The sequence below is a fragment of the Sturnira hondurensis genome, unplaced genomic scaffold, assembly GCF_014824575.4.
Source record: "Sturnira hondurensis isolate 20B ecotype Veracruz unplaced genomic scaffold, ASM1482457v3 Scaffold0020601, whole genome shotgun sequence".
In the NCBI taxonomy this organism is placed as follows: domain Eukaryota; kingdom Metazoa; phylum Chordata; class Mammalia; order Chiroptera; family Phyllostomidae; genus Sturnira; species Sturnira hondurensis.
Genome location: NW_028093232.1, coordinates 2,531,029 through 2,746,693, shown reverse-complemented (window position 1 = coordinate 2,746,693; position 215,665 = coordinate 2,531,029). Strand labels below are relative to the sequence as shown.

The 215,665-nt window shown below is 43.5% G+C and overlaps 6 protein-coding genes, 1 long non-coding RNA gene and 2 pseudogenes across 20 annotated transcripts; 4 read left to right on the top strand and 5 right to left on the bottom strand.

The window, feature by feature from the left end:
• Positions 1–2,779: 2,779 nt before the first annotated feature.
• Positions 2,780–8,839, bottom strand: STAC3 (SH3 and cysteine rich domain 3). 2 transcript variants are annotated; one of them, XM_037030260.1, is made up of 12 exons: positions 8,627–8,839; positions 7,852–7,918; positions 7,317–7,581; positions 6,984–7,081; positions 6,701–6,773; positions 6,032–6,129; positions 4,422–4,488; positions 4,178–4,227; positions 3,812–3,897; positions 3,608–3,659; positions 3,382–3,519; positions 2,780–3,185 (listed from the first exon to the last, which is right to left on the bottom strand). In XM_037030260.1, the coding sequence occupies exons 2-12, from the start codon at positions 7,915–7,917 to the stop codon at positions 3,087–3,089; spliced, it is 1,092 nt and encodes a 363-aa protein (XP_036886155.1). In that variant the 5' UTR covers position 7,918; positions 8,627–8,839; the 3' UTR covers positions 2,780–3,086. The 2 variants fall into 2 exon arrangements, with proteins under 2 accessions (XP_036886155.1, XP_036886156.1); XM_037030261.1 differs by lacking the exon at positions 7,852–7,918.
• A 1,911-nt stretch (positions 8,840–10,750) lies between these two features.
• Positions 10,751–171,566, bottom strand: R3HDM2 (R3H domain containing 2). Of its 10 annotated transcripts, XM_037030209.1 has the most exons (27): positions 171,481–171,566; positions 169,465–169,597; positions 137,717–137,784; positions 55,081–55,280; positions 50,499–50,540; positions 48,442–48,528; positions 47,793–47,919; positions 46,219–46,297; positions 45,501–45,560; positions 44,805–44,945; positions 44,038–44,146; positions 41,212–41,307; positions 38,299–38,330; positions 38,147–38,200; positions 33,769–34,001; positions 30,903–31,072; positions 25,881–25,982; positions 24,129–24,371; positions 23,440–23,566; positions 23,038–23,198; positions 22,416–22,570; positions 20,969–21,069; positions 15,572–15,741; positions 15,046–15,193; positions 13,285–13,382; positions 12,853–12,937; positions 10,751–11,764 (listed from the first exon to the last, which is right to left on the bottom strand). In XM_037030209.1, exons 2-27 carry the CDS (start codon positions 169,506–169,508, stop codon positions 11,424–11,426), a joined length of 3,273 nt encoding a protein of 1,090 aa, XP_036886104.1. In that variant the 5' UTR covers positions 169,509–169,597; positions 171,481–171,566; the 3' UTR covers positions 10,751–11,423. The 10 variants fall into 10 exon arrangements, with proteins under 10 accessions (XP_036886104.1, XP_036886107.1, XP_036886105.1 ...); XM_037030212.1 differs by lacking the exon at positions 25,881–25,982; XM_037030210.1 differs by lacking the exon at positions 38,147–38,200.
• LOC118976035 (uncharacterized) lies at positions 52,466–52,579 on the bottom strand (annotated as a pseudogene).
• LOC118975969 (uncharacterized) lies at positions 64,335–69,829 on the top strand. The gene is made up of 3 exons (XR_005064164.1): positions 64,335–64,347; positions 65,558–65,559; positions 69,750–69,829. It is a non-coding gene; the product is annotated as an uncharacterized LOC118975969 (long non-coding RNA).
• LOC118975967 (ferritin heavy chain-like) lies at positions 105,940–106,782 on the bottom strand (annotated as a pseudogene).
• A 6,807-nt stretch (positions 171,567–178,373) lies between the features above and the next one.
• INHBC (inhibin subunit beta C) lies at positions 178,374–187,098 on the top strand. Its single transcript, XM_037030263.1, has 2 exons — positions 178,374–178,897; positions 186,098–187,098. Exons 1-2 carry the CDS (start codon positions 178,585–178,587, stop codon positions 186,841–186,843), a joined length of 1,059 nt encoding a protein of 352 aa, XP_036886158.1. The 5' UTR covers positions 178,374–178,584; the 3' UTR covers positions 186,844–187,098.
• A 3,371-nt stretch (positions 187,099–190,469) lies between these two features.
• INHBE (inhibin subunit beta E) lies at positions 190,470–193,422 on the top strand. The gene is made up of 2 exons (XM_037030262.1): positions 190,470–192,143; positions 192,394–193,422. The coding sequence occupies exons 1-2, from the start codon at positions 191,834–191,836 to the stop codon at positions 193,149–193,151; spliced, it is 1,068 nt and encodes a 355-aa protein (XP_036886157.1). The 5' UTR covers positions 190,470–191,833; the 3' UTR covers positions 193,152–193,422.
• A 5,577-nt stretch (positions 193,423–198,999) lies between these two features.
• Positions 199,000–206,528, top strand: GLI1 (GLI family zinc finger 1). Its single transcript, XM_037030190.1, has 11 exons — positions 199,000–199,321; positions 199,540–199,632; positions 199,887–200,082; positions 200,336–200,480; positions 200,840–200,929; positions 201,018–201,155; positions 201,485–201,634; positions 202,470–202,634; positions 203,139–203,369; positions 203,936–204,203; positions 204,619–206,528. Exons 1-11 carry the CDS (start codon positions 199,222–199,224, stop codon positions 206,361–206,363), a joined length of 3,321 nt encoding a protein of 1,106 aa, XP_036886085.1. The 5' UTR covers positions 199,000–199,221; the 3' UTR covers positions 206,364–206,528.
• On the bottom strand, positions 206,493–215,138 carry ARHGAP9 (Rho GTPase activating protein 9). Of its 4 annotated transcripts, XM_037030191.1 has the most exons (18): positions 214,797–214,982; positions 213,396–214,083; positions 212,880–213,103; positions 211,723–211,950; positions 211,424–211,537; positions 211,145–211,249; positions 210,861–210,922; positions 210,664–210,754; positions 210,352–210,447; positions 210,116–210,214; positions 209,751–209,886; positions 209,528–209,635; positions 209,101–209,199; positions 208,841–208,918; positions 208,426–208,479; positions 208,037–208,171; positions 207,584–207,689; positions 206,493–206,957 (listed from the first exon to the last, which is right to left on the bottom strand). In XM_037030191.1, exons 2-18 carry the CDS (start codon positions 213,727–213,729, stop codon positions 206,786–206,788), a joined length of 2,241 nt encoding a protein of 746 aa, XP_036886086.1. In that variant the 5' UTR covers positions 213,730–214,083; positions 214,797–214,982; the 3' UTR covers positions 206,493–206,785. The 4 variants fall into 4 exon arrangements, with proteins under 4 accessions (XP_036886086.1, XP_036886088.1, XP_036886089.1 ...); XM_037030193.1 differs by lacking the exon at positions 214,797–214,982 and having other exon boundaries at positions 212,880–212,942; positions 213,396–213,466; XM_037030194.1 differs by lacking the exons at positions 212,880–213,103; positions 213,396–214,083; positions 214,797–214,982 and adding an exon at positions 212,050–212,161.
• Positions 215,139–215,665: the final 527 nt, after the last annotated feature.

Genomic DNA, 215,665 nt, shown 5'->3' with positions numbered 1-215,665 from the left:
CTCTTCCTGATTCTCACACACAGTCCTGCACACCGAGACCCACGGAAATGCCTACACACGGGGCATATCCAGGTGTAAAGAATGCACAGACACGCCAAAGCACACATGCACACTTAGACACCCAGCGGCTTAGACAGACGAAAACCGTAGAGAATGGGAGCGGGTACAGAATGGTGACAAGACCTGCAGATACACAACAGAGACACACCCCCCAACATATACACACCTCACACATTTGGGGCACAGACACACACGCTTCGCACCAGAGATATAGACACCCATAATTACCAAGGGCACAGAGAGACCCACCCGCCCACGCACAGTTATCCACACGTATGTAGGAGCTGCTGCCTGTGCCCTGCGGTGGTGGAGTGTGGCAGAGAAGTCGCTGGGGTCCCTGCTAGCACGTCTTGTTAGCCTAGCCATATAATGTATGTCCTGACGACAGGAGGCGCCTGGGGCTGTTGACCCTTCACCCTATTTGACTGCCTGCAAGCTTCCTCTCTGGGCCCCCAGGGCGGGTGGTGCAGACTTGGGGCCACCCTGGTTTCATCGACCGAACCAACCGTAACCCCAGCAGCTGGGGGAGGGGGAGGAGAGCGGGAGCCGTAGAGAGCCAGTGGCAGCTGTAGAGGGCGTCTCCCAGGATCCCCAACACGTCCAGGAGGCAAGGGGTGGACGACAGGGTCGCTCCATATCCCCCTTACCCCCTGTGCCGCCCGATCTTCTGATACAAGGGGCACTTTTCTCGCTAAGTGTTGGCGCTGAGGAAGAGTAGGGTGCGAATTGCCACCAGGACCCTAGTAAGCTGGCCCCCCTCCTCCCGTCTGTTTTCGATGCAGTACGCTCCTTGGCCCGGACTTATGACCTTTGCAACGCGAGGCAGCATCATCCATCACCCAGGCGGCCGCTTTCCGGAGTAGGGGTGTTGGGGCTCACACAGGGTCGCTGTCTTCCCAACGCCCTCTCCTGAGACCAGCTCTTTGCCAGCCGGCCCGGGAGCACCCAGCAGGCAGCTACTGGGGGCGGGGTTGGGGGGCACGACCATGGGGCTCAGTTGCGATCCTGGGCCTTGTAGCCCCACCCCCGGCACCCCAGTACCCGTCCTTCCGCCTCAGCACAGCCAGCCTTCCCGCCTCTCCTGCCCTCCCTCTCGGGCCCTTTGCTTAATTTCCTATTAACTGCTGATAAATCCAATTAAACCGCCGTTCTAATTAGGGACAGCTGCCGGCTCTGCAAGGCGGGGAAGGGGGGTGGCCCCCCGAGTGTATGGGGGGGTAGAACAGCCGCTCTCTCTGCTTCTCAGTACCCCCACACCAGCATCGCCGCCCAATGAGCCAGTAAATTGGTTTTGCTTCAGCATTGTGGGGCCCCCCTCGAGAATATCGGGGGGCTCTGGTTTTGAGTCCAACAGATCGCTTGATGAAGAGATGCGACCCAAGCCCTAGCTGCCCCCGCCCCATTTTGGGGAAGGCAGATCCTGAAGAGAGATGGGAGCAAAAGGCTTGATTCGTGTATGGTGGTCGAGGGCCGGAAGAGCTATGGTCCCGGCCTATTGCAGCCCAGGCATGATTAAAGGGGTTCTATCTGAGTCTTCCTTTATGACCCCGCCTTCCGCCTCAGAGTCCAGGACAGTCCAGAGCAAAGGGAACAGCAAACAGAACCTGGCGCTGCAGCCAGCAAGTCCTCTTGCGCGCTTCCCTACCCCCACCACACCTCAGCCTTCTGGAAGGAAGGGGGGCGCGCCCGTCCCAGTCGCTCCTCATCCCCAGCCCAGCTGAGCCTCTGTCCTCACTCCCCCTCCCCCGCCAGCAGCAGATGGTGCCTGGGCTCCCGCTGCCAACCTTGCTAGGTGGTGCCAACCTCAGGCCTGGCAGACAACGGGCAGAAGAGAAGAAAATCTCCTGGCCGGCCGGCTGACCCTCCCCCAGCCGCCATCAAGCTCAAGACCCTCTGCCCACTCTACTCCAACGACCACCCCAGCCCGCCTCTCACTGGTCTGCTCCCAGGTCCCCAAACTCCTTGTCTCCTTCAGCTCTCTTCTCTACACCTTCCCGCTCCCTGCCACCTGCCACCCTGACCAGGGCCGGTATATTTGCATGTCTGCATATGCAAATAAAAATATTTGCATACGGCGCGCCGCAAGGGGGGTCTCCGCGCGAGCGGGTTAGCTGTCTGCCCGACGTCCTCTCACTAGGTACCTGTCAAGGCTGGGGCGGGGGCCGTGCGGGAGGGGTTAAGCCCCGGGGCCTTGCTTGCTTAGTTCCCGGAGGACTTGAGGAAGTGTTGCCATGGAGACGGCACGCACCCTACCCCCTCCCAGGCCCAGGGTCTCGGGCTCCGTGTCTCCGGTTCTCCTCTCCCCGCACCCCCTCCTGGTCCCTCGCTCTCCAACCGAGATCTTGCATCGCCCCCTGGCGGCCCAGCTCGGCGCTGAGCCAGGTTCCGATCTGTCCACTGCTAAATCGTCAAGAGCTAGGGCACCTACCCCGCTATGGGATCCCGCTCCCTGCGGCAGCCGCGCGGGGGCGGTGACCTCAGCCCCGCTCCCTTTCCTTTGTTGACTACCGAGGCCACGGCTGGCTGATGCACCTCCCTCTCTACCTTCCGCGAGCCTCAGCCCAGGTGGGTTTCGGGTTACTCGATGATGGTAAAATAAGACAGTTGTTGAGGATTTTCCACCACTGTGTAGGCCCTCTCCTGCCTCTCTCCTTGGCCCCAATTAAAGAACAAACTTTTCTTATTTTTGTCAAAACTTTAATAAATTCTCAGCACTGAACAGTTCGTCTCCCACATCCACCCCGCCCCCGCCACCCCCCCAGGGCGCCTCCTAGTGGAGGCTCATTCTTATTTCTCCAGCTTTTAAAGGCTGGACCTGAAGGAGTTGCGGGAAAGGCTGCTTCTAGGCACCGGTATCCGACCCCGTAGGCCAGGGGAAGAGGGCAGAGTCCCGTCACGCTCTGGTGGGCCTTCCCTCTCCTCCTTTACCCAGAAGTATAGTTACTTTCGCCCCTTTCCTCTTCAACCTCTACTGGGCCTGCCCGGAAAGGAGCATGGCTATCTCCCGCCAGCGGGCGCCTGCACCCCTAAATCTCCTCCAGAAAGTCGGCGGGGAACAGCCCCACCTTGCGGCCGGTGTAGACCTTGACATAGCCGCCGACTTCATCTCCTTTCTGCACCACGATCTAAAGGATTAAAGGATTAGGGAGGAAGGAAATCAAGGAAAAATGCTTGAGAGAACAGGGGAACCCAGAGTAATGGAGGCCCCTCCTAGACCCCCGGGTTAACATCTGCAGGGAGTGTGATTTGCAGAGGCGCTCCCGGCCTGGCGTTGGGTTGGGGCACCAGAGCTGTTTTTTTGTTTGTTTTGTTTTGAATAACCTGGTCCTTCTTGAGAGTGATTTGTCCTATCTCGCGATTCCCCACGAAGGATCTCGTTACCCGGTGCACACGTTCTCCAGACCGGACCCGAATGATGAAATTTGGGGGGAAAAATCCGACCTTCTCCCCTATTCTCCCCTGGAGGGGAGGGAGGGAGAATCAGTCTTTCAATCTCAGGTTCTAAACTCAACCCATGTCCCACCCTAGCCTCAGTCATTTCTCTTACCCGCCACCACTCCTCATTGGAGTCGTCAATGACTGTGATCTTCTCTCCAGGCCTGGTGGAGGAAGGGAGGGGCCTCTGAGACTTCGGGGCCTTACATACCGAGTCCCTTGGCTGTACCCAGGTCCAGCTCCCAAAGGCTCCAAGCCCTGGGTACCCCCCTCTCCACACCTAGTACAACCCCACCCCAATCTTAAGGCCTCTCACGGGAAATCCAGGTCATCCTTCTCCAGGGCTTTGAATCGATAGAGAGCCACAAAGTAATGAGACTGCTGGAAGCCAGGCTGTTTGTGCTGGGGGTGAAAGGGGAATGCGTCTCAGGGTTCCTCTGTCCCGCAGTGAGGGGCAGGAGTCCAAGGCAGGGGCTTTCTCCAGACACACTGCAGTCTGACTGTCTCCCAGGTGCCTGCGCTAGGAGGAGTGTACTGACTGTGTGCAAGGCAGTGGAGGAGGCAGTTGAAGGGTGATGGGCACCCATAGCCTAAGTATGGGCTTTTGGCTGAGGACCTGAGTAGTGTCAAGAACGGGGCTGGGGAGAGGTTTAGGTTCCCTGCAGGAAGAAAGGACTCTCACTTTGTCATCGGGTGTCTTCTTTTCAGACTTCTTATCCCCTTCCTGGTTTCCTGGGATGGGAAACACCAACAAATCATCTCTGGCTCCTGGAGACCCTCCTGGAGGGTCACCCTCATGCCCTTCCTCTTCTGTTGCATGGCCTCCTAATCTCCAAACCTCACATGCCCTCTACCCTCCTCATCTTGTGCCCCAGCTGAGCCCTGGGACCCTCCTCCATCTCTGTGTGGGAGACTGTGTCACTCACCGTCCTGGGCTTTGCCTCCCTCTGGTCTGGCAGACTCTGGCTCCTCTTCCATCATGGCTGCTAGAGGCTGGAGGGGGCACGAGAGTTAGGAAGATGCTGTCTTGGGCACCCATGCTTGCCCTGGCTCTCCAGTCAGGCCAGAGAACTATAGAATAATGGGGTCTCAGGGTTGGAAGAAGCCCTGGAGAAAATATCTGTTCAACAACCTGCCTAATGCAGATACTTTCTCAAAAACCTCCTGGCACATAGGCTACCCACCTTGCGCTTGAATGTAGCTCATGATGGGAGCTCACTGCCTTGCAAAATAGACCATGTAATTTATTTATAGGACAATTCCCTATATTAAGCCTATGTTGGTCTCCCTGTAGTTGTTGGTCCTGATTTGCCTTCTGGAGGAATACAGAACAAACATAGTCCCTTTAAAGGTGGGAGGGCAGGTGACATGTCCATCCTGTCTTTTCTTCTCTGTTTTCAGTTCCTTCAAACCATTCCCTAAGACCCCAATTCTATGTCCTTTACTATGTCTGCCCTTAAAAACACTTTGATGTGTAAGAGAAAAATGGGCAGCACCGTTTTTATAATTCCCTTAAGAAAATAGAACCCAAATGTGCCAGCCCTTCTGGAAGCAGCCCGATCACACTGTCAGCGCCTCACAGCCACAGCTCCCGCTGCAGAGACCCCAATTTTGCACCCAGCCTCCATGTCAACTACTTCGAAACCACATCTCCAGTTCTGTTGTTGTGCAGTTGATTTTTTTTAACCCAAGAACAGATATGTACATTTTTCCTTACAAAATTTCAAATTATTAGTTCTGGGCCATTCTTCCAGTCTGTAAGATTTTTGAATACATTATTTAGTGTATAAGTTTTCCCGTCTAGGTTTCCCGCAAACTTGAGGGGTCCACCATTTATGTCTTCCTTTGTATCACTGAGAAAAATGTTCATAGGTGAGGACCAAGGACCAAATCATGTTATGGAGCATCAGAAATCTCCCTCTAGCTGGACACTCCCTGAAGGACCAGGATCCCCTGGGTACTGTCAGTCAAGCAATTTTAGGAATCTGGCCAACTGTAACCATTATCTCCACTGGTCCATCCTGGTTGTCCAGAAGGATATACGGATATGCCGACAGATTCCTTGCTGCAATGAATGCAAGTGTATGGCATTATGAATCCAGAAATGCTATTACAAAAGGAAGCGAAGCTGCTTTTGGCCAGTAGCTTTGTGCCTCAGTTCCCTCGCCTATATAGTAAACGGGTCAGACCAAATGACCTTCATGGACTGCTGCATGATGCTCGAATTACTTGGCAAGTTCTGCTCCTCAAAGCCAAAAGCGGAGCTCTGACCTCTCTCGTCCAGCAGCGTCAGCAGCCTGGGGCCTAAACTTCTGTTGATTTTGGTGGTTAATCTGATAATTTCAGAAGGGAGCTCCCAGAGCCAACACACACTGTGGCAGAAGTTCTAAACCTGAGGCTTTCTAAAACTGCATGCAAACATTTGTCTGTTGGGTTATGTGCAATTTGGGGGGAAAAGGATCCCTAGCTTCTTTCAGCATTCTAGAGAGGAGACAGAGTCTGCTTCCTGGGGTCCCTGGAAGGGGATGGTGCTTACATTTTTCTTATCTGCCTGTCCTTTCTTCCGTTCCTTGTTTGCCATGATCACCCCAGTACGCAGAGTTTCAAACACGGGGTCGTTACGGTTTGCAGCAGCTAGTGGGGATGGGAGAAGAAAGAAGACATTACTGGGGAGGCTGGGAACGGCTTGGAGGAAAGAGAGACCTTCTAAAGGAGTGGCATGAGCAAGCCGGCGTGCTACCACCCGTGGCACACCCCACCCACACTCCGCACAGAATTCGGCCTCTTCTCCGAATAAACAGCACACCGTCAAAGACTACAAATGACGAATCTGCCCAGGATGTCCACAGCTCTTGGTCTGGCCTCGAGCCTGGCACTGCTCTGGGATGAGGACCGTCTAGAGTCCTTGTTCACTTGGAAATGGTTTTGCGTGTGGAGAGCACAGAATTTGAAGTTAGGCAGAAGGAAGTTCCAGTCCTGGCTCTGTCTCTTGCTAGCTGTGTGGAGACCCAGCTAAATCTTATCTCTCTCAGTTATCAAATAGGAGAATACTGACTCTGCATCCAAGATGGCTCAACTATTAGGTTGAGAGAGAACCACGATATAAAGAATCTTCCCATTTCGGATTTGGTTTCTAGTTGTAAAGGTGGTGCTGAAACCATCTCTAAGCTTGCCTGTTCCCTCAGGGTCCACGTGGGTCACTTACAGAGATCTTTGACACAAGCGTACTGCTGGTTGCTGTAGAGTGGGGAGCTATAGGCCCGATGGAAACCAGGGGGCTGTAGGGCAGGATGGGACAGGAAAAAGCATTAGAGAGGGCAAGGCAGGGCCCCATCTCTCCCATGAGTGCTTACCCCTTCCTGAAATAAGAGATGGGCTGAGAAAGAAAAAGCAGGGAAACAGGGGATGACCTAAGGAGGGCCTGGCAAGGAGGCAGCTGGCAACACGTCCCCTTTCTCTTACTTGCTCGCTCCCCGAAGCCTACTCACAATCTTGCCGAAGCATCTCTGCATCTCCACGTAGGACTGGCAGTGTTCGTGGATGTTAGTTTTGCAGTCCTTACAGCGAAGCCCAAATTTGTTGTTGACTTCGGAGAAAGGGAGAACATCTGGGTGAAGTTCCCGATTCCCTCTCCCTTTGTACTGCTGCTGCTATTCTAGCTCTTGGGTCCTTTTTCTGTCCGGGACCCAGCACTCTAGCAGTATTTCCTTAAAGCCCAATCGTGCCTCAGCTGGCCTGTCATACAAACCCTCCTCAACTACCCGCTTTCCTGGTCCCCTGCCTTCAGCATCACGTGCTCTCTGCTTCCCTTCAGGACTCACGCACGATCATCCGGGCGCAGACATCACAGAACTTGGGCTTCTTGAAGAAATGATCCTTGAATTTGTGGGGCTTATCATTGACAAGTTTGGGAGGTTCTGGGGGTGGCTCCTCCTCTTCCTCCTCTTCTTCCTCTTCCTCATAGATGTAGTAGATGGGCCCACCCCCAGTGCCCACTGCCTCCCCATTGGCCTGGGGCTCTGGGGGAGGCTCCATCTGCGTTGTCCCAGGAGACTGCTTCCTGAATAAGTGCTTCAGCCGCTGTAGCTGAGTGGGGAGGGAGAGGGGGGGATGAAGGAAACCCAGTGTTACAAGAAATGCCATTCTCCCTAGAGTAGGTATGGCTGAAGCTAACTAGACATTTTTCTAGCCTGGGGCAAGGGCACATGCCAGGACGGGGGTACTGGGAGCTACAGAGGCTGGCAGGCACTCGAACAGTGAAGGAGACGCAAGTGAGGATCAATTCAAACCCTTTTCCTCAAGGGCCGCAGTGGCTCCCCAGCTCCCCACAGCTGGCGGTCAGAGGCCCCGACTCACCCCACTTTTCCGAGTCTCTGCTGGGAAGGAGGGCTGAGGGGACTCCAGCATCTCCTTTTCTGTCATGCTGCAAGAGGTCGGACCCCACTATGACATTTAGTCCCTGACTACCATTCTTCCCTCCCTTATTTCTGTCCCTTAACACTAGGGTGGTCCTTGAAGGGGAGGCTTCAGGAGAAATTTGGTTAGAGATCCAGAGCTTATGAACAGGAAGATTCCATGGAGGTCCAGGGAAAAGCCCAACAGACAAGAACTTCCCAACTAGTTCCTCAAGCAATAACCCATTCTTCCACCGTGAGGGCACTCCCTCAGTTTTTACTCCAAAACGGGGCTCAAAGCTGCCTGGTCTGGGGATTTTGCTACCGCTCCTTTGTTTCTCCTGGGAATCCAATGGGCAATAGAGATATGATGTACCTTCCCAGATCTCCTTTTTTCCCGGAGGTTTTGTGTGTGGAAGGGTAGGCTGGGACATTTGTTCCTCCTCCTCTTTTCTTGAGCTCTGGACGCCCAGTGTCTAGTTCCCAGCCTGCCTCAGGCCTCAGCTATTTTAAGTTTTCACCGTAATATGAGCCTTTCCTTCCCTTACTATTCTGTGCCCTGGATCCCCACCCCACCCTCCAACCCTAGCTCTTCGTCCTGGAGTAGAATAATTTCACTGCTAAAACCCAAACTACTCATAGACAGGAGAGAAATGGAGAAGCTGAATAGACTACGGATTGGGAAAAGCTAGGGTGAGCCGTCCGGAAAATGGAAAGAAGATGAACAGGCAACTCACGTTTGGGAGTCCCTGTCAATCCAGTCTGGAGGGAAGAGGGAGCCCCTGAAGTCTCGATGCTGGTGCTGGAGGAGGGCTGGTCCTCTCCCTCAGGGGGCTAAGCCCCCCCAGTCCCCTCTGTACTCACACTGGCTACCCAGATGGTATTTGTAGACCTAGGCTCTTGCCTTGGTGTCAGAACTGAAGTGACAGGGCTGGAGGACAGTGGACAGCTGAATGACACAGCTGACACAGAGAAATTGGACACGGGAGGTATGGGCAGAGCTGGACCCTAACGCCTCCCTTCCCCCCAGGGCTGCTGTCCCCTGGTATTTCATTTGTGGTGTGCAAGGCAGTCAGTACTGGCTAAATTCAGGAGTCGACAGTGTTCATACTGTACACTCATTCGGGTAATTTTAGGTGACTGAAGATAAAGATTAATTATAAACAGCTTTCCCAATCACCTTTTGCCGAGGGCCAAACACCTCCCCGACTCTACCTCCCCAGGCCCTACTTTCAGAACTACACCTTTAACTTCCTAGCCATTGCTGTCTCAGCTTTTGACCATGTGTGTATACCATGGAGTGTCAATTTAGCCTCAAACCTTTAAGAAGGAAAGGGCTGGGAAGTGGTGAAGAAAGAGAAATGCGAGCTTTCCTATCAGCTACACTGGATTGCTTCCTTCTCTGTGGGAAGTTGGAAGGGTACCTTCTGGCCATCCTGTCAGGGAGTAAAACACACACACAGCACTGCTGTGTTCTTCCGACTGTCCCCAGAAGCGCACAGTCCCGTTCCTCCTGTTTCTCTGAAATCTTGTCCTCGGGGTAAAGGGACAAGAGCTGTTTTTAAAAAGCCAGGCTGGGAGGTTCTGCAGGAGTGAGGAGTGAGGGTCTGATGATCAGGTAGGATGGTCTTGACATTGGATAGAAAGCTGTAAGGGCTGCCACACACGGATGCTTTTTCTTTTATCATCTGTACATAATATCCCCACATTCCCCATGAGAACTGCAAACTGTTGGAGGTGGTAGGACGGCCAGGCCTCACACTCCCCAGTCATTTTGATTCCCTGATTCCATCTCCCTCCTCTGATGCCCCTGTGTACGAACTGAACTGAGGGGTCAGTGAGTAATCTGGCATTCTCACCTCACAGGCATGCAGCCTCCTCCTGCTCTGCTGAGAAAGGGTACTCCCATCTCAGAGGAGAGCAATTTGGAGGTGGCCATGTAGTGCTGCTTTTTCCCTTGTATCTGTTAAGAAGTAAAGGGTTATTTTGGAGGTAGGGCCAGTGCAGCTTTGGAGGAGCCTAGAGATACTGCTAACTGGACCTAAGATATTTCCAGGGCAATGCTTTTTGTCATTGCTGCTCTTTTTCCTCTATAAGGGGTGGGTGAGACTGAAGAAGGGCTGCTGGAAGGTTCTGGGTCTACAGGCTCTTTAATGACAGTGCTCTGACAGGTTGCAAGAGAGGCTGGTGTTGAGAAGCCTCAGACAGGAAAAGATCCATCATGCAGGCAAGTGCCTTCTGCCTGTCACCTTTCTTCAGCTGCACAGGACAGGGGCTGCTGACCACACTCAGATAATGTGGCTCCTTGGTACTACAAGATGCTTTTCTTGTAAGAAACACGCCCTTCTGTTCCTTCGAGGTAAAATCCAATGCTCTGGCTTTAGGATTAAAGAAAGGCCCGAGTCTTCCACCCCAGAGGAGTTTTTGGCAGATTGGATGGACAGTAAGAGGCCAGCATTCAGCCCAGATCTGGACCTGTTACCCCTCTGCAGCTCAGCCTCATAGAACTGACAGAATGGAAAAAACCTCAGAGGTCACCTCGTCAGTGCAAGTCTCTTATTTTGCTGATAAGGACCCAGAGCTCCAGAGTTAAGAAGTGATGTGCCTGACGAACTGCAGTTAAGTGGCAGAGAGAGTCCAGAACCAAGGTCTCATGAGAGACCCGAGCACCTATGGGAATTATGTGTGAGGAGGAGGACAGGACACAGGGACAGGTTTAGGAAGGCATGTGTTCATGCGCGGGAGAGGCCACCCACGCCCATGGCACACCCCTCCGATGCTGTGGGGCCGTGCCCATCCCGACCTCCAACCCTCCCCACACCAGCAGCAAGAAACACAGGGACTGACATCCAGTGACAGATTTTTTTTATATTTAAAAACAAAATCAACCTCCCCACCAAGTAAACCCCCAAACAAACAAAAAGTCAGATTAAATAAAATTTACAGTGAATATACCCAGCAAACATCTGTATGTGCAATTAAATACTATATCTGTTATGCGGCACGAACCTCAAACAAACGATGTACGAGTGTGCTGGGGCTGGGGGAGGCCCAAGTTTCAACTCTGCAGGGTTTGGGGCAACAAGATGGGGGAAGTGAGAAGAAAGGGAAGTCAATTTCATTTTTCTTAATTCTGTCATATAAATATATTCATAAAGACCAAAAAAGAAAAGGGAGCTTGGGATGGTAAGGAAATAGGAGAATAGGGGAGTGTTAAGACCCTCCCGATTCTACCTGACCAAAAAATATGAAAGAAATTCATTTTATGGGGGAGAGGAGATAAAAAATAATAGAAGAGGATGGGGAGGAGGGGGAAGCAGATAGAGGCCCGCCAGGGAAGAGGGAGGACCCATGGCAGGGCATGAGGGGGAGTCCAGTGCCAGTGTGAGTGTCTGTCTGTCTTCATCCCTGCTGTCTCAGGCTCCAGCACAGTGCCCACCACCTCCTTTCTCCCTCTGTCCACGGCCCTTCGGGGTGCCTCAACTCCCTCCACCTTGCCCTCACCACTGCTTTGTGAGTCCCTTCCCCTTCTGTTTATTGGGAGCTGGCTCGCTCCAGGATCCTCAGGTCATAGTTCTTTTTGGCCACTCGAAGTTTGAAGCGACTCACGGAGTTGTTGAGGCGAAGGGAGGCATTCTGGGCAGCCAGGGGGCTGGGGAACACAGCCACGATGGTGTACAAGGCAGCGAGGTCCGCGTGGCGGCCATTCTCGGCAGTCCCACTGTTGTCCCCCCCACCCCCGCCAGGCAGCCCCTGAGCATCCTTGAGCCACTGGATCTTGGCGCCGGACATGGCAAGCTGAGTGAAGAGTTTGTCCGCCTCGGTCCGAGTGATGCCCTCAGGGAGATCTGTCACCTCCAGCACCCGCCCCAGGACTGGAAAGGGAGGAAAGAGGACACGGTCGTACAAGGATTAGAATAGGAAGGGCCAGACAGCGGCCCAGCAGAGAAACCTCCAGTTGACCAAGCCTGTGTACAATGTCCTCAAAAGCCCAGCCTTGCCCTGGCTGGTGTAGCTCAGTGGATTGAGCATGGGCCTGCCAACCAGAGGATTGCGGTTCGATTCCCAGTCAGGGCACATGCCTGGGTTGCAGGCCAGTTCCCGCAGGGGACACACGAGAGGCAACCATACATTGATATTTCTCTCCCTCACTCCTTCCCTTCCCCTCTAAAGATAAATAAAAAATTTTAAAAAAAGCCCAGCCTTTCCCACTTCACCCTGTCCCCCTTCCCCCATCAACCCCATTCCCTACCACCCAGACTCTGACCAAGGCAAGTAGGAAAAGCTGAGGAACCTTTCTCTCTTCCAGCCCAGAGATGTAGGCCAGAACAGGCTGCAAATCAGATCCCAGATTCAAGATTTGGAGACCACACCTCAGTTCCCTCATTTGGAGATGTAATGAAGGAAGTGTGGCTTTTGCTAATATTCTTTCATCAAGTCAATAGCTTAATCTGAAATATGTTCTGTAGATCCCTTCCCAGAGGTCGGACTAAAGAGATTCTTCTTTCTTATCATCTAGGGCAGTTGGTTCCCCTCCTTTCCCTGTTTAGCAAACTGCTCTAAGTAGGGAGACTCCCGAGAGATCTTGTAGGACCTGTAGGCCTGAAGGAGAAGAAGGCCTGAAGGAGAAGAGTTAGTCCCCCATATTCTCTCGTCAATTATCTCCTAAATTGGGTGTAGAATTACCAAATGCAGACATCCCAGATTGAAGTCAGGACTACTGCCACAAGACTCTGTGTTAATAACAGGCTCAGCAACCCCCAATTTTTACCATCGTCTTCCCCACAACCTTGGTAAGGAGGGTGACGAAACTTCGCTTCTCTAGCTTCTCCCTGCTCATAGTACAAAAGGATCCCATCTCCACTCCCCACCCTAAGCTGTTTTTTCCCAGCCATCCGGGCTGATAATGCAGGACTGGAGGGGTGAGCACTTTCTCTTGGAGGTTCAGCACCCTGCCACTCACCAATGTCTGTCGTCCCTAGGTCAGTGGAGGCAGATTTGAGTGCTTGTCTCTTGCTCCGGTTTCCATGCTTCAGTCCACTCTGTCCCTTCAACATCAACATCAAAAGATAATAGTCATTCTGGGTGAATAACATTAACTGCCTTGAATCCCAGCATCTGTCTGAGAGATTAAGAAGCAGTAGCCAACCCTGAGGACCCCACCACACCTGGCGGTCAGAATGGCCAATGAGTTGCCACTGGGAAACAAAGAGACCCTCCCTTTGGGCACTGGGGTGGGCTGGGAAGAATGAGTACTGGCATCTCTCACTTTGCCCCATTCTCTCTGTGTTGTTTCCCTTGTCCACTCAGCTGCTGGAGGTGGATGGATCAGAGATAGGAGCCCAGATGAGAAGGGGTGTCTGATGGCTTTTAGTCTGATGGGAGACACCCTTACCTGGTGCACCGTGTAAGTCGACTGGCCATGGAGCAAAGGAGGGCAGATGGACAGATTGTACTGTAATGGCTGGCCCAAGAGGGAGTAGCGCCCATCACCTAGGGAAGAAGAGCAGATGGGTTCATGGGAGTTTGAACTTCATAGTATGACTTCGATGAGACTTCAGAGGGCTTTGGGGATAGACACTTTTCCTACTTTTCCTATAATAGGAGTGCCCATGACTGATTTGAGAGTTGCCTCTCTGACCTAAACCCCTTAGGTCTCAGATGCATTTCAGATAAATGGGAATATCAGGTTCCCTCACCCCTGAAAAGCTTTGTCTATTGTAGATAAAAGGACCTGGAAGAAACCTACAGACCATTATAAATCTTCCTTCCTTCCTTCCTTCCTTCCTTCCTTTATTTTTTAAGATTTTATTCATTTATTTTTAGGAAAGGGAAGAGAGGGAGAAAGAAAGGGAAACATCAACCAACGTATGGTTGCCTCTCACATGCCGCCTCCTACTGGGGACCTGGCCTGCAACCCAGGCATGAGCCCTAGATTTGCAGGCTGGCACTCAATCCACTGAGCCACACCAGCCAGAGTGAATGTTTTTTATTTCTTACAGAAATTCTCCACATCCCAAACCCTGGGATCAAGTTTCCGACTTATGTCAGAATACAGTGTGGTGGAAAAGAGCACAGACTTGCAGCCATACTGCTGAGGTTCAGATCCTGGCTGTTACTAGAAATGGATGTTGGGTAGTGTTCCCCTCATTTGTGTTGCTGGGAAGGTTAAACGAATATAAGACAGGTAAAGCACAGCAATGCTTAATACATACTAAGCACCAAGTGTTAGCTATTATTGTTGGTAAATATATTTCAGAGCACTTTAAAGTTTTTAAATCACAACAGATGACCTTATACTGTGTGTGACAACCAAGACAGAAAGCATATAAGCTTATTCCCACCATACGTGTGATTAAGCCTATTCTATGAGTTACAAAACTGAGGTTTGGTTCCCAGTTTAAGTAACATGGTCAATATCACAAAGATACTTGGTGGTGGAAGCAGAATCTGAACTCAAGTCTTTTAATTCAAATCCAGTACCACCTCTTCTAAAACCATACTGTTTCTGACATGGGCCATATTCGCAGGCCTCAGACTCAGTACTGATGGGTTGAACTCTTTGGTTCATTAGAAAGTTCAGTGAAATAAATAAAATGTAAAAAAAAAAAAAAAGAAAGAAAGCTCAGTGAACTTCTTTTCCCTGGCTGACAGTCCCTTACTTGGTAGTAAATACTGAATACATAAGTGAGGTCCAGGGCAAGTTAACCATGGCCATCTCTAAAAAGAGGCCAGTGTCCTTGGTCCAAACAGGGATATTAAAATAAGAGTAGGCTTACAGAGCCCTGGCTGGGTGGCTCCGTTGGTTGGAGTGTCATCCCCGTACACAAAAAGGTTACGGGTTTGATTTCCGTTCTGGTCAGAGCACATACCTAGGTTTCAGGTTCAGTCCCAGGTTGGGGCATGTACAGGAGGCAACTGATCAATGTTTCTCTCTCACATCGATGTCTGTCTCTCTGTCTCTCTCCCTTCCTCTCTCTAAGATCAATAAACATATCCTTGGGTAAGGATTACAAAAAATAAAATAGTTGGCTCCCAGAGTTGGCCAACCAGCCACACTGGCTCCCCACCTGTGGCTACCCTCTCAGTCTCCCCACTTGGGAGTGGGGTGTGAAGGGTGAATGTGACAGCAGGCAGCCTTAATTTAATCCCTTACCCTGTGCTGGACCCCCAGGCCGCGGGAACTGTGTGAGGACAGGAAGGGGACTGAGTCCTGTGCAGACACTGCTGAGGCTGGTGACAGGAGAGGGTGCTGGGGACTGGGTAGGAGATGTGATGGGGCTGCTGTTCATTTGCGTGCTGGCCTGTGGGAGAGAAGAGTACATGTCACTTAAACCCCAAATATTACTCTCTGGATGTTTCTATGAATTGGCTTAAAATTCGCTTCTCTTGGGAAACTTCTCTTGCTGAACTCTGCCGAAGTCAGACTGCCCTTTCACACTGCCCCCTAAGTGCCTAACTGGTGTGTATCATTTTAATATCCACTTTTTGAAATACCATTTTAAGTATTCTCAGCATTTTCAAGGACGTGTTCCTTCTGCCACCTTAGATCTTAGGTACTTTGAAATATGATGCTCTCCTCTATTTCTTGTGTATCTCCTCAAAAAGCACCCAGGGAGAGACATGTAAAAGAGGCTGCTCAATCAACGGCAAAGAACCTGGTCACAGGCTGCGGGACTCACCTGGGGGCTACTGTCTGGGTTGTACAGGTCTCCAGGCTTCTGTCCCCGCTGGTCCATGCTGTAATATTTACAGTGACTCCACTGGACCATGGATGGGTTCTGGGGAGGTTGGGGTCCATTAGGGACATTCAGCTGCATGACCACCACACCTGGTCCAGAAGGTGACACTCCTGAGTGGCAGGAAGAAAGCAGTGGACTGTGAATTCAAATTATATTTTGGCCTGTCAGCTAACCCTGAGTGGGAAAGCCAGTAAACAAATCTACTAGCTCTCTTCATGGTCACCTAAACCGCGTCCTGCCAGGAATCTGACATAGCTGCTGACTTAGTGTCTGACTCCCTCTCCCCAAACTAGTGGTGGTGTAAGTGGAAGGGACATAAGTCCCAGATGCCAGTGCTCTCCTGACCTTTACATGGTGAGGGGTACTCTAACAGAAAACTCCACTCTGTCAAAGTCGGGTATCACCAAATGCCCAAGTTGGATCGCTCAAATAACTGGGCATGGTACAGGTCCCAGCCTGGGACTCCGGCAAGGCCTGCAGGCACATGCAGCCTTCTCTGGTAATGGCTGCAGATAAGTCAGCGATCTCTGGTTGTTCTGGAGACGATGAAGGCACACAGCTTCACTAAGCCAGACCCAAAAGGTGCTTCTTGGGCAAGGGTGGGGTGAGTTGGAAACATTTCAAGGAGAGGGAAATGGCAGAGATGTTTGCATTTCACATTCAGGAAATGACAAACAATTCGAGGTGCTAAGGCATAGGGACTATGTAGGGGAAGTAGTAGTAGATGAGATACATTTATTCACTTACTCAGCAAACATTTATCAAACATTTACTATGTGTCAGTTCCTATGCAAGGCACCATGTATACAACAAACAAAAGTGGTCTCTGCCGTCATGGAATGGACGGTCTATTAGGGAGTCAGACAGTAAGCAAATAGTGGTGTCAGAGTTTGAAGCACATTCTGGTGAGGGTCTTTATCCTGTGGGTGTTGGGAAGAGCACTTGTGCTTCGGAGAGCTAACTCAGGTGGCTGCCGTGTAAGAAGGCGGGAGGGAGGGCGAGACTAGCTGCAGGAAGACTAGTTAGGAAGCAATGGAAACCGAACAGCAGGTTCTGAACTGGAGCAGTGACAACAGGAACGGAGTGGGGAGGGAGGGGTCAGATCCTCTCTGAAGACTTCACTGACAGGTTCAGGTGACTGACGGGATGCGATCCTGAGGTTTTAGAGCATGGGCAACCATGGAGAGCCTTACCTTCTCACAAGCTGGGAAGGAAAGGGCTCAATGAGGAGGAACATTAAGCCCTGAATCTTCCTCATGGTGAAAAGCAAGGTAAGCGGGGGTCAGGGAGCAATTTGACAGACAGTCCCTGCTGCGAGGAATGGGCAGGAGCTCTGCTTCCCCACAGGGAATTGTTCAGTGTGAAGGTTTGCTCTTGACCTCCCAGGACATATTTCTGTAGACAGACAGGCTGAGTTCATGTGTGAGGCGGCGGAGAAATGGGACTGAGACGTGCTAGCTCAAAAACCTGCTGCAGTGCTATGGTTTTCATGGCCCGGTGCTCTGGAGCTGCCACTGCTGCTGCCACCACATTCCTTCCTGTGACGGGAAATGCTGCAGCCTCTGCCCTGGGCACCAGTCCTGCTGGGAAGTGAGTGTGATTGCTTTTCTCAGGTAGCATCCGTCAAAGGAAAGGAAAAGAAACAGCAGGAGGCCTAAGAGCGCAGCTTAGGAGACACAGCACCTGTCCTATCCTATTCCCCAGTCAATCTGCCCCCAGCCCAGTTTCCCTCTAATCAAAGAGCACAAGTATTCAGAGTGACAGGCTTGCACCTCTCTATCCCTTGCCAAAGGGGACAGGATATTCATCAGCGTGGCCTGCAGAAGGACCACAGGAAAATTGCACAGTCGTGGCGTGGCAATGCATTTAACAACTCTCCCTTACTATAGCTGCTTTGGGCATTTTATTTCCCCATCCTAAGACCCCACTTGCTCCAGCATCCTTTACCAACAAAATCACAATTGACCTTATTCAAACATCTCATTGCTACCTGAGGGGGCCAAGGCAAAAATAATCAAATCTACAGCTTTTCTGGAAGGCAGTTCATAATCTGAGTCTGATGCCCTGAGCCAGGAAAGGGGGTGTGTGTGAGTGTGTAGGATGTGAGCATAAACAGAGTGGTGGAAACTCTTTCTAATACCAACATGTAGCCATAAGGAGCTATTGGGGCATCAAGGGGAGAGAAGAGAGAACAAAGTCCTCATATTATTTTCTCTGATTCCCAACACAAACAAAACCAGGGTTATCAGTCACAGCTTCTGTCCTCAGCTCCTCCCCCAACAAGTCCCTCCTCACTGGCCTGGAGCACTGTTCCTTCCCTCAGCGGAGGACACAGAGTACTACTCTGCTGATGAGCTGATTTTTTATGCTTCTTTTCCTCAAGCCAAAAGCAGGTGGCATCTGTTAGCAGCTGAACTGTCGCTACTTCCTTAATGGACATGGCAATAAAAAACCCCACCTCACTGCCCAGTAACAGCACTTCCATACAAGCAGGTTGCAGGAAGGAGCCTGCACTGGAGTGGGAAGGGGCAGAAGGGGGTTGAATAAGGAAATCAATTTCAGCTGGAAAGCTCTGAAAGGAGATGGGACGTGTGAATGGCTTTTTAAGTGGCATCATTAAACCTGGGCAGAAAGGTCGATTGAGCAGAGCAAACCACATAAATACAAACAGATGACATTTATGTCAGGCAGAATTGGTTTTTGTTTAGTTGGTGTTTTAAATCAGTGAGGTAGAAGACTGATAAAGCTTCTTCTTTACCACCAGGAACCAAATTCATGGAAAGGAATGTCCAGAGAAACAAAATCCGCAGGCATCTTTCCCAAATTACAAAAGAGAACCCAATAGTATCTGGTCTTCCCCCCCACTTTTTTTGGTGAGGGAGAGGGATTTCTTCCAGGAGAGAAGAAGAAAACAGTATCAGCCTTGGTAACCCCTCAGCTGCAAAATGAGCCACTGAGTATGTGAGGGGCCATGTGCATCCCTCACTCTGGCCACACTGCTGTGTCACGGTGAGCTGGGAGTCTGGGTGCAGGGTACACTGCCGTTCCATGTCTGTGTGTGCCTTCCCCAGACCAGCATCTTTGTGGAAACCTCAGGACACCTGTAAGCCACCATTTTAGGGGAAAGAAAAGCGTGTCCTGGGGTTACAGTAATGTCTAATATCACAGTAGAGGCAGTAAGGTCCAGGCCTGGGAGTCAGTCGGGCAACTATAAAAATGGGTTAATAAACCAGAACAGCTGTTCCAGGAACAGCCAATCCTAATCCCTGCCTTTATTTTTGGAAAAGTGACCATGTTGCTACATGAAAGAAGAGCAGGTGACTGTCTTCTGAAGGTGACACAGCAGCCTTTGTGGGCTGTGCTGGTTTTCTATCTTCCTTTCCAGTAAAGAGTAAACTGGAAAGAAAGACAGAAGAGATACTTTTTCTTTTCTTCCACTTCCTCTTAGATTTTTATGAACAGGGACTGAAGACTTTTGGTCTCAGTGAATATAGTCTCTTAGATGATGTGGATCAGAGGCTCCCACCATCTAGGAAAAGTACAAGGGGTCAGTCCAAAGACTAGGATCAATCAGGGTAGCTCCGAGGGAAATACAACAGAAAATTCCAAAGGAGCAAGGTAACTGGATGATAAAGTGGGTTTCCTCCATTTCTTTTGATTTGGGAAGAGCCTAGATTATTTCCTTCGGATCTCAGCCCAGATCTCTAAGTGCTGCCAACTTTCAGAACAACAGCTGTTTCGGTTTACTCAACCCAGCACTAAATCCACAGTAGATAGTGAAAAATTCTTTTTACTAGGTTTGTTCCATATCCGAGAACCTTACATCTGAAGATGATCAGATATATAACCACGGAGGCACAGCAGATACGCTGACCCACCACTAAGGAAGTGTATCCACATGCACACGCACACACTGATTTTAACCGGAGAGAAAATGCCTGCAGTGTCAAGCACTGTCAAAGGTTACAGTGGTTCTTGGAGCTGGTTTCTACCATTTCCATACCCTGCTGGGAATTTCAAGGTCAAGTGCCCCTGGTGGACACTAGGAGAAACAATAATGAGAGAGACCAATAATGTAATAAAGGGTAAGGGCCGTTGAATTTAAAATCTGTCAGCCTGTTAGAGATCCATGTTTGGTTTGGATGAAGGCAGAAGTGATTGTTCCTGGAAGGTAACAATTGATCTTGTCTTATGAGCAAGATTAATTCTGGAATCTACTCCACAGTATCTAATATAGAGTGCAAAAAAATCTTATGTGAAAAATAGTACATTTCTAAATGGGCAAACTGTCAAGAATATTTCCCTCTTACCAGTAGAGGGCACTCCGATATTCCCACAGTAGAGCTACACTAAGACCTCTTCCCTTGCAGGGACAGGGTTAAGGGAGTTGGGTGGGTGTGGAAGAGAGTATGGGGGAGATAAATGGTGATGGAAAAAATTAATTAAACAATATAAAAAGATCTCCCTTCTAGAACCCCTGAAGTTTCTTAACTGCAGTGTAATCCTGTGTCAGGGTAGGGAGAAAGGGAAACAAACATGGGCAGCTGTACTTGGTGCGCTGGGGGAGTTCTTGGCAAAGGCAGATAGCGAGAGGCTGCATGGTATGAGCCTCTTCACCTGGGAGAGGTGTGGTGCCTCCAAAGAGGGCCTTCAGACCCAATATCCATTTACTTCCTACTGGAGGGAAAGGATAAGAGGACAGAAGCTTGTTGAATACGTGTTACTTAGGATGCAGCATAGGATATGGAAATTCAAGACAAAAGTTCAACTTCTAGGATTGTGATTTTAGACAAGTCATTTATCCTCTTTGAGACTTAAATTTCCCCTTCATGAAGTTGTGGTAAGAATAAAATGATAAAATATATGTGAGCACATACAAGAAACTGCTAAACAAATCTAATATATGACTTAAAAAGCATTTTATCAGCCTCTCTCACACTCCCAAGAGGAAAAAAAAAAGCTGTCTAATCAGAAGAATGAGTATAGGAGACAGGTAAGTAAGCAGATCGTGTCTCAAAGGCATGTGGTGAATGAAATGCTAAATTCAGAAAAAGAAAAACAAAACAGGAAGAAAAGAGAACGAACCAATCAGACACGTGGCTTCCCAAGATTAGGGCTTGCGCAGCCAATCTGGCCTTTCTTGGGAGGACAACCTCAGCGCCCCTGAGAAACACCAGCAGGACTTTGGCCTTTTCTCCTGACCAGGTCACGACCGGGTACACAGCTGGGTACAAAGCCAACCCCTGAATTCTCTCTGCCCTGCCCAGACCCAGCGCACAAGATCTTCAGCAGTACTGCAACTGTCGGTGCCCAAGAACCCCACGTTTTCTGTCTTACCTGAGTACTGCTGTGGCATCTGTGGTGGACTGCAGGGGGAGGGAGACTGAGGCATCTGGTACTGCTCAGAGCCAGGAGGTTGCAGAAACCCCACAGAAGGGCTGGGGAGATAGAGAAGAGAGGAGTGGTAAATTGGTAGAGGGAGAACAGAGCTCATGGCAAACAGCTGCTGCTTCCTGGGCCTCCCCTGTGGGAAGCAGAGGCAGCTCCAGGCCACTCTCAAACCAATTTGCCATGCAATTTCTAAAATTGCTGATCAGTTCAGAGTTAATTATATATATTTGTACTTGATCATCTTTCAATTAGGAAGCTGCTAATCAGTGCTCCGGATGGAATGTTAGTGACACATGCTCTTCCTGACAGTGTGAAAACACCAGATATATATACATGCATACACGCACATAGCACACACACACACTCTGGGAAACACAGCGGGCACACAAAGACAGTGCCAGGAGCCAGCCATCATCCCGATATGCCAAGGTTGCATGTTCAGTCCCTGGTCAGGGTACATACAAGAAGCAACCAATGAATGCATCAATAAGTGGAACAACAAATTAATGTTTCTCTCTCTCTCAAATTAATTATATGTGTGTGTGTGTGCATATATGGAGAGATGAAGAGAGAGAGCGAGAGCGAGAGCAGGAGAGAGAGAGAGAGAGTGCGAGCCAGAGATTGATAATACAGTGCAAGAGAGAGATAGGTAAAAAAAACTAAGGTGCTATGTGATTTCCGATATTTACACAATAGCAAACCCAGATGATAATCAACGTAAACACAAATAGGGACCCCCCAAAAAACTCAAAAAAAGGGAGACATACATATAAAAATACAGAAATAAACAAATACACACTGAGAGAGACACACAGAAATACATACTTGGTAGGCCCAGACTTGAGTTCTAGTTTCAGGTCTGATTTAACTAGCTATGTGACTTCTTAACATCCCTAGCTGGAACTTCTTCATTTATTTAAAAAAAAAAAAGAGAGAAAAAAATAAAACAAAGGGAGCAGGCCAGATATTCCTAAGGTGCTTTCTACCTCTAAAGTTCTATCCGCTATGGTCTATCCTAAGATAAGTAGACCATCTGAGATTCATTCATGGATATGAAAAGAGGTACATAGAAAAATTTTACATATATACATTCCAAACTGCTTCTTTTAATGGTGATCTCTATCACATGCCTCTGAATCTCACTGATTAAAAAAACAAAAAATGGAAAATTATAAAGCCTCTGTCTCTGAAGCAGGAATTTTTTCCTGCTGACAAGCTCTTATGGAAATGTCAAATCAACGAGGAAAAAAAGAGAATGAACTCCCTTACATTCTACCTGAGGGCACCTCTGGGACGTTTACCTTTAGTTTTTTAGGCCAGCGAAAACACAACCATGTACAACAGTCACCAAAGGTCTATGGGAGATATGCTGGGACTTTCTGAGAGTCCTCACCTTGTACCATTCTGCTGAGCTGGAGGGATCATGCTGTAGTAGACTGGCACACCACCTCCTGGGAGGCCCCCTTGTACAGACTGGCTCGCAGGGACCAATATGGGTTGCTGGAAAGGCGGCTGGACCACATTTTGCGAGTCATTACCCACTGGGACCTGAGTGGAGACAAGCAGAAAATGACTACTCGTACTCCCAGTGAGCTCATCCAGAGAAAAGCCCAGTCATCAGTAGACTGAGATGCTCTAACTTCACTCTCTGCCTCTTACAGACCCCTCCTATTCTCCTCTTCTACCTAAAGGAAATGCCTACAGAGCCACCTCTATTTCCTTCTTTTCCAAACACCATCCCTGAACATGTGATGTAGAGAAAGGAGCCTGCTTTCCTTTAGGGCTCACTCTTTTGGGAATATACTCATTTGCATGGCTGTATAGGGACCAAACAATTTAAATCAAGATTCTTTTCAGATTCTCTGGGCTTTCTCTCAGAGGGAAAAAACCCTAAAATTTTTAGGGGTGAAGTGAACAATATTTTAGCTTTGGTGTTGTCAGACTGGATGGGAGGCTGTCCTCCTCTTCCTCATCCCGAGGACTGGGTGACCTTTCCCAATGCAGAATGCACCCACTTGGTAAGAAGGCAGTGGAGTGTACTGAACCACCAGGCCTTGCATCTGGCCCCCCATGCCATTCCTCTGGTTGCTGAGCAGGCCCTGGTTCTGTGGCTGCTGGACCCCAATCATGCCTTGGTAAGCCGCCTGCTGCTGGTTAGGCATCATGGGCTGTAAACCTGGAGATGGGCAAGGCAGAAGAGATTAGCATGGTCTCAATGGCATTTAGGAGCTCACACTCTATTGGCAATTTCTCTCCACCTGTCTAATTTACCTTTTCTTTTTCTGGAGATTCTGGGTGCCTCTTGAGGACTCTAATCATTCCTGCCTTCCTCTTTAAAAAAGGGAAGGAAATTCTCTCTTTCCCAGTCTGCCCCCTTCCTCTGTTCACTGTCTCCTTATACTAGCAGTTCCCCTTACCAGGCTGCTGGGATGGCTGAGGCAACTGTTGACCACGCTGGGGGCTGTAGGCCACCGGGTGAGAGAGAGGTCGATATTGCTGGTTGGAATTAGGATACTGTCCAGGGGGATAGTAAGAAACCTGGATCTATGATGAGAGAAGACAGATATGTGAGAAGGTCACTCAAATTCAGCCCCCAAATCCCCAAGCTATTTAAAATTTTATTTATTTATTTATTTTAGAGAAAGAGAGGAATAGGGGTGGAGAGAGAAAGAGAAAGAGAGAGAGGGAGAGAAAGAGAGGGAAACATTGATTTTCTTATTCTACTTATTTACGTGTTCATTGATTGCTTCTTGTATGTGCCCTAACCAGGGACTGAACCTGCAACCTTGCTATATTAGGATGCCACCCTAACCAAGAGGCCCCACACTATTCAATGCATCAGGGTTGATGGTCAAAAATCTGTAAATGGAGATATTTGGGGTCTGTAATTGCAGCATTAGTGTACAAATTTGAAACAGAACAGGAAGGACTTGGTTCATCTAGAAAGACAATCTCCTGACTGAAGACAACACTCAAGTGTAAGGTGGGGAAATAGAGGTGATGGATGGGTGTCCCCTCTGGCCTACCTAAATCGGAGGAAGAGAGAGGGATTATAATACTGGACAAACTGAATTAGCAATTTAAGATGGGAACCTGAACTGCTCACCTGTTGAGGGGGCTGCATGTAGCCCTGGGGTGGCAGGACTTGCTGAGTAGGTGGTGCATGGCTAGAGGTGGAATAGTTAGAAGAGGGGAGGGGCTGACCCGTAGAAGCCATGATGAAGCTAGTCTGCTGAGGGTGCTGGGAAATAAGTGGGGGCTGGAACAGAGCTGTGGATGGGTCAGATGCTTCAGTAGAACCTTGGCGGCTAAGGCTCATCTGTCCAAAGGGGTTGCTGAGGTCATCTGCCTGTTGAGAGAGTGGAGGAGACTCAAGGACTGAGTTTGCATCAAACCCCATGTCTTTGGCTTCAACACAGACAGACAGAAAGAAACAACAACCCCCTCTATAGCCTTCCTTACCTAGATCAAATTTGGGACACTCCTGCCTCTGTGCCCTGGGAGGTCAGTCTCCTTACCACATATGAGGTAACAATGGCCACTTTGATTATGATTTTTATTAGCATTTATCCTGGGGAGATGGGAGCAATGACACAACTTCTATATATAGAAGAAACAGGACAAACTAGTGAGTTAAAAAAAAAAGACTGTAAGTCTTTCCATTTCCTGTCTTCCTCATGCCTTCAAACCATGCAAAGTACCCTTATGTTGCCCAAAATCCCATTTTTATAATAAAGAACCCAGATAACACCGTGAGTGGGTTATGGGTGGCTCACTTCATGTGGCTCCAGCTCTCCCATGCAGTGGAAAGACTGGTGGGCTCCCACTCCTGCCACTTATCTCCTTGCTCACTCTCTAGGTCATTTCCACCTCTATTCTCTGACACTTTGCCTAAAGTTCTCCTGCCCTTCAGAAACCACTTCTAATTCTCACCTCTGAAAGGAGGCCAGGGTGAGCGGCTGAGCTGGAGGGCAAGAATGGCTGGCTAGTCTGTAATTGCCTTCTCTCTCAGCCCTCTTTAAGCAGCAAGAATGATGGTGTTCCATCTTTCACTTGTACTGTGACAGGTTAGAGTTTGTTAGCTTCCTCGTCCCTTCCGCTCCCCTGACACACACAGAGTAGTTGAAACCAAAGATAATGCTTTCCTGTGGTTTCACTCAATTTTCAGAGACCTGATCTTCAAGTTGGCTATTTGCTACCTCAGTGGGCAGAAAGGGATGGCAACAGGATGGAATGGCTGATTATTCTGAGGTCCGTATTCTAGAATTTCTCAGAATGGAGATAAGAGGTGGGAGGAAAGAGGGCATTCTAAGTGAAAAAGCAGACGGGTGTGATTAACAGAAACTAAAGAGAAATCAGCCCTCCTGTAACCACAACGGAAGTTATCAAATATGAGGCAAACTAGATCTTCAAAGGATCTGTAGTCAACATACAAACTAAACAGCAAGTGTTTTGCATTAGGAAAGGAGGATTTTTTTTAAATGTAAAATAACACGGTAAGAGATGGGAACATTTTAAGTTTTTACCAGTGATACCAGAGAATTCTGCAATTATTTTTATATTTAAAGGAAATAATGGTGAGACCAACATCCAATTTTGTTTCCCCTCCTAAAACTCAGGGGAACTCCGTGTTCCTCTCTATCTCATATTTAGGCATCTTTTGATGGCTGAATTGCTGCGGTGAAGTCAATGGAATGGAGCACAGTTCAGCCTGTGCTGGCCCTTCAAGAAGAAACACCTTTTAACACGGCCTTCGAAAAGCACAACTGCTCTGCAAGGCTGTCACAGACTGACCCAGACATACCCAGAGATACAGGCCACACATGGACAAGACAAAAAGGGGGAATGGAGTTTATACCATGTTGTACTGCTGGGGTGGAGAGACTGGCAGAAGGACTTGGGGACAGGAGCCTGGAGAGAACTGAACAGGCTGCGGAGAGGGCTGCAGAGCTGGGACTGGCTGTGGACCAGCAGAGAGGCATGTGGAAAAGGGGAGAGAAAAGGGAGGCACAGGAAAAGGCAGCGGGGCAGAGAAGGGAAGGAAAAAGGAAGGAACAACAAAGTTAATCATAAAAGAAATTTCACATTAATAGTAAGGCTGCTGAGCAGGCTGGAGACCAAGCCCAGGATAGCTGTGACTTTCCTTCTCCGACAAACAGGCAATCTCTCCTATCAGGAGAGACCCACTGCACACCCCACCCCATTAGCCACTCAGAGCCCTGCAGCTGTTGTGAGCAATTTTAGAGCTCTCAGAGCCAGGTTTGCTGCCTGATTCCAAACATAGCTTTTCCCAAAACATTTTTTCTGAACATGATTCCTCAGGAGCATGATCATAACTCTCCTCAAATGCCCACTAGAGAAGGGATTCCTGCTTCTGAAGGAAGGGTCATCCAAGGCCTGGCTCAGCTTTCCTGGCCACACTGCTGATCTGACAGCGCAGCTTTCCTGGAGGAAGTGCTCATTCTCAAGGATCATCTCTCTCCCGAGGGCAGAGAAGAAAACGGCCAGTTCATGCCTGGTTCTGGCTATTTCCTCCTGTTCCAAGATTGTTCTGTGCATCTCCAGGCTGTGAGGGCAGTGTGAAAAATGCCCCCACAAGCAAACAGGGAGAGGAATTTAGGAATAAAATATAAATAGCTTAGTTTTAACTTTTGTTCCTTCAGTCTGTTCACTAGCTTCAAACAGGAGGATTTGTTTATTAGGAAAATGGTGTGTTCTAAAGCAACTAATGGGGAGTTGCTTTCTCTCTCTCTCCTCCTCCAGCCATTTCGACCCCTCATCAATTTTCCAGCCATGGCCCCCCGGCAGTGGTAGGAGAGGCGGTGGGAGAGGGGGGGAGAGGCTAGGAAGAGAGAATGAAATAACATTTACATACATTGTCTCATTCATATACTTTATCTCATAATAGCTCTACAATAATCTTTTTAATATTTTATTTTATTTTATTTTTATTTTTAGAGAGAGGGGAAGGGAGGGAGAAAGACAGGGAGAGAAACATCAATGTGTGGTTGCCTCTCACATGGCCCCCACTGAGGACCTGGCCCCCAACCCAGGCATGTGCCCTGACTGGGAATCGAACCAGGACCCTTCGGTTCACAGCCTGCGCTCAATCCACTGAGTTACATCAGCCAGGGCTACAATAATCTTTTTTAATCCTCATCCAAGAAATGAGAGAGAGAGAGAGAGATAGAGAGAGATATTAATTGCTCACCTTCCATATGTGACCAGACTGGGGACTGAACCTGCAACCTAGGAATGTATTCTGACATGAAATGGAACCCACAACCCTTTGGTTAAGGGATAATGCTCCAGCCAACTGAGCCACACTGGCTAAGGAATAACATAAAAATAATCTTACAAGGAGATATGGTAACTTGTATTTGCAGTTAAGGTAGTAAGGTTCATAGAAATTAAATCACACATCGAGGATCACACTAATACGGCAGAGCTTGAATAAGAATCTAGTTCTGTCTGACATACATTCTTCCTACTCCACTCTAGCAGTAGGGAGAGTGTGAAAGAAAAGTTGAACAGAATTACACAAACATCATTTGTTTGTGTAATTCTCTCTCCTTCCAAATTTAGAGTAACAGAAGGTGTGGAGGACCAAGGTATGTATATCCTCTCCTGCTATATATCTCTTGAGAGGCTCTTTCATAGGGGGGACTAATTTCCAGAAGTAGAGAGTACAGGAGTTAGAAGACTCCCAAAATGGATTAAATACAATGTAGGAAAAGTTACTGAGGATTGACTCTGTGACCTGGGAGAGATGCTGCCTTGAAAATAAACTCTCAGCTTTTTGGGGCATACCTGTTTTCTGTAAGCTAGTGGTATTCCAAATATAACTGTTGGCCAAGCTGCTTAGCATGCGATACCTGTGCTGGTAGCTTTTAAACTCATTTTCTACTATCCTTATCCTCTTCTTTCTCTTAGGGGAGGGCTAATGTGGTTCAGGCCTTATATTCTCTGGGGGAGGAGTGGCCATAGGGAAACTAAAGTGGTAAAATAACGCTGCCTGATTTCCTTATGTTTGTGAGTTTTGAGTAGAAAGTGACAAGAGAAGAAATGATACTCTTCTCTTAGGCCTCCCCTGACTGAGAAGGGCAGTGGTAAAGGTAGCTGTCTCAGTGCTATTTTTATGTTATACCATCACTACCCTCAGGTACAGTTTTCTTCTTAGAAAGTCTCAAACTCCAGTTAGAGAACTACTGAAAAACCTGAGGGGTGTGACTGCCACCTACTGGAGAATTAGGGACTAGATCATTGGTTCTTAGATGCCTGACTTGGCCCTAGGAGAGAGGTTCAGAGGGCTTCGTTTTTAGGGATCCATTTCACTTTAAGTAAATTGGGCAAAAGGTAGGCTCACTCCTTTAATTCTCAGCCTCACTCCTTGATTTCAAATGTCCTACTGAAATATGATAGGCAGGCCTGCTCCCATAGCAGAGGCCTGCCAAAAAGAGACAGAGCATAGTTTAGCCAGCAGTGTCTCCAGGCCTGGGGCAAAGGCCTCTTGTTGCAGAGCTGAAGGTAACTACCTTTCTAGGTTTCTCTTCCAGAGGAAAACCTTCACAGTAAGCACAGTTGTGTGTGTGTGTGTGTGTGTGTGTGTGTGTGTGTGTGTGTGTGTGTGGTGCCACTGTCGCCATCCCTGCTCTGTTACGTACCATTTGAGAAACTGAACAGTAAGTATTCTGGGGCTCAGCACTTGAGTTTGGAGAGCCACCAGCACTGAGAGACAGCAGAATAAAAGAAAAGAAGAAAAAAATGCAGTAAGAAGAGGGAAAAAAAGGACAGAGAAGCAGAACAAGAGGAGAAAAAGAAAAAGGGGATTACATAAGTGCTGGGGGTGACAGAATGTTTGCAGCTACCACAAGTGCTTCAGGGACACCAAAACATAACCATGATAAGAACTTTCGGTTTGGGGTCTGGGACCACAATTAACCTCAGGAATAAATTTCTTAGGAAGCAGGCATTTCTATACCAAATAATGTTCCCTTGTCCCCAGTCCAGTACCATACTCCCTGCAGGACGTCAGCCAATACCAATAGCTGACTCACTGACGCTCATGATACAGAATCAGAGAGAGAATCTAAGTAAGTTTGGGATCCAGGGCTAGCCACTTGGACATTCTGTCTAAAATTATTTTCAGTCCCAAAATGGTTACTCTCTTTACTTATCTCTTTATCCCCATTCCATTCTTGCTGTCTGTTTCTAGATACGGATAGAGGGCAGAGGCAGATGGAAGACCAAGAGGGAGAAAAGGGGAGCAAAACTCTACTAAAATTCACACATTTTAGAAAACTAAAAAAATATATCCTCAGCTCTTAGAAAAGTGAAACACACACACACACACACACACACACAGAGAGAGAGAGAGAGAGAGAGAGAGAGAGAGAAGCATAGCAGAAGATAGCCAGAGGGAGAAGCACAGAGTTTTACCCACTTACAGGTCTGAGTTCCAGGGAAAATCACACACACACGCCATGTTTCAGTATGGAATGAGGTAAGCTGATATGAATGAGATTTAATGAGGTAGATGGCTATAGAAGAAGAGAAAAGCAAGTTAGAATTATAGAGAAATTGATTGAGGGACTAAGATGAGGGACTAGAATGATCTGCCAAGGGAGTGACTTTAAAAGACAAAGCAGGGGCCCTGGCTGGTGTGGCTCACTGGATTGAGCACTGGCCTGTGAACCAAAAAGTCACTGGTTCAATTCCTAGTCAGGGCACATGCCTGGGTTCCAGGCCAGGTCTCCAGTTGGAGGCACGCGAGAGGCAGTTTCTCTTCCTTTCTCTTTCCCTTCCCCTCTCTCTAAAAAGTAAATAAATAATTTTTTAAAAACCACAAAGCAGGGTTTCCTAGGTCTTCACTATTTCTTATTTTAGCTTCATTTTGTAATATTTGAATGGGGTAGTGCTAGGCCATTCTGGGATCTCCCCACTCTCGTTTCCAGTTCCTGGGGTGTGAGTGCTTGGGACTTGCTTCTTGTACCTATGGAATAAATATATCTGAGGCCAAGCTGGCCTAACTAAACAGTGAGATAAGCGAGCCTGGCAAGTGAAACAAGAGTTTGAACTACAGCACAACAGAGTACAAACATAGGCTTCCTGACCACCAGAGAATACTTCAGGATCAAGCATGGGCTCTATTCATGATGAGCTCAGAGCAGCTCTCCTCAGGGTATTAAGGAGACTTTTAAACCTAGAATACCAAGGTTTCATTTAGAATAGGATTTGATCTCATGCTGATGGCTTGGATGGCTCCCAGAGGCAAGACTTCACTCACATCCTAGTTGGTACCAACATCTACCCATCCAGCAACAGGAGGAAAAAGAGAGAGCTGTTTTATGGCATGGAGAACAAAGGAAACACTGGAGGGTTTCTGCGCTTTATGGCATAGGTACTGCAGGGGTCTTAGGTATTATTTCCTTTCCCCCCAACCTCAATACATAAATATGTTTATGGATCAATAGTCACATGAGCACATTCAGTCAGACTATGGTGGGAGCTGTGATCTTTTCAAGCTCCATATATAGATACAGTGAGAAAACTCACCTTGTTAATTATACATGATGTAGAAGGAGATGGGGTATGGCAGAAATGTGGAATGGGCTAAAAATTCCCACTGACAATTTTCAGGAGGAAGAGGAAGAAATATCTAAAGCAAAAACCTCCCAGACTGAGTCTACGAAGAGTGCTTCAGCCAGTCTTTATCTTCACTCTTCTCTCCCCAAAACTAACAAATGAGAAATGGGGGAGGGAGTGGCATGTCTCCAAAAACAGATCTTTCCTGCCACCCACAGCACAAGAGACATGACTGTACTTCCAGAGCTTGTTTGAATCTGAGAGAAGGGGGCTCTGGCACTGAGTGGTGACTCACCTGTGAGATCATGTGATTATTCAAGGGTGGCTGTTGCTGAGGCGTGGGTGGGAGAGCAGGAAGTTGCTGCTGCTGCTGCTGCTGCTGCTGGGCAGTACAAGGGAGAAGGCCCCGGACAGACTGGGATGAGGTGACCTGGTTGCACACATCTGGGGCACCTAGTGCCATACCTAAGGCAAAGAAGAGACCCACCAAGAGCTGTAAGCATAAGTCATGAACAAACCACCCTTGGAGGGCCCAGTTGCAGGGTTGTAGTCTTTCCAAGCCATTTCTCCTCACTCTCCTTCTGTCCATTTCCCCAACTGTCTTGGGAAGATCCACATATTAGTACAGATGCATTTCAGCTGCCTGGATAATGGAAGCTCTCATTTTAGTAGGTTCCTGCTCCTTAAGGACAGTAACCACCTTGACTATGAATGTTTGATTTTAGAATTGAATAATATGGGAGGCTAAGTTGCCTCCCCTGAAGTGCCTAGAATCTGTCTATCATGATTAGATAGCTGAAAACATGAATGTTTGTTTCCTGGAAGGTAGAGATTCCCAGTCCTTTAAGAGACCTGTCATCTCTTTGACATCTTCCCAACACGCATCTCATAAAAGCTGCTGAGAAGGCAGCCTTGCCTCTCCAAGCACATGCCTATCTACACAGATACACCCAACCATCATCTATTTTCCCTGTTTCCAAGCTTTCCAAGTCATGCATGTGTCCACACAAAGCATTTTTACTGAATGTCTCCTATGTGCCAGGCATTGTATAATGAGCTGAGGGATGCATCACTGATATGAACAAAGTCGTATGAAAGCAAAGGCGAAAAAGCAATAACTCCTGGAAGGGTTAGAGGGAAGGGTTTAAAGGGAAACAGCAGAAGAAATGGGTTTGAAGGATAAACAGAAAGAGCGTAAGACTGAGAGGGGTCAAAGTTAATGCTGTATTCAAGAAATCGTAGGAGGGCCAGAGGAAGACAGATATCTGGAAATGAGACTGAGATGGCAAACCAGAGCCAGGAAGTTATGCTCTACTAAGTAATCTGGGTTATACTACACAGGGAATGCAGAGGCATGAATGTTTTAAAGAGAAGAGTGATTTGATTTGATCTATGTTATAGACTTGTAAATTGGCTTTAAAAAGGGCTGAGAATGGAGTGGGGAAACCAGCTTGGGGGCTAGTGTCATAATTAAATAAGAGAAGATAAAGGTCTGTGTAAAAGAAGCGCAACAGAGACCCAGAAGTTAGACGCAAAAATCTTCACCAATACTTTCTTAAAAAAAAAATCCCCCCTCCCTCCCCACTGGCTGGTGTGGCTCAGTGGATTGAGTGCCGGCCTATGAACCAAAAGGTTTCCAGTTTGATTCCCAGTCAGGGCACATGCCTAGGTTGTGGGCCAGGTCCCTGGTAGGGGATGGGTGTGAGGCAACCACACATTGATGTTTCTCTCCCTTTCTTTCTCCCTCCCTTACCCTCTATCTAAATAATATACCCTGGCTGGTGTAGTTCAGTGGATTGAGTGTAGGCTGCAAACCAAAGGGTCCCCAGTTTGATTCCCAGTCAGGGCACATGCCTTGGTTGTGGGCCAGGTGCCCAATGGGGGCCACATAACAGTCAACCAAACATTGATATTTTTCTCTCTTCCCTTCTCTCTAAAAATAAATAAATAAAATCTTTAAAAAATGGATTGATTGATTTTGAGAGAAAAAGAAAGGGGAGAGAGAGAGAGGGAGAAACATCAGTTTGTTGTTCCACTTATTTATGCATTCAGTGGTTCTTTTTTTTAATAGTTTAGGAGTTATTTACTGTATTTTCTTTTCAATTACCATTCAGTCCCCTTATACTACTCTCTCCTTCACTGGTTGATTCTTATATGTGCCCTGACTGGGGATCAAACCCCACAACTTTGTATACTGAGGCGATTCTCTAACCAACTGAGCTACCCAGCCAGGGCACTTCACCACAACTGATGTCTTCTGAAGATAAGACCTAAACAACTCCTGGGATGAGAATCAAGCAATTCTTCATAGGCAGGAGAATGGTAAAACAAAGGCCCATTGGGCATAAAGAGCTAAATATCCCTCTGCTGACAGTGCAATAGGAATAGATGGAGAGAGACACACAGCCGATCAGAAGAGCTAAGAAGTAGTCTGCAGGGCTGGCATGTGGAACACGTGCTACTTCTCAGTGACTGAGCTCCAGAGAAGCAGTCACAGCACTATCTCCCAAAGTGCTAGCCTACTACTGGCTGCTGCCAGTGAATTACAAATAGTTAAACTCTAAAGATGCCGCAGAATAAAAGCAACTATCATTCTCATCTCAGTATGTAACCTGGACTTGGGCTGCTAGAGATGGCCCACCTCAGTTAGAAATCAGATAATTAATTTATCTGATAAAATTGACTAATCCCAGTCAGTGTTTTTCAATTAGGAAAGAAGTTTTGAAAGAAAATCAGAGAGGGGACTCCAAAGGAGAATGGATTCATTCAAGAAATAAAAATTCCCCTCACTTGTCTGTGTTAGGTTTCTAAGACATAGTATTGAGACAAGTGTTTTGTTAAAAGTAGTATCAGTGATATTTATTATTTATTATTTTTAAAATAAGTTTATTGACTTTAGAGAGAGAGGAAAGGTTGGGGAGAGAGAAATATCAATGTGAGAGAGAAACATCCATTGGTTGTCTCCTATATGCACCCCAACTGGGGACTGAACCAGCAACCTTGGTATGTGCCCTGACCGGGAATCAAACCTGCAATATTTTGGTATATGGGACAGCACTCCAACCAACTGAGCCACACCAGTCAGGGCAAGTATTGTGATATTTCATAGAAGACAAGCAAGACATGATGGACATGAAACAAAAGGTCAGAAACTGTAGTACCTGGCCTGGAGATCCTTCCTGCACTGCCACTTTTATTGTTCCCAATGCTGTCACCCCGGGTGAGGATAGAGATTCCGCTGAAACTGCTGGCTTTGGTAACAGGGGGCCGCATGCTCCGAACGGATCCGTCAGAGTCTGTGCTGCTCCAAGGCCTTGGCTCCAGGGATTTGAGTTCGCTGTCTGTGCTGCTTTGGCGGCTGCTTGAGGTGCGGCTTAGCCCCTCACGGTTCCCCCTGCAGAGACCACAGTGGTCAGAGCACCTCCCACCTACCACTTCTGCAGAAGGGCTAGGAGAGAGTTCATTTCTATTCTTTCAATAACAAAGAAGGGGTGAGGATGGACACTAACTTCTTGTTAGTTGGCTGGCCCACCAAGAGCTGATGAGAGCAGACAGAACAATATCCACTATAGTAACAAAGAGCACAGGGGCAAATCTGGAAGACAGTGTACTGGCAACTAATTTAATACGTCAGACCAGAGGTGGATGGGAAACCACACACATGATGCTGAGATTGGCTGTGGTCTCTTCCCCCAACCTCCCACTTACAGGGACCCCACACATGCAGGAAACAGTGGCGAGCAGAGAGGCGTACCAGCTTTTTCTGGAAGTTCCTAAAACAAAAGGACTCCTGGGAGTTACTAGTGCCAGAAGCCAGGAGTAGCCCATGACATGGATAAACCCCACAACAGGTCTTCCACATAACATGCCTAAGCCAGCAGAGGTGTTTCTTATAACCAGTGTTCCAAGGGTGGGAAGAGGAGTATGGTGCACTAAAGGGGCACTCTGGAAAACTCAGTGTCATAGTCTAGAATTGACCTAACCTGTTCTGTGGAAATTCTGTTGGTGTCTGGGAACAACTGGTTCCAGGGCCGCTAAGAACCAAAGTCCTCCACATGATCAAGCAAATATGCCCTTGGGACTCAGGATGGCAAGCAGCAGGAGGCTGACTGTATGTAGTTGCCTACATATTAATAGCCCTATTGCCCTAGGCAAGGCACAAGACTATGGAGAAAAGGGATTCATCCTCTCTTATTTTGCTCTAGAAATACCAGGGTTGTCCTGATGCTATAATCACTGCCTGTGTCTATAAACTGCTATCCTCAAGGCAAACAGCATGGGCTTGAAAGCCCTAAGTCTTGCTGAGCTCTTACTGCTGCTTAATAAGCAACCAAGAACAGAGATTTTCCTTTCACATCTCCCACTCCTAACAACTGATGAGCTAAGGAAACCAAATGTCAACAATTACAAAGATTTTGGTGTATATACTGGGGAACAATTAAGCCAAACTCACTGTAGCTCAGACTCCCTCTTTTTCACCACCATTCTACCTAGAGCAAATAGAAAACCCCATCCCAAACCCCTTAGCTTCAAAGACACTAGATTCAGAGTTATTCTAATATATAAGGTATTTTTCTTAAGGGAGTAGTATTAAAGAAAATACCTTTATTTTAGAATACCTGCTCCAAAGATACTACAGAGAAGATGGGCAAAATCTTTGCTAGGGTCATTATTTTAGTTTTTAGCCAAACCAATCATGGTGAGCTAACAGCACACTGGCACAGCTGGGTAGGAACATGCTAATTCTTCTCCAAATCCCATGCAGACTTATACGGGACCTCAAAACTTCTCTATATATATTTAGAATAGAGGACTCGAAAATATTCCAGGTTCCCCAAAACTTTACCCTCTTTTTTTGGGGATGTCAAAGTAGAATGGGAAACAAGAAAGAAGTATATACGAGGAGGGCTCCAGGAACAGAACCAGACCCCAAGAGAGAGCCAATAGCTCAGTCTCATGGACAAAGGCAAGTCTACTGAGAGGACTCAATGAAGATGTGTGTGTATTTGTGGGAATAATGGATACAGCACTGGCAATGGATGAGGCTGCTTATCAGACAATAGAGCTTGAATTCTGCAGAAAGTCCTAATGGCCTTTTATACCTAAATGAAACACTGCAGTATGTATTAGGACAATTCTCCCATCTACTTTTTCTTTCTACCAGAGGACAGTGAATGAATCAACTTTAACCAAACACCCAGGAGGCTTGGGCCGCAGTGGCAGCACTTCCGTACTCATTAGTTCCCTCCCCCAAGACAGTGATGGCTAAGTCCTCACAATGTGGCTTGTCTGATGATCTTCTGACTAACCTGAGAGTTAGAGAATCTGAGTTGAGTCTTGTCCAGGAAAAAGGTCAGTTTTCCTCCCCTACAACTAAACCCAATCTCTAGTCATGTCTTTCCACTTCACTAAAAATAAGACAGGGAAAACTACCAAACTCATTTCTGAGCACTGGATTGGGTTGTGTGTGTTAGAGAGAGGGGGGGTGAAGGACAGAGAACATTAACACTCATACTCCTGTGAAATGAGAGCTGACTTAGTTTTTACAAGTAGATTTAGTGCTGTGAAAAGTTCAGTTTACTGCATCTAGGGCGTACGTAGAGAGGTTTGTAGAAGAGGTGGCAATAAGTATCAGTGACACTCATTATCAAGCCACTCAATAAGTATCAGTGGCTTATTTATCAGTGGAGTAGAATCTTTCAAAGAATGGGGAAGTTGCCATAGTTATTAACAATTGTGGATGAGTAAATCTGGTATATGGGTATTTATTTCACGAACTTGGGAATAAAGGTATTAAGCAGTTAAAGAAGATCAGCTTCCAATCATTAGAGTTCTGGACTAGTATCCAAATAGAAAAAGAAATAACCCCTTAAGAGTTCATGAAACTGCATTTAAATGACCTAGATCTTTAATCAAAACTCAGTATAGAAAGCAGCAGCATAAAAGAGGTCTGGATAGGAGAGGGATGCACCTGCTCACTAGATCCTTTGAGATATTATCTGCATAGTTGGCTATACTTTGATGTTCCACAGCACTAAGTAAACCTGAATTAGGGCTCTGAATGAAACACTACTCAGATAGGAAGGGATGTTTGTAGAGAGCTGGTGTGGTATGATGAAAAGTACACTGGAAAAAGAGTCAGTCCCAGTTTTGCCACTAATAACCCTGAAAACTTGGATTGGACACTTAATCTCCCTGCTTTTGTTTTCTTACATTTAAACCAGTTTACCAAATCAGGACTGAATCAGACACAGTATACTTTAGCAACTGTAAAGCACTATGCATGAAGTCACATACAGAAGCTAGTTTAAAACTCCTTATTATAGTAGGCATTCTGGGATGAGTTTTGACTCTTAACTGTATAATATGAAACAGGAGTTAGTTTTTTTTAAAGAAAGGAACTCTATCTTGATCACCACCACCAGTACAGAGCACCCTCCGCACCCTTAAGGCTTTCAGGTGGACCTCAGGGTAGGATAGTCTAGGAAAAAGATACAGAAAGGGAGAGAAATCCTCCATCCCAGGAATGGAAAACCTCTCTATCCCAATCTGCAGATGGTGTGACTAGCTTTATGAAGGACATCAGAGGAGGGACAACTGAGATACGGGGATGAGAGCTCTAACTAACCTAACTTAGTTAGGTCCTATCAAGCTTAGGATTCAACAAGAGAGAATCCCTTTGGAAAGGGTTAGACCTGAATTCTGGCATTAAATACTCAGGTTTTCTGTGCTTTATAGTTTCCTTAGAGTAAATGGGAAGAATATACTTAAAATGAGTTGGTGCCAGGACAGGTCTTAAAGTAGTGTCTCTCTCACCACCACCTTGTGTAACCTGCTGGGGTGGAATGAAGAGACAATAAAAGGGAGGCTCTTGTGACTGCTTTGCATGGAGAGTGTTCAGCACTGGAGAAGTTAATACAGCAACTTCCATCGACATTAAGAGCAGCAAGTCATGGGCGATCATGCGAAGGACATGCTCTACAGGTGGTCTAAGGCAGACAAAGCCTTTCTGAGGTCCTTGTGGCACCTCAGGAATGGGTTATCTCACCGAGCACAATGTGTCAAAGAGAAAACGACGAAGAGAGGTATCTGTATGTGTTTTTACACATGTTTGTATTATTCCTTCTTAAAGATACAAAACATTCCCTATGGGTCAGGGGTAAGCTCTTCACATCTTTTCACAGATTCAGAAAAGGTAGCTTAGAAGACACCCATTCTTTTACCTTAGTATGTTGAAATCCTCCAAAAATGCCCAGTTCCAGCACATTTCTGGGAAGAAACTGTACCTATCCCATACAACTATTTGGTCCCCTTCACCCCTATCTAGAACTTAAAAATGAAATCAGCAACAATAAAAATAAAGTCACTGAGCAGAAGCCTTTGTCTTACTGAGGAAAAATACCCAATGTTGCAAAAACCACAGATTGAATTATTCCACAAGCAGCCATGCATGGAGCAAACTCACTCCGCTGAAAAGATTACAGCAAAACAAAACAAAACAAAACAAAACAAGGAGAGATATAGATTACACAGAAGTACCTAAAAATCTGCCTTCTCTTGTGAGAGCTAGAAGAAAAGGCTTCTTTGGAGAGTCTGTTGGTTAACATCAAAGAAAAGCATCATTACAGGATTATATTAACCTCACTGACAAAGCTCAATGAGAAGCAGGGAACATGCTAGGTGGTACTAACCTGATGTCATTTAGATATCCGTTCTGGCCAGTCTAGGTGAGGGGGAGAAAACGGAAAATAACTTATAAGAAAACAGCATGGCATAACCGAAAAGGGTGTCCATGATGCTATGAATACCCAAGGTCCTCAAACCAAGCTCACCCCCCAACAGGGAGAGAGGGAGCAGGGACAGGATGACCCACACCCACACACCCAATCTGACTTCTCACCTTTAATGGGATAGAGCATTAAGCATTTTTAGCCTTCTCAGAATTTTTAAAAAGAGGTTGATAAAGTTAGAAGTACGGAAAGGAGGAAGAACAAAGTATTAACCTATTATTTCCTTTTTAAGCTCTCAATTTATTCTCTCTTAGAGGTAAACCGAACATAATAACTGGTGTGCTAAAGTAAAGAGTGTGTTCAAAGAAAGGGAAAAGGGAGACAAGAGAAAGAAATTTAGTTGTTTTGGAAATCATCCTCAGTGATTATTCCATTTCTGTCCTCTACACTGGCCAAAATGAAAGACATTCTGACCTGAGACCCAAGGAGAATAAGAAATTGGGGAAGCAGGTACTTTTTAGAGCCTAAAAAAATGAGAAAATGAAAAGCCTGAAACATTCCTTTTGGGGATCACTTCCTGACTAAGCCACTGAGCTGAGTGGAGTAAGCATTCTGGCAGACTCCCATGCCTTAGAAAAAGGTACCAAAGTGTCCATCTGCTGAGCGGGGTGGGCTCCATACAGAGCAGAGCCTGTATGGGGGCAGTTTCCCCAACGGACAGCTCAGGCTCCAGAGAAGGCTGCAGCACTAGCATTTCCATCCAAACACCCTTCTCGCCACTTCCCTTTCTGTTTGCCCTGTGTCTTCCTCCCCTCTGCCCCAACCTACAACTCCACCCCTCGTCATCTCCCTTTGGCCGGGTTCCTCTCTACACGGGAATCTTTGTAGTATGGTGGGCTTTGGCCTTTTTTACTTGTCCAGACCTTCTGGGATTCCTGATGCCTCTACCTCAGTAAGATGTAGGAAGTGCTAAAAGTGATAAATCCGAAAGGATTTAACAAAGAATATGCATATTAGTAGAGGCTTGAAAGACTAAACATCAGGAGAAAAAAGGAGAGGAGAGCTAACTCTGACTCTGTTATGGTTGTAGGTAGACATATCCCAGTGTTGTTAAAATTAGCCCCAATACATTAAAAGTTGCTTGTACTTTCAGAATATCTGTGGTTTTGCTAATGGCTGGCATGTCAGGACAGTCATTTTTCACGTGTCAGTGAAGCAGAGGCGCACATCACAGATTGCTATGCTCTGATGTCACTGGTACTTCTCAATCCAAAGACCTTAGAGCAGAGCAAGCTATTGAGAGGCAGTTTACTCTAGGGGTTAAGAGCATGGACTCTGGAGCCAGACTGAATGAGTTAAAACACCAGCTCTTGAACTAGTGGTGTGGTTTTTGATTACTTAACCTCTCTCTGCCTCAGTCTCACATTTATAAAATGAAGGAAATAATGTAATCTACCTCATAAGACTAGCATAAGGATTAAATAACTTATGCAAAGTTCTAAGAAGAGTGTCTGAAAGACAGTAAGTACTATATAAGTTTTTGCTATTATCATCCACCAACCTGCTCTGTCTGAAATTGTACATGGCTGTAGCCAGTGGGTCACCACTGGCTACAGCCATGTACAAATGACCTCTCTCCTCTCATTCCACACAACTGGTGTACAGATAAAGGTTAAAGAACCTCTTTGGAGGACTATCCAATTATCCTGATTGTATAATTAGAGGACAGATTTTCCTGACTCAGAATGTAACAGAAGGTAAAAAGATTCCTTCTTTTTGGACGTTGGGCCAGAAGGTTTGTCATATATCTGTCCCCAGTGAGGATCCTTGGAACACTTGGGTCTTCTGAGACAGGGGAACAAGTTCACAGAGGAGATCAGTTTTCTTGAAGTCAGAGACAGAGTCTTTCTGAGCTAGGTGATGATGAGTACACACAGTCTTTCTGATGGAAGGGAGAGTGTTGTCCATCAAAGCATGTGGATTAAAACTGGCCATCTTTTGACAGTAAAGGGAGGCTGGCTCTTCCTCTTTTGTTTCCTAATTTGACTATAAGATGGTGCTGCTATCTGGATCCTATAGGTAGGCAAAATTGGTTCCTCTCTTGCCTATCCACAGCCTTTCCCAAATTTCTGCTATATTTCTCTTCAGTCTGGTGGGCAAAAGCTACTAGATACAGAAAGGGGTATCAAGTATATTTGATATGGCCCACAATTCTTAAGAATAAAGTTGCCTACAATGATTCATATTGGCTTTTGGTCCAAGGAGCCAGTCCTAGTCTAAGAAGCAAGTTAAGAAATACAGGAAGAAAGAGACTTTCTGTTCAGGCAGAGACTGGAGGGACTCGTGAGTGGTACCTTCTGTGCATATGGAACGTGGAGTTCACAGAATAGATGCCAGACCTGTGCTCTAACAATTGCCAACGTACCCTAAAAACGAGGGTGGCCAAACAAGATGAATGTACAGGCTGTGTGGACACTAAGCCTTCCACTTAGAAGCAAAGATGCCTAGAATGAATAGTGGAAGTGAAAGAGGGTAAGTGGGAGAAGGGTTTGACAGGCAAGATTCAGAGCCCTTCCATAAGCCCTGCCAAAACCACTTCTATCTTCCATCTACTCATCTCCACCAAATTCAGCCACTCCATTTGTTCTCTTTATATTCCACACTACAGAATGTAATAAAAGTAATACAAATAAAAAGCTGCAGCTTCCCAATAAGCCACAGTTAATTTTAGAGATCAAATCTGGAGCTGGCTAATTTTGGTTTAAAAAAAAACACACACAAAACAACACATTTACGGAGGGTTCATTCCATTCACAATTCCAAAGATTAAGAGCTAAAAGCTATGGGCTGACAACTCTCAGAGGCTACACTTACCTCTCGGGCAAATATTCTCTCTCGGACCCTTTGATATTCCTCCTCTCTCTCTTCTATTGACTTGCTCCTCCTTCCATCCTGCAATGGAACTCTGATCTAGATCGATGAGCAGAATTAAGCTAGTTAAGTTCTCCTCGTACTGCAAGCTCACTGCACACCAGCAAGGAAGAGAAACCGGGAGAGTTTATAGTTGCCATAAAAAAATGGAAAAAAAAAGAAATAAAACTTCCAGTGTTGAACAGGTTTCACTGGGTACATCTGACCATGCAGTTTGGGAGATCAGGTTTTCTGGATAGTTGGGGCCTCTCCATCTCCCAACCCCCAACCCCAGAGGATCAAGAACAACAACTATTTATGAGGACTGGGTTGCTTCCTTATAGTAATCAGGTACTCTCCAATCAGTAAGGATCAAAAGAATAGCTGAGGGAATAAACAACACGGCTCTGAAGGGAACGCAAGGGAAAGGAGAAAGTTAGAGAGGGAGAAGAAACAGATATTTAGCAGAGTTGAATGTAAAGAAGAGTTTCACAGATCTAGCACCTGACATTACCCCTTCTTTAGTTACTAGTGAATGCCATGGACTGAAGATCCAAGTCACACACAGCTCAGCAAAGAGGGCCTTGGAAATAAAATCCCAAGGGTGAAGCTAAATTCAGTTCTTAAGAATTTCTTTCTCATCATAAGCTATAGCTCCTGGAGGGATGGAGAGAGAAATTACAGAAATAACGAAGAAAGTGAACAGAGCAACACAAAGAGGTAAAGAGAAAGAACAGAACAGAATAGAAAGAAGGATGGACAGAGAAAGGAACAGACAAATAAGGTGCAACAGAGGGAGGCAAGAAAGTGACAGAAAGAGAAAAGAAGGGAATAGAGGACAGAGAGGACATTCTCTGACAAACAGTGAGGTGACTAGAGGGGACAGCTGAGCAGGTCACCCCACTGGCTTGTCTACCACCCAACTCTCCGGCACTGTCTTTTCCTCTCTTGGCCCGTGACTTGTGAGCACTATCCTGGGTAGGGTGTTATAGTGTCTTTTTCTACACTGCTCTTGAAGGCAAGGAACTCGGAGGTAGATAACCCATCAAATAAATGTCGCCAGCTTATAAAAAGACTCTAACCTTCAATCCAGAGGCTTTGACAGCTTCATATGAAGCGACCAGGGAGACCGCTGCTCTAGGCCGGTTTTCCTAATTTCACCAGAGTTAGGCATAACTTTAGAAGTATCAACTTTTGACTAGATTTACTTCTCACTAGCTTAAGAACCTAAATTCTACTATACGTCTTTTTACATATCCCATTCCAAGACACAGGACCTTACAGTGCTATATTGTCCTTGGACCCCAGCACTGGTAAACCAGTGGCAGAGTAGAAAGAGTATAATGGGCTCTGAGGTCAGGTGGGAACTCAGCTCTGCTACCTACCTCTGAGGAATGTCACTTCAGGCAAATAACATCTCTTAGCCTCAGATTTCTCACATCTAAAGCGGGGCCAATAACCCCCATCTACACTGGGTTGTGGAGAAGATTAAGAGATAATGTATAAAATGTGTTAGGAAAAGAGTCTAGGTCAGGAAAAACACTCATTAAAAAAGCAATTACTGTGTTTATTATTAATATCACAGACAGAAAGTGCATAGAGCCTAACCTAGTGTGGATCAAGCCTGAAGCTGAGAGATGAAAAGTTTACAACAGGGACAGATTCCACACCACTTCGAGGTGCCTTGAGGCCTGAATAATTCCTGATCCACAGAAAAAGGGGTTTGGGAAAATGGAGAGAAGGGCATCAGGATGGAAAGGCTCTTTCTTGTTTTTTAAAATTTTGCTTTTTTGTGTATCTCAATGTTTTCAATCAGACCCAATGGGTTTGTCCACAGCAGATAATGGCACTTTTCTCAAAAGGACTCCCTCAAATTCTGTAACAAGCATGAAAAGTCCTGTTCTCAAGAATATACAATATCCCAAAGAAAGGAATTTTGACTCTAGAGGTAAGATATTATAATTATCATTAATCAGGAAGACTCAGATTGGTGCTACCCAACCACGCTCTGCCAACTTTCACCCTGGTGCTCCACCCAACCTCCTTTGGAGGCCAAGCAGAAGCAGGCTCGAGCTGAGCCCCATTGAGTGGCTAGAAGACTAATCCCCAAATAATCACTTACTATCTAAAGGTCAGGCTCAAAGTCAGGGCAACAGCCAGGCCCACACATGAAAGGATGGGGCAGATTGGTCACTTCTCATTCCCACAGGAGTGGATCAAAAAGGATACCATCTGCAGTTCCCAGCATCAAAAGTCAAATGAACTCACTCACCTTGGTGGAAGGACTTGGGAAAAGAATTTATAGAAGGGGTCAAAAACACCTTTACAAGTGGGCAAATCAGATCACGACTTTGCCAGTTCAAGGCCAGCCCTGAGCTAGAAGAGTGGAAGTAGGATAAAGTAGTTTTGGGTGGTTCCCAAAGAAATCCCTAACTAGTAAAGAAAAAAAGAATAAAGCCATCAGCTGAATCAAAGCTGAAGCAGGAAGGGACCTGGCTTTGTCCCTAAATGACATGGAATTAAAAGTCAGTAGCAAAACCAGAGAGTTCCAGGCCAAATGAGAAAACCCAGCAAACCTCAGCACCATGTCTCTCTGGGGCTAAAAGGGTGGCATTCAGCTCAGCAAGTGTAGTCAACCCTCAACATTAAGCCAAAGCCAACTTAGTATAGCTCAGTGTATTTTTCCATACTAAGACATTTCGAGTTTTCACCATCCCACAAAAATTCTTCTGCCCTCCCAGTTTCTCTTACTGCAACCTCTCTATACACCCACCCCTTTCCATTCTTTACCTGGTTATCATCTCGGTCCATACTGGCATCATCTCTCTTGAGAATGAATCTCTGTTGAAATTCTGTATTCTTCTCATCCTTTATATGTTCTGAGAACCTCTGTTCAGGGCTGAAATTGGTAGAGAAATGTGGAAGAAAGGGAAAAAACTCTTTTGTTAGGATGCAGACCTCCCAGTATAGCTATTTTAAATTCCACAACTCCCATTCACGGGATTTCTGTAATCAGGCATCAAAAAAGTCACATGAAGGTTCTAATGAAATCCTCAGGGTCTGTTTTTTGGTTTTTTAAAAAAGATTTTATTTATTTATCTTTAGAAGGGAAGGGAAGGAGAGAGGAGGAGAAATATCAATGTATGGTTGCCTCTCATGCGTCCCCTGTTGGGAACTGGCCTGCAACCCAGGCATGTGCCCAGATTGGGAACTGAACCACAATCCTTTGGTTTGCAGGCCTGCGCTCAATCCACTGAGATATACCAGCCAGGGCAGGGTCTGTTCTTTATACATTTATAACTTGCTTTCCTCCAACATTATATCTGTCCTAACAGTAAAGGTGAAGAGAGGCCAAGAGCTAGTCTTCACAAAACACCAGGGCCTCTAGAATCTAATTCCAAGATCTCACTGGAGTGAGGAAAGAGGAGGAACTGATAATATAGCCCCCTCTCTCCCATCTCCTCACCAGAAAGGGACATCTTGGTCCCACAACCTTCCTCTACCACCCCAGAAGCCATCCAAGGAAAGTCTTCCCAGTCTGTGGTTTCCTCCCTTACATTCTTGTGTTACTGGTTTTGTTGATGATGACAGCTTTTCCAGTTTGATCAACATTGTGGTCCATCCCGAAATAGGCAGCTACCCGGTGTAAGAGCATCCGATGATATGAGGTCATTTGAGGGAACTTCTTGAACTGGTTACTGAAGGGAAAACCAAGGGAAAAAAAGCAAAATAAGGATAAATAGGGAATTGTAATTTTTTTAAAAAGTACCTAAAGTGGGGTATTTCTTAGGAGAAATAGACATATTATAATAAAGATACTCAACATTTACTCATTGGGAACCAAAAAGGTTCTCTTGGTTTCTCTAGTTACAGTAATTGGTAGATCACTCTAACCCACTATCCTCACTAAGACTACTCCTTAAGTCTAGGTCTCATCCACCCGAATGACAGTCTACAAAGAAAGGAGAAATTCAAGAATAATAAAATATGGGACACGGGCTAACTGTTGAAAAGATATAAATTACTTCAACTGCAGTCTAGGCAATAACTTAAACACCTCACTTGATTTTTACACATATACTTTTTAATCCATTCTAATTACTTCCCCCTAATTGCTTTTGGTTTCCAGTGAATAATTACTTCAAAATTCAAACTTCAAGGAAAAGTTGAAAGAGGGACATCCTGAAACTGTACCTAAATTTCTTTTGGTGCCCCTCCCATCTCTAAATCTGAATTTCATTCAAGTAACTTACTTGTTGTCATTAATAAATTCCAGAATCTCCTGTTCTAATTTTAGCAGCATCATTCTGTCCCTGTTTAGAAAAGATGAAAACAAAACAAAAAGCAGCCTCCCGTAGATATTCGGAGCAATGACTGAGAATGCAACCTTCAGGTTCAAACTTCGGAACCAAATTACAGAAACTGAAGGGAGAGAGAGAGCCAAGCCCCGACAGCGGACCAAAGTGCAGTGCTTCCTGCGCCCCACCGGCCTCTCTAAAACAATCAAGGACGCACTTTGCAGACCCCGCTAACTGTGCACTTCGTTACCCTTATCAGAAACCTAATTCTGTTGGCAGTCATATTCATATAAACACGTACTTAATACTTAGAAATCTAATCATTATCCTACATTCTATATGATTATTTATAGAATTCTAAAAATATTATGATTTAGCTTATGTACAAATCAACTGTTCTCTTCTGTGCTTTTTAATTGTACTCCCAAGCTGCATATTTGTTTCTGCATTCTTCTTCTATAGAATTTTTCTCAATTCTTTTAAAAGCTGAAACCTCAGGATGAGGGTATTCTGAATTCCTCACAGAATATAAAACTGCACTGGAGAGAAATGGTGGGGGGTGGGGATGGGTATCCTAGATTCTAATGGAAAAATTCTGAGAAGCTATTTGGCCTCTTGGGCATCCTTTTGGCCGCTGGCCCTTTCCCCCCCTTCCATCAAATCATGTTATTACCTTGGGTTCTTTTTCAGTGTATTTACAAGAAATTCATGTAGGTCTATTCCAGTGGAGTCCGTATATTCTTGGCTGGAGTCTAAAACCACCACAACAAAAGAAATTTAAAATAAATAAAACTGCCTGGCATGATCATCTAACCCTAAGCAGAAACCCACAACCTGATCAGGAGAGTGAGAACAAAAAAGCAGAATCAAACTTCAGGGGTTTTAGCTTAAAAACCAGAATGACTCTGATTTACCAGCCCCCCAAAATTACTCATGACAATTACAGAAAGCAGAATTTGAGTCACAGTGTTGCATCAGAATTACAGTGAAAAAACCACCTTACCATCGATAAGCATTATCGAATGCCCTGACCAAAACAAAGCTGCTTTTATTCTAGTTAAGCAAAGTAAGTGCTGGGTAAGGTCAGTCAAGGCTGAATTTTCCAGAATCTGAGCAAATACACTCAAATGTTGATTTTCAAATGATATAATTTGTATTCATTTATAAAATTTTAATCTCCAGGTTGCCCTTTTCCTCTCAACTATCATTTTTTTACACATTAAAAACATTTTTTAAAGATTTTATTTATTTATCTTTAAAGAGAGGGGAAAGGAAGGAGAGAGGGAGAGAAACATCAATGTGTGGTTGTGTCTCATGTGGCCCCCACCAGGGACCTGGGGGACCTGGCCAGCAACCCCAGGCATGTGCCCTAGACTGAGAATTGAATCAGCAACCCCTTGGTTCATAGGCCCATGCTCAATCCACTGAGTCACACCAGCCAGGGCCATTAAAAACATTTTTAAAGAACATGTATAAATAACGCGTGGACATGGTCAGCAGAGATGGGACTGTGGGCTAGAGGAGTGGGCTGGGTGTAGGGGGCAAAGTGGAAAAAAAATGGGACAACTATAATAGAATAAATAAGAAAAAAAAAGAATATTCTTTTAATTGATTTTTAAAGAGAGAGAGAAGGAAGAAAGAGAAAGAGAGACACATCAACTGGTTGTTTCACTTATTTATGTATTCATTGGTTGATTCGTATATGTGCCCTGACCAGGCATTGAACCCACAACCCTGGTTTTATCAGGATGATGCTCCAAACAACTGAGCTACCCAGCCAGGGATCAAGTATCATTTTTATGGACCATGTCTTTTTGCTATCAGCCCAAGAATTTAAAACCAAAGAGAGCTTAATATGCAAATCTGTATTGTTTAAAAAATTACATCAAGCACTCCAAAATATAAATGGTATCTGGTGGAGCTGCAACCACTGATGATCCATGTCACTATTTATTCCAGGGCAAAAATAAAATTAGAATTGAATACAATGTCCTCCTGTGGTAGCACCAATGTTAATGGAGTAGCTATCTGTGGCATGTGAGCCCCTAAGATAGAGTTAGAGCAGTAAAGAAAGTAACTGTCCCCAAAGTAACCTTGTCAGGCACCGCCCCAAGCAACGATGAAGTAAGTAGGACACAATGAACTGTTGGGCCAGTTAGGCCAGCAGGCACCAGACTTCACGATGGAAGGAAAGGGCACTGTTGAGCTAGGCCCTAGGACAGATGAGAATGGGGCGAGAGTCCTCACCTCTAGACAGCATCTTCCTTGGGACCTTTTCTCTGTTTTTGTCCTTGTCTTCCTTTTCAGAGACATCCTTTGAAGACTTTTCTTCCTCTTTGTCAGAGGGGCAGCTGATGTGCAATTGAATTATATCCTTGGACAAGGGTAAGAGAGAAATATAATCAAAGGGGAAACGGGTTTTAACTCTCCCATAGCTCCCATGAAATCTCAAAGAAGATAAATCTTGGGGTAGCAGCATTCTCTTATAGAAGAGAGTATTTTTTTTAATTAAATTGCTTCAGCTTTTGTTCCACCAAAAGGGTAAAAGGCCAAGCCTTTTTTCCTGACAACCACAACCTTATATTATATGGGCAGTCCAAGTTACACTGGCTGTTCTTGGTGTAGGAATTGGATGGACGTGGTTCTAACCACCAGAGAAAAAGGATGTGGGTGGGGAAATAAGATTCAGCTCCGGAATTTCCTTGTCTGCATCATGGGTGGTCCAGGCGTGAAGACCTATGCTCCTGCTCTCACCCAGGCCATACTTTACTGTAATGGCTTGTTTTAAATCTCCTTGTACCCTGATTTCCAAGCCTAATGTGACATTGTGGGTGCTATACTACAGATTACCAAGTGTCAAACTCAAAAGCTACACTGACTCTTATAAAGGACCTACCTGGGTTTCTAGTGGCCCATCAGCAAATGGGGCAGAGGACTCCTCACACACTGCCAGGCTGCGTACCAACTTGAGCTTGGAATTAGACTGAGAAAAAACAAATGACACATATATTCCCTTGGTAGACATTCAGAAAGCTTTTGGCCGAATGATGGGCATCCTCTTTGGCTCTAGTTGCTGCTTCTATTAAATAGGGCTTTTTTGAAAAACAGGTCCTACTTGCCAGTTCCTTACTCACTTAAAGATAATTCACCCCCTGCTGCAAAGGAAAGATAATTCTCCTGCTTGTATTGGTAGACATATACAAACTAAATAGCTACTTTAGACAGATGATAGGAAAACCACTTCTCTTGGCTCTTCTTTCTCTCTCTCTAGCCCAGTGCTCCAATTTCAGGCTCAGAAGTTTATTAAGAATATACAGCAGTAAAGCTTAGTAGAAAGACACTGGATTTGAGAGCCAGAAGTCCTAGCTTCAAGTCCTGGCTTTTGTTTATGAGCTATGAGACCTTGAGCAAATTACTTGTTCTCTGGGTCTCTATTTTTCAATAAAACTGGAATAAAAATAGTTAAAGGGCTGTTGTAAGAATTAGATGACATAAAGCATGTAAACATATGTATCATAAATAGCACCTAGCGTACAGTACACAATAAATGCTAGATGACTCTGAATCTTAGGTGGTGGAGATAGAAAGCAGTATCTAAAAATAGAGTAAAGAGAAAGAAAACATTCTAACAACTGGGAATTGACCAAAAGTGAATCCATCTGGTTTACTTGTGTTGACTGAAGAATCCCTCCAAAAGATCTGAAATCCACTTTGTAAATCACTGCTCTCCTAGGGATCTCCAAAGCCAAAAATTATAGTGACTCATAAGAAACATACCTATAAAAACATTTACTGAGTTCTTACAGTAAAATCAATGTTTACAGTGAACACAAAGGCACAAAACATGGTATGTATATTCTAGGGAGTGCAGTATGGTAAAAAAACCTTGCAAGTCTGAAGAACTGACTTCAAGCCTAGTCTGCCACTTACTAATATATGTGCTCTGTTAAACTTATCAATCTCATCAAGCCAAGGTCCCACATCTATAAAGTCAAGATAGTAATTCTCTTACTTAACTCAAAAAGTTTGAATGGAAGTGAAATAGCAGCGAACACCCTCTGTCTGACCCTCAATGCCAAGCCCACCACTGTAGACCAGGCCACATGAGGCTGGGGCATAGGGCTCATACACCACACATAGTGGCCTTCTTCAAACCTAAGAAACACAATGGTGGGGCCACTATCAAATTCTGCCACTATTTTCCAGGGGGAAAAGGGTGGGCACCCTTAACTTACTTCTGGTGATAATTCTTTCCACTGCAAGAAAGTTTAATACTTTATGGTTTCCCAACTAAAATAAATATGCTAGCACACACATACAATCCTCCCTGATAACATTGCTTAAAATGATCCGTGATGTGCCAATTTTATCATATCATGATTAAAAACAAAGTCTCCCTGTCACAAGCTAAAAAAGTAAAACATTAAAAAAATGGCTATATTTTTAGGATGTCCAAAATGGTGAGTTGTTTCTACTAATGGGGCACAATTTATCTTTAAAATTTTTGTATGGAAATAGCCAAATCAATAAAGTTATTGGTGAAAATGGAAAAACAAGGAAAAATTTCATATGAAGAAAATGTTGAGAGAAAAATGTAAGACTCATGTAGCAGCCATTTTCTTGGAGAAGCCAGAGCTGGGCAGAGAGACTAGCACTACAACAGAACCAGGACCAGTTTGCTTAGGCTTTGTGGGAGGCTCCAGCTGGGCATCTTTCTAGGTACCAGAAACAGAATGTGACTGAACGTACAGCCAGATCTTACAACAGGAAGCATGGGCATGCATGTCTCTCAGTGTGCACATTTGTGTATGTATATTTGCAGTTAGGGTACAAAGTGCAGGCAAAAACTTTGCCTATGTGTAATGCAAATGCACTAGATATTAATGGTAAATCCATTTGTAAAATGTACCAGTAATAACACCAGAAAGGAAGCTTTAGAGAAAAAGCCCTCACCTTGGCTCTTTTCCTGGCATGACCATGGCTGGACGTCCGCCTCTGTTAGAAGGGGATTAGAAAATATTAAAGGTGGGGAAAAATCAACACAAATTAAAAGCAACACAACTTTACAGAGAAAAAGCACTAACTGTAAAACTACTATTACAACAACCAAACTATGATGAGACCCCTTGGTGTGGTTATTCCCCTGTGCTCCAACTCTAGCAACCACGACATGGAAGGCACCACAGGCCACTTAGACAAATCACCACTCACCGTGGAGATTAAAAACAGGAAGATACTGACTGGTTGGCCTATTTCACAGATTAATAAAAATTACTTTTGTTTAAACCATAGAACCCTGTCCTGATTAGGATGCCTATGGACATGCTATATGACCCCTAGCCATCACTTACAAATAACATCTTTACAGGATGTTATTCAGTCTCAATTTGAGATACTCTGAAAATAGCTGTCCCTATGGGTGCAGAAACAGAATAAAGACTCTTCTTGCCAACTGCTTCCCTCTGAGAATTCTCCCGGTTCTAAGCTCCTGGTTGTGGCTCTTATAGACTGTCTGGGTTAGGGATATAAGACTGGACAGGATAAAAAGAAGGGGGAATGGAAGACAGGGATAAGACCTCCAGAGCAAAGGGAAAATAAGGAGAGTAGGTATGGAGCAGTGTAGAAGCTGAGGAAGCTAAAGAATGGGGGCCAAAGGTGGGATGAGGGAAGAAACAACTAACTGATTGATGTGGTTTCTGAATAGCTGAGAAGTCAAAATGGGGCTTTGGGAAAGAGGTTGGGTAAGGTTATATACGGGATGAGGTACTCAGGGTTTCTAAGATGTTTGGGATAGAACTCACGGTCCCTGAGGGAGAAGAGAACAGAGGCTGGTGTGTGGGGGAGCTAAAACAAGGCAGAGTCAGAGTACCAGCACGGTCCTAGGTAGATGAGGATTTCCTTTTCCTTTGTTCATTTCCCTAGCTACTGAACAAGACAACTACAGTGCAAAATGGAGAAGCAGGAAGGTGAATGGGAAAAATAAGAAATGGCAGTTGATCTGGTCAGTGGCAAGATCTGTTACAGTAAGGGAAGTCATACCCCAGGAATATGAAGCAGTATTTTCTCATTATTTTTTTCAAGTAGGCAGTAACATACACAGTACAAACATTCAAGAGGTATTAATGGGGATATCTGTCTCCCAGCTACATGGCTCCCTCAACTAATAATGAATTTCTTATCATGTTCCCAGAGATCTTTTAGATGTATATAATAAGCTTATTGTACATGTGTACACACACACGTTTTTAAAAAGATTTTATTTATTTATCTTTAGAGAGGAAGGGAAGGAGAGGAGGAGAGAAATATCAATGTATGGTTGCCTCTCGTGAGTCCCCTGCTGGGAACTTGCCTGCAACCCAGGTACGTGCCCTGACTGGGAATCGACCCGTGATCGTGTGGTTCGCAGGCCCACACTCAATCCACTGAGCCACGCCAGCCAGGGTGACACACAAGTTTTTTTTTAAACCAAATAGAAATATATTGTACATACTGCTCTGAACCTCACTTTCATGAACTTTTTTTTTCATGTATACCATTTTATAGATCTAATGTTTTTAGTAATGGTCACATGGTATTCTGTGTGGCTGTACCATAATTTACTTTACCAGTCCCTTAAATTGCATTATTTTGGATGTTTCTGATCTTTCATTAGTGTAAACAATGCTTCAATGACTATAACACTGAGTATATCTACAAATACAGCATATCTGTAGTTCATTTAAAAATTTTATAAAGCATTACTAAATTGCTCTTCAAAGAGGTTATAACCCTATAAGCAATGTATGTAGAGATCTGCCTTATTTCCCGGAATAGACAATTTTCATTTAACAGCCAAATATATGTGAAAAGCCTAATATATCTACCAGACCCATGCTAACTACTGGAGGACACAGAGATAAAAGACACAAACTTTGTCACAAAGGAACTCACAATCCCGTTGAAGAAGACAGACAAATAGACAATTATAATACAAGACACTGAACTGATAAGAACAGACACTACACTTGATCTTAGCCAAAAGGCCGAGAAGCAATAACAGTACACTAAGTGCACGAGAGATGGTACTCACAGAGTGCTATAGGAGCACATAGTGTGAGTATCTAACTCAGATGTCGCAATTCACACATTCATATATTAACAAATACTGAGTGCCTGCAGGAGCTGTGTTGAGCCTTAGAGTCCATGGTAAGCCCAAAGTGACCTAATCCTGGGCCTCATGGAGCTTACAGTTCTGTAAAGGAGACAGACATTAATTGAAGAATTATACAACGTAGGCCTGCAATGGCTAAGTAATGTTGTCAAGGAAGGCTCTCAGGAGAAAGGCACATTTAGATTGAGTTTTGAAGGATAAATCGGTATTACATGACTGTTGGCAGAAGATATTTGGGGGCTAGATGCGGGCAGGGAAAGAATACCAAGGAGGGCCTTCTAGGCAGAGAAAGCATGTACAAAAGCATGCTGTCCCCAAACTTTTCAGACCCTATTTATAATAGGACCAAGGAATCACACAATGCTGAAACACAGCATGCCAGAGATAGGTGACTGGCAGGTAAGAAACTAGGTCACAATATATCATGCTGACAAATCTGGGACTTAGCCTAGGACAGTAAGACACACAGAAAGTTTGAGGGGAATTAACACAATGAGATCTTTATTTTATAACCATCTTTCTAAAGCAGTATGATAGATCAATCAGAAGGGATTACAAGTTCAAAGGCAGAAAGCTCAGCTAGGAGGCCATACCCAGCTGGTTATTTAAAGGACCCACCGAAGTTCAGTATTTGTTAAGTCAAAGCTTTGCCCATTCTAAACTGAATCTCAGAACCTGCATTTATAGAACTGTTCCCATGCAAAAGATGTTTTGAGCTCCAACTGCTGATTCTAAGAATATGTCTTACACAGTACAAAAAGTCAAGGTCCCCTTTCACAAACTTTCCACCTCCAGTTCATAACAGACACTCCCTTCACAGTGTCAGTCAGATTCTTGGGGAGACTTCCTGGATGTGAGTCAGGGGGAAGGCAGGAGAAAGAACAGAACTCATAGTGCTTTTGGAGGGATACATGACCTTTAGGGAAATGGTAAGAGGGGAAAGGGGTGGTGGAAAACACTGGACTTTGTAGGAGCAGGAGTTCCAGTAGATGGCAGCAGCAGCTTCACCTGCTCTAGCAGCTGCAAAAGGAGTGAGAGGGCAAACAGGTTCCCCTCCCAACCTCCTACACAGCCTGTGTGTGTACCTAGGTGAAGACATTTTTAAACCAAGAGTGTCCATAAGGCATATAAAACCTACAGATATCCTTTCTTTTCTGTCTTCAAGAAGTACACACAACCGGAGTTCAGAACACCACTTAAAATAGTCTCCTGAGAACAGAGTAACTTGGAGAGGAAAGTTCATTTAATTATTCTCTTCTATGTAACATGGCAGCACATAATTAAACTTTCATCACATATCTGTCCTGAGGATTTAAAATTCATTATTTGCACCAGTGGAGTCTAGAAGTATGGATGGGACAGTGGCAGACTGTCTCCACAAACTCCGGAGGGATTCACGGGGAATGACAACTCACATGCAAAAGATAATGGAAAGAGAAGCAGTCAGGACAGAGATCTGGCAAACTGTTAAGAAGAAAGATAGAAAAGCGGGCAGCTAGAGAACAAAATATTTCAGAGAGCTGTCTGATTTTAATTCACCCATTTATGTTGTTGCTATTTTACTCTTTAAAGAAGACAAGGCCTAGGTGCATCGAACTGTCAAGGGAAATTATGCTTCAAGTTTCCAGACCCCCGAAAATACTGGTGCTACTGCTTTTTAAACGAACAGTCCAATCCCTAAGAATCTAATAAAGATCAGTCTCACTCCTGGGCATGAAGGAAAGGATTTATGTAGTTTGGGCTAGGGTGACAACAGAAACCCGCAGTGACTACGGAAGAAGAGGAAGACTCAGAACAGGTAAGCTAGATGAGGTGGAGAGTCTGGCCTGCACAGGTGCCAAAGAAGAGGAAGCGTGGCTGACCGTCACCTATGCCATCACAGCGGCACTGCCGTATGAATCTGGATGGAAAACAACATGGCAACCAAAGAGTGAAATTCCTCTCACATTTACCAAGTGGCAAGTTCAGAGACTATTTCTAACCCAGAAAATGCTGACTGCTTCACACAACCAGGATATGCTTTAACACTATACGTAAAGCCAGGAAGCTTTAGTTTCAAGAGTTTATGCTATGAGCCATACTATGACTTATTAAATGTGTCTGTATACAATTTAGTTTTTGATAGTTAAAAAATATCAAAATGTAGCAAAAAACAGTGTAACTCAGATCTAAATGGATTAGGGGTTTCACTCTGTCTTCTTTAGACTCCACTGTGGAGTCTATGACAAAAAGGGAAGAAGATATTTCTTGAGAGCTGAAGTTGGCTTTTCAGGGAGAATCAAGTGTTTGCATAAGCGACTGGCTTCCTATGCATCCCTCATGCCACCTATAATGACACTTCTGTTCAGATATAGAGTGTGCACATGATGCATGTCTAACCCTTACCTGTGTCTCCTGACGCAAACTGGTATCTTCACTCTCTTTCTCAACGTCTTCCTTACTTGGAGTCTTAGATATAAACTTGTTTTTGTTTACAGATTCCTCTACCAGTTTTTTTTCTGATTCTTTCATTATTTCCAGGGTCTCTTGAGTAGTGTTACTGTTAGACATCTTCTTCAGTAGAATATAGTAGCCTCTATGGACTCCTAAAGAAACATCAAATGCATTAAATAAGAGGGATGTATCCATACTTAACACACCATACAAGGCTTGTATTTCACATACCAGTCTTCAGCAGCCTCCTCATGACCCCAAAAAGGGTCCTCGGATAAACACTGCCCCTGGATGTTTATTTTCCTTTTTAAAAATGGTTTATGGAGGTAAAACTGGCACACAATAAACTGCATATATTTAAAATGTATAGTTTAGGAGTTACAATGGTTTCAAAAGCACACACCTGTGAAACCGTCACCACAACCAAAGCAGGAAGTACATTTACCCCCAAACGCCCCACTGCCCCTCCATATGCCCTTCCTCCTCCCCGACCTTCCCGTCAATCACTCACATGCTGTCACTACATATTCACCTGTATTTTCCAGAATTTTAATCATATATTCTCTGGATTCTTCTACTTAGCATAACTATTTTGAGTATTTTTTATTTTATTAATTTTTAGAGAGAAAGAGAAAGGGAGAGACAGACAGACATCGATCTGTGGTTCCACTCATTTATGCATTCACTGATTGCTTCTTGTATGTGCCCAGACTGGAAATGAAACCTGCAACCTTGGTGTATCGGGATGACACTAACCAACTGAGCTACCCATCGAAGACAACACAATCATTTTGAGATTCACCAGAATTCAGTTCTAAAGCAATGTAGTATGAATTCTCTTGGCACTAATTTCCCACCCTTGTCCCCTACAAAAATATGCACACATTTTCAGATTGACTTGAAAGAGTTAACTCACTAGACTCTCCAGAATGAAAAATATAGTATTATAAAGCTCTATTCACTACCACAGAGGACCACTCTCTTTTCTTTCCTAAAGAACTTTCACAGTTACCACAAAACACAACATTGTTACCAACTTCAAGCATCTCCCCCATCAAAAAGCAGCAAAATCAAACAATGTTACAGAATCTTAAATTCTTGCCTTTACCTGTAGCAAGCTGCAAAAGTAAAAAGAGCATTCTAGTCATCTGTCTTTCAGAAAGACTGGATCTCTCCCTGAAGGAAGAGAGGATCTTTGCTTTGCTCTTCACTATTTGAGTTCAGTCATTCTACTGCATTCCAATGATAAAGAGCCTCTGTAGTGCAGGGGTGGCTGGCTCTTCATCACCCACTACTGCTACCTGGGAAGTCCTGTAATTAAGTCCACACAGTTCTCCAAGTACACACTGGGAAACAAAAGTTAATGCTCTATACAGATTCATGTCCACAACCACTGATGTCAAATATGCTATGTTGGAGCTTTCTTAGCTCCAACAAGGGTTTGTAGAGGTTTCTCCTTACATGCTTAATGACTGTATTTTATTTATTTACTATTATTTTTTAATCCTCTTCTGAGGATATGTTTATTGATTTTAGAAAAGGAGGGAGAAAGGGAGAGGGAGAGAGAGAAAAACGAGAGAAAGAGAGAGATATGAGAGAGAAATAATAGGTTGTCTCCAGTAAGTGCCCTGACCTGGAATTAACCTGAAACCTTTTGGTGCACAGGACGATGCTCCAACCAACTGGGTCACCCAGTCAGGGCAATGACTGTATTTTAATTCTGAATACTTCCCCTCCTATTAAAAAATATAAAACTGGGGGGGGGGAAGACTGAAAATCCTCTTAAACGTTATGTCTATTCCATGTGGCCTTAGAAATGAGCTAAACAATAATGCTTAAAAAAAATTGTCACACCAGATTTTTTTTTTTGGGGGAGGGGGTTCTTCAAATCAGTTTAAAGGTTAAGACCCAGAGGCTCTTCAGAAGTACAGGTAATAATCTGAACCTGGCATTAGTTAGATGGTCTGCAAGATCATTGCTTTGTTCACCTTGTGGTGGCTCCTGAGCAGTTGCCTAGAGACTTAGTTTGCAGATCGCTACATAAATTCCCTTTAAAAGGTCAGAGTCATTCATACCATCAGCCGTACAGCTGAATTTAAAGATGATAAGTAATGGAAGAAACTGACTACAAAAGAAAATTACTGATATTCTACCTTTTAACAATATATCTTACTGATTATGCTATTACAGTTGTCCTATTCCCCCCCTTCATTCCCCTCCACTCTGCACACCCCTCCCCCACCATTCCTCCCCTTTAGTTTATGTCCATGTGTCTCAAGTTCTTTAGATTCTATATTTCCCATACTATTCTTGCCCTCCCCCTATCTATTTTCTACCTGCCATCTACGCTACTTTTTCTCTGTACCTTCTCCCCCCTTCTCCTCCTCCCACTCCCCTGTTGCTAACCCTCCATGTGATCTTCATTTCTATGGTTCTGCTCCTGATCTAGCTGTCCTCTTAATTTGCTTTTGTTTTAGGTGTGGTTGTTAATAACTGTGAGTTTGCTGTCCTTTCACAGTTCATATTTTTTAAAATATTTTTATTCATTTTTAGAGAGAGGAAGGGAAGGAGAAAGAGTGGGGGAGAAACACCAATGTGTGGTTGCCTCTCATGTGTCCCCTACTGGGACCTGGCCTGCAACCCAGGCATGTGCCCCGACTGGGAATTGAACCAGCAACCCTTTGCTTCACAGGCCCATGCTCAATCCACTGAGCTACACTAGCCAGGGCTCACTGTTCATATTTTTTATCTTCTTTTTCTCAGGTAAGTCCCTTTAACATTTCATGTAATAAGGGCTTGGTGATGATGAACTCCTTGAACTTGACCTTATCTGAGAAGTACTTTATCTGCCCTTCCATTCCAAATGAAAGCTTTGCTGGATAGAGCAATCTTGGATGTAGGTCTTTGGATTTCATGACTTGGAATACTTCTTTCCAGCCCCTTCTTGCCTCTGGGGTTGGGGCACCCCAATCCCCACAAGTGTTTTCAATTGGTGCTTTTAGGCTTTATTTCCTGGCGCTGGGGCCCTGGGTTGCAAGGTCTGTCTAGCTGCCCGTTTTCGTCAAGTTTACCTGTGCAGGAATGGGTGTCTGTGGTCAGTGAGCCACTTTGCGCGCCTCACCGGGTCTGCTTGTTGCCACCCCATGCCTGGTCTGCCAACTGCTGCCTCAGCAGCACCCGGGTCTGCCAGCCACCACTTTTTCCTGCCCTGACCCCTCTCTGCCAGCCGCCAACTCTGCCCCTCTTACCAGTCTGAATGAACAGTTGTCGGACTTCCATACAGTTCAATTTCCTATCAGTTCTGATAGTTTTTTTTGTTTCTAAATTTTTGTTGTCCTTAACTTTGGTTGTGCGAGGAGGCTCAGTATGTCTATCTATACCTCCCTCTTGGCCAGAAGTCGGATGATATTCTACTTTTTTAGTTAATTGTTTCAATACCTAGAAGCTTCTATAGATAGAGTTATAACCTACAGAGCTTTATGGATCATTGGCTGTACATAAGAACTGCAATATACACATATATTTATCCCCACCATGGGTAAATCAAGCTTCCATTCTCTTCTGTTTGAAATATGATAAAATGCAGCACATGCCTTCTCAATATCCCTTAGCTAGGAAACATCATTAATAATCAGAATTGAAGAGTTCTTAGACACAACCTCATACAATCTCCCCCATGTCCCCAAAGAAGAGCTCCTTTTTGCAACTTCCTGAGGGGGCCTGCATGGCTCTCCTGGAAAACTCCTGGAACAGATAATTTCACTATTTCTTAAACAATCTTAACTGTTATACTGTTGCACCCTATTATAAACTATAAATTGCTTCAACCTTTATCCTAAACATGCCATAGAGTCACAAAAAATTAAGTTTACTTCTTTTATCACATGGTGGACCAATATTTTTCTTGTTTAGGCTTAAATATCCTCAAACAAATTTCTGTCAGAAAGAGAAGTTGAGGGGTGGGGAGGTAGGGGAACTGAATGAAAGTGGTCAAAAGGTTCAAACTTCCAGCTGTAAGATAAAGCAGTACTAGGGATGTAATGTACAGCATAATGAATATAGTTAACATTGCTGTACTGTGTACCTGAAATCTGTTAAGAATCTAAGTAGATCTGAAAAGTTCTCATTACAAGGAAAAAAAATTTGGTAACTATATGAGGAGATGCATGTTAACTAACTGTATTGTGGTAATCATTTCACAATGTATATATGTCAAGTCATTATGTGGTACACCTTAAACTTACACAGAGCTGTATTATGCCAATCATATCTCCAAAAAGAGAGAGAGAGAGAGAGAGAGAGAGAGAGAGAGAGAGAGAAGGTGATATAGAAAATTATAAAGTTACTGGTTGTGTCTTTTTCCAGGACAGGCCTTAATTATCAATTAAGTATTATTTCTTCAAATCAGAATGACAACTTTGCATCTGCCCTTTACATGTGGATCAGAAAAGGCTCAACTATCTGGACATTCGGACTAACTTCACAATGTCCAAGCACTGTTTCTCAGTCAAAGCACCAAGGAAAAAAACCCAATCAAACAAAAAATGATTTTTCATAACAATCATATGTGGAATAGGGTTACATATTCGAAGTCAAGTTTGTTTGTTCTTTTAAAAAACATTTTATTTATTTACTTTTTAGAGAGAGGGGAAGGAGGAAGAAAGAGAGGGAGAGAAACATCAATCAGTTGTCTCCCACACGCCCCCTACTGGGGACCTGGTCTGCAACCCAGGCATGTGCCCTGACTGGGATCCAAACCAGCGACCCTTCGCTACGCAGGCCAATGCTCAATCTACTGAGCCACAGCAGCCAGGGCCCAAATCAAGTTTTAAGGAGCCACATGGTTGTACTCATTCACTAAGAAACAGAAAATACTGAGCTTTACTTAGATATCCATAAAACAGACAGTGATCAATGCATCTATTTTCAAGAATTTTGACAGTCATCTCCATTGAGACCCCTGGCATCTTGAAGAGCTGTGTAAAACAAAGTAATTCTTACTCTGGGCAATCTAGCCTTGACTTTCTTCTGGTGTCTGCCTTTTCTCTAACAACACATGATCAGGGAAGGCGATCATATTCATGAGGCCTAGGAGACAGATCTTAACTAGCTGGGCGAATCATGGTAATTCTTTTTCCTTTTTCTGAGTGGTTTGGGGAGGGACAAGTGATTCATCAACAGTAAGACATGAGACAACTTTGCTGGGTTGGGTGGCTTCAAAGAACAGCTTCCTAATGAATTATTTTTTAAAAAGCCACTAGGAAAAAAAAGGTAGTTATTGCCCTGGCTGAGTGGCTCAGTTGGCTGGAGCATCATCTCATACACCAAAAGGTTGCAGGTTTGATCCCTGGTCAGGGCACATACCTAGGTTGTGGGTTTGATCGCTGGTCAGGGCACATGTGAGAGGCAACCGATCAATGTTTCAAACAATGTCTCCCTCTCTCTCTAAAATCAGTAAACATATTCTTGAGGATTGGTGGTCTTACATGCAGATGATACCTGGACTATGGCAACATCCTACCAACACATGGAAGATGGCAAAGTGAAGAGAATAAGCCTGGATCCTTGATGCTGCAGAGCACAGCAGACAATGAATTAGTCAGCCTGGATCCCCCTAGCTCTGAACTTCTTGATATGTAAAGTCATCAACTCTCTTATCATTTAAGCTATTTGAGTTGAGCTTACTGTTCCTTCTAGCCAAAAGCATCCTGGGAGAGTCAGAAAGGGTATGTTAAGAGAGAAGTTATCTAGATCAGACAGAGAATCCCAGCTCCCTAAGTAGAAACAACTGAAAGGAACAGAGATAATAATAATAATCAGCTAAAACTTTTGGAGTGTTACACTGTGCCAGGCACTATCCTAAAGTGCTTCATGAATCTCATTTAATCTTATAATAATCCTATGAGATACATATTATCATCATCACTATTTTACAGATATGTTAACTGAGGCACAGATAAGTTATATAATTTGCTTAAGGGCATACAAGTGGTACAAGGAAGAGCTAGGACTCAACGTTATAAAACATGGCTCTAGTGCTTGCTTTCTTAACCTTTATGCAATAGTGCCTCTAACTAAGGGGACAGATGGTCAAAGACCAGCCAAGAAAATGAAAAGTCTACCAAAGATACAAGAGAATCATGGAATCTCATAGGTGGAAGGGGACTAAGCTCCAACCTATCACACTCACAGTCCTCCACAGTCTGGTTCTTGAATAATCAGTAACTCTGAAAAATGTTGTTCTAACCCTGCTTGTATATACTTTTCCCTTCCCTCTAGGGAAGGGGAAAGTCTTCACTTCTAGATACAAAATTTTTTTTTTGAGGGAAGGGGGATTATAAAGAGGCAAAACTCATCTTCCTGTTACTTCCTCCCACTAGATCCAGTTTAGTTCTCTGTGGTAGTCATAAAGAACAAGCTTAGTCTCACTTCCATGTCAGTATCTCACAGAAGACAGCTTTATCTTACTTCCTCTTTTAAACATTCCAGGCTTCTTATCATGTGGTCTTAAGTCTCCTCACCATTTTGCTTCTAGGATAAAAGAAGCTGTCCTCAAATTAACAAAGGCCAGTAATGAGGGGTCAGAATGCCACTGTTCCTGAGTCAAGATCCATCAGAAGATACACTGAGCTCAAAACTAAATCTCTTGAGCTGAGGTATTCTTCATTCTCCAAAATAACCTTTAACTACAGTCATTTCCATATCTGTAATCCTATGTAGAAGGCTCTTCTTACTTTTAGGGCACAAAGATTCCTGGAAACAAATTTTTCTGGGCCAAAACAAGCAAAAGTTGCAGCTCAGGGACAAGACAATTTATATACTTTAAAAAGCTTAAAAATAAAAAGTGAGACTTTTTATTTTATTTAAAAATAAAAAGATTGGCCCTGGCTGGTGTAGCTCAGTGGATTGGGTGCGGGCCTGCGAACCACACGATCGTGGTTCGATTCCCAGTCAGGGCACATGCCTGGGTTGCAGGCCAGTTCCCGGCAGGGGACATACCAGAGGCAACCATACATTGATATTTCTCTCCCTCTCTCCTTCCCTTCCCCTCTAAAGATAAATAAATAAAAAATATTTTTAAAAAAGACTGGCTTAAAAATAAAGCAAGTATAAAAGTGTTAAAATACAGAGAAAAAATTTCCACTCTTCAAGCTTTATTTACTATAGAGGGGAAACTAAGGCTTGGGAGATTTTTGGCGGGAGAAGAAAGGAACTATTTCATATGTAACTCGACCAGAACAAAGCACAGACATTAAGCTCCCAGGAGAGCTTATGTTTGTGCTTCCCTGCAACCAATTTGTGTACACTGTACACTTCATCCAGGCAAACAGAACAATTTTAAGGCAGGCTATCTCCTGAGGACACTGAGTGGGCTCAAAGCTGCACAGAGAGGACTATTGGAAGTGGGGGGGCAAGGAGAGGGAGGGAGGAAATAAGGAGATACAGGGGATGATGATTGGGAGCTAAGATTTGGCAATTTTCAGGGAGAATACTGCATATTCCCCATAAATTTTTTGACTGCCAAGAAAAGTACCTTCCAGAGCACATTGAGATTATATATCCTTCTATTAAGTCCATAAACAACTTTCTAGGCATTAGGCCAAAAAGAATACATTATATAGGGAACAGTCAGAAACAAGGGCAGTTTCATTTCTCCCCTTTAATCCATGGCCAAGTAGAGAGAATGCAAGCAAGAAAACAACAGCTAGAGGCTAAAAATTCTGAGATACCCTGTGAAAAATACCTGTAAACTTTCCTGTCCTTTACTAATTTGTACATCAACAGTAAATGATTTGCTGTTGATACCCATATTCTTTAAGTTGATTAAAATCTAGGGACTCAAGAGAATGAATGAACAAATTGTGATATATTCAGTACGGTAGAATACAGAAGAATATTCAATACAGTAGAACAATAAGAATTAATTTTTGGTGTTTGCCTTTCTCTGAGGATCCATGATCAGAGAAAGTGACCCTATCCCTAAGCCCTTAGGACTCGGATCTTAATTAGCTTGATCAATTGGGTTAATTATGTTTCCTTTTTGTGACAGGTTTGGGAAGGAACAAGTGATTAAATCATCACCAGTGAGACATAAGGGGACTCTGATGGGTATATATGAACATACACAAAAACATGACTGATCTCAAAACTGTTATGCTAAGAGAGAGATCTACCTCCAAAAAATACATACGATGTGAATCTATTTATATGAAGTTCAAGAACAGGCAAAATTAGCCTACAGTGATTTATACCAGAAGTGGTGATTAGGGTTTGGGGGATAAAATACTGATTAGAAAGAGACATAGGGAACCCTTCAGGGGTAATGGAAATACTCTATCTTGTTTGGGGTAGTGGTTACATGGGAGTATACTACAAATGTCAAAACTTAACTGAATGCTTAAGATTGTATGTTACTTTAAACATACACGCACACAACCCCCTGCAACACACACACAAAAAAAGTGCCCTTAGGAGTCAAGACAGTGGGGAGAAAACATCCATAGGGTTAAAATGGCAGGCTAAAAATAAAAACCGTTTAGGTGCTCATGCACTACAAGCTTATTCTTGCCTTCTTTGACATTAGCATAGGAGTTAAAAAAAAAAAGCACTATAGTTTTTGAGCAACATTATAAAACTGGTTCTTTTATGCATGTCAACTCACATCCACCACGAGTAGGTATGCAACTTTCTCAAGGTCACATCACTACTAAGTGACAGAACCAGACAACAGAACTCTGGTACTGATACTAGTCTATGTTTTTGCTATCACTTTCTTTTCATTACATTTATTGGGGTAACACTGATTAATAAGATTACATATGTTTCAAGTGTTCATTTCTGATTCATGACCTGTATACTGCATTGTGTGCCCACCACCCAAAGTCAAATCATCTTCTGTTACCATATATTTGACCCCCATTAACCTTTACTAACCGCCCACCCCCTTCTTTCTGGTAACCACCATACTGTTTTCTGTGTCTATGAGTTTTTGTTTGTTTGCTTTTCTTGTTTATTTGTTCTTTCAGTTTCATATTCGACAAATGAGTGAAATAACATGGTTCTTAACTTTTTGACTTATTTCGCTTAGCATGATATTCTCAAGGTCCATCCATATTATCACAAATGGTAGTATTTCTTTCCTTATGGCTGAGTAATATTCCATTGTATCTATGTACCACATCTTCTTTACCCAATTATTTATTGAAGGACACTCTGGTTGTTTCCATGTCTTGATCACTGTGAATAATACTGCAATAAACATAGGGGTGTATATGTCTTTGTGAATAAATCTTTTCAGATTTGTTTGGTAGATACCCAGAAGGGTTGCTGGGTCACATGGTAACTCCATTCTTTTTTGTGTGTGTGTGAGGAACCACCATACTGTTTTCCATAGTGGCTGTACTGGTTTACATTCACAACAGCAGTATGATAATAGCCATTCTTTTAAAAAACTTCTTTATTTCTTTATTCTTAGAAAGAGGGGAAGAGAGGGAGAGAAACATCTATCAGTTGTCTCTCAGACATGCCCCAGTGGGGTACCGAATCCATGACCCAGGCATGTGGCCTGACCAGAATTGAACTGGCGATCTTTGGCTTTACAGGATGACACCCAACCAAGCCATACTGGTCAGGATAATAGCCACTCTAACGGTGTAAGGTGGTATCTCATTGTTTCTAACATTACTTAATCCCAACAAAATTCTTCGTTAGAGCTTTTCTCATCTGAAGAAATCAAAGCTTAAAGAAATTAAATAACATTTCCAAGTTAATACTAGAGGGTCAAGGGTAGAATTCCAACCTAGCTGTGTCTGATCTCAAAGCCAAAGTTCTCAGTGTCCCAAGATGGTCATTCAGGAGATTTTTAGGGTGTGATGTGTGGGATGGGAGGGGTCCCTATATATAAGGCCTCTCTTCAGACTGTGAATGTCAATGGGGGACATATTTTGGGCTTCAAACTTAGTTTTGTAAATTCCCCCATCTTTCCACTCAATCTGGGTCACTCCTCATGACTTCAATTTTTTACAGTTTACATAGAGTATCTTATTTAACCTTTACAAGGTATAAAATATGACCTCCATTATATAAATGAAATATTAACATTTGGAAATATTAAGTCAATTGTTCATGGCTATAAAGTATGTGTCAAGAGCCAGAATTCAAACCTAGGTCTTCTTGATTCCAAAATTGCACGTCCTTTCCATTAAATGCCCAGAAGACAAAACATAAAACAAAAAAAAAAGTATGAAAATGGCATGCTTAAAGAGATAAATGGCTCAAGAGCCCTTGGGAGAAGGTCAGGAAAGAAGGCCCTACTGAGCTATAAATGAGAGATATGGGATCAACACTCCCTTCTCTTCAAAGAGAGAAAGCATAATATGGAGGAATAGAGCATAAAGTACTTATTGAATCATGTAAAGCTATGGTTAAGTGGTAGTCACGAAATCCTTGAAGGACTTTAGAAGTCAACTATCACAGGTTTCACTAGTGCTAGACCAAGAAAAATAAAGCCCTGGCTGGTGTAGCTCAGTGGACTGAGCAAGGGCTTTGAACCAAAGGGTCTCTGGTTTGATTCCCAGTCAGGGCACATGTCTGGGTTGCAGGCCAGGTGTCCAGTGGGGGGCACACAAGAGGCAAGCACAGATTCCACACATTGATATTTCCGTCCTTCTCCTTCTCCCTCTCCCTAAAAATAAATAAAATCTTTTAAAAATATCAATTGTGTTAATTTTCTAAAGCAGGGAAGTATGAGAAAATCATTCTGTTCTATACAAAAAAATTCACTGGTGTGGTAAGGAAGGCCACAGGAGTTGGCTAATGTCCAGAGCAATTCCTTAGAAAAGTAGAGAAAGAGAGCCTGGCTGGTGTGGCTCAGTAGATTGAGTGCTGCACTGGGAACCAAATGGTCACTGGTTCAATTTCCACTCAGGGCATATGCCTCAATTGTGGGTCAGATCCCTAGTAGGGGGCACCTGAGAGTCAACCACACATTGGTGTTTCTCTTCCTCTCTCCCTCCCTTCCTATCTCTAAAAATAAACAAAATCTTAAAGAAAAAAAAGGAAGAAACAAGACTAAAATGTTTTAGACATGCACCTTCTTCTTTGCTCAGTATCTATCATGGCTGTACCTGCCCCGAAATGAGAACTACAGGCACTTAGATCAATGGACTGACATGTTAGTTGGGCTTCATTATAAAGTATATTTTATTAATTGTGCTGTTATAGTCATCCCAATTTCTCCCCCCTCCAACTGGTACACCCTTCCCTTCAGTGATCCCCCCCCCTTTGTTCATGTCCATGGGTCATGCACATGAGTTCTTTGGCTCATGTGCATGACCCTATACTATTCTTAACATCCCCCTATTCTGTACCTACAAATTATGCTTCTAAATACCTGAACTATTTTCCCCATTCTCCCCCTTCCCCTTAGCAGCCAATACCCTCCTTGGTGATGATGAACTCCTTTAGCTTTATCTTGTCTGGGAAGCACTTTATCTGCCCTTCAATTCAATATGATAGCTTTGCTGGATACAGTAATCTTGGTTGTAGTTCTTGCTTTTCATCACTTTGAATACATCTTACCAATCCCTTCTTGCCTGCAGTTTCTTTTGAGAACTCACTTGACAGTCTTATGAAAACTCCTTTGTAACCAACTCTGCTTTTCTCTTGTTGCTTTTAGGATTCTCTATCTTTAATCTTTGGCATTTTAATTGTGATATGTTTTGGTGTGGTACTCTTTGGGTCCAACTTGTTTGGAACTCTCTGTGCTTCCTGGACTTGTATGTCTATTTCCTTCACCAAATTAGAAAAGTTTTCTTTCATTATTGTTTCAAATACTTTTCAATCTCTTGCTCTTCTCTTCTCCTTCTAGCATCCCTATGATTTGGATGTTGGCACATTTAGAGATGTCCCAGAGTCTTCTTATTCTCTCCTTGTTTTTCTTGTTTGTTTAGTATATTTTATTGATTATGCTATTACAGTTGTCCCATTTTTTTCTCCCCAAGGGAAAAATTTTCCCCTCTGCCCTGCACCCTCCATCCTACCATCATTACCCCACCTTAGTTTATGTCCAGGGGTTGTACATATAAGTTCTTTAGCTTTCCCATTCCCTATATTATTCTTAATTCTCCCTGTCTATTTTGTACCTACAAATTATGCTTCTTATTCCCTGTACTCCCCCCCCCATTCTTTCCACTCCCTCCCCGCTGATAACCCTCCATGTGATCTCCATTTCTGTGATTCTATTCCTGTCTCGTTGTTTGCTTGTTTTTTAGGTTCAGTTGTTGATAGTTGTGAGTTTGTTGTCATTTTACTGTTCATATTTTTTATCTTATTTTTCTTAGATAAGTCCCTTTAACATTTGATATAATAAAGGCTTGATGATGATTGACTCCTTGAACTTGACCTTATCTGGGAAGCACTTTATCTGCCCTTCCATTTTAAAGGATAGCTTTGCTGGATAGAGTAATCTTGGATGTAGCTCCTTGTCTTTCATGACTTTGAATCCTTCTTCCCAGCCCCTTCTTGCCTGTAAGGTCTCTTTTGAAAAATCAGCTGACAGTCTAATGGGAACTCCTTTGTAGGTAAGTGTCTCCTTTTCTCTTGCTGCTTTTAAGATTCTCTCCTTATCTTTAATCTTGGCTAATGTAATTATGATGTGCCTTGGTGTATGCTTCCTTGGGTCCAATGTCTTTGGCATTCTCTGAGCTTCCTGGACTTCCTGGAAGTCTATTTCCTTTGCCAGATTGGGGAAGTTGTCCTCCATCATTTGTTCAAGTAAGTTTTCCATTTCTTGCTCTTCCTCGTCTCCTTCTGGAACCTCTATGATTCAGATGTTGGAACATTTAAAGTTGTTCCGTAGGTTCCTAAGCCTCTCCTCATTTTTTTGAATTCTTGTTTCTTTACTCTGTTCTGGTTGAATGTTTACTTCTTCCTTCTGCTACAAGCCATTGATTTGAGTCTTGGTTTCCCTGTATACTTTTCACAGGGAAAAGTACTTTTCTTGGTTTTCCCTGTATACTTTTCTTGGTTTTCCCTGTATACTTGGTTTCACCTTATACTATTTCACTTTGCATAACCTTTACTTCATCCTCTATTTTGCAACCATTTCTGTGAGCATCCTGATTACTGATGTTTTGAACTCTGCATCTGATAGGCTGGCTGTCTCTTCATCACTTAGTTCTATTTTTGGAGCTTTGATCTGTTCTTTCACTTGGGCCATACTTTTTGTCTCAGTGTGTCTGTTGCATAATAAGGGGCAGAGCCTTAGGTATTCGCCAAGGTGGGGCAACCCAGGTCAATGCATTGTGGTGCTGTATGTGGGGCAAGGTCTGAGAGCAAACAATGCTGCTTACCCAGCTCTCAGGAGGCTTCTAGTCACTTCCCTCACTACCCACAAGCAAATTGGGCCCTTCTGGTGCCTATTTCTGGGTAGCTGGATTTGTATACATTCTCAGACCCTATGGGTCTCTCCAATGAACTATCCTCTGAGCCTTGGAGTTTCTCCTGCTGCCGCAACCCCCCAAAGGTTTTCACAGCCAGAGTTTTTAAGGTGTTACTTCCCCATGCTGGGACCCTGGGTTGCACAGTCTGTCCCAATCCCACTTGTTCCTCCAGGTTTACCTGTACTCAAATGAGGGACCACCCAGTCCACCAGCGGCCACCTTGCCACAAGTTCTTTCCATCCTGGCTGCCCGTCTCTGCTCCTCTTTCCAGACTGGATGAATGTTTCTTCTTTAACTCTTTGGTTGTCGGACTTCCATACAGTTTGATTTTCTGGTGGTTTGTTATTTTTTGTTTTTAAATTTGTTGTTGTCCTTATTCTGAATGTGCGAGGAGGCAAAGTTTATCTACCTACACTTCCACCTTGGCTGGAAGTTTCTCTCCTCATTTTTTTGAATTCTTGTTTTTTCACTCTGTACTGGTTCACTGTTTATTGCTTCTTTATGTTCCAAATCACTGATTTGAACATCAGCTTCCTTCTCTTCACTTTTGGTTCCCTGTGGATTTTTCTTTATTCACTTAGTGTACCCTTCATTTCTTCCCTTATGTGTTTGCTGTACTCAATGAGTCCTCTGAGTATCCTGATAACCAATGTTTTGCACTCTGCATCTGGTAGATTGACTACCTCCTTGTTGCTTAGTTCTTTTTCTAGAGTTTTGATCTGTTCTTCTATCTGGGCCATATGTCTTTGTCTCCTCAATTTGGCAGCCTCACTGTGTTTGTTTCTGTGTATTAGGTAGAGCTGCTTTGACTCCCTGTCTTGGCACACATATTATGTTTTAAGGGGCAGAACCTCAGGTATTTGCCAGGGTGGGGTAACCAACCAGTTTGCTGCTTTATGGTGCTGTATGTGGGGGAGGGGTCAGAGAGGGAAGAATTGCACCTCTTGACTCTTGCCCCATTTCCAGTCACTTCCCCCACTTCCAACATGTGACTGGCACCCTTCCAGCTGCTGCTCTGATGCTGAATACCAGAGTGTGTGGGTTTCATATATTTTAGGACCATGGGGCCCTTTAAACAAATTCTCCTGAGAGACCAGCAGTTGCTTTCACCACCCCAACCCCCACTGGTTTTAACAGCCAGGAGTTATGAGGCTTTATTTCCCCAGTGCTGGAACCCAGGGGCTAGGATCACTCACTCTCCAGGTGTCCCTCCTGATTTTTATCTACCACACGTAAATGTGGGACTGCCTATTCTGCTGGCCGCCACCTCACCGCTGCCACACCACATCCTTTCTGTCCCTCCTACCCATCTGGATGAATATTTCTGTTTTAAATCCTTGGCTGTCAAATTTCTATACAGTTCAATTTTCTGACAGTTCTGGTTGTACTTTGTATGGAGCCTAGCTGTGATCCTTCTTATGACTGTGTGAGGAGGTGAAGCATGTCTACCTACACCTCCATCTTGGCTGGAAGTCCCCCAGTATCCTCTTCTTTTAAACAAAGAACAGCAGTGAGGTTTTTCCTTCTGCTGCTTCCATTTTCTTCAGCTGTATCATAGTAATGCCACCATGCAGAAAAATCATAGAATCTTAAGGATGGAAAGCACCTTGAAGGCTCACGTTGTCTTTTCCTATACCCTGACAAAATTCCTTCCAACTCAACCCTAAGCATAGGAGTCAAAGTAATTGTGTAAAATCATTTTTAGATATTATGCCTTTGTTCAACAATCTTCAATGGCTCAAAGCAAATGCTCAACTCCTTAAAATGACCTACACAACCTTAAAATCACCACTAGTTTGCCCTTGGATCCCATCTCTTCCTTTTCCCTGACTTACTCAATTCTAGTCAAACTGGCTCCTTGCTGTGCCCTGAACCCACTTTAGTGTGATTGCTTTTACTGTTCCTTCTGCCTGGAATGATCTCTCATATAATAGCATGGCTTGCATATTCACTCTTCTCAGTGTTCTCAGGCTCACTCAAATACCTTTCCAGTGAGCCTTTCTCTGGTCACAATAACTAAAGTTACAAAACATGAAATACTTCCTATCCTACTTCTTAAGGCCTGACCCACAAAAAGTTACTCAGAAAGATACCAAACAGACTTTTTCCTCCTCTTTGCTTAACTGATGAATCTGAAGTTTGTTTTTCTCTCAGATAGAAAACAATTGCATAACAAAAAGTTGACATCTCACTCATAGAGGCTCACAGTAGCTCAAAAGAAGGGAACAAACTTATGGATCTCTTGAGTTTCTTTCAATCCTTCAAATATATAAATATCCATGCATGGGAGCATTAAAGGGGAAGAGAACAAGACCCACTACAATTTCTCAAGTATCCCTAAAGTAAAACATAAGAGAAACATATTATTCTTGACTTCTTTTATTTATGAGATCCAGAGGAGGAATTTTCTTTCTATAAATGAATCATCTTTAGTCTCTAAAGCAATAAAGTATGGGAGAAGACACATGCTATGACAAGGAACTCACAGTCAGCTGAGTGAAATCTCCCAATAAAGATGAAAAAGCTAGGAAAGTGACTATGGAAAACACAGAAGATACTCCCAGGGAATCCAACTCCAGACCAAGTGGTATGTCAATGTAACATCTACAGAGATCTATCATATTGGAGTGGAAGGAAAAGAAGAAAACACAAGTTAAGAAAAAGCTGCCAAATCCTGACTTAGCTTAAAGCTACCCAAATAAGCAAGGCTGCTTCAGATATAAAGATAAATTTCCTCTGTTCTAGAAGGCCAGAGTTTGACTTAGACTTGGCATAAGCCCACCTGACTGCAGCAGCAGCAGCATGATTTACAAATAGGTGATAGATATTTCCTACCACATCCTCTCCAATTAAATCACGTTAAGAAGATAATGTATCATTACAGTGTTTATAGTAAACAGAAAACAGAAAATTCTGATAGAAAAGATAGAATACCATATACCATTCTTGAAACATTTTATTTCACAGCTCTATATACAGTTATGGTATTAATGTCACATACCACTGAGGAAATAATTTTGACAGATTAAATGATGATGTGTTTATGTTCTATCTGTTCATTGGCCTGCAGGTCAGCCAATCTGATCCAGGGCTCCATGGCAACAGACTAAGAGCTGTAAGATGAGCTTCCCCTTATCGTATCTTTTTAAATAAATCATTTTCCACATAAACTGCTACAAATACTGCTAAAGAATAGCCTCTACAAATAAGAAATGCTGCCATTCTGATATACTAAAAATGAATAGTGGGGCCCTGGCTGGTGTGACTCAGTGGACTGAGTGCTGGCCTGCCAAGTGAGGGCTCATCGGTTCAATTCCCAATCAGGGCATATGCCTGGGTTGTGGCCCAAGCCCCCCGTTGGGGGCATCACACTGATGTTTTTTCCCCTCTCTCCCTCCCTTATTCTCTCTCTAAAAGTGAATAAATAAAATCTTTTAAAAAATGAATAGTGGGGAAAAAGTCAATAGCAATGACAATGAATCTATTCAAATAACAAGGGATCTCTGAAACTCTGGAGATTTTGCTTTGTTTAATTTCAGTAGAGAATTTCATAAATCCTCAAACTGTGAAAAACCAAAAGCAGGACAAAGTTAGAGATTAGTATAAGGGGAGGGCTGCCTAGCTAAAATCACAATATTGAAGCTTCCCATGCCACAGTGTACAGAGAGCTAGAAATTTTAATTCAAGACTGCTAACCTTTATCAGTCCCCCGTAACTTTTTTGGAATATTAAAATGAATATTAAAATGAATAATCAGGCTCTTATTCTCCATATTCTCAAATCAAAATCAGCTTATACAGTCCTTGGAATATAATGTCTGTCCTCTTCTCTATATTCCCCACCCCCCACTACCACTGCCCTACTATAAGAAAAAGATGGCCACGTCCAAATGAGGAAATAATACATTTGCTCTTCACATACCATATGCCCCTATTCCTTCTCCCTCAGCTGCAGACATCCTCGAAGAGGAAACAGATAATTACAAACTAGATGAGGAGACTAAACAAAAAAAACCCTCATCATTTTCCCTAATGTGCTCATTAACATTCTAAAATCCACTTGACTTACCAAGTATTCCCCTTTCCTGGCATCTTTTTCACCAATAATCAATGCAATATCTCTGGCTACAAGTAACTTTGGTCCCTACCTTCCAGTCTATGGTGGTAAGTGAATCCTGAGAAATATAATCTGAGATGTTAGGGTTAAAATTAGCTTGGAAACTGTATTTTCACCTGGCTCACACTGTCATATTTTGCTTTAATCATTTTAAAGTGTACAGTTCAGTGACATTAAGTACATTCACATTATTGTACAATATAGGAGAGAAAGTGGTCTTAGGCAGAAGGACTCCATGGTAGTATTAAGAAACTATAGTCATTCTTTCCTTTTAAAAAAGACTTTATTTATTTTTAGAGAGAGGGGAGGGAAGGAGAAAGAGAGGGAGAGAAATGTCAATGTGTGGTTGTCTCTTGTACGCCCTACTAGGGACCTGGCTTACAATCCAGGCATGTGCTCTGACTGGGAACTGAACCAGCGAGCCTTTCATTCATAGGCCTGCACTCAATCCACTGAGTCACACCAGTTAGGGCTGTAGTCATTCCTTCTCTCATGATTTACTACACATGTATTTATTGTATAAGACACATATTAAGAATTACAGTGAATATGAAGAATAAACAGTCAATATTAAAAATATCTGACACTACTGCCTAGTAAAAACAGTTATCAACATGTGTATGTTTTTCACATGTAGTTTCTTATAGGCACATATCAGTTCCCAAACACATCCAAAGTAGATGGAGGTCTACATCTCTTTTGTCAGTACTGAGTTAGTTCGAGGGGACCCAATCCATAAAGGCAGACTAACATGAGAAGCAACAACAGAGTACCAGAAATTCCTAGAATGGCAAAACCTTTCCTGTTACTATCTCAAATTCCCCAAGAATTCTTAAGAAGACAACCCAAAAAGTAGGGTAAAAACAATTTTAGTGGAAGTCATAAATTCTATCAAAGCTAAAAAAGTAACTGCAAATAAAATCACTATTAGACCTCTGTCTACATCAGTTTCCTCTACATATACCTTCATAAAAGAAAAATAAAACATTTCGCTCTGGTCCTGTAACAGTTTTTTTTTAAAGATCATGCACCAGTATTGTATACAAAGAACAACAAAATATTTATTAATCTCAGAAGGATGAGAAGCTGCAAGAAGAGAACATTTTATTTCCAGTCAAGATGGAGGCATAGGTGAAAACACTGTATCTCCTCGCATAACCAAATTTAAGGATAACAAGGATTTAGAAACAAAAACACAACCAAAACAGAACATTGAACTCTACGGAAGTCCGACAACAAGGAACCATTCATCCAGACCGTCACAACCCAGAGGCTGGACTGACCCGCCCCAGTGAACACCTAAGCTTTCGCCTCTCCTATGTAACAGGCGCAAGCAGACCAAAACATTATGGCTCAAGCAGAAGAATAACTCAAAGCCCTAGAGCCAATAATTCTAAGCAACCAAGAGATAACCAACCTATCAGATGCACAGTTCAAAGCACAGGTGATCAGGATGCTCACAGAACTGGTTGATTTTAGTCGCATATTAGATGAAAAAATGAAGGCTACACTAAGTGAAATGAAGGAAAATGCACAGGGAACCAATATAGTGATGGAAAGGAAACTGGGAGTCAAATCAAGGGAGTGGACCAGAAGGAAGAAAGAAACATCCAACTGGAAAAAATGAAGAAATAAGAATTCAAAAAAAATGAGGAGAGGCTTAGGAACCTCCAGGACATCTTTAAATGTTCCAACATCTGAATTATAGGGGTACCAGAAGGGGAAGAGGAAGAGCAACAAGTGGAAAATGTATCTGAACAAATAATAAAGGAGAACTTCCCCAATCTGGCAAAGGAAATAGACTTCCGGGAAGTCCAGGAAGCTCAGAGAGTCCCAAAGAAGGTGGACCCAAGGAGGAACACACCAAGGCACATCATAATTACATTACCCAATATTAAAATGGAGAGAATTCTAGAAACAGCAAGAGATAAGGGGACTGTCACCTACAAAAGAGTTCCCATCAGACTGTCAGATGATTTCTCAAAAGAGACCTTACAGGCAAGAAGGGGCTGGAAAGAAGTATTCCAAGTCATGAAATCCAAAGACCTACATCCAAGATTGCTCTATCCAGAAAAGCTTTTTTTAAAAAAATATTTTATTTATTTATCTTTAGAGAGGAAGGGAAGGAGAGAGGGAGAGAAATATCAATGTATGGTTGCCTCTCGTGAGTCCCCTGCTGGGAACTGGCCTGCAACCCAGGCATGTGCCCTGACTGGGAATCGAACCGTGATCCTCTGGTTCTCAGGCCCACACTCAATTCACTGAGCTACACCAGCCAGGGCTCTATCCAGAAAAGCTTTCATTTAGAATGGAAGGGCAGATAAAGTGCTTCCCAGATAAGGTCAAGTTCAAGGAGTTCATCATCATCAAGCCCTTCTTACATGTGTTAAAGAAACTTATCTAAGAAAAAGAAGATAAAAAATACGAACAGTGAAAGGACAGCAAACTCAGTTATTAACAACCACACCTAAAGTAAAAGCAAACTAAACAGAGAGCTAGATCAGGAGCAGAACCATAGAAATGGAGATCACATGGACAGTTAGCAACAGGGGAGTGGGAGGAGAAGGGGGGAGAAGGTACAGAGAATAAGAAGCATATATGGTAGGGCAAGAGTACTGTGGGAAATGTAGAAGCTAAAGAACTTGTGACACTTGGAGATGAACTAAAGCGGGGGGGGGGAGAAGGGGGAGGGGGTGTGCAGGGTAGAGGGGAGTGAAGGGGAAGAAATGGGACAACTGTAATGGCATAATCAATAAAATAGATTTAAATAAATAAATAAAAGAAGAGAACATTTTGTCAGTGATTACTGCCTCCCAGTGTGAAAGCCTCAGGCTCTGATCACAGAGGGCTATTTTCCTCAAATAATTAACAGCAGCAGCTACTATTTACTGAGCATTTGCTGTGTTCCAAACACTGTGCTCATAGATTTACATAAGTCATCACATGTATCTTCACCATAACACATTGTGAAAGTTTACATTCAGATACTAACAGTAAAGATTTAAACATTTTTCATTGTTGTTTTATGGTTAGAAAAGTACTATAGGCTTCTTTATACTAATAGAAAACACACATATAAGAAAAATCAGCCCTGGCTGGTGTAGCTCAGTGGATTGAGCGCGGGCCTGCAAACCTAGAGGATCGCGGTTCGATTCCCAGTCTAGGGCACATGCCTGGGTTGCAGGCAGGTTCCCTGCAGGCCAACTCCCAGCAGGGGACGCACGAAAGGCAACCATACATTGATGTTTCTCTCCCTCTCTTTCCCCTCTAAAGATAAATAAATAAATAAAATCTTTAAAAAAAAAAAGAAAAATCACCCATTATCTATAACTCAGAGATAACTACTATTAATATTACCAATGCTTTGAGATATATTTTTCTAAACTCGTTTCCTTACTTGTATGGAATTTGTTTGTATCCATATTGGATATGTTTCCACATCCAATTAATTCTTATGTAATTTACATTATATAGAATATTTTTATACAGTGATTTTTACTCTTACTAAACCAGTTTACTCTTACTGTAACCAGTTTCACATTACTTTCAATAGTCATTTTAATAGCTATCTAATATTTGACTACATTCTTATACCATAATTTAACTACTTATTATTAAATTTTTAAAAAGCTGTTAATTTATACAATAAAATAATGCTGTGATGAGTTTCTTTGTCTAAATCTTCATTTACACTTCTCATCAACTCCCTAGAATAAATAAATACATTCAAGAGTTTTGTAAATAAAAAAATCCCCTCTTAATTCACTTCAGGTAACAGAAGCAAGGACAGTCACACTAATTACAGTGTTTTCCAATTGTTCCCCCAGCAACATATAATGTCCACTTAGCACATCCCATGGCAGTGCCTGGACTTTAAGGACGTTCACCCAGGCAAGCTTCTTTTTATTTTTTTCTTCAGCTCATACCCCTTTTTAGTAATATTGACTCTCCCCACATTTTCTGCTGGAGAAGATATGCACCCCATACTCCTTAAGACTCACTGGCTTAAGAAAATTAATTGGGAGGAAAGGATTAAAAAGTTACACAAGGAGATATTCTCTTCGTCATTAATGTTACCACCTTACTAGCTCTTAGAGGTGTACCTGGGTAGTTCAGAAAGCAATCTAAAAGGGGAAGCCTCAGAAGCCAAAGAAGATTAACACTAAATCTTTAATGTGAAATTAAAAGGAGGTAAAAGGGCATGGAGATACCAGCTATGCTAGTATTTGTGATTTGACATTTGGTGCATTTAAGATACTAGATTTTCTAAAGCTAAAATTTAAAGTTTTTACTTTTATTTTTTAAAGATTTTGGTTTATTTATTTTTAGACAGAGGGGAAGGGTGGGAGAAAGAGAGGGAGAAAAACATCAATGTGTTGTTGCCTCTCATGCGCCCCCTATTGGGGACCTTGCCTACAACCCATGCATGTGACCTAGACTGGCAATCAAAGCTGTGACCCTTTGGTTCGCAGGCCTGCACTCAATCCACTGAGCCACAACCAGAGAGGGCTAAAGAGTTTTTAATACATAGTACTTCATATTCTTAATACTTTCACTAATACTTTCACAAATACTGGGTTAGCCAAAAGTCTATTACATTTTTTCCATAAATGGCTCTAGTAGTGCTTAGTTATCTTTAACATCATTCTAAACAATTTTGTTATATCATATTGTGACAGCTGTCATATCAGTGTGCATTTATAAAAAATCAAAATCAGTAAATTTTTGTGCAGCCATTTTAATATTGAATATGGAAAAATATACATTTTTGGCGTATTACACTTCATTATTTTAAGAAGGGCAAAAACACATCTGAAGTGCAAAAAAAGATTTGTGTGCAATACATGAAGAAGATGCTGACGACTGATCAAATGTGTCAAAAGTGGTTTGAGAAGTTTCTTGGTAATACTGACATTTTGGCCAAATAATTCTTTGCTGTGGGGCTGTCTTAGGTACTGAAAGATGTTTAAGCAGCACCCATGATCTCTGTCCTCTTAAGAGCCAATAGCAGGAAATAGCCGACATATTCAAAATACCCAAATCAATAAAGTCATTGGTGAAAAAAATGTGTCTTTTATTTTACGGAAAAAACCATACGGACTTTTTGGCCAACCCAATACGTGGAAGAAGAACACCACACCATCATTTCACACAGAGAAAAGCAGAAGATACAAAATTTCAGAGATAGACAATAAAGGTAAGTGTTCTAAGATTTTAAAGTAGATCAGAATCAGTGGTAGAAAATAAAAAGCAAAACAAAACAAAAACAACCAAACACTGTCTGTAGAAGTTAAAAGTTCAAAGAAAGAAGAGAGTTGTTAATCTGAGGAAACACTAGCAATTTAGCTGATAAGCATCAAATTAGAAAAGATACTTATCAACTGTGGCAAATTTAAGCTTAAACATTTTGATTATACTTACTGTATTTTGCTATGTATAATGCCCATGTTTTTTGCTTAAAGTTTTTAAGAGAAAAATAGGAATGTGCATTATACATGAGCAATACTAATTCTCATGTATAATTTGAATTAGCACTAAAACATGGGTGTGCATTTTAGATGGCTAAATATACAGTACATTCATTTTAAAAATTCAATATCCTTAATGGCTTGGAAATCTCCTTACTTCCTCAAAAATTATAGGTGATCTGAAGATATAAATAATTTCCCTGTTCAATTTTTAAATACTCATAATAATGGCTAATGCTAAATAAGCCTTTAAGATGACCAGGAACTGTGTTTAAGGCTTTATATGTATTAATTATTTTAATCCTCAAAACAACCCTAGTAGGTGGATGCTATTATCTTCATTTCATATTTTACATATGAAGAAATGGAGGTGCTAAGTAATTTGTCCAAGGTTACAGAATCAGCAATTGGCGTAGCTGGGAATGGAACTCAAGTGGCCTAAATCACAGTCAGAGCATTTAGCCACTATACTTTTCCAAAGAAGAAGCTCCTAACAGACTATACAGCAGTGGGTATGGGTGGGTCCAGAGAGGAGAACATCAGAGAGAAATATATACAGTAACTCTCAGGAATAGAAATAATCATTATCAATTTCACCAAAAAGTTGTTCCAACATATATCTCATTTTTAATTATCCCAAATAGGATGATGCTAAACATCTTTTGCAAAAGTTGTTTTTGATCTTTTCTTCCTCCTTAAAAAAATGAAAAAAGGAATGATGAAAAGAAACTAAAGTCTTCCCCAATACCTTTCAACAGCTTTTCTTTCCTTGACCTTTTCAAAACCTTGGTTAGAAGACAAAGACGAAAAAAGAAGTCACTTTCAGTTGAAATAAAAAGACTTCTTAATATTTCCATTGCTAATGACTGAAATATTTAAGAAAAACTTTAGGTCTATCCCACCCATTCTCAAACAAGAGGAAAATGAATTTAACAAAGCCCTCATCTTTTTAATTTCTACAGCAGTTTTCTTCCCCCTCAAAGACTGGCTATTCCTGTCCCTGCTGCAGACAGGGAACTGCTCCCAGTGACGTCAGAGCAGTCTCCAAGCAACGATTAATGAGGGTTGTCCACCACAGGGGTTTCCTGAAAAGCTAGCAAGAAATTATCTACATATTTGCTGCAATATTGAGATGCCACGATGCAACAGAATTTCTCTTAACCCTTAAAGCTCCAGTCTCTAAATAGGTTATTTTCTAGTTTCTAAATAAGGCAAGTTTCTAAATAGACAAGTTTCTAAGCAGGTTATTTTCTAGAATGCCCCTAGTTTACCTTAGAATTACCTCTACCCACCCACCCTTCTCTCCAAATTAAATTAGAATTTTGTTAGTTTGAAATATTCATGGCTGTACTACATATTACTATAATTGAATAATCAGAAAAAATAGGACTGCATAATATAAACTGAAAAACAGACATTACTCTTCTCACTTCACATGTATAACTTAGAATAATGAAAGCACAGAACAGTAAAGAGTATCAGGATAGAAAGTAAAACAGCACACCCTGGCTGGTGTGGTTCAGTTGCTTGGGTATCCTCTCACAAATGGTAAGGTCTCAGGTTAGATTCCCAGTCAGGGCATGTGCCTATGTTGCGAGTTAGGGGTAACTAATTGATATTTCTGACGTCGATGTTTCTCTCCCTTGCTTTCTCCTCCCTCCCTACCCCTATCTAAAAAAAGGAAAGAAATAAAACATTAAGTTCTTAAAGGCACTTTCCCACATATGCTGTCCAAACAACATCCACAGACAAGAAACCTTAAATCTTCCTAGGCTCCAGTCCACTGAATTTTTCACAATGACCTTTACAGGCAGCCCTCCAGAGATCACTGGTATCAAAATGGAGTTGCATAAAAAAGAGCAGGAAGCTCAAGCACTTAATCTAAAAAAAGATAAGTTAGGTTCACACCTAAGAGTATATATAACAATTTCTTCCTAAAGCTTTGCTTCAGCTCTATACATTCAAAATGAGGGTTTAACCACAGTGGCAAGGAATTTTACATAACTACCTATTTTTCAGGTCTGCTTAAACAGTGTACAAACTGCATGCTCAGGACCAGTGGAAGTAAGATAAATTCCAAATTCCAAAATTCAACCTAGAATTATTCATAGATGATAGGTTCCAGAAACCTGATTATGAGCCCTTTTCATTTCATATTTAGAAAAAATAACTAGGCAAAATTCATTAGCAGAAGGATATGCAGGGTTAATTCAGGCACGCTGCTTCAGCAATCCTGACTGTGACCTCAGCCTATTCTAAAAGGAAACAAACAAAATAGCATCCTTTATCATTAACAACATCCCACTTTGCCTTTAGCTCTGTTCAACGCACCCAATTATCAAGGCATAGATGGGAGAACGCACCAGTTCTGATGGATTTTTCTTCTTCCTTCTCTGTCCCCTCCCTCTCAGAAGAAAAAGACTGCAAACAAAATCACTACGTCACTGAAGGTAGAGGGAATCCCATCTCGGCACCCTTTAGAAACCAAGGCCAGCAAACAAAAACAAGCTAGTTATGAAAAATAAACAAACAAGTAATCCAAAATAAGAAGCAGTAAACCCACAGAGAATGACAGTAAGTCAAATTCTTACGACAGTAAGTTAAAAGGCATGTTTCAGTAAAAAGATTGAAAAAATTCCTCCTAAGATGTTCCTAATCAAAAAAGCTTCCTAGACACAGCAAAAGCAACACATTTCTTCCTATTACATTCAAAGACTAAGGGACAGTTATGTAAAGACATAGGATAGAGAGACATATTCACCAGCTGGGTGTGGAGAGCTGTGGAATGACACAGGGAAGGATATTTATAGGGGATTCCCTGCTTCCTGCAATGTGCGTCAACAGCAGCACCAAAGAGAAAAGAGATCACCACTATTCTCAGAAGCCAAATCTGAATGAAGCATCATTTGAAATAGCCATGGAAGAGGTGGAATCTGGATAAAGTAAAAGTTCTAGAAAACCCAATTTTAAAAATATTTTAAAGATAAAAAACAGCAAACAAAATGCCCACAAAGACCTCACAAAACTTAACACTTGAACATTCTCTAATTTCCCTAGTGTGTGTAATACAGTTAAATTGGCCAAGATACAAAAGACACCTATCTTTCTAGCTTCTTCCCTAACCAGTCTGTGGAGTTCAAGGACTTTTATATAAAGAAAGAAAAATTATCCAAAACTCACCCCAGATGGATCTGCACTTAAATCAAAAGCGAGCTCACATTATTAATGGAGACCTCATTGTAAGAATCTGTTCTGCCGGAATTCTGCTGGAAGAAATTCCTTCTGGGAAACCTGTGCCTCTTCCCCCACCCACAGTCCCTTCCTGCCCCCTTCACCCTTGAATGAAACGCTACTGATCCTTGCTGCTGCGTCTCCAGCAAGCTAATTGCTCTGACAAGCAGCTCTGAGGCAGTCCATGGCCCAGCTGTTCAGAGGGATGTCACCTAGAGCTCTGCCAACAGTCACACTCGTGTGCACGCGCAAGCGCATGAGCGCGCACACACACAGAGGCTGCAAGAGCACCCCCTCCCACCTCCTTTTCTCGCTCTCATTCAAGCACTTCAGTGACAAGCCTGCCTCCACACTTCTCTGAGGATGGTTTTTAAAGACACAGCAGCAGCTCTTTTCTACTGCATATGCTGGGATGCCAAAATAGAGTCTTATTAGAGAAGAAGAAAGAGTTGGGCATATGTATTGAATTAAAAGTTCACTTTTAAAATTACTTTGCTTTTTTCTCACATGCAAAATAATTGAGACCCGAGAAATGGTGTTTGCCTAAAAGATACTGAGCTGAGAAATTAAGACCAAACCTAGTTACAGAGAATTTTCTCTCCATCAAGCTATATTTAGTAAAGTCACTTTTCATTTTGGGGAAGAAGGTAAGCAACATAAGATACTAGTAGTGTCTGTTCCTACTTTTGTCTGTCCCTGAAAGGATGGTGAGAAGACTTTGGCCATAAAATGGGAAAATGAGGAAACTGTGAAGGCACCTTACTGATAGAACTGATGCAAATGGATGTGAACAGACTATAAGAATGGGGGTGAGGATAAATAGATGAAAATAAAGTAAGTAGGCCCTGGCTGGGTGGCTCCATTGGTTAGAGCATTGTCCCCATACACCAAGGTTGCAAGTTTGATTCTGTGTCAGTGCACATGCAAGAATCAACCAATGAATGCATAATAAGGGGATCAACAGATCAATGTTGCTTGCTCTTTCTCTCTCTTCCCCCTCGCTATCACTCTCTAAAATAAAAAAAATTAAAAATAAAATAAAATAAAGTAAGTGGTACAAAGGACACCAGGAAAGAACAGTAATAGTTCTTGAAAGTATGCATGGCTTTGGGACAGAAGACACAGATATGATGCCAGGCCCCAATTTTTAAGAACCTAAGGAAAGGTAGTAATGATCTCTACTGTTATAACAAGACATAGATATTATAGATGATGTAAGGTCTGCAACAGCACAAAATAACATATGTGAGGAAAACAATAAAACCTGTCACAAAGACAACCAGTTAGTTAAACACATATTTGTTGTGCGCTTGTGTTCCTACTATGGGCCAGATACTATGATACACTCTAAGAATATGAGATAGATCTGTTAAGGGTCATACAGAAGAGGAAATAAAAGAGGATTCTGGTTTTTTCTCTAAATGAAATGAGAAGACATTAGGGGGTTAGAAGACTGATCCTGAAGGGCCAAACAGACAACTGAAAGAAATCTGACTTTTACGTGTAGCAAGATGAGAGCCCAGTGGGAGTTTCTAAGCAGAGAAATGATATGTTCTTTATGTATATCTCGTTTGCCTCCAAATTTTTGCCTCGGAAATTTCTAATGAATACAGACTTTGCACAAATAGTATAATTGTAATCTAGATTCACATAGAGATTTAGTATATGTGTGTACATGCATACATGTATAATTTTGGGGGTAATTATTTGAGATGTTCTTAAAATGACCCTTCATACTAAAACAAGTCAATGTGCACCTCTTAACAATAAAGTCACTATGAACTATGAGAATAACCACTGGCCACATCCCAGATGAGTTAATGAGTAATATACATACAAAGTAGATCTAAAGAGTACTGCAAAAGCTTAGAAAACTGAAATGGCTTTGGAATTACCACTGACTGAGGAAGGCTGGATAGAACTTGCAAGTTGAACCCAACCAGGTCAAATGTCTGCTAAAATAAAAGTCAACATTCACTATGGCATTTAAACATGACCCTGACTCTTGTAATACAATATTCAAATTTTCCAGGATACAATCCAAAATTACTTGGCATACAGAGAACCAAGATTATCTCAATTTGCATGGGAAAAGAGATAAATAGATACAACACTGAAATGACACGGACGTAGAAATTACCTGGTGTCTATTATAGTAGCTATTATAAAAATGCCCCAACAATTGGGAAAAACATTCTAGAACCTAATGGGAAGACAGAATGCCTCAGAAAAGAAATTGAGGATATAAAAAAGCACCAAATGGAAATTTTAAAATTAAAAAAAATGTAACAACCGAAATAGAAACATTCACTTGGTGGGTTTAATAGCAGAACAGAAATGACAACAGAACCAGTGAATGTGAAGATATATTAAATTCAAACCAGACATGATTTTGAAGACAGATCAAATTTCAATAGAAATTCCAAATATGAATCCATATAAAATATGAAAATTAAGAGGAAAGGGATTGGGGAAAAACAGATCATTTAGGCTCTAGAAAACAATACCACAAACTCTAATATTTGGACTACCAGTGTCCCAGGAGGGGAGAAACCATGTAGTAAAATATTTGAAGAAATAATGGCTGAAAACTTCACAATTTTGACAAAAGATATAAACCTAAAGTCAAGACGCTCAACAATCCCAAACAGAATAAGTGCAACAAACTCCACTCCTGATTTCATCATAATCTAACAGCTAAAAAGTAAAGACAAGGAAAAAAATTTTGAGCCCTAGCCAGGTAGCTCAGTTGTTTGGAGCATTATCCCAATACACCAAGGTTGTGGGTTCAATTGTCTCACAGGGTACATACAAGAAGCAAATGAATGGATGCACAAGTGGAAAAACAAAACAATCTTTCTCTCACTCTCTCAAATCAATAAATTAAAAAAAATTGAAAGCAAAAGAGAAAAATGATGTGCTGCTCGTTAAGAGAACACCGATTTGAATGACTTCATATTTCCTACCAGAAACTAAGAAGAGCAGAAAGAAGTAAAACTTTTTAAAGTGCTGAAAGGAAAGAACTAGAAACAGAATTCTATATCCAGAGAAAACAGTCTTTAGGAATGAAGATGACATAAAGATATTCTCAGATGATGGAAAACTAATTCACTGCAGGCAGACCTCCTCTAAAAGAAAAGCCAAAGAAAGTCCTCAAAAAGATGAAAAATAACACAACTATACTTGGAAGAACAGGAACAAAGAAAGAAAAATATAAATGCTAAATATCTGGTGACATACATGGACTATTTTTCCCCTACTGAGTTCTTTAAAATATATTTAAAAGCAAAAACTGTAAAACTATAGTATGGAGTTTTCAATATATGTAAACAAATGTAATAGATAAAACAACTACAACAATACAGGCAGATAAGAAAGAAACCAATGTGGTGGGGTAAGGTTTCAACATTCCACCTGAAATGGCACAACAGTAATTCTAAGTAGACCACTGGAAGTTAGGTGTGTGTATATACACATATACATATGTACAGGGGGAAGACCCAAAAAACCCCTGGAATTATCTTCTGGAGGGTGGGCCCCTTGTAGTACAGGCTTCCCCCACTAGGTCAGTGCTCTAGAAACCCATCTGTATCAGTGTATCAGTTGGCACTATTGTAAGAGGCTGTGTTTGGCTTCAATGAATTTTTTAAAGACATTTTCAATGCATTTGTCCATTTCATGGTGGGTAATTTATAATTGCACCTGCCCACAGTGCACTGAGTGTTCAGCAGTTTCTGACCAAAAGCAGCATGACCCCATGCCCCACCCTCCCTATTCACCTAATCTTACATTGAGCGACTTTTTGTCTCCCTGATAAAAAAAAGTCCTCAAAGGGAAACATTTTGCTGATGTGGAACAGGTGAAACAAAGAATGAAAGAAGCACTAAAAAGCGTCAAAACTGATGAGTACAAAAACTGTTTTGAGGGGTGGAAAAATCATCTCGATGTGTATTGCATCAAATAGAGAGTACTTCGAAGGTAACTGAAGTTTAAACATGTAAGAATAAATATACAATATTTTATAAATAAATTCCATTTTGGGGGGTCCCTCCTCATATGTGTGTGTATGTGTGTACTGAGGAGACATCTAGAGCAATAAAAAAAAACTATACAAAAAGATAAAGCCAAAACCTAATAGATACATTTAAATGTTAAAATGTTAAAATACTACGAAGTGTTCAACTGACTAAAAAGGCAGGGAAAGGAAATTATCAGAGGATTTAAAAGTAGGAAGAACAAAGAAAAAAACAAATAATATTGTAGATGTAAATCTAAACATATCAATAATTACATTAAATATAAATAGTCTAAAATACCAATAAAAAGACAGATGTTATCCAAATAAATTAGAAATACTTCAAATATAATGGTATAGGGAAGTTAAAAGCAAATACAATGAACTATTCTGTATGGTACTTTAATAGTGGATACATAATATTATACATTTTTTAAAACCCATAGATTGTACAACACAAAGAATAAAACCTAAGATACATTATAGATTTTAGTTAATAGTAACAATACTGGCTCATCAATTGTGTGTAACACATGTAACACACAAATGTAAAATTTTTAAGAGTTTCATTTATTTATTTTTGAGAGAGGGGAAGGGAGAAAGAGAGGGAAAGAAACATCAATGTGTGGTTGCCTCTTGCAGGCCCTCCACTGGGGACCCAGTCTGCAACCCAGGTATGTGCCCTGAGCGGGGAAATGAACTGGCAACCTTTTGATTCACAGGCTGGCACTCAATCCACGGAGCCACACCGGCCAGAGCTCAATGCAAAAAGTTAATAATAGGGCAAATGTGTGTGTACTGGGAAGGTTCTGCTCACTTTTCTGTAAACCTTTAAAACTGTTCTAAAAAATAAAGTCATTAACTTACATTTAGAAATATATACCATACAAACAGTAATAATAAAAGATGGAATGGGCCCTGCCTGGGTACCTCAGTGAGAGCATTGTACTGACACACCAAGGTTGCAGGTTGGGTCTCTGGTCAAGGCACATACAAGAAGAAAATGACAAACTCATAAATAAGTGTAACAACAAATTGATGTTTCTCTCTCTCCCCTTCCATTCTCTCTCACTAAAATCAACCACTAAATTAGTCTGGCCATGATGGCAGCATAGATAAACACGGCTCACCTCCTTATAGATCCACATCAAAATTACAACTTAACTATAGAACAACCATCATTCGGAACTGTCAGAAATCGAGCTGAATGAAAGTCCTACAACTACTGAATTAAAGAATAAACTACATTGTGACTGGTAGGAGGAGTGGAGACATGGAATGAGCTAATCCCTCACCCATGGGTGGCAGATAAAAATTGGGAGGGATATCTAAGGAGTGAAGGGTCCCACCCCCACACTAGGCTCCTTAGTCCAGGATTCCAGTGCCAGGAAGAGAAGTCGCCATAACTTCTGGCTATAAAAACCAAAGGGGATTAAGGCTGTGAAATACAGAAACTGCTGGACTCCATGGGAGTTCTTCTTAAAGGGTACATGCATACTTAGACTCATTCCCTCTTGAGTTCCAGCACCAGGGCATCAGAGACATAAGGGGAGGGATTCAGTCATCCAGCATCAGAATGAGAGGGCGGGGGCAGCTCTTTCCCAGACAGGCTTGGCAGAGGCCACTGTCCCTTTTCTGAGCCCTCCATCCAATGAGCCACAGAGCTGACAGGTGGGCACCATATCTGAAACTCCATCAACCTGGCTCACACTGCTTATTCCACCCCGGTGACCCTCAGCGGCAGGCGGCAGACGGGAAGCCATTGTCCCTCTTTGACCCCGCCTCCAAATACAACGTCACAGCCCAGCGAGTTAGTTGCCCTGTTCTATGAACACTTTAGGGCTCTGATCCTGCTATGGAACAGGCACGAACAGCCCAAAATATGGCGCAAGAAGAACTCAAAGTCCCAGAGCCAATAACTCTAAGTGACCGAGAAATTGCCAGCCTCTCAGAAGCACAATTCAAGACACTATTTATCAGGATGCTCACAGAACTGGTAGATTATAGTCACAAATTAGAGGAACATAGTCACAAATTAGAGGAACATATGAAGGCTAAACTAATTGAAATGAAGGGAGATGCACAGGAAACCAATAGTGATGGAAAGGAAACTGGGACTCAAATCAATGGAATGGACCAGAAGGAAGAACAAAACATCCCACCAGAAAGGAATGAAGAAATGAGAATTCAAAAAAATGAGGAGAGGCTTAGGAACCTCCAGGACATCTTTAAACGTTCCAACATCCGGATTATAGGGGTACCAGAAGGGGGAAAGAAACAGCCACGAGTGGAAAACGTATTTGAACAAATAATAAAGGAGAACTTCCCCAGTCTGGCAAAGGAAATAGACTTCCAGGAAATCCAGGAAGCTCAGAGAGTGCCAAAGAAGTTGGACCCAAGAAGGAACACACCAAGGCACATCATAATTACATTAGCCAAGACCAAAATGAAGGAGAGAATCCTAGAAGCAGCAAGGGATAAGGGGACAGTCACCTACAAAGGAGTACCCATCAGACTGTCAGCGGATTTCTCAAAAGAGACCTTACAGGCAAGAAGGGGCTGGAAAGAAGTATTCCAAGTCATGAAATCCAAAGACCTACAGCCAAGATTGCTTTATCCAGCAAAACTTTCATTTAGAATGGAAGGACAGATAAAGTGCTTCTCAGATAAGGTCAAGTTCAAGGAGTTCATCATCACCAAGCCCTTATTATATGAAATGCTAAAGGGACTTATATAAGAAAAAGAAGATGAAAAATATGAACAGTGAAAGGACAGCAAACACACAGTTATTAACAACCACACCTAAAACAAAAGCAAACCAAGAGGACAGCTAGATCAGGAGTGGAACCATAGAAATGAAGAACACATGGAGGGTTAGAAACAGGGGAGTGGGAGGAGGAGAAGGGGGGAGAAGGCACAGAAAATAGCATAGATGGTAGGTAGAAAATAGATAGGGGGGAGGGCAAGAATAGTAGGGGAAATATAGAATCTAAAGAACTTGAGACACGTGGTTATAAACTAGGGGGGGGAGAATGGTGGGGGAGGGAAGGTGCGGGTGGAGGGGAATGAAGGGGGGGAATAGAACAACTGTAATGGTATAATCAATAAAATATATTTAAAAAAACAAATTATAGAGGTACCAGAAAGGGAAGAGGAAGAGCAACAAGTGGAAAACTTATTTGACCAAATAATAAAGGAGAACTTCCCCAATCTGGCAAAGGAAATAGACTTCCGGGAAGTCCAAGAAGCTCAGAGAGTCCCAAAGAAGGTGGACCCAAGGAGGAACACATCAAGGCACATCATAATTACATTAGCCAAGATGATAATGAAGGAGAGAATCTTAGAAGCAGCAAGAGATAAGGGGATAGTCACCTACAAAGGAGTTCCCATCAGACTGTCAGCTGATTTCTCAAAAGAGACCTTATAGGCAAGAAGGGGCTGGAAAGAAGTATTCCAAGTTATGAAATCCAAAGACCTACATCCAAGATTGCTCTATCCAGCAAAGCTATCCTTTAGAATGGAAGGGCAGATAGAGTGCTTCTCAGATAAAGTCAAGTTCAAGGAGTTCATCATCATCAAACCCTTATTATATGAAATGTTAAAGGGACTTATCTAAGAAAAAGAAGATGAAAAATACGAACAGTGAAAAGACAGCAAACTCACAGTTACTAACAACCACACCTAAAACAAAAGCAAACTAAGCAAACAACTAGAACAGGAACAGAACCACAGAAATGGAGATCACATGGAGGGTTAGTAACAGGGGAATGGGAGGAGAAGAGAGGGGGAGAAGGTACAGAGAATAAGTAGCATAGACAGTAGGTAGAAAATAGACAGGGGGAGGGCAAGAATAGTGTGGGAAACGTAGAAGCTAAAGAATATAAGACACGTGGACATGAACTAAAGGGGGGGAATGGAAGGGAGGGAGAGTGCAGGGTGGAGGGGAATGAAGGGGTGGGGAAATGGGACAACTGTAATGGCATAATCAATAAAATATATATATATTTTAAAAAGAAACCTACCTGAAAAAATGATAGAAAACTTCCCTAACTTGGTGAAGGAAATAGACATACCAGTTCAGGAAATGCAGAGAGTTACAAACAAGATGAACCCAAAGAGGCCCAACCCAAGACATATCATAATTAAAATGCCAAAGGTTTAAGACAAAGAATCTAAAAGGCAGCAAGAGAAAAGCAGTTAGTTGCCTGCAAGGGAGATCCCATAAGGCTGTCAGATGATTTCTCAAAAGAAACTTTGCAGGGTAGAAGGGATTGGCAAGACATATTCAAAGTGACAAAAAGCAAGGATTTACAACCAAGATTACTCCATCCAGCAAAACTATCATTTAGAATCAAAGGACACATAAAGAGCTTCCCAGACAAGAAAAAGCTAAAGGAGTTCATCACCATCAAACCAGAACCATATAAAAGCCATATAAAATGTTAAAGGGTCTTCTTTAAGATGAAGATCAAATATACCAACAATAAAATGGCAACAAATACATGTCTATCAACAATTGAATCTGAAAAAGAAACTAAACAAACAAGAACAGAAACAGAATCACAGATACAGAACATCTTGACAGTTGCCAGATGGGATGTAGTTTGGGAGGAGGGGCAAAAAAGGTGAAGGCATTAAGCACAAATTGGTAGTTACAGAATAGACATGGAGATATAAAGTTCAGCATAGGAAATAGAGCAGCCAAAGAACACAGGTGCACGACCCATGGACATGGACAATGTTGTGCGGATTGCCTGAGGGAGTGGAGCAAAGGGGAAAAATGGGAACATAATAAAATACAGTAACAAAATAAATAAAAGGAATAAAGATAAATAAAATCAATCAATAAATTTTTTAAAAAGTCTTTATATTAATATTAGACAAAGTAGATTTCAGAGCAAAGGAATTATCAGGGATAAAAAAGAACATTGCATAATGGTAAAAGAGACAATTTACCAATAAGACAATTTTAAATGTCTATGTACCTAATAAAAGTTTCAAAATACCAAAAACAATTGAGAACTAAAAGGAAAAACAGACAATTGAACAATTACACTTGAATATTTCAACACCTCTCTTTCAGGGAAGAATAGACCCATCAGACCAAAAATTAGCAAGGATGTATAAATGAACAATGTCATCAAGTAACAGGATTTAATTGACATTTTTAGGACATTCCAACTAAAAACAGAACATATCTTTTCAAATGCTCAGGGAAAATTCACCACGATAGACCGTATATGCTGAGTCATAAAAGAACCTTGACAAACTTGAAAAAGCTAAAAGCATACAAAGTATGTTCTCTGACCATAATGAAATTAAACTAGAAATCAGTAAAACATAGGAGAAGTCTCCAAAAACACATGAAAATTAAAAAACACACTTCTACATAATTCAAAGGTCAAAGGAAATTGGAAAATATTTTGAACTGAACAAGGGTACAAACATATCAAAATTTGTGGAATACAAATTAAATTAAGTACTTAGAGGGGAATATATACATAGCACTAAATGCTTACATTATAAAAGTAGTATTATGAACTAAATGTCTGTGTCCTTCTAAAGTTCATATGCTAAAACCCTAATCCAGTGCTGCTTTGGAACAGGCCACTGAGGCACTAATTGAGGTTAAATAAGGTCACACAGATGGAGTCCTGATTCAACACCATTAGTGCCCTTATAAAAAGAGACACCAAAGATCTTGCTCTTTCTCTCTCTCCCCCAGCATACATAAGAAGTCATGTGAACAAGAAGCCAGAAAGCAGCTACCTACAATCCAAAAGGAGAGGCCTCAGAATGAAATACACATTGCTAGCACCTTGATCTTGGACTTCCCAGCCTCCAGAACCATAAGAAATAATTTTGTGTTTGTGGTATTTTGTTATGATAGCTCAAGCTAGCCAATGCAAGTAGGAAGATCTGTTATTAATTTTCTACTTTAAGTAAAAAAAAAAGAATAAAATAAACTTAAAGTAATTAGAATGAAGATAATAAAAGGCAGAAATCAATGAAATTGAAGATAGAAAAATCAGACACTGAAAGCTAATTCTTTAAAAATATCAATAAAATTGACAAATCTCTAGCTAGACTGAAAAAGAACACACATAATAATGGAAATGAAAAAAATCACTACAGATCCCATAGACATTAAAAGTATATAAGGGAGTATTATACACGATTTTAAGTATATTTTATTGACTATGCTATTATAGTTGTCCCATTTTTTCCTCCCCTTTATACCCCTCCAACCTGTACCGCTCCTCCCACTAGCATTGCCTCTCCCTAGTTCATGTCCATGGGTTATACATATAAGTTCTTTGACTTCTCCATTTCCCATGCTATTCTTAACCTTCCCCTGTCTATTTTGTACTTACCAAGTATGCTTATTCCTTGTACCTCTTCCCCATTCTCTCCCTTCCACCTCCCTGCTAATAACCCTTCATGTGATCTCCATTTCTTTGATTATGTTCCTGTTCTAGTTGTTTGCTTAGTTTGCTTTTGTTTTGGGTTCAATTGTTCACAGTTGTGAGTTTGTTGTCATTTTATTGTTCATATTTTTGATCATCTTCTTTTTCTTAGGTAAGCCCATTAACATTTCATATAAGGGCTTGGTGATGATTAACTCCTTGAACTTGACCTTATCTGGGAACCACTTTATCTGCCCTTCCATTCTAAAGGATCTTTGCTGGATAGAGTAATTTTGGATGTAGGTCCTTGCCTTTCATGACTTCAAATACTCCTTTTCCAGCCCCTTCTTTCCTACAAGGTTTCTTTTGAGAAATCAGCTGACATTCTTATGAGAACTCCTTTGTAGGTAACCGTCTCCTTTTCTCTTGCTGCTTTTAAGATTCTCTCTTCATCTTTAATCTTGGCTAGTGTAATTATGGTGTGTCTTGTTGTGTTCCTCCTTGGGTCCAATGCCTTTGGCACTCTCTGAGCTCCCTGGACTTCCTGGAAGTCTATTTCCTTTGCCAGATTGGGGAAGTTCTCCTTTATTATTTTTTTAAGTAAGTTTACAATTTCTTCCTCTTCCTCTTCTCCTATTGGCACCCCTGTGATTTGGGTGTTGGGATGTTTAAAGATGTCCTGGAGGTTCCTAAGCCTCTCCTAATTTCTTTGAATTCTTGTTTCTTCATTTTGTTGCAGTTGAATGTTTATTTCTTCCTTCTGCTCCAAACTATTGATTTAAGTCCTGGTTTCCCTCCCTTCTGTTGGTTCCCTGTATATTTTTCTTTATTTCACTTTTCATCACCTTCACTTACTTTATTTTTTTTTTGCATCCATACTCAGTCATTTCTGTGAGCACCCTGACTACCAGTGTTTTGAACTCTGCATCTGATAGGTTGGCTATCTCCCTGTTGCTTAGTTCTTTTTCTGGTTTTGATCTGTTCTTTCATTTGGGCCATATTTGTCTCCATGCACCTGCTATGCTGTAAGGGGTTGTGCCTTAGGTATTCTCCAGGGCGGTGAAACCCACGTCGCTGTGTTGTGGTACTGTATGTAGGAGAGGAATCAGAGATGGAACAATGCCACTTGCTCAGGTTTCACCCTGCTTTCAGTCACTTCTCCCAATACCCACAAGTGAATTGCGCCCTCTGGTGTTGATTTGAAGGTAGGTGAGTTTGTGTATAGTCTAGGATCCCATTGGCCCCTCTAACAAACTCTTCTGAGAGATTGAGTTTCTCCCCCTGCTGCAATGCCCACAGATTTTTAGAACCAGTGGTTTTGAGGCTGTAGTTTACCATGATGGAACCTTGAATTGCACTGTCTACCTCACTCCTCAGTTGCTCCTCTGGGTTTATCTGCACGTGAATGTAGGACTGCCCAGTCCACCTCCACCACCTTGCCATGAGCGCTCTCCACCACAGCTGTCCATGTCCACCCCTTCTACGGGTCTGGATGAATGTTTCTTCTATAACTCCTTGGTTGTCAAACTTCCATACAGTTTGATTTTCTGGCAGTTCGAGGTATTTTTTTGTTTTTAAGTTGGTTGTTATCCTTCTTTTGATTGTGTGAGGAAGGGAAGCATATCCACCTATGTCTCCACCTTTGCCGGAAGCAGGCATAGTGGTTATTTAAAAAAATCTTTATTGGTTATAGATGCATCCTGAATTAGTATTTACAGGTGAAATGATTAGTGGATTTCCCTTAAAATATTCAACATCAGCCCTGGTTGGTGGGTCAGTGGACTGAGTGCCCGTCTGTGAACCAAAGGCTTGCCAGTTGGATTCCCAGTTAGGGCACAGGCCTGGGTTGTGGTCCAGGTCCCCAGTTGGGAGTGTCTCTCCCTCTCTTTCCATCTCTCTAAAAATAAATAAATAAAAACTTAAAAAAATATCCAACTTCAATTAACACAACAAAAAACTGTATGTGTGGATTGTTTGAAAGTGAGTAATGGATTTATGGTAGTTTGCTACAATATTCTCTATTGCAGCTACTTTCAACCTGTTTTATCTCATGGTATACATGAACTAATTACTAAAATTCTGTGGCAGAACAAAAAATATATTTTTTGCCCATTTGACAAAAAATTTGGTATAATTTTGTTTTTGTTTTCTTTTTTAAAATATATATATTTTATTGATTATACCATTACAGTTGTTCTATTCCCCCTTCATTCCCCTCCACCCTGCACACCCCCTCCCCCACCATTCTCCCCCCCTTAGTTTATAACCACGTGTCTCAAGTTCTTTAGATTCTATATTTCCCCCACTATTCTCACCCTCCCCCCTATCTATTTTCTACCTACTGTCTATACTATTTTCTGTACCTTCTCCCCACTTCTCCTCCTCTCACTCCCCTGTTGCTAACCTTCCATGTGTCCTTCATTTCTATGCTTCCACTCCTGATCTAGCTGTCCTCTTGGTTTGCTTTTGTTTTAGGTGTGCCTGTTAATAACTGTGAGTTCACTGTCCTTTCACTGTTCATATTTTTTATCTTCTTCCTCTTAGGTAAGTCCCTTTAACATTTCATATAATAAGGGCTTGGTGATGATGAACTCCTTGAACTTGACCTTATCTGAGAAGCACTTTATCTGTCCTTCCATTCTAAATGAAAGTTTTGCTGGATAAAGCAATCTTGGCTCTAGGTCTTTGGATTTCATGACTTGGAATACTTCTTTCCAGCCCCTTCTTGCCTGTAAGGTCTCTTTTGAGAAATCCGCTGACAGTCTGATGGGTACTCCTTTGTAGGTGACTGTCCCCTTATCTCTTGCTGATTCTAGGATTCTCTCCTTCATTTTAATCTTGGCTAATGTAATTATGATATGCCTTGGTGTGTTCCTTCTTGGGTCCAACTTCTTTGGGACTCTCTGAGCTTCCTGGGTTTCCTGGAAGTCTATTTCCTTTGCCAGACTGGGGAAGTTCTCCTTTATTATTTGTTCAAATAAGTTTTCCACTCGTGGCTGTTTCTTTTCCCCTTCTGGTATCCCTATAATTCGGATGTTGGAACGTTTAAAGATGTCCTGGAGGTTCCTAAGCCTCTCCTCATTTTTTTGAATTCTCATTTCTTCATTCCTTTCTGGTGGGATGTTTTGTTCTTCCTTCTGGTCCATTCCATTGATTTGAGTCCCAGTTTCCTTTCCATCACTATTGGTTTCTTGTGCATTTCCCTTCATTTCAATTAGTTTAGCCTTCATATGTTCCTCTAATTTGTGACTATAATCAACCAGTTCTGTGAGCATCCTGATGACCAGTGTTTTGAACTTTGCATCTGAGAGGCTGGCAATTTCTCGGTCACTTAGAGTTATTGGCTCTGGGGCTTTGAGTTCTTCCTGAGCCATCTTTTGGACTGTTCGTGCCTGTTATGTATCAGGATCGGAGCCCTAAATGTTCACCAGATCAGGGCAACTCAGTGGCTGGGTTGTGACGCTGTACGTAGGGGCGGGGTCAAAGAGGAGCAATGGCGGTCCTGTCTGCCGCCTCCCTCCGCTGCCACCGTCACTGGGGCCCTCAGGTTTCGTCCCACTGCACGAGAATGTGCCACCGCGGTCAGCCCTCCACCACTGGGTTCACCCAGTGGGGCCTGTGTGGTCCATCTCATTGGAGATGATGGCCTGTGCAGTCCATCTCATCTCATCTCATCTCATCTCATCTCATTGGTGCGCGAATGCGTGACCGAGGTCAGTCTGCCCCGCACCCTGACTGGTTCCGGGTTGCCTGTGTGCCTGGGTTGGGGGATCTTTCCTGCCCGACCCTGCTCCACTGCTGGCTCCGCCCCTCTTACGGGTCCCGGTTGAACGGTTCGTTGTTGTCGGACTTCCGTATAATTCAATTTTCTGTTCTTAGGCTGTGTCTTTGTTCTCCAAACCTTTGTTGTATTCAAACTTGGTTGTGGGAGAAGGCACAGTGTTTCCACCTATGCCTCCATCTTGGCGGAAATTGGTATAATTCTGATTCATTCATACCAAAAGGCTATTGTTGTGTTGGCTATTAGCATTTTTTAAAAATTTGACAGTCTAAGGGAAAACAGGTCAGTGTCCATCACTAAAGAATCAGACATTGCATATTTAAAAAATTCTTGTGGCACACCAGTTAAAAATCACTGCTCTATTGTATTTATGTTTAAATCTACCATAAGAAAAATTTTAAAAAGAAAGTTTACATGAGTGGGGAAAGTGAGACTTTAGGTAAACTTCCAAAACTTTCCCATATCTGGTTGGCAAATAAAACCATGATGAATGTCCCAAGCACAATAAAGAGAGAGAGAGAGAGAAGAGAGATGTAGAACAGGAAGCTACTGGTGATGGTGGTAAAATCTGCTTATGTAATAATACATACTCTGAATTAAGTCATAATTAAGACTAAAAAACAACAATAGTGCTTATTTGTATTAGGACATAAAAGGAAGCAGTAAGTAAGGTCCATGAATGGTAAGTACTGGAGGAGTATGTATGATTTCTATAGCACATAGCAGATGAGTAGTTCATAGATATTATCAGTATTTCATTTTAGCAAGATTTCCACTTCTCACTGAGAAATTTTCCTCAAGGTAAAGCACAGGACTAACATTGACTAATTCTCAGGCTTACTATTTACTAATCATGTAACTGACAAGCTATGGTATTCTGCTTCTTTGAACTTCATCTATAAAATGGGGATAAATGTACCTGCCTATAAAGATATTACAGAAAACAGAAACAAATCACTCATAAAGTGGTGCAAAGTACACAATTTAGTAAGTTGCAGCTAGCATCATTAGTAGGCTTAACAAGAAAGAACATTCATTACACTCAATATTTGAGTGGGAGGGCTTAGACAAAAGCAGTAAACCATAAAAAAGAAACAAGAGGTATAAAAACTAGAAATACACACTATCCTAAATTTAGCAATGTGATTGTATAGAATCCAAAAAAATCTAAGGACTAACCATTTGGCATTAAAAAAGATTCAGCTAAATTAATATCAATGTACTAAAATTAACAATGCATCTATACTCAAAGAACAATAGGAAAGAGAGAACCCATACACATAACAACATTACTACTTAGGGATAAATCTAATAAGAGAAAAACAGCTTTATGAAAAATTTATAAAACATTACTGAAGGATAAAAAACCCAAACAAATGGAGTTACAGAACATACCTCTAACTAAAAAGATTCAATATAGTAAAGAAGCCAGTTCTTCTATGTTAACATATAATTCAGTACAATTCCAATAAAACTACCAATGGAGTTTGAATTAAATCAACAAGTTAGAGAGGGCTGCCCTACTAGGTATAAGTTTCTAATATAATAATTAAGACATGTAGAAACTGAGTAGAGCAATGGAAAAAATAGAGATCATAGAACAGACCCACACATATCCAAAAACTTGATTATATTACAGAAGGCATAATTAATATTCAATAACAAGTGGTTTGGGGGCAATTAGTTATGCATATAGAAAAAAGTCAGATCCTATTCATACCATGCACAAACAAATTTCAGGTGGATTAAAAACCTATATATAAAAAAAGAATCCTTAAAACTTTCAGAAGCAAATACATGAGGGAGGCCCCCCAAAACTGGAATTTATTTATAAAAATTGTATATTTATTCGTACATATTTAAACTTCAGTCACCTTCAAAGTACTCTCTGTTTGATGCAATATACCTATCAAGATGTTTTACCCACTGTTCAAAACAGTTTTTGAACTCATAGATTTTGATGCCTTTTAGTGCTTCTGTTGTTTTTTTGTTGTGGTTTCTTCAATGAATGGTGTTGGGAAAATTGTACAGGTACATATTAAAAAAATGACACTAAACCACCAACTTACACTATATACGAGAATAAACTCAAGATGGATAAAAGACTTTAACTGTGCCCTGGCTGGTGTAGCTCAGGGGACTGAGTACAGGCCTGCAAACCAAAGGATTGCGGTTCGATTCCCAGTCATGGCACATGCCTGGGTTGCAGGCCAGTTCCTAGCAGGGGATGCACAAGAGGCAACCATACATTGGTATTTCTCTCCCTCTCTCCTCCCCTTCTCCTCTAAAGATAAAATCTTTAAAAAAAATAGACTTTAAGTCACGAAACCACAAATATCCTAGAAGAAAATATAAGCAGCATATCTCAGACATTCCTCATACCAGGATTTTTGCCAATACATCTCCTAGAGCAAGGGAAACAAAAGAAAAAGAAACAAATGGGACTACATCAAACTAAAAAGCTTATGCACAGCAAAAGAAACAATCACCAAAATGAAAAGGAAGCCACTGTATGGGAGAACAAATGGTTTTTGTCAATGATATATCTGATAAAGGGTTAATTTCCAACATGTACAACTCAACAAACAACCCAATTAAAAAATAGGAAAGGGACCTGAACAGATGCATCTCCAAAGAGTATCCGGAGATGGGCAAGACATATGAAAAAATGCTCATCCTCACTAGTTTTTGAAATACTGTCATATTTCAGAGACATATGAAAAATGCTCATCCTCACTATTCATCAAAGAGATGCAAATTAAAACTACAATGAGGTATCACTTCACACCTGCCAGAATGGTCATCATCAATATATCAACAAACAAGTACTGGTGAAGATGTGGAGAAAAGTGTACACTGTTAGTGGGAATACAGACTGGCATAGCCACTGTGCAAAACAGTATGGAATTTCCTCAAAAGAATTAAAAATGGAACTGCCCTTTGACCCAGCAGTCCCACTTCTGGAAATATATACTAACACTCCCAAAACAACTGGAAAGAATATATGTAACCTGAGGACATCCAGCCAAGATAGAGGCATAGGTAAACAAACATGCTTCACCTCTGCACACAACTACAGCAAAAACCACAACTATATCACAAAACAAATTTCTCCCAGATTCATCAGAAAATCAAGGGGCATGGAAGTCTGACAACCAAGGATTGAAAGAAACCACATTCATGCAGGTGGGTAAAAGGGGCAGAGATGCAAAGGCATGGAGAAGCAGTCCCACATTCATGTGTGGTAGATAAAAATTGGGAGGGATACCACAAGAGTGAGCAATCCCAGGCCCAGACCAGATCACACAGACCATGGTTTCAGTGCCAGGAAGATAAGTGCCAATAACTTCTGTCTGCAAAAACCAGTGGGGGTTGGGGTGGTGGAAGAAACTGAGGATTCTCAAGAGATTTCTCTTAAAGGGCCCATAATGGACTCATGCAGACCCATCCACTCTGGAATTCAGCACCAGGGTGACAGATCTAAGGGCACAAAAGGCATACCAGGAGAAGGGGAGAAAAGTGAAGTGACTGGCAAGGAGGTGAGTGCTGCGTAGACAGCTTCCTCTCAGGCAACCTTCAGACTTCAGGCAGTAGCACTGTCCTCTCTCTGAGCTCTCCCCCATACAGAGCCACAAAGTGGCGAAACAGGCTGTCCCACCGAGGCAACTACCCAAGGCTCCACCCCACACAATTTACAAGTGCCCTTTCTATAATAGGCCACACTACTACACAGGCAGCCAAAGCAGCTCTCCCTAACACAGAAACAAACACAGGGAGGGCTCTAAATTGGGGAGACAAAGAAATACGGCCCAAATGAAAGAACAGAACAAACCTCCAGGAAAAGAACTAAATGAAATGGAGATAAGCAACCTATCAGATGCAGAGTTCAAAACACTGGTTATCATGATGCTCAAAGAAATCATTGGCCATGGAACAGCATAAAAATGACCCAGGGAGAAATGAAGGTTGCATTAAGGGAAATACAGAAAAATCCACAGGGAACCAACAGTGGAGGGGATGAAGCTGAGATTGAAATCAATGATTTGGAACATAAGGAAGAAAAAAGCATTCAATCAGAACAGCAAGAAGAAAAAAGAATTAAAAAAAATAGAGTAAGGAGCCTCTGGGACATCTCTGAATGCACTAATATCCAAATCACAGGAAGCACAGAGTCCCAAAATAGGTGGACCTAAATAGGGCCACAATAAGACACATCATAATTAAAATGCCAAAGGTTAAAGATGAAGAGAGAACCTTAAAAGCAGCAAGAGAAAAGTAGACAATTACCTACAAAGGAGTTCCCATAAGACTGTCAGCTCATTTCTCAAAAGAAACTTTGCAGGCTAGAAGGGACTGGAAACAAATATGCAAAGTGATGAAAAGCAAGGACATACAACATAGATTACTATATTCTGCAAAGCTATTGTTTAGAACTGAGGGCAGATAAAGTGTTCCTCAGACAAGGTAAAACTAAAGGAGTTCATTATCACCAAGTCAGTTGCATGAAATGTTAAAGGTAATGATATTAGAAAAAGAAGATCAAAACTATGAACATTAATATGCCAACAAACGCACAACTATCAACAACTGAATCTAAAAAAGAAATTAAGCAGCTCTGGCTGGTGTGGCTCAGTGGATTGAGCACAGGCTTGTGAACCAAAGGGTCACCAGTTCAATTCCCAGTCAGGACACACGCCTAGGTTGCAGGCTGTGTCCCCAGTAGGGGGCATGTGAGAGGCAACCACACATTGATGTTTCTCTCCCTCTCTTTCTCCTACCCTTCCCCTCTGTCTAAAAATAAATAAATAAATAAATCTTTAAAAAAAAAATAAATTAAGCAAGCCCTGACTGGTGTAGCTCAGTGGATTGAGTGCGGGCCTGCGAACTACACGATCCCGGTTCAATTCCCAGTCAGGGCACATGCCTGGGTTGCAGGCCAGTTCCCAGCAGGGGACTCACGAGAGGCAACCATACATTGATATTTCTCTCCTTCTCTCCTTCCCTTCCCCTCTAAAGATAAATGAATAAATTAAAAAAAAAATAAATTAAGCAAACAAGTAGAACAGGAACAGAATTATAGATAAGGAGATCATTTGGGGGGTTATCAGCTTGGAAGGGAAAGGGGGAGGAATTAAGAAGTACAAGTTGGGGGGTGGGGCTGGGAATACAGGAAAGAAAACTGTACTTGAACAAGAGTTAAATAATAAAAAAAAGAAGTACAAGTTGGTAGGTACAAAATAGACATGGGGATATTAAGAACAGTATAGAAAAAGGAGTACTCAAAGAAGTTATATGTATGACCCATGGACATGAACTAAGGGAGGGGATTGCTGGCGGGAATGGGGGTACCAAGTGGAGGGGGACAAACGGAGAAAAACTGGGACAACTGTAATAGTATAATCAATAATACATATTAAAAAAAGAAAGAATATATGCAAGCCTATATTTATAGCAACACTATTTACAATAGCCAAGATCTAGAAACAGCCCAAGTGCCCATCAGTAGATGAGTGGACAAAAAAACTGTGGTACATTTACACAATGGAATACTATGCAGTTGTGAAAAAGGAAACCCTTACCCTTTATGACAGCATGGATGGACCTGGAGAATATTATGCTAAGTGGAATAAGCCAGTTAAAGGCAAATACCATACGATCTCTCTTATATGTAGAATCTAATGATTGTGGAGAATGTGGAATCTCAGCAAAATAAACTGATGAGCAAAACAGAACCAGAGGTATGAATATATGGAGTAAACTCACAGATGTCAGAAGGCAGGGATGTGGGAGGGTCTGAATAAAAAAGGTGACGAGATTAGCCAAAGAACACATATGCACAACCCATGGACACAGACAACAGTGTAGTGAAGGTGGGGGGCAGGGGATGGATGTTGGGTGGAGGTGAGCAAAGAAGGGGAAAATGGGAGACATCTATAATAGTTTCATCATAAATAAAGTTTGTAAAGACTCAAAAGTAAAAAACCAGAAGGCCAATAATGAAAGTAAAGAGGGTTAATTTTCTACTGGTAATTAAGTAAATCCAAATTAAGATGAGGAAATACCATGCTATACCTAACAGACTGTCAAAAACTTTTTAAAAATTAATAGCTTTTACAACATCACATCCTGGTATATCAATACCAGTTCATTTCTACTGCTTGGAAGCACCCCACTGTATCATAAACCACAGTTTATCTACTTATCTGTTGAATAATATCTGGGTTGCTTACAATTCTTAACCTGTACAAAGAAAGCCTGATGGAAACATGTACAGGGCTTTTAAATTTTTATTTATTTATTTATTTTTAGAGAGAAAGAAAGGGAGGGAGAGAGGGGAAGGGAGGAAGAAAGGGAGAGAAACATCAACATGTGCTTGCCTCTCACACGCCCCCAACTGGGGACCTGGCCCACAACCCAGGCATGTGCCCTGACTAGGAATAGAACCAGCGACGCTTTGGTTTGCAGTCTAGTACTCAATCCACTGAGCCACACTAGTCAGGGCACATGTACAAATCTCGATGTGAACATATGGACTCATTTCAGTGGAGGGATGAATGTGTCACTATGATAGATGTATGTTTAATTTTTTTAAAAAGCCAAAGTGTTTCAAAGTAGTTGTATCATCTTACATTTCTAACAGTAACATACATATACATTTCAGGTGCTCCACATCCTCACCAACATTTTTTGGGTCACACTCTTTAAGACAAGCCATGCTAACAGTGTGTAGTGGTATCTTGTAGTTTTAATTTGCATTTCCCTGTGAATATTGAATGCCTTTTCACATTTGCCAACCCCCATATCTTTTTAGCAAAGTATTTTGTCCATTTTAAAATGAGGTTTTCTTCTTATTGTGGAAGTATGAGTTATTCATATATCCTCCATATAAATAGTTTTCTAAACTTGTATTTTCTGTTAGTCTACGGATTGACTGTCTTTTAATTTTCTCTACCATGTTTGTAAAACAATTATCATTCAATATTTTTCTTTTATACTTTGTGCTTTTGTGTCCAGCTAAGAAATCTTTGCTTAGTCTATAATCACAATGATTTTCTCAGATGTTTTCATCTATAATTTAATCATTTTAGCTCTTTAAACATAAGTCTATGATCCATTTTAAGTTAATTTGTTGATGGTGTCAGGTTGGAGGATTTTGTTGTTTTTTTGAAGGACAGAAATTGCCACCCAAAATTTCACTTTGAGAAAGTTTTATTTTTAGCAGAAGGAAACTGAGAAACAGAGAAACTCTGTCTTGACTCCATTTGTCTGAAAGGATGTAAGTTAATCACAGAGACAACCCTTATTAGTCTGGAGATGGTACCAGTGGACACTCCATAACAAACTTTACTAACTAGCCTTTATCTATGATTAGTTTCACATGTATTTGCCTTCTCACAATTGGTCTCCCCTAGGGACTCCAGGTCATTTTCTTTATCACTTCTCTAAAAATTTACTGTTCCTTTGTTAAGATGTTAGCTATATAAACCTAAGTTCTAACCAGACTTTTGAGTTACTCATACATGAGTTTCTCCCATGTGTGAGGTCTGTCTGGAAAAAGTCCGGCCATTGTTAATATAACAAGGACAGTTTGCATGACACCAATGTAACCTGGCAGCCAAGGAGAGTGGACTGGAATGTGCATGCATGAACAATAACAACTTCACTGTACCAGTCAGTGGGGGAGGCATCATTGTCCTATGTATAATACTTGTATCTTCTTCAATAAATATCTCTATTTTTCATATTACATAGCTGGGTACTTCTACAAAGACCTCATATATATGTAATATACATTAATAAACTTTTTTTCAGGTGAGAGCCTGGAAGAACAGAAAGAAAAAAGATTTTTCTTTCTTTACAATGGTTATCTAATTGTTTAAGGGACACTTATTAAAAAAGGTATCCTTTCTCTATTGAAATGCCCTGGCAATGGCCAAAAATCAGTAGATAATACCTTATGGATCTGTTTCTGGACTTCTTTTGTCTTCCATTGATCTACATTTATTGGCATAACATGTTTTTTTTTTAAATATTTTATTTATTTATCTTTAGAGGGGAAGGGAAGGAGAGAGGAAGAGAAACATCAATGTATGGTTGCTTCTTGTGCATCCCCTATGGGAACTGGCCCCTGCCGGGAACTGGCCTGCAACCCAGGCATGTGCCCTGACTGGGAATCGAACCACGATTGTCTAATTCGCAGGCCCGAGCTCAATCCACTGAGCTACACCAGCCAGGGCTGCATACCATGTTAATTATCAAATATTTATAAGCCTTGAAATCAGGTAGTGTAAGTCCTCCAATTTTGATCTCCATTTTCAAATTTATCTATTCTGGATCTTTTGTGTTTGCAGATAAATTTTAGAGTCAGTGTGTCAACTGACTGGGATTATGTTTAATCTATAGATCAATCTGTGAAGAACTAAAATCTTTAACAATATGAATATTCTCATCCATAAGCAATGTTTTGTAGTTTTCAGTATACAGCCACTGCATGTGTCTTGTCAAATTTAACCCTAAGAATTTCATACTTTTATGCTATTTGTAAATGATTTATTTTATCAATTTCAACTTTAGGTTGCTCTTCTTGGTATATAGGCAAGCAATGAAGTTTTTAAATTTTATTTATTTATTTTTAGAGAGAGGGGAAAGAGGAAGAGATGGAGGCAAACATCGATGTGTGGGAGAAACATCAACTGGTTGCCTCCCACACTCCCCCAACTGGAGACCTGGCCCACAACCCAGGCATGTGTGCTGACCAGGAATCAAACCAGCAACCTTTCAGTTCACAGGCCAATGCTTGATCTACTGAGCCACAGAGCCAGGGGAAGTAAACAATTTACTTTTATATACTGACTGTATTCTATAACCTTCCTACACTTAGTTAATCTAGTCTTACAAATTTCTTGTGGTTTCTTATACACATGATGCTATCCTCTGCAGTATGAAAAGCTTTATTTTTTCATTTTCAAGCTTATACCTTTTATTAGTCCCCCAACCCCACTCTTAGTTTATTGTACTGTTGAGAATCTTTAGCACTATGATAAAAAGTTGTGGTAGAGCAATCATTCTTGCCTTTGTCTTAGAGGCAAAGAAATGTGTACTTCATCATTAAGTACAGTATTAACTGTAGGTTTGTCAAAGATACCTCCTTCAGACTGAGGAGGTTCTTTTCTACTTTGTTGACTTTTAAACACAAACAAAAGTTGAATTTCCTCAAACTCTTTATTTGTCTCTCTAGAGATAATTATGCTATTTTCTTTTTTAGTCTGTTAATACAGTGCATTACATTGCTTGAATGTTGATGCTAAATCAACCTTGAGTACTGGGATACAACATTGGTCATGATGTATTGACCAATGTTTTTATACAGTGTTGGTTTCAATTTATTAAAATTTTGTTACGGATTTTTGCATCTATATTCATAATGGGTATTGTAGTTTTCTCATCTCTCTGGTTTTGGTATTAGAGTAAGTTGGGCACATACAATGAATTAGAAAGTGTTTCCTTCTCTTCTAAGTTCTTCAAAAGCTTATATAAAAACAGTGTATAAATTCCTCCTTATACTGTTGGAATCAGGAGTGAAGAAGTCAAATGGGCCTGGAGTTTCCTTTGTGGTAAAAGTTAAACTATAGTTCAATTTCTCTGATACAGGCCTACTCAGGTTATCTATTTCTTTTTTATTAAGCCTTAGCAGTTTACGTCTTTTGAGAAACTTGTCCATTTAATGAAAAATGTCAAATTTACTGGGGTGGAATGGTTTGAGGTATCCAATGTTATCTTTATAATGGCTATAGAATCATCAGTAATGTCCCACCTCTCATTCCTGCGATTAGTAATGTGTTCTCTTCCTTTTCTAAGTCTGGCTAAAAGTTTATCGATTTTGTTTATCATTTTAAAGAACTGGCTTTTGGTTTCACTGATAATCTCTATTGCTTTTCTGTTTTTATTTCAATGGTCCTTGCTCTAATCTTTACAATTTCCTCTGCTTACATGTTTATTTTTAACTTTTAAAAAATATTTTTTATTTAATTATTGTTCAAGTACAGTTTTCTTTTACTCCCTTCCCAGACCACTCCCCCAGTGCTCCCCACCTTCTTACATGTTAAGTTTGCTTTTTTTTTCTTCCTAATTTCTTAAGGTGAAAGCTTAGGTCAATGATTTTAGATCCTTGTAATACAACATTTGATGTTACAAATTTCCTTGTAAGTACTGCATTCATTGCATCCCACAAATATTGCTATGTCATATTCTCATTTCATTCTTCTAAAAATATTTTCTAATTTCCCTTATTCTTGTTTGACCCATGTCTAATTCAGAGCATTTAATTTCCAAATATTTGGAATTTTTTTGGGGGGGGTATATCCAGTTGATGGATTTGAAGAAATGGTACAAATGGAAGACATAAGCGAAAGATTTGGTGTAAGTTATAGAAAAGGCAAAGGTAACACCAACATGCACATACTGCTTTGGTGGCCAGGTGGTTGTTGAAAGCCAGTCTAAGGCTTACCTCTCTTCACTGTCTCCCAGGGTATGTCTATCAAAGAGATACTTTGCCATGCCAGTTTCAGGGGGTCCAATCTACACAAGTTGATTATGTGGTCACCCAATTCTTTGATAGATTTCACCTGCTCATCCTGGTAGTAAGCCACAATGAAGTTACATAGATGAGAGTCATTTTTTCAGCGGCCAATTTGTGCAAGTCCAGTGGTGTCTGATTCACACTTTTTCCCAAGTGTAATGTATACTTCATTGCATTCAGCCCATTCACCAGTCATCATAGCTTGGTTTCTTTATATTCTGAAGAAAAATTTAGCCACCTCATTGGTCCTGCAGTCATCAGTTTCTCAGCATGTTCCCTCTCCTCATAAGACTGGTGAAGAAAATATTTGGCCAAGTTCTTCAAAGCCATATCATCGTGGTTAAAGTAGTAAGACATGAACAGGTAGATGTAGAAGGCATAGAGTTCCAGGTTGATCTGGCAGCTAATGGCAGCCTCTGAGTCCTGGTGGTAGTTCTGGTGCACCTGCAAGGTGGATGTGGATGTCATGATGGGCAGCTAAGGAGATGCAGCTTCGCTGCGCTGGAGCAGTAGTGGGAGCCTTGGGGCCATCTCAGGGTGCTGTGAGGAGGTGGCAGAAGGATGGATGTGAGCAGTTGGCTGGGATGGGGGTTGACTGTCAGTTCTGTTAAAGCACTGTTGAAGCAAGAAACCATGGCGACTCTCAAGACTCAGGAATTTCCCAGATATTTTTCTGTTACTGATTCCTAAATTAATCCCTTTATGATAAAAGAACATGCTTTGTATATTCAAATCCTAAACTTATTGAAATTTTTATGGCCCAGAATATGGTCTATCTTGGTACACTTTCTATTAATATTAGAAAGTAATATAGTCCCTGGCTGGTGTGGCTCAGTAAATTGAGCACTGGCCTGTGAACCAAAGAGCCTCTGGTTCTATTCCTAGTCAGGGCACATGCCTGGGTTGTGAGCCAAGTTGTGCCCCCAATGGGGGGTGATTGAGAGGCAACCACACATTGATGTTTCTCTCCCTCTTTTCCCTTTGCCTTCACCTCTCTCTAAAAACAAATAAATAAAATATTTTTAAAAAGAGAAAATAACATATATCATGCTGTTCTTAGGAGGAGTAGGTCCATAAATATCAAATAGTTCAAGGTATTTACTGACTTTTTTGGTCTCATTTCTAAACCAATCATTGAGAGAGTACTGTTGAAAATCTTCAACTGGTGGGTTCTTTTTCTCCTTTGTTTTATTATGCTTCATGTATTTTGAAGTTGTCATTAAATGCATAACTACTTATGATAGTTTTCTTGAATAACTGACCCTCTTTCCATCATGAAACAACCATCTATATTCATGGATAATATACCTGGCTGTAAAACCTTTGTCTAATATTAATATAGTAACTCCTGCTTTCTTTTTAAAAAATATTTTGTTGATTATGCCATTACAGTTGTCCCATTTCCCCCTTTCATTCCCCTCCACCCTGCACACCTCTTCCCACCCACATTTGCCCCCTTTAGTTCATGTCCATGTGTCATAAGTTCTTTAGCTTCTACATTTCCCACACTATTCTTGCCCTCCCCCTGTCTATTTTCTACCTACTGTCTATGCTACTTATTCTCTGGTACCTTTTCTCCCTCTCTCCTCCTACCATTCTCCTGTTGCTAACCCTCCATGTGATCTCCATTTCTGTGGTTCTGTTCTAGTTGTTTGCTTAGTTCGCTTTCACCTTAGGTGTGGTTGTTAATAACTGTGAGTTTGCTGACCTTTCACTGTTCATATTTTTTTATCTTCTTTTTCTTAGATAAGTCCCTTTAACATTTCATATAATAAGGGCTTGGTGATGATGAACTCCTTGAATTTGATCTTATCTGAGAAGCACTTTATCTGTCCTTCCATTCTAAGTGAAAGCTTTGCTGGATAGAGCAATCTTGGATGTAGGTCTTTGGATTTCATGACTTGGAATACTTCTTTCCAGCCCCTTCTTGCCTATAAGGTCTCTTTTGAGAAATCAGCTGACAGTCTGATGGGAACTCCTTTGTAGGTGACTGTCCCCTTATCTCTTGCTGCTTCTAGGATTCTCTCCTTCATTTTAATCTTGGCTAATGTAATTATGATGTGCCTTGGTGTGTTCCTCCTTAGGTCCAACTTCTTTGGAACTCTGAGCTTCCTGGACTTCCTGGAAGTCTATTTCCCTTGCCAGACTGGGGAATTTCTCCTTTATTATTTGTTCAAATAAGTTTTGCACTTGTGGCTGTTTCTTTTCCCCTTCTGGTATCCCTATAATTCGGATGTTGGAATGTTTAAAGATGTCCTGGAGGTTCCTAAGCCTCTCCTCATTTTTTTAATATTTGTTTCTTCATTCTTTTCTGTTTGGTTGTTTCTTTCTTCCTTCTGGCCCACTCCATTGATTTGAGCCCATTTTTTCCCATTACTATTGGTTCCCTATGCATTTTGCTTCATTTCACTTATTGTAGCCTTCATTTTTTCCATCTAATTTCCAACCAAAATCAACCAGTTCTGTGAGCATCCTGATCACCAGTGCTTTGAACTGTGCATCTGATAGGTTGGCTATCTCTTAGTTGCTTAGATGTATTGGCTCTGGGGCTTTGATCTGTTTTTTGTTTAAGCCTTTTTTTTTGGTCTGATCACAACTGTTACACATGAGGGGCAGAACCTTAGGTGTTCACCAGGGCAGGTCAACCCAGTTGCTGGGTTATGAAGCAGTATGTGGGAGAGGGGTCAGAGAGGAAGCAATGATGCTTGCTCCACTCTCTCTTGGATTTCAGTCCCTTCTGCTGCTTCCCATAAGCAAATGGGGCCCTTCTGGTGCTGGTTCCTGGGTAGGCGGGCTTGTATACATTCTAGGACCCTGTGGGTCTCTCCAACAAACTCTTCTGTGAGGCTAGGAATCTCTCCTGGCACCTCAAATCTCACAAATGTTTTCGATTGGTGCTTTTAGGCTTTATTTCCCAGCGCTGGGGTCCTGGGTTGCAAGGTCTGTCTCGCTGCCCATTTTCACCTGGTTTATCTGCGCTCAAATGTGTGACTGCGGTCAGCCAATCACCTGCATGCCTCACTGGGTCTTCTCATTGCTACCCTGTGCCCAGAGTCTGCCAGCTGCTGCCTGCACCCTCAGGGTCTGCCAGCCGCCACTTTTTTCTGCCCCGATCCCTCTCCACCAGTTGCCAACTCCGCCCTTCTTACCGGTCTGGATGAATGATTGTCGGACTTCCGTACAGTTCAATTTTCTGTCAGTTCTGGGTGCTTTTTTGTTTCTAGATTTTGGTTGTCCTTAATTTTGGTTGTGCGAGGAGGCACAGAGTGTCACCTATGCCTCCATCTTGGCAGGAAGTCTCTGCTTTCTTCTGATCAGTATTTACATAGTGTGTCTTCTTCCACTCTTATACTTTCAGTCTGTGTCTTTAAATATGTTTAAACTGAGTTTCTTATACATAGCGCTTACCTAGATATTACTTTTAAATGCAATCTGATAATTCCCACCTACTAATTGTAGTGTTTAGATTATTTGCACTTAATGTGATTACTAATATGGTTTGATTTAAACCAACCATCTTGCTATTTCTTTTCTATTTGTCCAATCAGCTCATCTCTTTTCTGGATTTTTTTAAAATTAAGCATTTTTGTAATTCAGTTTTATCTCCTTTCATGGTTTCTTTAGGATTTAGGGTATACATCTTTAACTTATCACGATCAACCTTCAAATAATGTACCACTGCTCATGTAAGAACCTTAGAACAGTACACTTCTATTTTGGTCCTCCCAACATTTTGGGCAATTGTTGTTATACATTTTATTTCTGCACAAGTTATAAATCACACAATACAGTTTTAGTGCTTTTGTTATAGTCAATTATCTTTTAAGTGGCTTTTAAAATACCTATTATTTTTTATATAGATGTAATGCTTTTCCTCATTCTTTTATGTAGATCTAAATTTCCATCTGGTATAGTTTTATCCTGTCTTTAACATATCTTGTAGTGGTAGTTTGATGGTGATTAATTCTATCAGCTCTTGTGACACAGGGAAACAAGGTCATGAAAAATTGGGACTTGGTTTGATACTACCATTTCCTCCACTGCACATTTTATGTTATGTTGGGGCAGAATTCAGAGGGTCACAACCTCTGTGGTCCAAAGGAGTCACTATGAGGGCCCAAGGAAGTTATTTGCAATTTTCAGTGGAAAACAAATGGTGGTTACTAGTTATGACGATTATGTACTTTGTATCTGGATTTGCCATACCTTTCTTTATAGTAAGACACCAACTGCTTAATAAGAAAGAACGTTTAGTTAATCCATGAAACAGATAGGAAGAGGAGGATTTTATCAGGCGTACTCATTACAAAATGGTTAAAACCACGAAAACATATTAGATGTTTGCCAATAAACTTATAGCATGAACCTTAATGCCTCCCCACTGAAATACAAAATAAAAAAATTCTACCAGCTCATATATTTTTATATTTAAATATTTTTCTTTTTTAATCCTCTCCTGAGAATATGTTTATTGATTTTAGAGAGAGAGTAAAGAAGACAGACACAGACAGACAGAGAAACATCAGCTGGTTCCCTCCTGTACATGCCCTGACTGAGGATGACACCCACAGTCTAGGTCCCTGCCCTGACCAGGGATTGAACCCTCAACCTTTTGGTGAATGGAATGATGCTCCAATCACCTGAGTCACTTGGCTGGGGGTTTACTTTCCAATTATAGTTGATGTACAATATTATAGTAGTTTCAGGTGTAAAACCCAATAATTAGACATTTATATAACTTACCAAGTGATTACCCCAATAAATCTAGTACTGATCTGACACCATACAAACTTATTATAATCTTACTGACTATATTCTCTGGCTGTACTTTACATCTCTGTGAGTATTATGTAACTCCTAACTTGTACTTAATCCCTTCACCTTTTTACCCATCTTCCCAATCCTCTCTGATCTGGCAACTGCCAAAAAGTTCTCTACTATCTATCAGTCTGTTTGTTTTCTGCTGGTTCATTTTTTTGTGTCTTAGATTCCAAATATGAGTAAAATCACCGACATTATCTTTCTCAGTATGACTTATTTCACTCAGCACAGCACCCTCTTAAGTCTATCCATGTTGTTGCAGATGGCAAGATTTCACTCTTCTGATGGCTAAGTCATTATAACATTGCATGTATGCACCACTTCTTTATTCATTCATCTGCCGATGAACAATTTCCATCAATATGCAGTAGTGGAAAGGCTGGGTCCTTTTTAGTCTTTTGTTACAGCCTTTGTTGTAAAGTCTATCTAGAGACTTCTAGCCAAGATGGTGGCATAGATAAACATGGTTTGCCTCTTCACACAACCACATCAAAATTACAACTACAATATAGAACAACCATCACTCAGAACCATCAGAGATTGAGTTGATGGAAGTCGGACAATAACAGAATTAAACCACATCCATCCAGACTGGTAGGAGGGGCAGAGATGCAGAACCAGCTGGTCACACATTCATGTGTGGTATATAAAAATTTGGGACAGATAACTCATGAGCAAGAAGTCCCAGACCCACACCAGGCCCCCAGCCCAAGGTTCCAGTGTCATGAAGATAAGTCCCCACATCTTCTGGAAGGCAAAATCAGTGGGGATTAAGGGGGTGGAAGAAACTTCTTAAGTCCCAAGCAGTCCGTCTTAAAGAACCCCTATATAAACTTACTCAGATTCACTCCCTCTGAGCTCCAGCAACGGGGTAGCAGCTTGAAAGGCACTAGTAGCATACAGGGAGAAACTGAAGTGTCTGGAATCAAGGCAATAGCTGGGGGACAGCTTTCTCCTAGACATAAACAAGGGCAGAGGCCACTGTCCCTTTTCTGAATGCACTCCCTACAGAGCAACAGAGCCACATAGCTCTGTTGGTGCCATTATCTGAGGCAGGTAGGTACCATTACCTGAGGAAGGTAGGTACCATTATGTGAGACTCCATCAACCTGACTAACACTGTTTGCTCCACCCTGGAGACTGCTGAGACTCTGTCCCACCCAACTTATGGGCCCATGCAAACTGCTTTTCCAACTGAATGGCTAGTTTGGCTCATGCTACACAACTTCCTAAATCCTCTCAAATATGCAACAGCCAGCTTCAGTGAGTCCCCAACCCCTGTATCTCTTGCTAAGTGCCCCCAGGTCTAGCACTAGCAGCAGCCAGCCAAACTTCACAGTTTAGCTCCACCTGGGAATCTCCAAGCCCGGCACAAGTAGTAGCCACCTCAAATTGCTTTATACATCTGGCAGGGTACCCCAGGCAAAACACAGATGGGGGCCAATCTTGGCCCGTACCACCCAGGAAAACCCAGAGCCTGTGCACCCAGTGCATAGCTATAGACCATGTCGAAGCACAACAACCTTGTTCCCACAGAGCTGAACCTCCCTCCACAGGGGGTGGAGGTTGGTGGTCAGTGGCCTGAGACAATCCTTGCAGCTGACTGGCCAGGGTAAAATCCCTCCCATTGACCTTCCAAAAGCAAATAACGTCCAACTACAAGAGGAACATTTACTCAGCCCACATGAAGGGCACACCTTGAGTACCCAGTTCAGGTGATAAAGGAGGCTGTGCTACTGGACCCTACAGGACACCTACTCTATTAGGCCAGGCTCCCAAGACACAGAGTGAGGGCAGCTCTACCTAATACAAAGAAACAAACACAGAGAGGCTGCTACAATGAGGAGACAAAGAAACATGGCCCAAATGAAATAGACCAAAACTCTACAAAAAGAACTAAATGAAATGGAGATGAGATAAGCAATCTATCAGTTGTAGAGTTCAAAACAATGGTTATAAGGATGCTCAAGGAACTTAGTGAGGAGCTCCACAGCATAAAAAAGATCCAGTCAGAAATAAAAGGTACATTAATTAAAATTAAAAAACAACCAATCAGGACAAGAAGAAAAAGAAGCCAAAAGAACAAGGTCAATGTAAATAGCCTCTGGGACAATTTCAAGCATTCCAACAGTTGCATCATAGGAGTACCAGAAGGAGAAGAAAGAGAGCAAGAAATTGGAAATCTATTTGAAAAAATAATGAAGAAAATCTTCCCTAGTCTACTTCAAGACACATTATAATTAAAACGTCAAAGGTAAAAGGTAGTAAGAAAAGTCCCAAACAAAATGAATCCTAAGAGGTCCACAGCAAGACACATTGTAATTAAAAAGCCAAAGGTTAAAGAGAAAGAGAATCTTAAAAGCAGCAAGAGAAAAGACAGGGGATTTCCTGTAAGACTGTCATGTGTTTCTCAAAAGCAGGTTAGAAGGGTTGATAAGAGAGTTCCAGCTAAGATGGAGGTATAGGTACAGGCCCTTTGTTTCCTCACACAATGAAAAGAAAGATAACAACCAATCTGAAATCAATAAACAACCAAAAGCACCAGAAAATTGAAGATGGAGGCATAGGTGGAAACACTGTACCTCCTCCCACAACCAAGTTTGAATACAACAAAGGTTTGGAGAACAAAGACGCAGCCAAAGAACAGAAAATTGAATTATACGGAAGTCCGACAACAATGAACCATTCAACTGGACCAGTAAGAGGGGCAGAGCAGGCAGCGGAGCAGGGACAGGCAAGAAAGATCCCTCCCTTAACCCTAGGCAGTTCCGCCTCCGGCTGACCCAGTGAGGCCTCAGGGCAGCAGGCTGGCTGCCATCACCCATTCACGCACAGCTAAACCAGCAAAGGAGTGAGCAGTGAGACGGACCACACAGGCCGCAGTGGGCTAATCCAGTGGCAGGCTGACCTCGGTCACACATTCCCAGGCAGTGGGACAGACCATGCCGCCCACTATGGCCGCAGGAGGCAGCAAAGGGGGCCCACCATTGCTTTCCTTTGGCCCCGCCCCCACATATAGTGTCACAACCCAGCCACTGAGTTGCCCCACCCTGGTGAACACCTAGGGCTCCGCTCCTCATACGTAACAGGCACGAACAGACCAAAACATGGCTCAAGAAGAAGTCAAAGCCCCAGAGCCAATAATTCTAAGTGAAAAACAAATAGCGAACCTCTCAGATGCACAGTTCAAAATACTGCTGATCAGGATGCTCACAGAACTGGTTGATTATAGTCACAAATTAGAGGAACATATGAAGGCTAAACTAATCGAAATGAAGGGAAATGCACAGGAAACCAATAGTGATGGAAAGGAAACTGAGACTCAAATCAATGGAGTGGACCAGAAGGAAGAAAGAAACATCCAACCAGAAAAGAATGAAGAAACAAGAATTCAAAAAAATGAGGAGAGGCTTAGGAACCTCCAGGACATCTTTAAACATTCCAACATCCGAATTATAGGGATACCAGAAGGGGAAAAGAAACAGCCACAAGTGCAAAACTTATTTGAACAAATAATAAAGGAGAACTTTCCCAGTCTGGCAAAGGAAATAGACTTCCAGGAAATCCAGGAAGCTCAGAGTCCCAAAGAAGTTGGACCTAAGGAGGAACACACCAAGGCACATCATAATTACATTAGCCAAGATTAAAATGAAGGAGAGAATCCTAGAAGCAGCAAGAGATAAGGGGACAGTCACCTACAAAGGAGTTCCCATCAGACTGTCAGCTGATTTCTCAAAAGAGACCTTATAGGCAAGAAGGGGCTGGAAAGAAGTATTCCAAGTCATGAAATCCAAAGACCTACATCCAAGACTGCTCTATCCAGCAAAGCTTTCATTTAGAATAGAAGAGCAGATAGAGTGGTTCTCAGATAAGATCAAATTCAAGGAGTTCATCATTACCAAGCCCTTATTATATGAAATGTTAAAGGGACTTATCTAAGAAAAAGAAGATAAAGAATATGAACAGTGAAAGGGCAGCAAACTCACAGTTACTAACAGCCACACCTAAAACAAAAGCAACCAAGAGGACAGCTAGATCAGGAGCAGAACCATAGAAATGAAGATCACATGGAGGGTAAGCAACAGGGGAGTGGGAGGAGGAGGAGAAGGGAGGAGAAGATACAGAATATAAGTAGCACAGACAGTTGGTAAAAAATAGATAGGGGGAGGGCAAGAATAGTATGGGAAATATAGAATCTAAAGAACTTGAGACACATGGTCATAAACTAAAGGGGGGAAGGGGGGATGGGGTGTGCAGGGTGGAAGGGAATGAAGGGGGGGAATAGAACAACTGTAATGGTATAATCAATAAAATATATTTTTTTAAAAAAGCACCAGAAAATCAAACTGCATGGAACTCTAACAACAAAGGAATTAAAGAAAAAAATCAACCAGAACAACCAGACCAGTAAGGTGGTAGACTGCACAGGCTGACTCAGAAAAACTGTGGTGATGCAGTGGACTTTGGGGGCGGGGCTGGCTCCTGAACTCATTGAGCTGCACGGGAGGGGCTGATTTAAGGGGACTCAGAGGTGGCTGTGGGCTGTGATGGTTGCAGTGGTAGGAGAAGGTCCCAGTCTCACATGAGAGTTGGAAAGGGCACTAGAGAGGAGCAGGCCAGGCAAGCCACACTGTTCCCTTTCTGGCCCCTCCCCCACAGGCACTGCCGGAGCGCAGTAAGGAGGGTTGCTCTGACACAGTGAATACCGAAGTCCCCCACCCCCATAACCTATCAGCTGTGCTGAGACAAAGAAATATGGCCCAAGTGAAAGAACTGAGTAAAGCCTCAGAAAGAGAACTAAGCGAGGAAAAGATTGCCACCCTATCTGACGGAGAATTTAAAGCCCTGGTAATCAAAATGCTCACAGACCTGATGAGCTTGGTCGAGAAATAAAAACACAAATGAAAGATACCCAAAATGAAATAATGCAAAACATTCAGGGAACAGGAAGTGACAGGAAGGAAACCAGGACTCAAAGCAATGATTTGGAACAAACAAACAAACAAAAAAATCCAATGGGAACAGAAGGAAGAAACAAGAATTCAAAAAAGTGAAGAGAGTCTTATAAACCTTGGGGACAATCTGAAACACTCCAAATATATCCAAAGATATATCCAAAGATATCCAAATTATAGGGGTGCCAGAAGGAGAAAAGCAACAGCAAGAAATTGAAAACTTATTTGAACAAATAATGAAGGAAAACTTCCCCAATCTGGTGAAGGAAATAGACTTCCAGGAAGCCCAGAGAGTCCCAAAGAAGTTGGACCCAAAGAGGAACACACCAAGGCACATTATCATTAAGTTACCCAAGATTAAAGATAAAGAGAAAATCCTAAAAGCAGCAAGAGAAAAGGAGAGAGTTACCCACAAAGGAATGCCCATAAGGCTATCAGCTGATTTCTCAAAAGAGACCTTACAGGCAAGAAGGGGATAGAAAGAAGTATTCCAAGTCATGAAATCCAAAGACCTATATCCAAGATTACTCTATCCAGCAAAGCTATCCTTTAAAATGGAAGGGCAGATAAAGTGCTTCCCAGATAAGGTCAAGTTAAAGGAGTTCATCATCACCAAGCCCTTATTATATGAAATGTTAAAGGGACTTATCTAAGAAAAAGATAAAAAATATGAAGAGTAAAATGACAACAAACTCACAACTATCAACAAATCAACCTAAAAGAAAAGAAAAACAATGAAAACAAAAACTAAACAAACTACCAGAACAAGAACAGAATCAGAGAAATGGACATCACACAGAGGGAGTTCAGTGGGGAGAGGGAAGGGAGGAATAGTGGGGGAAAGGTATAGGGAAGAAGAAGCATGGTTAGTAGGCATAAGGTAGATGGAGAGAGATTAAAAATGGTATAGGAAACAGAGAACTCAAAGAACTTACATGTACAACCCATGGACATGAACTAACGGGGGGGAAGCTGGAGGGCTGGGGGGGCAGGTCAGAGAAGGTTATAGTGGGAAAATTGGGAAAACTGTAAAAGTATAATCGATAGAAAAATATATTTTTTAATATTTTATTTATTTCTAGCGATGGGGAGAAGGCAAGAAGAAAGAGTGGGACAGAAATATCAATGTGTGGTTGCCTCTCATGTGTCCCCCACTGGGGACCTGGCCTGAAAGCCAGGCACGTGCCCTGACTGGAAATCAAACTGGCGACCCTTTGCGTCACAGGTCCACGCTCAATCCACTGAGCTACACCAGCTAGGGCAGAAAAATATTTTTAATAAATAAATAAATACAGCAATTAAAAAAAAAAGAAGGCTTGGTAAGAAATATTCAAAGTCATGAAAAGCAGGGACCTACAGCCATAACTACTCTACCCAGCAAAGCTATCATTTAGAATCAAAGGGTAGATAAAGAGGTTTCCAGACAAGAAAAAACTAAAGGAGTTCATCATTTCCAAACCATTATTATATGAAATGTTAAAGGGACCTATTTAAGGAAAAAAGATCAATACTATGAACAATAAAATCACAAAAAAAATACATATCTATCAACAATTCAATCTAAAAACAAGCAAAGCAAACAAGAACAGAGACAGAATAATGGAAATGGAGATGTTTTGATGGTTGCCAGATGGGGGTGGGAAGGTAGGGTATGGGTAAAGAGGTGAGGGGATTTAAAAGTATAAATAGGTAGTTACAGAATAGTCACGTGGATGTAAAGTACAGTATAGGAAATGGAGTAGCAAGGAACTTATACGCATGACCCATGTACACGAACAATTGAGTGGGGACTGCCTCAGGAAAGGGGAGAACTGAGTGGACTGGGGCAAAGGGAGAAAAATTGGGACAACTGTAATAGCACAATCAATAAAATATAATTTAAAAAATAAAATGTTTTTTTTTAATGAAGTCTATTTAGTCTGGAGTAAGTATTGCTACCCCAGTTTTTTAATTTTTAATTTCTATTTTCATAAAACATCTTTTCCATCCCTTTACTTTCAGTGTGTGCTTTTCAATCTGAAGTCTCTTACAATCATATGTAAGGGTCTTGTTTTGGTATCCATTCAGCCACCATATCTTTTGATTAGAGCATTTAATACAACTGCATTTTAAGTAATTGTTGATGGATATGTATTTACTGCCATTCACATTTAAGTCTGTATTCTTCAAGACCCTTTAATATTCCCTGTAATACTGGTGTGGTGGTGATAAACTTTAGTTTTTTCTTGTCTGGGAAGTTCTGTATCTGCCTTTCGATTCTAAATTATTGTTTTGGTGGGCAGAGTACTCTTGGTTGTAGGTCCTTGCTTTTCACCACTTTGAATATTTCCAGTCCCTTCTGGACCTGCAAAATTTCTGTTGAGAAATCGGCTGACAGTCTTATGAGAGTCTCCTAGTAGGTAACTAACTGCTTTTGTCTTACTGTTTTAAGATTCTTTCTCTTAAACCCTTGGCATTTTAATTACAGTGTATCTTGCTGTGGGCCTCTTGGGGTTCATTTTGTTTGGGACTTTTTCACTTCCTGGACTTATATATCATTTTCTTTACCAGGTAAGTTTTGTTATTATTTTTATTGCTGCCCAGTTATAGTTGTCCTCATTATTCCCCCATTACTCTCCTCTGACCTACCCATACCTGTTATTATTTTTTCAAAAAGGTTTTTAATTCCTTGTTCTCTTCCCCTTCCAGCACCACACTTCCAACCCCAAATGCTTGAAGTTGTCCCAGAGACTCTGTAAACTATCTTTCTTATTTATTTATTTATTTATTTATGCTGTTCTGACTGGATAGTGTCTGCTTCCTTATTTCCTAAATCACTGATTTAATCATCTGCTTCATCCAGTCTATTACTGATTACCTGAAATGTATCCTTTATTTCAGTTAGTGCATTCTTCATTTCAGACTGGTTCTTTTAGATGTTTTCTATCTCAATTTTTATGTTCTTATTTTTTCCACATTTCTTATTGTTGTTCAAGTATAGTTGGTCCCCATTTCCCCCCAACTTCCCCTCCCCCACAAATCATCTCCACTTCCCACCCTTGATCTTACCCGTTTGGCTTTGTCCATGTATCCTTTACACATGTTCCTGACAACTCTTTCCCTTTTCCCCACCTATTATCCTCTCCCACCTCCCCTGTGGTTACTGTCAGTTTGTTCTTAATTTCAGTGTCTCTGGTTATATTTTGTTTGCCTGTTTTGTTGGTTAGGTTCCACTTATAGGTGAGATCATATGGTATTTGTATTTCACTGCCTCGCTTATTTTACTTAGCATAATGCTCTACAGATCCATACATGCTGTCACAAAGGGTAGGAGCTCCTTTCTTTCTGCTGCAAAGTATTCCATTGTGTATATGTACCATAGTTTTCTGATCCACTCATTTACTGATTGGCACTTAGGTTGCTTCTAGCACTTGGCTATTGTAAATAACACTGCTATGAACATTGGGATGCATAGCTTCTTTTGAATTGGTATTTTAGGACTCTTAGGGTATAGTTCCAGCAGTGGAATTGCCGGGTCAAAAGGCAGTTCCATTTTTATTTTTTTGAGGAAATTCCATGTTTTCCACAATGGCTGCACCAGTATGCATTCCCACCAACAGTGCACTAGGGTTCCCTTTTCTCCACAACCTCACCAGCACTTTTTTGTTAATTTAGTTATGACAGCCATTGTGACCAGTGTGAAGTGGTATGTCATTGTGGTTTTAATTACCATTTCTGTCATGGCTAGTGATGCTGAGCATCCTTTCACACATCCCTGGGCCCTCTGTATGTCCTCCTTGGAGAAATGTCTGTTCAGGTCCTTTGCCCATTTTTAATTGGGCAAATCTCAATTTTTCTATTTCCTATCTCTTTGCTGAAGTTCTTACTACATTCATCTACTCTTCCCCAACTCACTGAACACCCTTACAACCAGCATTTTGAACTCTGCATCTGGTAGATTTTCTCCATTTTGTTTTGTTCTTTTTCTGGAGTTTTCTTCTTTCATTTGAGACCTGTTTGTCTCCCCATTTTCACTACCTCCCTTTTTGTTTCTATGTATTAGGTATATAGGTGCTACATCTCTTGGTTTTAATAGAGTGGCCTTATGTAGGTGTCCTGTAGGATCCAATGGCACAACCTCCCAGGTTACTCAAGCTAATTTCTCCAGGTGTACCATCCCCACCCTGTGTGGGCTGTGTGTACCCTATTGTTGTAGCTGAGCCTTGATGGGTATTGACACCTCAACAGGACGTATTTAACCTCTACACCAATTATCAGCGAGGACTGGCCGCAACCACTGTAGAGGATCTTCTGTGCAGTGACTGACCTCATAGAACAGGACTTGCTTCAGTGAGGTTCTGGTGCCTGCTGAATCTGCACCTTGAGTGTGTTAATCCTTGAGGTGGCTGGGTGGTGCTTCAGCATGGTCTGAAGCTGTCCACCATGTAAGCAGGCTTGGGGACCTCCTGGAAGGTGCAGGTCAAGTTCAGCCTCTAGCTGTGCCCTGCTCAGGCCCACCTGGCATGAACTAGAGATCTACAGATTGCTGCTCTTGTGTTGGTCTTGGACATGCCTTGGAGAGGCCAAGCTGTGAACAAAGGCCAGCTGACACTAGTACCAGGCCTGAGGGCACTGAGCAAGAGGCATGTAGCACTGAGGCCAGATTCTATTTACTGGAGAGACTTTAGGAAAGTCTTAAGCATGAGCCAAGATAAGCCATTTGTATAGAAAAGCTTGTAGAAACAGCTTGGGTAGGTGTCAAAGTTGGGTGGGGCAGGGTCTGAGGGAATCACCAGGATGGGGCAAACAGTGTTACCAAGGTTGATGACTCAGATATGGTACCCACCTGCTGACTGTCAGGGGAGGGCTCAGAAAAGGAACAATGGCCTCTGCCAGCACTTCTATCTGGAAGAAAGCTGCCCCTCCAGCCCTCACCCTAATGGTAGACAATTCAGTTTTTCTCTGTATGTTCCTGGCACCTTTCAACATGCATGGGATCTTCAAGAGGAATGCCTAGGACTCCAAAAGCCCTCCATGTCACTCAGCCATAATCCTTGCCGGTTTTCACAGCCAGAATTATGGGGTCTTCTCTTCGTGGCACTGGAACCCTAGGCTGAGGGGCCTGGTGTGGGGCTGGGACACCTTGATCCTCAGTGGGAACCTCCGCAGCTGAGATATCCCCCGATTTTTAACTACCACATGTGGGTGTAAAACCAGGCCTGTTCCGTGTCCCTGCCCCTCCTACCAGTTTCGAAGTGGCTTCTTCTTTGTATCTTTAGTTATAGGACTTTTGTGCAGCTAGATTTCAGGAAGTTCTAATGATGGCTGTTCTAGAGTTTAGTTGTAATTCTGAAGTGGTTGTGGGAGGATGCAAGTATTTCATTTACCCTCTCTACCATACTTAGTTATATATTTTAAAAGCTTTATTTCATCTTCATTAATTTAATTGTGATAAAATTCACATACCATACAATTCACCCATTTAAAGTGTATAATTTAGTGGCTTTTAGTGTATTCAGAGCTGTGATTCCATCAACAATATCAATTTTCTATCATTTTTATCTTCCCAAAAAGAAACCCTATACCCATTAGCAATAACTCCCCATTTTCTTCCAATCTTCAGCCCTAAGCAACCATGAATGTACTATGATCCTTTGAAATGTGCATCTGACAGGTTGGCTATCTCTTGGTCACTTAAAAGTATTGGCTCTGGGGCTTTGATTTGTTCTCTTTGAGACATAATATTTCAGTCTGTTCACACCTGTTATGTATGAGGGGCGGAGCCTTAGGTGTTCACCAGTTGCCGGGTTGTGATGCTGTATGTGGTGGAGGGATCAGAGAGGGAACAATGGTGTTTGCTCTGCTCATATTTCAGTCCCTTCTGCTACTTCCCACAAGCAAATTGGGCCCTTCTGGTGCTGGTTCCCAGGTGGGTGGGCTTCTGTACGTTCTAGGACCCTGTGGGTCTCTCCAACAAACTCTCCTGTGAGGCTGGGAGTCTCTCCTGGCACTTCTGCCCCCGCAAGTGTTTTGAATCGGTGCTTTTAGGCTTTATATCCCGTCACTGGGGCCCTGGGTTGCGTGGTCTGTCTCGCTGCCTGTTTTTGCCTGGTTTATCTACACATGAATGTGTGACTGAGGTCAGCCAGCAGCCTTGCATGCTTCACTGGGTCTGCTTGTTTCCTTCCCACACCCAGGATCTGCTAGCCTCGTGCCATCTGAGCTCCTGGGTCTGCCAGGCACCGCCTTTTCCTGCTGCAACCCCGCTCCACCGGCCACCGACTCTGCCCCTCTTATTGGTCTGGATGAATGGCTGTCGGACTTCCATACAGTTCAATTTTCCGTTTGGTTTGTTTTTTTGTTTCTAAAGCTTTGTTGTCCTTAATTTTGGTTGTGGGAGGAGGCACAGTGTTTCTACCTATGCCTCCATCTTGGCTAGAAGTCAAGAATTTTTATCTAAATATCCACATGTGGTTAGCAACTACTGTACTAGACAGTGCAGGTTTAGGGGGAACCTCTTAATCTCTCCTGTGAAGCTCTCTTCTCTTAAATTCTCTACATACAAATTCTAGCTGCCTTGACATTGCTAAATTTTTACCTCTGTCTCCTCATCTCAGGGAGACTACCTGCGCTATTTGGATGTCCCTTCCCATACTAGGTGTTACAATCTGGAAACTCTCTTCAGGCCAAAAGGTGGGGCCATTAAAGGGCTCAACCTATTTGTTTCACCTCTCTCAGGTATCACTGTTCTGTGCTACCCCTTGTCCAATGTCTAAAAGAGGTTTTTTCATTGATTTGAGAGAGACATCAATTTGTTGTTCCACTTATTTATGTATTCATCAGTTGCTTCTTGTATGTGTCCTGACCAGAAATCAAACCCACAACCTTGGCATATCAAGCCAACACTCCAACAAACTGAGCTACCCAGCTAGAGTTAAGACATTTTAAATATATATTTTGTCCAGTTATTTGTTTAAGGCAGGAGCATAAATCAACTTCTGTGTTAGTCTACTGTGACTAAAACTTAAGCTCCCTTCCACTGAGTTTTAATTATTCAGTTATTATATATATTTATTTGCAAAATATCTGGAAAATATCTAATTCCTTATTTAAAACCCGACCACTCTTGCTTTATTCTTTCTTATTCATAGTTTTTATTCACTCTTCTATTTCACTAAATATACTTATTTTATATTCTATGTCAAATAATTTGATATCTGAAGTTTCTGTGGGTCTAGCTCAGTTGGTTCTGCTTATGCTTGTTCACAGTGACATCTGTGATATCATTATTATTATTATTAGCACATATTTATTGGTAATCTATCTTTGGGAACTCTTTGAAGCTAGGGCTGGCATATGCTACACCAGGGATGATCTGTTGGCTTCTCTCAGGGGCCCAGGAGCTCTATCAACTTGGATCTACCTTTCTTTCTAAGATTTTATCTATTCATTTTTTGAGACAGGGAAACATCAATGTGTGGCTGCCCCTCGTGTGCCCCCAACTGGGAACATGGCCACAACCCAGGCATGTGCCCTGACTGGGAATCCAACAGATGACCCTTTGGTTTGTAGGCCAGCAGCTAATTCACTGAGCCACACCAGCCAGAGCTGGATTTACTTTTTAATTAAACTTAGTTTATATATATTTAACTTTTTGACCAAAAAATAAATTCACATGGTTCAAAAATTTTACCCATTCCCTTCCCAATTCTCTTGGTTGGGCCTGAGGACTAAACTAGCACAGTGCATAGTAAAGAATTTAATTCTGCCCAAAGACTTCTGGTCTCTGCCTCGGCTCCCTGAAAGTAATCCTAAACCACTGGAATCTTTTGCTTGTTAAGAGTCTGTGTTTACTGGGAGCTTTGAACTAGGCCAGATAGTCTAACAATGTGACTTTAGGTCACAGTATTAATGTGACCTCAAAAGGACCTGGAGACTGAGGTCAGCTTATGTAGGCAGTCAACCATACCTGTGTGATGAGTAGCAACAAAAACTCTGAACACCAAGGCTAGAGTGAGATTATTGAGTTGGTAATATTCCATGTGTATTGTCACATATTATTGCCAGGAGGAGTTAACACTGTCCATGACTCCACTGGGACAGGATAACTGGAAACTCAGCATTTAGAACCCTCCTGGACTCTACCCTATATGTCTCCTCCATTGGCTGATTTCAGTTGCCATCGTTTTCCTGAAATAAATTGTAACTTTGAGTGTAACAGCTTTCAGTGAGTTCTGTGTGTCCTTCTATGAAATTATCAAATTTAATGATGGTCTTAGGGAAACTTGAACTCTGCAATTGGTGCCAGAAGTGAGGGTAGGCTTAAGGGACTGTTTCCTAACTTTGTAGTCAGAAGTGCTAGAACTGAGGATTCACCTGGAGCAGCTGGGGTGGGGCTAAGAAGGCAGCATAAGTGGTCAAGAGATGGAATTCATACAGAAGGATTAGGAAAATAAGAAGCCTCAGGTAGCTTTCTGCCTCCCTAGCCTTCACTAAGAAGCCTCAGTCCCCCACCCTACCCCCATAAACCCTGCACCTTAACAACATCGAATGATCTAAAAAGTGTCAGGAAATGAAACATAGCTCTATTTCTTAAAAGGTCAGGGATCCTATTTCTGAATTAATATCTCCAAGGTAAACTCAACTCTCACAAAAACTGTCAAAGGCGGGGGTGGAAAATAAGGTTAACAGCCCTACAGAAAATATGCAATTCTGGTTCTGAATGTCACCTAAAAGATCTTCACAGTAAACTAATTTAAATTCAAGCTGATTAAGGATGACAAACTACACCATCAGACTGCCAGGGATAGACTTTTGCTCAAGTGACCCATCTTCCTAGCATGCCAGTAATAAATATGCTCTAACTTTGTCATGCAGACAAAACTTGGATGGCTATTTTAAAAACCACGCATGTCTTTTTGAACTTTCAGTTTGTAATCTATTATTATTTTAGTCTCCAAAAATTATATAATTCGAAGTAAGACTGTAAAGTCTTCATATTCTCACTCTTCTAAAAGATACAAAATTGAGAATCCCCAATACTTAAAATCCCTATTTCCCTATATTGATACCCTATTATCCAGTGAGTCTGCCCTGTTGTAAGGCAAATGGCAGCATACCATGTGCTAAGAGCAGTAAGAGCAGTTTATAAGATACCACAGAAAACAAGATACTTGTTCTTGTCCTTTCAATTGGAATCTAGAATTTTTAAAATATATATGAAAAATTAAAAGCAACAGAAATTCAAAACAATGAGAAAAACAAATCCATTCACCTCTGATTTGCCCTTAAGTGTCCTCAAGAACATAATTTTGCAATGGATTTTTCAAGGACTCATGGAAGAACAAGCTGACAGTAACCAGAGGGGAGGGAAGGAGGGCAATAACAGGAAAAGAGGAGGAAGGGTCACCAAGGAACATGTATAAAGGATCCACGGACAAAGCCAAAGGGGGCAAAGATTGGGGGTGGGATGTGGGGGTGGATAGGGTGGAGGAAAGTGGTGGCAGGGAAATGGAGACAACTGTATTTGAACAATTTTTAAAAATACAAAAAATAAAAAATTAAAATAAATGTATTGACAAAGAGCAAATAAAGATACCCTGGAGGAGAGCAAAAGCACAAGGGAGAGATGGTAAATTTAGTTTAGTAAACTGGCTGATGCAGTCCAAAGAACTGAGTTTAATGAAATGTCAGGAGAATAGTTAGTGAATGGGGCTGTTCTAAGACCCTGCTGAGAAATGTAGGATTTATGTAATTAAGAGCGACTATTACAGGGAAATGAAGTGATGATAATAACAGTAACAATAGTAATAATAATAAAACTGGAATCACTGAGCAGTGAGATACCAGTTTCTCAGCCAATGGCACTGACCAAAAGCAACAACAGAAAGCCAAAAACCTTGTTCTGGTACAAAATATAAAAGCATTCATCATTACTTCAAGAATGGAAGCCAAATCTATACCATCATTTTTTTAAATGTATGAGCAAATTCAAGGCTGGCCAACAGGGTAGGGGTTCAAAATAATTGACAGGTATTCTCTTTCTGCCTACAGTGATATAAAAAGGGAAATATTTTTAAAAAAGAATACACAAGTAACAGTGTGCTCACATATCACAAAGGAAAAAAACAGCAACATTGAGAAAGAGAAAAATATTTTCATGAAAGACAGGATGCAGGAAAAAAACATAGACAAAGACCAAAGAGAAACACCAGAATCAAAAAATGCTGGTTCTGAAGCATCAGAAAATAGAAAATATCATTCAAAATAATTGTCTCACTCTTGGGTTTTGCCATCCCTCCTCCAAGCATTAAAAGCTGAGAGAACAGGCAATAAGAATTCTCCCAAACAAAACAAATGAATCCCCCATAACCCGTACCCCCAAATCAGAGGATTTCAAAGTGCTCACCAAAACTCATATTTATAACTCAAGAAATCTAAATTCAGTGCTGTGTTTTTCATAGGTATTCCTCTCTTAATTCTCCTAAAATTAAACTATAAAAACATTAAATAAATGTCATCACAAAAATCAGCAGAGCACGATCTACCTCTGAGCAGTTTAGGGGAAGAACATGACATAACTTCTATCTTTCCAGTGCTGCCAAAACAAAATAATCTAAAAGTCTGAATGCTCTTAGAGTATAACAGTGATTGTGGCCTGTTCTCACATTGCCTTTGCAACCTTCCTAGGATGAACCAATGGGATTTAACATGAACCAAATCTGTCAACCAAGTTGAAGACGGACACATGGGTTCTAATGAGCAATGGTGAAGAAACATGCTGCTCCACTTGGCTCCAAACAATGATAAATAATTCAGGAAAGAAAAACCACAATACAGAGCACAGCAGTCAGATTTAAAAATAAACCATAGGCCACAGAGCCTAGGTGGGAGAATCAGGCAGGAGTCAGAGAAGATGAATCTGTGTCAGCAAATTCCCAGGCCCTTTGCAATATAGGATGCTGCTGAAACTGTCACTCAAAACAGATGCCAGAATTCTAACGTGCTTTTTCAAAAAACAAGTATTCTTTAGGAACTTGGTACATGTGGTAACCAAGAGACCTAATAAACATTAGTGCTATCTGGATAGTAGTTATAGAAAAAGAAAACCTGCCCTGGCCAATGTGGCTCAGTTGGTTGGAGCGTCCACCCAAAGCTGGAAGGGTTGCAGGTTTGATTCCCGGTCAGGGCACATACCTAGGTTGTGGGTTCCATCTATGGTCTCTGAGTATGCAATCCCCAGTCTGGGAGTGTACGGGGGACAACCAGTCGAGGCATCTCTCTCTCACATCAATGTCTCTCTCTCTCTCTCTCTCTCTCTAAAAGCAATGAAAAAATGTCCTCGGGTGAGGATAAAAGAGAGAGGAAGAGAGAGAAAAAAAACAATATGAAAGACACGTTTTTAAGAAAAAATTAGAAGGGGGTTAAAATTCTATTTTACATATCAACAAGTTCTAGGTCCAACATCAACTTAGACTTTTACTTACTAATTATCCTCTAGTACTTAGGGTACATATCACTCAAGATTTTTCTATTCATTTCTGTACCTCTAGCAGATCAGATTACACAACACATACAAACCCAAGATTCTCACCTGTTAAAAAAAAGGGTAGCTTGAAAACAAGACAGAAGCCATGATCATGTTCTCATCAGATTAAAATTAAACTCCAAGTCTGACAGAAATGATGAACTTATAGTTATATGAGGACAGGCCAAGATCATGGGTGCGTGTACACTGTGCAGGTTTCAACCTATTCAAGGATGCTTCAAGTATGGGGTCTGATGGATAGCATGGCTGGACAATCTTAAATCTGGTATACTAAGGATTGTAAGAATGACCAGAACCCAAGCGTAGTCTACAAACTCAACAATGCATGTGATTAAGAAATAATATTCTACATCAAAACTGCATTTCCCCACAACCATCAAAATATACATCTCTTCGTAAGTCTGAGATTGATTCCAGATGACTGAAAATTTTAGGAGCAAATATTAATGCCTACTCTACCTATGATGTATGATATAAATATAGAAATAAACAGTAATCTGGTCCTTTTATATACTGTTTTATTCTAACTAAACAAAAACAGTACTGAAGAAATTCTTCTTCAGTATGAACTAAAGACCAATACATAAAACAAACCAAAATGCTTCTGCCTCACCTACCTTTAGAAGAAAAATTGCCTGTCTTCTCATAACAGTACCACTCAACTTAAACTACACAAAGATCAGAATGTGCTTGGAATAAGATAAAGTTTTTTTCCAATTCTTAAATTCTCTAGATTCTTAGTCTCAACACTAAATAGTATTTTCAGAGAAACAGACTGGCTCATTTAAAACATGGTCCATGTAAAGCACTTCTCCAGGTATGACCTAACATAGATGGACCAGCTGTTTTCCATCCCTGCTCCACTCACCGCACAGTAAGCCATCATTCTTCTCTCTGTAAATTCAGACTTTTTTACTGTTGTCAACAGACAGTATGCTTGGATGGACCTGGATTTGAGTCCCGGCACTAGTACCACCAAGGTGTATGGTAAAAGAACCATCTTCTTACAAAAAAAAGAGAACCATCTTCTTGGTCTTCCACTTTAGACAGAGCCACTCGGACCCCCTTCTAACCTACCTATCCCCTCAGGGCAAGATGTTTATTGGACCAAGGGCACATACCTACCTAAAGCCTCTGACTCTACCATCCCAAACTATAGTCTGAATCCAAGCATTCCATACCCAAGCAGTCCTAAGCCCACTTCCAAGGCCTTCAGTGGATCTCTTCTCAAACTCTGTCTTCCCATAGATAATACCCACTATTATACGCATCCTTTAATCTGAATAGTATACAAAGGACAGATTATTAGAGGGGTATAGATGGAGACTGGATTTAGGAGGTCTTTCTGAAATATTCCTTACTGTCTCAGAAGTCCAAAAATCCTGGGCTCTAAATCATTATGAAAGTACATTATCTAGGTAAAATAAGAATAATTTTCCTAAGTTTTTAAAAAATCCTGATTTACAACTTAAATATTTAGACATGGCATATGTGCTTCCATCCATGACCTTTCCCTGGAACTTAAAATTATTAGAAGCAGGCCTACCTAGCCCTATCACATACAAGCTATGTGATCTCAGATTCGTAACCATCTCTGTAAGTCTCACTTTACTGACCTGAAAAATAAGCTAGATAAAACCTTCTTTATAGGATTTTAATGCAATGAAATAGTTTCAAAGTAATTCTGCAGAGTGCCCAATGCACAGCAAATATGTGACAAGCTGAAACTATTATTATTGGTTCTGCCATCACTCCTCTCCCTAGTCTGGGCAAAAATATACCTTAAAGGCAAAAAAGTAAAACCAATTTCAGAGAAATTATAACCAAAACACAACTACCTTTGGGTCTCATTTCAGGGATTTCCATTCCTAACTAAATGGAAGTCTACTGGTATTATTTTTCTTACAAACATTTCTCCCATTAAAATGTAAGCTCTATTTTTTCTAACTTATAAGAAAAAAGATGAATGTTACCTAAACTTACTGTGGTAATCATGCTGTAATATATATGAGGTCTGTCTAGAAGGTATCCAGCCATGTAATATGAAAAATAGAGAGATTTAATGAAGATACAAGAAACATTGTACATAGGACAATGACGTATCAGTCCCCTTCAAAGTAGGCACCTTGGGAACTCACACAGTTTTCCCAATCACCACCAGCTGTCCTATCGTATTTTCCTGAATCTTACTAATGGTCTGAAATCTCTTCCTTTACATAGGTGATTTTAGTTTGAGAAAAGCCAGAAGCTGCAGAATGCAAAATCTGGTTTGTAGGGCGGCTAAGTCACCTGGGTGACTTGATGTTTCACCAAAAACTCTGCACCAGATGCATGCAATGAGCAGGCACGTTGTCGTGATGAAGCTGCCGATCACTAGTTGCCCATAGCTGAGGCTTCCTGAGTCACCCGAGTAACTTTCAAGGAGGAATGTTCAAGCTTAACACAAAATTTGATGCAGATTCATTGCTCTACTTGCTCAGTCATTTTGAATGTGACGGCCACACTGTATACATGCTCACTCAACAGTGTCTATCACTACTCCCCCCCCGACTAGTACAGTGAAGTTGTCACTATTCATGCATGCACATTCCAGGCCACTCTCCTTGGCTGCTAGGTTTTTTAAAAAATATATTTTATTGATTATGCTATTACAGTTGTCCCATTTCCCCCCTTTATTCCCCTCTTCCTTGTTCATGGATCGTACATATACCGTAAGTTCTTTGGCTTCTACATTTCCTATACTATTCCTAACCTCTCCCTGTCTATTTTCTACCTACTATTCTTGTTATATTAGCAATGGCTGGACTTTTTCAGATAGACCTCGTATACATGTCAAGTCAATATGTGGTATATCTTACACTTTAACAGAGCTATATGTTGATTACATCTCATTAAACCTGGGGAAAATGTAAGCTTTACAAAGGCAGGAAGTTTTCCTTTTTCTTCACTGCTATACCCCTTACTCTCTGTTCCTGGCATAATGAATATGTATTTGTTAATAAACTATTACTACAAAAAGCAAGGACAGAGTGGTTATCTGATACCCCAACACTGATACAATATGAAAGCAAGCCTGGTATAACCAGAAAATGAATTATTTATATATGGTTACTTCATTTAGCTGCTTCCTTTCATTTCAGAACAGCTTCCTTAAAAATGAAATTAATAAAAACAGTGCATTTTTATCACGAGGACATTTCTGCTCTCTTCAACTTCACTTAGTTACCTACCTGTACAGGGATATTAAATAACAGTCAGTAATTTCACATACTCCTACCACACACTCTCCTACCACAGAGAGTAAATTTAATTAACTAAATTATCCTAAAGCTCTTTCTTAAGCTCCAAATATGATGGGAAGAAGTAAAAAGAAATCCAAAAGAGCACCTGTCTCTTATGTTTTTATCCCTAACCCCTTGAGTTTTGCATAGGCCAATCCAGTCAACTCCTAAGAACTCAAAGCAAGTCTACAAATTATTTCCTACATCCTATCACACTCTCAAAAACATTATTTCGGTTTTCAACTTTCCTTAACATATTTATCACTTTGCTGAATGTTTAGTTCCAAACTAAAGGTTAGAATATTGTGGCAGAAGTAGGTAATCTGGAATCAAATCTAATCTGAAACAAACTGAAATGACCTTAATGACATTATACATGATACTCTCAGGAAGACAGAATGATAGCTGGAAAAAACCTCAGCAGTGTATATCCTACATGATTGATAATTAAAAGTTTGCCCTGACTGGTGTGGCTCAGTGGACTGAGCACTGGCCTGCAAACCAGAGGGTCCCTGGCTCAATTCCCAGTGAGGGCACATGCCTGCATTCTGGGCCAGATCCCCAGTAAGGGGCGCTTGAGAGGCAACCACACACTGTTTCTCTTCGTCTCTCCCTTCTTTTCTCTCTAAAAATCTTTTTTTTTAAGTTTGTCAATATGGTGAACATGTTACAAATATGCTTTTATATCACATAAATCCCAAAACTAGCTTGGGTATTTATTTAGAAGCTTATTTTAACACAACTGCACCCTCCATGTTGGTCTGAAACACAGTGCAACATAAGGCATTATCTTAAAAGCTATTCTTGGTGACCTCAAGATACTATTAGCAAAAATATGATATTCATGGGCACTGGCAAAATAAATTTCCATTAGCCCTAAATTCCATGGCTGAACTTACATGGATTAAACTCCTCCCTGAAAATCCATGACTCCTCCCTGAACAAAATACAAAGTCTTTAAAAAAAAAAATCACAAAATCCAACAAGTTCCAATACATCCTATTCTAGACCAAAAATACAAAGCTATAAATGTCTAGAAATGCAAATGCAGCAAGGTATGTAATTACTGAAGCTATTTAGCATTCTCAAAATTAACATTACTGTAATGCTCAAGGGATTATTGCAGGGGCAAAAAAGGAGGTATGGGCAGATAAATCCCACCACAAAGATAAAGTTCAGATGTAGCTCTCTAATAAAGATAACAGGATTCTGAAATTGACCAATATAAACATTATTATCAATATCCTAAGTCTCAACCAAAATTCAACACTTTTTGTTCCTGTTATTCTCTGGCCAAGTGGGAATTAAACAGATTGAAAGCTCAGAAATGTGATAATGATTTCGAAATAAAGATAATGAGAAGATCCTTTCATTCTTTTTGTTGTTTCAAAAAGAAAACACAAATACAACAAAAATAAATAAATGTCATTTACCAGTGACCAAAAACCAACATTTTAAAAAATGTATACTAAATCATCGTTTTCTATAAAAGCATCACACCAGAGTTGTTGCCATCTGACTTGAGCTCTAATCCTCACTTGCCTTTATCCTAGCAAAAGATGTAACTGTGGGAATCTGATCAGTATTCTGTACAATATAGACCTCAGACATTTGATTTCCAGCTCTGCCACTTATAAAGTGTGTAATCTTGGGGTTACTTACTCTCTTCGTGCCTCAGTTTCCCTTATCTGTAAAACAAATATAAAAGTAACTATCTCATGGGGTTGTAAAGATTAAATGAGTTAATATACAGGTAAAATGCTTAGACACATGGAATGCCATTTAAATGTCAGCTATTATTTTTGTTGTTGTTATTTAATCTTCTCCAAAATAATACAGCAAGAGTATGTTCACTGATTGGAAAACCTGGAAGAATATGCAAATAATATTACCTGTTTTATGGCTCCCAAACTGAGGCGCCTGCTTGCATAGAATGAACAGAGCAAGTAGGCCTCAAGTGACATTAGGTTTTAAGGTCCCCAGTATGCATTTTCCTCTTAGAAACAAACAGTCTGGGATGCAATCTAATGTTTGTGTGCCAGAGGAATAAAGTTCCCTCTCTGCACCTACCAGGAACATCAACAGTGCAGCAGACAAATGAGTAAATTATAACATATACTGTAACCAGAGCTGCTCACAAGGTTAAATGGGCACAGAAGAAGCATGCATCTACATTATACAAGAAAAAAGGTTTCCAGAAGAAGAAATGCCTAAAGCTCAAGGACAAATAATATTTAGCTAAATAGAGAAGTGAAGAAACAGACCTAGATTCCATATTTACCAGTTGGAGGATTTGTGGAAAGTTACTTATTCACTCTAAACCTGTTTCCTAATCTATAAAATGTAATAATAGGAGTGATTATTTAATGCAGGGGCCCCCAACCCCTGGGCCACAGACTGATAGTGGTCCGTGGCCTGTTAGGAACCTGGCTACACAAAAGGAAGTGAGCATCTGGCTAGTGACTGAAGCTTCATCTGTATTTATAGGTGCTTGCCAGTCACTCTCACTATCACCTGAGCTCCACCTCCTGTCAGATCTTAAATGTAAGGGTTTTAGAGAGAGTGCAAGGGAAGAAGAGAGGGAGAAAAACGATGTGTGAGAGAAACATTGATCAGTTGCCTCTTGTACGCCCCAAGCTGGGGACCTGGCCCACAACCCAGACTTGTGCCCTGGTTGGGAATGAAACTAGTGATCCAATTTGGTCCACAGACTGGCACTCAGTCCACTGAGCTGTACCAGCTAGGGCTGTTATGTGCACTTCTGTTGCTAACCAACACCACAGCTGCAATGCTATTCAAGTGTTTGAATGATTACATATCAGGAAAACCCAACTGATCATTTTGTGTTGGTATATGCACATTCCGAACAGCTGCCACAACTGGACACTGTTCTGGTTTCCCTATTCACATCAAAGAGGTTGCTTCCGAATGTGAGTCTATACAGTGTGTCATCCATAGAGAAATGCTGGCTAGCTGAAAAACGTCACCTGAACTTAACTTTTTGCAGGATATGATTAAAATGATCAACCACATTAAAGTACATGCCCTTAACTCACGTCTGTTCGTGCAGCTCTGTGAGATGGACACAGAGCACACACGTCTTCTCTTATACACAGAAGTGGGATGGCTTTCTAAAGGCAGATCACTGGCCAGAGTTTTTGAGTTATGAGAGCCACTCCAGAGATTGCTTTTAGAAGAACAGTCACCACTAGTATCGCATTTCAGTGACACAGAATGGATCACAAAACCTGCCAACTTGTGTGACATATTCAACCTGCTCAACAAACTCTATTACTAGAGGGGAGAACAGCTGTGATCGAGTCAGCAGGTAAAGTGGCTGCATTCAAAGACAAACTGGAATTATGGGGGTGATAAGTGAACACTAGGTTTCTGACATGTTTCAAACATTAGCAGAAATTTTTGAAAGAGGCTGAGGCAGGGCCTTCTTTCTCCCAGAAGGTACGATCACCTACCTCAGTTTTCAAAAGAGTTTGAGGATTACTTCCCTACCACAAAAGACCCCTGAACTGGGAAGGAATGGATCTGTAACCCATTTGTGAACAGGCTAGGTGAATCAACTTTGTGCCAGAAGAGGATCAACTGCTTAAGATTGCAAATGATGGTGGCCTTGAAAGTATGTTTGAGACAACTTCAAATTCTCCAAACACTCTGGATTAAAGTCAAGGTGGAATGTCCTGAAATTGCCACTAAAGCACTGAAAAGCCTGCCTCCATTTCCCACATCCTACTTTTGTGATATGGAATTTTCTGTAGCAATAGTAACCAAAACAAGATTATGGGGCAGACTGGACATAAGCAACACATTTCAGGTGTCACTGTCTCCCATCACTCCCAGATGGGACCACCTAGTTACAGGAAAACAAACTCAAGGCTCCTACTGATTCTACATTATGGTGAGTTGTATAATTATTTTATTATATATTATATTGTAATAATAACAGAAATAAAGTGCACAATAAATGCAATGTGCTTGAATTGTCCAGAAACCATCCCCTGCCCACAGCCTGTGGAAAAATCATTTTCCATGAAACCGGTCTCTGGTGCCAAAAAGGTGGGAACCACTGACTTAATGCGTGTAAGATGGTTTATGGAATGATGAAAAAGTTTTAAAGCTAGAGAAAGATTGTGGTTTCACAGCATTGTAAATATGCTAAATAACACTGAACTTTAGACTTTAAAATTGTTCATTGTATGTTATGTGAATTTTACCTCAAATTAAAAAAAAACTCAGAGGAAAAAAGTCTATGTCCATACAAAGATTTGTACACAGGTATTCATAGCATAGTTTTATTTGTAGTTGGTGAAAACTGAAAACAACCCAAATGGACATCAACAAGTGAAAGGATAAATAAACTATGTTACAGCTATACAACAGATCACTTATTTAGCAACAAAAAGAAATGAACTATTGACATATGCAACAGTATAGATAAATCTCAAAATAATCATGCTTAGTAAAAGAAAAAACAGCCAAGCCCAAAATAAATAAATGTGAGAACATACACTTTACAATTCCCTTTACATAAAGTTCTAGACATGGGAACTATTCTATAGTGACAGAAAGTTGATCAGTGGTTGCCTAGAGACCACTGATGTTGAGGGACATTACAAATGGGGATAAGAAACTTCTTGGGATAATGCTTATGTTCATTATCTTGACTGTGGTGATAGTTTCATGGATGAACACCTATGTCAAAACTTAACAAATTGTAGCCCTGACCGGTGTGGCTCAGTTGGTTGAGCATCATACCACAAAGAAGGTAGCTGGTTCAATTCCCAGTCAGGGCACATGCCTGAGTTGTGGCCAGACCACAGTTGGGATGTGGCAAGCAGCAACCAATCATTTCTCTCACACACTAATATTTTGCTCCCTCTCTATCTCCTTCCCTTCCCCTCTCTCTAAAAAATACATAAAATCTTTAAAAAGAGCTTAACAAATTGTACACTTTTAATATATACAGTTTACTATCTGTCAATTATACCTTGAGTTTAAAAAAAGATGGGGGAAAAAAAACTAGGGCAGTGTACTCATGCTGGTCACTCAATAGCTGACAAGGTAGTGATAGAAACACTTTTACTTCACTCTGGATACTGACACTTGGCAAAACCAAAGTAGCAAATAAATCTGAACTTTTCAAACTTAAAAATACTTCTATTAACCTACATTATAATTTCAGAGATGCTCAATCTTCTTTTCTGACTGCTCTTCAGTTGGTAGTGTTATATAACCCTCCCAGTTCTGGCAAATGATACAATTAATGTGATCTGGAAACAAACATTTAGATACACCAAGAAAGCTGCTATACCAAACTCTAATAAGGTTTTTAGAGAGAGAGAAGGAAAGGAGATAGGGAGAGAAGCTTTGATGTGTGAGAGATACATCAATCAGTTGACTCTCCCACACCAACTGGGGACCTGGCCTGCAACCCAGGCATGTGCCCTGCCTGGGAATCTAACCTGTGACCTTTCAGTTCTCAAGCCAGCACTCAATCCACTGAGCCACACCAGTCAGGGCTCTAATAAAGTTCTTTAAAGCTAAAAAATACCTGTGAATATAGTATCTCAAGTGTGATGAAATCAACAAAAAAGACTCCTACTACTATCTATATTAATCTCCTCTTAAGAATTCCCCAGTTATAGATATCTTACCTTTTGTAGATATTTACTCAAATAAATTTAAACTACTTCAAAACATTTTATCTACACTCTAAAAAGTTGGAAAAGCCTTATGGTTAAAACACTAAACTGAATTTTTTTAAAAAACCAAAATGTATGTCCATTGTTTTAAAGACAAACAGAAAGTACGATGTACTTGTAATGGGAGGGATGGGGACACCACCCCTCCAGGGAAATGGGGGAGGGGTTGGAGCTGCACATGGGTGACTAGAGCCTTTTGCCCTCTTGCTAATCATGGTGGCTGGAAGAGGGGAAACGGCAAATATGGTTGATACTGGCCCTTACTGGTTGGAAGGCTGGACACTCCCACTGGCTTTTGGCATGCATGGGATTCTGAGAAAAGACTTCTGAAACGGATGGAAAGCAAAACGTCAGTTGGTTCTTCCCCCCACCTAGTGAGGGGCATATCAACAGTCACCAGCAGACCTACCAATGGTGGCTAGTATGGGCCTGTGAGCAGAAGCCTGGGGCACAGACTCCGAAAGATTCCTGAAGCTGGACAGTGACCAGAGACCAGCTAAGCCAACTAACATTGATGATATTTTTGGGTAGGAGAAGAGGTTGCTGGAGCAACAATGAACTGAGCTGGCAGAGAGTGACAGGGTGATTTTTCTTTGGGTGTCTTAGAGGGAACGGGCTTTGAGGCAGAAACTTGCCATTATTTCCAAAGGCCTTGGTGATAATAGCACTGTGAACAGATTTCTGTTCTTGTGTTATTTTCACTTCTTGAACCTATGTAGTAGTTTTAATGACAAATATTTAAATAGCTAATTCTGATGTCATACTCTGACTTTTACTTTCCCCTTACTTTTGTTGCCCAGATATTTTAGGCAGAAATTTGCCATTAAATAAAATATTCCTTTTCCACTGAACTCTGTCTTTGGAGATTTGCTTGATAGGCAGTGAATGGTAGGACACCCAACCCCCTACTGGTTGGATTCCATAACATAGTCACCAGTGAGAAAAAGTTATGGAAATGAAGTTCAGTCAATCATAACAACTTTACCTTCATAATATTTATGCCAGCCAGGTGAGGTATGATATCATCTAACCCAAGATACCATTATCTCTCACTTTAAATACAGTAGCCTATTTTATGTTTTAATTTAGCTGAACCCAATCTTGATGTAGCCCCTAGGGCTCAATTTCTTCATCTATTAAATGGGTACAATAACACTTCCAGTCTCATGAGGTTGTGTGAGGATTACATAAAAATACAGGTATAGCACTTAGTTTATTGCCTGCTCTATAAATACTACCTATTATTACCTGAATAAATGTTCAGCCTCCATGAGTTCAGTGCTGGAATGGCATCACATATAAGAAACAAGTCTAACCTCAAAAAAAAAAAAAAAAAAAGTAAGTTAAAAGCAATTTAAATCTTAGGAATCTAAGAAAATAAAGGGAGATTCATTTCAAAATCCACAGATGCTTCTTAATGTCTTCTTTCCCAATTTCTTCTGCTCACAATGTTTCTCCTAACTCTACTCCTGCTCCCTATATTCACCTCTACACTCAATTCACTTCTCTTTTGGCTCTTTTCCCTCTACTGATTCTTTTCTTACAAGTAGTTCTCAGTCAACTTCCTAATAGAAATTATCATCATCTTACTGCTTAATATTCTTCAGCTGCTTTTTTTTAACCCATTATCCTCTTACATACGTCTAAGAACTAGGCTAGCAGATCTAGAATCTCTTTTAGTTGGTGAGAAGAAAAAGTAGAGAGGCCAACAATAGAATCTTCTTCTGTGAGTATAAATAATTACTACAAACACATAATTTAATATCTCCTCACACCAACTGCAAAATTATCATTGCTCCTACAGGACTGAGGGCTGGCGGCTGCTTAATCCTCTTTAAAAACCCTGAGTGATGGGTGCCACCACTGGAACCCTTAATATACCCAAGCCACTCAGTGTTCTTGGAAGTCCACAAAATATCTAAGCCCCACTGTGTTCTATGCTGAAGTGAGGAGTATCCTTAACTCACCATTTTGTTTCACAACTCTCTTATGTGATCACAACCTGTGATCACATAACCAACAGCTGCCTTCCCAGTACCATACTATGATTTCTATGAAAAAGCTCTTCTAGTTTCTTTCCAGCCCCTGCACTTCAGAGTTTGGGCATTAGAGAGTGTGGCAGTTTGGTTAGGGTTGGGAGGCATGGCCAGAGGACACTACCCTCCCCTTCTCACCATCAACCTTGGTCCTGAAGCATTGCCTTGTGCGGTGATTTTTTCCCTCCACAAGGACATGCCTTGTTTTCCCCTATGCAAAAAAATTACTAGTTGCCTTTTCCCACAGGCCCTCAAACCATGCATGCCCAGACAGGCCTGGGTTTTGTTTTTTTTTTAATATTTTATTTATTTATCTTTAGAGGGGAAGAGAAATTGATATTTCTCTCATACAAGAGAAATATCAATGTATGGTTGCCTCTCATGTATTCCCTGCTGGGAACTGACCTGCAACCCAGGCATGTGCCCTTACTGGGAAACAAACTGCGGTTGTTTGGTTCACAGGCCACGCTCAATCCACTGAGCTACACCAGCCAGGGCCATGTCTGGTTTTTAAGTGGGCATATTAGGTTCACAGTGAGAGGCTTGCCATACCGAAAGTTCACTCCCCAATTCTGAGTCACAGGATCAAGAGCAACACAATTCGAAGCACACACTACTACTTTTTGTGGTTATGATTTTTCCTTACCCTATTTGTAGTCTTACCAAAAATAAAAGTAGAACTTTAAAAATAAAATTTCAATACTTTTCTGCCACCCACCCTCCATAACCTTCATAATGGCTTGCAGGGCTTAAAAAAAAAAAAACATGTTAGAGCTTCTTTAACTAATCTCTCTACTTCAGCTCTGGGTGATCTGTTATCTGTTCTCCCCAGAGAAGCAAGAGGAATCTATTAAAAATGTAAATCAGATTATTTAGCTTTCTTGCTCAATGGCTTTCCATCACCCCAGCAAGGTCTAAAGCAGGGGTGTCGAATTCATTTTCACCAGGGCTCACATCAGCCTTGCAGTTTCCTTCAAAAGGCTGAATGTAATTTCAACTCCTTAACAGTTTTATAGTGCTAAAATTATTTCGGCCCTTTGAAGGCAACCTTGAGGCCTACATGTCCCCAGTGAAAGTGAGTCTGACACCCCTGGTCTAGAGTCCTACAAAATGTGGCCCCTGCCTATACCTTTCAAAAAAATTTTATTGAGTTGAGAGACAAAGAGAGACAGACAAAGAGTTCAACCTACTGCAACACTCATTCATTCACTGGTTGATTGTTGTTATGGTAGGTACTCTGACCCAGGATGGAACCCACAACCTTGGCATGTGCAGACAACACGCTAACCAACTGGGCTACCCAGCCAGGGGCTGGGTGCCTATTTCTTTTCCTTTTTGTTAAAGATTTTATTTTTTCATTTTTAGAGAGAAGGGGAGGGAGGGAGGAAGAGACAGAGAGAAACATCAATGTGCAAGAGAAACAGATCGGTTGCCTCTCGAATGCATCCAGCTGGGGGCCTGGTATGCAACCCAGGCACTTACTCTGACTGAAAAATTTAACTGACAACCATTCTGTCTGCAGGATGATGTCCAAAACCACTGAGCAACACCAGTCAGGGCCTCCTGCCTATTCTGGAACATACTTAACCACACACTTCCCACAAGGCCTTTGTATATATGCTGCTCCTCTGCCCAGAACACTCCTCTCCCATTAAGGAAAGAATGGGTCTGCCTCCCCTCAAGTAACAATAGTACATATGTCACTACAAACAGAGCTTTCCTAACCACCCAACCTGAAGCAACCCCCTCTCCATTACTCTCAATCATATCACTGTAATGGGGGGACCCTCTCACCTTGCAAATGGGGAAGAGGTGGGGAAGTGCCAATGCTGGCACATGAGCAGCATGGAAGCCACAAGGCCAGGTGATGAGCCCCATACCCCCACACTACACAGGAAGCTAGAGGAAGAAGACAGCAGCCACGAGTAGGATATTCCAACACACTGAACTAGAAGGGTTCCTGAAGCCAGACAGAAACTTGAAATCAGCTAAACCACCTATGTTTCCTAAACAGTGGTGTCTTTTTGTGCAAGGGGTTCCTTCCTCTTCTTGAACTGAGCTGGCAGAGGTAGGCAGGGTGATTGTCTCTGGATGTCCTAGAGGAAACAGGCTTTCAGGCAGAAACCTGTCATTATTTCAAACTGTATACACTTTAAATAAAAGATGCCTTTTCCTTTCCACCAAACTCTGTCTCCAGATTTTTTCCTGTTGGCAGTGAGTGGTAGGACCCTATTTGTTATATGGTTACATCACTACATCTTTTTTCTTCATAGCACTTATTATGCTATAATTTTTATTTATTACTTATTTTTATCTTCTCAAACAAGACTGCAAGCTCTTTGAGGGCAGAAATCTTTCTTTTTTTTTGTTAATGGCAACTTTATCTTCATAGGTGCAAAAAAAATAATTGTATGATGCATTTCCCCCTAAATTTACAATGAATGTTATACATTAATTATATAGATCACAAATTTTCAATTTTATACCACTTAGAACAAAAAGTACTTTGATAAATATGTCAAGAGGACAATATAGATTCTTAATGGATGGCTGAGTCCAAATATGCAAAATAGCTTTTGGTCTTGAATATAGTACTTTAAAAAATTCTGAAACATGCAGGGACTTCCACCAAGATGGAGGCGTAGGTGGAAACACTGTGCCTTCTCCCACAACCAAGTTTGAATACCATAAAGGTTTAGTAAACAAAGACGCAGCCAAAGAACAGAAAATTGAATTATACGGAAGTCTCACAACAACGAAGCATTCAACCTGGACCAGTAAGAGTGGCGGAGCCAGCGGCGGAGCCAGCAGTGGAGCAGGGTGGGACAGGAAAGATCCCCCAACCCAGGTGCGCAGGCAGCTGGGGTAGCAGCTCGGACCCAGTGAGGGTGCAGGGCAGGCTGACAGCGGTCACACATTCGCTCGCAGATAAACCAGCAGAGGAGTGAGCAATGAGATGGACCACGTAGGCCCCAGCCGAGAACGCAGTGAGTGCGCAAGGTGGAGGGCTGACCGAGGTTGCACATTTGCATGCAGTGGGAAGGACCACGCGGGAGGCGGCAGAGGGGACCACCATTGCTTTCCTTTGACCCCGCCCCATATACAGTGTCACAACCCAACCACCGAGTTGCCCCACCTTGGTGAACACCTAGGGCTCCGCTCCTCATACGTAACAGGCACGAACAGACCAAAACATGGCTTAAGAAGAACTCAAAGCCCCAGAGCCGATAACTCTAAGTGAAAAAGAAATAGTGAACCTCTCAGATGCACAGTTCAAAATACCGATGATCAGGATGCTCACAGAACTGGTTGATTATAGTCACAAATTAGAGGAACATATGAAGGCTAAACTAATTGAAATGAAGGGAAATGCACAGGAAACCAATAGTGATGGAAAGGAAACTGGGACTCAAATCAATGGAGTGGACCAGAAGGAAGAACGAAACATCCAACCAGAAAAGAATGAAGAAACAAGAATTCAAAAAAATGAGGAGAGGCTTAGGAACCTCCAGGACATCTTTAAACATTCCAACATCCGAATTATAGGGATACCAGAAGGGGAAAGAAACAGCCACGAGTGGAAAACTTATTTGAACAAATAATAAAGGAGAACTTCCCCAGTCTGCAAAGGAAATAGACTTCCAGGAAATCCAGGAAACTCAGAGAGTGCCAAAGAAGTTGGGCCCAAGAAGGAACACACCAAGGCATATCATAATTACATTAGCCAAGATTAAAATGAAGGAGAGAATCCTAGAAGCAGCAAGAGATAAGGGGACAGTCACCTACAAAGGAGTTCCCATCAGACTGTCAGCTGATTTTTCAAAAGAGACCTTACAGGAAAGAAGGGACTGGAAAGAAGTATTCCAAGTCATGAAATCCAAAGACCTACATCCAAGATTGCTCTATCCAGCAAAGCTTTCATTTAGAATGGAAGGACAGATAAAGTGCTTCTCAGATAAGATCAAATTCAAGGAGTTCATCATCACCAAGCCCTTATTATATGAAATGTTAAAGGGACTTATCTAAGAAAAAGAAGATGAAAAATATGAACAGTGAAAGGACAGTAAACTCACAGTTATTAACAAGCACCCCTAAAACAAAACCAAACCAAGAGGACAGCTAGAACAGGAACAGAACCACAGAAATGAAGATCACATGGAGGGTTAGCAACAGAGGAGTGGAAGGAGGAGAAGGGGGAGAAGGTACAGAATATAAGTAGCATAGACGGTAAGTAGAAAATAGATAGGGGGAGGGCAAGAATAGTAGGGGAAATGCAGAATCTAAAGAACTTGAGACACGTGGTCATAAACTAAAGGGGGGGAATGGTGGGGGAGGGGGTGTGCAGGGTGGAGGGGAATGAAGAAGGGGGAATAGAACAACTGTAATGGTATAATCAATAAAATATATTTTTAAAAATTTCTGAAACATGCATTGATATATTCTAGTTTTAGGGAAATTATTATACATGGCCTTATGTTGCATTTAGGGAAAAGCCTAAGCTGAATTTCACATATGGTAATGCTTTCGTCTAATATCCAATTAGACTAGAGAACAAAGGGCAGACACTTGTGGGTTAGTCCTCGCAAGTCATGAAGGCTACTATATGAGTGACAATTAAAAAAAAAAAAGGAGAGCTTCATTAGAATATGCGAGACGTGGTTTTTAAATATTTTTGTTTTGTTTCTGCAGATCACAGGAATTTTAATAGCAAATCAATCATGCTACTCTGGGTGATCAGATGACCTGAACACTTACAGGACTTATGAATTAAATAACTTTATTAAGGTCCTGAAGGTGAGTGTCAAAAGGTGCTGGATCAAATACATCACAGGTAAGAAGTGCATAACCTACCTCAGCATTTCTGAAAGTCACAATATATAGAAGGGAGACCTAGTGTAATAAAACCCTCACTGGATGTTTGTGGAAAGGAGCAGGGTGGATCTGTTCCTTTGAAAGGACGAGGCATTCATAGAGGCCCCTCGGAGTTCGGGGACTCCCACCTCAAGCACAGGCGATCAAGCACATTAAGGAAATGTTAACCTGCTATTTCTCCACTGGATTCAAGATTAGGGAGGTCTTCTCTGATCTTCTGAATAAGCTAGTTCAAAACAAATTGTGATTGCCTCATTCTCCTTTACATTAAAGTAGATATATCTATTGAGAATTTCTGTAAAAAGTGAAGAAATCTTGTGTTTTCTTCATTATCTACAACTCCAGTGCCAAACAGTGCATGACACATAATGAGCACTGAAACAGTTTTATATTTGTTTGAAGTCATTTACAAAGCTAAGCAGTATCTTTAAAAATCTAACAAGTTTAAGGTTTTTAAATGTTATTATGCTATTACAGCTGTCCCATTTTTTCTTCCCTTTATTCTCCTCTGCCCTGCACCACCCCTCCAACCAGCTTACCCCACCCTTAGTTCATGTCCATGGACTATATATATATAAGTTCTTTGGCTTCTACTTTCCCTATACTATTCTTAACCTCCCCATCTATTTGTACCTACTATTTATGCTTCTTATTCCCTGTACCTTTTACCCCATTCTCCTCCCTCACCCTCGCTGCTAATAACCCTTCATGTGATCTCCATTTCTGTGATCTGTTCTTGTTCTAGTTGTTTGCTCAGCATGTTTTGCCTTTATGTTCAGTTGTTGATAGCTGTGAGTTTGTTGTCATTCTACTGTCCATATTTTTTATCTTCTTTTTCTTAGGTAAGTCCCTTTAACATTTCATATAATAAGGGCTTGGTAATGATTAATTCCTTGAACTTGACCTTATCTGGGAAGCACTTTACCTCCCCTTCCATTCTAAATGATGGCTTTGCTGGATAGAATAATCTTGGATGTAGGTCCTTGTCTTTCATGACTTCAAATACTTCTTTCCAGACCCTTCCTGCCTACAAGGTTTCTAATGAGAAATCAGGTAATAATTGTATGGGAATTCCTTTGTAGGTAACTGTTTCCTTTTCTCTTGCTTTTAAGATTCTCTCATCTTTAATCTTGGCTAATGTACTTACGATGTGTCTTGGTGCGTTCTTCCTTGGGTCCAACTTCTTTGACACTCTCTGAGCTTCCTGGACTTCCTGAAAGTCTATTTCATTTGCCAAATTTATTTATTCCTTTTTTTTTTCCAAGTAAGTTTCCAATTTCTTGCTCTTCCTCTTCTCCTTCTAGCACCCCTGTGATCGAAATGTTTGAACATTTAAAGTTGTCCCAGAGGTTCGTAAGTCTCTCATTTTTTTTAATTGTTTCTGCATTCTGTTCTGGTTGAATATTTCTTTCTTCCTTCTGCTCCAAATCATTGATTTGAGTCCTGGTTCCCTTCCCTTCACTGTTGGTTCCCTGTATATTTTTCTTTATTTCACTTTGCATAGCCTTCACTTTTTCTTCTACTTTGCAACCATCCTCAACCATTTCTGTGAGCATCCTAGTTACCAGTGTTTTGAACTCTGCATCCGGCAGGTTGGCTATCTTTTCATTGCTTAGTTCTATTTTTTGAGCTTCGGTCTGTTCTTTAATTTGGGCCCGATTTTTTGTTTCAGTGTGCCTGTTACACGGTAAGAGACATAGCTTAAGTATTCGCTGGGCGGGAGGGCAATCCAGGTTACTTGGTTGTGGTGCTGAATGTGGGGGAGAGGTCTGAAATGGAACAATGCTGCTTCCTTGGCTCTCCGCCAGCTTTCAGTCACTTACCCTGCTACCCACAAGCAAATTGGGCCCTTCTGGTATTGATTCCCAGGTGGGTGGCTTTGTGTACATTCTAGGACTCTGTGGATCTCTGTAACAACCTCTCCTGCGAGGCTGGGAGTTTCTCCCACTGTCACAACCCCCACAGATTTTGACAGCCAGAGGTTTTGAGGCTTTATTGCCCTGTGCTAGAACTCTGGGTTACACAGTCTGTCTTGCTCCCCAGTTATTCTTCCCAGTTTATCTGCATGCAAATGTGGGGCTGCCCAGTCCACCAGCCACCACCTCATCTGCCTGGTCCTCTAGCAGCTGCCTTGCCATGCGTCCTCTCTGCCCCGGCTGCCCGCTATCTGCCCCCCTACCAGTCTGAATGAACGTTTCTTCTTTAACTCCTTGATTGTTGGACTTCCATACAGCTCAATTTTCTGGCTATTTTTTGTTTTTAAGTTTGTTGTTGTCCTTCTTCTGGTTGTGTGAGGAAGCAAAGTGTATTTACCTCATTATTTTCCAGTGGCTTCCTTACCACAAGACACACTGTGATAAGTTGATCTTTTGAAAAATACAAGTATATGATACCCACCCACACCCCTACCATACACATGTGTGTGTGTACATCATCCTCTCCCCCTTAAAATCCTTTAAAGACTCCCTATCGCCTAAAAAATGAATTCTGTACTCCTTAGCATGGTACTTAAGTTCCTTTATGATCTGGCCCCCTGAGTACCTTTTCTCTCTCTTTCCATATATTCTGAGTTCCATAACAAATTACCTGTAGTTGACCTAGAGAGCGATGCTTTTGCTTACCTCAGGATCTCTGGACATATAATGCATCCTTCATCTAGAATAGCAGTTCTAGTGTGGTATTAGGAGACCTAAGTGGTCAAACCATTTTCCTAATGATGATAAGATGTTATTTGCCCTTTTCACCATGGTGACAAAAGCAATGTCAATCTAATTAAGGCAGGGCCATCAAACTCTACTAGTAATAGAATATTCTTCACCAACCCACACTTGCAGTTTAATTCAGAAAAGATAGCCTTGGCTGGTGTGGCGCAATTGGTTGTGCCTCCATAACCACATAAAAATTACCAACCCATAACCAAAAGGTTTCGGGTTCTATTCAGGCAACCAATTGATGTTTTCTCTCATTGATATTTCTCTCTCCCCGTCTCTCTAAAAGCAATGAAAAATTTCCTCAGATAAGGATAAAAAAATGTAATTTTAAAAAAGATACACTGACCAACTACAAACTTTATTTGGATCCTATTATAAACATATAGGCTGTTTAAAAATGATAAGTAATCAATTAAGTAAATTATGTTTAATACTAAGAAATTATTTTAGATGTGCAAATGATGCTGGTATTGTTTCTTTAATTTTGTATTTATTTATTTGAGGGGGGAAGAGGGAGAGAGGAAGAGAGGGAGAAAGAGAAACACTGCTTTGCTGTTCCACTTGTTTATGCATTTGTTGGTTGTTTCTTGTACATTGTTTCATCTTGACCCAGGATGAAACCTGCAACCTGGTATTGGGACGACGCTCTAACCAACCGACCCACCCGGCCAGGGCTTAAAGCCTTTTAATGTCTTCATGTTCCCACTACAAAGGCTAGGGGGTTTTTCTTTTATGTATTAATTTCTCTCTTAGCTTCTTTCTCATTTGTTTGTACTACCCAATTAAGGCTCAATTCAATTCTATAGCATTCTGTAGAATACAGATTACATGACACAATCTAGTCCATTATTATCTACTGTTATTTTGATCATTAAATATTCATGATTTACTTCCACAACTAACCTTTAAGGCCCTCTAATACACAAAAATATTTTGATTCTATAGCCCTAGAATGATACTAAGCTTTCTAATGGTCCCCAGAACCTTATCTGACACTCAAGTTGTCTTGAATTTCCTGGGACCTATGGAAAAAATACAATATTCTCCCCTGCCCCCCCAAAGACGACTTTATGCTAAAATTAAGTGTTTACTCTGTGCTGGCTGGTGTGGCTCCGTTGGTTGGGCATCGTCGCACAAACCAAAAGGTCACCAGTTCAATTCTGACCATGTCATATGCCTGGGTTGCAAGTTCAATCCCCAGTCAGGGCAGGTACAGACGACAACCAATTGATGTTTCTCTCGAATATCAATGTTTCTCTCCCTCTCTTTCTCCCTCCCCTTCTCAATAAATAAATAAATAAATAAATAAATAACTTTTGTAAAATAAAATTAACTGTTTACTCTAGTAAAAACACATAATACTATTGTCTTCAAATTTTGCAGGGGTGCCTTTTGTGACTTCAAAACGCTAAACTTCCAGCAAGTTAAGGCAAGGTAATAATAAGCACAAGCTTTTCGTCCCAGAGTTCAAGTGGGCATATTTATATTCTTTCACAGAAAAAGAATTATATATTACTAGGTTTAAATAGAAATTTTATTGGTTAAGTGACTGATTAAATGCACTGAAATTATTTAACAAAAACTTCAGCTGTACTATAAAGAGATTACCCAACAGTCACATAGTCACAAAGCCCAGGGAACAAAGAATTCGCCACCAAATAGAGATCAATCAAGAGTGCTAGAGAATAAGTTTCTTGAGTACTTCAAATATTAAGAGTTGATTTATAGTCCTTTACCCTTTAAAAAATGTTAAGTAATTGACTTTTCCGTTAATTATTAAAAAAATCCATGTCCTGGGCCCTGGCTGGTGTAGCTCAGTGGACTGAGCGTGGGCCTGCGAACCAGACGATCGCGGTTCAATTCCCAGTCAGGGCACATGCCTGGGTTGCAGGCCAGTTCCCAGCAGGGGCCAGTTCCCAGCAGGGGATGCATGAGAAGCAACCATACACTGATATTTCTCTTCCTCTCTCCTTTCCTTCCCCTCTAAAGATAAATAAATAAAATATTTTTTAAAAAATCCATGTCCTTTGTAAATAAAGATAACCAAAAAGAAAATAAAAACCCTTCTGGGTAACATTTCACCCCACTAAATAGTCAGTCCTTTGAGGACTGACTCTAAGGATTCAATCCTCTGACTCAATCCTCTAAGGATTTCATTTCTCTAACAAACATAGGTCCACCTTTTCTAAAACTCTTCTATGGAAAGGGGGATAGGGGAAGCACACAGGATTAATTCAGTAAGATTAATATATAGTTGGTTTTCAGTATTAAAATTTCACCATTTGTATAGATCCAGGATCAGAACAAAAACATATAATCCATTTTTATGGACTTTTCTGCTTATGGTAATTTTTTGGCATTTTTCAAGTGTTCTTAAAACTTTTTAAAAATATATTTTATTGATTATGCCATTACAGTTGTCCTATTTCCCCTTCATTCCCCTCCACCCTGCACACCCCCTCCCCTACCATTCCTCCCCTTTTAGTTTATATCCACGTGTCTCAAGATCTTTAGATTCTGTATTTCCCCTACTATTCTTGCCCTCCCCCCTATCCATTTTCTACCTACGGTCTATGCTACTTATTCCCTGTACCTTCTCCCCTCTTCTCCTCCTCCCACTCTCCTGTTGCTAATCCTCCATGTGATCTTCATTTCTATGGTTCTGCTCCTGATCTAGCTGTCCTCTTAGTTTGCTTTTTAGGTGTCCTTGTTAATAACTGTGAGTTTGCTGTCCTTTCACTGTTCATATTTTTTGTCTTCTTTCTCTTAGGTAAGTCCCTTTAACATTTCATATAAGGGCTTGGTGATGATGAACTCCTTGAATTTGATCTTATCTGAGAAGCACTTTATCTGTCCTTCCATTCTAAATGAAAGCTTTGCTGGATAGAGCAATCTTGGATGTAGGTCTTTGGATTTCATGACTTGGAATACTTCTTTCCAGTCCCTTCTTTCCTGTAAGGTCTCTTTTGAAAAATCAGCTGACAGTCTGATGGGAACTCCTTTGTAGGTGACTGTCCCCTTATCTCTTGCTGCTTCTAGGATTCTCTCCTTCATTTTAATCTTGGCTAATGTAATTATGATATGCCTTGGTGTGTTCCTCCTTAGGTCCAACTTCTTTGGAACTCTCTGAGTTTTCTGGATTTCCTAGAAGTCTATTTCCTTTGCCAGATTGGGGGAGTTCTCCTTTACTACTTGTTCAAATACGTTTTCCACTTGTCGTTCTTCCTCTTCCCCTTCTGGTATCCCTATAATTCGGATGTTGGAATGTTTAAAGATGTCCTGGAAGTTCCTAAGCCTCTCCTCATGTTTTTGAATTCTTGTTTCTTCATTCTTTTCTGTTTGGTGTTTTCTTTCTTCCTTCTGGTCCACTCCCTTGATTTGAGTCTGTTTCCTTTCCATCATTATTGGTTTCCTGTGCATTTCCCTTCATTTCAATTAGTTTAGCCTTCATATGTTCCTCTAATTTGTGACTAAAATCAACCAATTCTGTGAGCATCCTGATCATCGGTATTTTGAACTGTGCATCTGATAGGTTGGCTATCTCTTGGTCACTTAGAAGTACTGGCTCTGGGGCTTTGAGTTCTTCTTGACCCATAATGTTTTGGTCTGTTTGCACCTGTTATGTATGAGGGGCAGAGCCCTAGGTGTTCACCAGGGCAAGGCAACTCAGTGGCTGGGTTGTGACGCTGTATATGGGAGTGGGGTCAAAGAGGGGCAATGGTGTTCCCCTCTGCTGCTTCCCGCCCCTGGAGCCTGCGTGGTCTGTCTCAGTGCTAGCTCCTTCACCTAGTTTATCTACACGCACGAATGTGTGGCCATGGTCAGCCTGCTGCCTTGCACCCTCACTGGGTTCGCCCATTGCTACCCCACACCTGGGATCCACCAACGGCTACCTGCGCGCCTGGGTCGGTCTGGTGGATCTTTCCTGCGCAACCCAGCTCTGCTGCTGGTTCCACCCCTCTTACCAGTCTGGCTGAACAGTTCATTGTTGCCGGACTTCCGTATAGTTCAATTTTCTGTGTTTTGGCTGCGTTTTTGTTACTAAAACTTTGTTGTCTTTAAACTTAACTGTGCGAGGAGGCACAGTGTTTCCACCTATGCCTCCATCTTGGCCAGAACTCCTTTTGCCTCTTGCACCCCCAACTGGGGACCTGGCCAGCCACCCACCCAGGCATGTGCCCTGACTGGGTATTGAACCTGCGACCCTTTAGTTTGCAGGCTGGCACTCAATCCACTGAGCCACACCAGCCAGGGCCAAAACTTCTTACTACAGTAGCAACAAAGTCTTAAATTTCCAATTGCCAAATCAGGCAGTAAGCACATATTCACTTCATGTGTAAAATCTTACTCTTTCCACTGTATTTAAATTAGTCAAAGACTATTCCTTTTATTTGCTACTTCTTATGTTGAATTTCTACCCAACTTCATCAACAAATCAACAGATTTTTGCATTTCATGTACAGTTAAAGTGTCTTCTCAAAACATCCTATACTAAATCTTTCCAGCTGGTGCCAAGACATGGGCATCACTCAGGACAACTGGGACATGCTCAGCAAGACCAGGAGCAAAAATATGTGCTGGGATGCCCTGCCGCCAACACTAAGGCTACTTCCCACTCTGCTGTACACACACAGTCTCCATGTGGGGAGGCAGCCAGAAGTCTGTGCCTGGAGGCTGGATGTGGGCAACTTCTTCTAGGGCTCTGAGTATTGTATGCACAAAACAAGGACTACTGATGTGGCCTACAAGGCATCCTACAATGAACTGGTCCACTACCCTAGAAATGGACCATTACCCTAGAAATGGACTACATTGTGCTCACTGACAGGACACTGGACCAATAGTGGCACACATTCCACCAAGCATTGTCCCTGAGCCATAAGATGGGGGCCAAGCTGACTCCTGATGAGAAAGAGTGTTTAAACAAAAACAACTGAAGAAAATTAAGAACAAATATGATAAAAAGAAGAATGGCATAATTAGAAGTCTGCTAGAGAGCAGTTCCAGCAGGCAAGCTCCTTGCATGCATTGCTTCAAGACCAGGCCAACTGTTGCCACACAGATGGCTATGTGGTAGAAGGAAAGAGCTGGAGTTCTCACTGAAGAAAAACAGGGCCCAGAACGGCCAATAAATCTCCCTCCCTCCTATTTTAGCTCATATGATAAAGGTGTTTATTGCCCTGGCTGGTGTAGCTCAGTGGATTGAGTGCAGGCTGTAAACCAAAGGGTTGCCAGTTTGATTCCCAGTCACGGTGCATGCCTGGATTGCAGGCTGGGTCCCCAGTAGGGGGCATGTGAGAGGCAACTACACATTGATAACTCTTTCTCCTTCCCTTCTCCTCTCTCTAAAAATAAATAAAACCTTTTTTAAAAAGGTGTTTATTATTCTAATATATGTATATGTGTGTGTGTGTATCCTACACTACTCTGAATTCACACACATGCACAACAATTCCAGTGTCATAAAATGCATACACAAGTAACTCAAGCGTAATTTAGTCATCTGATCTCTAGGTCAGATGTATTAACTCATTCGTCCAAGTGAACTATAAGAATTATACTTACCAAGTATTATTGGGGGAGACACTAGGGAAAGAATAGTGGACAGCCTCCAGCAATTTACACAGGAGGAGAAAACAATTTATCCCTTTCACACTCAGAGCCTAGGCTCTAACAAGTTTTCAGCAACACTGAAATAAAATTCTCAGAATAGTTCTGCTTTTCACTGGACTCTGTCTTAATTAAGTAGTCTGGGTGATAGTGCAAAAATTAATTTGAAGCTATGATTCTTCTTCCTTATTCGGAAAAGCTGAATATTGTCTGTCTTGACTATTAAAATCCCCAGACTTCAATTCTGCAGTTCTACACGGTTCTAAATTTAGCTAAGTAATAGAAATAGCTGGAAGGCATGTAACTCATTTTAATACCTGCACTTTTATATTACCAGGCAGCTAATTTCTTAAGTAATCTTAAATCAGTCATCCACATAAAAGAGAAATATATAAGCCATATAATCAACAGACAGGTTACTACTGGTGTTAAGTAAAATATTATAACTTCTAGACATGACCAATTTCACCCTTTCAAAAATATATCCTTTATGGCCCTGACCAGCGTGGCTCAGTAGGTTTGGCGTTGTCCTGCAAAGCAAGGGTTGCTCGTTTGACTCCTGGTCAGGACATATATCTGGACTGTGGGCCAGGTCCTGGCTGGGGCGGTGTGAGAGGCAACTGATCAATGTTTCTCTCTCCTGTCAATGTTTCTCTCCCTCTTCCTCCCTACCTCCCCCTCTCTCTAAAAATAAATAAAGAAAACCTTTAAATATGTGTGTGTATGTGTATTTATTTTCTAGGGACTTCCAGTCAAGATGGAGGCATAAGTAAACATGGTTCACCTCCTCCATAGCCACATAAAAATTACATGTAAACTACAAAACAACCATCACTCATAACGATCAGAAATTGAGGTGAATGGAAAGTTCAACAACTACAGAATAAAGAAAATATATCCATCCAGATTGGCAGTAGGGACAGAGACACAGAGAAGACTGGTCTCACATCCACTTGTAGTGAATAAACATTTGGGAGGGATGTCTTGGGAGCGAGGAGTCCAGCCCCACATCATGTCTCCTAACCCAGGGTTCCAATGCCAAGAAGAAAAGTCCCCATAACTTTGGACTGAAAGAACCAATAGGAACTGAGTCAGTGGAAGAAACTTCTGGAGTCCCAAGCAGTTTCTCTTAAAGAACCCATACTTAGACCCACTCCCTCCGAGCTCCAGCACCTGGGTAGCAGCTTGAAGGCACCAGTGGCACATGGGGAGTAACTGAAGGGTCTAATACCAAGGTGAGAAGTGGGGGACAGCTTTTTTCCAGACAAAAAGGCAGAGGCCATTGTACCTTTTCTGAATATCCCACCCACCACACACACACAGAACCACAGAGCAAGCAGGTGGGTGCCATATCTGAGACTCCATCAATCTGGCTAATACTGTTTGCCCCACTCTGGAGATAGTCTGAGGCTCAATCCCATCCAATGTACAGGCCCAACCAAACTTTTAACAGTGGCTTTTCCATATGAATGGCTGGATTTGGCTCATGCTTCACAACTTTTGAAATCCTCTCAAATAAGCAACAGCCAGCCTCAGTGAGCCCCTAGCCTCTACACCTCTTGCTAAGTGGCACCAGGAACAGCACTTGCAGCAGGCAGCTCTGGATCATAGTTTGGCTTCACCTGGGAACCTCTAAGCACAGCACAAGTAGTAGCCATCTCAGATTGCTTTACAGCTCATGCAGGAGGCCCTAAGCAAAACACAGATGGCAGCTGACCTTGCCTGTACCATGTGGGAAACCCCAGAGCCTGCGAATGCAGTGGATAGCTACAGACCACGTTGGGAAACCACCACCTTGCCCCTGCACAGCAGATATTCCACAGAGGGTAAAGGTTGGTGGTCAGTGTCCACAACCAATCCCTGTAGCTACCTAGCCTAGGTAAAAACTTCCCATTGACCTACTAACAGCAAACAAGGTTCAACTACAAGAGGAGGGAATACTCAGCCCACATGAAGGGTGCACATCAAGTACTCGGCTTAGGTGATAGGGAAGGTGCCTCTGGACCCCATAGGGTACCTACTATCCTAGGCCACGTTACCAAGACAGGGAGTCATAGGAGCTCTACTTAATACATAGAAACAAACATAGGGAGCCTGTCAAAATGTGAAGACAAAGAAACATGGCCCAAATGAAAGAACAGACCAAAACTCCAGAAAAAGAGCTAAATGAAATGGAGATAAGCAATCCGTTACATGCAGAGTTCAAAACACCGGTTATAAGGACGACCCCAACTGCACAAAACAGACATGGTCAGAAACAAAAGATACACTAATTGAAATAAAGAACAACTTACAGGGAAACAATAGTAGAATAGATGAAGCTGGGAATCAAATCAATGATTTGGAACATAAGGAAGCAAAAACAACCAATCTAAACAAAAGGAAGGAAAAAGAATCCAAAAAAAATGAGGACAGTATAAGAGGCTTCTGGGACAACTTCAAGCACTCCAATATTTGTTATCAGAGGGCTGCCAGAAGGAGAAGAGAAAAAGCAAGAAATTGGAAATCAATTTGAAGAAGTAATGAACCACTCAATCTAATAAATGAATTTGGCAAAATGGTAGGATACAAAGTCAACATTCAGAAATCAAAGACATTTTTGTATACCAACAATGAAATATCAGAAACAGGCCCTGGCTGGCATAGCTCAGTAGATTGAGCATGGGCCTGTGAACCAAAGGGTTGCTGGTTCAATTCCCAGTTGGGGCACATGCCTGGGTTGCAGGCTGGGTCCCTAGTGGGGGGTGTGTGGAAGGCAACCACATGTTGATGTTTCTCTCCCTCTCTTTCTCCCTCCCTTCCCCTCTCTCTAAAAATAAATAAATAAATAAAATCTTTTTTTAAAAGAAGTATCAAAAACAGAAATTAGGAAAAACAAATCTCATTTACTATACCAACAAGAAAAACAAAATACTTAGGAAAAAACTTAACCAAAGAGGCAAAAGACCTGTACTCAGAAAACCAGAGAACACTGAAGAAATTTAGGAAGGCACAAATAAAAGGAAGCATATACCATGTTCATAAACTGGAAAAATTAATATCACTAAAAGGCCCATACTACCCAAAGCAATCTATAGAGTCAATGCAATCCCTATCAAAATACCAACAACAAATTTTACATAGAACAAATATTTCAAAAGTGTATATGGACCCATAAATGACCCCAAATAGCCTCAGCAATTTTGAGAAAGAAGAACGAAGTAGGAGGGATCACAATACCTGATACCAAACTATATCACAAGGCCACTGTAATCAAAACAGTCTGGCTTTGGCAAAGAACAGACACATAGACCAATGAAACAGAATAGAGTCCAGAAATAAACCCGTGTCAATAAGGTCAGTTAATATTTGACAAAGGGGGAAGAAAATGGAGTAAAAATAACCTCTTCAATAAACAGTGTTGGGAGATCTGGACAAGTATATGCAAAAAAATGTAAGTAGACTACCCACATACACCTTACACCAAAATAAATCAAGATGGATAAAAGACTTAAATATAAGTTGTGACACCAAAAAAGTGCTAGAGGAAAACATAGGCAGGAAAATTTCAGATATTCCACAGAACGGTATTTCAATGATACATCCCCTAGGAAAAGGGATATAAAGGAAAGAATAAACAAATGGGACTATATCAGACTAAAAAGCTTCGGCTAAAGAAAACATCAACAAAATGGAAAGGTACCAACTGTATGGGAAAACATATTTTCCAATGATACCTCAGATAAGGATTTGGTTACCAAAATATATAAAGAACTCGCATGATTCCACACCAGGAAGACAAACAATCCAATTAAAAAATGGGCAAAGGACCTGAACAGACATTTCTCCAAAGACATACAGAGGGCCCAGGGATGTATGAAAGGATGTTCAGCCTCACTAGCCATGAGACAGATGCAAATTAAAACCACAATGAGATACCACTTCACACTGGTCAGAATGGCCATCATAACCAAATCAACAAACAAGTGTTGGTGCGGTTATAGAGAAAAGGGAACCCTTGTACACTGTTGGTAGGAATACAAACTGGTACAGCCACTGTGGAAAACAGCATGGAATTTTCTCAAAAAACTAAAGATGGAACTGGCTTTCAGTCCAGCAATTCTACTGCTTGGATTATACCCTAAGAATCCTGAATCACCAATTCAAACGTACCTATGCACCCCAATGTTCATAGCAGTGTATTTACAATAGGCAGGTGCTAGAAACAACCTAAGTGCCCAACAGTAAAGGAGTGGATCAAAAAACTGTGGTGCATTCACACAATGGAATACTACACAGAAGAAAGAACTCCTACCCTTCATGACAGCATGGATGGAACTGGAGTGCATTATGCTAAGTGAAATAAGCCAGACAGTGAAAGACAAATACCATATGATCTCAACTCTAAGTGGAACCTAATCAACAAATGAGCAAAACAGAACCAGAGACTTGGAAATAAAGAACAAACACTGACAGTGACCGGGGTAGGGGTGTAGGGGATAACAGGGAAAATAAGGGGAATGGGCAAGCCAAAGAACACAAATAGAGAATTCATGGGCATGGACAATGATGGGGCGGGACTGACTATGGAAGTGGGGAGGGTATGGGGCAAGGCTGAGCAATAGGGAAAAAGACGGGACAACCATAACTGAACAACGTAGAAAATTAATAATAATAATGAAAGAAAACTTCTCTGGTCCACTCCAAGACACATCATAATTACAACTCCAAAGGTTAAGATAAAGAGAGAATCTTAAAAGCAGCAAGGGAAAAGAAGTTAGTTACCTACACGGAAGTTCCCATAAGACTCTCAGCTGATTTCTCAAAAGCAACTTTACAGGCTAGTACTGGCAAGAAATATTCAAAGTCAGGAAAAGCAGGTATATACAGCCAAAATTTCTCTACCTAGCAAAGCTATCATGTAGAATTGAAGGGCAGACAAAGAGCTTCCCATACAAGAAAAAAACTAATGGAGTTCATCACCACCAAGCCATTATTATATGAAATATATATTTTTTAAGATTTTATTTATCTTTAGAGAGGAAGGGAAGGAGAGAGGGAGAGAAATATCAATGTATGGTTGCCTCTCGTGAGTCCCCTGCTGGGAACTGGCCTGCAACCCAGGCATGTGCCCTGACTGGGAACCGAACCGCAATCATGTGGTTTGCAGGCCTGTGCTCAATCCACTGAGCTACACCAGCCAGGGCTTTTTTTTTTTTTTGATATATTAAAGGCACTTAATCTTAAGATTGAAACTATGAACAATAAAATGACAATAGGTACACACCTGTCAGCAACTGAATCTAAGAAACTAAGTAAACAAGCAGAACAGAAACAGACGACCATTTGGATGGTTACCTCTTTGGAGGGGGGAGGGGGAGAATGGGGAAAAGGTGCAGGGATTAATAAGTAGCAGTTCATAGGTACAGAATAGGCAGGGGGATGTTAAGAACCATATGGGAACCAGAGTGGCCAAGGAACATCATACAGATGACCCATGGATATGAATTAAGGGGGGACTGCTGGAATAGGGATACTGCGTGGAGAGGCCAAAGTGGAGAAAATTGGGACAACCGTATTAGCATAATCAATAAAATATATATTTTTGAAAAGACAGTGATTTCATTACCTTCTGATATATACCTAAAAGTGAAACTGCAGGGTCACATGGTAGTTCTATTTTTAATTTATTGAGGAATCTCCATATTATTTTCCACTGTGGCAGTGTCAATTTACATTTTCATGAACAGTGCACTGAAGTTCCCTTTCTCCACATCCTCACCAGCATTTACCTTTTTCATAGCCGTTCTAACAGGTGTGAGGTGATATCCTATTAAGGGTTCTTTTTTAAATAAAAATTTTAAATTATTTTATTTTATTTATTTACTTTTAGAGAGAGGGGAAGGGAGAAAGAGAGGGAGAGAAATATCAGTGTGTGGTTAACTCTCACACACACACCCCACCAGGGACTCGGCCCACAACCCAGGCATGTGCCCTGACTGGGAATCAAACCTGCAACCCTGTGGTTTGCACTCAATCCACTGTGCTCAATCCACTGAGCCACACCAGCCAGGGCCCTATTATGATTTTGATGTGCGTTTCCCTGATTAGTGGTGTTGAGCATCTTTTCACATACCTGTTGGCCATCTGTATGTCTTCTTTGGGAAAATAGTTCTCTCCATTTTTTAATCAGATTTTTTCTATTGAGTTGTATGGGTTCATTACAGATTTTGGATATTAATGCCTTATTAGATAATTAAATTGCAAATATTTCCTCTCATTCAATAGGTTGTCTTTCCATTTTGTTGATGGTTTCCCTTGCTGTGCAGCTTTTCAGTTTGATGTAGTCTTATTTATTTTTGCTTTTGGTGTCAAATCCAAAAAACCATCACCAAGACAGACATCAATGAGCTAACGGCCTATGTTTTCTCCTAGGTTTTCTGGTTTAGGTCTTAAGTTCACGTCTTTAATTCACTTTGAATTAACTTTTGTGTATGATGTAAGATAGTGATTGTTTCACTCTTGCATGTAGCTGCCCAGTTTTCCCAGGACCATTTATTGAAGAAACTATCCTTTCCATATTATTTAGGCTGGACTCTTGTTGTAAATTAACTGACCATCTACGCATGGGTTTATTTCTGGGCTCTATTCTGTTCCATTAACCTATGTATCTGTTTTTATGCTAATACCATACTGTTTTGATTACTACAGCTTTATAATACAGTCTGGAATCAGGAAGAGCAATGCCTCCAATTCTGTTGTTCTTTCTCAAGACCACTTCAGCTATTCAGGAACTTTAGTAGTCCATACAAATTTTAGGAGTTTAGTTTATCTTTGTAAAAAATACCACTGGAATTCTGATAGGGATTGCACTGAATCTGTAAACTGCTTTAGGTAATTGGCATTTTAACAATATTAACTCTTCTAATCCATGAACATGGAGTATCTTTCCATTTGTCTTCAATTCCTTTCACCCATATGTTATAGTTTTCAACATATAGGTCTTCCACCTCCTTGGTTAAATTTATTCATAGATACTTTACTATTTTTGATGTAACTGTAAATGAGATTTTCTTAATTCTTCTGATAATGCATTGCTAGTGTATATAAACAACTGACTTTGTATATTGACTGTGTATCCTGCAAGTTTACTGAATTCTTTCATTAGTTCTAACAAATTTTTTGGTAGGAGTTTAGGATCTTCTATATATAATACATCATCTGCAAATAGTGATAGCCTTACTTCTTCCTCTCCAAATTGGATGCCTTTTATTTTTTTCTAGGCTAAGTGCTCCAGTTAGGAGTTCCAATACTATGTTGAATCAAAATTCTGAGGAAAACTTTCACTTTTCACCACTGAGTATATAATGTTAGCTTGTGGCCCTTATTATGTTAAGGTAGATTACCTCAATCCCCACTTTGCTGCAAGATTTTAATCATAAATAAATGTGGGATTTTGTCAAATACTTTTTCTACAACTGTTGAGATGATCAGATGATTTTTAATCTTTCACTTTCTCAATGTGGTGTATCACATTGATTTGCAAATGTTGCTCTGAAAAAATACCACTTGATTATGGTGTATGATCCTTTAAAGTATTACTGAATTCAGTTTGCTAATATTTTGTTGAGGATTTCTACATATATGATCATCAGGGATATTGGCCAGTTATTTCCTTATATTGTCCTTATTGATTTTGGTAGCAGAATTATGCATGCCTAATAAAATAAATTTAGAAGTGCTCCCAACCTTTCTATTTTTTGGATGAATTTGAGAATGGTATTGATTCTTCTTTAAACATTTGGTAAATTCACCAGTGAAGCCATAAGGTCCTGAACTTTAGTTAATGTTGAGAGCTTTTTGATTACTGATTCATACTTTTTATTAGTAATTAGTCTATTCATATTTTCTGTTTCTTCATGATTCAGTCTTGGTAGGTTGTATGTTTCCAAGACTTTATCTACTTCTTCTAGGTTGTCTGACTTGTTGGTGTATATTTGTTCATAGTATCCTCTTTACGATCTTTTGTGTTTTTTGTGGTGTCAGTTGTAATGGCTTCTTTCATGTTTATTTGAATTGTCTTTTTTTCCTTGGTGAATCTATCTAAAGGTTTGTCTGTTTTCTTTATCTTTTCGAAAAACCAGCTCTTAGTTTCACTCATCTTTTTTATTGTCTTTTAGTCTATTTCATTCATATCTGCTCTGATATGTTATTTCCATCCTTGTACTAACTTTGAGCTTAGTTTATCTTTTTCTAGTTCCTTGATGTTGTAAAGTTAAGTTATTTGAGATCTTTTTTATTTCTTAATGTAGGCTTTAATCACTGTGAACTTCCCTTTTAAAACTGTTTTTGGTAGATCCAATAGGTTTTACATTGTGTATGTTACATTTCCATTTTCATTTGTCTCTGGGTATATTTTAAATTTCTTTTTTGCTTTCTTCTTTGACTCACGGGTTGTTCAGTAGTACATATTCATGGTAATCTGCACATATCTGTAAATTTCCCAGTTTTCCTCTTATAATTGATTTGTAGTTTCATACCATTTTGGTCAGGAAAGATTTTTAATATGATGTAAAACTTAAGTTTATTAAGACTTGTTTTGTGACATATTATCTACCCAGAAGAATATTCCATGTGCCCTTGAGAAGAATGTGTATTCTGTTGCTTTCGGATGGAATGTTCTGTATATATCTGTTAAGTTCATCTGATCTAATGTGTCATGTAAGAATAATGTTTACTTATTCATATTCTATGTGGATAATTTTTCCATTGATGAAAGTGGGGTATTTAAAGGCCCCCGTTATTATTGTATTGCTGTCTATTTATCCCTTTAGTTCTGTTAATATTTGCCTTACTTATATAAGTGCTCCTAAATCCTACCCCTTTCTTATCTCAGTTAGCAATTCTACGTAGCAATCCAAGATAAAAACAGTCATCTGTTCACAATTCCTTCCCTCTCCTACCACATTTAACAATCTCCAAATTCTGACACCATCTTCTGGTACCCTCTAACCTTCTCAGTTCCTGTCCCCTCTTCTCTACTCCGATCACTTCTGGGCAGAGAAATTAGTTAGCAGGGCAAGACCTCCAGAGCTCTTTTTTGCCTCTAACACAACTGGCTGTGTTCTCAATGATGACTGCTCTCTCAGCCTCTATCCCTGAACTACTAAAAGTCTCTAATCTATCCATGATATACATTTAGTGCAAGTGAGAAATAAACTGTTGTTTCAAACTACTGAGATTTGGGGGTTGTTTCTTACCCAGGATTCCCTGAGTCTATCCTGATTTCTACATCTTCTGCACAGACTACTACAACAGCCTCCTAGCCAGCTTCTCTTCCTCTACTCTAAACCCCCTATTTCTCCAAATTGCTACCTGAATGACCTTAGTAAAACAATGTCTGATTAAATGGAAATTTCTGTTCCATTTCTATGATTAAAATCTTCAGTTTCCTCTTTACCTTAAATTATTCCATAATCTTTAATGTAGCTCTTAAAGCCTAACAGAAAATCAGGTTCTATATACATCCTTCTAGCCATTCAAAATACAGCTCCCTCTCCATACATACCATATTCTTTATACTCCTAAGTCTTTGCCCAGGCTATTCTATCTGCTTCAACAGCTTTCCCACTTTATACCACTCTACCCGACCTCTGCCTGCCTAGACATACATACATACATACATACATACCCCTAGTCAGCTACACATTCAGAAGCACAAAGGGGAGGCTAACTATTTTGTAAAAGGCAGAAGATTTACATGATCTGAAGAGAAACCTGAGTATTAGGTTAACTATTTTGAATAAGGTGGTCAAGGAAAGTCTATGGAGAAATCATTGAGCTGTGATTTGAATAATGAGAAGAGGTAAGTCAGGTGAAGATGTGGGAAAACAGAATTTCAAGGAGAAGGAGTTATAAGTGCAAAGGTCCTGGGGCAGAAAAAAGCCACTACAGCTAGAGCTAGTAATAACAGGAAAGTGTGGTACAAGGTAAGTCAGAGAGTCTGGCATGAGCCAGATCATGAAGGCTTTTGTAAGCCACATTCTTAACAAATTCTCCAAGAAATGCTTATGCTGTTAAAGTTTAAGAATCAGAGGTAGAGAGGGAGAATACAAAAGAAACCCTAAAGAAAGCATACATATAAGGGATGAGCAAAAGAAAACATCCAGGAATGCAAGAGGAAACGTCATGTAAATGAAACATTTCCAGAAAGAAATGGGACAGTGACGCATGGTACAAAAAAAAACTGAGTAAGGATGAAATGGGGTCCATTAGACTTAACAGGTCCACCATGTTCTTTCCATTGATTTTGATGACTGCTGGGAGTTGCCTCCACCAATAGCATTAGAAACCCTAAGTGACAACTTAGTCACTTAGGTCTACATTCACCTGCTGCCCCTAGCACACTATTTCCCGGAAGATATCAGCTGGGAACTAGCCTAGATTCTCTTCTTCCATTTTCCAACAGAATCACAAAGGAAGGGTAAGGCAAAAGAACAATTTTTAAGTACAGAAAGAAAATGTACTTAACATTTATCCATTATTAAGTTTGGATTTTCACTGCCTTCCTTGCTTTCCTTAGTTCTGTCATAAAGCTCACAGAAACTTTCACAAGTCTGAACCAACCTTCTCCAAGGGATGAAGAATTACCTAATGCCCATAATGCTGCTCACATACCAAACTCATGCATAAATTCTTACAATTGACATGCAACAAAACACTGCCCCTACAAAAAATGTGAACTACATACTTGGAAAATCTAAATTTTTAATGTATGTTAAAAGTTTAAAATCTAAACTTTTAATTATTAAGAACAATTTAAGGTCCAGTGAGCTTTTAGGGGAGAAAAAGTGTAAATATGAAATACAGTTCTGATCATCATTAATAATTAACCTTGCAGCACAAATGTTGTCACCATGAAACATACCAAAAGCATCCACACAAGGAAGATAACGGACTAAGTGGCAGAGAGAACTGGTTAATGAAATTTTAAAAGTTTATTCTATACACTAGACAAGAATTATATAGGAGACTAATGGAACAAAAATACTTCCAAAAGATCAAGATATAACTTGACTAGCCAACAGACCATCTTCTTCTCTTTCTTTCTCACTGATTCACAATCGACAAAAATCAACTACATAGAAAGAAACTGAGTTCTATGTTGCGGTCAAGACAGCAACATAGGCAGACACAGCTGGCCTCTTTACACAACCACACCAAAATTACACCTAAAAAATACAACCACATCACTCAGGAACGTCAGAAATTGAGTTGAATGGAAGTCTGACAACTACACAATTGAAGAAATCACAACCACCCAGACTGGTAGAAGGGGTGAAAATGCAAAATGAGCTGGCCCCACACCTACATGGATAAAAATTCAAGAGGGATATTTTCGGAGCAAGAAGTTCCACACCCACACCAGGCACCCCCAGCCCAGGATTCAAATGCCAGGAAGATAAGTCCCCACAACTTCTGGCTATGAAAATCAGTGGAGATTGAGTCAGCGAAGGAGACTGCTGGAGCCCTAAACAATTCCTCTTGGGGAACTGTAGGGTAAATGAAGGCAGTCTGGCTTCCTCACCCAGATGTCTGGGCAACTAAGGGAAACAGTTTCCCATAACCTTGAGAATGGGCCTGATAAGCAGTGTTCTCATAGCCTTGAGACTGTGTCCAGTAAGTATTCCCACAGCCTTGAGAGGGCTGGCATGCGCAGAATCTTGCTATGTTACTCAATCTGTTTTGGCTCTGCCAGCTTTGTTTATCTCTAGTATTTAAGTGGGTAGGGAGTCCATGCTGGGTGCCATGCTAGGGGACAAGGGCCACGCTGGGTGATAAGAGACATGCAGCGTGCCACAGGGATGCCATGCACAGGGGACAGGTGACATGCAGGGGGACATGAAGCTTGTAGCATGCATGGCTCACCCACCCTCGAATAAAGGCATGTCAAGCATCCCCATAGCTCTATGAATATTCCATCTGCTTGAATCTCCTGAACCTGTCAGGCCTTGAACAGTCGCAACACAGAAACCCACACATGGATTCACTTACTCAGACTCCCTCCCTCTGAGCTTCAGCACTGGGGTGGCAGCCTGAAGGTCACCAGTGGTATACAGGGACAGACCAAAGTATCTGGCATCAGGGCAAGCAGAGGTCATTGCCCCTTTGGTGAGCCCTCATCCCACAGAGCCAGCAAGCTGGTGTCATATCTGAGATTCCATCAACCTGGCTAACACTGTGTGACCCACCTTAGAGATCCAAAGAGGTTCTACCCCAACTCACAGGCCCACCCAAGCTGCTTTTCCATAGAAATGGCTGGTCTTGGCTCCTAAATGCTATTAAACAAGCAACAACTGGCTTCAGTGCACCCTAGCAGCAGCCAGATTATAGTCACAGCTTGGCTTCACCTGGGAATCTCCAAGCCCAGGACAAGTAGCAGCCATCTCAGATTACTTTACACATCAGGCGGGGTGGCCCCAGGCAAAACACAGATGGGGGCTAACCTTCGTCTACACCACCCAGCAAATCCCAGGGCCAGTGCACCTAGTGGACAGCTACAGACCACATCAGAGCACCATAACCCTGCCCCTACACAGCTGATCCTCCATGGAGGGCGGACATTGGTGGTCAGTGGTCACAGCCAGTCCTTGCAGCTAACTGGCTTGGTAAATCCCTCCCACGGATCTGCCAGAAGTAACCAAGGCTCAACTACAAGTAGAGGGAGTACCCAGCTTGGGTGATGGGAGAGGCTGTGCCACTGCACTCTCCACGACATCTACTACATTAGGCCATGCTACCAAAACAGGGAGTCATAGCAGCTCTACCTTATACATAGAAACAAACACAGGGAGGCTGTCAAAATGAGGATACGAAGAAACACGGCCCAGGCCCTGGCTGGTGTAGCTCAGTGGATTGAGCGCGGGCCTGCGAACCACAGGATCATGGTTTGATCCCCAGTCAGGGCACATGCCTGGGTTGTAGACCAGTTCCCAGCAGGGGACATATGAGGGGCAACTATACATCGATATTTCTCTCCTTCTCTCCTTCCCTTCCCCTCTAGAGATAAATAAATAAAATCTTAAAAAAAAAAAAAGAAAAGAAAAGAAACATGGCCCAGCCCTGCCTAGTATGGCTCAGTGGATTGAGTGCCAGACTGCAAAACAAAGGGTCACTAGTTCGATTCCCAGTCTAGGGGACATGTCTAGGTTGCAGGCCAGGTCCCCAGTAGTGGGTGCACAAGAGGCAACCACACATTGATGTTTCTCTCATTCTCTTTCTCCTTCCCTTCCCCTCCTAAAAATAAATAAAATCTATTTTTTAGAAAAGAAATATGAAGGGACACAAAGGAAAGAATAAATAAATGGGATCTCATCAAAATTAAAAGCTTCTACATGGCTAAGGAAAACAGTATCAAGATAAAACGAGAAGCAACAGCTTGGGAAAACATATTTGCCAATGATACCTCAGACAAAGGTTTAATCTCCAAAACATACAAAGAACTCACTCGAAGCCCTGGCTGGCGTAGCTCAGTGGATTGAGCACGAGCCTGCGAACCAGAGGATCGCGGTTCCATTCCCAGTCAGGGCACATGCCTGGGTTGCAGGCTGGTTCCCTGCAGGCCAACTCCCAGCAGGGGATGCACAAAAGGCAACCATACATTGATGTTTCTCTCCCTCTCTCCTTCCCCTCTAAAGATACATAAATAAATAAATAAACGATCTAAAAAATTTAAAAAAAAAAGAACTCACTCGACTCCACTCAAAGAAGATGAGCAACCCAATTAAAAAATGGGCAAAGGACTTGAACAGACATTTCTCCAAGGAAGACATACAGAGGATCCAGAGACACATGAAAAGATGCTCGATACCGCTAGCTATCAGAGAGATGCAAATTAAAACCACAATGAGATACCACTTTACACCAGTGAGAATGGCTATCATAAACAAAGAAAGAAACAACAAGTGCTGGAGAGGTTGTGGGGAAAAGGGGACCATAGTTCACTGTTGGTGGGATTGCAGACTGGTACAACAACTATGGAAAACAGTATGGAATTTTCTAAGAAAACTAAAAATGAACGTGCCTTTTGACCCAGCAATTCCACTATTAGGAGCATATCCTAAGAACCCTGAAACACCAATCCAAAAGAACCTATGCACCCCGATGTTCATAGCAGCACAATTTAAGACAGCCAAGAGTTGGAAGCAACCTAGATGCCCATCGGTACATGACTGGATCAAAAAGCTATGGTACATTTACACAATGGAATTCTATGCTGCAGAAAGGAAGAAGGAACTCCTACCTTTTGCAACATCATGGATGGAACTGGAAAGCATTATGCTGAGCGAAATAAGCCAGGCGGTGAAAGACAAATACCATATGATATCACCGTTAACAGGAATCTAAACAACAAAACAAACAAGCAAGCAAAATATGACCAATGACACTCAAATATGAAACAGGCTGACAGGGTCCAGAGGGGAGAGGGGAGAGGGGAGAGAATCATAGGGGAAAAGGGGATGGACTCACATGAACAAGAATAAAGGACACATGGACAATAACTAAGGTGGGGGGGGAATGGGAGGGAGGTGGGGAGCACTGGGGGGGGCAGGGCTGGGAATATAAGACAAAAAACTGTACTTGCACAATAATTAAATAAAAATTAAAATTTAAAAAAAAGAAAGAAATATGACCCAAATGAAAGAACAGATCAAAGCTCCAGAAAAAAAGCTAAACAAAGTGGAGATAAGCAATCTAACAGCTGCAGGGTCTAAAACACTGGTTATAAGGATGCTCAAGAAACTTAGTGAGGACCTTAAAAGCATAAAAGAGATCCAGTCAGAAATTAAGGATATACTAATTTAAATTAAAAACAACTTACAGGGAAGCAACAGTACAGTGGATGCAGCCAAAAATCAAATCGATGATTTGGAACATAAGGAGGCAAAAAAACACCATGCAAAACAAGAAAAAAGAATTTTTAAAAAATGAGGATAGTATAAACATTTTCTGGGGCCACTTTAAGAAGTCCAACATTCACCTCGTAGGCATGCCAGAAGAGAAAGAGCAAGAAATTGGAAATCTATCTGAAAATAATACCAAAAGAAAACATATCTGATTTGGTGAAAGAAATAAACATACCAGTTCAGGAAGCACAGAGAGTCTCAATTATCATGGATGCCAGATGGGAAGGGGGAGGGGAGAATGGGTGAAGAGGTGAGGAGTTTAAGAAGTACAAATAGATAGTTACAGAATAGCCATGGGATGTAAAGTACAGTGTAGGAAAGGGAGTAGCCAAAGAATTTATATGCATGACCCATGGATATAAACAATGGTGTGGGGATTCCCTGAGGGAAGGAGGGTGCTGGGTGGAAGAGGGCAAAGGGGGAAAAATCAGGACAATTTTAATAACATAATCAATAAAATATAATTTAGTAAAAAATAATCTGAGGTCTCTTAAATCCTGCCAATTACTACCTTTCTTATCTTTATACTTCTCACTCTATAGGATAAAGACCTCAGAATAATTATATGGATGCAAAACTATAGTTTTTATTTGCTTGCAAAAGATTTTGAGGTCTTCTATGTTTAAAAAAGAGCTGTAAAACATACTATTAATACCTATAGAAAAATGAAGTAATCAAAACATTGGTCTAAGTTAAGGAAGAGACTTTACCAGTACATTTAACAGCTAACCTCATTCCACCTCCTCCCCACAAAAATACCCAGAAAGGCCTGAAAATTATTTCCCCCCCCAAAATGAAGTTTCTAACAATTCAGAAAAGTCACAGTATGACAATTAAGTGAGCAATTAAAGGAAATGAAAGGATTTTTTATGCTTTTGTGGTTAACAAACTAAAGAGAAATAGAATAAGATGAGTCCTTTTAAAATACAAAAAGTGTTTTGACTATTCAAAGACATGACTGTCTAAAGCTTTTGCACATTTTCTCCCTACTCCCTCTAACTCTAGGCCAGGGTCTCCCAATTTGATGGGGTTGTTTTGTTTTAGTTTTTGTTTTCAAGCACTAGGAAACTTACTGTCAAAACAAGAAAGCTCATACAGCTTTCCCAGTATGGGCTTAAACACCAAAACTGAACAACTCACAAGATATCCTGCAGAAAGGCAAAAAGAACACCTGGATTTAGGAAGCATCCCAGAATTTTTCCTTCATACAACCCAAGTAAAAGTAATAAAATCTCTGCAGATTATTATAATTAAGGGCCTTTTACATTAATTTTTTAAAGTGTTGGAGAAAACAGATATATGCTAAGGAAATATAAGAAATTCAAAGAGGAGTCAAACAGATTAAGGTTATGAAATCTTTCCTATCTACATCTGTTAACAGAAATAAACTCAGGAAGGAGTGGACAAAGTAACTTCATTGGAGAGATGGAACAGGTGCTATACTGCTAAACTGGCAACCATGGTAAGAACGCAAGTTAACCCATAAAAGACTATTAAGTGGAATGTTTTCTACACAGAGGGTGAGAAGAATACAGCTGGAAGAAAATACTGAGGCCACTGCGTATGAAGAAGTTCTCTAAAATTAGACCCGCCAACTGTATTCATGTACACATATTCAAACCATGAGTCCGGTTATTTTTCCTACTTGTAAGCTTGCAGCACATTCCACAGAGGAACACTCAGAGTCCCTCATCCAATCTTACAAGGAGGCATAGAAAAATCTTACCCCCTCCCCCCACACACAGTTTCACATAATTCTCTCCTCTGCACTTCCTGGAACCATGCAACCAAAATGCAACAATTTTTATCACTTCCTCCAAATCTTTTTCCTGAAAGCTTTTCTTGAGTTCGTGAAGAGAGCTGGCACAGGAACAAACACTGCAGCATTCAGAAACCCTTACCTACAATGAACTATTGTCAGTACTCAGTATTTATCTGTAAGAGGTGAGAACCTGGCACAGAGTCGTGTATCTCTGGGGCTTGAGAAAGATTTCCTGGAAACTTTGTAAAAGGATTTAAAAGTGGACAACAGTTTTGGTAGAAGCTTTTATCAATTTGCCTAATTTATTTCTGAAATTATCTGCAAAATGAGTACTAGTATATTTCTGATGCTGTTACTTCCTTACATTAGCAGTATCCAAACCAGATCCAGTCCAATAGATACAAGATCCCCAATTCTCCCCCCACCCCCTCTACACACACACCACACACACACACACACACACACACACACCATTCTCTCTTTAGCCTGGCAGCTTTCAACGTCCTGGGGCAAAGTCTTAAGCAAAAACCTTAGACTTTGCCACCAGCATTCCTACAAAAGAATTAAAAGGACTACCTCACCCCCTTTGCCTTCCTAAGCTAGAGAACAGTGGCCAGGACTATCCCAAAGAGAAATCTCATCCAGACCACTCCAGCCAGAAGGTCAAGGAAGGTAACAAATGCATCAATCAAGAAACAAGATAAAATAAATGAGGGATAATCCACAGACCTCAGGGGGCCAGTTCCTTTTATCCTCAGACTTAATACAAAATTTAGTTGCTAAAAATGCCCCTAAAATGGATTTGTGAAAAAAAGAATCAGATATTCCCCATAACTGAACAATCCACCATTGTTAGAGAAAGCTATTCTTACAGTTTTTGAGCTCAACTATCTCTACATGAGTGAAGGGGTGGGGGTGGGGGGGATCAAATCCATATAGCCCAGACCGTAAATACTAACATCTTCATTCTACTGAAAAATTCAAAGTGGAGCCAGCCTGCTCAGCTCCCTGGGCCAAAGAGGTAAGGAGGTGATCTCTTTCATCAGGGATATAAACAAACCTCAAGGGAAGAGCCTGAAGCAGTTGGTAAAAATCAAGCCACATGAGATCTGAGATAATCTTCCTCTAAGACCACCAATGCCAAAGATCCCTCCAACTTCATCTTCTCTGCCCTTCATCTTTCATTCAATGACCTGAAAGCACAAGACTTCTATCAAGAGAAATGAGGCGAGTACTGACCCCTCAAAAATCTCAATTTCTTCCAATACCTTACAAAATCCTAGTGAAAATCCATTCCACACCTCCAAGGACAACCAATCATGATCAGAAATTCATGACAGTGAGATAATTCAAAAATAAACTTTTTTACCTACTCAGTTAAAAAAAATGTGGAGCACTGACTGCATGACAACCACTACGATAAATGTTAAGGACACAGTTATTAGCAATCTGACTTCATGAAGCTTACTTTCTAATGGGGGAGACTAAAGATATAGCATGTTATAAGCTGATAAGGGGTAAGGAGAAAAATAAAACAGATAATGAGATAGGGAGTTAAGTAAATGTATGTGGGGCACAGGGGCCACTGTTAGAGTGACATTTGAGTAAAGATCTGAGGCGCTGAGGGAAGAAGGCTGTGCAGCTGTGTAAGAAAAAGATGATCCAGGGAACAAGTGCACAGCCCGAGGCAAAAGTGTGCTTGGTGTACTCAAGGAACAGCCATGAGATCTGTGCACACACTGGAGGCAAAAGGCTGCTTCAGATCTAGGGCTTTAAAGGCAATTGTAAAATCTGTGGTGTCTATTCTGAGAGAAAAAAGAAGCCATCTCCTCTCTGACTCCTTGCTATTAAATAGCAGGCACCCTGCTTTTATATATGCAATTTTTTAAATTTTGTTTCAAATTGTGGCAATCTACAGTATAGATCATATAATGAACATAAAGACAGCTAGAACTGCAACTCTGAAATTTGACTTGTTGACAGTTCATCAGACCCTCAAGAAAGGTTCTCAGTTCTCTCAAACCTGTGGAGAACAGCAACAGGAAGAAAAAACATAACTGAAGAGTGAACTGAATTAACCTAGCCTACCACTTTCTGCCACTAAACTTTTGTGTTGATGCCCCAGGCTCCACAAAGAGGGGGGAAAAAGGAAATAGTGGAGGAAGAAAATGGACAAAAAAAGTATTAGTAAGAAAAAAGAGCCACAAAGCTAATTTAAGTGCCAACAAAAATGCTAGGAGTTTGTGACATTTTTGAAGTGGAACCTGTCACCTCCATCCTTCCCAGTTTCCATGCTGTCCACCAACAACCAGAACTCAGGCTTCTCAATTTTAGTTATCTATTGGAAAAATATATCCAAGAGCATTCGTCCAACTGGGATCTTAATTTAAATTTCCCCACACCTTTCTTTGGTTTAATCAACCTCTGGGGCTGTTACCAGTCATTTCTTATCCTTATACAAGATCAATTCACTATAAGTAAATAAGTATTCTGTGGAACTTCCAGGCTAACGGTCACAAATGTTGAAAATTTTTGGCTCTACAGCTAACCGAAATCGGTAAGTTTTCAGAGGCTTGAGTGAGTTTTAAGCTTAGTGCAGGCCCAACTTTTAAGCTCCAGAAACATCTCCCTGTATGTTCCAACTCAAATCTCCGTCCCCACATAAACACGGGAATGATTTGAAACACTCTTACACCTTTCCCTCCCATTTTCCCAATGCTCGAAGGAAAAAAAGGAGACCCAAGATACACCTGCAGCTAATCACCCCCAAGCACCACAAAGGCGCAACAGTTTTTAGGTCCCACTGCACAGGCCACAGGTGGCGCCAGCCCCCCGCCCTCCACCCACCTCAACACAGACACCCGCTTTTCGCCTGAGCTTTCCGCACATACTCGGGATTTCGCTAGCCTCCGGGCTGTCCTCACCGGAGGTTCCAGTCATTACCCACCACCCCCGGCCCGGGCAGCTCAAGCGGGGAACCCAGGCCCAGGACCACCGCCCGCCAGTCCGAGAGGCCGCCACGCCCCTCCCCACAGGCCGCCCTTGCCATCCGCCCTCGGCCGGGAGGTGGCCTCACCTCACGCGGGCCGTGGGGGCGAGGGCGCCCCCGTCTCCGCCCGCCGCCTGGGCCCACGGCCGCTCGGCTGCGGCTCGGCCCGACGGCCAGCGGTGGCGCGCTTCTGGGGGCGGGCTCTTCTCGGAGGGGGTTTACCCAGGGCCCAGGGCAGGGGAGCAGGGGGAACTGGGGAGGGGAAAAGGGCTCGGGAAGGAGGGGGAGAGGGGAGAAAAGGGGGGAAACCAAACCCGGAAAGGGAGAAAAGGGGGGAGGGGGGAATCAGAAGGGGAAGAAAGGCCCAGAGTCCGCCCCCCGCTGCGGCCTGCGCTCTACGTCACCACGTCCGGCGTAATCGTCACCACGTCCTGCGCCCTTCGTGTCTGTGCTTCCCATGTGCCTCTCCACGCCTGTATACGCCCCCTATCTGTTCACCACCCACCCAGCTGGTACACTCGTTGACTCATTCACTTGCTTCCTCTGCATTACCTGTGTCTCAAGCTATCCATCCACATCTACTGAAGTCCTTAGTCCACCTTAAACCCATCAAACTTGTCAGATTCACCCTAGATTTAAATGTAATACTGGTAATTAAAGTAATTTAAATTTACACAGCACTTTCAAAACAGTCTGTGACTTAGGACGGCAACTCCTGTGCCCTAAAGGGCATGTTTGTAATAAATATGTGTAGCATAAGTAAGTAGAGATCATGCAGTAGGTAAATGTTCGTTTTTTCCAGGTGTGAAGAAATTCTAAATAAAGCAGGTTGAAGTCCATCCTATTAAAATCACTTCTTACCACCATCCCCTAAAATACAGTTCTTTTTCTCGAGTCATCTTAAATTTGCAAACTCCCCCATTCTGTCTCCCCCAGGGAGAATCAATCTATCTGTTATTGGTTACTGGTACTTGGATCATTTGCCAACCTCAAAAAAGCATTGTAGTCTTACAATGATAGAATTTGACCATTAAATATTTACTATGTACAAGAACTGCAATAGGCAAAAAATAGTTAGTATAGTATAATGCAAGTACTGTTAACAGAAGGCATTCAATGTGCTATGGAAACACCACAAGGAGCAATTAATTCTTAGAGGTAAGGAAGACTGAGTAAGCTACAGGTGAAATTTCAGCTATCCTTGAAGAATATAAGTGGGAGTTCATCAGAGAGGCAAGAATGGAGGTAAGTCATAGAGGTATAAAATTCTTTTATCCTTCAAGGATCATCAAATTCTGAGTTTTTAAGTTGGAGGCAGAGGGCAGTGATGGACCCAATATATGTAGCATTCTACATCTATTTTTCAATTTAATCCTCAAAACAATAGGTACTATTGTTATACTCAGTGTACAGGTATATAAACTAAGGAAACCTGAAGCACCAAAATCCCGGGCTTTGAATTGAGAGAGTTTATCTTCAGAGCCTGCTCTTCAATCACTACAATATGAGAAATATAGCTTCAAAGGGCAGGTTACAACCTATGGGTCATGAGAGTGAGGTAGTTGGGTGTTTCTGAGACAAATGTAGTAACTGAAGAACAGCTAAGGCAGAAACATGAGGTATCCACTCCTAAGAGAAGCCCTCCTCTGCTTCTCCCCCTTTTGCTTACCATTCTACAACTGTTTGCCAGAGAGGAGAGTAGCTGAAGTCAGCCTAGGATTTTAGGGAGTCTGGGAACTACATATTGTAGTTAAGACGTGGAACAGATAACAATATAACTGCCTTCCCCAAACTTGAGATTAAGTTATCAACCAAGAATGAAATTAGGAACATTAAAATGTTAGAGATCAGATTATTCCCTGTAGGCCTGAGTGAGGAGAGTTGGTGGGGTTAATGCTAATGGGTACAGGATTTCTTTCTGGGGTGATGAAAATGTTCTTAAATTAGATAGTGGTGATGGCTGCAAAATTCTGAATGTACTAAAAACCACTGAATTGTGTACTCTAAATGGTGAATTTTATGTTATGTGAATTATACCTCAACAAGCTGTCATTTTTAAATAAATAAATTTATACTAGAGACTAAATAATAAATCTACATCTATCATGTCTTTTTAAATTGTTTTTAAAAATCAGCCCTTATAGAAGATAGTTAAGAAAGTGTGACACACAAAAAATTCAATCAAGGTGACTTGAATATAACTGCTGAGAAGCAGCTTGAATTATGTCATTTATACATTCAAAAAATACAGAGCTCTCTCTCTTTCTCCCTCACCCTCACCCTCTCTACCACCCCACACCCACCCCAACCACACCTTCTCCCCCACTGCTTTCCCCAAGCACATACCTTTGTGTCCTTTATCCTGAGCTCAAATGTGTGTATGTGTGTGTGTGTGTGTGTGTGTGTGTGTGTGTGTGTTTTTCCCTCTGGCTGGTGTGGCTCAGTTGGTTGAGCATCATCCTGTAAACCGAAAGGCTACGGATTCGGTTCCCAGCCAGAGCACATGCCTAGGTTTCGGTTTCAATGCCAATCAGGGTGCATATGAGAGGCAACCAACCTATGTTTCTCTCTCACACTGATGTTTCTCTCCCTCTCTCTCTCCATTCTTTTCCCTCCCTCTAAAATCAATAAGCTTTTCCTCCAGTAAGGATAAATATATATAGGTGTGTGTATTAATATATTTATATTAATGTCTATTTATATTAACATATAAAGATACATTATTTATTGTTGATATAATTTTATATTGTATTAATATATTACATGTTATAATACATTAATATATAAAATTGTATATTGATATTATTAGTATATCAATCTATTTCTAAATAAATATACTATGTGTTCATATTATATATAATATATGCATATATTTTTAAAGTGCCTATATTATAGGCCAGGTGCTGTGTACAGTGCTAGGAATATAATGGTAAGCAGCAGAGATGACTTACTAAGTGACTTCACCACAGATGGTGATTGGGAACATGGATCTAGGAAAGGAAAGTCCAGAAGGATAAATATTGGCAGCATTTCTTCATGTAGAGATGAGGCTACTGGCCCACAAACCTGTGTAGCAAGAATAATAATAAACTTTTATTAAGTACTTACTATGTGCCAGCCACTGTAAGTGCTTTACAAAATTATTTAAATCTCAAAACTCTGAAATAATCATTATAGATCTGTAATCCTATATTCAAAAACCATAGGACCAGACATGTGTCAGAATTCAGAAAATTTCTAGTTTTAGGAAGGTATAATGGTATATATACAATGTATATTATATACACTCCCAGGGGTAGCATATCATAACCAAATAATATTTTTGGAGTAAAAAATGTACTAATAGTCTCAGCATAATTTTTGCTTTTTTATTTTTTAGTATGATTTTTGAAAAGTCCATAAATAATTTCACTTCTGTTCAGATCAAGTTTAACCACCATATGAGTTACACACAGAAAAAAGAGTGGATTTGGGGGGATTTTGGAATCATGGGTAGTAATTTTACCCATTTCTCTGATGAGGAAACTAAAACAAGAAAAGTCAAGTAACCTGTCAAGAGTCACTCAGCTGATAAAAGGAAAAGACAGAATTGAACCAATGTCATCAGCTTAAAAACCTATGCTCCTAACTCCACCTGCCACTCCTGCCAGGTAAATCCCTCTTGTGGAAACAAAAGCCTTTCCCTGAAGCTCTTCTACTCAGTACATTTGAGAGAGAAAGGCAGGAATTCTGAAAAAAATCCCTTAAACAGAAGAAACCCAAGTGAATCCAGCTTTCAGGCCTCTTCCCCACCTTCAGACGTTGCTCTGAGTGCACAGAAGACCTAGTTAAAACACTTCTCCTCTCCCAACCCTTCAGACTGGATGTTTTTGAGCCCTGCTGGTCAAAACCCAACAAGGGCTAAAAAAGTTTGGGTGGGGATGGGGTGAGGAGGGTGAGAAATACTGGGTGAAGAGAAATTAAACTCTTGACTTCCGGCCAAGATGGAGGCATAGGTGGACATACTGTGTTTCCTCTCACAACCAAAAGAAGGACAATAACAAATTTAAAAACAAACAGACAAAAAAAACCCCCAGAACTGACAGAAAATCGAACTGTATGGAAGTCAAACAACTAAAGAGTTAAAAAAGAAATATTCATCCAGATCAGTAGGAAGGGCGGAGACGGGCAGTTGGGTGGAGAGGACTCATGGCAAGGTGGGGCCAGTGGGCCAGGTGGTCCCACATTCACGTGCAGATAAACTAGGAGGAACAACTAGAGACAGACTGCGCAACCCAGAATTCCAGAGCAGGGAGATAAAGCTTCAAACCTCTGACTGAAAACACCTGTGGGGGCTGAGGCGTCAGTGGGAAAAACTCCCAGCCTCATAGGACAGTTCATTGGAGAGACCCACCCACATGGGAGTCAGCACCAGAAGGGCTCAATTTGCTTGTGGGTAGCAGGGGAAGTGAGGGAAAACCAGCAGAGAGCGAAGCAAGAGCCATTGTTCCCTCTCAGACCCCTCCCCCACATACAGTGTCACAACAGCGATATGGGTTGCCCTGCCCCGGTGAACACCTAAGACTCCACCCCTTATATGTAACAAACATGCTGAGACAAAAAAATGGCCCAAATGAAAGAACAGGTCAAAGCGCCAGAAAAAAATACAACTAAGTGATGAAGAGCTAGCTAACCTATCAGATGCACAGTTCAAAACACTGGTAATCAGGATGTTCACAGAATTGGTTAAATGTGGGAGCAACTTTTCTCCTAGTCCCCCCAGGTGCTATGGTCAAGGTGTATAAATATGACTGAGACATGACGTGATCTGCTTAGGGAGGAGAGGTGGCTATTTTCCCTGCTGGAAAAAGGCCGTGAGCAGTAGCCAGTTTCTCAGGGGAAAAAGGCCAGCAGCGGCCAGTTTCTCTGAGGAGAAAAAGGCCTCGAGCCCCCTCCTCCAGGGCCTTTGGTTGGGTTCTAATACACAGGAATACAGGGCAGCAAGGATCAAACAGTAGATAACATTTCAAAGAAATCTAAGGGCTCACTATGAGTCAGAGTCTGTCAGGAACAGAGTTTTAGGGTTTCCTGCTCGAACCCTTAATATATGAATGAAAGTACGCTTAGCAGAGCAGATTTCTCAGGTTTATCAGGAAATCTTTGAGATGCCAGATTTTCCCCCAGGACCCGCTCTAGCAAGGCAAGGAGCTGCAGCCCTCCCCATCAGGTATTCAAGCTTAAGGGGATTAGAGCCAGGAAGCACTTCTCCCAGAGAACATGGGGACTCAGGCTATCTCAAAGCCAGGGGGCGAGAGTCCATTGCTCTTTGTTGCAGCCCCCCTGAGTCCTTCCATGAAGGCCTCCCAAGTGATCGAGTCTAGCTTAGGTTGCCCCCCGCTGTGAGGGGTCTTACCCGTCATTGACTTCCGGCCAGGCTTTGGGGGCAGGGAGAGGAAACTGAGGCAGCATTTGCTACCAGAGACAAGCTTTGTCTCCTGCAGCTCACATTCCAAAGGTCGTCCCTCACCCTTAGCCACAAGGGGTAGAGATACAATTCCTAAAACCAGGCAGAGCAGTCTGTAACAGTTAAATATAGTTGCAAACTAGATGAAAAAATGAAAGCTATGCTAAGTGAAATAAAGAAAAATGTACGGGGAACCAACAGTGATGGGAAGGAAACTGGGACTCAAATCAATGGTGTAGACCAGAAGGAAAAAAGAAACATTCAACCAGAACAGAATGAAGAAACAATTCAAAAAAAATGAGGAGAGGCTTAGGAACCTTCAGGACATCCTTAAACATTCCAACATCCAAATTATAGAGTACCAGAAGAAGAAGAGGAAGAGCAACAAATTGTAAACTTATTTGAACAAATAATGAAGGAGAACTTCCCCAATCTGGCAAAGGAAATACACTTCCAAGAAGTCCAGGAAGCTCAGAGAATCCCAAAGAAGTTGGACCCAAGGAGGAACACACCTAGACACATCATAATTACATACCCAAGATTAAAAATAAGGAGAGAATCTTAAAAGCAGCAAGAGAATAAGAGAGTTACCTACAAAGGAGTTTCCATAAGATTTCTCAAAAGAAACCTCGCAGGCAAGAAGGGGCTGGAAAGAGTATTCAAAGTCATGAAATCTAAAGATCTACATCCAAGATTGCTCTATCCAGCAAAACTTTCATTTATAATGGAAGGGCAGATAAAGTGCTTCCCAGACAAGGTCAAGTTAAAGGACTTCATCACCAAGCCCCTATTATATGAAATGTTAAAGAGATTTATCTAATAAAAGAAGATAAAAAATATGAACAGTAAAATGACAACAAACTCACAATTATTAACAACCAAACCTAAAACAAAAACAAAAACAAACTAAGCAAACAAGTAGAGCAGGAACAGAATCACAGAAATGGAGATCACATGAAGGGTTATCAGTGGGGGAGTGGGTGGAGGGGGGGAATGGTTCAGAGAGTAAGTAGCACAAATAGTAGGTAGAACATAGGGAGAGGTTAAGAATAGTATAGGAAATGTAGAAGTCAAAGAACATATATGTACAATCCATGGACATGAACTAAAGGGGGGGAATGCAGGTGGGAGGGGGTGTGCAGGGCGGAGGAGAATGAAGGGGGGAAATGGCCAACTGTGATAGAATAATCCATAAAATATATTTTTTAAAAAGAAAAATGCAACTCTCAAATTCTCAGTTACCTGCATGACAGTGACCTAAAGTGCCTGTTAATGACCCCCTCTTGTTTGAAAGCCATTCTTTAATATCCTATCCCAAAACCTCAGATCTCTCCCTTTCCCGACCAGACTTCCCAGCAAGGCCATTGATCTGAAGAGAAATTTCATCTCTAACCTTTGTCCCCAGGCATGTCAGCTCACATGGGCAACCCGGCATCTCCCAGCATTGGCCCAGGAACACTTCTTTCCTCCAACAAACCAACAACCTCCCCTCACATCCCCCACTCTGTGCTTTCACTGATTACATGCTGGTGGCTTCTGCCAAGTTCTATCTGTGACTGACTTCCTCTCTCAAGTCAGATGTTTGGCTGCTCCATCCCCTGAAACAGGAGTCATGCCAGCTGGACACAGTCTCCTTTTTGGGCCACCGGTGGCCAGCACGGAGCCCCAAACACAGCTGTTGAGACCCTGAGCCTGGGGGTTTGTGGCTGTGTTTCAACTGTGTCACTCAAGGCGAGCCTACCCCAAAAATGATCTCCTCATTGCTCCTGGACGTCCTATTCCTGGCTGTGGCCACAGTGGCCACTCCCAGAGATGACAGTCAACGTCTGGCATGTGGGAAGCATGCCTTGAACCTGGAGAGCCAGCGGAAGCTGCTTCTCCACCTGGCCAAGAGAAGCATCTTGGACAAGCTGCACCTCAGCCAGCGCCCAACATTGAGCCGGCCAGTGTCCAGAGCTGCTCTGAGGACAGTGCTGCAACACCTCCATGGGCCCCCACAGCGGGTGCTTCCGGAGGCTGACAGGGGACAGGAATATGAGATCATCAGCTTTGCTGAGACAGGTGGGTTCCTGATCTGCAGATCTTCCTCAAAACCTGACCTATCAAGAAAAGGAAGTGTCTTCCCCAACCTCACCCCTGATTCTCTCCCCTAAACCATCCAAATTCTTTCCTACCAGGACCTGTAATCTCCTAATCCAGGGCTCCCACCTCCCTGCCCCATTTCTCTCTTGTAGTTAAGCCATGACCAATGGGCAGCTGGAAAGTGGGTAAATTCCACTTCTTTTGAGACACTCTGCACCCATCACCTTTAGCTCATCTCTCTAAAGGCCTCACAAACTTCCCCAGGCTGTGGTGTGCCCATCCACTATGCTGGCCTGGACCCAGAAACTATAAGCTAGGGATTCTGTCTCTCCTCTGGCCCAGGATCCAGCCTCTCCATCCTCTCCATCTCCCCTTCTCCAGATCCCTCATTTGAGTAAAAGGGCAAAAGGAAAAATACCAGGACTAATACCTCTCCACCCCACCCCCGCCCTCTTGCCTTGATACCTCAGTTACCCACATCTGAACAGGATCAAAATGGGACATAGAAAGGTAGATAGAAGAGAAGAGAGTTACTTCCATAGAGGGGAGAGAAGTTGGAGAACTTCGTGGGCAGATGGAGGGAAAAATCAAGAATTTGGCGGCGGCACCCTAAAAACAGAACAGAGTGATCTGTCTGGCCTCTGAGCTTTCGGCAAGTGCGTTCGTAGGTCTGAAAGGCCCTTCCCATTCCTGGCCCATTTTCCATGGTCAGCACTTCAAGGCCCAGCACCCCTAACCTCAAAAAAACCCACCCTGACCTCGCGGTGAGGTGCTTTCTCCTTGGTGGCCCCCCACACTCTTATGTTGAACCTGAACTCTCTGTGTAAATTTGCCTGCTTCCAGGTTTTCTACAAAGCCTGTCTTCCAATAGGATATCAACCCCTTGAGGTCAGGAGATGTCATTCATTCCTCATGTTATCACCAGAGATTAGTGCATAGTAGAAATAACTTAGATAATGTTTACTGTACTATGTTTTAAGCCTTGTACATATACTAACTCCCTGAGATCCTCCCAACAGCTCAGTGAGGCAAGCACTATTGTTATCCCCATTTTAGAGGTGATGAAACTGAGGCAAAAAGGTTGAGTAACTTGTCCAAAGTCATGTGACTGGTAAGTGGTGCAGCCAGCCATGGCTCTGGAATCCATGGCCTTGAGCACAGCACCACTCTGCCTCTCCCAAACCTAGAAGATACCCAACAAACATTGGTTGTGTTAAACAACCAAATCACTCCATGGGTCAGTTTGACCACAGTTTAGAGTCCCCAGTGATGGATAAGAACTTATTCTAGTTCAAAATGTGTTTCTGCTCACGGTTAAGAATACAACTCTAGAGCCAAATAGCCTGGGCTCAAATTCTTGCTCAGACACTTAACTACTGTATGACTTGGGTTGTTAATAGTTTTCTCCTGTGTAAAATGGGGATAATTAGAGGACAGCTGAGATAATTAAGTGAGCTAATACAGGTAATATACTTAGAAGGCTAAGGTGGGAGGAAACAGGAAATAGAAGATTCAATTCCTGCCCATGAGGGGTTTTGCTGCTGCTAAAAATAAATGAATTTAGAATATAAGGCAGAATGAAATAAATGTTACATGGGGTCACAAGAGCTTGCCGGACCAGAAGTGACTCACTGGGACCTGGTAAGACAAGGAAGCCTTTCAGAAATATATTGCAAATCGGCTGCCATTGTAGAGTAAGTTTGACTTCAATTGGTAGAGTACGGTAAATGACATCTTAAATGGAAGGGAAACACATGGTTAAAAGTCTGAAGGAGCAGACTGCGTTTGGAGTTGAAAAGTAGTTTGGAGTGTCTTAGCATTGGTGGACAGATGGCCACGAACCATGTATGAGTCCCTTGAACACTGAAATCCTGGCTGGTTTGTTTTTGGTTTTTTTTCACCTTTGAATCCCTGACACTTAACCTAGTTAGTTCCAGGCACATTGCAACAATAATGATGGTTACCAGGTATTAAGTGTACCTGGCTCATCTCATATACTTCTCACAACCACCCTATAAAGTAGACTTTAGTATTTCCCAACTTATGAATGCAAAAACTGAGATTTGAAAAAGATCGTTTGCATGGCCAAGGTCACACAGCTTGCATGGGGCAAAATTTAAACAATTCTCTCTGACTTCAAAGTCTGTATACTTTCCACATATTTGCTAATCAATGAATGACTACAATGTTCAGGCCAGAGAGGGCCTGATGAGATAAGGTTTGAAGATGAGAATGACTGATGCCTGCATTTCACCTTCCACATTTAAGTACTTTAGCTTCAAGTTTTCATTCCAATTTAAGTTATTTACACCATAACGTGAAAGAAAGACCTGAAAATTGTTCTTGCCAGGGTATGAAGACAGAGAGTTTGGGGCTCTGGAGAAACTAGGATAGGGGCCTTCAGTAGTCATCCTGAAACTGGCTCATACTGGCTCATGAGGGCTGATTGTAAACATGTCCCAACTCTGCATCCAGTGACATCATATTGATAGTTTGAAATCAGTCACGGTGAAAGAATTTATACCACAGAAATTGGCAGATACCATAAATCAGGGGCATTTCCCCCCCTCTAGAATCTAGTTGTTAAATATTTACCAGCATACCATTCATTGCCTGTGACCTAAAAATACAAGTTAACTGCCTCCCACACACCCAATATACAACGCTGAGACAGGGCCAGGATAACTGTAACAGATACTCCTGTTCAAAATGGGAGGTGGGGAAGTGGGAGGCACAGAGCAGTCACTGATCCATGAAAATTCTGATCTAGCCAGGTACATATCTCAGTCTGTCCCAAATCCAGAGTCCCCTTGGTGAGGGCCTGCTTCTGCTCCCTGGTAGGTGTTTCCTCTCCTCTCAAGGACAGTCCACCACTGCTATCCTTGACTTCTAGAGCCACTCTCTCAGCCCTTGGCTCCACTCTGTGCAATGTCTTCTCTTTTACATAAGCAATGACCTGTGTTTGTGGCTGAGTAGTTTTCCCAGCCTTCCTCCTGTCCAAAGAAGTTGGGGGCCCAGAGGCCTCTTTTCATTCTGAATTGTCTCAGTCCTTTTAGTTCAAACTGTACTGCTTTCACTATTAAAACTCTCTTTAAAACTCTCTGGACCTTCTTATATAAATTATAGTCTACTCAATTAGACAAAAGGCACTCCACTCTGTCAAGACAGACCTCTACTTAGGTTACAAATCAGGGTGTTGTGGGATAGAACTCTTAAGATTCTTGGAAGCCCTTTTGTCTAGTTCAGTGGGTCTATAGAACATTGCCTTGGGTTTTAGATCTTAACAAAGATGTTAGATCTTAGTAAGGGGTCTTATGGCTGACCCTTTATTTGTTTAGATCTTCACACCAAGACCATGTTTTACTGGCAGTGCCTTGGATTTGATTTTTGCCTCTAGACCATTTCTTATTTGAAGAACCTTTTGCCAGACAGACAAGGAATGAAAAAATATCTTATTGTTCAATCTAGCAAGTCTTGTTTGAAATATTGCATCCAAAATTCTGCTGGAAAATTAAACAGTTCTTATAATAAGGCAGCTAAAATAAGCCAAATGACACTTTCTGCATTCTGCCTGGAAATATCTTCAGCTAAATTCACAACTTTGTTAGATATCATTTCTAGCTTCCAAGTTACCACAGCCGATAGCCAGTACATAACACAGTTCCCCCTTCTCAGGCTTCTAAACGCAACTTCCTGCGTGTTCTTCTTGCCTTTACTAACAGTTTCTTCACCATCCTTACAACCTCCGCCTGCCACCCACTCCCAAAGCCTATGCTACATATTTTAGGTCTTTATTATGGAACACCTTACTTCTAATACTAGTTTCTGTTTTAGTTATCCATTAATATTACAAACCAGCCCAAATATAGAGGCTTAAAAGAAAAAGCTTGATATTTCTCATCATTTTGTGGTTTTACTAGGCTTATCTGGGCAGTTCTGCTCCATGTGGTCTAGCCAAGGTTGCTCACGTATCTGCATTCAGCCAGGAGCTCAGATGGGGCTAGAACATCCAAGATGGTCTTTGATCCTCCAAAGTGTCTCTCCACACAGCTTCTCATCACTCAGTATAGCTTCCAAGTTTCTCTGAAGCATGGTTGTTGGCTTCCAAAACAATGAAGTCTCAGTGTGTAAGTACTTATCAAGCTTTGGCTTACACTGTGCTTGCCTGTGTCTCATTGACCAAATCAAGTTAAATGGCCAAGCCCAGAGTTAATATAGGAAGAAACTGCACAAAGCCATGAATATCAGGAGCTGTTGTTCATTGGGAGCCAATAATGTAGCAGTCTACCACAACCCTTGTGGATCATGTGTCTGCTTGCCATAACTAGGGTGACTTAAGAGGTCCTAGCAGTAATGTGCTTAGTGACCTAGCAAGAAAAGATTAGTTGGGCCAATCAGAGTCTTCTAGGATTTTGGAATTGGAACAATAAAAGATCAGCTCACTTTGCTAGGAGGAGGTGAGTAAAAGGTTCTGTAGACTCAGGACTTGGGGCCACCATTTTGCAAGCTTAGGAAGCTGACAGAGAGGCAGAAGTATATTGATGGAGAGAAAAGAATGAAGTAAACTTACATAGAGACTGAGATGAGAGAGATCATGTTGGCTCTGAGAGCTGTCAAGAGCAGCTTTATTCTTGCCCTTCCAATTCATGTGTAGCTTAGTTGAACTTTATTTTCTGCCCCTTTATATACATGGAAGTTTCAGAGGCATTTCCACAATAAAGCACTCTTTACTTGATAAAGAAAAAAATACTAGCTAAGACCAAATCAGAATGAGAATAAAACTACTTCCTAAAAGAGTCTGGACTTTATTCACCAATAAGGTTTTTGAGATGGTGAATTTCATAATCTAGCCAAGTTTTTGAAAAATAACTCTGGTTTCAATGTAAAATAAGAATTAAAGAAATGAAAGACTGTTTATTAAAAAAATGTATTGAGTGTAGACTATGTGTTTAGTACTAAGTGAACCAGGCAATGGTGAACTGAACAAGCACAATCTCTACCTTCATGGAGTTTATATTCTAGCTGGTTTGGGGTGGGAGAGGAGAGGAGGGAAGGAGAGGCACGTAATAAGCAAATAAAAAAGCAAGATTGTTATAGAGAGTGGTAGTGGCTACAAATATAAGCAAGATCATGTTTTAGAGAGATGCGGATGGAATTGAAGGCTGCCTCAGATGGGCTAGTAGTCAGGGTAGCCTCCCTGAAAAGGAGACATTTGAGCTGAATGCCAAAAGGGAGCCAATCATTAAAAAGTCTTAGAAAGACATTCCAGGCAGGGGAAACAGCAAGTTCAAAGGCCATGAAGTGGGTCCATGTTTGGTGAGTTCAAGGAACAGAAAAAGCTATAGATTGAATATAGTCACAAAATGTCACAATGTGTCTAATCACATAAGTTTTCTATGTTAAGTGATTCTGGTTGTATTCAAATAGTACATGAGAAGACTTTGAAAGATTTTGAGCTGAGGTTAAGCTGACCAGACTTATGGAACAAAAAGATCATTCTGGCTGATATATGGAGAATAGTTTGGTAGCCACTTAGGAACCACTTCCCAGGTAGCCCAGCTTCCCTAAACCACTTAGGAAGCTGTTAACATAGTTCAAGAAAAAGATGATTGTGGGTTGAACTAATGCAGTGATTTTGAATTGATGTACTGCAAAAAATTTTAAAACATGCAACGCCTGACTATTTAGTCAGGGGCACTGACCTTTTTCCCTTAGATTGTCAGATTAAAAGAATGACAACAGCCAACACAACAGCAGTCATCCAGTGTCCGTGAATCAAAATTAGACCTATTTTTTGTCAGATCAGCAAAAAATATCTTTTTTGGTGTGCTGCAGAATGTTAGTAATTAGTTTATGTGTCCCATGAGATTAAAAAGGTTGAAAATTTCTGAACTAAAGTACGGTAGAGGAGATGGGCTAAGAGAAATTATATTGTAAATTGGAGGTAGCAATGACAGATCTTGCAGCTAGTTTCCAAGTAGGGGATGATGGCAGGCAAGGTTTTGGCTTAAGCAATACATTTTTAGGGAAGGGGAAGATTGAAGAAGCACCAGGTTTGGGGAGATAAAACTAGAGTTCCTCTTTGAACATGAAAATTTTGAGATATCATTGGATAACCAAGTGGATTATCAAATCAGTAGCTGGATATAAAAGCCTGAGGCTTGGGGAGGGATCTGGGCCAGGAATATGTACGTGAAACGGAAAGCTATGGGAATTGATAAGACCATTCTGAGACAGGGTGCAGATATAGAAGAGAAGGAGAAGGGAGGTTAGGACCTCCAACACGTAGAAGTCAGGCAGAGAAAGAGGAGCTGTCAGTAGAAGAGACCTAGATGGAGTGACCAGTGTCACAAAAGCCAGGACGGAAAAAAAAAAAAAAACGCCAAGAAGGAGGCAATAGTTAAGTGTGTTAAATAGGTCAAGTAAGATGAGTATAAAGAGATGAAACCACTGGACTCGGCAACATGGTAGGTGTTGGTGAACCTGACAAGAGTAATTTCAGTGGAGAGACTATAAACCCAACTAAAGGGTTCAACAGGGCACGTGAGGGATGCAGAGGGGAACGGGGCAATAGTAAGTTATAAGGGTAGGGAGAAAATGCATAGATGCTAGAACCATAGTGGTGAGGGACTGAACATGGTGAGAGAGGTGACCATAGGGTTTCTAGAGATGACAAGGAAGGCAGTGGTGCCACCAATTCTAGGAACAAAAAGATAATTCTGTAAGAAAGAGAATAAGGATTTCCATTTTGGACAAACTGAATTTAATGTTTGGGCAGGACATTCATGTGTCCTGAAGCTTGGTGACTCCCAAATCTGTATGTCCAGTTCAGAGGTGCAAAATAGTCTGGACTGGACATACAGATTTGGGAATCACCAGAATAAAAATTGTTCTAACCAATCATGTGTATGGGTAAGAGCTCCACTCAGTGTAAAAGGCAAACTCTGGAGAAGTCTTGCATTAAAATGATGGTCAGAGAAAGAAAAGCCAACAAAGAAAATCAAGGAAGAATCGCGAGAGAATTGTGTAAGGGATGCCAAGAAAAGAAGATTTTCAAGAAGGAAAGGGTGGTTAACAATGCTAACAATGCGGTCAAGAATGAGCGGCTGAGCATAGAGAGGTAGCCGATCGAATTGACACTCTGAAGGCCACAATGACCAAGGCTTCTTGTGTCCACAGGTCTCTTCAACATCAACCATACTCGTCTTGATTTCCACTTCTTCTCTGATAGAACTGCTGGTGGCATGGATATCCTGCAGGCTAGCCTCATGTTCTTTGTGCAGCTCCCACCCAATAACACCTGGACTTTGAAGATGAGGGTATTTGTGCTAGGCCCACATGATGCCAACCTCACCTTGGCCACGCAGCATCTACTGGAGGTAGATGCCAGTGGCTGGCACCAGCTCCTCCTGGGACCTGAAGCTCAGGCTACCTGCAGCCAAGGACACCTGACCCTGGAACTTGTACCTGAAGGCCAGGTAGCCCAGAGCTCAGTTGTCCTGGGTGGGGCTGCCCATAGACCTTTTGTGACAGCCCGGGTGAGAGTTGGGGGCAAGCACCGGGTTCGACGGCATGGCATCGATTGCCAGGGTGGGTCCAGGATGTGCTGTCGACAAGAGTTCTTTGTGGACTTCCGTGAGATTGGCTGGCACGACTGGATCATTCAGCCCGAGGGCTACACAATGAACTTCTGCACAGGGCAGTGCCCAGTGCACGTGGCAGGCATGCCTGGCATTGCTGCCTCCTTTCACACAGCAGTGCTCAATCTTCTCAAGGCCAACACAGCGGCAGGCACTGCTGGAGGGGGCTCATGCTGTGTGCCCACAGCCCGGCGCCCTCTGTCTCTGCTCTACTATGATAGGGACAGCAACATCGTCAAGACTGATATACCTGACATGGTGGTAGAGGCCTGTGGGTGCAGTTAGTTTGTGTGTGATACGGGCAGCCCAAGGTGGGGTAGACAAATATGCCCCCCGAGGTGCTCTTCCTCAGGAGGAGGGCCAGATTCCATTACTGCCTCTGTCCAGACAGTGCACTACCTCTTCTTGAGCACCAGTCTTGAGTTGGGAAATTATCCCAACTGTGACTTGAAGAGATCTTCATCTACCGAGAATCACTGTACCATCTTCACAACCACCAGCCTCTCTCCTAGAGCATGGTCCACCCAGGAAGCACCACCACCACCCACCCCCGCCCCCATGCTCAACTGCCATCCCAGAGACTCTGATTGACCTCCAACTGTGAGCAACACAATCTGGTTCCCAGGGAGACTTCTGTAATCCACTCTTAATCCACCCCAAAATGCACTGTGCCTCCCTGCCCTTTCCACTCAATGGCCTCCACTCTGGGTCAGTTGACCCAGCCTCTTCTCTTGATTTTTTGGATTTCCAAAGAGACTCCCCTCCTTGGTTTTACTAAAGATTAGATCACTACTCTCTAACATGAGGCTCATTCCTCTCTGTGTCTTGAGCCCCTTTCCTTCTTGCTTGCACAGTTGTACTGCTAAGGCTCTCTTGGCACACCCACATCTGTTTTTTGTCCTTCTCTTCCCTGTTCTATGCCCTTGCAGGCTAACTCACTTGAGTTCCTTTGGCCCCTGCTTCCTGCTGAGTTTGACTAAGGGGAGACACAGGCAAGAATTCAGGGTCTTTGTTATTCCTGCTCCCTCAGCCTAAGTGCCAAGGTTCTGTGTGACTGTGGCTGTGACCACATCCCTATAGCTCTGGCTCCCTTCTTCCATGGTTCTAGCTCTGTTCAGATTCTGATGTCACTGCTTCCACACTAGAGGCTTATAATGGCTTTCCACTCTTACCGATCCCTAGATATTTCAGCATCCCTCATTGGTTCCCTTCACCCTGCCCATACCTCTGTAAAGAAGCCCTTCATTAAGTCTTCTCAGTGGTGCAAACACAGATAGCTGAGTGGGTTTTCTGTCCCCTGCCAGGACCCTGACTGACATGCCAGAGGATACACAGCCTGCCCTTCCTATCCATTTCTGCTCTCTCCTCACACAGGTTCGCTGGGGCTGAGCTATTGTGTCTAATCCATACTTCATGCTGCTTCCTTCCGCAGGCTGTCTGCCCTTCTTTATTAGGCCCCCTTCATCCTCTCAGAATCATCTTTGCTGGTCTCAAGGCTAATAAAGACCTGAGTTTTATCTACTCCTCTCCTTGTCCTGTACTCACTCCAAGACATAAGACAGATTGCTGCTCAATGGGCAAGTAGGCCGACGACCTGTGGGCATACACATGATGGGAGGCAGAGAATAGCTCAGAGATGGCTGCCTTCCTTTCACCAGCCCCTGGGGCTCCATCCAGGAGTCCTGCTTGGAAGTTGCAGCTGGCTGAGAGCCACCAGAGTCGGGCAGGGGACAAAAAAGGAAGGCTTGGAGTGAAAAGAGGGAGGCATTTGCCCTGACTGGCTTCTCCTTAAACCGGTGATTTTCAAGCTGTGTGCCACAAGAATTTTTAAGGCATGCAGGAACGATGACCTCTTTTCCCTTATATTGTCAAATAAAAAATGACAACAGCCAACCTACAGTGACCATCCGGTGTGTATGCCCTGTACTGGGCCATAAATACATAGGTCATGTAATGGAGTTGCATCTTCTGGGTCATGTCGCATAATACGATTGTGTCTTGGTAGCAGAAACCCCTCTGTACGAGTATAGGCACCTGATTTTTAAAAAATCATATTGGAGCAAAAAAGTAATTATTACTATTTTTTAATCAATCAAAAGTATACCTATTTTTTGTCGGATTGGCAAAAATATGATTCTTGGCATGCAGCAGAATTTTAGTGATTAGTTTATGTGTACCATGAGATGCACAAGGTTGAAAATCACTGCTCCAGACCTTTGCCCTCTTCCCCCACCATCTCCTCATTTTAGCTGGACAGCGCTGAACCATGGGGTCAATATTGTCTGTAGCCCAAGGCCGAGTGTTTGCAAAACCCATGTGTCCTTTGGATTACGTGATGTCTGTGTTTACTCAGCTTATAACCCCCTTCTGCCAGGGTCTGAGTGCCCTGGAACAGGACCCCTAGGGGAGAAAATCTGAAAGGGACGCCCTGGAGGACTGCAGGTCAAAGCTGCCTCGCTTCCTGGGCAAACTCCATGGAAGTCATCCCACCTCTGACCTGAGATCTTTATCTAAGGAGAGACTCTAAGGAAATCTGGTACCTCCCCCTCCACCCCACATCCCTCCCAGATCTAACTTCCCTCCCTCCCACTACGACTTCAGTGACCAGGGCCAAGACTAAGGGGAGGTGATGTGAGGTGCTTAGGGGAGGTGATGTGAGGTGCTTGCCCTAGAGGCAAAACTTTGAGGGGATGACAGAAACATTCATCAATCAAGATAAATAATATCTTAATTCAGTATTTTTAAAACATCAAAATCAATGCAAAAAATCCATGGCGGACAAAACGTCAAATTTTTAAATGAACACAGGATCAGTATTATTCCTCTTCTTCTTTGGCTCTGCCTTTTGTAACAAAAGAAAAGAGTGAGTCTGTCTGCTTCCAAACCTTTTCTTCCAGAGTCCCCGACCCCTAACTCCACACTGTCAAGCTTTTCTCATTTGGGCAAGATAATCACTCAGGATTCTTCTACTTCCTTACCCACCCCTAAGCCTCATCACTACCCCCAATCCCCAAACAGGTTAGTGGTAGGGCGAGCCTGTGAGGCAGATGGCTGGGGTATTTATAACCCAGGAGCACTTCTTGGGAAAAGTGACTAAGATACAGAGAGCGTATTTATAGCTGGGTTCTGACGTAAGTGTCAGTGGGGAGGTAGGCCCGGGCTGGGTACAGCAGCAAGAGGGTAGGAAGAGCTGGAAATTGGGGGCACCTGACAGAGAGGGTAGGTGAGAGGTGGGATCAGTGACTCCTGCAGCCACTTCTTGCTGCTTCTCTTGGCTCTGTCTCCTGGTACCAACAGGTAAACCCTCTGAAACATCACCATGGGCAGAAACCTCTGCTTTGGAGTTCTACAGTCCAGACCCTAGGGCTTGGAGGGCTGTCACCAGCCTGACCAACAGAGAGGGAAGCTGAGAGCTGGGGAGAGCACTGGACAGAGGGGCTTGAGTATTTCAGGATACGGGTGGAAATGCAGGGTGGACAGGAGGGTCTATAAAGTCTCACTGTCCCTTTTCCCTGCTCCTCACTACATGGTGCCCTGAGTTTCTAGGAAGAGCCTCACACCCATCACCAAGCTTCATTGCCACCTGTCAGTGCGATGAGGTCCAAAGCCAAAGGTAGCAGTGGAGTGGGTCCTGACGACAGCCTCTGCTTTCTGGCAGTGGCAAGATGAGAGAGCTGAAGGACCAGCTTCTCTCCTGTTGGAGAATCAGAGTCCCCAGAGTGAAAGGATTGGGAAGCGCTGCATCTCTCCACTCACCGGAGTAGCCCCTTCTCCGGGAAACTGGTCAACGCTGAGCCAGCAGCTGTCCAGTAGTTCGGCACTGCCCCATGGTGGACATTGACGGTACTGAGACCCAGCCTTCAAAGCACCACCTCTCTCCCGCTGGCAGTTTCTTCTGACAGCCCCCACTGGCTAAATAGTGGAGAGATGAATAGAATGGAGTGGGGGCACATTTCCAAATCACACCCACTTCCTCCCTTCTTCTTGAAGAAACTGGGGCATAAGGAGAAAGGCTAGCATGAGGCCTTCCCTTTGAGTGAAAGGTGGAGGGGCCTTGGCCCTCCCACTTCAGAAGAGAGAGGAAGTGTGGTAAATAGGGCTGGGACTGCAACGAAGGTTGCTTCGCTCTTTCTGTTTTGCTCTACACTTAAAAGTCCTTATGCCACCCATTTCCCACTCCAGTTCACAGAGACCTGACACCACCTCTAGGATGCACCACATTTAGGCAACTCTCACGGGTCCCCTGCAAGAGAACCAGCAGCTGGCTACGGCCCTCCCAAGTCCCATGTCCTCTGCCAGCCTCAATGGACTCTGCCTTCCTGTAAGATTGCATCACCCTTGCCCCCCACCTCTCTGGGCTTTCCCAGACATCACAGTAACATGCCAATCCCATGCCCCTGCCCTCCTCCACATTGTGCTCCAGTCCAACTGGACTCTGGGCAGCCAGCACAGGCAGGGTCAAGGGGTGACTTCTGTGTCCCATGACACTGCCACCTTGGCCTGGGCAAAAGGACTCCGTTCCTCCCACCCCCTCTCTCCAATCTCTCACCCTGCCCCAGGCCCATAGCTAGAAATAGAGACCCGAGTTCTCCTTCTTGCCCAGAGACCCCAGAGAAATAACTACTAGAACTCACAATTGCATTGTGGAAATTGCTGCTGCTGTGGCCACAGAATGACCTAGAAAAGCTGAAGGGATGACAGGGAAATCGCCCTTCCCCACCTTACTATATGGAGTTCCCTCCCCCAAGTCCCAGACCTTGAGGACTGACCATGTGAAATCATCCTCTTTCTTGCATCATGCATGTCCACATTGCCCCCCAACCCCCATACCCCTACCTTAATCTCAGTGACCAGGGCCAGATGGTGAAACCTGAGCTCCAGGGGCAGGGCAGGGTGCAGTGGGGGACATCCACCCCCTGCAGGGGCTTGACAGGCAGCAGAGCTGGCCAATCTGTGGCTCAGAGGGTAGGTCTGCAGGCTGACCACGAGGTGAGGGAGCCCCAGGCTTCAAGCTCTAAAGAGGTTCCAGTCAGTAACCAGACTTGGGCTGTGAGGGTCAAACTGGCAGACTGTGCTAAACTCAGCTACCCACCAGACCATCCACTTTCCCCTGGGCAATAGAAGACAGGTGGCTCTACCCTCAGCTAAGGGTAGGTGTGGCACTAGTGTCTGCTGCTGCTTTGCCCTCATCGGCCTCTCCACAAAATCAGACTCAATACAAGGAGCAACTGCCCACCGAGGCTCCCGTCCTGACCCGGGGCCATTCACCAGGATCATGAGGGTCCCTGGTGTTCATCTCCAGCTGGTGCTGCTGTGGGTGATGGTGCGGTGGGCACTGGTGGCACAGGGGGCAAGGTCTGTGTGTCCCTCCTGTGGGGTCCCCACACTGGCACCCCAAGCAGAACGGGCTCTGGTCCTGGAGCTAGCCAAGCAGCAAATCCTGGAGGGGCTGCAGCTGACCAGTCGTCCCAGGATAGCTAACCCACCGCCCCAGGCAGCGCTGACCAGAGCTCTCCGGAGACTGCAGCAGGGGAGCGTGGCTCCCACGAGTGGGGAGGAAGTCATCGGCTTTGCCAATGCCACAGGTGGGTGAGGAGGAGACGGGCAGAAAGCGGAAGGAAAAGGGAGGCAGAGAGGGAGACCGATGGAAAAGGCAGAGAGAGCCGGGTGTGGGCGGAGAAGTTGAGGCAGAGACTGACTGCAGAGGATGTGAGGCGGTCCCTGTTTCTTCTACAGGTGGGAGGCGGGGAGAGCAATGGGCAGGGCTTGGGGGAGTCTCAGAGGAGAGAACCATCTCTGCTCCGTCCCTCAGTCCTTTCTCCATCTTTCTGGCAGATTCCTCCATTTCAGCCTGCAGCTCCACGCTCACCTTCCACGTGTCCACTCCTGGGTCCCACCGTCTGTACCACGCTCGCCTGTGGCTGCACGTGCTCCCCACCCTTCCGGGCACTCTTTACTTGAGGATCTTCCGATGGAGTCTAAGGAGGAGGCGCCGAGGGTCCCTCACCTTCCTGGCTGAACACCGAATTACAACCCCTGGCTGGCATGCCCTAATTCTGCCCTCTAGTGGCTTGAGGGGTGAGGAGTCTCCTGTCCTGAGACTTCAACTGGACTGCAGACCCCTAGAAGGCAACAGCACAGCTGCGGGACTACCTCAACGGCTCCTGGACACAGAGGGAAACCAGCGGCCCTTCCTGGAGCTTAAGATTCGGCCCAGTGAGCTGGGAGCAGGCAGGGCCAGGAGGAGGACCCCCACCTGTGAGCCTGAGACACCCTTATGCTGTAGGCGAGACCATTATGTAGACTTCCAGGAACTGGGATGGCGGGACTGGATCCTGCAACCTGAGGGGTACCAGCTGAATTACTGCAGTGGGCAGTGCCCCTCCCACCTGGCTGGCAGTCCGGGCATTGCCGCTTCCTTCCATTCTGCTGTCTTCAGCCTCCTCAAGGCCAACAACCCTTGGTCCTTGGGTACCTCCTGCTGTGTCCCTACTGCCCGGAGACCTCTCTCTCTCCTCTACCTGAACCGTGATGGCAATGTGGTCAAAACAGATGTGCCAGATATGGTGGTGGAGGCCTGTGGCTGTAGCTAGCAAGAGGACCTGAGGGTTTGAAGTAAAGAAATCAAGTTGGGGATTCCTAGGCAAAGGGCATCTGTGGCTGGAGGCATCAGATTCCTGATCTGCACCCTCATCCAGTGGGCCACCTGGAGGTATGACGAGGCTGACCCCCATGAGACCCAAATGGACACTTTATTGTCCAGACTCTGGCCTATTCCAGGCTGACTGATGTGTGGGAAGATGGGGAAAGTGTGTCCTCTGAAGGAATCTACCCAGAAAGCATGATTTCCTACCCCAAGCCCTACGAAAAGGGCAGAGGCGAGGGAGGGAGGGAGGGAAGGAGCAGACAGAGAAAAATGACTTAGTCTCTCCCAAGAAGAGAGAGTCCTCAGGTGAGAGAAGGGAGAAGCAGACTGGGGTCCAGCAGGCTTGGGGGCAGGGGAATCAGGCTGGCCAAGGGGTCACACTGTTGAAGTGCTTCAAGGGAGGGCCGAGAAGGAGTTGGGCAGGGGGCTGAGGAAGGGGGTTTGAAGAGCCCCAGAAATGGGGGTCAGGAGAGAGGAGTGCTGGGCCTGAGAAGTCCCTTGGTTTTTCCCAGTGGGGGGTCAGGACCACTAGAGAGAAAAACATTTATAATTTTCTAATAAAAATGGGGGGAAATCAACAAGTGTGAGTTATGAAAAAGGGCTGGGGTGATGATGGCCAGAACAATGGTTCCCAAGGTATGGTCTGGGGACCTCTGGGAATCTCTCCAGACCCTTTCAGGGGTGTCCACAAGGTCAAGATTAATTTCATAATAACGCTAGGAGGCTGTTTGTCTTTTTATTTTCACCATCTCAGAAGTGTACAGTGCAGTTTTCCAGAGGCTGTGTGACATGTGATTACATCATCTTTCTGACTTCATTGTTAATGGGATGTGTGCCTGTGTATTCTTGTGATACAAAGTTTTTTTCTGTTTTAATTCCTAATATGGTAAATAGACATAAACCACATAAACAAAGACTCAATAATCGCCCCGACCGGGTGCTCTGTTGGTTGGAGCGTCATCCCATACACCAAAAGGCTTCAGTTTGATCTCCAGTCAGGCCGCACACCTAGGGTGAGGGGTCCATCCCCAGTTGGGGCACCTACAGGAGGTAACCAGTCACTGTTTCTCTCTCTCTCTCTCTCTCTCAAATCAATAAAAATATATCCTCGTATGAGAATTTTTTTAAAAGCTCAATAATTTTAAAGGGTGTAAAGTGGTCTTGAAACCAAACATTTGAGAATTGCCGATCTTAGGGAAAGCAGTGTAAAGAGAAGAGCACTGTGCTCCAAACCAGCCCCTGGGAAGACAGGGCACCTGGCTGGGACAGGAACATGTGTAGGGTCCCTTCTTCTCCAGTGACCTCTGGTCTTGCTTGACCAGAGCTCTGGGTACGACTTGTGTCTGGGTCAAAGTCACGTGGGGGAGGAGGCTCAAACAGGGCTCTTTATACGTTCAGCATAACTGCTGTCTATATGTGTCTGTCCTCAGACCTCTTTCTAGTTTCACCTTTTCTCCTACTGAACAGTTAACCTACTAACCCTCCAGACCCAAGGAGGTGGTTCTTGGAAGCAGAGTTAGGATGTGGGAGGTCCGACTGAGGGGTAACAAGAAAGAAGGGACCCCTTTCCCCCACTATGCTTTCCTTTCTCCTAAAGGAAGGTCAGAGGGAATAAAATAGCTGCCCCTTCCCCTGTATCTGGTCACCATGGCAACACGAAGGCAAAGAAACAGCACTCCCCTGTCAGACACTACCGCTCTGCACTAGCGGCCTCTGCCAGTGTGCCCCTCCGTGTCTTTGGGCTCATACAACCCGCTCCCTCCTGGACTCCTAACCGCGCTTTGGTGGCTGGCACCTGGGAAGCCTACTCCTTCAGTTTCCTCAGTTTCCTCTGCCTCGACTGCAAGGGGGTGTCGTGTGCCAAAGGGGCCAGCAGAGGGAGCCGACAGCCTTGAAGAGCAGAAGGAGAGCGGGCCGTGCAGAGGTGCGGAGGTGGCCGCAGGCTCCAGAGCTTCCAGACCAGGGAGACAGAGACAGGGGTTCCTCAGGGACAGTACTTAAATGCCAGGGTTCCTTAGTAACGAAACGAACACACACTCTATACCCAGGGCCTCGGTCTCTGTTCCTCTTATGCTCCATAGACCCTTCACCTCCCTCCCAGGACCCCCAGCCCGAGGCTGTCACAATTCTGTTACCACAAAACCCCAACTCCGTCCCAACCCTTTAAGTTCCACCCAAAGGGTGAGGCCAGCTGATAAACTACAGGGTGGCGGAATGCTCAGTTAGCACCAAAGTCGACGACCCTACCTCCAACATTATCTTTCTGGGATGAATGTTTTCGTCGTCCCCTTCACGTCCCGCAATATATTTCTCAATCTGTTTTCTGGTTCTGGTTGAAGACCTCTTCCTGGGCAGCCGATCCAATAATCCATGCCTGGATTTACTGCCCACCACCAGCAGCGTGTTGGGGGGGGGGGGTTAGGCCGCATAGGGTCCCTCTAGGGAGGGGGAGGATCCTGGGGGTCCTGGGGGTGCAATAAGCCCAGCACCCCCTCTCTTGCTTCCAGCTACCCCGCCTCACCCTACTGAACGGCAAGAGGGAGGGAAATAGGAGGGAGTTGAAGGGCGAGCGGGAAGAGCGGTGGCGCGCCAGAGGCTTGAGCAAGAAAAAGTTTTTGCATTAGGGAAAAAAAAAGTTTGCGCTTCTCGCGGGTGGTCCCGGCTCGCAGCCCAGCGGGCTGGGCCGGCGGGAGGGCTGGGGGCCAGGTTAGGGGGGTGGGGGTGGCACTGAGGCTGCGCTGCCTTGGCCCAGTCCGCACCCCCCTCACCACCGCACACCCCCCAGCCCAGATCCAGCCCTGGACCGCGCATCCCGAGCCCAGCGCCCAGACGGAGGTGAGGAGGGGGGGAAGGCGGGGGACCACCTGGGAGAGGTGGGGGAGGGGGTCTGAAGAGATGCTCTGCTGGCGAGGGACTCTACCCAGCTTAGAGGGAGAACTGGGGCACAAGGCAAAATTGGGGTTGGAGAGGCTGGGGTGAGATATTAGAAAGTTTGGAAAATTTTTTCATTTGTATCTCCCTTTCTCTGTATCTTTTTTTTTTCTTCTGACAGTCTGTGTGTCTGTCTGTCTCAGGCAACGGTGGATCTCTTTGTCTGTCTCTGCCTCTCCCATACATTAGAAACATCTCACTTTCATGAGGTTGGGATGAAGAGGCTGGAGGGACGGCTAGCTGGAGGTCTGCGTGTAGAGAGGGAACTCCAGGTGTGTCTCTGAGCACCGGCAGGAGGACGTCAGTGTTTCTGAAAGGAGGGAACAGCTAAAGAGAGAACGCCAGGTCGGGTGGGGATGGGTGTGCGTGAGGTAACAAAACCACCGGGGGTGGTTGGGCTAGAACCCCTGACCTGTCTTGTGACAAATGTACTTGCTGGTGCATGTGTTTTAGGAAAAGGTGTGTTTTCCGGACAAGGAAGGGATCTGAAGGGACCAGTGTCTAGTTTAGGCCCTAGAAAGACTCGTCAAGGACTACGGACACCTGAGTCCCAAGGGTTGTGGACAGGGTGCTCAGGAGGAGCCCACAAGCCCTTGTCTTGACCCTCTGACCTCAAGACCACCAGGACAGCTGGGGCCAGCAGCAGGGAAACCCCTACTGGGACTGGGCGGGACCACTGGCCACTGCCTGCCGGTGCATCCCTGTTGGCCCCCCTCCCAAACGGGAGCTGGGGACCGAGGCCCCTCCTCTGACTCGGACCACCCTGCCTGCCCTTTCTCCCCGCTCTGAAGCCTCTTTCAAGCCCCGTGACCCCGAAACAATCCGCCTTCGACAGCTAGCTTTGGGGACAGGATTAGGGAAAGGGGATCCCATAGAGACTGAGAAATGAAGATTTTAGGGAGCTGGAGAACTGGGGTCTTCACAGCATAGCTCTTCACGGCCCGGTAGAGGGAGAAGGCGGGGCGATTTCTCCGGGGAGTTATGAGGGCCGGGGTTGGGGTGGTTTTCCCTAGGGGGGCGGGGTCCAGACCCCCCTCCCCCACTATCTCACCGGCATCCCCGCCTGGCGGCACAGACCCCGCCCTTTACGTCACTGAGGGGGTTCCCGGGGGTCTGTTGGGGTTAACCCTTGGGAAGCCAGCAGGGATACCCAGGAACCTAATGTGTCCTGAAGGTCCTCCTCTCCACACACACCTTATTTTATCTATCTAGTCCAGTTCTCTCTCTACAGTTTCTGGATTCTTCTTCCTTTTCCACCCTGCCACTAGGACCCCCCACCCTCCGACAGTGCCCCACCCCCGGGCGCCGCAGCCAGCTTTCTGGATACACTGTGGGGAAAGGGAAGAATGTGTCCCGCCTCTCAGCACTCCCCCCCCCCCCACCGCGGCTCGCTCGACTGGGCTCCGGGGCGGGCGGGGGAAGCGGAGTCGTCTGCAGCCAGAGCCTGCGGCGGCGACTTGGGTGGGCCGAGGAGGCGCGGGGGCGGAGGGGGCGGGACGCGGAGAAGGGGCGGGGCCGGCTCCCGGGCGCTGGGGAGCGGGGGTGCGAGCGGGGCTCTGGAAAGTAGGGAGACACAGGAGATGGTCGAGGGCTCCAGCGGCAGAACCCTGGGGCCGGCTCCCTGTCCCATCCTGTACTCCCATCCACACCCCAGAAAAACGGAACTAAAGCTGGAAACGAAGGCAAAGCGTTCCCTTCGTTAGTGTGAAGGGGAGTTGTGGGTGGGCTGTCGCACGCGTGGGCAAAGAGGGATGTCGCCCCGCTTCCATCGCGGTTCCTCTGTGGCTGGGCAGTGGGTCGAAAAGATGACTGAGTGGATACGTTCTGGGGAGTCTCGTGTTTTGGGGGTCGTTCGCGATCCCCCGCCCCCTTCCCCTGGGTGAGTCATAGAAGGAGGCGGGAGGAGTGTCCCCCGACCCAGCTGCCTGCCAGCTGTGCCCCCCCCTTCAAAGTGCCGAGGTCGAGTTGGGAGGTCTCGGATGCGGGATCCGCACCTCCCGCTTGGGAGGGAGGAGTTGGGAAGGGGGCGCCCGAGGCTGCGGGGCTCGGGCAGGTCATGGGGTCCGGGTCCTGCTCCCCATCTCACCCCGCCCTCACCCTGAATCCCCGCATCCCGGGATCACCCACCGCGCGGGCCGGCCCGCTCCGGGTCCTTCTCCACCCGGCCCCGCCCCGCCCCGCCCTCGGTCCCGGGAGAGCGGAAAACCCGAGGTGGAGCGAAATCCGAAGTTCGAGGAGAAAAGCGTTCGGCGTCGCTTTTCGCTCTCTCACTGCTCCTAATGGATGATGACTTTGTTTTTGTTTTTATTTTGTTTGTTTGTTTTTAATCTCCTGAAGTCTTCCTTCACAGTCCCTTTCCCGTTCCCTCAAAACAGACCAAAAGAGTTAGGTGGGCGCCCAGATTCAGACCACCCCAGAACGACACCAGCTTCCATCCTTTGTACACAGCGCACAGGGAGGCTCCCGTCGGAAACCGTATCCCGTCCTACTTGTTTTCTGCCTCGGAGAAGGGCAGACCCTCCGCACTCCCTCCCGGCCCCGCCAGCCTCCCTGTCTGGGCTGTGGCGAGGGCTCCCTCTGCTGGACACTAGAGAGATTGTTGGCGGGCTGTATCTAATGAAGGGAAGGGAGAGACTCCGGCGGAAGCAGCTCAGTGTTTGGAGTCAGAGGCCCTGCCTGAGTCCCATCCCACCCCTCAAAGCTGGCCCACGGTCAGAGCAAGAAGTAATAGGGGGTCTATGTTTTTAAAATCACTTGAAGCTCATATAGGCGCATTTGGTCCACAGCATTCTTCCCTACACACACACAGCCCACACAGGCAAACTTCCCATCAAGTTCCCACAAAAATCGCGAAGACTGCCCCTGCCTCTTTGGGATTTTTTATCCTCACCCTGGCTGAGTGATGCTCTTTTCAATCTGATTTCCTATGGCAGATATCCTGGTGGGGCTGGGGGCACAGGGGAAGCTCTGCCCAGGGTTCTGTGCCTGAGCTAGTTATCTGACCTTCCCTATTTCCCGCCCACCTTGATTACTTGCAGATCTCCCTTCCCCTCCTGCAGTGTTCCCATACTCTCCTTTGAGACACCATGTTCAACTCGATGACCCCACCACCAGTCAGTAGCTATGGCGAGCCCTGCTGTCTCAGGCCCCTCCCCAATCAGGGGGCCCCCAGCATGGGGACAGAAGGTCAGTACACATACCAATCTCTGGGCCTTGAGGATTGGCAGATCTCTCACCCAGCCCCAGGGATCCCTCTTCTATCTCCTATCCCATGCCAGTTCTCCATCTACAAGATTTCAGGCCCCATGTAATGTGGGCTTGGAATATGGGATCAGCCCCATTTGATGTGGGCTTGGAAAGTGAAGCCTTGTGTATCCCCCATTCCAGCTGTCTTTCTTTTCCAGGACTGTCTGGTCTGCCCTTCTGCCACCAGGCCAGTCTCATGTCTGGCCCCCACAGTTATGGGCCAGCCAGAGAGACCAACAGCTGCACGGAGGGTGAGGCTTCAGGCAACTACTCTTCCCTTTTGCCTCTCTGGGACTTGTCCTGAAGGACAAGGTGGGAGGGCAGGAGCTCTAACTTGAAAAAGGAAGTGCTTGGAAATGGGATCCAGGGGTCAGAGTATGATCAGGGTTAATAGGGCAAGGTAGAGTCACATGTCTTTTTTCGTTTTTCCTGAGAGGATGCACAGGTTGGGTGCATGGAGAGACAGGCGCCTTTACTATGTCTCTCTCCCCTGTTTCCTGCCCAGCCCCACTCTTTCCTCCTTCCCGGAGTGCAGTCAAACTGACCAAGAAGCGGGCACTGTCCATCTCACCTCTGTCAGATGCCAGCCTGGACCTGCAGACAGTTATCCGAACCTCGCCCAGCTCCCTCGTGGCTTTCATCAACTCACGCTGTGCCTCTCCGGGGGGCTCCTACGGTCACCTCTCTATCAGCACTATGAGGTGCAGACTGCCTCGGGTTAAGAGGCCCTGAAACACCCTACCACACCCTGTTCAAAGCCTCAAGCCCTCCAAACTACCAGACCCTATTTGAATCCTTATCACTCCAAAGGTGTTGCAGCCCTCCTCAGTTCCTCCCCAGGACTGCCTCAGTCACTTCCCATACTGTCTTCCAGGCACCCCAACATAGCCACAGAACTCCCGAGACTTTCTGAGGTGACAGTCCTAAGTAACCACTTCCCCTCCTCCTCCTCAGCCCATCTCTGGGATTCCCACCCCAGATGAATCACCAAAAAGGGAGCTCACCATCCTTCGGGGCCCAGCCCTGTGGCCCCCATAACCCCACCCAGGGAGGGATGATGTCACATCCTCAGTCCCGGGGACCCCTCCCAACTTGCCAGGTGAGAGCCTTCATATTACCACCTGATTTCTCTCAGCTTCGGGGGGGGGAGGGGGGCAGAAAGAGGACTTTACAGGGGAATGTGAAGGAAGGACAGGGGATATAAAAGTTTTAGTACCAGAAAAATAAAGGGATCTAGGTGCTGGGGTTCACTCTTGGGGGTTGAATCAGACGCTTCCAAATGAGCTACCACCTTTAGTCCATTCCATTCACCAGTGCAGTCTGCAGAGGAAATCTCTCCCAAACTCAGGGGTTCCAGCTCCGTGGGTGGGGGCACTTCGGGCAGGAAGACCTGGCTGGGCTCCCTCTCTTCCTTCTGCCCCTTCTACCTATATCACCCTCACTTTTTCCTTGGGGAAGTTGAAGTCTGAGCTGGACATGCTTGTCAGCAAGTGCCCAGAGGAGCCCTTGGAAGGCGACATGTCCAGCCCCAACTCCACGGGCACACAGGTAAGGGCAGGGGTGGCTTTACTTCTGGAACCTGAGTAAAACAAAAGCTGTTATTCAAGTGACCCCAGGATTGCCTCCCCTGCCTTAGGACCCCCTGCTGGGGTTGCTGGATGGGCGGGAAGACATGGAGAGAGAGGAGAAGCCTGAGCCTGAATCTGTGTACGAGACTGACTGCCGCTGGGATGGCTGCAGCCAGGAGTTCGACTCCCAGGAACAGCTGGTGCATGTGAGCCCCAGGGGGTGGCAGGAACGCCGGCTGGAACCTGGAGGGAATCCTGAGTGGGACACGGGGATCAGGCTGAGAGCTGAGGTCAGAGGATACTGAGGTCCGGTGTGCCCTTCTGAGCAGGCTTGAACTCAAGAGCTGTGGCTTTGTTGTACACACTTGGAAGAATGGAGGTGTGGGCTCGATGTCCTTCCTCCACAATCCGCCCCCACCCCCGCCAATGAAGTAGAGCCCTAGAAGGACATGGTGTGGAGGGGAGGTCATGGGAAGGAGGCCTGGGTCTCCAGGCGTCGGGGAAGCTCAGAGAGCCTCCACGGCTTCCCCCTCAGCACATCAACAGCGAGCACATCCATGGGGAGCGGAAGGAGTTCGTGTGCCACTGGGGCGGCTGCTCCAGGGAGCTGAGGCCCTTCAAAGCCCAGTACATGCTGGTGGTCCACATGCGCAGACACACAGGCGAGAAGCCACACAAGTGCACGGTGAGGCGCCCTCTTCCCACGCTCAGGGTTCTCCCTAAACTGGGGCCCCCTCAAGCACAAGGCAGGGCCATGTTGTGACTTTCGTGGGCCCTAGGCACTTCCGCCTTTGTAGGCCCCTTCTTCCATACACAAACACTAAACATTTATATTTTATGACTGCGTTGGTATGAAGTTAAACATTGATATCATATATTAGAATACTTTCTTGGACCTACAAGCTAATGTTTCCCTTGCTTTTGGTATAAAATCGAAACATTGTTGTGAGACCCCGCCGAAAGCACCGGGCGCACCAGGCACTGTGCCCACTGCACACACTGCCGAGCGGAGAGGCCTTCCATCGAGGGCCTCCCTCCTAAAACAGTCTCATCAGATCTCTGTGCAAGGAGACCCGCCCTGGCCTNCATATATTAGAATACTTTCTTGGACCTACAAGCTAATGTTTCCCTTGCTTTTGGTATAAAATCGAAACATTGTTGTGAGACCCTGCCGAAAGCACCGGGCGCACCAGGCACTGTGCCCACTGCACACACTGCCGAGCGGAGAGGCCTTCCATCGAGGGCCTCCCTCCTAAAACAGTCTCATCAGATCTCTGTGCAAGGAGACCCGCCCTGGCCTGGCCTCAGCTTCACGTCCCTGCAGGCAGAGTGCCTCCAGCTGCTTCTGCTTCCCCACCGTGTGCCCGTCCATGTCCTCTGATTATGGGAATCCTCTTGAAGCCCCAGTACTCTCCCATCTTGAGTTATATTCTGGGATGTATGTCCCTTTTGAGACTTAGGGTTCCTTTAATTACATGTCCTTCTGTCTGAGAGCTATCCTTTGACCCCTACACCCCCAGTTTGAGGGGTGCCGGAAGTCCTACTCACGCCTCGAAAACCTGAAGACACACCTGCGGTCGCACACGGGCGAGAAGCCGTACATGTGTGAGCACGAGGGCTGCAGCAAGGCCTTCAGCAACGCCAGCGACCGAGCCAAGCACCAGAACCGAACCCACTCCAATGAGGTGAGCGCCTTCCCTAAAAGACTCCCCCCGCCCCCCGACTGAGAAGCCACCTGCCGGGGAGACCCCCCATGAGAAATCCCTTAGCCCAGCACCCACTTCGAGGAGGTGAGTTCTCCCCACCTATATAATGCACCTGAAGAAGGCCTTTCTGAAACTAAGAATTTCCACTTACCACCTTCTACCCTCTACCTCTGACCAGCCAAAGGGCTAACCTAAAAAAGACCCATTCTGCCTAAAGGAGACCCCTGGCCCCTTCAGTCCCTGGAGTTATGAGGCCTCACAGACCTGGGTTCACCTCCTCGTCTTTCCCAGGCCTGGGCAGCCAGTTTTCCTCATCGTTCCCCAATCCTCTCATTTTTCATTCCAAGGGCCCCACTCTTCCTATTTCCTTGGGTGCTGTGTTTCCCCCCTTACCCCTCATCCTCACTGGTTGCCACCAACTTTTTGCATTCCTTCTGCATTCTTCCACCTTCATGCCTTTGCCTGCTGTCTTCCACTCAACAGAAGCCGTACGTGTGCAAGCTCCCCGGCTGCACCAAACGCTACACCGACCCCAGCTCACTCCGGAAACATGTCAAGACAGTGCATGGTCCTGACGCCCACGTGACCAAGCGGCACCGAGGAGACGGCCCCCTGCCCCGAGCACCCTCCCTTTCCACAGTGGAGCCCAAGAGGGAGCGGGATGGAGGCCCTTCCAGGGAGGAGAGTAGGCTGACTGTGCCCGAAGGTGCTATGGTGAGACGGCCGAGAAGCCCTCTGTCCCCACGCCCTCGACTGCCCTGCTGACACCTTCCCGACTCACCTGTCCCCTCCTGTCACTCTCCTGTGGCCAGTTCTCCTTCAGATGTCCCGGTGTTGCTCCTTGGGCTACCCCACATCTAGGGACTTTAGTGTATTTACTTAATTGGTTCAGCAAATTCTTATATAGGACTCATTGTATTGTTCTGAGCCCTTCACGTGCACAATTTCATGTATCCCTCACAACCACTTTATGAGAAAGGAACTTATTTTCCCCATTTTTGGATGAGGAAATTCAGGCACAGAGAAATTGCCCAAGGTCGTAGAGCTAAGAGGACCTATTGAGCCCAGGTGGTCTGTGCGCCAGCCTCAGCTCTTCTCACCAGTGTCTCTCCCCAAGGTTGTCCTGTCCCTCACCTGCTCAGCCCTCTACACCTACCTGTAAGCCTTCCCTAGATCCCAGCAGTCATCACTGGGACACAGGCTTTTAGCCACTTGCCAAGTTCAGGGAGCTGTGGCAAAAGAAAAAGGGTGCCACCCTCAGCCCTCATCTTCCCCCACAGAAGCCACAGCCAAGCCCTGGGGCCCAGTCGTCCTGCAGCAGTGACCACTCCCCAGCAGGCAGCGCGGCCAATACCGACAGTGGTGTGGAAATGACTGGAAATACAGGGGGCAGCACTGAGGACCTGTCCAGCTTGGACGAGGGGCCTTGCATTGCTGGCACCGGTCTGTCCACTCTTCGCCGTCTTGAGAACCTCAGGCTGGACCAGCTACATCAACTCCGGCCAATAGGGCCCCGGGGCCTCAAACTGCCCAGCCTGACCCACACCGGTGAGACCTGAGTGTGGTGGGTGGTTGTTGGGTTGAGATCTGGACCTTCCTTGAGGGTGGAAGGAGGACTTTGCCCTTTAGGGATGCGGTACAGCACCATCGTACACTAGAAAAAGGTCCCGCTTCTTTAAGACACTTTCCTTCCATCCATCAGAAAATCGTGATGTACAAAGTGTGTGAAGTGAATGCTGCCCCCTAGGACTGTGCAGTGTGCCACCTGCACAGCGGTTCACAGTGGCCCTGAATCCCTGATGGAACAGGAGCCGAAAGGGCATGGGAAAAGGAGGCAGAACTAAGTGGTTAGCGTTAAGGAGCCTTTCCCTGGGATTCCAGGACAAGGCTGTTCCATGGGGGAGGCAGGGTTAGATTCAGGGGGCTTCCTGACCACCCTGCCTTTCCTCCCTATCACTTGCAGGTGCCCCTGTGTCCCGCCGTCTGGGTCCCCCGGTTTCCCTTGACCGCCGCAGCAGCAGCTCCAGCAGCATCAGCTCGGCCTATACTGTCAGCCGCCGCTCCTCCCTGGCCTCCCCTTTCCCCCCTGGCTCCCCGCCAGAGAATGGGGCATCCTCTCTGCCTGGCCTCACACCTGCCCAGCACTACCTGCTCCGGGCAAGATATGCTTCAGCCAGGGGAGGTGGCACTCCACCCACTGCAGCATCCAGCCTGGATCGAATTGGGAGTCTTCCTGGACCTCCCTGGAGAAGCCGAACTGAGTATCCAGGATACAACCCCAATGCAGGGGTTACTCGGAGGGCCAGTGACCCAGCCCGGGCTGCTGACCACCCAGCCCCAGCCAGAGTTCAGCGGTTCAAGAGCTTGGGCTGTGTTCACACTCACCCCACCACAGCAGGGGGAGGACGGAACTTTGATCCTCAACTCCCAACCTCTGTCTACGCACCACAGCCCCACAGCATGAGTGAGAATATCACCATGGATACCAGAGGGCTGCGAGAGGAGCCCGAGATCGGGACCTCCATGATGGGCAGTGGTCTGAACCCTTATGTGGACTTCCCACCTGCTGATACTCTGGGTTACAGGGGACCTGAGGGGACAGCAGCTGAGCCTTATAGAGCCAGGGGTCCAGGCTCCCTGCCTCTTGGACCTGGTCCACCCACCAACTACAGCCACAACCCCTGTCCCCAGCAGGCCTCCTATCCTGACTCCACCCCAGAAACATGGGACGAGTACCCTGCCCACTCTGGGCTGTACCCGGGTCCCAAGGCTCCAGCTGGAACCTACAGCCAGTGTCCTCGTCTTGAACATTATGGACACGTGCAGGTCAAGCCAGAGCAGGGGTGTCCAATGGGCTCTGACTCCACAGGACTGGCACCTTGCCTCAATGCCCACCCCAATGAGGGGCCTCCACGCCCACAGCCTCTGTTCTCCCACTACCCTCAGCCTCCCCCACCCCAATATCCCCAGTCAGGCCCCTACAACCAGCCACCCCCTGATTATCTTCCCTCAGAACCCCAGCCCGGCCCAGATTTTGATCACCCCACTCACCCCACAGGGCAGCTGAAGGCTCAGTTTGTGTGTAATTATGTTCAGTCCCAGCAGGAGCTGCTGTGGGAGGGTGGGGGCCGGGGAGGTTCTCCACTCCGGGAACCTCTCTACCAGAGTCCCAAGTTTCTGGGGGGCTCCCAGGTTAGCCCAAGCCCTGCCAAGGCCCCAGCGGCCACATACGGACCTGGCTTCGCACCTAACTTGCCCAATCACAAGTCAGGTTCCTATCCTACCCCTTCACCATGCCATGAAAATTTTCCGGTGGGGGGAAACAAGCCTCCCCATAGGGTAGCAGCACCACCCCGACTTCTGCCCCCGCTGCCCACTTGCTATGGTCCCCTTAAGGCAGGGGGCACCAACCCCAGCTGTGGCCACCCTGAGGTGGGCAGGTTGGGAGGAGGGCCTGCCTTGTACCCTCCTCCTGAAGGGCAGGTGTGCAACCCCCTGGACTCTCTTGATCTTGACAACACTCAGCTGGACTTTGTGGCTATTCTGGATGAGGCCCAGGGGCTGAGTCCACCCCCTTCCCATAGTCAGGGGGACAGCTCCGAACATACCCCACCTCCCTCCGGAGCCCCCAACATGGCTGTGGGCAACATGAGTGTCTTACTGGGATCCCTGCCTGGTGAGACACAATTCCTCAATTCCAGTGCCTAAAGTGTGGAGTCCTGCCTGTCAAAGATCCACATTTCCTAAGGGGTGTCTGTCCCCCCAGAAAAGTGAGTAGAAGGAGCCATGGCTCCTAGAGATGCCCCAGGGACAGGAGGTGGGGGCTGGAGGCTGTATACAATCTGTATATATTTGGGGGAGAAATCCGATAATGACACTGCTTCCTAATAAAGGAACTGCATCAGAAAGAGCCCTGCTTTATGTGCTGTTATCCTGGGGAGGGGTTAACCCTTCCCGCCCACACATACTTTTCTTTTTAGAGACACTCTCTCCATACATCCCAACGCCTCAAGTCAGACTCACAAAGATGAGACAGTCATCTGGGAGACACAGGCTTTAAAAGGATGGCCTCAGAACATACCACACCACCAAAGGCACCATTGGAAACACATTTTCTCTTCTTGCCCCAGTCAGGGGAAGAGGCTGGTGAAGTCCGTGAGCATCAGCTGGACTAGCTGCCCCGGGTAGAGAGCATGGGCTGCGGGGTCAGATGTCTCCTGCTCAGGCCGAAACAAGGTTGGTCCAAACACAATCCCCAGATTGTGAGGGGTCATGCGGTTCTCATCTGAGTGTGCTATCACCCTGCAGGCAAAGGCCAAGAGAAGGGTCAATAAGGCAGCAGCTTTGCCACTTCCAATAAATCTAACCTTTCAAAGATTTGAGCAGGGAAGAATTCACCCCTCTATGTGGCAGCCAAAGGAGACCAAGGAGAGAGGGCCTCAAGGGGGATGGGGATAGGACCAGTGGACAAAACTTGAGGATACAACTTGAAGAAACAAGCTAGGATACAACCACCTCTTCCCAGCTTCAGAGACTTCCCCTAGAGCCCTCTCTGCTCACAGTTTGGAAGGCTTTCATTCAAATGGCTATCCTCTCTCAGAAGTCACTGCCCAGGCCCAGCTCAGCCAAATAAGCCCAAACCAGTGTTCCAATGGGAAACAGAGAGGCGGAGGGAAGGAGGAGGTTAGAGTTCTCTTATTTCTCATACAGCATTGCTGTGCTTGAATTGGTCCCCATTTCCCCATTTGATGCTAACCAGTAGCTTTAGAGCCTCATAATATGACCCCCTGCATAGAGGTTGCCGCAGTTTCTTCAATCCGCTCTAAATTGAGGTGTTTCCCTACCTTAGTTCCATTCAAACAGAGTCCTTGCTGCATGCTCCACCCCACCCTCTTCCCGAATGAACAAAGATATTCCACTTTCCTGACCTGCATAAATGTTCCAGGAGGTACCGCAGAGTGTCATGGTTGGGCTTTGGCAGTGAGACTATTAGTTCTCGTATTTGAGAGAGGCGCTGTTCTGATTCCAGGAGTGCTGGAGAGAAAAAGTAAGGGGAAGGGCGCAGGGGTGAGCTTAGGGAAGGTGCTAGCGCAGGGTGGGGCGCAGTTCTCTTTCCCAGGCCCATGGGAGGCCTCATTTATCCAACACAGCTTTCTTTTTCACTGAGTCCAACTGCAGCCTTAGAATTCTTTTCAACTCAGCCCTCTAAAGATTCACACACAGACAAAAACCACAACAACAACTCAAGTTGGCACATGTGTTGAAAGTTATTTACCATCTCTGTGTTCAGGACGAGACAGAATAGTACGAGGGAACCCCTGTACACTCTGTACCACGCAGGCCTTCCCCCCAATATCGAGGGCATTTCCCGAAGCCCTTACCAAGGGCAGCACGAAAATCGGGCAGCAGCGGTGGGGGTACCAGAGGCTGGGGTAGCTCCCGGAGAAAAAGCTTCAGGGCTCCAGTGACCACATGAATGTCATCCCACTCAGCACTGTCCAAATCCAACCGACCTTCTGGAAGGAGAAGTAGGTAGAGAGGGGTTCAGGGACACAGAGACTGAGAGGTCAGGAGTTTGAAAGAAGAATGCTAAAGCATTCTTAGCTAAGGCAGACCACAGGAGTGCCAAGGGGGTCTGCAGGGGGCAAGACAGCAGAGGTAGGGATGGGGACAACCCTTCCAGGAGCAGGACATAGGGAAACCCACAGGGAGCAAGGAGGATGTGGGGGACTTTTAAGAATCTAAGGGGATCCTTACTCCGTGTAAATACCTTGTCCTGGTTGTTCTGGGAACATGTACCTCCCATCGGAGGTGACCGCCCGCTCTGTAACAAGTGTAAGACAAGATTAAAAGATAAGACATGCAGTTCCAGCCCTGGCTGGTGTAGCTCAGTGGATTGAACATGGGCCTGTGAAGCAAAGGGTCTCGGGTTTGGTTCCCAGTCAGGGCACATGCCTGGGTTGCAGGCCAGGTCCCCAGTGGGGGACCCATGAGAGGCAACCACACATTCATGTTTCTCTCCCACTCTTTCTCCTTCCCTTCCCTTCCCCTCTCTCTAAAAATAAATAAATAAAATATTTTTTAAAAAAAGACATGCAGTTCCGGCCACAAGACCTCCCTGTTCTGCCAGCTCCCTCCTTGAGAACCACCTGGTTCTGAGACATGAAGTTCTCAGGCCTTCTCACCTCTGTCTACCAGGAAGCGAAGTTTCTGGACCACTGCCAAGTTCCCGCTCACCCGGTAAATGCCATCCACATCTAGACCTAGGAGATGAGGCAAGGAGATAAGAATTGCTGCTCCAACGTGTGTATGTGGAGAGGTCTGGTGAGGGGTCCGAGGGTGAAGAGAGAAAAAAGGTGAAAGGTAAACTAGGGGGAGGGAGGTGGGGAATTCTGGGCCTTCCCCGGTTGGAAGGGTAGATTCTGGGGTCTCTGGGAAAAATGACCTCTCTTATCCACAGCAGCAATGCAGAGCCGCACAAAGCTGGGCACGGTGTCTCCTTCCCGCTGACACAGTGATTCCAGCTGGCAGCCAAACACCTGGTCTGGGAGATGCAGAGTGAGATAGAAAGCCAGGGCCAGTGTCACCCAGGGAAGAAGCTCTTCCTGGCACAGACCCTCACCTCAAAGTTGGGCTCGCCCTGCAGGCTGTCTGTCCTGGGTCTGGACAAGGGTACACCCACCTCCCAACAATCATCGGTAGTGGGAAAAGCAGTGTTCTCAAAAGACCGCTGATCTAGTTTTGGGAAATTCTACTGTGAGCCTCAGTGAAGGTTTCTCATCCACGAAATGGGCTGATGCCCAGATCAAGAACGTGAAAATACTATGGGAGGCGCGAAGGAAAAAGGTGCCAGCTGGCCCAGCCCACCTCACCTCGGAGCAGACCCCGCTCCTGCAGGCTTTGCAAGGGTGGTCTTTTAGCGATAAGCCGCTTTAATTTGTTCCTCACACGGTTCTGCTCAGTTCCTTCTGGGCAGCGACCTGCAGGAGGCAGGTGGAATCAGAGGGTGAGCGCGGCCGCGGGGAGGAGGAACCTGAAGACCGCCCCAGGCCCCGCCCCGGCCCGCCCTGCCCCGCCCCCAAGCCCGCCACTAACTGGAGCTCCTGCGGCCGCCGAAACGCAGCAGTGGCTTGAACCCCGACTCCTCTTCTTCGTCCTCCCCAGCGCTCAGCTCCCCGAGCTCCGCTGGTCCCGAGCCTGACAGACGCAGCTCCAGGGGATTCTCCCGATCCTAGACCCGGACGGGTGAGGTAGACCGAGAGGAGAGAAATCTGCACCCCCGGCTTGAGGCGAGGAGACCCTAACTGGATGCTGAGGTCCCGCGCGTCCCAGCGCCACCCCAGGGCTCTGCACCGAGACCACCCTGCCCTCCGCACCCCCGAATCCGTCCCCGCTCCCACGGCCCCGCCCCCGCCCGAGCCAGCCGCCCGCTCCGCCCCGCCCCTTCCGACCGGTCTCACCAGACGCTCGATGACCGCCCGCAGTGCGCGATGCCAGGCCAGCAGCTCGGTCTCGAGGTCTGACTGCAGCAGGAACTCGTGGCCAGGCACCGTTCGGATCTGGAGGCCGGCCGGGAAAAGGCTTGGGTCAGCGGGAGGAGCATGAAAAGCAGGGAGGCCGAGCTGGATCTTGCGAGAAATTGAGGGGGCATCCTCATGTTGGACGGGGCTCTGGGGGTGCTGGAGAGGGCACTCACGTGCAGGACGTTGCGGCGGCTGGACAGGTGGCGGCCGTGCGCCAGGGCCGCCCCGCGTAGGTCCACGCTGCTCTCGGGCCGGGTGCCCGCTGGTCCCTGGCAATCGGGGGAGGAAACCGAGGCAACCGTGCGGTTTCTGTCATTGTCTCCCTTTCTCCGGGTGGACCGGGAAGACGTGAGAGGCTGTGCTCCTTCCCAATGCTATACCTTCCTCTACACCACCCTGCCCACCTCCGCCCCGCGGTTGGCCTGAGGCAGTTAGAATTGCGCTGGAGTCCCCCCTGCACCTGCCCTTCCCTCCCTCACACTCACCCAGGCCGAGGAGGGTGCGGCGGGGGGTGGCTCTCGGTAGAACACCAGGCTGTTACCCGCTAACACCACCCAAGTTGGGGCCCAGCTCTTCCTGCAGGGGCGGAGGTCACTTAGATGCGCTAGGAGAGGCGCTCTCCCAACGCTCTGCTCCACCCAGCTCCACCCCGGACCCCCGAGGTTTTCCTAGCCCCCCTCACCTGAGCTTGCGTCCCCCCTGAGCGATCTTAGTCACGTTGAGCTGGCCCGACTTTTCCACCTCCTGAAAAGCAGAGGGAGGGGCACCAATAAGTCACGCACTGTCCCTCACAGCGCCCCCACCTCGGCTTTCCCCTAGGGCGGGGTCCTTTCGAGTTGCGGGGGAAGCTGGGGAAGTGAGGATACCCAGAGAACACTCAGAAAGAGGAAGATCTTTCTGGAGGAGTAGGAATCAGGGCATGGGGCAAGGAAATTCTTGGCATTCACACAAAAATGGGAGGCTTACGTGGGGATCGTCCAGGACCTGCGGCAGAGGCCGAAGGGGCTGCCGGGCTGAAGGCTTGTCTGAGGGGTCGAGCTGGGAGGTGCGTCGCCGGAGGCAGGGTGAACCCTGGGGCAGGGGGGTGGAGAAACAGGTATAGGAAACACTGACTTGGAAGTCCCTAGCTGCGGGGGAAGAGGGCTGCGGATGTGGGTGACAGAGATGTAATAAAGAATGTCTTGCATAAGAGAAAGTCGTGAAAAGATGGCTTTGCCTGCATGTAATCTGGAGAAGGGATCTCACCTGAGGGTCGAGCAGTTCTAGAGACGCTGTGTCAGAGTCTGAGCCCTTTGCCTGAGGCCGCAGGACACCGTTGTCCCCATTCAAGGTCTGTGTCCCGTCCATGGAAACAGGGTTCTGCGGGGAGGGAAGGTAACGCTACATCCAGAAGCCGCCTCCACCAGTTCTCAACACCCTTTTCACAACTTTCTGATTCTTCTGATCTTCTGAGAGCCCCAGAAAGAAAACACACTTCTTTGGGATACAGTAGGGAGAAGGAGGAGATTGGGGCACAAAGAGATAAGTAGGAGAGAAGGTCTCACCGTCTCCCCCGTTCCAGTGCGGCGGCGTGGGGGCTTCCAGGACTTGCAGCCAGTCAGTGAATTTATGTAGAAGCAGCGTCCGGAGTTAGGGTCCAGGTACTGTTCCCAGGCGTCCAGCCTCTGCAGTGGGGGGCATACAGGGTTTGGGGGTGGGGAGTGGGAGCAGCGGCGAAGGTCCACCAAGTTACAGTACACAGGGGGCTCTGACATGAGAGGCCGGGGTCCTGCCTGCCAGGAAAGTGGGAAGAAAGGTAGTTATTCTGCCTGAGCCCTCCCCAGACTTCTCTTCACCTAACCACCTCTTTCCCTCCCCCACCATTTTCTCACCACCAGATCCTGCCTGGGGTGACCCAGGTACTGAGGGAGAACGCGGTCCCCAGCTGATTTTTTTTTAACTCCCTCCCTCACAGTCTTTGCTCTTCTCCTCACTTCCTGTTGCCAACTTCCCTCCTCCCCCACCCCACCCCCACCCCAGGGCTACAGGAAAGGGGAACAGGCTGTGTGTGTGTGTGTTTGTGTGTGTAAGGGGGGTGGTTGATGAGAGCTCCCCACCCTCACATCCTCCAGAGTAAAAGTAGAGAGAGAGGAGGGGGTATGGGAAAAGAGGGGCCATTTTTCATCCACCAGTAACTAAGAGAGGGGAGGGGTTGAGTCTTCAGGAAGAGCAAGGCAGTTCCATCTCTAGAGGGGACTTAGTGGTGACTTGAGCTGGCAAGCCCTGACACAGGACAAACCCTGCCTTGGGCCAGCAGTCAGGAGGAAGAGAGAGAAAGGATAGCTGAGGCTGGTTTTATTGCAGTCCATCTATCATTTGCCAGGTTCCATGTATCCTCAAGGATCTTCACTACTTGCTATCCCTCTGCTAGAATTCTTCCTCATCCCCTCATTTGTTTCATGGCTGTTTCTGACTTCTCCTTATCCAGATTCAACTAAATGTCATCTCCTCAGAGATGCCTTCCTAGACCTCGGTCACTCTCCACCGTATTTACGTTCTTTGTAGCACTTATCAGTACCAACGTATATTTACGTATTATCATTCCATGGGAATCCCTTGAAAGCAGACAGTGTGTCTGTCCTGTTCGCCACTGAGCCTAGAACAGGGCCTGGCAGTAAATATCTTTTGACAGCAGGTGCTCAGAAGGAGAGCTGTGACTCACCATGTTGGCACTGGTCTCTGTCAGCAAGTCCTCCTGGGAGAGAGATCTTCCACTTGGCCCACCCTGGAAGGGTGTCGGGAGAGTGGGCCTCAGACTGGTAGCACTAACACTTCTACACATTTTGGGGGGAAGAGAAGGAGGCTGCTGCGATGTAGTCTGGGCTCTGCCTGGGGTTGCCTGAGATAAATGCCGCTCTTCTGGTGAGCCAGGAAACAATTTTGGCCCTGGAAACAGAAATGAAAAGAGCAGGGTGCAGGTGGTCAGAGGTGTAATCTTGGCTGGGTGCTGCATCCTGGGGGGTTCACAGGGAAGACAAGAGCAGGGGTAAGCTGTTGTTGAAAAATAAAATGAGACCTCGAAGACTTGAGACTGGGAAGAGAGGCAATGGGAACACCATGATGGGAGTGAGGAGTACGCTGATCACAGGTAAATAAGAGAATGGCATCAGGAGGGAGGAGGAGCCTTCCAATAATTCACAGAAGCCAGGGAGGTAAGAAAGCAATGGGGAGGACTTACCGTGAGTCCAGAGGAACTGCCTGGTGGTGACGGTGGTTGGGCTCGGGGAAAGTACAGGTTCCTCCATCATGTAGGCAGCTGGTACAAAGATGGGACGAGAGTTGGATGGTGCTCCCAGGCGCCTTGCCAACCACCAGTCTGAGTTGGTCTTGCGAAGCAGTCGGAACCTGTCCCCTTCAGCCATAGATACCTGCCTACCATCTGCTGCAGTATAAGTGAAGTCATAGAGGGCACAGAGCTGGGATCCCTGAGAAGTGTTTCGGGACCCCAGCCCTAGGCTCCCCCAAGTACTTGGCCACCACTTGCCCAGCTGCATTGTGTTCAATACTGTCATCCGTGGGAAAAAGGGGTGTTGGCTATCCAGAAAGGGACAGAACTGGCTACCTCTAGGCAGAGCAACATGGTTCTAACGGCAGTGTCAGAGGGAGGTAAGGACAGGAAGAGGGTAAGGCAGAGGACCTGAGTGGGGGTCAGTGACAAGTTGTGGGGGCTGAGAACTCCTGAGTGATGTGACTGGTGAGGAAGTATGTAAGGTGACAGAGGATGTGGTCAGCAGGGCTTCAAGGCCAGCAAGGCAGGAAATCAGACTCAACATGGTTCAGTGATTTTCCTCCAAGTACTTTCTGGGGCCCATCAGAAGATCCAGGGGTAGGAGGAGTTGGTCCAGTTTGGTGGCGGGACTCTTGAGCTGTACGGAAGAAGAGGAGAAAGAATCAGGTCTGCGACAGAACACAGGCCAAGAGAAAGCAGTTAATGACAACGATGAAAATGTCTGTGACCCTTTATCAAATTGACACAGGCACCAGTGTTTCCATTATCAATCACTTCAGATCTAACGTTGTCTGCTTCCTGTGTAGCATCAGAGAGACACGGAAACAGAGAAGCAGAGAACCAGGGAGGTAGCAAGACCAAACTGGAGAGAAGAAGAAAGTGGATGGGAGACACACAGCGGTTCAGAGCTGGAGATAGAGGTGAAAATTCCACCGTCCTCCCAACCCAGGACATGTTTCAGGGAACTGGGAAGCCCTAATACAATCCTCTGTGTTTATGCTCTTGGGTGTGGCTCTACTTCGGGGTGTAGGTTCATTCATTCATGATCTTAACAAGGAGGCTGAGCCCCTCCTACGTGAAAGAAACAGTGTTAAGCACTGGAAATAAGGGAGGGGAAGGAGATAGACACAACCCTTGCCCTCTTGGAGCTTAAGGGCAGATCTTAACTAACCACACAATAAATGTATTAATTACAATAGAATCGGGGACTATGGACAACTAGCACAGGATGCTATGACAGCATATTGGGGTGGATGGGACGCTGATGCCAGCTTTTCCCAAGAAGGTGCGAACTGACCGCCCCCGTCCATTGTCAGAGCTTTAAAACCCACACTTGCGCTTCCTCCTTACCTGACCACTCCTCTTTCCCCCTTCTCTGTTTCTCCGCAGCACCATGTGAGGCTTTCTGTGAGGCTTTCTGTCTGGCTTTGGAGAGGTGGGGTACCTCCCCCTTGGTGACGTCAGACTGCCAGCTTTCCTCCCGGAACGTGTGATCTGAGGGCCGGGTTGCCAGTACTAGGATTCTGCCCCAGTGACATTCCTCCTTAGTTCGCCCCACTTTCAAAATGTGGAGAATCACACCTCTCCACTCTTCATTCCCACTTCCAAAATAGTAACCAACTTTACCCTTTCATTCATTCACTCATTCGTTCACCTAAGATTTGTTGAGTACTCAAATCCCATTCTCTGCTTTCTCTGAAGTTCTCCCCTGCACTTTATCCCCTACTTTACAGAATCCTTTTCATTAGCTTTTGAATCTTTCCCATCAGTTTTTAAAGGTAGCCAAATCTTCCCCATCTTTAGACAAACCTCCTCTGACTGTGCTCTTCGGTTACCACTGTGTCTCCCACTTCCTTTTTAAAATCAAACTTCTTACAGAGTTGCCTACACACAGAGGTCTTCATTTCCTCTCCCCTGACTCTCCCACCTTTCTAGGGTCACTCTTCACTAGGGTCATCCCTGAGTTTGCACGGACACTTTGCATTCATAATGCTGCTGGACATCTCAGCAGCTGCCAAAACAATGGACTTTTTTTCTCCTTCTGTAAAAACTGTGAGTGTCCCCCTTACCTTTCTAGCACTTCCTCTCTGTTGCATAAGGAAAGACTTTCCTTTGCTTGTTCCTTAAACCCCACTGGTCTGAGATCCTGTGCCCTTTGCACTCTGTAGATCCTAGGTCATCTTAATCTCTCTAGCTCAAATAACCTTCATATACTGCTG

Bases quoted from the DNA above. Each gene is read 5' to 3' on its own strand.
- INHBE (XM_037030262.1), top strand. From the start codon at position 191,834: ATGAGGGTCCCTGGTGTTCATCTCCAGCTGGTGCTGCTGTGGGTGATG. The intron at 192,144-192,393 runs GTGGGTGAGGAG...TCTTTCTGGCAG, and splicing joins CGGCTTTGCCAATGCCACAG to ATTCCTCCATTTCAGCCTGC.
- R3HDM2 (XM_037030209.1), bottom strand. From the start codon at position 169,508: ATGTGGCTTGATTTTTACCAACTGCTTCAGGCTCTTCCCTTGAG. The intron at 44,946-45,500 runs GTAAGTTACTTG...TTTTCCCTTCAG, and splicing joins GAATTTATTAATGACAACAA to TAACCAGTTCAAGAAGTTCC. The intron at 31,073-33,768 runs GTACTACAGTTT...TCTTTGCCTTAG, and splicing joins AGGAAGGATCTCCAGGCCAG to GTATGGCACTAGGTGCCCCA.
- STAC3 (XM_037030260.1), bottom strand. From the start codon at position 7,917: ATGACAGAAAAGGAGATGCTGGAGTCCCCTCAGCCCTCCTTCCCAGCA. The intron at 4,228-4,421 runs GTGAGTGACACA...TTCCCATCCCAG, and splicing joins GGGAGGCAAAGCCCAGGACG to GAAACCAGGAAGGGGATAAG. The intron at 3,520-3,607 runs GTAAGAGAAATG...CCTCCCCTCCAG, and splicing joins CCAATGAGGAGTGGTGGCGG to GGGAGAATAGGGGAGAAGGT.
- GLI1 (XM_037030190.1), top strand. From the start codon at position 199,222: ATGTTCAACTCGATGACCCCACCACCAGTCAGTAGCTATGGCGAGCCC. The intron at 199,633-199,886 runs GTGAGGCTTCAG...TTTCCTGCCCAG, and splicing joins GACCAACAGCTGCACGGAGG to CCCCACTCTTTCCTCCTTCC. The intron at 201,156-201,484 runs GTGAGCCCCAGG...CTTCCCCCTCAG, and splicing joins CCCAGGAACAGCTGGTGCAT to CACATCAACAGCGAGCACAT.
- INHBC (XM_037030263.1), top strand. From the start codon at position 178,585: ATGATCTCCTCATTGCTCCTGGACGTCCTATTCCTGGCTGTGGCCACA. The intron at 178,898-186,097 runs GTGGGTTCCTGA...TTGTGTCCACAG, and splicing joins CATCAGCTTTGCTGAGACAG to GTCTCTTCAACATCAACCAT.
- ARHGAP9 (XM_037030191.1), bottom strand. From the start codon at position 213,729: ATGACAGTATTGAACACAATGCAGCTGGGCAAGTGGTGGCCAAGTACT. The intron at 210,755-210,860 runs GTGAGGGGGGCT...CCGCCCCTGCAG, and splicing joins CAGGGGGGACGCAAGCTCAG to GAAGAGCTGGGCCCCAACTT. The intron at 208,480-208,840 runs GTGAGAAGGCCT...CACTTGTTACAG, and splicing joins TCGCTTCCTGGTAGACAGAG to AGCGGGCGGTCACCTCCGAT.